General features: G+C 40.3%; 11 protein-coding genes and 1 long non-coding RNA gene across 30 annotated transcripts; 4 read left to right on the top strand and 8 right to left on the bottom strand.

The window, feature by feature from the left end:
- The first annotated feature begins 4,587 nt into the window (after positions 1 to 4,587).
- Positions 4,588 to 5,801, top strand: LOC146583291 (uncharacterized). Its single transcript, XR_014893115.1, has 2 exons — positions 4,588 to 4,964; positions 5,553 to 5,801. It is a non-coding gene; the product is annotated as an uncharacterized LOC146583291 (long non-coding RNA).
- An 11,094-nt stretch (positions 5,802 to 16,895) lies between these two features.
- crispld2 (cysteine-rich secretory protein LCCL domain containing 2) lies at positions 16,896 to 31,450 on the bottom strand. 3 transcript variants are annotated; one of them, XM_085269676.1, is made up of 15 exons: positions 31,219 to 31,450; positions 28,583 to 28,941; positions 27,056 to 27,174; positions 25,165 to 25,297; positions 24,098 to 24,213; positions 23,600 to 23,700; positions 23,335 to 23,517; positions 23,191 to 23,251; positions 23,010 to 23,076; positions 22,534 to 22,664; positions 22,367 to 22,410; positions 22,174 to 22,246; positions 21,393 to 21,468; positions 20,091 to 20,221; positions 16,896 to 18,335 (listed from the first exon to the last, which is right to left on the bottom strand). In XM_085269676.1, exons 2-15 carry the CDS (start codon positions 28,850 to 28,852, stop codon positions 18,287 to 18,289), a joined length of 1,554 nt encoding a protein of 517 aa, XP_085125802.1. In that variant the 5' UTR covers positions 28,853 to 28,941; positions 31,219 to 31,450; the 3' UTR covers positions 16,896 to 18,286. The 3 variants fall into 3 exon arrangements, with proteins under 3 accessions (XP_085125802.1, XP_085125796.1, XP_085125791.1); XM_085269670.1 differs by having other exon boundaries at positions 16,896 to 18,338; positions 28,583 to 28,982; positions 31,219 to 31,449; XM_085269665.1 differs by having other exon boundaries at positions 16,896 to 18,338; positions 31,219 to 31,449.
- A 7,457-nt stretch (positions 31,451 to 38,907) lies between these two features.
- Positions 38,908 to 60,099, bottom strand: usp10 (ubiquitin specific peptidase 10). 2 transcript variants are annotated; one of them, XM_085269622.1, is made up of 15 exons: positions 59,830 to 60,099; positions 54,090 to 54,158; positions 53,672 to 53,717; positions 53,196 to 53,255; positions 50,479 to 51,711; positions 48,407 to 48,498; positions 47,749 to 47,858; positions 47,608 to 47,666; positions 47,415 to 47,518; positions 46,887 to 46,986; positions 45,876 to 46,056; positions 44,841 to 45,006; positions 44,036 to 44,180; positions 43,394 to 43,459; positions 38,908 to 41,818 (listed from the first exon to the last, which is right to left on the bottom strand). In XM_085269622.1, exons 1-15 carry the CDS (start codon positions 59,848 to 59,850, stop codon positions 41,631 to 41,633), a joined length of 2,640 nt encoding a protein of 879 aa, XP_085125748.1. In that variant the 5' UTR covers positions 59,851 to 60,099; the 3' UTR covers positions 38,908 to 41,630. The 2 variants fall into 2 exon arrangements, with proteins under 2 accessions (XP_085125748.1, XP_085125752.1); XM_085269626.1 differs by lacking the exon at positions 53,196 to 53,255.
- marveld3 (MARVEL domain containing 3) lies at positions 59,300 to 64,464 on the top strand. Of its 4 annotated transcripts, none has more exons than XM_085269639.1 (4): positions 59,300 to 59,364; positions 62,128 to 62,319; positions 62,464 to 62,561; positions 62,874 to 64,464. In XM_085269639.1, exons 2-4 carry the CDS (start codon positions 62,132 to 62,134, stop codon positions 63,482 to 63,484), a joined length of 897 nt encoding a protein of 298 aa, XP_085125765.1. In that variant the 5' UTR covers positions 59,300 to 59,364; positions 62,128 to 62,131; the 3' UTR covers positions 63,485 to 64,464. The 4 variants fall into 4 exon arrangements, with proteins under 4 accessions (XP_085125765.1, XP_085125773.1, XP_085125780.1 ...); XM_085269647.1 differs by lacking the exon at positions 59,300 to 59,364 and adding an exon at positions 60,135 to 60,143; XM_085269654.1 differs by lacking the exon at positions 59,300 to 59,364 and adding an exon at positions 61,588 to 61,728 and having other exon boundaries at positions 62,132 to 62,319.
- On the bottom strand, positions 64,457 to 104,235 carry phlpp2 (PH domain and leucine rich repeat protein phosphatase 2). Of its 2 annotated transcripts, none has more exons than XM_085269604.1 (19): positions 103,899 to 104,235; positions 101,898 to 102,181; positions 98,101 to 98,234; positions 89,335 to 89,525; positions 88,154 to 88,279; positions 84,305 to 84,459; positions 81,878 to 82,024; positions 81,225 to 81,455; positions 77,859 to 78,061; positions 77,640 to 77,700; positions 76,889 to 76,984; positions 76,196 to 76,351; positions 73,613 to 73,813; positions 73,204 to 73,366; positions 72,992 to 73,122; positions 72,775 to 72,888; positions 71,876 to 72,070; positions 71,534 to 71,765; positions 64,457 to 71,384 (listed from the first exon to the last, which is right to left on the bottom strand). In XM_085269604.1, exons 1-19 carry the CDS (start codon positions 104,109 to 104,111, stop codon positions 70,095 to 70,097), a joined length of 4,323 nt encoding a protein of 1,440 aa, XP_085125730.1. In that variant the 5' UTR covers positions 104,112 to 104,235; the 3' UTR covers positions 64,457 to 70,094. The 2 variants fall into 2 exon arrangements, with proteins under 2 accessions (XP_085125730.1, XP_085125738.1); XM_085269612.1 differs by having other exon boundaries at positions 101,898 to 102,178.
- Positions 104,236 to 109,472: 5,237 nt separating this feature from the next.
- On the bottom strand, positions 109,473 to 128,502 carry ap1g1 (adaptor related protein complex 1 subunit gamma 1). 2 transcript variants are annotated; one of them, XM_085269550.1, is made up of 23 exons: positions 128,353 to 128,502; positions 121,196 to 121,399; positions 120,972 to 121,096; positions 120,592 to 120,733; positions 120,313 to 120,409; positions 119,268 to 119,344; positions 117,045 to 117,140; positions 116,206 to 116,286; positions 116,021 to 116,119; positions 115,886 to 115,941; positions 115,679 to 115,792; positions 115,437 to 115,577; positions 114,957 to 115,011; positions 114,726 to 114,848; positions 114,441 to 114,530; positions 114,218 to 114,342; positions 113,785 to 113,889; positions 113,489 to 113,630; positions 113,133 to 113,259; positions 112,622 to 112,726; positions 112,287 to 112,447; positions 111,273 to 111,371; positions 109,473 to 111,159 (listed from the first exon to the last, which is right to left on the bottom strand). In XM_085269550.1, exons 2-23 carry the CDS (start codon positions 121,394 to 121,396, stop codon positions 111,058 to 111,060), a joined length of 2,463 nt encoding a protein of 820 aa, XP_085125676.1. In that variant the 5' UTR covers positions 121,397 to 121,399; positions 128,353 to 128,502; the 3' UTR covers positions 109,473 to 111,057. The 2 variants fall into 2 exon arrangements, with proteins under 2 accessions (XP_085125676.1, XP_085125683.1); XM_085269557.1 differs by lacking the exon at positions 112,622 to 112,726.
- On the top strand, positions 128,482 to 148,077 carry znf821 (zinc finger protein 821). Of its 6 annotated transcripts, none has more exons than XM_085269587.1 (6): positions 128,482 to 128,619; positions 140,163 to 140,294; positions 140,436 to 140,554; positions 142,091 to 142,189; positions 142,577 to 142,743; positions 144,344 to 148,077. In XM_085269587.1, the coding sequence occupies exons 1-6, from the start codon at positions 128,616 to 128,618 to the stop codon at positions 145,308 to 145,310; spliced, it is 1,488 nt and encodes a 495-aa protein (XP_085125713.1). In that variant the 5' UTR covers positions 128,482 to 128,615; the 3' UTR covers positions 145,311 to 148,077. The 6 variants fall into 6 exon arrangements, with proteins under 6 accessions (XP_085125713.1, XP_085125709.1, XP_085125702.1 ...); XM_085269583.1 differs by having other exon boundaries at positions 128,483 to 128,660; XM_085269576.1 differs by lacking the exon at positions 128,482 to 128,619 and adding an exon at positions 130,791 to 131,188 and having other exon boundaries at positions 140,439 to 140,554.
- Positions 148,078 to 154,820: 6,743 nt separating this feature from the next.
- atxn1l (ataxin 1-like) lies at positions 154,821 to 160,397 on the bottom strand. Its single transcript, XM_085269539.1, has 3 exons — positions 160,285 to 160,397; positions 157,442 to 158,634; positions 154,821 to 156,860 (listed from the first exon to the last, which is right to left on the bottom strand). The coding sequence occupies exons 2-3, from the start codon at positions 158,510 to 158,512 to the stop codon at positions 155,406 to 155,408; spliced, it is 2,526 nt and encodes an 841-aa protein (XP_085125665.1). The 5' UTR covers positions 158,513 to 158,634; positions 160,285 to 160,397; the 3' UTR covers positions 154,821 to 155,405.
- Positions 160,398 to 163,394: 2,997 nt separating this feature from the next.
- Positions 163,395 to 180,264, bottom strand: mtmr10 (myotubularin related protein 10). Of its 2 annotated transcripts, none has more exons than XM_085269531.1 (16): positions 179,679 to 180,264; positions 178,194 to 178,254; positions 174,897 to 175,033; positions 174,329 to 174,401; positions 172,942 to 173,084; positions 170,899 to 170,992; positions 170,625 to 170,769; positions 169,240 to 169,327; positions 168,918 to 169,006; positions 168,569 to 168,699; positions 168,372 to 168,441; positions 168,023 to 168,093; positions 167,672 to 167,844; positions 167,386 to 167,556; positions 166,759 to 166,938; positions 163,395 to 166,189 (listed from the first exon to the last, which is right to left on the bottom strand). In XM_085269531.1, exons 1-16 carry the CDS (start codon positions 179,733 to 179,735, stop codon positions 165,578 to 165,580), a joined length of 2,295 nt encoding a protein of 764 aa, XP_085125657.1. In that variant the 5' UTR covers positions 179,736 to 180,264; the 3' UTR covers positions 163,395 to 165,577. The 2 variants fall into 2 exon arrangements, with proteins under 2 accessions (XP_085125657.1, XP_085125651.1); XM_085269525.1 differs by having other exon boundaries at positions 163,395 to 166,192; positions 179,679 to 180,263.
- A 2,205-nt stretch (positions 180,265 to 182,469) lies between these two features.
- On the bottom strand, positions 182,470 to 187,865 carry LOC146583282 (uncharacterized). The gene is made up of 3 exons (XM_085268797.1): positions 187,856 to 187,865; positions 186,338 to 187,058; positions 182,470 to 182,500 (listed from the first exon to the last, which is right to left on the bottom strand). Exons 1-3 carry the CDS (start codon positions 187,863 to 187,865, stop codon positions 182,470 to 182,472), a joined length of 762 nt encoding a protein of 253 aa, XP_085124923.1.
- Positions 187,866 to 189,673: 1,808 nt separating this feature from the next.
- Positions 189,674 to 239,201, top strand: myo1ea (myosin IEa). 2 transcript variants are annotated; one of them, XM_085269481.1, is made up of 29 exons: positions 189,674 to 189,990; positions 203,275 to 203,418; positions 204,319 to 204,408; positions 207,070 to 207,164; positions 211,101 to 211,188; positions 213,001 to 213,090; positions 213,785 to 213,916; positions 214,456 to 214,590; positions 214,869 to 215,001; positions 217,035 to 217,231; positions 217,329 to 217,409; positions 218,057 to 218,143; positions 218,252 to 218,335; positions 219,442 to 219,609; positions 220,565 to 220,650; positions 223,425 to 223,506; positions 223,707 to 223,813; positions 225,640 to 225,738; positions 225,889 to 226,033; positions 230,243 to 230,357; positions 230,441 to 230,610; positions 230,689 to 230,834; positions 233,602 to 233,748; positions 233,845 to 234,002; positions 234,311 to 234,400; positions 234,491 to 234,695; positions 235,578 to 235,613; positions 237,455 to 237,624; positions 237,711 to 239,201. In XM_085269481.1, the coding sequence occupies exons 1-29, from the start codon at positions 189,988 to 189,990 to the stop codon at positions 237,785 to 237,787; spliced, it is 3,360 nt and encodes a 1,119-aa protein (XP_085125607.1). In that variant the 5' UTR covers positions 189,674 to 189,987; the 3' UTR covers positions 237,788 to 239,201. The 2 variants fall into 2 exon arrangements, with proteins under 2 accessions (XP_085125607.1, XP_085125613.1); XM_085269487.1 differs by lacking the exon at positions 235,578 to 235,613.
- Positions 239,202 to 240,919: 1,718 nt separating this feature from the next.
- On the bottom strand, positions 240,920 to 274,123 carry rnf111 (ring finger protein 111). Of its 4 annotated transcripts, none has more exons than XM_085269449.1 (16): positions 273,988 to 274,123; positions 273,589 to 273,651; positions 268,880 to 269,839; positions 263,045 to 263,177; positions 255,270 to 255,424; positions 253,240 to 253,437; positions 252,656 to 253,032; positions 250,557 to 250,809; positions 248,895 to 249,201; positions 248,693 to 248,818; positions 248,260 to 248,368; positions 247,664 to 247,744; positions 245,371 to 245,466; positions 244,994 to 245,080; positions 244,495 to 244,598; positions 240,920 to 242,562 (listed from the first exon to the last, which is right to left on the bottom strand). In XM_085269449.1, the coding sequence occupies exons 3-16, from the start codon at positions 269,754 to 269,756 to the stop codon at positions 242,445 to 242,447; spliced, it is 3,021 nt and encodes a 1,006-aa protein (XP_085125575.1). In that variant the 5' UTR covers positions 269,757 to 269,839; positions 273,589 to 273,651; positions 273,988 to 274,123; the 3' UTR covers positions 240,920 to 242,444. The 4 variants fall into 4 exon arrangements, with proteins under 4 accessions (XP_085125575.1, XP_085125589.1, XP_085125596.1 ...); XM_085269463.1 differs by having other exon boundaries at positions 268,880 to 269,771; positions 273,988 to 274,117; XM_085269470.1 differs by lacking the exon at positions 244,994 to 245,080.
- Between the last annotated feature and the right edge of the window lie 8,365 nt (positions 274,124 to 282,488).

Below are 282,488 nucleotides of genomic sequence, written 5' to 3'. Positions count from 1 at the left end.
GAATTCAGAGACGTCTCTTGTCAGAAATAGATCTCACTTTTGACAAGGCTCTGTCAATTGCAGTAGCCATGGAGACTGCAAATAAAAATGCACAGGATCTGCAGACCTCAGGGGCGTCAGCAAAATGTTTCAGTCTCGCTAGAGGACAACAGGAGAGTCGTACCTTTAAAGCAGAAAATAAAGAGTGTTATCGTTGCAAAGGAACCAAGCACACAGCAGCAGACTGTAAGTACAAACAAGAAAAATGTCATGCTTGTGGTAAAATGGGACACATAGCTAGAGCTTGTAAAAGCAAGACTAAACTGAACCAGAAAAAGTATGGATCGACATATGTAAAGAAAGAAAAAAAGCAGAGTTCACACTACAGTACTCACAATGTGGGCGAGAAAGCAGATAACAACAAAACTGATAGCTCTGAAGATGACTCTTTTAGGTTGAACTGTGTCAAGTGCAGTCAAGGGCACAAAAGAAAACTGTTCAAGTTAGGGTGTGGCAGTGCGGTACACTTAAGAAGAGTAGACCCCTACACTGTGGATATGCAAATTGATGAAAAAAAGGTGAACTTTGAAATAGACACTGGATGTTGCCTAACAGTCATGAATGAAGCAACATTCAGAGAAACAGGGAAAGACAGCAAGCCCCCCAGCCTGCAGCCCATCAAAATCAAGCTCGAAACTTATACAGGGGATCCTGTTAAGGTGATTGGTGCAACACGAGTCAGCGTCAAATACAAGCAGCAGAAAAAACATCTGCCCCTGGTGGTGGTCGAAGGCGACGGCCCCAGCTTGCTAGGTCGAGCTTGGCTCGAGGAAATTAAATTGGACTGGGGTGAAGTGAAAAACAGTCCTAACAACAGAAAGCTGCACCAAGTCAAAACAACAGAGAAAACACTTCAGCAAGTGTTAAGTAAACATGAAAATGTGTTCAAAGAGGAGTTGGGCACCCTGAAAGGAATGAAAGCTGCTATTCATGTGAAAAGTGATGCCACCCCACGCTTCTTCCGTCCGCGTTCTGTCCCCTTTGCTATGCGAGCAAAAGTCGACGAGGAAATAGACCGACTGTTGAAAGAAGGCATCATCTCGCCAGTGAAATATGCTGAATGGGCGGCACCAGTAGTGCCACTCCTGAAGCCCACAGGGACAATAAGACTGTGTGGGGATTACAAGCTTACTGTAAATACCGTGGCTTCACTGGAGCAGTACCCCATACCCAGAATGGAGGACTTGTTTGCCACACTGTCCGGGGGTAAGCAGTTCTCAAAATTAGACATGAGCCACGCTTACCAGCAAATCCTCTTGGATGACGAATCGAAAAAGTACGTGACAGTAAACACATCGCGGGGGCTGTTCACGTATAACAGATTGCCTTTTGGAGTGGCCTCTGCTCCAGCAATATTCCAGAGGACCATGGAAAGTCTTTTGAAGGGGATACCTCATGTAGCAGTGTATTTAGATGACATCTTAGTGACTGGATGGGATGAAGTAAGCCATCTACAGAACCTGGATGAGGTGTTGACCCGGTTGGAGGAAGCTGGGTTGAGGTTAAAGAGGTGCAAGTGTGCCTTCATGCAAGAGAAAGTGGAGTACTTGGGGCACATAGTGGACGCCCAGGGGCTCCACCCAGTGGAAAAGAAAGTTAAAGCAATCATGGACGCACCTACCCCCACAAATGTCACTGAACTGAAAGCATACTTAGGTTTGCTAAATTACTACAACAAATTCCTTCCAAACCTGGCAACCCGGTTGGCACCCTTACATGAACTTTTGAGACACGAGGTACGGTGGACATGGCAAAAGAGACAAGAGGAAGCATTCCAGAAATCTAAGAACCTGTTGAACTCAGCAGAGGTGTTAGTTCATTATTCTGCTGACCGTGAGTTGGTTCTCTCATGTGATGCATCCCCATATGGCGTAGGCGCCGTATTGTCACATAAGATGGAGGATGGAAGCGAGAGACCTTTGGGGTTCATGTCACGCACACTCTCTCCTGCTGAGAAAAAGTATTCTCAGCTTGACAAAGAAGGTCTAGCTGTGATATTTGGCATCAAGAAATTTCACAAATACTTGTATGGCCGAGTTTTCACGATTTACACAGATCATAAACCCCTAATCTCACTGTTCAATGAAAAGAAGCCTATACCTCAGATGGGCTCACCAAGAGTACAAAGATGGGCCGTGACATTGAGTGCTTACGAGTACAACATCAGGTACAAGCCAGGAAAACATCATGAAAACGCGGATGCGCTCAGCCGGTTGCCGGTACCAGACTCAGCACCTGAGCGAGAGATGGCTGAGCAGGTTTTGATGATGGATGTACTGGATGACACATTAGTGGACACTGCACAGATCAAACGATGGACAGCTAAGGATGTCTTGTTGTCGCAAGTCCACGAGTACACCTTAAAAGCCTGGCCAACTGAGACCGACACCTGTTTAAAGCCGTATCGACAGAGAAAGCTGGAACTGAGTGTGAGGGATGGTTGCGTGCTCTGGGGAGCCCGAGTAATTATTCCCACCAAAGGCTGAGACAAAATATTGAAACTCCTGCACCAGACTCATACAGGCATGTCGAAGATGAAAGGCTTGGCAAGGTCGTATGTATGGTGGCCAGGGATGGATGAGAACATTGAAAGAGAAGTGCAGGCATGTGAGGAGTGTCAGAAACACTCCAAGTCACCACCTACTGCACCATTACACCCTTGGGAGTGGCCGGAGTCACCATGGTCCAGAATCCATGTGGACTATGCAGGGCCTTTCCTCGGGGAGATGTTTCTAATCATTGTGGATGCTCATTCCAAGTGGATGGACATTTACCCTGTGAAATCCTCTACATCACAGGTAACTATAGAGAAACTGCGCCAGAGTTACTGTCACGGTCCTGGGTCTCCTGACCCAGCGTTTTTGGTTTTTTGTGATTTTCGTGTTGTTGTACTTGTGTGTGATTTATTCCATGGCTTCTGGTTTTGGTCCCTTGCCCTTCATGTCTCCCTGTGTGCCCCTCTGTGTGTCTGTGGGCCCTCGTCTCTCCTTGTGTTTTGTTCCATGCTTCCCCTGCCCATCATGTCTAAGTTCTCCCCGTGCTCTCTCTTCCCCCTGTGTGCCCTCTATGTATTTATGAGCCCTCGTCCCCTTTCGTGTTTGTTCCGTGTCTCCCCTGCCTGTTGCGTTGGTGTTCTGCTCGTGCTCTCTCTCCTCCTGTCTGAACCTCTGTGCTCCTTGTTTCACCTCTCCCGTCAGTGTTCAGTTCACCCCGCCCTGTCTCGTTATGGTTATCAGTGTCACCTGTGTTCCCCGTGTGTTCCCACTCCCCTCGTTAACCCTCTGTGTATTTCTGTCTGCGTCTCCCTCTGTTCAGCGTGACGTCGTCCCTCATGCTGTGTGTGATTCCCCCGTGTTTCCTAGTGAGCCTTATGTTAGTTTTTCCCAGTCTAGTTTTGTATCGCCTATCATCTTCTGTTCCGCAATAAAGCTGCCTTTTGAGTTTATTCCCTCGTGCCTGTGAGTCCTGCATTTTGGGTCCTACTCCTGCCTGCCGCACAGCGTTCCATGACAGTTTCAGTGTGTTTGGACTACCTAAAATGTTAGTTTCAGACAACGGAACATGCTTCACAAGTGCTGAATTTGAGTCATTCATGAAGCAGAATGGAATTGACCATGTAAGATCAGCACCTTTCCACCCTTCTTCAAATGGGCTGGCTGAGAGGGCGGTCCAGACCTTTAAAGAGGGGATGAAGAAAGTCAAAGGTGATACCTTGCAAACCAGACTGTCCCGATTTCTGTTCAGTTATCGCATCACACCGCATGCCACTACTGGTTTATCACCTGCAGAGTTGATGATGTCACGGAGACTCAGATCAGTTTTGGACTTGCTCATGCCTGATGTGAAAACAAAAGTGCAGCACAAACAATCGAAACAGAAAGAAAATCATGACACCAAGAAAAGACTGAGAAGTTTCACACCAGGAGACAAGGTCTTCATCAGAAACTACTCCTATGGCCCGAAGTGGATTCCCGCAGTCATTGTGAGAGCATCGGGTCCAGTGTCTTACATTGTTACCATTGGATCAGGTCAAACTGTGAAGCGGCATGTGGATCAGGTGAGAGCAAGAGTGGCTGACACTGTTCCCAGTACACCAGACAGGGAGGTGGAGCCATTGCTTGACAAAGAATCAGTGCCTGAGTGCTGCTTGCCATCAGAGTTGGACACATCGCCACAACCTCCGGCAATGGAGTTGCCTTATGCTCCGGAGACTCCAGCTCCCGGAGACTCCTCAGGGACACCCGTGTTGCGACGTTCCCAGAGAGAGAGACGTCCACCAGAGACTTTAAAGGACTTTGTTAGGTAGTGTGAGATCTTCCAGAAATAGAGCAACAATGCGCTCTGATCTCACAGGAAGGACGTACCTTCCTAGTTAGAAAAAAAAAAGAGAAACATGGAAACCTATGTACAGTTGTATGGTTGTATGGTTACCTTAATTACATGTTGATTGTTTGTTAAGCATTCTTTAGATAAACAGTTATTTTGTAAGTCAAGGGAGTTGTTGACTTAAGGGGGGAGGAGATGTGGTATCGCAAGAAATAAGTGGTTATATAAATATGAGTATACATAATAGTTATTATTCATAGATACCTACATCCTAAGTTCCTGTTAATCTTCTGAAAGAAACAGAATGAATGTGTTGTTACAATGGTAATGCCAGGAGAGGCAGTATTAGTTCTGTGTTACATTAATGTGTAAGGAAGTGGAAGAAGAGTGTGTCCTGTAGGAGGCAGTAGAAAATGGATGCTCATGTTCTGTACATGCCCTGAAAGTAAGGTTCAGTAAACCAGTGCAACGATACCCCGGTGTAAGGCTCAGTTATTGTATTTTTATTTTTTTGAAGATGCAACAGGCTCCAATCGAAGCTGAAGTGAAGCCGTTTCAGAACAGTTTGCTCTACATATTTGAGTTGTTTGCCATGCTTGGTAAGTCATTTTTTTCAAAGATTGTTTCAATTATTATTAGCTTTTACTTCTGTGGCTCTTTGAAGTTGAGACAAAGCTGTGTGAAAGGCATTAGCCATGTTGCTCGCTGATAGCATAATATTCTGTTTTAGCTAGCTGAAAGGTATTGTTTGCGGGCAAATACCACAGCCTTGAAAAAAAGCTTGCATGTGAATTTTCAGTCAAACTTTTGGTCAAATACACCTAAAACAATGTGTAGAATGTGAAATGTTGGTGTAATGGTGCTACTTGAAGCCTGAAAACGATCGCCCATAAAAAAAACAACAACGAGCAAACAGCAGTAGCAGACGTCCTGACTGGATTCTACGTTAGCATTTAGATCCCTCCAGAGTTTTGTGCACACGGTTTAGGTAAAAATGAAAAAGGTTGAGGTTTTACATTTAGTTCAGTATTACCTGTTGCCTGTGTCCTTGTCTTTTGGGAAAATACTTTACACAAGTAATGGCTCAAAGAGGATTCCTTTTTTTTTTTTAACTGTGCTGCAATTGTTTACTGGATTATTTGTGCCATTAATTAGTGTCAACTAATTTTTATTCAATCTCCACACAGGATATGCTTGTGAAGATGGAATATGGGGGAGAGCAGAAGTGCGTTGAAGTTCCACAAAGGGATGAATGAAGGACATGCATATTGTATTGAAGAAATAAGTGATGAGAATGCTGTTATTTGCATTTACCATGTCAGACCTTTTGATAAACAAAATTCTAATGAAAGTGAGAACATGTATACTGTTACATCTTTCAGAAAATGTTTTGAAATTGGGGTGCACAGTTCAGAATAAATGTTTTTCAAAAACCATTGCATCTTTTTAGTAAATGTTTATTTCCAAAAGAAATTTCTAGAAGTTCAGAACAGTAAAATTCCCGCTTTTTAGAATGAATTAGAAGATAACTCTTACGTAGTTAAACTAAAATACTCTTTGAGAGTTAATATATAAACTCTTAACACCAAGTGTTAAATTATCAACTCCAGACAGATTTGGTGTTTAACACTAAATCAGAGTTAACGTACCAACTCTCCAAAAAGAGTTAAATTAACACTCTCTGGTGTGGACCCATATAGACACTTTAATAGTGTTGAAATCAAATCCGACAGTGTTAATTTGGACATGCTGGATTTGCTGTGTAGAGTGACATCCTAGATAAAAGTATTTGTTTCAATTCAATTCAGTATTACTTATACAACGCCATAAGTAGTACTGCATGGTTAAGAAAAACAATTTCACAACATTTAAACAATCACAAGGAGGTCGGCATAACAAAGTCTACCATCACAGGAAGCTTTCATTACTGTAAATACAGAGGGTTTATATGAAGGTGCAAAACACTCGAAAACAAGGCCAAATTAGACTTTGCCAGAAAACATCTAAGAGCCTGCACGGTTCTTTGGACAGATGGAAGCAATATTAACTTGTACCAGAATGATGGGAGGAGGAAAGTATGGAGAAGTACAGAACGAGCTCATGATCTGAAGTATGCCTCATGTCAAACATGCGCATGTTTGGTTGGCAGTGGAACATCATAACTAGTCTTTATGGAAGCAGCAGGATGAACTGGGAAGTGTACAGGGCTGTGCCTCTGAAAATAGGAGACTGTGTGTAAAAATGTCTGTAATTTCTAAACAGTTCATGCAGAATTTTTATAAAATCATTTGAATTAAAGCTGAAAGTCTTTAATTCAAGTGATTCAAAGTACAGAGGGAAAATTACAAAACATTCTATGTTGTCCAGTAAATTATAGTAGTGAATTGCAAGAGGCAGAGACTGGACTTCCTCCAGAGTCGGGGCATTGATGGTGGTAGAACAAAAATGAGGAGATGGCTTATAGAAGCTTGAAAACATGTAACTTAAAGAGGAGAGGCTCAAAGAACAGGAGCGGATAAATTATGGGACAATATCAGCCATACTAAAAACAGAAAGAAATGTATCTGACAGTGTTTGAAAATTAGATGAAGAACAGCAAGCATGGCCTATATTTCCACATTGTTTATAAACTCTTATCACTGTGACTACAGTCTCGTGAGGCTTCTGGTCATCATCTTTAAGGACATACCCACTTTCTTCTGGGCAGTGGTGTCCAAGTGCAACAAACATACTCTGCAGCTGGGGATTAATTATTTCAGATTTCTCAACTTTTTCTATTTTTTAATTATTGTTTTCGTGTGTTTGTATTTTTTAATTTACGCCATCACTGCCCTAAAGTTCTCGTCTACCCCCAGAATCAGGAGAACTACTTTTCCTACATGACTCACTGAATCTAGAAAGCAAAAACTGCACATAGAGGAATCATCATAACCTCAACCCTGAAATATTTTCCATATAAGAAATAGAACCAGTGGTTGTTATGCATTCAGCTTAATGTTTTTGTTTGTTTGTTAGTTATAATTAATTCACATAGACATAGACTTAGGTGAATTTTGTGTGTTGAGAAACAAAATATGCAGCATAAACCTCCCCAAAGATGCAAGTCATGAGTTCCAGCAAAGCACCTCAGCTCACACTTATCAAATCAATGAAGCTGATGTGCATTGTCAGGATTGTGTTGCATTTTCATCAACAGATTTTTCTCCTTTTAATGCTTTTCACTCACTCCAAACAGTACTGTTCCACTTTGACCAACAGTCCCAAATTACAACTCCTGGCTTTGGAATTTTTTAGTAAGTTCATTCCCAAAACCCCACTATCTCCCTACGTATGGTTGTCTCAACACCCATACGTAGTTCACTTGCAAACAGAGCAATGAACCTACTATAATAATTTGTGACCATAAAATACAGAACGGAAAAAAAAACATTTCTGGTTTGTGTTTTATACCATGATAACATAATGGAGGACTCACGTGCATGTTAAGTAAAGTCCAGATACAACTAGAGAAAACATTCCTATAGAGTGAAAACTGTTCAAACAAAATTGTGCATAATTACACAAAGCAAAGCAAATCCAACATACATTAATCAAGCTGTCTGAAGCTAATGTGTAATACTAAACTATAAGCTAAAAATAGAAAACATACCAAAAACATTTCCTGGTGACTCCCAAACAAGAACAGGAGAATTTTACAGTCTATAACAAAATGAGATAACTCTTAAATACACTACCAACAAAAAAATAATAATTTCTTGGCAGCGCCCTACAATCATGGAAAAGGCCACCAATGAGCAACACGGCCTTTTCTGTCTGGGAACCCAACCTTTCCCAGAGCCCCATACAGTTCCACTGGGCACGAGGCAGCTTAGAAGGGATTTTCAGAGTCTAATATAATAAACTCACTACCACAAGCTGGGACCTGGACAGTGAGGCCTCAGCTGACATTTGTCTTGGCATGAATAGACACTGCCAACATTAGCGCAAACTGCCTGCTGACATCAGTTACATGGGAAACGTGGCCTCAGGGCTTTCTCTGAGATTCCGCTCTGTCCAAAGCACTATTAATGAAGCAGGACTGGCATTAGAGTTATTTACAATGTTGCACCACTGGAGGATTTACATGCATCATAAGTGACTGACTCTCGTAGTGTTAGGCCTAGTTAGAGGTAAAACTCGTGCTGTATATAGCATAGAAAACAAAGGATAGTGTAGTGTTTTGCACATTAGCCTGATTAAACAAAAGATCCAGGGTTTGAGGCCAGGATAAGACACAAATCCTTAAAAATAAATAAATAACTGCCAAATCAAATATGTGTGTAAATAGTGTCTCTGTATGTTGCTATCAACTTGTGCGGTGGAGGTCTGAGCAGTTTGTTCTCAATGTGCCATATCTGGAGTGGAAACTTGATCTGATTTTATCAAGTACATAAAGAACAAGGGTATCCATGTGCCAACACCAAGAATGTATATTAATGCAATGCACAGCACATCTGTTATTTAATCTGCTTGGAGTCCTGCTGTCAAGTGTGATGGATCCATTACATCTGCATTGTGTACTTTACTGAGCGCCCTATAAGTATGGCCTCTGCACTAGGCTGAGGTTAGTTAGAGGTAGGAGATTCATTTTTCTCTGAATCGTAAAAGGTCAAATGATTGTGGGGATACTTTTCCTTTTCCGGTGGAGTAAGAGCTACTCTAGCTCATCAAAGTCCTTTTGTCTTCCACTCGTAAAAAGAGCCTGACAAATGCAAGAGGTGCTAGAGTGGAGATTTATCACCACCTGTACGTTCCTTCACATAGCTGGGCAGCAGTGGAGTTGCATAAAATAAAATAATATTGAACTGAAAGTAACCCTAAGATCACATATTCAGCTTAAGGTAGTGATATTTAAGCGTGCGCTGCTCCTAATATGTTGCAATTACAATTTTGTGACTTAAATTCATCTGGCGGTGGAAGTTTTTCTCATACTTGCTGCACTACAGGAAGCTCATTAGATCCCTTACCAGTGATGTGCAACTGCAGTTGTGTAAATAACATATCCAGCGTATTTAGAATTTTGTTTCCATTTAATTTTCACAAAATAAATAATTGCTTTCAGCTCACCCTACACCCAGTTTCGCTTCTGTATTTACAGCGGGGGAAGTGTTTATGTGTTCTTTTATCATTGCTGCCAATGACTGGACAGACTAGGAGAACACAGAAGGCGAAGGTCAGTTTCATCCAAACTCTCGGAGCCTCTCAAAGAACACTTGAGCAAACCAGAGGTTGACCGATTCCTTCCTGCTCTTCTGTGAAACACTGGTTGTGTTCTTTTGCACACTTACTGAGGATAGAGCTGTTTAAACAGATAATAACACTGGCCTCAAGTCTTGTTTACTTCTGAGTAACTTTCCACTTGTCTCGCTGCTCCTCTCAGAAGAAAGTGCCAACGCACTCATTGAATTCATATGTTCACCAAACTGGCTGGATAACAGCAAGGGGAAGAGTTACAAAAGGAGCAGGGGTCCATTAGTAGCATGTGATTATGTGTCCACTGTGTGATGCTGGTAAACAAAACCTGACTCTGAGGCTCAAAATATCCTTTTGTGATGAAATCTATAAAACACTGTCTTTACACTGTTTTACTAACAGCAGGATTGTGTAATACTTTCACAGCATTTTATTGGACCAATGTTGGAATAATGGGAATTGTTTTGAGTGGTGATGTGCAGAGAAGGTCTTTTATTAAACTTCAACATTTAGAACTACTTGGGTCCTTGTTTTCAGTATTATGTTTATGAATTTTATGATGTAAAGGATGATTTTGGGCCAAATTCTCAGTTTTCAGAAGGCTAGAATGTATTATTGCCTTTATCTTTAAGTTTTGTTATGTATACTTAAAATCTTAAAATCAGCTATGATAACTGCATACATGGGGTAAAAATTAACACACCAAAATAAACAACGTATTAATAATTTATAAATGATCTGGTTTAGGGGTTGCATTTGAACTCTACAGTTACACTGTTTTTTTTTTTATCAGAGCTTTGAACTCTTCCTGGGAGACAGAATCACTGAGCGGCATTGTGTTTTGAAGGTTGTTATTCTGTGTGCCCAAACGTTGGTTGACCAGTCTGCTGGAGAGGAGTTTGAGCAAGACAACTTCAAGATCATCTTTTTCTTAGTCATTGCACATTTGCATATACAGGGAGTGCAGAATTATTAGGCAAGTTGTATTTTTGAGGAATAATTTTATTATTGAACAACAACCATGTTCTCAATGAACCCAAAAAAACTCATTAATATCAAAGCTGAATGTTTTTGGAAGTAGTTTTTAGTTTGTTTTTAGTTTTAGCTATTTTAGGGGGATATCTGTGTGTGCAGGTGACTATTACTGTGCATAATTATTAGGCAACTTAACAAAAAACAAATGTATACCCATTTCAATTATTTATTTTTACCAGTGAAACCAATATAACATCTCCACATTCACAAATATACATTTCTGACATTCAAAAACAAAACAAAAACAAATCAGCGACCAATATAGCCACCTTTCTTTGCAAGGACACTCAAAAGCCTGCCATCCATGGATTCTGTCAGTGTTTTGATCTGTTCACCATCAACATTGCGTGCAGCAGCAACCACAGCCTCCCAGACACTGTTCAGAGAGGTGTACTGTTTTCCCTCCTTGTAAATCTCACATTTGATGATGGACCACAGGTTCTCAATGGGGTTCAGATCAGGTGAACAAGGAGGCCATGTCATTAGTTTTTCTTCTTTTATACCCTTTCTTGCCAGCCACGCTGTGGAGTACTTGGACGCGTGTGATGGAGCATTGTCCTGCATGGAAATCATGTTTTTCTTGAAGGATGCAGACTTCTTCCTGTACCACTGCTTGAAGAAGGTGTCTTCCAGGAACTGGCAGTAGGACTGGGAGTTGAGCTTGACTCCATCCTCAACCCGAAAAGGCCCCACAAGCTCATCTTTGATGATACCGGCCCAAACCAGTACTCCACCTCCACCTTGCTGGCGTCTGAGTCGGACTGGAGCTCTCTGCCCTTTACCAATCCAGCCACGGGCCCATCAAGACTCACTCTCATTTCATCAGTCCATAAAACCTTAGAAAAACCAGTCTTGAGATATTTCTTGGCCCAGTCTTGACGTTTCAGCTTGTGTGTCTTGTTCAGTGGTGGTCGTCTTTCAGCCTTTCTTACCTTGGCCATGTCTCTGAGTATTGCACACCTTGTGCTTTTGAGCACTCCACTGATGTTGCAGCTCTGAAATATGGCCAAACTGGTGGCAAGTGGCATCTTGGCAGCTGCACGCTTGACTTTTCTCAGTTCATGGGCAGTTATTTTGCGCCTTGGTTTTTCCACACGCTTCTTGCGACCCTGTTGACTATTTTGAATGAAACGCTTGATTGTTCGATGATCACGCTTCAGAAGCTTTGCAATTTTGAGACTGCTGCATCCCGCTGCAAGATATCTCACTATTTTTGACTTTTCTGAGCCTGTCAAGTCCTTCTTTTGACCCATTTTGCCAAAGGAAAGGACGTTGCCTAATAATTATGCACACCTGATATAGGGTGTTGATGTCATTAGACCACACCCCTTCTCATTACAGAGATGCACATCACCTAATATGCTTAATTGGTAGTAGGCTTTCGAGCCTATACAGCTTGGAGTAAGACAACATGCATGAAGAGGATGATGTGGACAAAATACTCATTTGCCTAATAATTCTGCACTCCCTGTATCAATACTTTGAGATGGACTAAAGTGTTCTTTCAAAACAGCACTGATTATGGTCTACACCACAAAACCCATACTGCTGAATGAGGCATAAGCATGTGCGCACAACATTGTTTGATCAGTGGGCTCTAAATCTTCGGCGCACTCTTCCAAGAGTAAAAGTGCGTCACGAGTGAGAAAGAAAAACTGTCTATGTGTCTGTCAACACAGACATCACTGAGGTCCTGTCATTTCAGCCCAATACATGGGGCTTATAGAGCTACCCATGGCGTGAAGCTTTAACTGTTCCAGTCCACATTGGTTGACTACACACCATCACCACAGACTTATCATCATCTCGCTGACAAACAGCCTTTGTTCTCGGGCCTGGGTTTGCCTCCTTCTGGACTAGAATTCAAACTGGTTCCCTGGGGAACCCAGCCAGGGATTCACTACGCTGGCTCTCATGCCGAGAAAAAACAAAGAGAGCCCAACCAAAAAAAACAGCAAGGGGGATACATTACTTAGCAGCGCGTCATCACATGAATTTCCGTGTGTGGTTTGGCTGCATCTGTGCTGGATGTCACTTAAACATCAGACTATTCGTCCTATCTGACAGAGTAAATGGAGCAACGCCTTCAGACTGCTTCAGACAGACAACTCGATCCGCATGCATCATGCCCATATATCACACATCGCTCATCTCACGTAATACCAAACACTCCCTTTTTTCAGCCATCAGTTTCAGCTCCAAACTTCTCATGACTCCATCAGATATGTCAGTGTTGCTTCAACACCTCCATAACCACAGGTTAACGAGCAACTGTTTACTTATCACTCTGCAGTTTTTGTATCTATGTCTGCAGAGAGCAATAAGCTCAAAGCCCAAGCACCAAGCTTTAACTTTATTCTTCAGCTGTAGTGAATCCCTGCTTGTCTAACTCAAATGGTTTTCTTACCATAACCGTAACAGAGAGTCCACGTCTGAGCAGATTCTCTGCTATCACTTTGTGCGTGCCTAATATTTTTGTTAAATGTAATTCTGATGGACTACAACTATGATGTTTTCCTTTATGGTATTAGAATGCTAACACATATTAGCTAAAGCTGATGTCAAATAGAAAAGGATTTGGTCAAAAACCAAACCTAACCAAAATTCAAGCTGTGGCTTTTGAGATTGGTACCGAGTGAGTTTCCAGAGGAATTTCAGTTCATCATGTGAAGAAGATTAATGTCTGCATAAATATCTCAGCAATCCAAGCAGAAATTGTCAAGATAATTAACTGACGACCGCAACTGTCCACCTGTTTTTAGAGGAAAGGACAGATGATAGCTAAAACTATTACTATTCATCATCTGGTAACCGTGACTGTTACCAGATGAGGAATATTAATGAATGAATAGGCTTTATGAAAATTTGGACCAATCATTGATGAGGTAAAAGGATGAAAGTCTCTCCAACATAAAAAAAAAACCAAACCTTGGTGTCAAACTAGTGGAGCAGCTAGCGTTGCCATTCATCAGGATCTCCAGACAGCCAGAACAAAGTGGACCTTCATGGGTCCTTATAGATGTCGTTTTGTTGGCTGTGGGAGGCGCAGGTGCCGGTGTGAGGCTGGATGCAGAGGATAGCTGCTGTAGCACAGTGTGTATGGATGATGCTTACAAATTATTACGAAAGGGAAGTAAGACAGCAGGTACGATGGTTGGTAGACAGCAAAATGAGTTGGAGGCCGCCAAATAAACGACACAAAAAGGGGAAAAATTATGTATCTGCTATTGCAGAATAGTGATAATCAGTAGTTAGGAATCTAATCCTTTGTTGTACTGGAACCTTAAAATGTAGATAAGTAATAAATTAATCATGTAAGCAAACATTCGATTCTGCCGGGGCCGAAACAAAGTCCACATACTCCCTTTAAATAGATTTGGTAAAGCCCTCTTCCTCCATTTGTTTCTACAAATCTCAGAGCAATCTTGTGATTAATAAGCATAAACTCAGCTTTGTCTCTTTTGGCACTTGTTTTGACCAGAAACCTAACATCACAATCACATAATTTGAGTTGTACAACAAATTTTTCTCCAACGATCAAAATACTGCTGGGAGGTCCTTTGCGGTATATACAGACTATACTTGGAATAAGCTCTCGTCTTTCCTTCCAAAACCCCAATAATAAAATTGTCAATATTCGGTTAGCATGGCCACACACAAAGTTGTTACACTGTAATCATCTAAAATTGCAAATGAAAGCACAAAGCAGTTCTCTCTGTGTTTCAGACTTCAGCAGCACCTACTGTATGAGTGCTACATGTCAGACAGCATTTCATGCAAAGCTGAGTCAAAGCTTTGTCAAAAACACAAAAGTCAGCTTACTGTATGATTTAAAAATCATCAGAATTAATAAACAATCATGAATGTCTGTCGTTGTGACAGCGCATCCATGACATTTAAACAGTAACAATCCCAAAAGCACAAATGCTGCTGCTTCAGAAAAAGGGAAAAAGGATTATCTGTGTCAGCAGAATTCATTTTATAGGCATCGATAAACGTAGCAGTCTCAATCAAAAATGGTAAATGGCCTGTATTTATATAGCGCTTTACTAGTCCCTAAGGACCCCAAAGCGCTTTACATATCCAGTCATCCACCCATTCACACACAGGTGATGGCAAGCTACATTGTAGCCACAGCCACCCTGGGGCGCACTGACAGAGGCGAGGCTGCCGGACACTGGCGCCACCGGGCCCTCTGATCACCACCAGTAGGCAACAGGTGAAGTGTCTTGCCCAAGGACACAACGACCGAGACTGTCCAAGCCGGGGCTCGAACCAGCAACCTTCCGATTACAAGGCGAACTCCCAACTCTTGAGCCACGAAAATGTTTACAGTGTCAGTAAATTGATAAATCAGTGTAAAGTTCTGCATAGGTTACATGTCTCTAATGTAAAACTTGAAACACTGTTTTACACGAGTGAGGCAGATGCTCACTGTCGCCGGCTATTTTGGCCCTCTTTTTTCAAAACACTCTTAAAAGCTTTTTAAAAACTCTTGGATTTATAGTCCTTGACCTCTTTTTTTAAGTGTCTGAAGAATTTAGATGTTTCACCAGTTGGGAAAATAATATTATTGCTGCTGTGTCACATGTAGCCCAAAGACGTAGCTTATTTCTAAGGAGATAGTCGAAACTCTGTTTTTTTTTTTGTTTGTTTTCTTTCTTTCAGTGGTCCACTCTATTTACTCTCTACACTTTCTGTGTAGAGTTTGCATGTTCTCCCCATGTCTGCGTGACTTCTCTCTGGGAACTCTGGCTTCCTTCCACAGTCCAAAGACATGCAGTTAGTGGGTTAGGTTAACTGGTGACTTTAAATTGCCCCTAGCTGTGAAAGGTGGTCTGTCTCTTTGTCTTGACCCTGTGACAGATTGGCGACCTATCCAGGGTGTACCCCACTTCTTGTCTTATGGAAGACTCAAGATTTAAACTGGAGCTTAAAATGATGATACTGATGCTGATAAAGTTTACTAGAGTCGGTTAGTTACAAAATCGCAACACAAGAGAAGATGCCAGTAGAGGCAGAAAGTAATGTGCACTGTTTGTACATCTGTACGAGGAAAATAGAGTGTATTTGTGAGTTTTAACCCTTCAGGGGTCTAAATGTCTGCGGCAACAAACAAATGAGATTCTTCTGCTTTTACCCTAGGAATCCTTTGTGATGCAACAAAACAGCCTGTTTGCAAAGTACTTCTTGAGCACAAGAAAACATAAAGTTGGTCTGAAACCAGGAATCTTTTTTCCTTAGCAGACAGGGGATTTACTGGGTGAGTACAAATCTTTATCTCCATTGACAATGGGAGTAAAACAGTCATCACACAAGCCAGTTGCAGCTGTTTATCAGTAGGATAGTCAGGGTCCTGTCCAACGAGGGCTTAACTGAAACTGAACATCTGCCTCTCATATAACCCCTGGGCTTATGAGGAGTTATTATTGCTTACAAGATTGTTTTTTCCCTCTTTCTCCATTCAGCCACCTTTACCCCAATCATAAATAACACATGACCTTTGGCCTTGATTTTTTAATTGGAATTACAGGATGATGATATTATAGTCATGCAGACAGACTTCTTTCTTTCTTTCTTCTTTCCTGTATTATTAAGACCCTATTGGCAGATTATGTGTAAGTCCGTGAGAAGTGATCCCTATTTGTGTTGCTCAGCTCCGCCCATTATGCTTGTGCCCACAAGAAGCAGAGCCAGGTTGTGAACATGGTCAGTTATATTTTTCCAAAGATAATGGACAAATCCTGGGTGGCCTGGATCTAAATTTCATTCATAATTCATGTCACACAGATTTTAGTCCAACATTGAGGCCAAAGTACATTTAATACAGTTACAAGATCTTATTAAAATACATTTTTTTGCAATCTGCACAGGCATTGGTTTCAACCACGTTACTGTGGACACCAGTTAAAGCCAGACTTGTAACATTTCATGGTCATGAAGTCAGGACCTTATGTAGCTAAGAGTAAGCTAAGGGTTGCTTCACTTTTCTGGATATGGATATTATCCTTTACTTAGTAAAGCGGCTCATTCTTCAAATATTATTGCTCACAAACACACAAAAAAAAATCACAAAATAACACCCATGATGCGTAATGATTTCTAAAATATCATATTTGACAAGACTTTTTAATTTAAAAGAAAAAAAGAATTGTGTACACTGGGATTTGTAAGACACTCGATTTTCAAACTGTGCAAAAAGTATAGAAGGCACCCTAAACCTGTATAAACGCAATACATCCAAGACAATTGAAACAAATTCACACAATTACTTAATTTTAATCTTACTGTATAAAGATGATTCAAAAACAAAAATCTTAGTATTTACAGATCCCACAACTTTACAAAACCTTTAGCGTTTTCCACAAAATTCCCACATAGAAAAGATCTAAATACTAAGCACAGCGATAGGACTGAGGTAGGATAAAGAGACAGGAAGTTGGAAAAGAAGAAAACCAGCAGGTAGGTTAAACGGGCTAAATGGGACTATGATGTTGGGTGTGTTTTGCAGGAGGGCAGCACTTCTACACAAAATGGACTTTACATTTATTTCATTCGTTTCTACTGAGTATCATTCCCTCATGTCTGTGCATGTAAAATTATATCACAGAGCTAAATGAAGAGCAAAACTATTAATCAGACCTGACCAAACACAACCGTGCTTTAATCCACTATGGTGAGAGATATTACACTTGTCTCCTGTGTGTTCTGCACAGTGTTAATTTCAAACCTTCACAACGTGGTCCAGTCTCTGAACAAAAAGCACTCTTTGTACCTGAAACATGCAACACATTCAACGGTCTCACGTGGGAAGGGGGGGAGCATTTTGCATTTTCATGAAATGTATTTATTAGAAACAAAGAAAAGAAGAAAGCACTGAGCAGTTAATAAATATAAATTGGGATGTTACTACTTATTATTATAAGTGCACAAACTGTCTCACCTACACCGGCTCTCCATCCACATGGCAGGCACTGAAGCAACACTAGTCTTCTTAAGGAAAATATTACTTCTCTCCAGCAGTGCCTGCTGCCTTTATACACATTCATTTCGCAGAATATTTGTGCTTCAAAATTTCTGGTCAAAAAAACCCAGCAAAACATCTTTGCTCACACTAAACTTGGACTTCGCTGCTAAGAATTAGAAAAGCAATGATGAAGAAGAGGGCTATATATTTTTTAAATGGCTAGAACTTAAACATGTTATTATTTCTTTAAAAAAAACAAAATATAATATATTCTGTACACAATGATTAAATACAGTGTGATCTGGATACATTCCTGTGTATGAAAAACAAATAACACTTGTAATAAGAACACCAATGTAAACATATTGCTTTTTGTAACACAAGTCTAACTCAAAACTTCCAGCACCAGCTGTTCAATGCATTTTATATAATATAATTAAAAAAAAAATTCTGTATTCACAGATTATGTAAGTCTAAGAAAAGATGAAGGAACATGAAGGACTATCAATGTGTTGGATGAGTGGATGAATTTTACTGTATGACTACTGTTTGTTAACTGAGTGGGGAAAGTTTCTGTCAGTCAGATGGGACAGACAAACAGCCATGGCATCAAAGCTATGGGCACTTTCTTCTCTTCGAGAGCAGCTGAGGTGACTCTGTTGGTCTTCAGGTTACTGAACTTAAGTCTCACTGCCTCACAGTAAAGACTCGGAAGGATCCTCCCTCCATGTTGCTTCTGCTGCAAATGGACATGACAAAAAAGTGTTAATTTTATCACTACACCATGAAAAAGTATGTTCTTTCAAAATTCTGAGAAGCAAATTTCAGAAGCCTGATCAAAGGTGAAGGAGCAAATGTGGAATAATCTTGCTTTCCCGTGAGTTTGTGTGCTCCTTTAAGTCAAATGAGACCCCTCCAGTTCCTCAACCAATCAGAGCCATCAAAAGCACACAGTCATGGTGCACATGATACATTTAGGAGGAAAGGACACATTTGCAGAATCACTCATTGTATTTATATTTCTGTGACTGAATCTTCCAATTACCTCATGTGTTGAACTGGACGGCTGTAATTTGTTCATTAGCGGAAATATCTCAAAGTCTTGCCATGCTACATAATCATGATAGGCCAGTGCAACTGGTATCTAATCACAAATAATTGTCCATATAGGAAAGCACTCTAAGTGGCTGACAGCATTTCCAGCCTCGAGTAATTGGATAGGATGTGATTACTTCCCCAGTAATCCAAGCTGCCCACCCTGCCATGATGTTGGCACATGGCACAGACTTTCTCTCAGCCATCTACTGACCTCCTATCCGAATGCCCCGAGTGAAACCTTCACAGCTCTGCATTAGATTTCAGAGAATAAGACTTGGCATGCTTTTGACCATTCAGCACTTTGCACACTCAATTGAAATGCCTGAGTAAAGTAAGCAAAGGTCCCATGTGTGGGCCGTCCACACACCAAACCACACCATTACTCTTACAACCCCATATGCCACTAGAACTGGCCACAAGGGCTTCTTTGCCTGAGCTTAGTCCACTGGAGCCGGCCACAGATGTGAGACTGATTTGAGAAGCATAGTGTGCATGAAGGGAACCCACTACTTGCAGTATTACAGTGCACATAAATCAAGATAGGGTATAGTGAATAAAAGCACTTTTCTCTGGCATATTTTATAGTCTCTTTTACAGCTCCAAGGTGTAATGGTTAACACATTCACCTTAAACACGACAGATCCCCAGTTTGAGACTGGGAGGAGACACAAACCCAGTCTCAAGGGGTCACGAGCTAATGTAATCTCAGGTCTGGTCCTAAACCTGGAGAAATGAAAGAGTTGTATCAGGAAAAGCATCCAGTGTCCATCCATTCGAAATAAGGGAGCAGCTAAAAGTGCCTTGTTCTATTTCAGACTCTCTTGGACAGTTTACTTGTCTAAATTTCAGCAAGCTTCTGGTTTTTATTTCAGTTGCATTTGACTTTTTGGTGACTACACTTTATACAAAATTTGATATAAAACTCCACCTTCGATTAACTTTAATTTGATTTTTATTAAATTAACTCCTCCTAAAAGAGAAATAAAATGTCCCTTTTTGATAAAGCATATAGTTTGAGATGGAACAGGTGTCTCTGAATCCTCCCTTGAGTTACTGATGCTGCTGGGGCTTCCCTTGATCCACTGACCTTTTCTTCTTTACTCATGTGTTTTCCCTCTCTATGTGTTTATACACCATTGCTATATTTCGTTTAATAACTAAACTCTGCCTCTCTCTCCCACGGTGTGCCTTTTTGCTATCCTAACTTCCCCCCTGACCTCCAACTAGTAGTGGCAGATGGCTGCCCCTAACAGAGCCTGGATCTGCCGAAGCGTTCTTCCTGTTAAAAGGAGTTTTTACTCCTCACTGTTGGCAATTGCTTGTTTAAAGGGCTACATTTTAAACATAGTTGTCAGGAATAATAGTAATCTCCAAAATCCCTGTGGAGCAGTACCTTTCAGATTGGATGCCATTTTTCAGAACTCCTGTGTAGCTCTTTCTCTTGTCCAGAGGCAAAACATCAACAAAACCGCCATTGGGTTTGATTACGCCTGCATGGATGGCCGCTTTGCAAATGCTGGAGTTCTGTGAAGAGAAGATATGGTGAACTTGAGAGAGGATTTAAAAAGATGGAAAACCACTTTTTCACTGTGCAAACATTACTTCAGTTTAATAATTGTTTAATACAGCATGAAATATATTTTACAGAAAGACGTCAGCAACCACACACACACACACACACACACACACACACACACACACACACACACACACACACACACACACTTTGCAATTGTTTTACTCAAGGAGTCGAGTTTGAGCCAGAAGCATGGCCCCAGCAAAACAGACCATGAGCTCTTATCAACAGTTTGGAGTACAATCAATCATTTCTACTCCAAACATAGATCAGACTGTCCATACACCCTACCAGAGATTGTAACCAGACAGTTTATGCCTCATGTTTAACCAACATTCAGCTTATACACCACTGTGGAAACAGATGTGGGTGCCTCAGATTGCAAAGCATTCCTGGGTGCTGGGCATTTGTTATGAGTCAAGTGTGCTTGTTTCAGGACCTCAGAGGACCTGTGATCTGGTTAAGAGTCAGTTTCATCAGTGGTTAAGCTCTTTAAACCCAGCATTGACCTCATGTGAATTCACAGATTAGCAGCTCTAAAATAAACTTCGAAAGTAACATAAAAGCTTTTACATTTTACATCTGATATGTTTAGTCTGAAGGGCACTTTACAGTGTCCTCTCCACTGTAAACATCTTTTTAAGTCACTTCAGAGAGATATTCTAAACCAGTCTTCCTAGGAGTATTTCTTTCTGTGTCTTCTTCAGTGAAAAAGAGGCACTTAGTTTGAGATAATGCTTGAGTGGTAAAGCCCTATAGAGTCAAAGACATTCTCCGGTTTGTCATTTCATTACTCCAATTCTCCATGATCCTATGATTCAGCTGTTGTTCATGGCCATGCAACATAATCACGCAGACATAATCATTCAGACATCTCCCCGTTTTTGCTGAGGAGGCCAACAAGTTATAATAAACAATCAGCTAATTTTTTTTATTTATTTTTTATTCCTACCATCCTAGCATTATTGGAATAAAACATACACTTTAAAAGCACATAAAAGTACACACCAGCAGGTAGGTTGTGTATTAGTTGCACAAACTGAAACACATACGTTTACTTGATTGTGGTTTATTGCCCCTTAATTCAGAAGATACAGATTGGAAGCTAGTGTTACTTACATCTGTGTAAATCTTGTTTCCAATAACAGGCGACCAGTATGAGGGCTGAGCCTTGCAGTTCTCTGGACAGAAGACTCTGAGAAACAAATTGCACTTGAGTATAAATCTGACAGACAAGAGTCATAGAAAGATGTTTTGCTATGGGAGGGTTTCTTCAATAAGTGGTAATATTTTAGCACTTTCATTTAGCATTCCTATATTCTCAGTTAACGGATGTAGTTGGCAAAAAGACAAACATTTACATTTTATTTTCAACTGCATTATATTAAATTCGAAACTATTTATTTGCTATGCATACAGTGCTGTGCAAAAGTCTTGGGCCACCCCTCCCACCCTTCTTCATATTTCGCTTCCAAGGAGCCAGACTTGTTTGTTCTTGTTCTTGATTTTCAGTTATGTCCTTTTACCCGACAATCTTCAGGGGGATATATTTATTGTTTGTTAAACTATTAATGTATGCTGAAGAATGAAGGTGCTCGTACCAAATTTTGATTTTGCAGCTCATCAGAATTGTACAAACTCTATTTTAGCCCTTTACACCATGTTTCTATGTATGTTTGCACAAGTTTCAAGAAACTATTTCCCATTTTCCTAGCAAAATATAAAGAAATGTGGGGTGTCTCAGAACCTTTGTACAATAATGTAAATAACTAATACAAACACCAAGTGTCCATTTACTTTAATTTACTTTTTATCTGAGAGGACGAGCATTAAATATGTCATCTACTGTTGTAGTAAAAAGCTGTTTTTGAGTAATCAAATGTTGGATGTGTGGTGACACCTTGGACAGTGTGAGTTTGGTTCTTTGTAAGGGCAGATTTCAGCCACTGTGGTGTAACAATCAGCTGTCATTTCTGTCACAGAGAGAGAGAAAAGAAAATCACTTAAAACTCTAATATATATCTGAAAATAATGCAAATCAGCACACAATCGTGACTCAAAGCTCCTCCGAACAAAAGAAATGCTTCACTTACCTTTCACTCTGGCCACTGTGAAGGCATTTCCAGCTTTATATTTACTGTAAAACACATCAAATTTAGAAACCTGTAAAGTCTTCCGAAACCAAATTATTTCATTGTGTTAGTCACAGAAGCAGGCACATTTGTTTCCTATATGTTCCCTTCAGAGTACATATATCTACCTGAGAGACTCAATGCCATTCTTTGTAGATCTGACAAAGAATGGTAACTTATCCATTCTGGAGATATCGATTAGTCCTCCGTTGTTGTCAATCACACCATGATGGATAGCAGCTCGGCAAATACTTGATTGCTGAAACAATGAAAAACAAACGCTGGGTGAAAATCCTGTAAAAATAGCAAAGCTCTTATTTACAAATCAAATACCAAATCAAAACAGTTCCATAATGCGAGAAAAGAATTTAAAAAATGTGAAAACAACACTCATTAGATTAGGATAAATGATAAAACCGGAATTTTAGGAAAAACCTAATACTTGGATGTCCTGAAGCCTATTTTACATACAGGATACATATGAGATATTATTTAGTGCCTTATATGTTGTCGTCCAGTGTGAAACCAGACTAAACCACGTTTACGGTCCCATTATAAACTGCTGCATGATGCAGTAAGTTTGCTTCATACAGGACAGACTCACCACATCGTAAGTGACAGTTCCCCAAACTTTTCCTTTCTTTTGCACACAGTTAGCAGGACAGTTGTATCTGCAGAGTCAGAAAGCAAGTTGGCCACCACAGTGCATGGATACTGCAAACTGTGTTATCTTATTTGCAAATCTTAAACTAATTTTACATTAAAACACACTGAAATAACCTCACCTGCTGCAGGTTGAGCCACGGCATTTATCTCGCAGTCTTGTCTCACACTTAATATTGTGAGCTGCAAGGGAAAAAAACATATTAAAAAGTGTAAAATATTAAAATTCATGATGATTTTGATAGGTATACAGTTGCTATAGCTACCAAGAAAAGTGCTGCTGGGAGCTTTTGAAGGCGTTGTCCTGGGATTAGTGTTCTTGGGACTGGAGGGTCTGGACACAGGTTTCTTTGGAGCAATAGTTTTAGGTCTGGCAGTGGTACGAGGTGGCAGTGGGACCTGAGGCTTCTCCACCTCATTCATGTCTTCAATCTCTGGCTGCTGAGAGTCTGTAAAAGGACAGATAGGGTTCAGCTTGGTAACCAGTTTAATGTTAAAATGACTGAGGGAAAATCGCGTGGGTTCGCTCACCTTTGTAGCAAAGGTTATTTCTGCATCCTCCTCCATAGCTTGGAGGGCACTGGGAACAAGGTCGGCCATGCTGGTATGGAGCCTCTCCGATCCAGTTGCCCCTGCAGAAATTTTGAACAATGGGCGTCTTGAGTAAGGTGGAAATTAACCATGAGTCAACGTCACTGGGTTCGTGACCTTGTAGCAAAAACACTCCTCTTTGTCTCTAAGGCAATTACATCTCATAGGCTGTCTGGAAAACAAACTCCTACTCTGCTCTTATTTTCTTTCCCCGTACCTCATAATTACTATTTTTACTCTGACTTCTGGAGGAATTTTAATGGCAACAATATGTCATATGAATGCTTTGGACAGCTAGTGTTTCTTATCTACAGTACAACTATATTAACAACTCAAAATGCAGCTTTTGTGAGCCCTGTAAGGAGAAGGTATGTAAACAAGAGCCTGGAGACCAGAGGTGTTAACGATCAGTACAGCATGGAGGAATACTGATCTTACTTTGGGGAATAGTTGCACACAAGGTAAACAGAATTCTCCCATATTTCTCCCCACACGTTCATCCTTGGGCACACGTGCACAGCGCAGCCCACTCGGTTAGTAGTTGCCCACACCAGCTGTAAAAGGGGAGGGGAAAGTAAATGGCAAACATTAGCACGTACAATTTCCGAAAGGACACACAGAAAAGTAAACAGTCGATCTCGTAACCTAGATTTGTTGCCTCTCTTTCCTCACAACCGATAGGTCCACCATCATTCCAGAGGAAGCACCTATTTAGGCAGTTATAACTAATGAGGCCTTTGGGATTTCCAAGACTGCCTGTTCTGTTATTCTTCTTCAGTCACGTGGTCATCACGTGAACCCAGTTTGCCCTCTGTGACACAACCGGGAGTATTTTCATCATCCAGTTAGAAGGAGGAAATGTCAGTTTTTAATATCTTAACTTGGAAAGAAATTCTCCAAGCCCCAGAACTGTCCACAGTAAAATAACGCAGCTCACGAAACGGAAAGCTCCTGCAGTGGTGTTGCAGATGAATGATGTGCCATTTGACAGGGAATACAAGACATCATATTCGAAAGCGTCTCCAAGCTTTCCTCCCAAACGTGCACTCTCCCCCTTCAGGAATGTTCAGTGGAAGCAGTGAGTCAGCTGGCTCATTCATTCCTGTTTCTTTTGAGCGTCTTTCTTTCTTTTTTTTTTCTTTTTTTTTAAAAAAAACAAACTTTTTTCTGTCCCTTCTCTTGAATTATTTGCATCAAGTTATCAAACTTTGCAGGTTCTTGTAGTAATTGATCAAGTTAAGAGCAGGTTTATAAGTTACTGCTCAGGGATTTCTTAAAAGAGCAGTCCACCAGCTTAAATTTAAACTGTCAGACTCCCAATGCAGCAGATGGTGCAGTGGAAATTTCATGTATTCTTTTTACTTGTCCAAATATGGTGCCAACATTACCCACATTCTGATTTGACCACCAACACTTAAGTCAGAGATTCAGTTGTGTTATGCTATGCAGAGTTAATTGTGGGCTTCAAACAAAGATGACAAACCTTTTTCTTGTATTTGTCTCACCTGGGTGTAATGAGTGCACATTGGCCCAGAGCAACGTTCTGGACACCAGGGATTGCACTCATGAGGGTAGGGGTAGGTGTAGTCCTTCACTTCATCGTACCAGGATTGGACGTGGGAGGAAGGTGAACGGTATCTGTAGGATACACACACACACACACACACACACACACACACACACACACACACACACACACACACAAACAGACAGTAGGCTCAGTCACAGGGTACCAGGGGCAAAAGGGAAACATCTGGGGTATCTGCCAGGTGCTTTGGCTAGACTTGAGAAACTACATGAACCTGCCTTGCTCTACCCTTGCTCTAACCCTTTTGTCCTCAAATGATGAGTCTGAATATAACCTGGCACACGGAACAGCAGTCTGTTCCCTCCATAACAGAGGGAATCAAATCAAGCTAAAAGACAACAACAAAAAGAATTAGAGCAAAGCTAAACACAGCTTCCCAGTTTAACAAATCAATTCTAGCTCCTATTATAAACATCTCTTTTTACGGTGTTGAAACGTGCAGAGCTTATAAATGGAGAGCAGAGGGGGAGTGAAAAAATGACTCCGCATCAGGGTTTTTTGGCACAGGAAGAAAAGAAGGGAGTAGGAAGGGGGAATGGGTTTGTGAGAATGAGGGCAGATTCCTGGAAGGGCACCTGCTGCGATAGCCATACACTATTAAACACAGAGGCCTACTGTCTGATGTCCACTTGGACACACACACACAACCTCATTCATATCAGACTCCATATGAACAAGGACTAGCAATACCTATGGTTCATGCACTGACACTTTTGTTATAGTTTAAGTAGCTCAAGTACAACATTCATCACTTTTGCTTAGAGTTGATGATAATCTCTTATAAGGACGTTTAGGAGTCACTTGGTACAAAAAAGCTACAAGAAAACTGCCACTCAGTTAAAGTTCAGATTTATAGCCTTCAGAAAAATGATTGCAAATCTGCTTAAAGGAGCAGTGGAAATAAAGTTGCTCTTAATCCATATAGTAGCTGCTCAGATTTTTTATTCTGGGCTAAAAATGGTGGACTGACTGACTAACAATTCCACCGTGCTAGTCCTAGAGCATGTTTAAAACTCCTGTTGATCAAGCAGCCACCTTAAAGGGCTGAGACCCAACTTTAGCTATGAAATTTAACTTAAAACGAAAACTGCACAGTTGAGAGGAGGAGTGGGATTATAACTCACTTGTTTGGGACTTAATATTAGGGGGCATGGCCATGTTGATTAACAGCCTTACGTCCACTGATTAAAGTCTTTTATCTGTATTTTGCTTAATACAAATTACCCAGCAAACATGGCTGAAAACCAGGTGTTATCCCCTTCATCAAAACTGGTCACAATAAGGTGAATGAACGCATGTAGAACACAAGCCTCCTCACGCTCTTACAAAGTGAGAAATAAAGTTTTGACTATTGCAAAGAAGGAATTCATTGCTTTGTTTTGTTTTTTGAACAGCAATGCAATGTGGTCAGTACATGGTTGTCAACAGATGTCTAGCATCACTAAAAAAAAAATTTTTTAGCCATTTACAGTTTTTACATCTAAATTCCAGTTTATTTGTTGTGTAGTGAACTTACCTTATTTTGTTTAATATATACATTATATACACATTTAGATGAACTTTCTCTTGCCAGAAATTCTAACAAGGACGTCCACACATCTCAAATGGACATAAAAAAAACATCCATGACATCAGTTAGATGGTTATTCAACATCAAAGGTGGTCGCATTCCTACAAATGTCTAACAAATAATCTACAAAGTACAGAAGAGGATAAGGTCCAATGATTTTTTTTCTCAGATTTTGAAAAAAAGTCATTTTCCAAAATAAAGCAATAAAATATTCATATTTAATAAGAATGTGTCTCACCTGCCCCAGTGAACTGCCAGGTTTTGTCCAATAGACATGAGCAGGTCCTGAGGTCCATGGTCCCACTGACACTCCTCTGCCCACTGAGTGGCAGATCGCTCCAACTCATCATCCCAAATCTGCATGCATATAAGAAAACAATCATTCATCACCTGCTGTATCAAGTGCAATCCACACTATGCTTTCCTTCCCTCAACCTGCTCTTCTGCTCTTGCACTTCCTTCTCTCCCATTAAGCTGAAACTAAGCCGCACACAAGTACAACAATATCCTTAGATGGTGACATTTGAGCGGAGCTCCTAGCGCCTGGCCTTGGTCCACTACAAATCTCCAGCAATCACAGCTGAATTATCCAAATTTCCTCAGTGGGATTTATTATAGCAGTGGACAAGAGGGTGGAAAACAGAGAAGATACCTGACTCCCACTTTGGAGGGGGCACTGTGAAGTGACTGAACACTCCATACACCATGGCCCCTCAAAGTACATCCCTTCAGTAAATTTCCAGCCTTTTGGTGGTCGCTAACACATGCACACACAGACAGCACTGTAACTCCAAACACCCTTACACTAACACAAACACATCCACTGCCTGTTCGCTGGAATTTGAGAGAGCAAAGACAGTCTGCAGACATTTTCCTTCACAGTGTAACCACACTCCAGAGACACACAGGCCACCACTGCTTCTCTCAACTTTATGGAGCACGTGGTTTTCAATAAGCTTATTTTTGTCTCCACAATAATCCCTCTCCTACTTTATGTATTAATGTGCCATGCGGTCCCTTAAGTTTCCCTTTTCCAGCCTTATTCTCCTTCCTCTTTTAACCAAGCCGCATGTGCTGAGCTGTTTGCAGGTAGGACAGAGTCAGCATTATTATCCTCCCCATAAAAGCGTGGCACAGCAGGCTGGCAGTAGTTCAACATCTTGACTACATGTTTCCAGCAGAGAGAAACGATTGTTTTTATTACGGCAACACCACTTTTTGTACGTCAACTAAAACCCTGATTACCAACCTCATTGGTGCTGCTGACAGATGAAAATTACCTGAGAAGCTGCTATGTTTATATATCATTATATATATTATATATAATCCTGTGTTCATATCATTTGAGTATATATATCATATATATGATGATACATGGTAAAAGATCTGCTTCTCTTACTATGGCTCTTTGTGATGTCACTTAGAGGAGATATTCCTTATATCGTGATCTCAGGCACAACCTGACTGTGAGCACAGAAGCCCCGCCCACCTACTGTTCAACTCCTGTGTTTGCAAGGTAAAGCCAAAAACATGAAGGTTGGCATAAAGAGAAGCTTGTTTCACACAGTGATTAAACTGATGAGCTGAAGAAGGTTCAATATAAGGTAAATAAATGTAAGACTGAACTGTGAATTCTGCAAAACCACTCAAGTAAAGCAAATAAAAAAATCAAGTGCAAGAAATAAGTATAACAGTTTTTTTCCAGGGTAAAGTAAAAGGTTAGCTTTATCTGCATGATAATACTGAAATAGGTCAATAATCTTACCATGTATTCCATGTTTGAAGCGGTGGGGTAAACCCCACCCCTCAGCTTGTTGTGCAGCTGCAGGATCTCCTCACGGTCTGACCAGAGGATGGCTCGGCGGGTCCTGTTACCAGCTGTGTTGCTGGTGCCTTTCTGCTCTGCTTCCTCCTCATAGCGGCTCAGTAGCTTCCTGAGCTCACTGGAGTCTGGCAGGAAGAGGGAAGCCGAGTCTCTGATGCACAACAGCACGAGGACGAGGACAAGGGGCCAGGTCACTGTAGCGCAGGTCATCCTGACACTTGAGCTGCGTAGTTTATACTTTAGGACTAGACAGCAGCTTGTGGATATAGAGAGGCTCCTTTCACAGTTCCAGATAAAATCTGCAGGGTGGAAATGACGATTCAATGATGGTTTCCTTCCTCTGTGATTCAAGAAAATGACCAGATTACAAAATATGGGCACACACACTTCCCACACTTAACTAATATAGGAGGCACTTCTTCTAATAAAGTTGCAAAATAAATGCACACACCTAGAAACGACTGCACAGCAAGACTCTTCTTTAATATCTGTCTCTCCTTCAGGTTGTTTTTAGTTGATAACTCTTCAATATTCCCTTTGCATTGCTATGTGTTATAACTCCTACTGATGAAGAGTGTTTGGTGATGGGGAGGAGCAGTAAAATAAAATTTCCTAACTCAAAGGTGGACTTTTTTTTCTCTGCAGTTCTGCTTTGTGTAAGTTCGGCTTTTGGCCATCTTATGACTGTTTTACTATTTGGGCCAATAGACTCTGATGCAATCCAAAATAACTGCCCTGCAATAACAACATTTCTTTGAGAAGCTTCTGAATGCTTGGTTTTATTTAGGCCAAAGCATAAAAGAAATACTTCAATGTTCATTTTTTTGAGGTTATGAAGGTGTTTTTGTTTATTTGCAGTGCCATAAAATATACTGAAAGGTGTATGAAACAGATATTGGCCACAGAGTTCAATCAACCACTCTCATATAGCATGAACAAAATTATAATCATAAACTTCCATTAGATTTATCTGATAAATTGCTGATTATTTGAGGCATTTTGTTTCCTTTTCAGACACTGTGAAGTGTACATGATCAGCTTGTAACATATTGTGACATTAAATGCTTAAATGATCATTTTTAGTGGCCTCAGTCTTAATGTACAAGGATCTGTCTTATTCATAACAACCTCAATTATTTGACCATAAACATTAATATGACGTAAAGTGTCCCTAATAAATTAGTTTTATATTCATGACTAAAAATGTATGAAAAAGTCTGTGTACATAACCCACCTGGACCTAGTGCACCTTAATTATATACAACATCCATCCTGTATCACTCCAGTTATTTTAGCCAAGCCAAGCAGCACAGTGAGATCTGCTGAGGGGGACCTGAGTTCAAGCTGACAACTTCTCACTCAGCTCTCATTAGGCAAAACACTGCATTCCTCACACATATTAGGAAGGTTCATAATATTGTGTAACTGACTCTTTACCTGACCTCGCTCCGAAAGGCAACAAGGTGGAGGCAAGACGTCCAAAACTAAAGCTAAACCAAATATCCCTAAGTCATAAACTTCTAGAAAGAGAGAAGAGCAGTCAGTCAGGGTGATCAGAGAAGAAATGAAAAATAAACCAGCTTGCACTGGTTGCTCTTATCCTTGAATCCCTTCACCTCTTTCCCTTTGGCTGGAGATGCAGCCTGAGGTCTGGCATCGGCTCTGTGTCAACATGCTGTGCCAGCTCAGGGAACTGTGAGCCAACAGGCAGCCCAGCCGCCACACCCTTCTTCTTTCCCTGTGCCCCGTCTTCACACTGAACCTCTACCAGCTTCTCTGTCTGGGCCCTTCTCAAGGCTCTCATGAATTCGATACCAGAGTGACAGACAGAGGAGAAAACCTGAACGCACGTACGTATCGACATCTCGTCTATGTAAACTTGACTCCTTTTTCAACTTCTGGAGCTCCTATCTGATCCAAAGACGGACTGACCTCATCTCCAGCTCACCACGAGGCTGAATGTAAACAAAAACACATGCCATAATGTAGATTCTATCATTTATATAACTTTTTGCAGTTACTTGAAATTTTTGTAATTTGCAATTACTTTTTTAAATTTCATTTTATTGTTTTGGGGGGTTGGGCTTTTTTTTTTCTTCTTCTTCTTCTTCAGAAACCTTAAAGGTCATCATTAAGTAAGTTATTTCTTCTGTTATATCCTGGTCCCAGAACTCTAAAATATAGGCTTCCATAAATGAAATATAATCTTTTGATCATATCGATAACCTCCAAATACACTTAAAATGCTTTGCTCATAAGGTTACTTCCTGCACATAGGGTTTCCATCATGCTACGGCACTTTCCGGGCTGCAGACACTGAAGACCGGTGTCTTGCTAACATCAGAGTTACAATGTGTCAGAAGTTTATATCGCGATGTGAGTGCATGAATAAATCTGCAGCAAATCTCACCAGGTGGGCAGTTCTGCCTTTCCTGCTGTTGCAGAGAATGTGCATTATAAAGTACGGGTTGTTTCGGAGAAAGAAAGAAAGAAAGAAAGAAAGAAAGAAAGAAAGAAAGAAAGAAAGAAAGAAAGAAAGAAAGAAAGAAAGAAAGAAAGAAAGAAAGCGTGCTCACCTCTCTGTTTCTTTGTTAGTATCCAGTAGATTGAGTATTTTCGGTGCAGCTTCCTCTGAGCGCCGGAAAGCTGTTAATTCTCTTATGAGAGGAGCAGGCTGCTGCTATTGGTGGTGTTCCCGGGGAACATAGAGACTGTGTAACTCCTGAGAACTCTGAGAGCCTTATATAGAGAAGGAGACCCCTTAGGACCAGAGGAAAAAATTAGTGTCTCTCCCCACTCGCCAGCTTCCCTTAAGCAGACTATGTTCTTGGCACACAGAGCGCACAGTGCGCAGACTAATGTCAGGAGGACATTTACAAATATTGTAAATCAGCGGTCTGTCAAAACAGCCAGCGGCAGGCGGTGGGATTATAATGAGTCATTTACGTTTGGCTTAGATAAGAAAAAACGCTTCAGAAGAAACAAGCGCATAAGTGGACCATCAGCAGTTATAACAAACATGACGAAATTAAAGGACAAACTTTTTATGCCGACGCCAATTCCAGGGTCATTATTATAACTCGAGACCACACACGAGGATCGATAAGTTGTAATTATTGGATTTGTGATGGTTAATAAATAATTTGCCGATGCTTTCTGGATTAGTTCATCCACCACTGTCCATTGGCTGGAAGTATTTTCTGTTCGGTCATAATTTTCATATAAATGCCGGTAATTCACTGTTATTAAAAGACAAAACAAATAGTGCTGCTACCATTTAAAAGAGCCATCAGGTCATTGTGAGGATAATTTATCTCATGACTTACAGCTCTGCGCAAAAATCTTGAGCCACTCTCGATTTTGTTATATTTTGAAAGGAAAATTGGAAATCGGTGAAGCGATTTGCTGAAAAACGTGTAAACAACCATGGAAATAAAGTATATAAGACGCATGTGCGTTTCGTAAGTGCTTGAATGTCAATCTTTGGTGTGGCCACCTTTCGGCACAGCCTGGACGCTCTCAGGCTAGCTTTCTTGTAATTTCTTTAAGTAGTCTTCAGGAATAGTTCTCCAGGCTTCTTGAAGGACACTCAAAGTTCTTCTTGGATTCTTTTTCTTGGCTGCCTTTTGTTCTTTGTCAAGATGATCCTACACTACTTCAGTAATGCTGAGGTCCGGGCTCTGGGGAGGCCAATCCATGGCTCCTAGTGATCCATGTGTGTTTTTCTATCCATCTATGTTTTTACTGCAGTGGCAGTGTTCTTGGGATCATTGCCATACTCAAAAATTAAACCACTGTCAATCAGATACAATCCAGATGGTTTTACATGTTGAACAAAATCTTATGTTACTTTTCTGTGTTTATAATTACATCAGTTTTGACAAGATCCCGAGCAATATTGGCAAAAACAGAGCACCAAATCATGACGAGCCAGATAAATCTTTAGACCCTTCTTGTGTCCTCTACTTGACAGTTTCCTCATTTTTTTCATGGCACAGAACGCCAAGGATATGCCAGATTTTCAGCTAACATGTATCTGGAAATCACCTTGTTGGTGAAAAAACACTATTTTAGGTCAAACTGTTTATAACTAACAATGGCTATCAAGTGCAAGTATGAATGCCGTCCTACATCCTGACTTGCACTTACATGTGGGGACTCATAATTTAAAAATAAATTATTTACAACCCATTTAGGATCTGTAATTTCTTGTGATTGTAAAATCTGAATGGCATCGTCTTGGATTGTCAGTTTAACATGAACATGTAAAACCATCTCAGCCAGATCAGATGGAGGCCTGAAGGCCAATTGTAGGAAACATATCAGCTTCATCTGAATTGCAGCCACATCAAAGGGTAGAGCTTTTAAGAAGGTTTTATCTGTAAAAAAGCACTTCCTATAATTTGCGTCATTTGGATGAGAATGAAGAGGAAGGAAGGAGGCTTTGTGAGCTTGCATGAGAAAACACGAATCGTCTGCCCTGAAAAGCGGCTTCATGGTATGATGCTGCCATATCGCCTTACTGACCCTGCAGTGTTCTAGCTGTGTTATGACCCAAATAGTTTAGATTTTATTCCATCGTATACTTGATTTTTATTCTGAAATATACCAGATACGTACAAGAGCGTGGCACTCAGAGGGCATGCCAGCAAACTAAATCCCCAGACAAATTCTCTTCCCACACGGTCTCTGCCAGCACAGGCTCTGAACTTCTTCTTATTATTGCTTTCTTTTGTTTTCTTAAATACATGTTTAACAGGAAGTCTGGCCATCATACCCTGCAGAGATGCTTTTAGTGATGCTCATGCTTGATGAGCTTCATTACTAATAAAGTATTCTCTGACAAAATGTAAGAGACGTTTCATATTTACACAGGACGTCAGACCAGTTTTCAATGAGGAAAATCTTGCTTCGAGAGAATTGTGATCCAGATTTTGAAAATAAATACATTTATTCATTTTTAAGGAACTATAAAATAGAATTATATAAATACAAGCTGCATCGAGCAGATAAGGTCAGTAAAATGACACAATAGCTCTGACCTCATTCAGTTCTTGACCTTGCTGACTAATCGTTACGGACTGATTAGTCAAACATAAATCCATCCATGTGCCGGGAATAAGCGTGAATATTCGATCATGTTGCATAAGATTTCATGATATTATCATCGTTGGTATTCCGGATTTGAATCTTATTGTGGTTTTGATCACAATCGGTGTAAATATGAGGTAACATTTAATAGTATCCAGATTTCTTATTATCTAAGAACAGGCAAGTGTTTCCCCTTTAATGTGTCAAATATACTTATCTCAGCAGATGAGGATGAGCAGTTTCTGGTTGTGTGATCTCTGATACATTCGAGTGTTTTATTTAACAAATATTTTGCTGCTTACTACTCCAGACTTTAAACTAATAACACAGCTGTATGCCCGTGTGATAGGAGTAAGGATAATGCCATCTGGCTTTGTAACACTTGTTTTGTGTGCCGTTGCAGAGCAGAGGCATTGAATACATTAATGGCTAAAATATTTAGGACAAGAGCTTTGTGATTTGTATATTTCAGATTGTTTTAAAACTGCTCCCCTTCTTTTGTCTTTATGGTGCCACCGTCACTCTCCTTGAACTCTTTATGCACAGATACTTCAGATAAACCTAATGGCTTAACAGATTTGTACTTTTCTGTTTTACATTTAGTCAGCGGGACTCCTTTGGGATTTATCTATGTTGTGTGCTGTAGCCACTTGTTGACAGAGTAATGATATAGATAACCCATCCTTGATGACTTGTTACAGATGTTGAGGTACAATAACTTACTTCTCAGAAATGTTATTCATTACACGGGTCCATTAACCTTGATATATATTATTCATTCCGGGCCAAATGGAAACTGGAAACTCTCAACTCTGCATTAGTCTCAGTTGAAGACAACAGAAGGATTGCACAACTCAAACATCCCCTTCTTGTTTACTTGGGTAGTATATAAGCATTAGCGGGTGGAAAACAAGTTTCCTTTTTGTAAAGATCAAGGAGGAACCACCATCCGTGACATACAACTGTGACAGGACAGTTTGTTTGGACAGACATCCTTGAAATTCTGGTTGCCATGTTGTTTACCTTCCTGAGAAGGGAACTGAGAGCAAGTGAACCTCTAAACACGAAGCAGTAAAAGAGGAGGAAAAACTGGGGGAGAGTGAATGAAGAAACCATATGGTACACGGGGCCGATTATAAAAACTAGCCAGTGGGTGGATTGTAATGGAACAGGAAATGCATAAAATCACAAGTACTGAGGGAAAGATTAGTAAACTGTAAGCACTAACACAGGAATTAGGTGCGGAGAAGCCTTTTTACTGAAGCTTTAGAGGTTTGTAACATCTTTATTGAAGGATGCCATGTACCTCGTTCAAGGTTACTAAATTTCAAATTAACATTAGAGTAAGAGCAGAAGCACAGTGTTGTTTTTACCTGTGTCCCAAATGTGTACTATACACTCACTTGGCAGGTCATTAGTTACACTTTCCGACTACCAGGTTGTAGTCTTTTCTGCCTCCAGAACTGCATTTCTTCTTTGTGGAATAAAATCATATGACATGATGTCAATCTCCCATTCCACCACATCACAAAGGTGCTCTACTGGACTAAGAGCTGGTAACAGTGGAGGTCATTTGAATAGGATATTCAGGAAGTGTGAGATGCCTATAGCGCTTTGGGGTCCTTAGGGACTAGTAAAGCAATATACAAATACAGGCCGTTTACCATTTACCATGATTCAAGCTTTGTTATATGGCACAGTATCCTGCTGGAAGTAGGCATCAAAAGATGGATGCACTATAGGGCCAGCATACTCAGATTGGGTATGGTATCAGAATGATGCTCATTTGATACTGAAGGAGCCAAACTGTGCCACGCTATGACACCACCACAACTAGCCTGAAATGTTAATACAAGACAGGAAACCAACCACCAACTGGATGGAGGCACACATAAGGTTATAGCATAGGTTATAGTACAGGGTTTTAGAAGGGTGCAGTTACAATCTATGGCATTGATTTAATGCAGACATAAATCCACTGAACTTCAGTAGGTCATCTTGACCTTGTCTAGATGTCTAAATGCAGTGAGCTGCTGTCATGTTATTGACTGATTCTACACGTGCAGCTAACTAACAAACTGACCTGTGAGAGTCTATCAGGAAATACAAACTGGCCAATTTGAAGCTTTTAAAGAGATTTTTGATTCTTGACAACAGATTTAATCATATCAGAAAAGTAGATAAGCGACAGTCTGGAGGTAAATATTAAAGGGAAAAAGTCAGAGTCTCCTTGAAGAGCCCAGTGTGACCCTCGGCGGGGCTTTTAATAATGGAGTCACAGAGCATTGTGCTCTTACATTTTGAAGTCATGGATATCCTTAAGTGCACATTCTGAACAGTAAGAAACTAATCTTGCATTGCAAATTGCAGCTTGCACCCAAGGCATTTGAGAAATGGCAGCTGGACCTTTAAGTGTATTATTATGATCCTTGTTAACTTTTATATAAACCCAGCCACAGGGGGCCACAAGCCAGTATACTCTTAGTGCTGCTCCGGGTGAATGGGAAGGGTTGCATCAGGGAGGGCATCTAGCATAAAATCCTTGCCAAATCAAACACGGGAATCATCAAAAATGTGATCGGTCTGGGCCTGGGTTAATAACCCAGTGCTGTTGGCCAACAGGGTGCCACTCAAAACTGTGCTATTGTTTGCCAAAGTCAATAGAAGAGGAGAGGCAGAAGGTGTATTCAGAGGCAGCTAGAAAGAAGGAAAAGCAGGAGTGTGGAGGTGAGAGTGGGAACTTTAAGAGGAACTATGACTGGAAGATAGATATACTGTGTGAGCAGGAGACCAGGTGGAAGGGAAGCAATGCCAGGAGGTTTAGAGGTGGATTTGAATCGTTTTACCACAATGTATATAAGAATCAAAATAGATTAAAGCCTTTTTTTTATGTAGTTAAAGATTTATGCTATATAATCGATCCAAAGTGGAAAAAGAGTCATTAAAAAATTAATTAATTAAAAGCCCAAAATTACCATGACATTCATGGCCATGATCACTGTACCTGCAGATACACAGAGATGTCCAGGAGAGAGGGCAGAGTACTGTTTTTTACCATAATATTTAATACAATCTTGGAACGTGACCTGACACCCGAGGCAAGACCTTTAGTGGAATCGATTTTCAAGAACAAGAGTGATGTGCAGGGCTTTAGTAACTACAGATGGATAGCGTTTGAGTTATAACATGAAGACAGGAAAGTTGTTGAAGATGGGTTAAGAAGAGGTGACGATCAGCAAGCAGCACTATGGCTTTATGCTGAGAAAGAGCACTACAGATGTAACGTTTGCTTTGAGAGCATTATGGTAAATGGTCTGTATTTGTATAGCGCTTTACACTATACACAATCATCCACCCATTCACACACTGGTGATGGCAAGCTACAGTGTAGCCACAGCCACCCTGGGGCGCACTGACAGAGGCGAGGCCACCGGGCCCTCTGACCACCACCAGTAGGCAACGGGTGAAGTGTCTTGCCCAAGGACACAACGACCGAGACTGTCGGAGCCGGGGCTCGAACCGGCAACCTTCCGATTACAAGAGCCCAACTCTTGAGCCACGATCGCCCGCATTAATGCAGAAGCATAGAGGTGGGTCAGGAGTTGCACCATCTCTCTGGATCTAAAGAAAGCATGTGATAAGGTGCCAAGAGACGAACTGTGGTGCTGCATGAGGGAGTCAGGAGTGACAGAGTATGCGATGGTGGTGCATGTACAAGAAACAGACAATGGTAAGGTGTGCAGTAGCAGTGACAGAAGGGTTCAATGTAGAGGTAGGAATGTAGGGAGTGATAGCGCATGAGTTTACATACCCGGGGTCAACTATCCGAACCAAAGGGCAGAGAGGTGAGGAAAGCAGTACAGCTATTGTGCAGCAGGTGGAGAAAAGTGTCAAGGGTGACTTGTGACAGAAAGATGGCAAGAGAGAATGGGGAGACTTACAAAGGACCTGCTATGACATACAGTTCAGAGGGGAAGGTGGCTGAAATGAAGACAGACCAGATTACAAATGAGTACATCAGAGGGACAGCTCAAGATGAGATATTTAGGGACAAAAAAGCAAGGTTAAGTTGGTCTGGGTGTGTGCAGAGTGGGGATATATTGAACTAAGCATATTGAAGATGGAGCTGCCAGGCAGCAGTTAAAGAGGAAGACTTAAGAGAAGGTTCATGGTTGTAGTGCAGGATGGAGGCAGATGATCTGCTGTGATAACCCTTAAAAGGGAGTAGCTGAAAGTAGCAGTAGTACCACGTGTCCTGTAGTGTTTGCAGCTTGAAGTGTTTAAATGGTTCTTCTGTCTACCAAAACATGTGCCTCGCTGTAGTTAACAGTTTAGTTGTTTGTGTGGTAAAACTCAACTGCTCCACTACATGTGGTTTGACTTTGTTGCCTAAAGAGACTCAGAATAATCACTAATTCCTGTTGCTTCCGTCACCTTGGCCCAACAATATTCTCACATTACAGAAAATAACATGTGGTGCTGAACCAGTTCCATGCATTCTTGCACTTAAGATCTGGTAGTGAATGGTGCAATACTTGCTGTTGAAAAATAGGCCCTAGTTTTGAAATCAAAAAACAAAAACAAACCATAGGTAGGAGCAGGCCACGACATCATTCCTGAAACAGTTGAGAGAGCCTCTTTGTTAGTAAAGGTGGTCTGTCTGTAGATGTTCCAACGTGACATTTTCTTTTCAGGCTATAATAGGGAAGATCTTAAAGTAGCCTTCTAACGTTAACAAGAAAAATACTACACTCCACTGTAAATTTCACAGTAAAGCCACATTGCAGTAGAGGAGTGAGCTATAGTAAGAAAGGAATAAATAGTAAAGAACACTAAAGGGCAGAAAACCCTTACACTGCAAATTTTTCAATGATAGGTCTGCTTCCCATTAAACCAAACGGAGGCGAGAGCAGCCATGGCCTTAAAGAGCACTGAGGCTGCCAGTGAGACCACAGGAGGGGGAGATATAACATACTACAAATACTACACATAGTACATGTTGACATACAGAAACAAGAGACCAATTAAAGCATGTGTGGTAGACCAAGACTCTGTGGATCATTTTGGGTTTGTTTGTTGTTTCAGTTTATTGTGCACATGTTTCTGTAAGCCAGGCCGCGGAGTAGAGGCTGCAAAGGTTTTCAGCGGATAATGAAGCCAGGTAGTCTTTAGACTACACTTGATTAGCAAACTGCTTTTTGCACAATCCTTTATTTGAACAATAAACAAAATAGATGCTGGAGGCTTGAAATTAAAAGACAGTATAGATTTTTTTTTATGTCAATAATATCCCAACAGTTCCCAGCAGACATTAGAGTTAGGAGCACATACTGAAAGAAAGACATCATTGAAGCATTTCACCAGCACATTTCCTGACCAGCCATCTGAGACCGAGATAAAAACTATACAACTGAAAGCATAAGCCATCTGTTCTAAAGTCCCATCATCCAAACATTCTTTAAAAAGGGAAAAGAAAGAATGCAAATCAACAATGTCACAATGTGTGCAGAAATGACTACGAAGCCAGCGGCAAGACTGAACCAGATTTTAGGATGTACTGACTATCTAAGCAGCATGCCATTCCCTGTGTGTGACGATCAGCGGACTGTGATGACAAATGGCAACGAGACTGAATGAAAAATGGTAGGATATAAAGTGAATGGTAGGCTGTAGGGCCTATATATAATGTTGACCTTTGGTTTCACGTGGGGAAGGCTTCTGATTTGAAAACCTACAAGGAACTTTAATCAATATTTTCACCACGTAACGATGCTAAAATACTTTAAATCTAGTGTGTAATTTTGAAAAATGTTACTATGTTACTAAACTTTAATTTAAAGATAGGAACCAACTTTCTCATTGATTCCCATTTCAAGAGACTTATTAAATTCACACAAAGCTCTTAAAATAAAAGAAAATAAATGTCATTACACTGCAGCTTTTCTTTGATCAGAGGCAGGGAAATGGTTAACCACTATCTCGCCTATGTCCCCAGTTCTTATTGTATAAAATCATGTGAAAATACTTGTGCTGCTGTGTTAATACTGAGATACTGACAATGGTGGTTGGAATAAAATGGGCCTTGAGCAAAACAAACAAACAAAAAAAAAACCCCATGACATAAATTGAAATAAAATTCAAGCAAAGAACTAGTTCAATTTTATTTGTTGTGCTTTAGCCGCTGTAATTTCTTTTCAAACCAACTTAAATGCAAGCATATTGTTCTGAAGGGAGCAAGAGCATTAGGACATCCGATAAATGATCAATGACGAAGAAAAACAGAAAAGAAATAAACCTAACATTTTTTTTAGTGACATAAACAAAAATCATCACAATAAGTGAAATCATCAACAGAAAATAAAATCATCTTCAACAAAAGCAAACACTAGCTCCTTTTATGTGCATGCCTGGGGTCTTTATGCAGAGCTTAGCACAGATGTTGTCCAACTTCCCCGCAACACTCAGTTTTCCTCCCTCCACTGTGAGGAGCCACGGAGCCACAAAAGAGTAAATACACAGGTGTCAGGTACATTCCCTTTACTCTTCACCTACATTAGACTTGCAGTCGCTGCCTGATTAGGGTTAGACTCGTACACTGAGTGGAAAAACGTCACACAATGAACCTAAGGCAGCCCCCCTGCTTTCTGCTGAGTTGGGGGTTAAGGAAGATGGTGTGGCTCAAAACTACACTGATAAGCCACCAGTACACAGATGGAACCTTTACATAAGAAAAGACAAACAATTAAAAATCATGATAGGAGAAGAAAATGTACAAGGGTGGGGTTTGCAGTGGGATCTGTCTTAACTGGCTGCCACTTCTCCAGTGTAAGAACTGAGTCTTAAAAGAACAAAACAAAACAAAACAAAAAAAAAAACAGGCACATTCCTTCAGAACCCAAACAGGCATTCAGTCAGCTAGACCTTAGACTTTTTTCCTTTACATTTGAATCTAAATATTGGTAAATTATGCATTTTACTGTACTTGTAATCAATCAGTTTATATTTTGTGCACAGAAGCTTATTAAGTTCTAAAGCTCATTAATATTTTGTAGATATTTTTTCTTTTACCCCCTAAATCTAAACCCGAATAACATAAGAAGGACCTCAAAAACAACAAAAACGTTCAGTTCCCATTCCCAACTCACTTCCCGCCCCCCGATGTTTTTGATGGCTCCAGTAGACTTAAAAAGCATCATAAAAGTGACAAAACGGAGGAGAAGGAGTTGGTGGTGGTTGTGGTGGTGGCAAAGAAGAAACCTGGCCTTGGGAGGAGAGACTTGTGATAATGCTGGTGCTGGGCCTTTTCAATGCACGAGGGCAATTAACAGGCTTTTAAACTGCTGCAAATTCACTAGGCCGACAGTTCCCCCTTAACTAAAAAGGCAAACACTGATAGTCCATTTGCAGCCCGTGGTGGATAGTTTTTCTTGCATGAGTGAGTCCACTGTTTGAGCCGAGCTGTGGGCTCAGTCAGAGGTGAGTCTCAGGTCCTAACCTGCAACCCCAATCTGCCTATTCAACAGTCCTTCCTTGCTGCTTTAAAAATAAATCAAAAAAAGAGGAACTCAAAACACAGCAGTGGTGCACAGAGAAGAGAGCAGTCACAGGGAAATCTTTGTGAATGCAGCTTGCCTCTCTTCTTAAGAAAAGGAGAAGAAAAAAAGGAGACGAGGAAAAAGGTGTTGGAAAAGCTGGTTCTCAGGAAAGCGGGGACAGGAGGGAAGAAGAGGAAAATCTTGCAAGAGAACAAGTTAGGCAGTGTTCCTGTTCATTAGTTTTGTGTGTCTGTGTCGTGTGTAGATGTACTGTCAACGAGTGCATTGAGGATGCATGTTCTGTGTGTGTTTGTGAATATATTCAGGGTATCTTGCATGTACGTTGGGATGTGCGTGTGTGTCTACAGCAGGTCGACGCGACGGTAGTACAGCAGGTAGGCGGTGCGCTCTGCAGTCTGCTTCACCACCTGGTACTGGTTGATGACCTTCACTGTCTGGTCGTCAATGCGCAGCCAGCCGTTAAGACCGATGTGGAAGACATCCGTGGTGTAATGACCGCCTGTCGCACTGTTTCCATGGTGATACACAACTGGTGAAGTTGGAGAAAAGTGGAAAATTTTATTTAAGGTATTACTCATCCATGACCTCAATGTTGGGCACTGTAGTGCCAGCAATTCTTAAGTAAAAGCAAGCCAGTAAAGATCAGGTGATCAGCACATTGGTGTAGCGTAAAGAATACACTATACCTACAGTACATATTACAATGTCTCCTCATATATTTAAGAATAAATAAACCAAAAATGCATAAGCAGCTTTATGTGTCAGCTTCATTCTCTCACATGGTTGGGAATTGTGTTTGCTTTGGTTCATTTAGGTTTGCGGGCATTCATTTATGCACAGCTCTCAAGGTCACATCACACAACATTTCAATGGGGTTGAGGCCTGTTCTTTGACTGGAATACTAGAACACCGATTCTCTTATTTTTCAGTCATTATTGTAGATTTGCTGCTGTGGTTGGGAACATTATCCTGTTGCATCGCCTAATCTAGGAGTCCTCTGGTTGTCAGATGGCCTAACATTTGATTCTAGAATACTTTGGAAGACACAGGAATCAGTTCTTGGTCCACTCAGTGACGTGGTGCCGTGCATTGTGGTCAAACATCTCTAATTTGGTCTCATCTGTCCCAAAGGACATTGTTCCAGAGGTGTTGTGGTTTGTTCAGATGCAACTTTGCAAACCTAAGCTGTTCTGCCACGCTCTTTATAGAGAGAAGAGGCGTTCTGTTGGCAAACCTTCCAAACCAGTCATACTTGTTCAGTTTTAACATGCTAACTACAAATGATTTAACTCTTGGGTAACCTGCAGTTTCTGAGAAATACCCAGCCAGGCCTTGGGGTGAATTCGTTGGAACACCCACTCCCAAGATTGTGGTATTTTACAAACACGCGCCTGAATGCTGCAGACCAGCAAACTGCCAAAATGTCTGCTTTTACTGAGGTGTTGCCAATGATCAGTTGCACCTGGCTGCTATTTACCCTCTTAATTCCTTTGAAAGCAGTAAAGATGTATTTAAGCTTCACTCCTGCATTTTTGGCTTGACTTTAATTAACTAAAAAAATGACACTGTGTGAAATTATGTTGTTGAGGCTGTATTTACCCAATTTTAAAACCCGCTAAGGAAGATGACTTTGTTCCCTGATATGACCTTTGAATTTTTTTAACATGACTATGTTCCTGATATCCTAATCACTAAATCTATTTCTCTGACATATTAGGGATAAAGCAGAACTCAAACCATTCCAAGCTCGAGCTTGTTATTGACAGTTGTTTGTGCATTTTTCATATTTTGTATATTGCTCAACACTTGAAAATAAAACAGGATGTTTAATGTGGCTTTTGCTTGAGCTGAGTGATGTTTGTGTTTTTTGTATTACTATCCAAAATAATTTCCTGGCGTGAAATGAAAGAACCAGCTGAGGTTCAACAAGACAGAACAGCAATCTTTTTTCACCCTTGGCAGCATTGTTATTTTGTGGTCAGTGGAATCGCATCACAATGAATTACTAACTCCCAGAGTGACAACAGAGTATAAAATAAAGCTTAATTACAACATTATGCAGCAGATATAAAAACAATATGGCCCAAATTAACAAAACACAAACCTGCAAAGAGCCTGTAAGTTCTTTGGCCTTTCACAACTTTGCTTCGCACTCCAGAGGACAAAAGATCTGAAAGAAAATCCACTAATTAGACCATGATGTTTTTAATGACTGCTTAAACCAGGACTAAAAAAAACAGAACGTTCTGCACCATGTTTTACTGTTGCAATGTGAAATTTGACAGCCTTTAATGAAAATCATGCTGATGTTGCTGTAATTAACAAGCAGTGAGGTCTGAAGAGTCACTTGGAAACACATCTGAGTTTGCACAATTTCTGTCAAATCAAGAAGTTGAAATGTCATAATTTGATGGTATAAACTGCAGCTGTAAGCTCAATTTTATCACATTCACTTGTGGCATATTTGACTACAGCACAGTATTAAACTCAATATCACTTTAAAAACCACATTTTTTTAAACATTAATTCGAAAAGCTTGAAACAAAAAACAAAAACAATATACACTTCTCAACTTTTGCCAGTCTGCTTTGTTATGGTGCACACCAATTATCTGGATCAACTCTTAAAGGCACTGTGGGCTGTTCATGAACCAAGTATAACACTGACACGTATATAGACTAGGTAAATCGAATTAAAGGCCTTGCAATGACACTGACACCTCAGTGGAGTGTTGATCGAGCCATACCTTTGCTGATTTCCAAGTCAACGGGGTAATCAATATTCTTTGTCAGTTTCTGGCAGCCTCCAGACTTTTCAAAAACAAATCTCTTGAGATGGAGCACCAGCACAGGGGGCAGCTCTTCTAGAGTAACCCTTCGGCTTATCTCAATCTGAAAGCAACAGCGAGAACAGTGAGCAGTCGCAGAATTTACCATGCACATTAAATAATACAGTTTCACAGTTACAAAACTAACTGTAGAAATAAAATTTGTCAAAAAAAGTGAACACAAAGCAAGGCTTTAACATTTTGCTGGAAATAAAATCAGCTAAGACGTTCAAAGCAGCAACTAGTGTTTTTATATTCTCTGGCTTTTAGAAGTACCAAGGTAACATTTCAGGACAAAAAGACCAACGTAAGATCCCCCCCCCCCAAAAAAATGCTTATTATACAGCTGTGGAGCAGATGTTCCTGCACCAGTTCTTCTAGCCTGATGTTCTAACACAGCACTGTTGCACCGATCCCTGAAGTTTTCCTCCTCCTTTAGTTGTTGTTGGGTCTATACCATGGTTCAAGGCAATGATTACAATATGTGTGATGAAATCAGTGATGTTGTGTTCTACAGTGTGTACCCAACATCACTCTTCATCTAAACATCAATTCCAAAAATAAATTACTACACAAAATCACGTTATTTTGTGTGATCTGTTAAAGTCAGAAAAAACATTAAGAAAAAAAAGAAAGGGGAAAAAAATGGAATTCGAGATCACAAAACTGCAACGCAACACCGATCTGAACTGAAACATGTCATCAAAGTTTACTTTTCTAATACCTCTTGCTTGGTTTTAGAAGTGTAGCCCTGGACTGACTCTCGAGCCACCAAGGTTTCGAGAGCTTCCTGGACAGTGCGGATCTTGTCTGACTGGATGTCCAGCTGCAGGGTAAAGAATGGCTGCAGAGTGGCCGACTCTTTAGAGTTTTGCTGATACACCACCGATCTAAGAAAGAAGCAAAACAGCCAGTTGTTAGAACTGTAAACCAATACCAGCAAGATTTTTAATAATATTACCTCTCAGTAGTCAAAACATACAACATAACACAATCAGCTCAAATACATTATGATGCACTTTCTAACCACTTTCTGAAATTCCTGTTAAAACTACTCAGAGGGATTCAGTTTGTTTTGCAGTTTACAGCTTTCACTATAATCATGCAAGTCATTTAATTAAACCTTTAAATTCAAGAAAGATGATAATCTACTAATGATTACTGCTGTAATTCCCCAAGTCAAACCAATTTCTCTGAACAGCGGTTTAAAAGGAGTAGATGGGTTATAGCCAAGCTCTGTGGGCATACCCACCACTCTGTAAACACATGCCTATATTCAGTTTCTCTCACAACCATTTCGGAGAAAAAAATCCTTAAGGACATTTAAAACACTGTGCAACCAGCGTACACCATCACCGTGCCAGACCAGAACCTCGCAGAACATATTATTTAGTCAGGCAACAGCCGCAGATTCTTAACTTTGCAATTTGTCTGAAAGTTAAGACCTTTGTTTGTGGATGGTTGCCCCACGTCATGCTGTCGAGACTTTTGACCGCACTGACCCACATGGGCTGCCATTCTGAAGTGCTGTGGTGCGTGCTGGAGAAGAGCTGGAAAAAACTGGGGGTGGATGACTAATTTGTGATGTCACCATGAAACGAGGTCAAAATCTTTAACCCAGTAACCAGCTGAGGACTCGCAGATGGAGCCGATACAAATTTTTGATTGGTGTATAACAGGAAGCAAGACAATGCAACATTATTAAGTTTAATCAGAACTTCTTCCTATACAGAGGGTTTCACAGCAATCTGGCATGTACCTGATGTGTCCACCAAAGATATCAGTTATGGGTGTGCGGACAAAGTCAGCTTGGCGAGTGATTGAAGTCTTGTTTCGGGGACCCACTTGCTCCCACTCATCCTCACTACCTTCCTCCTCCTTATCAGCACCATCCTCCTCCACACCTGGCTCGGACTCTGGCCCATTAGGTGTGAGAGCTTCTGTTAAAAAAAACATAAATAAATGTAAACCACTCTGAAGAACAGCTATTTGATCTTTAAAGTGCATGAAAGCAAAATCTCTTCTAAAACTGAGCCGTCTTAACTGAGATAAGTACAAATATCTTCCATTCTGAACTACAGGGCTATAAGTTTTGGATTGATTGGCTCTCATTTGAGTAGATTCTCATTTGCTGGACAATTGCCAGTGCTCCTTTCAAAATAAAAATAAATAAAAGTGCTATATCAACAGTCATTAATTCATTCTGTGATGGGAAGAGCTCCACAATACCTGTGAAAAACACCCCCGCATATGGGTGGCTGCCAGCAAACTAACAACACATTAAATAAGCCTTTGCTTTGGCTGCGTTTTGTAAAAACGGCCAAAAGGGTTTACTGTAAACTCTGGAACAATTTCCATGTCAAAGCTTAGCTAGCAGTCCTTTGGCCTTTGGTTGTAAAGTTATCAGAATTGTTATAATGTTTGGTCTAATGATGAAGGCATGAGAATATGTCCACAGCTTCACTCAGGCACTTCAGGCTCTCAGTAGCAGCAGCTCTGCCCAGACCAAGCTGGATGTGAAGTTTCCCTCTGAGCCATTTTTCCATTTTGGCAAGAGTCAATTAAAATGATTTCAGCTTATAATAAAAAAAAAATAGAAAAAGGAAAAGAGGGAAATGATTTAATATGCTGCAATACTAGCTTTTTGTTTCTATTTAGAATTAATTTAGGCCAACACTAGGGAAGTTACTCTAAAGATAACATAAGCAAAAAAGGGCAAAGCATGCTTAGACTTAACCTGGCATATGCTATTCATAGACAAGTTACTTACTCTCTTCCTGAGGCGAGATTAGTTTCTTCAATGCTAGCATCTCCTCATGCAATCCATTGAGCGTGAACCCAAGATACTCCTCCGCGTCCTCTTGTCGACCCTGAGATTAAAGCATAAGGACATCAGCCACATTAACTCTTCAAAGAATGCCTAAAGTCAAATAAAAATCTTGCAGACATTAAAAAAAAAAAAAAAAAAAGCAAACTCATTCACTGAGGTAAACAGAAAGAAAGCATGCACACAGTAAGAGGCAGGATGAAAGGAAGCCTCATTAAATATCGAAGATAACCATCTCCTACAGTGCATCAGAGTTCTTTTCTTAATTAAAACCGATTCAGACTTGAATCAGCAGGTTGAATGTTAAATAGGAAATAAGTTATGTCCTGCTAAAATGTTTCTTAAATACAACAAAACCTCCCGTGGGCACTGTCTGTCCCACAAGAAGTACATTTAAACTGTTATTTAAAAACAAAAACACCCTTACATGCTGATTTGCAGTGTTTATATAAAGCTGACACCGTGGTTTACCTTCTCAGAAAGACTTGATTTGATGAGAGTGAGGAGTTTGTAAATGTAAGTTGGTTCAAAAGGTGCACCAGGTCGGATGTCTTTTGTGACCTTATCTCCAACAGCTGTAAACACAGTTAGGAATCTTAAATCATCAGTGACGCCAACAGGAAATGACGCAAATATCTTTGGGCATGCTGTGTTAATATCTTACCCTGCTGTTTGGCTTTAGATGGCACGGGCATATTGTTGAACTCGTTCACCAGTCTTACACTGAGAGACACAAACAACTGCGATGTCTGTATGGCTGATGCTTTTTAATAAAAAGATATAAACTTGTAGAAATGCTACTTACAAGTTGTCTATCATGGGTGTGGAGGTGCATGGTCTCTGCGTTTCATTGTGCAGAGGAATGGACTTCATCAGGTGATACATGGGAGGGCAGGCAATCAGGGCCTGTAGAGTCTGTGTGTTCAGAGTCAAGATGAAAAATGATGTGTAGGAAAGGTATTATGACAAGCTACTTAAAGATATCTGCATTTGATGCAAATGTGTGATTAAGTTTTAAACTGAGGAAATCCCCGGTGGTCTTTAAAAGTCTTAAAATTGAGACGTCTTTTGCATTCAATTAGTTAAAATACACGTGGGAAAAGTCTCAAATTTTCCACCAGTTTGAGAGAAAAAAAATCCCAACACTAAACAAAGAAACAGACACCAAAATCACAGCATTGTTGTCAGCAATATCTTATCACATTTACACGCGACTGATGTTAAGATATCAAATGAACCAGATATACCTCAAAATAACTAAGTTGTTAGCAATCTAAATGCCATCAAACGAGCAGGCCCTATAAAGGTTTTGAAACAACGTTACAACCAAGTAATATTTTTACAGTGGCACACGTGCCCTGAGACTTGGGCCATTTGGCTTAATAACAATGTAACATCAAGAAACTAACAACCAAGTAGTTAAAATCAAAAGAACAATAAAATATGAAGCATGAAAAGGATACAGCGTTGATATAGCACCAGTTTCCCTTGTTGATCAGTCCTCTCGGCTGCAAAGACACTGGTTTATGTATCAACTTCACATTCTCAATAAGTTCTGGGGATTCAAAGAAAACACAATATTCTTAAACAGGTAGCTTCGCACAGCTGTGACAATGAAAAAAGTATGTGTCATAGCGATACATCAAAACAATTGTTTCTTCGTCTATTCCTGCCTCAAATGGCAACAGCATAAGAGACTGAATGAATAAGACCAAGGTCTTGCTGTACCACGCCTAGGAAGGAAGACTGTCATTCAAAAAGACAGCTTCCATGGTAACGTGGGAATAGTTTCATAGTTTCACACAAATAAGAACAAAAAACATCAATTTGGCTGAGACTAAAGGAACAGAGGCAAATGCACATTTAGACAGAACAAATAAATCATAAGTACAATCATTGTTACTTCTTTACAAATTGGTATTGTCTCCATTTTCATAACAAGTCAAACCACTGAGCTCACTTTTAAGTTACAATTAAAACTAAATGTCAGTTAATCGCATCTCATTTATCATGTCAGTCACAGACAGCAACCCTTTAACAGCTTTTTCCTATGGGTATTATATTTTTCCAATATATACATATTTACAGTGTAGAAATGGACACTGTTTCATGTCTGATTATGGTCTACTTTTCTGATTTTACCAACCTCTAACTACTTTTGAACAGTGATATGCACACAAGTGTGAAGTATCCAAGAAACTTGCATATAAAGAAAAGGCAGAAAAAAAAGATAGTTTGCTGCAGTGCTAAAGAATATATATACATTGATAGATTATTTTTTCTTTTTGGTCCATTTCAATCAATCACTTTTATATATACAAACAGCTAGTCTGTGGCTCCAAACTGGTGTATTTCAAGCTAGTCTGGTTGTTTAAGTTCAAGACTAAACACCATCAAATAAACACATTTAAATTAACGTGCTTAGAAACCAACATGCCCGCTACTCAACAGCGAGTATACATTTCCATCTTACAGTAAATGCATTAATAATTATAGCCTACCTTCTTTGCTATGATGTGCCATACTTGCATTGTGTGTACTTCTGCACACTTCTAGAATAACTACTCCCTAAAAAAAATGGCAAAGATTGATCGCTGTCACGCTACGCGAAATGAGAAAGTTTTATCTGAAGGGAGACATAATATCTGAAGGGTACCTTAGAAGAGAGACAGTGTGTTGAATATGTGAACTTTCACAGGATTGTGTTTAAATTCTACCTCAAACCAGTGTCAGAGAGGACAAACTAATTAAGCCTGGTAAGTTCCCGTAACCTTCTGTGACAACAACCACAAAATGTAGTGTAATTAGGTTCATCTCCCCAGAAAACAATCAGCACACCACTGTTAAGAGCAAAACACTGAATACGATTTGAGGACAAGAAACAACACAATATTTTGCATTTTTCATTCTGTCTACCAGCTTGTAAAATCAGACTGTTCCGATCAATAACACATTTCAAGATGCTGTTTCACTGTGTGAAATCTGAGGCTGTGACTCATCTTGAATCATTATCTCATTTCCTTAAGTAAAAAAACAAAGTATTCATGAGGTGTCACATCTCAGCTCCTTGCAGTTGATCATTTATACCCATACTGCAGCTCTGATAGGAATAACTGGAATGATTTAAACAATAAATAAAATCGGATAGCCATCCTGCATGTAGCACCACCATCTAGTGGTCATTTCTTGAAAATGAATGCAACAGTCCCTTAACTTCTCTTTAAAGTAAGCTGTCAGTGAGAAATCTGTGCATCTCAAACTTACCATACCATCAGTATAATGAGCTGCAAAAATGTATCTCTTTTTTAAAATATACCCTACTCTTTCCAGTGATCCCAATTTTAAAAGCTTATTCTGTTAGATATGCAAGTATGAACAGTACAATCACCTCAACACTGCCACCAAGTGGGATGGATTGAATTTCGCAGAATATACTTTTTGCAAAAAAAAAAAAGTTATAAACTTACACCAAATTAAAAAGTAGTAATGGTGGAATGTTTTTAGAAGGTAAATTATCAGCTTCTTTATAAAATACCTGCAAGTTTAGGGGCCATAGGATCCTCAGATACATGGACAGGGCCTTCTTTTACTTCCCCAACTTTCTCAGGCTGCTCTGGCACAGCGACAGAGGGAGATACTGCTTCCACAACATTCTTTACCTCCACAAATGCCTGAGGGCCACCAGGTAGAGGCTTGGAATTGTGAAAGAGGCTAGCCCAGGATTTCGGAAGATTAGCAGTAGGTGCAGCTGGAGTGGCAGGTGAATGTGCCTGCTCTGTCACTACTGACTGGGCAGCTGACTCTGGGATGACCTGCTGAACCTGGTCCCCACTCTCAATGTCCTCTTTGTGTCCATCTACACTGACAGGAGTGGTAGACTCTGCTAGCCCATTTGCCACCCCATTGTCTGCCATCTCTCCTCCCTCTAGTTCAGTAGTCGTAATGGAAGTGATGACAGAGATGACAGCAGCTGAAGTAGGAAGAGGTGATTTGGAGAGGGGGCTATGTGGAGTATCTGAAAGTTCAGGGCTCTGTGGAGCCAAATGATCTGGCTGCTGATCTGCAGTCCTTGGTCCCTCTGTCATCCCTCTGCTTTGAGAGGAGGATGAACAGGGGGAAGTGGCATTGTTGCCATCTGATAAAGAGGCAGCTCCACTTGCTAAGTCCAAAGAAGAGTCATCAGGGCTATCACTAGTCCTCTGATTGGCAGTGGATGTGGGGGCACACTTGGCTGCTGCCACAGCAGCTGTTGGTGTTGCTGTGGAGGCGGGTCCCGGGGTGGAAAGTTCAGCCCCTGACAATGCCTTACTGTCCACATCCTCAGTACTGTGGTGTGGGCCACTGAGTGCATGTCCGTTCACCAGTGCTGTCACAGGTGTCCCATCCGCTGTACTGGTGCTGCTGCTGTTGCTGCCAGTTGACGGTTCCAGGTAATTGTAGTACCCAGGCGGTCGTTTTTTCTTTTTCTTTCGCTCTCTCTGTCCCAGGCTGCCAGGGAGTCCGTCCATGTCCGGGCACGGCTGGTGATTGTCCAGGGCTGAGGCCTCCGAGTCAGGTCCGTCCAGTGAGTTGAAGTGTGCCCCGTCAGGGACATCAGCTGCTGGAGAAGCCGTCTGTTGAGCTTTCTGGGCCGGCTGGCAGCCCAGGATGAACTCAGGAGCCTGTGGGTTTAGGGTACTCGACACCTTGTATAAAGGATCGTTGCCCCCAACAGCCTTGGAATCCATCACCTCGTCAACACCAAACTCAATGTGCTGATAGTCTTCTCCTGCAGATAATATTTCAGTCAATTAGAAATACAGAGCACTGTTTAGATTAATTCCTACATATTAAAACCAGGCTGTGGTATCTGACTTTGCTGCAGAACGTCACATAAAATCCTTTTTCCTGAACAAGCAAACTGTTACTCAAGGGGTCGTGGGAGCTCTGACAGGATCAAAGATACCAACAAAAAGAAATTCTTCTAGACCTATTTTTGACAACTACTGCTGTCCAATCCAAACCAAATTCCTTCTGGTCTCACATAAATTCCAGAAGTGGGGTGATTCAACACTTAAAATTGGGTCTGGGAAGGACAATATAGTCTTATGGATAAAACTTCTTTCACTTACTTATGATTCTGATTTGAAGGGGAAAAAAAACCCCAATAAACTAAAAATAAATAAATAAAAAACATTTTTGGCACAATCCTGTGTGGTCAGTGGCCAGATGTTATCAATATTCTGTTGAAACTATTCAAGTTAAACTGCTACAAAAAAAACATTCAATGTCAAGTTGACAATCAATAGTTTTAACTAATGGTTTATTATAAGCCAAGTTTATTTTGCTGACAATTTGAGATACCATTTTTCTCAATCATTCTTGAAGATTTAATTAAAATGTTTTTGTTTGTTTGTTTTTTATTTAGGCAATGACATGCGATTTAACAAGTGTCTAAAATCACATTAAAAAAAGATTACAAAGGGATACAATACGGTTGATAACCAAAGGTAGTCAATAGAAAGGAAGTCTGGCTTAACTGACTGCAGACACGCATCAATAATCCTTACTTCCTGAATATTTTTAACAGCATTTTTAAGTGTTGGAAACTTCAGCAATACAGAACAATGTAAAACAAATACATCAGTTTTTATAAGTTAATTTTTGGACAAAATGTGTCACACAGCAGTTTGAACTGTAAGTTATTATGCAGCGAGAGGTGCAAAGTGCAAAGGTGAAACATTAGCAAGTGCAAATATGAAAGAAAAAAATCATCCAAGTCATCATGACACAGCTGATTGGCCAACCAAATGTAATCTCTGATCCCCTGCAGAAGGTAAGAGGGCACTGAAACACAAGGTACTCCCTCTACTGAGATGAGAGGAATCTGTTAGTGTTAGTGTTACTGAAATTGCACTTCATTACTGTAAAATGCATTCAGCAGTGAAACCTCAACTTAAGAATAAACATGTACACACATGTTAGCAACCGCATAAAATCATCTCTATGCCCTTAGTAAATAAGCCGTGATTGGTAAGTCATTAAAATGCAATTCAATTTTATTGTAACGGAGACCTACAGTAGTGAAAATGTATTATATGCAAGAAAAGATAAGATACTTCGCAGTACCTTAAGCATGCAAAGCTATATAGGTTTTACCAACAGGCAAGAGAAAGAATACAGGCAAAAAGTTTAGAAAGCCACCAGTTTTTGAAACCTGGATTTTCAGTTTTACAGCAAACGTACAAGAGGGTATCAGACTCCTCAACTCACCGCAAACCTGCAGTCCCATAGACTCCATAATAAAAGGTACAGCAGGAGTGCAGTAAGATCCTAAATAATCAATACAAATCAAGGTAAGGCAATTGTCATGTGCATATAGGTACTATTTGAAAGAAAGGTGGCTGCTCTAACATTTTTGATTTTGGTGGGCAAAAAAAAGAAAAAGAAAAAAAAAGGTGGTGGGGAGGGTCAAGATTTAGTGGAATTTATAAACCGTTTCAAACAATATTGCACAAATGTATAAAAAAAATACAAATAAATGACAGGAAAAGCATCTTCCTGCAAGGCCAGCCAGATCAGCTATACCTGGGCTTCAGCCATACATTTAGTCCTGCTCTGAAAAACAACTTGATGCCAACTAAGAGCAGGAGAACAGTCAGCCCATGTCTACTTTAGAGTATTTTGATGTATTTTGAATAATTAAAAAAATAAAATATAGGAAATTAGCTTATGTAAGAAGTACATACCAGAAGACTGAGTGACACACTGGACTTTGTCATTGAACGGAGGAAGCTGCAAAGAGAGAGAAAATATAAGTTGTGATAAAGACCCAGCAGGTAACCACAAAAGTAATACTTAAAATAGACATGACTGATATCTTAAGACCATTGTCAAGTGTAGAATTACCATTTACCAGATATATGCATTTTGGCTCAATGGTCAATTTCAGTAATCCTGAAGCCCTGATTTTGGACTATTAGGGCTGATAAGCAAATTTATTTGAATTATATTTCTCCAGGAACCTTGCTGTTTCCATTGAGAGGATATCCTGACGAGGCCAACACGACTACTCAAAAAATAAATTTAATTCTTTCTCTTTAATTTAATAATGACTTATTAATGGAATAATGACCGCTACTGCTTTTTCTGGACCAATCTGCTTACCTCAACATAACATCGTGGAGTCACAAAAAACTGATTGATCTCATCAGGGCTGAATTCCCCAAAGATGTACTGTGGGAACAAAATTAATACAACCATTAACTGAAAAGGAAAGACAATGGAATAAAATACACTATAAAATAAAATAAAAAGTTAAAAACAATCAAGAACTTTCAGATTATTCATTAGTATAAAATATAAAATCATGGGGAACATTTTTAAGCAGTGTTCACTGTAGACAGGTCATTCAACCTCATAACTGGAATGCAATCATAAGGTGCCGTCATTTCAGAATCTAGGTATTGGGACACATACAGCAGTCCTTCATCACTCATTCAATTTACAATGCTAACCTGTGCAAACTGATGAGTCATGCAGTGTTATACATAAACCATGAGCACAAACAGCTCTGAATCTAGACCTGTTTTATCTAGGTGAAGTAGGTTTGTCAGTTTGTTAAAGGTTAACACAAAGCATTCAAAAGAATGCTTTGTGTTAACCGTTAGGCATTATAAAAAGCATTGTTGTACTTAAACCAAGCCAAAGCAGGCCTCTGATGTAACTTCACGGACTGCTTTTAACACATGTGTAGCTTTGAGGTGACACAAGATTACTGGGATTTGAATTAAACATATTTTACCAACTTTTCCACCTATACCACCCACTCCCCTTATATAATGGTATCTTCACTTTACTTATTAGTGTAGCTGAGTTAGTTGCTTCTGCTTTGACACACACAGACATGGTGAAACAGAGAGCAGAGGAAAGAATCCATCACTGACGGCATATGAACTGATGAGAATTTAGCCATTCCGATTCCGTTATCAATATCACTTATCAATCGATTCATTTATCAATTGTCATTCCATTTTCACCGGCTCCATTTTGAAAGTCACTACCATCGCTATTTTGCATCTATAACACACAAACTGAAATCAGCCGATTGTAGTGCGAGTGCAAGAATGGATAAGCACTATTGATAGGCAAGCAGACTAACAATTTCAAGGAAATTGACTGCTGGGAACCAGTTTTCTACAAAAACTGGTTCTTGATTCCCATCCCTACCTCTCAGACTGACCGACAGACCTTGTTATAATCAACAACTTGTGTCACCCGTGTTTACCAAATTAACACTTGTAGTGAGGTAGGTTCCATCAGTTCAAGACGCTACATGCCATTAAACATTCATCAGTCAAGCGCACACACACAGGACACGAGGAGGTGGCACTAACATAAAATCTATGATCATCTTCGAATTGTTTTTGAAGTTGATATTTCAGGTATCAAAAAATGTATATATGCATTGCAAAATTAAAACTGTTAGAAGTTTATTATTTTGAAATTTTAATAAAGCAACCAGCTAGACTTAAATGAGTAGTCAGCTGCTCAGCCAGCAGACCAGCACTTATGGAAAGCTGCATATATGAACTTGAAATTAAGACTTCAAAGTTAACTCGTTTTATTAGATTAGCCAAAAACAATCAAACTACAATATTACTCATTGCACACACTACAACCAGCTTCAAATGAAGCCAGGTCTATGGTAGTAGGGGTTCATATTATGTGTAGTGGATGCAGGCAAAATGAATTAGAACGCTTAAAAATCTTCACGCAGCGCTTCGTCATGCACCCTCTGATGACGTTTAGGCAGACTGTATAAAAACCGACATTATTTGTCATGTTTTTACTACACTGCTATTTTCTGATGTTGCTTACAGTGTTATTAATTAATTTTCCACAGAATCACCACGACATCAACTATAATTGTGCGTTATACCTTGAGAGGAAAAAAAAAAAAAAACCCAAAAAAACACTGAGCCACTGAAGGGCCCACATGCACAACTTAAAAAAGGTAAAATGGACTCACTAGCCATGCTGTTAATCTTTTCGGTGCAATAAACAGTGGAACGTGAAAGGGTAGTCACAGAGAAAAGAAACTGCAGCTCAAGCATATATAACTTTTTGCAAACGAGGCCCCACGCGAGGGCCCACATTGCTGAAATGGCACTACAAGCGACAAACAGCCAGCAATGATCCAGCGGCCTCAGGATGGCTAATACAATCACAACAGAAAGAATGTCCCTTTGCTCCTTTCTGCAGGCATGCCACACGTACCACACTAAGCTTCCCTTGCTGATCGTTTGGACTGCGGATTACAACAAATTAGCCATCTGTATGATTTTAGCACAATTTAATGACGACATCACACAAACAAGAAAGAGCCAAGAATAAGAAGTAAGAAGAATAAGTAGTCATAAGTAAGAATAAGACTAGAAAGATAAGGTGATTTATAGACTTTAGTGAGTTTCACTATTGGTGACTGACTATTAGCGATAGTGTGGTTCACAAATTTAAAATTATGTCAGTGCTGTGAAATATACAGATATGTACTACGACAATTCTAAAACTGATGTCGCGCAAACAATCTTGTTTTATTCTAAGCACAGGCTTGTTTACCTAAACTGATCTGCGGAGTTATTAATGGGCAACTTGGCTGAACATAAAAATGCTGCAGTGCCAGTACAAATAAGGTCAGACTAGTTTTTCAATGAGTTTGCCAAGCATGCCTGTGCCTGCCTGGTAGTGTGATGTAGTAAAAGGGTGGCAACAATTACAAACCATTAAAATTATTAAAAATTGGGACAAATAACGGCGTTACAATCATTTCCATTTCGTCTGCTCTCAGCCAAAAGCAACTGCTCATAAATGTGCGAACACTTTCAATTTTGCTGTATCAGAAAATTGATTCAGCAGACTAAGCCATAACACAGGCACATATTCCCTTTTAATTAATATGAGGACTTATTTGAACATTCTGATTCCCATTGGAAGATGAAACAATGATACTAGAAGAACAATTTAATCCTGTGGGCCCCCGATATTAATCATCCCAAGGACAAGTTCCAGATTAATGGCAGCTAAACTCACTGAGTGATAAATGTTTTTAAGGTGCAGATTTATTTTTACATTCATTTTTAGGATGCTTAAAGTTTGATGCTGCTACATTTTTAATGTGTCACATTGAGAAGAGTTTCTAATCTTTAGTCTCAATTGAACTAATAACAGTGGACTAAATAATTTGCTGATAAATGGCCCTCTGCTATCACTATGTCACATAATCATGTAGATCGGCCAATAGTTGTTGATAAAAGTAAAGTTACTCTGATAACTAATCTTCACAGCTTGCATTTTCTTTTTGTTTTTCTTTAAATTGGATTAATTTACAATTTCCTGTTTCCCAATCATGGATTTCTTTGTGTTTCTTTGTGTTTTCAGTTTTCACATCTATAATGGGACACATGCCAATTTCAAAACAGGGATCAAACTACTAGAATCCCTCAGTAACAAAGCTGATGTGGTTTATACTTAAACTTCTTTACAGCTTTTTTTAATCTCTAACAGTCAATGAGTAAGATCTAAAGGGAAGGCCATTGGTTACACAGCCTTGCTGATACAAGGAGAGGAGATAAATACAGCTCCCGTGTTCAGAAATGAAAAATAGCCATCACTGTGTAAAGATCTTTATGGTGTTATAACATGTCGTACTTACACAAGCAATAAATGCTACCGTGCCTATACCCCTGAACTACAGCTTAAGGTTAATGATGGTATTTCAGCAGAGATGTAAGGCTTTTTGTGGTCAAGACAACTTTAGAAAACCTTGACTCAGATGTCTACATTGACAGTGGTAAAATACACTTTTTTGACAGACTATCATAACAGGACTATCGGAATAAAAGGTTTAAATATTCATGTAATTTAAATGTCTCTTTTTTAAATCTTAGAGGTTATTAAACTAAACCAAAAACCAATACAATCCCAAATAAAATTACCACCCCAAAAAATAAAATATAATCACTGAAATACTTTAACTAGTTTTCAAACTAGGGTTCAACTTTGCCAATAAGCTACAATAAAGGAGCAATAATGGTATGTTAATTTGAAGTGTCACATTTGGTAGATTATGCATTAACAAGATGACTTACCACAAGCAGAACACTATCTGCCTTTATCTCCCAGTGCAGAAGAATTGATAAGCATTTCCAGAATTACCTGTTTGCTAAACTTCTACTCAGAAGACCGATGTCCCTTCTGGTGCTCATATGTCTTTTACTGCCTCAGCTGTTTATCGACCAATTTTAGCCCCAGTGTTAGTATTTTTACTCAGCAATAAATCAACAGCAAACCTTTCAGTCGCCTGCCTTCTGTGACTACTTTACAGAGGGATGGCTATTAAAATGAGGGGTTTTGTAACAGAGTAAAAGTGGTGACAAACAGAGGAAAGCAGACCCAATGAAATAGTTGATGATGCTCCAGATCTGCTGGGTTACCGTTGCTGTGGAGCACAGTCTGGAAAACACTAATTTAGAGTGTTTGTGAAAGCTTCCATGCATTACTATTCACTCTATGCTATTCATACTAACAAAAACCAAAAAAATACTATGCAACTCTGTATCAGTCAGTTCAGTTATGAGAATTTATTTCACCAAATATTGACATGTAAATTAAAAAAAAAAAGGGGGGGGGGGGATGTTCAGCCGGCTTTCCCCTGAAACTTTCACTTTAATAAAGAGTGAACCAATAGAAACGCTCAATTTGGAAGCCAGGAAGAAAGTTGAAAGCATGCAGAATTACTTTAGTACAGCAGATTTCCCTTACTACAGTGGTTAGCCAGGTTCCGTTTCCTGAAAAAAAGTTAGAACTGAACACTTCACTTGACTCCATTTCTGATTAATTTTTACTATATGAGCTTTTTCTTCTCTAAACTTTAATTGAGTCTCTTACTAGTAGACTAGAGACCTGGCATGTTTCTTCATGTAAAACTAGACCTCAAAATGGGCCTTCCAACATGACAGCTAGCTTTTCCAGAAATAACACCAAACTTGTTAGGTTACCTCCAATCCAAGCTCAGTCACGTGGACGGTGGCTCTGTAAGCAGCGTGCACGCTCAACCCTGATCCTCATTGTTTCCATATCAAGTAACTCTTCGCTATCAACGAAGGCCCACACTGTCGAATGTGTATTTAGCTAACTAGCTAGCGGACAGACCGCAAAGTCTAAGCACACCACCTGTGCAAAACAGTTAGCATACTAGAAGCTAAACGAGCAGCACGAAAACGTTACACCGCTCCAGAAACACTTATAAACGCCAAGTGATCGCATGCAAAATATTCCACTAGACCGTTATTATGCTTTCTGACTACCCCGAGAAAACCAATAACTTACTGGTAGTTATAAAAATAAGATATGGCAGCAGGCCTGTGGCAGCACTGAGCAGGTGGGCCATGCATACACGCAGCAGTTTTCGGTCACTTTTCTCTAAGAAATATTACATGACATTTGTGGAATATAACTTCGAAGTATCACGAACATTTGTTTGAGCAAGTTTTCGTGTCGTTTAATTAAAAGCGGTTGTCATCGCCCCAAGAACTGCGACGGAAAGTACTGCTGGTTCATTTGAATGGAAGGACCTGGGGCCTGTTAGCTCACGTTACCATGCTGGTGGTATTCCAATGAGGCTTAGGGGGGGCATTAGCAAGCACTTTTTAGTACTTCAGCAGTTCAATGACACGACAGGCCAAATGTTTAAAATAACAACACACAACTGACCAAAATTTAATTATTGTGTGGCGTTAGCTTTGGTCAAAATGGTGCAGAATCAAAGAGCGATCTGAAGTCCAAAAATAAGAGACTGCACGAGTTGTTTTGGAGGCTAATGATAGCCAGCTAGCCAGCTAGCTACCTGGTTGCTGTAAGAAGCCATGCTCCCGGTGAGGTTTTCTGTCCTCCGCTGACCAGATGAAGAATCCCCCGGAAAGGTGTTGTAGGTTTCTACTGACAGCTACAAAAGGTGGTCTATTTCGACGTCATTGTCATTTGCCCAACGGTGTCCTGCCAGTCGAACGTTTTGATCTATGTAATGCATCAGCACTTCATGCTGTTCGCCTTGCCGTCACCGCCATTTCTGTCTAGCATCTTCCTTGCTTGCTAGCCAGAGCAGCGCGCGGTCGGTTGTAACGGCAGCGTGAGCTCAGGGAGTAACGCCAAATACTTCCGGTGAGTGCTGATTCTAAGATTTCATAATAAAAAGGCTTCATTAATACTTTTAGTACTAATACTACTACTTACAATGATAACAATATTAATATTAACAATACTCGAAAATTTAATAGAAATAAATTACGGGGTGCAGATGATTGCCTTTATATTTACAAAGTTTCAGCATTTAGACAGTAAATGAACCGAAAGAACAAAACCCAGTGTGGATAGTAACCAAAATTAAACTCAACTGAAAAATAAATAAACACTAAATAAAATATAATAGAATATAAAATTGCACTCCAAGATCCTGCAAAGGTTTCAAGGTATTGTGAAAAAAATCACATTCAGTGTAGCTTCAGTTTGTAAGTGATATTATGATTGCTGATGGTTTACGCTCACTGATAGGTTATCTTGCTTGTGTTCATCACAGCTATATCATATCATATCATATCATATCATATCAGATCTTAATGACCGCATAGTACCATATTATCCCAACATCACACCACCCTCTAAGACTACAGGATTATTTGTGGTTTCTAGAGGTTCTAGAGAGTCTCTGCAGTTTTAATATTAGACTCAAAACATTTGTTTCAACAAAGCTTATAGATGATAAGGAAAAGGCCTGGATAAGATGACTCTGATCCATCACTTATTCATGCTGCAATATGCTCAGACTGCTGTAAAACTTCAAGTAATACACTGTGGTGTACTGAGGACTTCTTCTCCAATCACGTCTTCCCTCCTCTAGTCTGTGTTTTTTCTTGTCTCTCTATGCTCTCTTTTCTTTTATCTTTCTTCCTTTATCTTTTCAATCCCCCACTACTGGTCATGGTGGATGGTTGAACCTCACTGAGCCTGGTTCTGCTGGAGGTTTCTTTCAGTTAAAAAGGAGTTTTTCTTTCCTACCATCGCAAAGTGCTTGTTCATATTAGGTTGTTCAATTGTTGGGGTTTATTTCTAGAATACTGTAAGGTCTTTACGTTACAGTACAAACTGCTTTGAAACAACTATCATATTGAATTGGTGCTAAATAAATAAACCTAAATTCCATTTAACAGCACTAAATATTCAGCTTTTAATTACATGAAAATTCTCCAATTGTCTCGTGGTCATGTCTTAAAGAAATGCACGGAAGAATATGTTACCTATAATTACAGATTGCAGAGCAAGTTAAGAACTCGAGGCATTTATTCTGAAATCTGTGAATGCCTCGGCGGAAATGCTAAAAATAATGTTATGAACTTACAAGTATGAGCGCATGCGCGGTGTGTGTTCTCACTTCAGGTTGGACGTGAATCGCAATTTTTTTTTCTTTTTCTTTTTGAAAGTTAAATAAAAATAAACGTTTTATTTTAAGCACATTTTTGTTGTTTTTTATGAACCTTGGTGATTTAAGCTGCATAAATACAGTCAAAACAGTGAAATAAACAGCAGCAACTACATGCAATCAACCCCATGTGCCTTTTAAATGAGTAATGCCTTCGACAGTGCAGGACAATACCCAAACTAGTGGGCGTGGCACAATACAGGTGAGGGAAGAAGGTAATCTCAAACAGGAAGCCGTGACAGGTGAATTATCTTCTGGCAGTATCTGAAGGTATGAAACACAGGCATTATATATTTGTATCATTCACAAACGCGCAACTAATTAAGCTAACGTGAATTTGCAACAGGGACGAACTTTACAACAGGGAGGACGTTGCGAATGAGCAACTTGGAAGAACGCTCTGTTTTCTCATGTTGAGATAAGATATCATGAAACGGATAAAAATCATAATTCACAGACGTTTACAGTGCCTCAAGTTATCACCAGCTTTTGATAAGCTGCTTCATTAATGAAGAAACTTCTACCTCATCGAGACATTTTTTTAAGTTATCCCCCATGCTGCTTTATTGCTTGCAGTGCGTCGTGGATAAAAGCCAACTACCCACTTTGTTTATGACAGGCTGTAAAATAAACAAGATACAGGTCTATAATTGTATTATGTTGGCACAGGAAGATGCCAGAGAGGGGAAGACGCGATCAGAGTGGTGACGGCAAAAGCGGGGATAAGCGCTACACGCACAATCGAGACTACTCTGGGTATGACGCCGAGGAGAGGGGCACTGCAGGTGACAGGAGGGCCGGAGAAAACAGACAGAGGGATATGACAACTGCCTCTCACAGACATGAAGGAACCTCAAGACGGTAAATGTAGTTCTAAACATGGTCTGCATTCACTAAACCTTCATAAAGCCCGAAGATCATATTTAACTCTGCAATGTTTTGACCTAAAATTACATAAACCTGTAGCAAAATAAATTATTTGAAAACATTTTACTTTCCTTACAGGCCCAGAGAGACTTCAGGGGATCTCTCTGAGATGGAGTATTACGAACCACAACCGAAGCCAGCGCTTTACAATTTCAGATACATATTAACCAGCAGAGGCAAGTATATTTGGTTTTAATTTCTTCTGTGAAACATTACATGCAAGCTACAATTTTTTTGAAATATCCCTAAAATGCATTCAGGGATGTAAATTATATGATAACGAGAGGATAGTGCAAAAATTTGAAAATATAGCACAATAGTAAATTATTTTTAAATGCTGCATTGGAACAGTTAGTATTTATTTATTTATTCTGTTGTTTAATGTAATGTGAAAATAAGTTTCTTTAAACAATTATTTTAAGGCAAAAGTCAAAATCCCCAATTTGAAAATATCTTTTTCTTAAAAAGCCATAAATCTTTGTCTCCAGGTATCTGCCAGCTTGCAGAGGTGTTTGTGAACCTGCTTATCATAATCTGTGCCGGGGTGCCTTACAGCAACAATGGGGGTTACCGTGACCTGGCCAGCCTCGGTGGATTATTCACTTATTACTACGGTGGTGCCAGTGCCTTCACTGGAGCCGATGCAAAGAGAGTGCAGGAGCTAGACCGGCTCTTCCATGAGCTTAAGCGGCCTCCGTACATCTTCACCATGGCGGCTGGTGGAATTTTAATGATCTACGCTTTTGCCATGCTGGGCCTGGGGATTTTCAGAGTCCCTTTCCGGTGTCCTCCTGTGCTGCTGGTTGAGGCTGTGCTGAGTTTCCTGATCGGTCTGGGGTACATCCCAGGAATTGCCATCTATTTTATCAAGCTGAAGGAAACCTATGACAACCCCATCTGTAAGGAGAGGGAGCAGATGTACAAGAGCAAAGGGCACCAAGGGTTTGATTGCAAGTATAATGGTGCAGACATTGCAGAGGGACTGTTTGGGGTCTTGGGGGTGGTTGTTTTCATCTTTGGTGCAGTGTTAGCTATCAGAGCTTTCAGGTCAGTGCGGGAGCTGAAAAAGCAAAGAACAAACCAGGATGATAATTTTTAAGCTGCCTTTCCTTTTTTTATTCACAAGTGAACAAAAGTAGGAGTGAGAAAAAAAAATCACTTTGACAGGACTTTTTTTTCTTGTCACTCTCATTAGGTGTTACTTGTATATAAGCTGTTTTATACATTTTTATGCCTTGATAGTGTTTTATACACACCTAATCTTTTTTATTCTTTATGCCTGTTTACCACATCTTTCATATTTTCTATGATGTTGTAGTTATAATAAACTACCAAAATAGTATAATATTACATGGTCATCTGTCATTGCATTTATCTGTGAAAGAGATGGCTGAAACAGGCTGAACTGACTTCCTGAAAACAAATGTCTTTGACATTTTAAAAGGAAATGGAGTTGAGTGTCACATGGTTTCTTGTTATAGTTTTAAAGCTTTTCTGATGGCTTTGGGGTTTTTTTTTTCCCTTTTCTTTTAACTTAATGTGTTGATTTAAAACACACACACACACACACATAAGTCTGAGAAAGACACACACTCTGTTCTTCTTATAGCACTCACAAGAGATATACTTATTTTTAATTAAAATTTATTCTCAGAATTTGTCAACCACTTTACCTGAGCTTAGGATAACTCATAACTCTGAGCTTCACCAACAGATGGGATCTACTGTGATTAGGAATTTACAAAGTTAAAACATTACATATAATTCCACAGCAGCGGTCACTGTTTCTTCTCATTTATTTTCTTGATCTGAGTATTGAACAGGACAACACATCAGCGATAACCGCATAACCTGCCCTTTTGGGCATGGATTAAGGGGTGAGATTACATATAAAAAATGCAAGGATGCTAATAATTCTAAGAATGTAAGAAATTTTAAAGTGATTTTGTTTTTTATTGGGTTGAAATAAACACCCTGAACTGGATACGTGGAAGACGATGGATGGATGGGTTGATATAACCGTTAATAATGATAAGTAAAGTTGACACTGGACAAAAACAAAAAAATTCACAGTAAAAAGTTTTATTGCTACTTGGCTTAAAGTTAAAAACAAAACAAAAACCAGCCTGTCTGCTGAAAACTAATGATAGCAGCATTTAAAATAAAATAACCACCTTCCACTCTCAGTGTTCAAGAATATACAATTCTTTCTGACAAACCACAAAAGTGCCCATTGTTAGTTCTTTTCCTAAATAATTAATCTTCTTAATGATTCTTAAAAAAAACTAAATTTGTAGCAGTAATCTGCATGCTCGAATAAAAACCTAAAAATATCGGATATGCTCCCTTTTGTACAAATAAATCACATTTTGTATGTATTCTATGTTTTTTTCCCTGTAGCCTTATATTTAGAGCATGCTTTCAACAATAAATACAGTTATAGTACCATCAATAGTACCATAATGGGTGACAGATTTCTTTATAAGCCCAATGACTTTAAATTCTGTAGCAAAAAAGGGAAATATTAATTTGCATGAAAAAAAAAGTACAAAAATAAACATCACTTTCTTGGCATTCAGGAAAAGAAATATTCAAGCATTTCTTGAAAACAATATGCATAAAGGAATAGTGAGATTAAACAATGGCTACTTTGGTCACATTTTAAACAAATGGAGCATCTCTGATCGGTTTCATTCACCATATTCACACAGAATTACAGTCGATCCATTGTTTCACACAGACATGCATACACTTACAGCACGTGTGCGCTAAAGCTTTTATCTACACACAAACACAGACATTTTGCAACACAGATGCACAGGGAGCTTGTTATGATGTGCAAAGAGAAATTATACCGAATAGTTAACAAAAGAAGAAGGTTAAAATAAAAACACTGAAATTGCAGCCTAACAAATGCACTTACCCTCTACTTTGTGTACAAATGCATTTAACTGCATGAGTATTGAGCTCGCGAGCCCCTTCCACTAAAGAATTAAAGGGAATATTTTTAAGCCAATGCAATGTACCCCTCCATCTTCCCTCTGTGCATACAATCTGCTTATGTACATGCACACTGATTACCGATGGATCATTATCCAAATGTACTTCTATTTTGTGAGTATATTATACCGGACAGAGGGTGAATACATGGTATCAACCAAAAGACAGACTGAACGCATGAATGTACAACAACGGTACAAATGTTATAAAGCAAAAGGAGCCAGTTAGTTTAAAGAGCACTAAATATAGCAATGCAGTACAGTCCCAGCCTGACATGGCAGCTGGGGGCAAACTCATAAAACCACACTGCCAAAGTGCCAAAGGGACATAAAAAAAAGCAACACAATGCAAATTACAAACACAACCTCCACAAACATTATACACACACACCAGCCAATATTCATTATCAGACATATTGAAACATGAGTCGTATAGTTAAAGGTGATGGGAAATTGACGCTCTGATATACAGGTATATATGTACACTTTGCATATTTTACAAGGGATTTTACCACTGTGGGATATGAAACCTTATAGAAAGTTCAGTTTCTCCTCTCCAGACTTCATTAACATTTCAGATATGTATCAGTAACATTCACAATCATAGGCTAGCTTAGCTCTCCACGTGGCATTTACACCTGCAGTGCCCGTCAGTGTTCCACTGCCAGTAATCCAGATGTGTGGCACTATGTGTGGGCTCCAATTGTGGAGGTCTAGGCACAGACAGAACCACAGAGTCCAATGTGTTTGGCATGTCAGACCCAGCAAGGACTGATCAATAAAGTGACAGGAATAAAATGATTATCTTTATCACAAAACTGGATTTGCTATTTGTAATTTTAGATATTTTTAAAAAAAAAGCATTTGGGAGTTAAAATTAGTTCTTGAATTCTGAAAAAGCAGAATACGGACAGTACCGATGCATCTAAATATGATCTCAGACTCCTACATGTGGATAATAACTGTATGTCCTGATTTTCATTAACTTATATTTACACAGAGTAAAAGCAATGCAGGAAGATAGTGTTAGTTTATGTAGTTTTGTGGTGTTAATTTAAAATATTTAAATATAAGTTAAGATAGTAACAAAACTCTAAGTGGTGACAAACAAAAATACTTTGAATGAAAAAAATATCTTTGTGATGTTAATAAGACTTAAAAATATTGTAAATTAACTTTATTGTCAGTGTCGTCATAGACAAAAGATGATGCACTTGGCTGAGGGAAGCCACAATAACCTCAGAACACTATGCTAAAAAAAAATTATATAATAAAATTAAATATACATAACTCTGGATATTACTATTATATTCTATGTACAAGGTGCTTTTGACAGTGTATATTCTTTTCAGGAGATAAAACAAGGAGGAATTCATACCCACACAGCATTTAAGGCATCATCACTGACTTCTCACTCGTTCACATGGAGCCAAAGACCTCATTCACAGACAGAACATCAACGGAAAGAAACAAAAAGCTCCTCGCTTCAAAATACTGAGTAGTGTTACATTAAGGCTAAAAGAGAACACTGAAAGGTCTGAATGTACAACGGCTGTGTAGTTCCTTCCAACATGTAGTGGCAACCAGAAAAAATAAAAATCTATTGTAGTAATCACTGACAAGAGCAATTACCCAACTTTGGCCTTCTCTTAGCCACAGCAGCTCTGCAGAGTTGCTTCCTCTTTTGGCACAATGCGGGGAGGTTCAGGACTGGACAATGTGAGGTTTCCAAGGCTGCAGAACATATAACTGACAGTTTAAACAATAATGTATTTTTTCTGTCATATATATGACAATAGAGTTGACTATATATTTAAAAAACATGAATGATGTGCACTGCTGAAGCATTGAGTTAGACCCCCTTTTGCATTCAGAACTGCCTTAATTCTTCATAGCATAGACTCAACAAGGTGCTTGAAACATTCCTCAGAGATCTTGCTCCACGTTAGCATGATAGCATCATACAGTAGCTGCAGATTTGTCAAGCGCACATGATGTGAACCTCCTGTTCACCACATCCCAAAGCTGCTCCATTAGATTGAGATCTGGTGACTGTGGAGGCCATTTGAGTAAAGTAACTCATTGACATGTTCAAGAAACCAGTTTGAAGGAATTGACGTTATCTTTCTGAAAGCAGCCATCAGAAGATTGGTACAATGTACTCATAAAGGGTTGGACATGGTCAGCAACAAGACTCAGGTAGACTGTGGTGTTTAAACAAATCTCCATGGGTATTAACTATGAAGAAATAATACCTCCCACACCCTTACACCACCAGCAGTAGACTTAACTGTTTATGCGAGGTAGGATGAACCCATCCTTTCATGCCATTTACATCAAATTCTGACACTCCCACTTGAATGTTGCCACAGAAATCAAGACTCATCAAACAAGGCAACGTTTTCCCTTCTTTTGTTGTGCATGTTTGGGGAGCTAACACAACTTGTTCTTAGCTCACAGTAATGTCACCCAAGGTGGATCTTCTTAAAGGTTCAATGTGTCATGCAGTCAGAGGTGCTCTTCTTCATATGTTGGTTGTAATCTGTGGTTATTTGGGGTACTGCTGTTTACCTATAAGCTCAAAGAAGTCTGCCCATTCTCACCTAACCTCTGACATCAACAAGGAATTTTTCCACAGAGAACTGCCACTCACTGGATATTTTCTCTTTTTCAGACCATTCTCTATAAACTTTAAAGGTGGCTGTCTGGGAAAATCTCAAATCAGCAGTTTCTGGAATATTCGTACCATCCCGTCTGGCACCAACAGCAGCACTGCATTTAAAGTCACTGAAATGACCTTTCTTCCCCGATTCTGATGCTCGCTTTAAACTTAAGCAGGTCGTCTTGATGAGGTCTACACATCTAAATGCTTTGAGTTGCTGCCATGTGATTGGCTAGTTAGATATTTTTGTTAATGAACAGCTGAATAGGTGTACCTAACAAAGTGTCCAGTGGTTGTACTTATTCTTAATGGAAGGGACTGAAATAGTGCGTTCTTATTTGGGCACCTTTTACTGCTGCGACACTCATAATATTTGTACATTAACTGTGTGTAGCCGCAACTAAAGTAGCCATATGATTACAAAGGCGTGTGGACATAAATGTGCCCAAGTAAAAAGCTACATCAAGCTCTTCCTTTTGTGATATGTCATCAATACACAGGCAGCAAATCTCAATGTTTTTATGTTTTTAGTAAAACATACAGGTGCTGTAACTTGTTCCTTCACCAAGTCAATTTATTCTACCGAGAAAGCTAATTAAATGATATGCCAATGCTTTTAATGTAGTTTTTCAGATAACACAGTGATAAGGCAGTCCTTCCTGCATTTTGTTTTTGTCAGTTGCACACATATCTATGGTGTATAATAGATGACTGAAAAAAATGCAAGAGAATAGGGTTTCAGTTCTCTTAAGGGTCTAAACACCACACGCCAAACCTCACCTGGATGTATGTGTAGTGCATTATAGAGGTAAGATTTAAAACATTTTGCAAAGTAAAAACATCAATAATGAAATCTGCCTCAAGGGACAGGATGGACTGATGGTGTCAAATTTTAAAAAGCAGAAGCAGAAGCAGCCTCCAAAATTCAGATATACTAAAATGTAAGTACCAGAGGGGATATTTTCACACATGCAGTACAAATCCTGATTTTATATCTCTTGGCCTTACAATATGTAATACTTCAGTTTTGTGTCTTAGCTCATTTGTCCAGTCCACTATCCAGTGACCATAAAACTGACTAAATTCAAATGAATCTTTTATCTTCCTATGAATGTTTTAAGGAGCTCATTCTATAATGCATTGTCACAGAATATACTGCAGTAACAGTTGTTAACCTCTACTAATTGCCTCTTGCTTTAGAACTAAATGACTTTGATATTGCATTGCTCTACATAGAAAAAATATTCAGTCTTAATGTCAGCAGTGTAAGCACATCACATCGGCCACCCGCTAGATGTGAGTTTGTACTTTACTATGTAGGAGTGATAGACAATTCTTTATATATGGTGTGGAAATGCTAACGATAAAAAACAGACACAATGAAAATGCAGTTGTGTTGTTTTCAGATCTGTGTGTATTATAAGCATTTAGACTCTCTGATTTCCTTCGTAAGCCACAGGTGGAGGAGGAGGAGGAGAGCCGAAGCTGTGCCAGTCCCGGTCTCTTAGAGACACTATCCATCCTGCAAATTCAACTATCAAACTCACGTCTCTGAAACACAGCCAGGATGTAGGGAGCTCTAGGCTGTGTCTTCTGTAGTAGGCACTTTTTCATGTTTCCGTCATAGTACTTCCCTCCAGGATCTGAGAGACAACGGAGCTCCTGGAGAAAAGATCTGACATGATCTCTTGCACACCCTCCAGATTGCTTTGCTTTCCAAGTAAAGGGAAATGCTGCTGACGAGTTCAAACACTCGAGGTATCCAATTTCAGGTCAGGCTTGTTCTTTGTCTAATACAGCCAGCTTTCTGTTTCACAATGTTCTGTTACAAACTGAAATCTTTTTTTTTTTGCCTTTGTTCTCTCAGATACTCAGACCGTACACTTTTTTTGACCTCACGTTAAAAGGCATTATTTAGTGACCATTAAGATGCCACAGGTTTGTCTCGTTCTCACAAAGTATCTGAATGGCAACTTTCACTGGACTTTCCCTCGTGTATGAGAAAACTCTTCTGTCCCAGAATGGCACAATCACAGAAATCCTCCCCCTTAGAGGGCGGTATCATAAACCTCCTGTTGTAGGATAGGAGTCGGGCCTGGACCTGGAACCAGGCTGGGTGGAAATGCTGGGGGGTGTGGATGATCCCACACCGGATCTTTTAAGGAGGAGGGTGTGGTTGGTGCAGAGGGGCCTGAGACTAGAGGGCTCTGGCCTCGTAGCTGCTCCCTGACTTCCTGCTCCAGACTAGGAGGCACAATCAGCTGGTCCTCTGGGTCCTGCTGTGCTGGAGCTGTGAAATAGCCAGACTTTTTCTTGGGAGCCTCTAGGGCAACCTCAATTAGGTTGTGACTGTCTTCAGGGGCTACCACAGAACCATTGGACAACTTCTTCCCAAACAGGCTGGATGTGGAGGGAGATTTCTTAAGGTCAGCAATCTCTCTCCCACATACAGCAAGCAAGCAGCCGTTTGTAGCAGAAACCACCACGCTGTTCTGTCTGCGCATTTTACCACCGGGATGGTCAAAGCCTCGTTTTTCAAAGTCCAAGTCTTTGGAGCTCTCATGGGGCCCCGACCGCAGCTGAAAAGCACAACAGTGAATGTCTACTTCCACTTCTAATTTGCTGCCATTGGAGATGACACCCTCGAGTGGAGCTTCATCATCACTGTCCAAGCCATTGTCCGACTGGTTACTTGAGAATGTGGTGCTGGACGGCTGCTGCTGGAATAGACCTGGGTGGGGTCCGGTCCCACCTGAGCCTGGCACCATGATGCCGCACAGTGTGGTAGCGGGGTGTAGGCTACAGCGTCTCTCTGGGCGGGTCACAGTGCCAGAGGACGGGTGTTCATCTGAAGCGGTGGACCCCGCTTCGCTGCCGATCTCTGAAGCTGATGTCTCACTGCTGAACTCAGTGACAATGCCACTGCTGGAGGAGAGGTTGGTGGCTGGGTCGCTAGGGCCCGGGATCACAGGCGCAGGAACAGGAGCAGGAGCAGGGCCCCGTGGCTCGGTGGTGGTGACCGGCGGCTCACATGTGCAGCTGTCCTCACCAATGTGCAGGGACACCACGACAGCGCCGATGTTGTCCTTGCAACCGTAACTTTGGGCAAGTGAACACAACTTCTTAGCAGCAGCACGGGGATCCCGGACAGCCTGCACGGTGCAAACAGCCTCCTGGTAGGAAACTCGCTCAAACAGGGCTCGATTCCCCAGGATCAAGAACTCATCCTGGGAACAAAGCGGCTCAGTGTGCACCCAGGGCTTTGGAAGCACCCAGGGAGACAGATAAGAGCAGCCCAACAGGCGAGAGCAGCATGTCACTCCACTCACTTTGTTATCCTACAAAACAGAAGCGCCATTAGAACTGCAGCAGAGCGTATAGCCTCATAATGTTTACACAGTGGAATATGACAGAGCATATTAACACTAGATTAGAGGCTATGTGCAATTGCTCCCATTTAACAGCTGAAAACCAACATAGGCATTACCTCTGTAATAATGGCTTTACTGACTTTAACCCGCTCCATTTCCTCAGTGCAGTTCTCCAAACTGTAAACCTTAGAGAGAGGTACAGGTTGTCCATTTCGGCACAGCACGGCTTGGCAGGTACCCACATTGGCCACAGTAAGGCTAAAGGATGCTCCTGGATCTGAAGTCTCATGGTGGATGTAACACAGCAGGCCAGATGCACCCAGCTTCTGACCGGCCATACCAAGTTTCCTGCGCCCCCACCAATCGGCAAACGACAAAAACAAACTCTTACAGTCAGTGAATGCAAGTAAAAGCCAGGTATTGATAATGAAAAACAGTTACACAGAACAACATGTTACCTGTGTGAGGTGAGGAAAGTGTTGCACATATACACACTGTCAACACTAGAGTGCTGCAGCTCCTCGCACAGCACGTCTCCCATAGTGCACTGCAACAGGCGAGGCACTTCCTCGTTGCGGTCTCCGTCAAAGATACCATAGCATGCTTCCACGCTGTCTCTGAAGTGGTCTACAGCCAGCACAGACACACACAACCTGTCCCCAACAAAAGACGCACAATAATAGATTTAGCACATCCATCCACAAAACTTCGCCACGCTGTGTAAAATGTACAGCGCTCAGCATATTTATCACAACACCACTGATAAATCTATGGCAATGAATGAACAGTGTTTGTAATTACCAACATTATTTATTGTTTCTGTAAAAGTTCATCTGTCACTATGTGTTTCTTAAATATGACAGGCGGTCTAAGAAATGATCAAGTACTGAGAATAAAAACAAAGTGTAAAATATTTAAACTGTGCATTTAAATGAGAAGACATTATGTTCAATGTAGAGACTGAGAAATTAACCAGCGGCCTTCAGTTGCCACTGCATTAGAAAATTGCACTGCGTGGGCTTATGGCAGTGCAGTGAAAACAAGGAATCGATGAAAACTGCATCCACACAAAAACAATGTGAAACTCAACAGTGGAAAGAAACAGATGTGCATATTTTAAGATCAAGAAACTGTGCTGTTGCTTGGCTGGGCCCAAACTCTTAAGATGGGCTGAGGCAACAGTGTTATAGTTTCACTGTATGAAAGGTAAATAAATTATAAGCCAACACTATATGAATTATTGTTAAAAATAAATGATTCCAGCAACAGGTAATGATAAAATTGATATTAAAAAAAAAGACAACCCTATAACACAGTTATAGAAGAAAAACACAAAACAGAGAAGATCTGTACACACTTGTTCCTTTGCCCGCTCATTTCAGAGTAGCCATGCTTCCAAGGACTGGAGGCGCTCAGAGAGTCTCCTGCTGTTGTGGTAGATTTCTGGTCTAATTTCAGGGTGGTGATGTGGCTAAAAATAAAAGAGAAAAAAAGAAATACACTAGAGTGCACTGTACACCTTTATTGTGTGCCCCTATGTGACAAGAAGTTCAGTATTGGGTGCTGCGCCTCACCTGAAGAGATTGAGGGTTTTGTGTTCCAGCATCAGGCTGCTGTTGCCTGTCAGGTCCAGCTCTTGTAAAGTGGCAGGCAGGGAATCGGGCAGCTGGATCTCAGTGAGCTCATTGCAGCTTAGATCGACAAGCTAAAGAGATGCAAAACCAGGTGAGCCGAAACACGCTTAAAGTTGATCATGTGACACAAAGAAAACTGCAACGGGCCTGACCTTGATCTCAGGGAGGTTGAGGATCTCTGGAAAGACGCTGATGTGGTTCGAGTGTGCTATGAGGGTGTGCAGTCTCTTACAGCTGGACACAGTGGAGGGTATTGTTTTTAGATTGTTGCCGCTTAAATTTAGCTCCTCCAGCAGTTCCAGCTTACTTAGCTTACTAAAGACACAAACATGAAACAATAACAGCTGGGCTGAAACGGGAAAAACTTACATTGAATTTATAATGCAAGTAATGCTTCAGTAATTATTCTTAATAATAACTTCTTTAACTGCACAGTAACCCTAAAGAAGCACCACACATTTTGTTGATCCTCATAAAGTATTTTGTGGGTGCTTAAAAGGGTTCAATTTGCACCTTGGTTTAAACTAATAGTTAAGACACACAGAAGGCAGGAGAACTCACCTGGCAGGGAATGAGAGTAACTGGTTGTAGGCAATGTGGAGGATCCGCAGGTTCTGGTGTCCGATCAGCAGAGCGCCACAATTCTCGCTCAGGTTGTTCTCCGTCAGGTAGAGCTCCTGGAGTGTGCTGAGGCTCTCCTCTGATTGGCTGCTCGGCGGAATGCTTTCCAAGGCATTGGCTGACACGTTTAAGTATTTCAGGCTGTAAGAGAAGACAAACAGAAAAACAATTAACACAACAGCTCAAGTAATCAGCAGTGCATCTGAGGAACGCACCCACCCATTCAAATCCCGTTTACCGCAGCTGATGTTCAAGCTAAAAGGTTTTGAAGACTGTTGATGGCTGATAAACGGTATCAGTAACATCGCATGATTCTCATATTGAATATACTTGACAGGGTATATTTCAGTGAAAGTGAAGCGAGCTCAGTATGCTGGTGTTTGGGAGGCCGGGTGCAAATTGAATTTGATTACGACACATTTTCACCCTGTTTGCGATGAAACATGTTTAACTGCAAATTAAATAATATTCCAGGTGGCCTCAGCTTCTGCAGCGAAATGAAGACGACTGAGGCGTCTGAAATCTGCATTTAAAGAATTATAGAGATTTTAGGAGCTTCCATATTTTCTAACATAAAAAGCCGCCTTCTAATTTATTCTTGCGGGTGGAGCATTGATTTGCATTTCATTGACCCTGCGCATTAAAGTGGGCCAGTAATATGAGCTCCAGTGGTTGTTATGTAATTGGTGTCAAGTCATTTTCTGTGTTTATCATGTACTGTAAAGTAATAAAACTTGTCCCTCTGACCCAGTGAGGAGTGAATCTCATCACGCTGTTGTTATAAACCAGCCTCAGACATTACTGGCGTGCACTGACAGCTCTCCAGCTCATACACACCACGATAAAGTTTACAGCTTATTTGGAGGTCTGGCTTTTTTTATGTTTAACATAGTTAAATAAAAAATTAAATGGAGTTGTGTTCAGTTAGTTACTGAGAAACCTAATTAAACTATATACACTGTTTAAAATGCTTTTAATTACAAATGAGTAACATCCGTGAGGTTAAGGTTGTCTCCATAGGAGAAAATCGTCTTGGATCTGGAGACTACTGCATCAAAACCCTTTACCTTCTTAATGAGCACGTGCTCAGAGTACAACAAATGGGATGGATAAGCTAAAATGTGACTCTTTTTGACCTGGTTGCGTATTTCTGGATATTCTGGGTCACTAAGTAGTTGGAGAAAAAACCCATAAAAGGTACGATGGCTTACAAGGAGTTGTTCTATACATTTGGGCCACCTCTGTTACTTTGTTATCGTTTTTGCTTAGCTCTCTGATTTGAATTTGCACTACCTCTCTTCGATTTTCAGTGCTGCTTTCATTCTGAACTTTTACAAAAATAAAATACTGGAGGCTGCCAGTGCTACCTGTCAGCCTCCTAGTAGATTATTATGCTATAAATTAGAAAATCCTTGGTAATTTCAGAAAGTTTACCTGAACTTGTGTGACATTTTAAGCAGACACACCTATGGCATGAATTTCAAAATTCTAAGTCGCCTCGTTCTCGAGTTATGGCATGGACAAACTTGGATGTCCGCACCGCCTGCCCGGGAGGGTGGTGACAATACCCCATCGGTCATTTATGGCTAAGGGATAAAAACATAACTTTATACGCTAAAGTTTGTTTACCAGCAATCAAATTTCTATCATTCTACCAAACCTGAAGAAACACCTACAGCCTACAGAGTAATTTCTTTATTGCCCAGTTCATAACATTTAATAAAGCAATAAAGAAAGATTAGGCCATCTTCTCCTTTATTTCCCAAGGGACGGCCACAGCAGATCGTCAGTTTGATCTGTTACAGATTTTACACTGGATGCCCTTCAAAACACACCCCTCCCATTAATCCAGGCTTGGGACCAGTACCAGGAGTCCAGTAGTTTGTGATCCCCTGAGGCTCTGGTCCCATAACAGGGATCTTTTTTGTGTAAGTCAAATATGTTAGCCACTACACCATGGTATCAAAAATTAAGTAAGTAATAAGTAAGTAGCTAAGTAATAAAAAAAGATCATTAAATTTAATAAGTTACATTACAGTACATGTTTTGAATAAACGGTTACATTACATTGCATTTTTCAGATGGGTAGCTAGTATTCTGTAACCTATTTTATTTGGAATAAAAATAACCCTCCTAACATCGCTCTCAGGAAACACATAATGCACAAAGTAGTCACTCCCATTACATCTCGGCAATAGAGACAGTAAAGTGCATTAGACCATTTGAACTGCTAATGGGTGTTAAAAGATTGACCACACAGGAAACAGGAGAGAAAATGAATCTCCAGTTATGGTGTGGAATACTCCACTGATCTTGACCACAATCTCTTCCTATAATCTCCACTTCATTCCCAAAACAATGAGCTGTAGTACAATGACTGTCCACTGCAACACAACAGGGAAGTCACTGCCAATAAAAGTTTCGAAGCAGGCGAGCCAGCTGATAAAGGACACAAATGATAACACGAAAAAGTCAAAAAGGCCACTGAAAAAAGAAGGAGAGAGTACAGCGATTCAGACTTACTTTAAGGCCTTCAGAAACAGACTCTCTGGAAGCTCAGCTAGCATGTTGTGCTGGAGGTCCAGGGCTTCCAGAGGGACATGGTCAAGGAGTTCAGGCACTCTTTGCAAGCGATTGTATCCCGTCAGCAGCTTCCTCAAACTCAAGCTGTTAAGCAGTCTGCTGGAGGCCAGAAGACACATCACAGAGCAAGATCAGGACAAGAAAAAGCACTTATGAAACTTTGCGGGTGGTGGGTAGCCCTCACCAATCTATCAGTGACCTACTGACCTACAGTTTACCTGCCCATACAAACTAGCACAATAGCTTTTCCCCCAGATACCAGCAACAAAGTTATGAGTGCGTACAAAAGACAGGGGAGCAGCATCCAGTTTTCAAAAGTCTTTTCTGATTCATTCACTGTTGTCTGATACAAATACTAGAGCCTGGCAGTGAATGAGGGTACTCTGAGCCAGGCACTATAAGATGGCCACGTTTTAATGTTGCAGCCAAAACACACAGACACAAGAAAACCTCACACCACATTTTCACTACTGTAAAAAATGGTCTTTATCTGCACCAGCTGGCATTCATGCGAGTAGTTAGAAAGAATGTTTAAAATCATATCTCATTATTAAGGATTTTAGGCAGCTGTTTATTAAACGACAGGCGGAATAAATTCAATTTGTGCAAAAATGTTTAAAAAAGGTTCATAACCTGGAAGGAAGCTCCGACAGGAGGTTACGTGTAATGTCCAGCATCTCAATTTTTCTGCAGTCACACACCCAGTCTGGAAGATACTCCAAGAGGTTCCTGTCTCAACACACACACACACAGAAACACACACACGAACTGAGCAGTTGGTCAGGCCAAACCGATATTCTCCAGGGCTATTTAGCCCTGCAAATGATCTGTACTTTAACAAAAACAATTAGCGCGTGCAGTTGGGGATAGATGTTTGGTAGAAAGAAATTGTGCAGATGTTTCTCACACTGGCAAAAACACAAGACAGCTTATTTAACCACTGGCCTATTTCAAAGTTTGAAAGGTTCGTGACCTTAAAAGAGATTTCTCAGATTTGCGCATCTTTTACTCATTTATCTGTCCAGCTATTATTTAATCCCTACAGGCAAAGTGACTCTAACAGCTGAAAGGATGAGAATATGCTGCAAAGGGGCTTCAGCTGCCTTTGCCGACATGATAAAAAATAAACCAAAGCGATGATTACAATTCCTCCAAGTCCCATAAATTTTCCATAAATATTGTAACTCCAAATCCTTTAACAGTTATATAAGTACACAGAATATGTTTGGAGGTTGTTGGGTGATAATGATCTATTTCAGTATTCATGTTGATTTACAACCACATAAACACTGAGCAGAACTAGATTAATGAGCACAAAGACAAAGATACTATTTTTAGACATCAGCGTCTCTGTAGCCACTTCTTATTCCCAGCCAGAACTCACTGTGATAGGTCCATGTGCGTCAGCTGGTTAGGGACTGGATAGATGTTGACTGTTGTAAGGCCTGTAGGCAGATAAAGGCAGCAATCATCAACCAAACATCTGGACCATTCCTACGTGCACTTACATGATGCATGTAACAGTGGAGGGAAGGGCAGGAACATACAGACAAATAGCCAGTGATGCATTAATAGCAGCTACTTGACGCTCTATTTGACTCACGGTTGCTGCTGGCATGAAGCATGCGCAGTGTGAAACCGCTGAGTGTGAGTGTCCCCAGCTGGTTGCGTTGGCAGTGCAGAGTCTCCAGGTTGCACACAGAGCCGAGGTCTAGCGATTCTAAGCAGTTGTCCCGCAAGTCCAGCTGGGTCACCTGGCTCACTACCTCTAGATTCTCACTTTTCACCCACCGCAATCCATTCAGCCTATATTTAACAGAGAGAACAGAGCATAGAAAAAAGGATTTTGTATGCAAGCGGCATGATTTTTAGGGCTGTCCCAAATCAGTTTATCTTTTAAAATATCATATCACAACCTTTGATGCCGGTAATACGTTTAAAAACACCTTCCTCACATAGTGAAACGAAAAGGAAATACATTCTGATTTCAGGAGTGCACGGTACATCACTGTACTCAGATACATGCTCTTTAGTAGCTCATCCATCTTTCATGAGAGCTGCCAGCATAAATTCACCACAGCTGCACCTTGGTCCTTATAAATATAGCCTGCACACCACAACTTAACTCACAAGGTTGAGAAATTATCTTGCTGTGGTTGGAGGAATGGTTGCCAGCTTAATCTTCGCACCACAAGAAAAATTAGCATGTTTTTTTATCCCAGTTTACCAGCCATGGAGGTCCCCTTGAGCAAGACACCCCACTTGTACGGTGCAGAGTTCTTTCTCACTGTGCTGCCTTGTATAATCATCCCTCTGTTTTCATATAGTTGTGTTTTTCTCTTTGCCCTTTGTCAGTCTCTTGTGCCTTATATCTTTCCATATTCTTTTTATTTATTTTTTTATTCCTCTGGACTTTGTGTTTTCATGTTTTTGATTTTGGTCAATAAAGGCTCATTTTGTTTTCTGCCTCGTCAGGCTCTGCATCTTGCAGTCAGGTCCTCTCTTTGCCGTCCCTCCATATGACATATTGTTTATTTGTGAACTGCTTAGAGGCTGGCATATACAGAGTGGAACAATGTCAGGATAATCAATTCAGGACACTGTCAGAAGTTTCCCTTACTCAGTCAAAAGAGCTTGCAAAGACTACGATGACCTGGATGACTGAGAACCTTCACAGACATATTTTCCCTTACTCACATACTACAGTATATCACACAGCAGGAGATAGTTTACTTCAAATGCATCCTGCTGGAAATGAACTGCGCTTCCAGGATAGAGCACGCAGGAGGTAGGACACATGACACCCACTCACTCGCTTAAATTTATTGGACAATTTCCTGTGCTAGCCTCGCGCAGGCTCAGTCAGCCATGTGATAGGGAGCTGGCAGGTTAAAGGCCACTTAATGTCAGATCCAACTATGTTGATGATTTGCGTTCTCACATTCACAGTACAGGTACAGTGTCATGAAAAGTAGCCCCCCCCCCTTCCTTATTGCTTAGTTTTTTAATATTTGCCACACCTACATGTTTCAGATCATCAAACAAATTGTAATATCAGATAAACATAACGCAAGTAAATACAAAGTGCAGTTTTTGAATTAAGATTTCAGATATTAAGGGGAAAAAACTATCCAAACCTACCTCACCCTCTGTGAAAACTAACAAGCACTGAATCATGAATTAAGTGTGATTAACATGATTTTTTCAAAAGATTTTTCTTCAATAGAGTGATTTCTTGATTTCAGACTTCCTGTCTGAGAAGTAGTAGCCTAAAACACCTTAAAAAGCAACATATCATACCATGATGTAAAAATACAGCTTAGATACAAGTCAGTGACATTTATCAGTCTGGAATGTGCTTTAAAGCCATTTTTAAGGGTTTGGGATTCCAGTGAACCACAGTAAGAGCGATTATCCACAAATAGAGAAAACTTGAAAGAGAGATAAACCTTTTCAGGAGTGGCCGGCCTACCAAAATTTGCATATCGACGACCCATCCAGGTGGTCACGAAAGAGCCATCTACAGAACTGCAGGTGGCACTTGCTTCGGTTAAGGTCAGAGTCCACGCTTAAACAATAAGAAAGGGACTGGGCAAAACTGCCACCTAAAAACTACACAAAGATTCAGTCTTTGGTCTCACATTTGTCAAAAAACATCTTGATGATCCCCAAGACGTTGGGAAAATATTCTGTGGACTAATGAGAGAAAAGTGGAACTTTTTGGAAGGTTTGAGTCCCGTTACATTTGGCATAAAACTTCTCACAGTGTAACCAGATGGGTTACTCTCCCTGCTCCAACACTCTCTGTCTCTCTCCCTCTCTCTCCCTGCCGATCCAGGTTGCTCCTTTGCCTTTTCTCTGAGCGTGATATCAGGCACCAGGGAATTTTTTTGCGATAACCCAGGCAGCTTTGATCATGTTCTGCAACAGTTACAGGTACTCTAATCTGTGTGTTTGTCCTCCTCTATCCTATCTACCCTACTAGATTAACCACCATGCCACAACAGCATTTTATAAAAAAGAACATCATACCAACAGTGAAACATGGTGGTGGTTGCAACTCTAACTCTGAATGACTCAAAAAAAGAAAGAAAATCAAGGATTGGTGGAGTGGTCTAGTCAAAGTCTGTTTGAGATCATTTAAATGTGATTGAGATGCTTTTACAGGACCGTAAAAAGGCCGGCTGTGATCAAAAAGCCTTCAGTGTGGCTGAATTAAAACAATTCTGCAAAGAAGAGCGGACCAAAATTCCTGTACAGCAATATGAAAGATTAATTGCCACCTACTGCAAATGCTTGGCTGCAGTTCTTGCTGCCAAGAGTGGCACAACCAGTTATTAGGTTAAGGGGGCAATTAATGTTTGACATAAGGTCGAGTAGGTTTGTTTGGCTTGTTTCCCCTAATAACGAAAATCTTAATTTAAAAATGACATTTTGCATTTACTCAGGTTAATTTGTGTATTAATGAAATATGACACGTATGCAAAACAACTAAGAAATCAGGGAGGGAGCAAATATTTTCTTCAGGGCACTGCACGTCTAAAAACGTTTAGTGCTGCAGTGCAGTGAAAAGTACAATTCTGGACAGCTCCCTGGTGTTAAATTGGACACTGCATTTATTCAGAGGAAATGTGCCATCTATGAACATTTGTTAAAGAAATAGGTAAGGCTTAGGTGAATGCAGCCCTGGCTGAAGTTCAGGACATTTAATGGAGAAAGAGACAAAAGAGGAACTTGTAGCTAATTGGCAGCACAGAATTATTCTCCACCTGCCACCTCTCTTTGTAGGCACTGAAAGAATGACAGTCATTAGTAGGATCCTTTTAAATATTATATCCTGATCCAGCATTATTCTATTCAATAACATATGGCTGAGCAGAAGACCAAGCAGAGAAGGATATGACAGAGTGGAATGAGTCAAAGGGAAGCGCAGATGCTGAGAGCTGTTTGTTCCTCACTGGCCTCTTACCGGAGGTCAATGTTTTTCAGGTGGCTCATTCTGACCAGAGTGCACAAATCCAGACTCTCCACTCTGTTCCCAGCCATAGCCAGCTTGTCAACTACACTCAATCTCTCCAGCACAGCAGGGACGTGAGAGAAGCTGTTAAAGGAAAGCCCCAGGCTGTTGAGCTGAAACAGGCCACCCATCTCATCAGGCAGGGAGCTGAGGTGGTTTCCATCCAAAGACAGCGTCTGCAGGCTAAGAGAAAGAAAGGGACAAAACAGTCCTTTGCTTTCTTTTACTTTAGAGAGCGGACAAAATATCTGCTCACAACAATTTGTATTTGTAGCCATTATCTATTGCACAGCGACCTAGGAAATGCTGCATGATTTAGCTTTATTTTATCAGAGTGCATAACAAAATGTTCTGTCCTTTTCAACTCCCTTATTCCCTCATTATGTGTATAGTGGATTAAAAGTACAAACCACAATGGCGACTGGCAAAAAATAATTATTGCATCCTTTTCGAAAAATATAATTTAATGCGCCTTTTATTTATTTTGCAACTCTGGCATCTAACTGACATTTCTAACATCTTTTGTCTGTGCTGCTATCAACTGATATCTCAACAAAGTGTACCTATGCAATGTATGCACTGTGTGCAATTGACGTGTGCCAAACCTTTGAAGGTTGCCTATCTGTAGAGGGATGGCGTGGAGACTGTTACAGGAGAGGTTGAGTTCAGTTAGGGTGAGGATCTCGCACACACACTCGGGGAACACACCCAGACGGTTATGAGATAAGTTCAGGCTCTTCAGCTGAGAAAACCTGACAAAAGAAAAAACTGAATGTGAAGTCTACGGGCTCACTTTGTTTACGATTTACATTATCTGCATTTGCAAAAAAAAAAAAAAAAGTATATCAGGAATGAACACCATCAAGGCCATCAAACTGTGTTTGAATTCACCACTGTCATGTATCACAGACATACTGCTCTCAAAAAAGTTTAAACTGGTCGATATAAAAAAGAACACAGATGGGCTTTATGTCTGGAACAAAACAGCGATCAAATCATGCAAGTTAAAGTACGAGAGGTAAATGTTTATTTGTGGTTCTGCTTTTGTCATCGTTGTTGCCTTCAGTGGATGACTGGTTCAGCACACTGTGGTGAAAGAGCAGTAAAAATAGTTTAAATCCATGTTGTCCACCCTCCAGCAGAGGCTGAACAGCACTTCTCAATAGTCTGGTGAACATTGTTGGACGTGTGCTGCACGGTAGGAGTTCTGTAATATTTTGTAATGCTGCTTCAGGCTTCACCATGTTATGCCTGTTTCAGGCAACAAAGAACAGTATTCATAACTGATAGGAGTGATTTAAATACACACACACACACATATATGTATTTAAATCGCTCCTATCACTTCCCTGATATTAACAGCTGATATCTCAGTTTAGAGTGGCCAGGCCTGCTTTGCATACAACACATAAATGTGATTTTCATTTCTCTCTTCATGTGCATTTGTTGATTAAAACATATAATCACACCCTGTGGTCACAACTAGAAATTCTATCTTGATTACTAATTTTCACCTCCCATTTTGCACCCCAGATGCTGGGAGTGTTGTCATGAGTCACAACATTATTCACATGTAATATTCTTCTCCTTCTTCTTTCGGCTGCCGCCTTTAAGGCTTGCTACAGCAGATCGTCTAGCGCTATCTCACCTTATCCCTAGCGTCCTCTCCTATCGCACCAACCCTCTGAATGTCCTTCTTCACTACATTCATGAACTTCCTCTGTGCTCTTCTGCTTTTCCTCCTGCCTGGCAGCTCCATCTTCAGTTTCCTTTGTCCAGTGTATCCACTATCCATCCTCTGCACATGTCCAAACAATCTCAGGATTGACTCTTTAACTCCATCTTGAAACTTTTCAACCTAAGCTTTCCCTCTGATTAATTCGTTTCCAATCTCTGCCATCTTCAACTCCACCTCCATCTGTGCAACAGCTTCTAAACTGTATATCACAGCAGGTGTCACTACGGCGTTGTACATCATCCTTTTCACTCTTGCTACTATCCTTCTGTCACTAATCACATCTGACGCTCGTCTCCACCCACTCCACCCTGCCTGCAGTTACTTCTTTTCCTCTCTTCTGTACTGTCCATAGCTTTGGATCTTTGACCCCATCTCTCTCACACATGTATTCTGTCTTGTGTCTATTGACTTTCATTCCTCTTCTCTTCAGAGCTTAACTCCACCTCTCCGGGCTCTCTTCCACCTGCTCTCTGCAGTTACGTCTGCGAACATCATAGTCCGCAGAGACTCCTGCCTGACCTCATCTGTCAGCCTGTCCACCACAATTGCTCACCAACTTTATTCTAAAGACAACATCAAGAAGAGCAGTGAAAGAGAAACCAGTCTTCTTAGTAAGCTGCAGAAAAGAATCTTTTTATAACAGCATGCATTCAGTACACTAACACCCATTCAACCAGGCATTCAACAGAAACTAAAGCGGGTTGAGTCACAATTTATAGCAATGTGCTAATGACCTCAGCTTGTTTAAACAGGCTCAGCTCCAAGGAGCAAGGACATACACCTAAATTCATGCCCTATGTAATGAAAGCCACACATACGGAGCCACAGATATGACATAAATGAGTGGGGATCATTAAATGTGTGATAACAAAGAGATGTGCAACATATGCTCACAGTAACACTGAAACAGCAGACTAACTGGAAAATAACTAGAGTGAAAAACATAGTAATCAATGAATTATTATTAAAATTTTAAAGAGACTATCTAATAAAGCACATAATTAGTGAACAAACAACAAAATATTTTGTGATATTATTAAATAACTAATTTCCATCCTAAAAAGTAACGAAGGGACGGCGACTGTCAAGTTTAAAAGGTTTTACTGATAAAAGCTTTCCAAAGCCCCGGCCATCAAAATAACAAGCACTGGGGATTCAATGCAGTGGCCAAGGCATAGTTCAGCGAGACAGATACTTAGCACCATACGGATATGATAGCGTGCTCTCCAGCCACAGGACGATGTAATACCATCTCTTTCTTGCAAAGATGTTTCATTTGATTTCATGTGGTTACCTGGGGAGGTTGAGCAGGCCTCCAGGTCCCTGCAGGCTCATGAAGTTGTGTCGCAAGTTGAGATGGGTAATGTCCTGACTGTAAAACAGATATTCAGGCACTGCTTCCAGACTGTAGCAGGACAAGTCCACTAGGCTTACCGTCTGAGACACCACCTAAACACGCATGCAGACACAAGCAGACTGAGTTAACACCGAGTTACAATTCATGTACCTAAAGCATCACTCTTACATGCAAACTTGGCTATGTCGAATATTTTTACATTAAAATAAGCATGACATGGTGCAACCACAGCTACAACTGTCAGGCAACATTTCTAAAAATGAGAGCTACGAGCTCACATCTGATGATTCATTTTAGAACAACATATTAGCTACGTGTTTGTCGTCTATTTAAAAGTCAAGGGTCAAGTAGTGAGTTGTGCTCAGCTTTATGATATATGACAAAAACTGAGTTCCACTGACTTCCGTATCGGCACTACCGAGCTGCCTCATCAAGAATTAACTCAGATAGTTTCCCACATTCCAGTACAAGAAGTTTCTAGGAAAGCAACAGTTAAAACAGTAACAGAATAACCAGTTAAAGTTTGATCTTATTAACCAAAAGCATGATGATTTGCAGTATGTTAGGTACAGCTTATGCATTGGATGTCAAAATGTCTTTATATCACGGGGCAAACACAGCCCACAGACCAGTGAAACTCCCCGTTCTGTCACTGTACAGATGTTTAACTGCAAATTTAATCCTAGGGTTATCTTAGTATTAAAAAAGTCACGTAATTACAACAGCATGTCGTTTTTCTACACAATAGGAAGACACTGCGCTAGTAAATGAAGAAAGTAATCTGTCAGCATGACTGTTTGGGCTTTAACTATAAGAAATAATTGTGAATAATTACAGAAAAGTTCTGGGAGCTCGATGCCGAGACTGTCCTGTAGGTTCTATAAAACTTAGCAAAAAATGTCAGTTTCTGTTTTTTTCTTTCTAACTTTGGACACACTGTAATAAAAACAAACAAATTTAAAAAAGAGAAAAAAACAACAACTTTTCTGTCATTTAAATCTTTTCCATTACTTATCTCTTACTTAGTTGGTGTAATATAAATGTCCATGGGGGAGGTCTGGGAGACATTTTCCAAAGCAATTCAGATACTGGTGCCAAGGCCTTACAATTGACACCTCTGGCTTATGCTGTCTATATAACAGCCCTGTCTTTAAGCTTACCATCATCATGGTTGTCTTTCTTTTCTTTTCTTTTTTTCAGGAAACTGATCGTCATGCGTGTGTGTGTGAGGTTTGAGTTTGTTCTTGATTCTTTACCCGTTCCTTTAAATTTATGAATTGTTTATATTCAAGTTTTGTAATAGTTAGCCCTGAAATTTGCATTCTCTAGTGCATCCGAGTTTGTTATTTCTATTTCTTCATTATGTGAGTGCCCCTTTCATGCCCTGTCTGTCCCAGTCATGTCTCTGTGTTTTGTTATCCTTTCTGTCTCCCCGGTCACATTCCCGTGTCTGTCTGATCTCACTGCGTTTTGTCTGCATTCCCTGTCTTGTCTAATTAATACTTGTCCTGTCCCCGTGTTTATCCCTTACTGTTAATGTCTGATTATGTGTCCTAGTCTGAGTCTTAGTGTGTGTTTCTTCCTGTTTTATTTTGATAGTCACCAGTCCTGCGTGAGAGACGGTTCAGGTTTGCCTTCCCTGTCTCGTTAGTTATGATTCAGTTCAGCTATGTTCCCATGTGCGTCCACTTCTCTGAATCACCCTCCTCTGTACACATTGTTTGCTTCTCCCTCATTGTAGGTGAAATCTTCTGCCTGTCAGTTCTCATTATGTCCTGTTATTGTTTAGTTTTGTATTTGCCTTTTTTGCAACGAAGCTCTGATTTTGAGTTTAGTTCCATTTGCTGACTCCTACATTCTACCTGCTCACATGACAGTGATTTTATAGAGTTGCTGACGCCTTGTGATCCTGTCCAGTTTGCAGTGCTGTTGTGAAACTTTTTCCACATAAATTTTAAGCACCAGGGAGGGTGTGATTGCATCTAGAGTTGGGATTTTACTGCTGTTTGTCACTGGATTTTTTTTTCCCCTCACAGACCTGGGAGACTATAGTTTACATGCTGGCCATCAGTCCAGGCTATGTAGCAGTGCTAAGTCAGTCTACTCTGACAATCATCTCCCCCATTAGCTCCAGAGCTGCACACTGTGCAGCTACGCAGAAAATGGGATGGCTGCTCAGTCAAGCATGGCATCACGTCACTGGCTGATAAAGACGAAACTGCTCTTCTCCCACAAAACAACTCACAGGACAGATGCCCTCTGTTCCTTCAAAAAAAAAAAAAAAAATCAGTGATGCGACACTCTGAGATCGAATTGGAAGGTCGGGACAGATTTTGCTGTTTTGAATTATTTGCTTTGTAATTCAACACTGAAACGATGAAACACAGCAAAGATATGTCAGTTTAGATATGATGGGTAGTTCAGTCCTTAATCAACGTGACACAAAGTTTCCTGCAAAGCTGAGAAACTGGAGCACTTGGGCCACTAGCACAGCCGATCACAGCTTGAGTTACAACATCACAGTTTAATATTTCATTGAGATTCTGTAAAATGTGTTAATGGCATCTATAAAAGTAAAAGCCATTTCTTGAGAAATATCTAGTCCAGTCAGGCTGGACTTGATTAAAATCTCCACAGACTTGGACATTACTTTTGAGTGACTAAAACTGCATTTTAGCTGCTATGTTATCAGTTTTGATATTTTATTTGATATATATACATACATACATAAAGCCTGGAGGGCTATTGCTTAAGACGATTTGTAAAAAATTAGAAGAAAGTCTGTCTCTTTGGAACCAAAATATAAAGAAATGTTCTTCAAATAGCTAAACGCTCAACAATCGAAGTGCCTAAGATGATGTGAGTTTCTTTTGCAGCAATTAACATCTGACAAACACTGAATTTTCATTGTTAATGTGATTGTTGTAAAATGCAAATGCTTTTTTTTTACAGTCTGACTTCCAAGATATCCAGAAGTGCTAATTAAGAAAGCAAAAATGCACTCCCTGACCGTTAGCCTCGTACACAGGCTTCTGATTTAAGCGATGTAGCATAAACGTCGGCCCAAATCCACCAAAAACCTTCATCGGCCATCAACTGCAGTCTCCATAGAAACCTCTAGTCTAATACTCAGCTAAAATACAGTTCGCTAACAGGCTCGTCTAACCCAGTAATCCATACCACCGTGAAAGAAAGAGATCTTAGCATGAATCTGCAGCTAATTGGATTTTCTTTATTTCTGTTGGCTTTCTCCTTCCATGGCTAATTGTATGTTGGCTCAGCCTCTGTGGAGGCTCTCACAGAGGCTGTTCAGCTCCAAGAAGGAGCCGCAGCACAACAGACATTAATTAGGATATTAGAGACAAAGCAATCTGCGCAGTGCAGAGACAATGATTTTCTTTTTGAAGAGCTCTTAGAAGTCTCTGAAAGGCCCATAGATTTATTGTATATCACACAAATATAAAAATACATTCATTTCACATCATCTGACTCACAGACATTCTGATTTAAGTTTAAAAAAAAACACAGGAGATAATTAATCTGTATTTCAAGAGTGGGACCACCTCCACACACGCCCCTTCTGGTTCTATATATCTACATATGACCCCCCCCTTTCCCCATTTGTTCTCATTTTCCCACCCTCCCTCTCCTCTGCAAGGCCCGCCAGTCCCATCTGAGGTCTTCCCCAAACCTACTAGAAATGCCGTCAAACCTAAAGTGAGGATGTGGTCCCAGCTAGTGAATGTTTAATGTACAGATAGTGAGACGCGCTCGCCTTTGACTTACCTTTGACGCCTGCCGGTGCCATCGCTGATAGTCTGCAAGTGTGTCAAAGTTGACAAAGTATGTCTGGGCCTGAGACCCGGCTGAGCTGAACATCAGACAGTGCTGCCTCCGCTTCACCTCCTCCACCTCGACACAAAGACAACACAGAGATGAAATCAGGAACACTGAACAGACATATTTAATTTGTGGTGATTTTGTGTTTGTTTCTTTTAGTGTGTTTTTGTCTGCTACATTCAGTGATTCTGATTTTGACATTTCCAAAAAAAACCTTAGATAACATGTTTAAATCTGGTCAACTTGGATAAAACATTAGCTGGAGGCCACAAAGACTGCAGCGATAGCGCAAAAGCATTTAACTCTGTATTTCTGTGACACTAGTGGACTCATTCAGCACAACTGGAAAAAGAAAATAAAAAGAAAACCTGGGATACACATTAGCCACAATGCAACTCCAAGAGCAACACTGATTCTGCTATGCTAGTAGAGAATTCATTCAAGATCTAAAACTTGCCAATGTGGAAGTCCTTTAAATCCTGCATTCCTTCTAATGGCCAACAGGGGGAGATACTAAGATTTCCAAATTATGCCTGGTTGTGTAGAGGCTTATAGGAAAATGACCCTTTTTTGCTCACTTGATGCCAACCTCAGGAAAAACTTTTTTTTTCTGGTGAGTTTAGGGTCTTAGCGTCCGTAACAAAGACATTATTAAAAGTTCAGAAGGAATACACAGTAGCAGGTGTGTGACTGAAAAGTGTGCAGTGCCCTTCGGTTTTTCGAGCCGAGCCACCACTCGCTCTACATTTGCAGTTTCAAACCACCAAGCTGCCAACCGATGATTTCCATCTTTTATATACAGTCTATGGTTTCACGTGGAGATACAGAGTGTGCCACTGAAGTTTTATCAGCTCAAACACAAACACACCGATTTTTTATGTATTTTGCGCTTTAGTGTGCAGCTTTGCTAATCTTTGAGTAAGAGGATCTTGCATTCTCTGTTGGCTGAGAACTTTTCATGACACGGTTCTGCAGGCATGTCATCTTTTTAACTTTATCCAGACGACCAACCCAGCTGTGTTGTTGAAGAGTGTTATGGCACAGCTTGGAGCATGTCCTCCGCCCTGGAGAAAGTGAAAGCTTACCACCCTTTCAGGCTGTCAAAGCTCTAAACCCTGAACTCTCACCTTTCCCCCCACCAGGGGCAGGATGTGCATCTTCCCGGTGAGGCTGTCTTTCACAGAGGCCACGATCAAACAGGTGCCACAGAGAATGACCTGCCGCTCGGCCCACTTGTGCAGCTGAGTCTTGCCCTTCCTGACGCTGAACACGCCTTTCAGCAAGGTCCGCTCCTGCTGGTCCGCATTCACTGGACGCTCTGGGAGAGAAAGCCCACGCACAGATGTTAGTGCAAATCTGCAGCAATCGATCTAATGCAAATAAACCCAAAGCCACTGCTGAGATAAGCAAATTGAGCTAATTAATTGCAAATGTTTTGCAGTTACGCATTAGACAAAGGTTCCAGAAAATGAAGTCACATAAGTACTCGAAGGTCATTATGATATCACCTGTCCGTTAGTCAGCTCCACAGTATAGCTATTCCAAGAAATGGTCTTACATCAGTGCTTAGGACACTGCCCTGTTATCTCATATGCTATTTGTACATCTGGGTAGCTCTTACTGAAAAATAATTCATTTGTTCTTCCACTAATCAGAAGAGAGTTTAAACTTTAAACTCCATTATTAAGCATCTATTAAATTAAAGCCATATTAGAGCTCTTCTGTTCAGCTCAGTTGGAAAGGTTTCTCTCTACTCCCTGCTGCCAACCCAACATATAAGAGGCATCAGTCATATTGATGAATGAGTCAGGGTTTTGTCACATTTAACTCCACTCTGCTCAGTTTAATTATGCCAAGTTGCACTACAGGTAGTCTTAGCTGGCCATTGCTGAAGGATACATCAGACAGCAGTGCTGCCGTCTCTGCCAAGTACACTCAGGTTAATAGCAGGTCAAACAAGCACAGAGGAGACACTGCCTCAGCCTCCTGTCCTCTGTTGTTAAATTTTCCTCGAACCAACTTATGCTGCCTCCCACTCGGAGGCTCTCGTTGGCAATCTGCTTTCGCTCTCTCTCGCTCTCGCTTCACGTCTAACTTGTTTTCATTCTCCACCTCCCCTTCCGCTTCACAAGGGCATCTAAACGAAATGAGAGCCCCCTCATGTTTTTCTTCGCCAAGGAAAACTGATAATGAACAAGCCAAGTGCTTCTGACAACAAATTGGCTCGCTGGCAGATCAATAGCAGCTCCTGATCCTTGGGTGTCCCTCACTCAGAGAGAAAATTAGAGACACAAAAACCTCACGGGGTCGATGACGGGTACAATGGAGGTATCTAAAAGGGGGAAAAACAGCTGGACTGTAGATAAGTGCTTTTTCTTGCCGCCTGTGGCAGGAAACTGTCGAGTCACGCTCTGCTTTAGTTACTCTGTGTTCCCAGAGCTTCAGATTAAAACTCGCAATTAAGAAAAACATCATCCCTCTGCAGTGCACAAATCAGCTCGATACAAACTGACACAGACCGACAGGATGCCCTCACAGCCTTCGCAGCACATCACCAGAAACAACCACGCTCTATATCCGGCTTTGTTAAGGCCCATTTGTGGTAATTTCATGGCAAACCTTTATAAGAGCACCGCATGCAGGATGGTAACACATACGCCCGTCTCTAGTAAAAGACAGAATTCCAAAACAGCCCTAAAACCAGGAAAATGTGGTTTCATCCCTGATAATATTGTCACCCCCTCACCATTTTCTTGTGTATCATCACATTTTTTTCCCAAATCAAATTTTTCTCAGTAACACTATTCATCTGAGAAAGAATTCTAATTATCTGTGGATCTGTGTGAGAATCATCGTGCTTGCTCGCTGCAAGAGCACATTGGGCTTACAAAGGAAAATCAAAGTGCCTTGATTAAATTAGTTAACTGTGGGAGTTATCAATGAGAAAAGCGCCCAAATTATGAATACAAATGTGTGCATTCATGGTGCGAACGTGCAGGTGTCCAGGCATACAAAGTCACGGCACTGTCCAAACGCAATATAAAACATCTCCTAGCCATAAAGAGCCAACTTCTAAAATAAAAGAAACACACATGCTATCCCCAAAGGTCTGCGGGGCGATCAGTTGCTAAGGAAACAGGTTGTTCAAAATCAAAGTGTGAGTATGTAAGCCCTTATGATGTCTCCCTCCAAATCAATCCCATCCCTCTCACGACAAAAATGCTGACCGTTTCCCCGTGGCTCCAGAGGGGGTGGATGACACGGTCGTAACATGTTGCGCAACACTGTTTTCTCAAGGAGCAGGGCTGCAGACAGCTGCCTTCAAACTAATCATCAACCGGTGTCAAACGTCCTCCGGGTGGGAGGCTGCCAAACCTCAGGGACAAGTGACAGACCAGAGAGTGGAATGTGTGATTTCTCAGAAGTGTGGCTGAGACCTTCGCACAGCAAATTTAGTGATATCTCACTTCAGATCCAATATAGAAAAGTTGCCAATACGCACAACATTAACACTAACTCTAAATTCTTTAAGGAATACGTTTATATCACAGTATGCCAAGCCCGATGAGTAAAGAGTCAAATTAATTTTCCACTGAAAAATAAAAATGGATAGATAAACAAAGGAATGAGGTGACAAACAGAAAGGAACAAAAGGGGAAGTGAGAGACACGAATGTATAATATAGAAGGTGATTTGATTATTAAAAGAATATATATGGAAACAAGGGAGGAAGTCTAGAAAGATCCAGAGAGCTATTTGGGGAAAACTGAAGCCAGTATGCACTTACAAGCCACTTAATTAGGTACACCTTTTCAACTGCTCATTAAAAATCTCTAAACAGCAATGCAGTGGATTTACACCTGCAGACATGATCAACACGACCTGTGAAGTCCAAACTTAGCATCAGAATGGGGAAGAAAGGTAATTTAAGTAACTTTGAACATGGCATGGTTGTTGGTGCCAGACGCGCTGCTCTGAGTATTTCAGAAACTGCTGATCTACTTGGATTTTCCCACACAACCATCTCTTTTACAGAGAATGGTCTGAACAACAGAAAATATCCAGGAAGCAGCAGTTCTCAGTTCACACAGGCTCAACAAAACTGGACAGCAGACGATTGGAAACACACAGAGTGCAGATCCTTAAAAGAGAATAAAACTGGAATATCTACATACTTATGAGCTGGTATTATTATTGGTTCTAGGAAACTGATGAACATTTATACTGTTCTCTAATGTTTTGTAGGCCTAATGATTAAAGAACAAAGTAGCCTGTAGATGATTCATCACTGAAGAAAGGACAAGGGTCCAAACCAGGCAAAAGTGTTCTTTCCAAGGAGAAAAACTCTACCAGGAGTTTTAGTGTGTAGGTTCCTCATCTTGGTTCTTTCTATTGTTTTAAAATCAGTTTTTGTCCACATGTTGGATCATTTCAAGGCAACCGCCGAATACAATACTCCCTGTATCCCAGAGCTTTTTTGTCTTGCTCAAGATCGCATAGATTGCATTAGCATGCAGTAGGGGGTCAGTGGAGGCGGAAACACGGTCTGATTTGACTCAGAACAGCAAGCTCTTTTTGGCAGAAAATTCTAATTCAGCCCACCACACAGATACCTCCTCTAGGTGGTCTGTGTTTATCTCAATTTAAAATAACTGTTCGTTAAACTTTGAGCAAGAGTTTAACTCCTGACATCAAATAGAGCAACTGTGCAGAAAACCAGTGGAAGACACGCAGCTGAATGCCGCCTTTGAATACAGATGACTTTAAAACAGAAGATTAAACTGGTGTTTCTCCCTCAGTAAGCCGTCTCTCTTAAAAACTCGCCATGAGTCTAGGATGACGGACGTCTGCAGGTTTAAAATGGGAAAGAGAAAATCTTGGGAGGACCAGAACTTAATCTCAGAAACAGCATGTTTATGAGGAGCTGGCAAGAGCTTTGTCGCTCGGGGCAAGTCTGTGCAAACTTGGATCTGAACAGAATTCAATTTTTTCTTAAGCCTCAGTCCGACTGTTTCTCTTATTTTTGTCAGGGCAAACAATTTATTCCCTTCTTTCACACCGCAAAATGTCTCAAACCTTCACACACCAGTTCAGGATGTCCACAAACTTAATTTGGGTTTAAATTCCATCAGAAAGTCAGCATTAGTCAAACCAACAACTTATAAGGTGAGCTGACTCTGATTAATTTCCCTGTGAAGCAGATTTATTTCCCTCAGGTCTGATCCTGACAGCGGGCCTTACGTGAACTGTGGACAGCAGCTACAAGCCGCCTTTCTCAAAGACGTAAAAGATCACGCAGACAGAGGTGGAACACAGCCCGGGGCATGAACGCCAGAGCTTACAGCCAGCTTCATCTGCGCTGCAGCTGCACAGGCTGACACAAAGATCCGCTGGCCCTCAGGTCTCTGCGGTTGTTTTCACTAGAAGTGTTTTTTATTAAGTCAGTATTTAGAAAAGTTTACTCCCCTGTCCATGTTTGTTTTAATTTCATCCATGCAACACAGCTGAAGGGTGTGCGTGTATGTGTGTGTGTGTGTGTGTGTACAGTGGGTGTGGAGAAAGAAGGTCCCAGATGAGTTTCCTGAACATATAAGAGGAGAGTAAAGTTTAATAAATTACCTGCTGCATTGCACTTTGAACCTCTTTGGTGGCTTGAGAAAAAAGAAAATCAGGCTGTAAAGCCCTGTGGTTAGAAATGAAACTCACGTGGCAGTGCGTAGGTAGAAACGCACATGTATTCGCACCACTGTCTTATTATAGAAAGTCGGCATTCTCGTAACCATGATCCACCGTTTGTATGCCTGTGAGACAGTCTGAGATGAATACTTCTCACACTGTCCCACAGATTCTTTTGAATGATCTGAACAAGCCTGAAGACATAACTAATATCAAAAAAAGAGCAAGCTCATAGAAACAATTTTACAAGGGCAGTTCAGCGAAACTTAACAGAGCATCTTTTCTTTTATCAGTTTTCAGGAATCATTAAGAAGGTCATATGTGGATTATTCGAGGCTTCTGTGGAAAGATGTGCTGCTGAGGTCTTTACTGTGCCATTTTAATACCGTGAACATTATAAACAAAAGCCCACCTCCCCTGGTTTGTGATGATGATCCTGGGCTCATAAAACCAAAGCGATCTGCATGGTGAGACAATTTTTAATAAACGTGGTTTTGGGGGAGTTTCCATTACAAACGCTCTCAGATTCAGAGCCAGTAAGGTCCAGTAATGCAGACTGTGCAGAGCGTACAGCTGGCACGCTCAGTGTACCACATTAGGTGGTCTTGTAGCAGCTGTAGTCTTTACTGATGGATCACAGTTTCACTCATCTGCTTAGTCAGATCGTTACCACAACAACGGTTGTTAGGCAAACAGACACCTGGAGGAAGACACACAAGGCCATCGACGCTGTAACTTTTTTTTTTGTTGTTGTTTGGTTTGTTTGAGGTTTTTTTTACTTTTTGTCTTAACTTGAGTTTTGTGCATACTGCCTTAAAAATGTGAGTAAGTTGCTCTCGGCTTGATTTGATAAGTTAAAGTCCTCATGAGTTGAGACATTGCAAAGCTAGTTACAGTAAGGATGCAAGGAGAAATGAGAAATATAAATGCGGTCAACCATTCAAAGCAACAGACAGTGCACGTTGGGGGAGTCATGGCAGGGTGGTGTGGGTGGAGATAAGCATCAGGGGTGATTTTTGACAGAAGGATAGCAGCAAGGTTGAAAGAGATGTTTTACAAGGCCGTAGTGTGTGTTAAGATTTTTAATTTGGAGTGAGCAAAATGGACAAGATTAGAAATGAGTAGGTCAGAGGAACAGATCAGGTCGAGCAGCTTGGAGACAAAATCAGAGAGGCAAAGTCTGAGATTGATTGGACATGTGCAAATAAGGGATAGTGGATATACTGGATGAAGGATGCTGAAAATGGAGCTGCCATGCAGAAGGAAAAAGAAGAAGAGCACATAGATTCATGGGTGTGGTTAGGAAGGACATGCAGACGGCTGGTGTCACAGAGGAGGATGCTTGGCATTGGGTGAGATGGAGGCAGGTGATCTGCTGTAGTGAGCCCTTAACGGAGCAGCCAAAAGAAGAAGAAAAAGAAAAAAAGAAGAAATTATTAAGTTAAGTTACATTAAGCCATTGAATTGAACCTGCACACTGTTCCAGACTTGATTTACTTTTCTCAGTTTAAACCTGCAGAGTCAGTACAGAGACGACCAGTGACGCTGCTCCCAGTGACAGTTACATAAACTGCTGTATAAGCCAAGTCTATGGGGATGGGGGCTGAATTCAATGCATTTCAATCCTAAACCCCGTAACAGACAGAACCGCTTTCACAATGGACAAAAATAATTTTTACTCTCGTCGCACTAGAGGATAAACAAGATAGCACCCTCTGTACAAGTAGCTAAAAATCATAGCTGCATTAATCTTTTAAGCATTTGCTGGATGACAAGTAGTTGCAAACACCAGGTATTCAAAAGGGGTTGCCCAATGCTTGAGGGCGTAGCACACTCAACCTTTGCACAACCCCTTTCGATTGCAAGACAGCTGAGAGAGGCAACCAATCTCCAGACAGACATGGTCTGACTCAGACTGACTGCCTTGACTGGCAAAGGCTGGCAAATAATTGCTGTGTACTTCATAAATGCAGACCTACTCGCAACACATTGCAACAGTCTGAGCCAATCAATGAGTACAACTCAGACACGTCATCATTCCTGTCTGATTGCCTTGTCGCTTGTCTTTATTGCCATCTTGACACAGCAAAGTCACAGCAACTGTGACTGGTCTCGCCTTCGAAGTAACCGTTTGCTCCAACCAATGTTTTCCCTAGTGTGACTGTAACATAATGTGAACATATTAAAAGGTATACGGCAACTTTCCATCATGTCTTTCTTACAAAAAAAGGCAGAATCCCTGAAGAGTTTGAACTTTCTAGCAATGCATCATGGGAAGTATGCAAGTTTTGCCTTTTAGAACAAAACTCTAATGAATTGAGTGAAATTTCATGTGTTCACTCACTTAACTGCAGTGGAGTTTCCTGAAGTTAAAAGAATTTAAAGTAAAAAAGAAAAACATTTTATTTACACTTTTCTAGATCACAAAGCGCTTCACAATAAAAATGCTACAGCACTAAAACAAAAAGTTACTTAAAAGTTTAACATTTTAAAAAGCTGACTTTTTAGCTAGTTGAAAAATTGGTGAAAAAAGTGGTTAATTTTAAATTACGTAAATTAGAAAAGATAAGTTGGTCTGATTAAATCTCTGCACCTGTGCTGTGAGTTAAAATAAAAAGACAGGGTTCTCTGTTACCAGCCAAAGAATTAAATGCAACGGTAAAGCTTGCTACTTAAGTTATTTTAATTCTTCATAAGAAACCTGTACGTGAACACAAGAGGTGACTTGCCCATTTTATAGATATCTGTCATTTGCTGACATCATTTGTGTCCCCACAACAAACTCAAAGCTTTATTACCAGCTGTCACTTTAGCAGTTTAGCAGGTATTTCACGGCCAAATCAAGTTGTCCTCTTGGCCTGTACTGGGCATTAAACAAGCCTGAAAACCAGTCATGTCTTGTCCCTGGTTCTCTTTTCCCATGAGTCGACAAAAGGAGGCAGGAAGTCTCCAAGGGGCCTGGCTAGACTCTACCCAGTGTGGCCTGATTGCTGATAGTAGCCAAGATCTGACCAGTTCTCATGTTGACAAGAAGAAAACAACAGTGGGCCTCTGGACACATGAGGACTACCAATAAGACTCAGGCCAGAGTGATCTTAAGATCCGTCAGCTAAAAAAAACCCCAACATCATTTAAAAAGAAGCTAGCAAAAGAAAAAAAATGTACAGCTTAAATATCCTGATCTGAGGGCTGATTATCAAACTGAAACTATATACAATAAAAGGTCTAGACTCAAAATATCGATTTTTTTCCACGGGGCATCGAAACCGTTAAAAGCATCACAATAATTATTAATGGTGTTCTAAACATTTTTAGGATAAAAGAAAACTGGGCGTCACCGTTCTGTTTCACATGCATCACAAACTAATTATATCTGTTGCTAAGACTTCATGGTGAGTTTGATTTGTTTAACTTTCCTCATCTGTCACTCATCAACCGCAGAACTTCCATACAGAGCAGATTACGTTTGTCTGTAGAGTGTATTTCAGTCACTACAGCAGTCCTGCACTTCACTCTGAGGAGAGCTATGTGCCTGATGTGGGAGGAAGTGCATGTGAACCCTTTAGACACTGTGGTTTACCCAGTCTTGCTCTTTCTCTGCGCAGTTCAAAGCCCAAGCTTAAGTTCCACTGACTCAGCGGGAACATCCGCTGGTTGAAACTCATTATAGCACACCAATCACCATTTATGCTAAAAGGAAAATCCCTAACTGCAACTACTGTATGAGTATTAATAGAGCAGCCTTCAAACGGGAAGACTGAGAGAGGTTTTAGGTGAGCAGCGCTTAGATGCGTTCACAAATTCGTCACTGGTTTCTCCAGAGTCGCATCCATTCTGGTGCCGCATTAATCACAAAGACACAGGGACACTTAGTCACTCCAGACCTCAGGTCAATGAAGCATACAACACCACAGGATGAATGATGGTCAGTAATCCATCATGAGGCCATGACTGACGTGTTTATCTTAGACTGTACTGAAGACTGGAGGCAGCTTCAGAAGCAACAAACTCAGAGAGCCCTAAAACAACCTCTCTCACTTAATCCAATCGTACACACTCGCCAGAGGATGTGGCGAAACCATTTTGGAGCGTTCTAAGAATGTTTCTGTGCCCTCAGGTCTGTGTGCAGAGGAAAACTCGAAGCACATGCCAGATTCCAGTCAGCAGCAGCAGAAAGTGAAACCAAGGGCTGATTGCCGCCGCTGATGAGTACTCACCACTGTAGAAACGGATCAAACAGCTGAGGTCTGAGTTGGCGGCTTCTTGCTGCACTCGTACAGGGTCTGCATAGCCCATTGACGCCAAGTAGTCATACACCATCTGGAGCGGACGCTCAGAGGGATCCAGCCTCCTGCGGGACCGAAGGCAAGAAGATGAAGAGGTGTGACAGCGACAGCAACAATTATAAAATACACCTCACAGAATCTCAGATGAAACAGATTATAAAAGTAAAAGCTTCCCGCCAACAAATGCCACGATCCGGGTTAAACGGGGCACCAGACCAAGCTAAAAAAGCACTCCTGCCAGAGTCAGCACCACAGTTAGGATTTTGTTTCTTGTTTTAACACAAACTAAAAAAGAAGATGCATTCTTGCAAAATCACGCAGTGTCATGGGTACACCATCTGCTGCAGCAATGCTTTAGGTCTGCACAAATATTTAAAAATGAATTTCCGAGAAGAGGCACCTTTAGTATCTTTTTTATCATTAAAACATAGCCATTAGGGGTTTTTATTTCGACATTACGGTAAGTTTGTTGAAATGAATGAAAATGATATTAGATATTTCACTCTTAAACCATGAGTTTGAATTCATCTGTAAATCTCTCAGCTCTCTGTTAGTCACTGAAGCCTAACAGGATGAATACTAATAGCAACCTTTCACATAAATGCCCACTGTCGAGCTGAGTGAAGGAAGCCCCGAAAGCACAATAGCAGCTGCAAATCCAGCTTTCACTTTCAATCTAAAACAAAAGCTTAGAGTTAATTTATGATCACTTAGTCTCTCACTTCTGAAAACTGTTTTATTTTTTTAAGACGGGTCAATCTGCCAGCTCATAAAGAGCTAAACACAGATCTTTTTCAGTATCTGTCAACAGGAAGACTTACAGGGGGGAAGAAATGTGATTAAATACTAACATTTAGAATAAACGAGACAGAAAAGTGCTTGAATTTCAAAAGATTCTTAACAACAGCTAGAGCACAGTACCCATGCCTGAGGACATGACTTTACCTCACTCCGCCTGGAAGATTTGCAGAATCATCTTGGTTGATTTTAGACAGCTGTGACATCTACATCTAAAAGCAGGATTTAGGCAGCTTCCAGCAGGCAGAGTGATGATGAGTGGCAGTCCCTATTGACCATTCACACTTCACACTGATATGCCTCATTTATTCACAAATCTTCCCACTTTGGCCAGTGCAGCAAGAAGCTGAATCTCTGTCAAATGGTGCCCAGCGGGTTCATCTGTCCTCGTGGAAAGTTATGCAGCCAACTATCATGGTGGGTTCTTGATTTAGTGCAGACATACCCAGTATTTCATAGATATATGAGAAGTTAACTGGGCCTCCTAAAAACACAATGGTACGGATACACGTGCGTTTTTAAAAACTAAAAAAAGCCTTGTATTGCTTCATCTTTCGATATTTTACATTATAAGTTGGTATCTTTTTTCATGTACGTTTATGTGGCTGCCTAAAAATAAAACTAAAATAACTGATCAAGCCTTCAGTTTTAACTATAAACACCAGCAACAAAAAATTAGTCGTTAGCACAAAAAGGAATAAACCGAAATGTGCAAACATATTAATTAGTTGCTATTCTTGAACTGTGTTTTGTTTGAAATGAAAATCAGTCAAATGTGTCAACTTGAATGTTAGATAGAAAGAACTTAGGTAGAAGAAAGTGCTTGTATGAATGGGTGAGACATATTGAGTGCTCGAGTAGAAGAGTGCAAGATAAGAACCAGTCCATTTACACAATAGACCGGTTGCAAGACCACCACAGACCTTACAGAGAGTGACAGAAAACCTTCTGGCTGTGTGGCAACAGTGCTAACCACTCCACCAAAGGGCTGTTTAGCTATTGCAGGGCAGTATTACCAAAAATTTCCTTCTGCCTTCTTCTGCTGCTAGATTAGGACAGTTTTTACCATTTCCCTTGATCAGGAAGCCTTTCGATTAATCAAGATTTTAACTTCAAGATAATGGCCCTGTATCACTTATCCTCAGGACTGAGTTGAGCTACTAGATCCAGCTTATTTTACATTTCTGAGTGAGCTCACTGATAAAGGAGGTCTTTGGTATGCAGCTACTAACTTACTGGAAATAAGCCAGTTAAGATGTGTGGGATCATCTCTTTGGAAATGTTCTGGAAACTCCGGTTATACCCAGAACATGTTGAAGGGATTGCATATCCCATCTGTCCTGGAAACTCTCATGGATGGAAAAGCCTCTTGCTGGGAAAAAGAACACTAGACTGCTTCGCTCACCCTGTTTGCACTGTGACACTGACAGACATAAGTGGTCCAAAAGGGGATGAACAACAGGATGAAAGTCCTCCATCAACTCTACTGCCTCAGTAAATTTATCTGTAAAGGGAGTTTGTTGAACTGAAAATGCAAGCAGGAAAGAGCCCCGAACGTGCCTTCCTGTAAGCAGCACGTAACTACATGCTCTAAAAAGAAAATCAACAGGAAAAGCCGCATAGCTCACAGCTGCGTCGTATGCTTCACATAACCATTTATAGAACGAATGCATCTATTATCAAAGTAATGAAGCCTTTTTATGCACAGAAGGTTCATCCAAAAGGTCATAAAATAGGGATGAGAAAATATATTACTAAAGGACCGTTTGAGGACAAACATTACTGGAGTTCATATGCACATAATACATTTAACTTGTCTTTACCGTATGTGCTGCCAGTTTGTACAATTTATGTTTTTTTTAAATTATTTATGCAGTTCTCCTAACTCGCCATTATCCTGTTTTTCTTTTCTTTTCTTTTTGGAAGTTGAAGACTTTAATATTACATTTAAATCCACTCAGTCATACTCACTGGCAGACCAGACTGCTTTACTGCTGGAGTATAAACTGAACCAACAGGGCCCATCCACAGGCTTACCAAAAGCCTTTCATTTATTACCACTCTGCATCCGTCTCCAGTGCCTGCAGCTCTCAGTCACCAAAGATATAAAGACATTGTTTCATATGCTACTATTGGCTAACAGCATGTGAGGTGATTTCCGACCTCCAGTCATGTTTCCAGCATAATCTCTGCAGCACATCTGTGGCACCATCTCCCACCAGTTATTGCTTACTAACACAATCATTCACAACTCTTTGCTCTAAATGCATCTGTTGGCACTTTGCTGGTTCCCCACATTTTTTATAAGATTTTGCTCTTTCTTATTCATTTAAAAAAAATTGAACAGACAGAAGCGCTCAGACAGAATGAGCCATAACTCATTCAGGCTTAAGCTGTACAGCTGAGCTCTCGTTTTAGGCTCCTTTATGTCTTCACGTAGGTTTTCCAAGGGAAGCAAACAAGGAACTGAATTCTTCCTGGTCACGGACTAGTGAACCAGCTTTTCATCCTTTCACAGATCATCAATTACTATTTCGGTCTACGCATGTCTTGTACAGTGGTGAGAGGCGTAGAGACATGTTCCCTGAGCGTATCCTTGGTGGGGAGCTGTGGGAGTGCGGGATGATAGGGCAACTGCAGCAAGTGCGCAGTGGTGTGTTTACCTTCTTTGCATTAACTGAGGATGAGATTGTATTATACATTTTTAGCAAGCTCCCATTTCACGTGCTTATATTTGCATAATTCTTCTTGTGCTTTGATTTGTCTCTTATTTTCTTAACATGATTAATTGGTATTTATTTAATGAAGCTGTTGGATGCCTGATGCATGTGTTGGCCCCATCTTGAGTAGCTGATGTGGACTGAACTCTCTTTACTCTGCAGTTGCTGAATGCAACTTTGTCACCATGATTCGACATGATGTAAATTTACCTCACTAGGTCTCCGTGCAGTTGAACGTAAAGTGCGTGTCCTTTCTTCTGAGCACACAGCTCCTCCACTGTGGTACTGGTGGAGCAGAGCACCAACTGCAGGTCTGTCTGAGGGGTGGAGGAGGCCTGTGTGCCAGAGGCAGGTGGCTGAGGGTCTACTGTTCCCCCATACAGACACACACAGCCCCGCTGGGTGTCCCCTTTCAGCCAGTCCCGCTCTCGTGATCCAAACCTGGTTTTTCTCGTCATGCAGCTTCGACTCCCGTTCCGCTTCATGTTGCGCTGCTAACACAGAAAAACACAGAATATTAGTCTTTCTCACACACAGATTGTAATCAAAAACATAGCATGAAAGCCAAAGGGCATCTGAGGAAACAGAGAGTGGTTCAAGATGAACTACACACTCTCCCAGACGTGCTGGGGGTTTAATCCAGCCACAAATCAATTTGCACTGGTAGTTACCAATTGGATAATCTTCATAGAAATGTTCGCTCTTCCCTAAACTAAAGTCAACCATTAAAGTTTATTCGTTCGCATTGAGGGTGGACGGTGTGACTGCTGAAGAGAAACCACAGCACCATTATTTTCACTAATCGCCCGTGATGACATTAGCCGGATGTGGAGTAGCCTAATGTTACTCTTAAACAGACATCAATGAAGAATAATCCTCTCCTGAACGATAAAATATCAGTAACAGCAGTTCTTGGTGAGGCTGGAGTTTATCACGTGGGATGCATTTAGATCTAATCAGTACAAAGAAACATATCAAAGGTCTGGAGAGCATCCGTTCTGGTGACAAACAGGTATCATTGCTGTTGTTTTTAAATGATGTCATCTTCAGCCTGCACTGGCTTCCATGTTCGATAAGCCTGAGAGTAAAAAGTGTGATAACTGATCGTTTTTGGTTGGGTTTTTGAACAGCATTGGCCACAGTTTCTCAGTATTTGGTACTGTTACTCAATAACTGATTTAATGACTGATTTCCTGTTAAAATAACGGTAATTTTATCTTGATTAATCTGATGAATTACTTGGCAAATCCTCTCATTTAATGCCCAACAGACGGCTTAATTTGTTTCTTTTCTTAGACTCTTTCTTTACGGTAACAAAGTCGCATCCTATATAAGCCTCTATTCTCAAGGTCAAGAATAAACATCCACACAATGGATCATACCTGGAGCAGCATTGCTCCAGAGGTTAGAGAGCTAAGGCTGTGATCAGGCGAACGGTTGATTTAAACGAAGAGGTCACAGAGAAAGTAAAGTGCAGATGTCTTCTTTGTCCGCAGCTGTGAAGGTGTGTCTGATGAAGCTGTGGAATCACCCCACTGGACTACAGATGTCCTGGGCACCTCCCCAGTATGGATGTGTGTCACTGTGGGAATGTGACTGAACAAGCTGTCCGGACTCAGAAGGAAGTACCTCTACTTTAATCTATATCTGAGACCTATAACTGTGAAAAGAATTCACTTACTCACCTTTCTGTATTGATGCTGACAGGCAGGTAGAAACTAATGCTCTGGGTGCAAACATCAAGGTGTTTAATACTTATTACCTATTTCATTGCAAATCCTCAAATACCTCTTTTAAATATAATAAACGTTTAATACTCACAGTCTAAATGAAATACCAGAGCTGAGGTTCTCTGTATGTACGCGCGTGTCTCTTGCTTTGGGGACTTGCGTGTCATTACTCATCATGTCTTCCCCTAAAAATTTCTAAGAAAACTGTTCAGCAGCGGGCCTGGGTATATGCGAGCTATGAGTGCCTGTAGTGTGTGGTCTGCCGCTGTTACCGGCTCCGGTGCATTCCTGACTGCCTCGGATCAATTATCAATTAGACGCGATATCACAGCATTTACATAACACTGCTGGGAAGGATGCGCGCGTATCCGTGGATGCACTTTGCCCTGTTCCGAGCACCTACTGCGATGTAACCACCTTGACATGACAGTTGTCGATCACTTTAAATCCCCCCCGGCTGCTCCCTCTGGTTATGACCTGCCTTTAGCACTCGGATCCCCGTCGCAGCGTGAGCTCCGGGACCACTGCGGCTGCCGCGACCCGCAGTCTGGTTCAGCCCCGCCTGGTGGACCACCGTGTCCGGCTGCCTGTCTATGCAAGCCCCGTTATCTCCGACATCACCTCCTCTCTTGATGCCCGTTCGGACGTTGGTCGCAGCGACCTCCGCGTTATTGTCCTCGTCCTCCATCGCCATGTGTGATCCCTTTTAACGGCGACAAAAAGCAAGCGATGTCCCGGCGCGCGACTTGTAAATTCCCACGGAGAGGTGAAAATTCATCCTGTGTCGGTGCAGCGACGCCATATCCCGACTCATCTGACTGCTGTCAGATAGGCCCCGGAGAGCTGATCAATAAACATGAAATGGGCGGGCTCAGGGTATTTATTATTCAGCAGCCAATAGGCCTTTCTGAAGGGGATGCTTCATAATAATGATGAGGCAAGTTTTCCCACTTGATGCAGTCATAAAAACACGAGAGGTGTTTGCAGGGCGTGTCATTAAGCGTTAACCCTCTGCTGCACCTATTCAATGAGAGGGGAGAAAGAAAGGCTCTTATTAGTCTGTGGATAAAACTTTTTTTTTCATTATCGTTAAGTAAATAGGGAGAAAATGTTTAAAAATGCATTTATCTGTTGGGTGTGTCAGACATGGGTTCATGTTTTTGTAGTGTCTCGTGATGGGTTTACAGTCTGTGTTTAAAAGCAGTTGTTCTGAGCTGTGTCACAAACATTACGGTTTTTGCGCGTGACTTTGGGTGTGACCGGCCTGTCGCTCTGTGACTGCTGGGATATCCTGCATCTCCCCCGCGACCCTGAATTGGGTAAGTGGAAAAGGTTGATTTGATGGATGGGTGGGTTTAGATTGAACCTTATCACACATAGCTATTGAGGTTTCCTGAATATCCACAGCACATCGTTAACGTTTGCTGGCATTCATTTTTGCACAGCGTTAAGCTCCAGTCACAGCATTTTAATCTTATTGAGGTCTGAACTTTACTGGATCATTGCAACACCTTGATTCTTTTCTTTTTCAGCCCTTCTGCTGTACATTCACTGCTGTGCTGCCATGTTGCATGACCCAGTTTTAGCAAAGCTTTGGCCGCCAGACGGATAGCCTTGTAGTTGACTCTAGAATACTGTGGCATTGAGAGGAATTGACTAAATCTCTGTCAGCAGGTTACCCGGGTCCTGCAACTACAGAACATGCCCGGATCATCATCCCTCCACCGCCGTGCTTGATATTTGATGAGAGGTGTTTGTGCTGATATGTTGCATCTGTTTTTCACCAAACACTGCACTGTGCATTATAACCACACACTTTTGTTCAGATGCAACTTTGCAAATCTAAAGTGTGGCGTCATGCCCTCCTTAAAGAGAAGAGGCTTTCTCTTCTGTGATGAACTACTGTCCTGGACTTCATCATTTATCATGCTGACTGAGGCAGGTAGAGTCTGAGATGCTGGTCTTGGGTTTTTTTTGTTTGTTTTTGTTTTACAATTTCCCTGAGCATCACAGAGTCTGACTTTCGAGTGAATTTGAAGTGATACACATTCCTGGCAAGACTGTAGCATCGTCACACACCTGAATGTTCCAGATCACACTGATCAAATGCTAGCAGCACCTGCCTGCTACTTACACTCTTAATTCCTATGGAGGGAGTAACTGTGCATTTAGATTTTCATTAGGCAGCCTGGAGTCCTGTGAAAACCCTTTCACGTGACTAAATCGTGAGTGAAAAGTACCCAGTCAACAAGGAGAAAATTTCTGAAAACCGGAAACAAAACAAGGCTTCTCTTCAGACACATTTTTATTATTTTTTTTACAGTTAAAGTCATTTCTAAAGCAAATAACCTGATCTTCTTGTCTTACTATATGAACCTAAGAAATGATGATAGATAAATGACTCCCATACCTTTTTAGATTGCTCTTTGACACCTTTATGATCATTTCACTTGATTGCAATCATTTAGAAACTGTGCAGTAGACGCTTCATTTTGGCCAGAGGGTTTGAGTAAGCAATTTACTCAAGGGGCCACAAATCCAAGTGTTATATGCTGACTAATCTAGAACTTCAATTCTGAATGCCTTACAATTTACTTTTCATTTTGTAGAACTCCCTCACAATAAGGCACAAATGCCAGGATCCTGAAACATTAGAAACATACCTTTTGGCGCTTTCTTAAATCTCCCCTCTATATCATAAAGGTCAGTTTAATTTTATCCCAGGTCCAGTCATGGTTATTAAATGCCGATTAAAAACAGATACATAGCACTCACAGATCCACTCATACTTTGAGTCGATATTAACAGCACAAAACATTTTTAAAATCTAGGTGATTATAATAGCAATAAACTCATTTCTATTTATATCTCATTCTTATCCCAGATTTCAACATTTGATAAACAGGACATAAAACAATTAGAAATGATCCATCCTTGGTATAAATATTAAATGAATAATTTAAGCCCAGCATTTCTTTTCAGTAGACTCTTACACACAAGACCCCAAAGCACAAAAGAAAACTACCGTAGCTCGTGTAGATTTTTGACTTTTTATTCGCTTGATCATTTTCTCCAACCCAAAGACAATACACAGCATAAATTGAAAATATCCCATTTAATAGTTTACAACTCTTCATCTTTAGTCATCCTTTTATATTTTCAGTCTGACATTCACACTCACCTTGAAGCCACAGAACTGTGATAACAGTTCATACGAGTCAAAAGTGAACCTCATGCCTTCACCCTCCCCCAACTAATCAGATACAGTTTTGTTTTCAGTCAGGGCAGGTCAGGAGTTCGGGTGTGTGCGTGTACAGATTTGGTTTTCAAAATACAGCAGATGCATTTTTTTTTTTTTTTTTTTTTTTTTTTTAATTCAACAGGGGAAGTTCATGAACGTGGTGGCAATTCAGACGCTTTCCCAAGCCCTTTGCACACTGAATTCACCCCAACAACAACAACAAAAAAAAAAAAATCCAAAAAACAAAACGAACAAAAAAAGCAATAATCAATAAACCAAATGACAGATGCTTTAAAAACATCGAGAGCAATGTGAGCACTATTTCAACAACTCCTTATTGTACATGTTAGTACTGACCCATGAAGGTGGTGTGACAGATTTGTATAATTGGAACTTTTCTAGCACTTCAAAAAGAGTCTTAGATCGAGAGTAGAAATGGTGTTATTTACACTGGTTTTCACATGCAGCTCAGAAGCTGAAAGCAATTGCAGCCACAAATCATGTCCTATGTAGACAGAAGACATGTCGCACACCATCACATCCTCTCGGGCATGACTCTTTCTTTCTCTCTCTCTCACACACACACACACACACACACACACACACACACACACACACACACACACACACACACACACACACACACACACACACACACACACACACACACACACACACACCTCTGATGAGTACTTGATTCCATTTCTTCTCTTCCTTTTACAGTTACAGTGTCCAAAGCACTTATGTTGGGTTCATTTCCATTTGTAGGTTTTAAACAGCATGAATGACTGAATCATCAAAATAAACCATCTAATGTGACGGACAAGGGTACATACTGGTTGAGTAAGACAATACAAACAACACAAAAACATTCAGGAACAGTAGGAGTATCAAACTTCCTTTCCCATCCCTTCAGCCTTCCATTTTGCACAGCTCCCCCTTGTGGTTATTAGCCAGCTACACAGGCTTTTTCCCCTCTGCCCCAGTTTTGTTTTAGTTCTTCAACAGCAGAAATGGATTAAAAACAAAATTATAAAGACTCAGACAAAAAGAATCCACCCACTGCTGTTCATCATGTCCTGCCTTGATTTACAGCCACTTAAAGTCTGGTTTAGAATAGCAAGGACCCAGATCGTTTTCTCTTTAACTGGTATATTGGAGATCACAAAGCGTTTACTGAAAGTTGTGCCATGCTATAATGGACTAAAAAAAGGACCCAAAAGAAAGCACTGTGTTGTTCTGAATACAGCGAGCGCACAAAATATCCATCGTGGTGAGCTGAAAAACCCCTTTGTGTGGCACTGATAAGGGCCTTGACTGTTTGGGAAGATGCAAAAACAAAAAGACAACCAGGCAGCTAAGAGAGATCACACACCAGAATAATGAAGAAAGAGGGGGGGGCTTCATTTCACAAAACAATTTGCAGATTGAAAAGCGTTTAATAGAGGTGAATTGTCAAAGAGTGCACATAAGGCCAGAAGGAAGAGCAGCTTCTTGGTAAATAAGCCGCTGCTCTTCCACAGGAAGCCACGGGTACATGAGGTGTTTGAGGGGCAGAGAAGCAGATGGAGCAGGGTGCCATTTCTGCTGCTGCCTCTGTGCAGCACTGTGCTTAGGTTTCTCAGTAGTACATCACCCATACAACATCTGTTAGGACAGATTTAACCCTTTTTTCCCCCAACATCCAAAAAAAAAAAAAAAAAAAAAAAAAAAAAAAAAAGGAACCCCATCATGTGGCCCAATGACTCAAAGTATCATCGTAAAAGAAAAGACGACATCATGAATGAAGCATGACAAATAGTAAATCATCAGCATGTCAATTGCATCCTTCTTAAGATTCTTTTTGTACATATATGCATACAATTATACTTTCTAGCTAATCTTTTTAAGTCTTCATGTGGGTTTTATTTAATCTGATCAGCGTTCGTTTTACAACTATATACAATGTACAGGCAGCAGATCAAATACCTTTTACAATGAATGAGTGATGATACAGGGAAGTCTTAATAGACTAATGTTGACTAGATCTATTTAGACAATATACATTGTGAATAATTGGAATTTTCTTTTAGAAAATGGCATCTAAAAAAAAGGATGAAAGATAGTACAAGAGACAAAAATTGTAAAAGCCCTCAATATGTACAGAAAAAAAGCCAATATAGCATTTGTCAACAACAGAAAAGAAGAAAAAAAGTTAAACTGAAATTATTTTCTCCATATACACATATCATAGCTCAAAAATATTTCCAAAGCTAATAGTCTCTCTGATTTGGTCACAGAAGTTAGAAGACAGTGAAGCATAGTGAAAATAATTACACAGCCTGATGAAGATATCAGCACAGCATCGTCACAGGGCTGCTAAGGTTAAGTAATGAGATGCACAAACTACTGTTAGTTTCTCTCATGCAGATGCTCCCCCTGGATTCTAACTCGTGACTAAGCAAGATGTCAATCTACTGCCACTGAAGGTTAACAGAAAGAAAGAGCATTGTGAGGTATTAAGGTTACCGTCCCCAACAGCATGGTCAGAATTCTGATTTGGAGAGGACGAGAGCAAAGAAATCATACTCCAATCATCAAACAAACAGTCACCAAAGAAGAACCTGTCCCAGTATGTGATTCAAAGTCACATTTTAATTTTTGTTGACTTAAAAGGGGGCGTTGTAGTGATATTTGTACATTAATAGTTTGCAAAAAACACCTGAAACCTCGATGCCAGCTTAAGAAAAGTTTACATCTATTAGCTGCCATTATCTTTGTTTTTGTTTGTTTAGTCATCATCATCCATCAGGTATTTTAATGGGGGGGGGGGGGGGGGGGGGGGGGAATCTGCCACACTGTAAAGAAACAACCAAGAAGATTAAAATACATATGTGTCAAAACTAGAAAAACATTACTGCTGACATCCTCGTGAGCTCATGAGACTGATTTGGGGGTGACTGATTTTTAACTCGTCATTAGACTAAGCAGTGAAAAGGCTAAATCAAATCAAGTGACATACCCATTCTAATCCACCGGGACCATTTACCCCCTCAGATTGAAAACAGGACCATCACACAAGCAGACTTACAAACAAAGCTCATACAGAACTCAATAAATTCAGGGGCTTTTATCTAGCTAAGTCAGAAAGGCACATCACTTTGATATCAGGCATAAATTAAGTCAAATTACTGCAGAGATAAACAGACTTTCACACAAATAGTGCCAGTAAGATGAGCATCCCCATCAAAGAAGACATGAAAAAAAAGAATTAAGGGGAAATAAAAGCATTCAGTGCATGTAACTACATTCATAACAAGCTTAATTTACATGTATGTGCATGGTGACCACGTTCAACCAGGGTAAATAAATCTGAAATGTAACTCATCTAGACTCGGGACACAGATGCAGGAAGAGTTTAAAAACACAAACTTATTATCAGATCAATTTTTAGGCCTGGATTATATCCACTCTAACGAATGAACACCCTCAGACGAAGCAAAGCAATGAACAGTTGAATGTTTTACGTTGATCTAAAAGCTGCTGCTTTACTACAGATGAGATAAGAGCTGAGTAGGTTCTATGAAATTAGCCACAGGTGATCAAAGTGAGCATCTTGGATCTGTTTGTTCTTAATGTGACAAACTAACGCAGACGATTCCCTATAGAAACATAGGATAAAGAGGCCTACAGTCAGAGTCGGAAAAGACGAAGTCCAGGTGTGATTGTGATCCTAACGATGCTCAAACATGCTTTAAGCAAATTAATGTAATTCAAAATGAATACAACTCTGACAAGTTATATCACTCATGATGTGGCGGATCAAAAACGAGGTTACCCAACAAGTGTGTGACTGCACTGAATAGACCTTTCAAAGCTTTTTTTTTCCTGCTGCCTTTGTAGGATTGAAGGTTCATAGGTAAAACACCCAAATGCAAAGCCAATCATAAGTATCAAGGGAGCAGGGTTTCCACCTGCAAGTCCAAATAAAACTATGGTTACTGCAGTGCTTATTAGTGGGCAACACTTTTCTTCTACAGTGACTAGAGAAGTAAAGTGTACCACAGTGAATGGTGTGCGTGTGTGCTTTTGTGGGTGATGTCGGTGCCGGGCAAAGGGTGTGTGTGAGAGAAACATACTAATCAAAGAGATCAGGAAACCAATTAAGAAAAACGAATAAGAAAAGTTCATTGATTGATATGTTTACCCAATTATTCGTGTGATGTCAATAGTCAATAGGGTCTTCGTAACATCTGCATTTTTCTCCTGTATTCAATGCTTTGCTGCTCCCCATGCAACTTGAGGGCAGCTGTCTGCACTGATGTCACGGGGGGCCGTTGGAAGAAAGGTGGGAGGTGAAAGGAAAATCGTTTTCATAGTTCCCTTGCTTGGGGCTTTTGAGAGCAACAGGAGCAGCTCATCACTGCCAGGACTGAGGGGGGAAGTTATTAACCTCAGCCAGGTCTTGCACAGCCGAGCCTTTGTGGGTGTACGTCAGCTTGATCCTCATTCGTAGTTGTTGCTGAAATTTGGGAGGGGTGGATGGATTTATAAAAAAGGAAACTCCTCATGAGGACAAAAAGAAAAAACAAAAACAAATATGTATTCATTACAATCTGAGAAAAAGAAACTCACCTTCTGTGGGTTGAGTACTCTGATGACCTGTGTGACAGTTCCCTGGTTAAGTGTTGGGACGACATTACTGCTAGGGGAAAGGAGCTGCAGCTGGAATGTCTGACAAACAGAGAGGGGACGGCGAGTTAGATGAAAATTTAATGATACCACAGAAGAATTGGGGTCATAAGAGCAGCTTAAAATACGGACACTAGACAGCAACTGATCGATGGTCACTCGAAGCCACTCATCACCACTTTATCAAATTTATTCATTAGATAAGATGACTGTAAAATATTCCATGGCACATATGCAAGGTGGGTGGTCAACTTACACCCACTAGGCCCCCCCTTTGCAGTATGCGGGCAGAAACCCTGGTTTTATTTAAATCAACATAACCGGATATTACTTTAAGACTACAAAAACAAGAGCGCATAGTGAGACTTCACTTAAATTACACTCATAGGAACGTCAACATTAGAATATAAAAACTGTACATTTCCCCATGAAACTAACAGTATTGTTTTAAAAGCCCATTACTATGGAAAAATACTATTTGAAGAGTTGAGAAGTTTGAAGATAAATCAGGTAAACAAGAGACCACAGGGCAGTTACTAAAGATCCAGTAACAGCAACAGTTACCACAACATAAATATTAATTAAAGTACTAACAGCAATGTGTCATGTGATCTGAAAAAAATAAGCATTCCTGCATTAAATAATAATTAAACACAACTAGTTGAGAGTACTGCGGATAACAGAGAAAAACAGCATACCAAAGACACTGCAAGTCTATTAATAATTAATTCCCACTAGCACTGACTGCTCAGTGTTTCCAGCTTACAGATCCAATATTTACAACATTCATGCAGGTTCAGCCTACAGAACAAGCACATTATTGGCACTGTGAGTTACTGAATAAGCCTAATGTCAGTGGAAACCCATTTACATAATGGAGCTAAATGAAAACGAACACTGTCGTGATTAGGAATTAACTACACTTTCGTCACATAATACCCGTGTTGGGCTGCTCACCTTTGGTACTGCAGCCTGAAAAACAAAATCAGTCATGTCTGCTTCTGTCGAGTTGGATGCGTGGATAGTGATAACCGCGATGTTGGGGTTGGGGTTAGCTCTCTCAAATGTAAAGTCTATTTTCAGGCCATTCTTGTTGTACGCCGTCATAGGAGGGATACCTATACAGAGAGGAGCAGATGATTAAAAAATGTAGATGTTACAGTACTAACGCTTCACAGGTTGGGTAAGTCCAGAAAAAAAAAAAATGACCAAGTGCTGTATTATGTAAGGATTGTGTCATAAAATTGTGTATATGTGGCAGTGGATGGTCAAGGTGAGAAACATACTCTCACCTGCAGCTGCAATGTCATTAAAGAGGGGCGGTGAGGTGAGGCCATCCAAGAGGAAAGCGGGTTGGGAAGAGGGCACTGAGGTTGCAGGAGCAGGGGCTGGACCGCCTGGGAAGGAGGAAGCAACATACGAGGGTTTAAGAGGACATGGACACAGAATGATGATATGCAGAGATTACTGATGTGTCATTTTCAAGGGGTTTAAGGGGGCATTGCAGCATTACTGAGCATGTGTTGTGTTCAGAATTAACATGATTATTATTATTATCCAGTCACACAATCACAGAAAAATCATAACTTTAGAAACATAGCTGGAATAAAAGTGGCAAGTGAGAATGCTGATATACATGGTCCAACATTTTGGGTATCTGCTTTACTTTTCAAGTACTGCTGTAATCACTGCAAGTGCAATTTCTAGTTCATTAAGCAAAAAGTCAAACTCAAGTTTTATAGCAGGCTCTTAAAAAAATAAATAAATAAAAGGTGTAATAAATGTGTAAACAGAGTACTCTACCACTAAGTGAGAGGTCACCCAGTAGATCAAGCAGCTCTCCTCCTGCTGAAGCTGGCTTAGTGGGCACCGTGGTCTGAATTACCGGCACCACATCGTTACCACCCAGCAAGTCTAATAAATCATTAGCCTGTGGAATGGGGACAAGACATTAACATGATAAGTACATGTATACCATTTTTAATGATACTACAAAAATAAAATACTCATCAACAGACTTAAATGAAGCTGGTTCTAAATTCAATAAAAATATGGTTTCTTAAAGAAACTTAAGACAAATAGATCTATCCTGTTAATTGTTCATTTGACTACAGACGTGTGTTTTTCGTGATAATATAAAGGCTGAAAACAGTTCTTACCTGGTTGGTTGGCTGGGTGACGGGTGGTGGATGTTTTGCTTCCACAACAGACGGCTCAGCCTCCCCATTAGTCTGTACAATCTCTGTGGGGCCATTAGAAGCAGTTTTCTCCATAATGGGCATTCGCTCTAAGAGAGCTGGCCTATTGTCAGGGAACAAACAAGGACAAAAGACAGACCAAACTCAACCACTTGAGCTTTTTTTTTTTTCCCTTTTCTTTCCCCGCCCTTAAATCTACTCAGTGCTACAATGTGCCCGTCACAGATATGAGTAATTTCCTAGTAAAGTAGTTTCACCTCATATGGTCGTATTTCTTGAAAAGCGCATTGTACTCCACAGCTCTCTGCTGAAGCTCCACATCGATGCTACTGCCATATATCGAGACCACCTTCTTGATTCGACTGAAACAAAAAGTGAAGGTAGAGCTGGTTATTACACAAACTTTATTTCTTACTTCATTTTATTATTATTTTCAAAACATGGATTGTTTTTCAAACACACTCGAGCTTAAAAAGTGAGACACAAGTGCTTTATGTATTATGACGCTATGTCTTGTTATTTCTTATTACCAATAATAAACACTCATATATTTAGGGCCCACTGAAAACCCCTTCAAACTGTCTCAAAGGAAATGCTGCACTGAATAACACATGTAACCATCTTAAGATCATGTGACAGTAAGTCAAAAGAAAGACTTAGCCACTGTAAGTTTAAAAAGCCATTACTCACTTTACACTAGTGAAGCGAGTAGACAGCTTCATGATAGCTGTAAGGGCGTAACCCCGGGTCACAGGTGTGGACAGGTTGGACACCAGGAGGCCTTCCAGCACGTCCAGAACCTCATCCTCAGTCACCTTTGTTCAAAAAGAAAAGAGGAAAACAGAAAATCTCATGAGCAGGTTATATCATCTTAAATCTTGTTTTTGTATATGCTCTTGAGATGTTTGTGTACCTGGATTGGCTCCTCCTCTTCACACTGCCCAGACACAAGCAGGTCCCCATACTCTCCTATGCACCAGGATGCTACCTGCACTAGAGGTTGCTACACAACACAGAAATAGAAATCACCCTCTCACACTAGTTTGAAATACCAAAGTTTTGTTATGTAATACATTCTATTAATGTATGCTACAAAAAAATTAATAAATAAAAAATATGGAGACATCACAAATCTAAGCATGACCCAAACAAGAAATGCTGCGAGAACTTGCAGGTTGCTACAAACACGGAGACGAACCTGTGAGATGTCATCCAGCAGAGCTTTGTAAAGTCTCTGTACTGTGTAGGCGTGCATCTCCACGCTGTTTGTGATGAGCTGGATGAGGTTAGGAACGGAGTCGTCTCGCACGTAGCTCCCTGCCTGGAAGGATGAGCAGAAACATCAATGAGAAACGCGAACAAACTACTAGTGAACTAAACAACAATCAAAGGACTTTTTAGGGATTAGAGTTTTGTGTATTTTACTTACGGTTGTCAGGACTCTCATAATGGTGTCTATGTGCCATCTTTTTGAAGGAGCATATCTGTAAGATAAACAATACACCCATTAGGCCCAGCAATGGACTAAAAATGTAAATGTATTAAATTCAGAAGAGCGTCGACTGCTAGGAGATAAATGCTGTCAGAGAATAAAGGTGTCAACAAAGTCTGTCAGACGATGGATCACTCATTGTATCATCATACAGCATTTCTGTGCTGGCCATAAAAAGAAAGATATATACTAGATTTTCTAATTCATATAGATACATTTAACTTGTACCAAGTAGTACCAAACCAGAACCTTTCATGCTTAAAGTACAGAAAACACACACAAAAAAAGAGAAAGTGAAACCCAGAAAACTTTAACAACCTTGAACATGACAAGGTCAGCCAGCATGTGTTTTACACTTCAACAAAGTAGCAGTGGCTAAACTTGTAAAGTGTGGTGAAGTCTGTATCAGTGTCATACTTCTCAGCAGCTAGAAACACTCCTGATGCACAGTCTGCTTTGAATTCAGGGTCACAGGAGTCCAGGAAGTAGAGCAGCTCTTTCATCATGCCTCTAATGTTGTTGCCGTTCACAAGCGCAAAGCTCAGTTCCATTGCACGTCTACACAGTAATGAAAAACAGACGAGGGTCAGAAAAAAAAAAAGGCAAAAAACCCCCAAAACAGCATGACATGTTAAGTTATGTGTAGCACCGTGAATCACCTCTTGATGGACACGTCCAGGTCTTTTAAACAATCCACAATGGTGCTCCGATGTCTCTGCACTGCATTGTGGTCCGTTTGTACGGTCTTTAGTAGAGATGTCAATGCCACATATCTGAAGTTGATTAAAGAAATGTCGACAGGTTTTAATCAAACTTTAGATAAAATCGATGGCTTCAAGGTGAAATACTCCAGGCAATTTATTTACCTTATATTTTTGTCATTGTTAAGAAGGAAGCGACCTAATATGTTAATGGCCAAGACCTGTAAGAAAGAAACAAGCATTCAGATGAGTTAAAATTTTCAAAAAGATTCTCATAACCTTTTCCTAAAATGAACTCACCCTCAGTCCACTTTCAGACTTGATGTCCATTATAGTCAGTACAGTCTCGTACAGGATTGCATTGCCTACATTTTTACTCGTCTCTGTGTTTGTAGCAACCTGCAAGTATACAGACCGTGGATTTGTCAGAACAACACTTAATATGTGAGGACTTAAATCTAAGCAATATTTTTTCCAATTCCAACCTGCGCAAGAATGTCATTCATTGCTTCACTGGAGTCGTCATCACCCTTGCCTAAAATTCGCAGTAGTCTCAATATCCGCACCTAAGAAAAAGAAGAAGCAGCAGTCCTGTCAAATGTGATTTACTTTATTGTTACTCACAAGCCGCTCCTTGCTTGCTGCCATTTTCTCTCAACAGCCAATCATTGGCAGCAACTCAATGCATCTGTGGTCAAGACAACCTGCTGAAATTCATACCAAGTGTGAGAATGAGGAAGAAATAACTATAAACCTGCTTGCTGGTGCCAGCCAGGCAGAGTATTTTAGCAACTGCTCTACTCAGATTTCCCCACACAAACTTCCCAAGGATTTACAGAGAAAGATTTTTTTAAAACTGAAAATCCAGTGAGCTACAATTCTCTAGGTAAAAACGTCTTGCTGATACCAGAGTTCAGAGGAGAATGGCCAGACATGTCAGGCAACAGTAATTCAAATAACCACTTGTTTCAGATACCAAGTACACCAATGACCTCTGAATATGTCAAACCTTGAAGCAGATGGGCTACAGAAGCAAGACAAAGACAAACAAAAAAACAAAAACAAAAACAAACACAAAAAAAAAAAACACCAGGGGAGGGAATCCTAACAGGATTCCCTCATTTTTGCTGGCCACGCCCGTCCCTTTATGACCACACTCACGTTGTTGAATATGTCCAATGAAGAATTAAGACAGTTCTGAAGTCAAAAGAGCTCCAACCTGATACTAGCCAGGTGTACCTAATAAAGAGTGCAGTGAGTCTAAATTCTAATGATGGTTAACTGTTGTACCGGGTAATTGTATAATGAAAAAAGTGAGATTTACCTGCAGGAAAGGGTCACTTATGCCTGACACATCATGCTCAGGAGAGTATCCAGACATTATTAGGTTCTTCAGGATTCTCACCAACTGTGGAACAAGCTACAAAAAACAAAAACGAGAAGAGGTGTCACAATATTTTGTTAAACTCTCTGAAATATGATTCTTTCAATCATTAATGTGTGTAACACTACTATTAATGTTTGAAGTTAACGATTTCTCAGTTAAAGCAGCAAGTTCTTATGCAATGCAAAAGGGGTTGGGATTCTTGTTTATTGATGCAGAGCAATATGGTTAAAACGTGTGTGACTAATTGAGATTGTGAAATCAAAAACTTGACTGTACAAATGTATTGGGTTAGAACATCTGGCTTCGAGAGAAAAAGAAACTCTGCATACACACTGCTATGATTTTGAGCATGGCTAAGCAAAGAGTAGTAGCACTAGTTTAAATTAATTCTAACATAAAGTGCATTAAAGCAGGAAACTTCCCATCACATTAATATCATCTATCCTACATAGTTTCAGTTTTTCAGGGCTTTAAAAACAAACAAAAAACAACTGGCCATCAAAGCATGACAGTTTGGGAAATAGTTTGGCATCTTACACAGCACTAAATCAGAAAACTGGGTACCATTTTCAACCATGCCTATTAGTGTAATAGGGATGGGATACATTTACTTTTGTGTTTCACTGGAGGGAAGCCAGAACTTAAATTGATGTGCAGGAAGAACTAAAATTTGTGCAAGAGGCAAAAAACTGCTTCACAGGGAAACTCGAAATTAGCACTACACGGGCAGCTTACAACACCAACTGTACAGTGATAGCCAAAACCAACAGAGGCGGTTAAGCCAACTTCAAGTCGGCAGACAGCAAAGTTAACTAGCAGTAGCTGGCTCTCCTGACTTGGTGTTCTTAGTAAGGTGAAGAGCATAAGAACTGAGGGCTGACTGTGATGACAGTTTGGTATCACTGATCTGCCGTGAATAAAGGTATCTTCAGCCAGGACATGTGGCGGTGTGATATCCCATACTTTGTGTGTTTTACCTCATTCGTATCCTTTAAGGAACAGAAGTTATATAGACAAAAAATTGTTTAGCAGTACAGTGCATGCAAGCCCAGTTGTTGTATATTCTTAAAAATTAAGGTGAGAAGCTTGCAGCATGTAAATAACAGTTAACAGTTCTGAGATGACAGAAGAACTTTTTGCTTTCCAATTTTATTTTCATGCTGCTTTCCAGGCCATTTCACTTGACAAGATCTTTTTTTGCAGAAGGTACGACAAGAAAAAAGCAAATCCAAATCAGAGTAGGATATTAAAAGGAAATTTTAAATAGAAGACTGAGTTTGTCCTTAACATGACATCCCAGTGCAACTTTTGCCAAACTCTTTCTCAAAAGTCAAAAATAGCTAAGAAAGTTACTGATGTCACAAAATAAGCTTCCAAGCCTTTTCACAGTGATATTTAGTGAAAACATTGTTCACTGGTGACAACACCCGTGGCAATTACGTGGAAACACACCAACCTGACTGCCTCTAAATAGACACTGATCAAATGAGTGGCTTATTTGGAAAAAAAATTCAAAAACATTCAAAACAATAGTGAGAAATGTATCTGACAAATGGACCAAGAACTCTTTATAAGATTCAAAAACACCGACAGTAATGATCACCGTACAAGTTAAAGAAATTAAAAGATTTCTAAATTAAAACACAACATGACATTACTGAACACAAATCTGATTACATTTGAGGTGACTGTGAGGAGTGATTACTATTTACAGCATGCACCAGCTATGAGATCAGAATGTACTCTTACCTTCTCATTCTAACACAATGCAGGAATTGTAACAAAGACAAATGACAGAAAAAATATGAGGTAGATGTTAGGGAGGGGAAAACTGGAAATCATTCACTTTCAGAGAGCTTAAAAATAATGTTCAGATCATGAGCATGAGGAGTGAGGTCTCTGGCATAGTTTTGTTACACCTAGAGAGGGAAAGGTACAGTTGGTAGCAGTTGAAATACAAGAGGAAAAGACAGTGGTAGGAGATAAAAAGACTAAGACATACTCTGAATGTCGAGGAAACCTCTCAAACAGTTAAAATGCTTATCTAGCTTAGCTACAACAAAAGAAAAAGTGTAGGCAAAGGAAGAATGAAATGTGACGTAGGCCTTAAGACAAGTGCATAAGTAACTTCTTTAAGGTCCTTTAAAAAATAATCTGTACCTTTCTGAAGTGGGCCAGCATGTCAGGACTTCTTTCACACATCTCAGTGAGGAGGACAACTGATGTATGGAGAACACCTGGGGGACCAAACGATGACAGGATGACACCACTTTCAAGGAAAATGCTAGCGTGAGTTGTTTTGCTCTATGAATCACCCATTTGTTACTACAAAAAACAAAACAAATCAGTATTTAAACACTTTGATGGACAGTGAGCAGTCACACAGAGACTCAAGTCAGAAAAATATGCCATATATGGTAACTGTAACAGGTGACAGCACCATGCCTCTGACTTGAATATATCCAACAGGCTAATCATTCCCTTGTGACCTTATATTATTGCTACAAGGCTGAAAACTAATCTTAAGGACATCAGTGGAAAGCAGTGGCAGCTGTGTTTTCAAGCCACACAGTTGTAAATATGTCACATTATAAAAATAAATGTTGAAAGTTAGAAACTTGGTCACATTATCGATTTGACTGGGTGCTGGCAACATTCAGACACATGGTCTGTTAACGATATGCATGATTGTGGTTGCATAGGAAAGTCCACAGTACCAATACCTGACATTGCTTTGTGTATGTAGAAATCTATCTTGCAATACAGAGCAGTAACTTATAAAATAAAAATACAACTGCATAATGAGAAGCAAACATTACTGCACTGCCACAAAATGTTAAGAACAACTTATTTTATCTGTCCTCGGGATTCCCATACACTTGTTTGCCATACACCTACGGGTCATTTTTGACCCGAGGACAACACAAGGGTTAGAAAAACAACAACAACAACAAAAAAAGCCAAAACAACTTTTCCTTTGATATATCCTCTGTATGCTATAACACACAAGCCCCTGGAGTATCTGACAGACTCATTAATTCCACCACCCTCTGCAAAGGACGACAGAGAAAGGGCATCAGCTGCCCAGCTGTTATGAACAGACCAATATGAGTGGCAGGAAAGAGGACACACTCCGTTTTTGTGCAGGACAACCGCATTTCCCCATGAGCCAGCAACTGCATCCCGACAAACCATTTACACTTACCGTGGTTCTTCTCGCTCAGCAGGTTTTTTGTTGCTGGAAGGAACATTTCCATGAGTTCTGGGACCTTCCTGATGACATGTACGGCGCACAATGCCGCCTGTAGACAAATATACAAATATTTAAATAAGATATGCTGAAGCCGTTCACACAATCTCTCCTTTTTTTTTTAAGTGTTGGGTGTGGTGTTAAGTGCTCAGCACACATACCTACCTTTCACCCCCAACACATTATTAAAGTAGTAGTAGTAGATAATTAAAACATGACAAGAGTAAAGCTCACCTTTTTCCTTAAGTAGGAGTTGGACGTTTTAAGCAGCTTCTCGACCTCTCCTGCCAGGTCACGACACATTTCTGAAGAACCCATGCAGCCTAAAGTACACAACGCCAGGCCCTGGACATACTGTGTGCTGTGATTCAAATCACTGGTGTGGGAGAAGAGAGTCAAATAAGTCACGGAAACAAAGAGTCACTTTATATGCTATACCAGAGAGGAGCATATGAATACTTCACAATCTTATGAAGACTATGAAGAAGTCGATGAAGAAGGTTTTCAACTGTGTTCAGGGGACCATAAACTCATATTTTAAGTACTGGACTAAAAATTTTTTTTTTTTTTTAATTTAAGTGCGCGTGTCTTAACCCAGTGTAGCCTCCACTTACTTCTTAATGCAATTTGTCATTAGGAGATGGACATCCTGCCTCTCGTCCAAAAGCAGCATAGCTCCCAAATAACCTATTCGTTTGTCAGTGAACTTCTGGGATGCAATCAGCTTCAGACACTCCAACTAAAAGGAAAAAAACCGCATCATCAAACTATTCAGAGGTGCAAACTTAAAACTCCTTTGTATACATACTGCCCCCCCCCCCAACATAACCAAACATACCTGTCCAAAGTGCGCTGGGTAGCCCAACATGTGCATATAAAGCAACTTTGCGACATTTCTGCAACGGTACGTATTGTCTTCCTCTCTAAAGGACGAGCGGATAGCAGCACACTCTTTCTGGATCATCTCACGCTCCTCTGCCTGGGTCCGTGCTGTCCGGATAGTCCGGATCAGCTCCCGCAGTCTGATCGGAGCTGGCATTCTCTGGAAAACACAAAGAAAGGAAACCAGTTGGCATCAGGACAGACTTCACTAATGGAGAAAAGCTACAATTCTGAAATTTAAGACAAATATAGAACTCTCCAGTCTGCAGCATGGTATGTCACTTTTTTTACCTAAAATATGACAACGTATACTAGAAACCAAGAAAGGGTTTTAGCTGCTGTGCATGTAGGCAGAAATGTAGGTTTTACAGGTACCAATCAACAGTCTAGACTTCACTTCCTAAAATGTTCGCTGAAACTACAATCATAAATTTTACTTGGGTAGCAAGAATAACAAAAGGATTTTATGTTTTTAGGAATAAAAAGTATTTGTCAGTTTTCCAGTAAAACAGACTAATTAAAAAAAATCCATGTTGTGTAAGATTTGACTTTAGGTGGAAACTGTCTCTTTTGTTTAGATCTTTTAAAAAAAATAAAAGTGCAAAGGCAAAGAAGAAATGGTGAAATTCAATCCTTGCACACAGAAGCTTCTAAGCAAACACAAGCTACAGAAAGATGTTTAAATATTTATGAAGGCACATGCTTGCTTGAAAATCAACTTTTATGTGTTTGCATCTACCAATTACCCGAAACTACACTTTACCAAAACAGATCCAAGAGCTACAAAGATGAAAACATGAATTGCAAACTGCATGTTAAATGAACTCTTCGATGAGGCAAATCTAGCACTAATATGAATATTACAAGAAAGCTGTGAGCCAATGCAACAAACCTCGGGGAAGCTTTTGCCATCCTCTAGAGGAAACTCACCCGGATATTATCCATACTTTATCAAGTCTACTTTCATTTTATACAAGCACAGAACACCGTTTCGTTGGCAGGGTCTGAGATTTTTTTAACATGTTAGGAGAGAGCTATTCCGGTCTGTACCAGTGAGTAAATTATCTTAAATGACCGGGGTTTAATGATTATTACAGCACAGAGACTGAGAGCAAAGTCAGTTAAATTTATTTAATATGCAGCCCAGCAAATGTCAGGTTGTTGGAGCAGACGGGAGGCTTGCAAAATATGCTCAGCCAAATTGAATTTAACACAATAACATTTTAGAGAATATTTAAGTTAAAAACCAAGTTTTTAACTAGGTTTATTCAGGTAATTTAACTAATGACCACACATTTCTAACATCCACCTTAATTTTAACTGTCAAATAAACTGGAAAGTTATTAATTGTGGTGTTTTACTGAGCAATAGGTACATTTTGTCTCCCATCTAATGGAAAGCTTTTATGTAGTAGGATGCAGGACATAATTAAGCTGCTACTGCAACAGAAATTATGGTAATTACTTGATGAGCAAAGCCATAACTCTATCCAACTCCAGCTATGCAGTGCTGAAGTGGGAACATAATGCACTCTGACATATGAACCAGAGCAAAGAGCTGATGGCCTAGCAGATCCACAACATTTTTCAGGAACAATCTCACGTATTGGTTGTGTTGCACACAAACAGTGACTTCGCCACAGTTCCATACAATTTATACCAGCACTGAGGGCATGAGTAATGCAATATTCCACATACAATACGTGTTGCCAGAGGCATGCACTGAGGCACCACTCCTGTTTTTCAGACATAACCTTCACATCAGCACTGGTTCAGGAGAAGTTGTCAAAATCTGGAAAAAAGAAATCTGAGTTTTTCCTTCTTTTGCTCCAAAGTTTTTTTCAAGACAAACTCATTTTCCTCACGGTCTCTTTGAAAGCCTCATTCAAACTGATACAACATTTCCCTCAGTATAATCTGTAAACAAACTTCTGTACAGATACAATATTATACTAAAAAAAACAAACAAACAAACAAACAAAAAACCCACATGATCGTAAATTCGTGTTTTCAACCCTGAAGCTACAGAAACAGAGGTGCATGACCGGCCAAAACACAAAAGGACGGTTCGCGCCAGCAGATGACGTCACTTTTGGTGTGCACCGCTGTTGCAGAAGGTGAGAACAGCAAGTTTAATGAGCCTGTCAGTCCTCTAAATGTGCGACTGCATCGATTAGTGCTTTATAAAATAATGTCTACGACCTTAACCGAGTAGCATACAGTAAAAAGATGGTTAGAAGTCACAGGCTTTCCTTGGTTTTATTGTCTAGAATAGATCAGCGATTCCCAAAGTGTGGACCAGGGACTGCTGCTAGGCTGTGAAGGCACTGCAGGTGGACTGCAGTATAAGTAAGTGAATTAATTTAAGTTGCACTTAAGTTTGTGTCCAAGTGGTAGGTTTGTCACACATTGGCCTGCATATGACTGGTTAGCATTACCAATTTACAGCCAACACCCTTTCGCTTGTTTTTGAAGATTTGAGATCGGCTGGTTTTTAAGTGGGCCACAGCACTCTTGACTTTGGAAATAGCCGATCTTGATAAGCACAAGGATTTTAATAACATTCACAAAACAAAAATGATTATATTTTTGTTTCATAAACAATCTCATACTAGCAGGAAAAAAAGAAGTTTTATAAAACAGTGACACACAGTAATTTAACATATTTTTTTATTCATTTTGTAGTCAAGAGAGAATTTATCCCTCAGAGGCAATTACTGCTGTCACGATAAATATTTGCTTTTGAGTTTTTGACTTTTGTCCTCCTCAAACATCTTAATGAACCATAAGTGACACTGTATGAAACAAGAAAAACAGATCAACCGTGTGGCTCTATTAAATCATTACACGAACACATAATGAAATCAAGCCTCTGATTTATCCACAACAGCTCTGTTATGTCTTATGGAAATCATATGTTGTCAGTGTAACAAGAAATGTACAATCTCTGACTGTTTAGAACAGGCTTTTATGTAACCAAATACAAACTTTACATCTGTCTACAATATACCTGATTACATTGGCCAGTATTCAGCAGAAGCTAGATTTTTTTCATCTGAATGAATAAAGAGGGGCGGAAAAAACTCCTTAACATTTCGTTATTAACGCTAACACTTGTGGGATCAAAGGAAATCCTCTGAAATTATGCCAGTCTGAAGGAAATAAGGACGGACACACACACACACACACACACACACACACACACACACACACACGAGGAATGAGAACATCCTTTGCTGAGTAAGGTGGTGGCTTGTGGACAATCTAAGAATTCACTTTGATCAAAGAAGAATAGGAAGGGTGGTCAGGCAAGGCCACACTTTAATAAAGCCAGAGACTTACTGTTCATCTTAACACCGTTTAAATTACCTGCACTGAATGGACCCAGTGTTGGGCTCCATTAATCATGGCTCCCCGACTCTTGCTGTGCTCATAATCAAATGTGTACACATTAAAGAACGTAAATCCAGCCACTGCTGAGAGCTGATTAAATTACAGTTTCACATTCTTGCAGTTGCAAAACAGCAGCACATTCTTCTACAAACAAAATATCAATTTTAATTGCAAATTACTGACATTGCCTTCAGATGAACAGTGTAGTTTGCCTTCTCATACACAGATGAATGTGAAACTGCGGTGGGGAAGCAAGCTTGTTCAACACTTGTCGAGCGACAGCTTTTAGTTCACTTTATTGTTCCTCACTACAAAGACCAAATTTTGTAAAATTGTTTCTGTTCTTATCAAAGGTTTTTGGCCTTAAATGAGTTTCGGGAGGCTTAATTCACTAAACAACACTTTGTTTTTTCCTTTACCAAATAACCAGAAATAACAAGAAAATGGAGCAACTTCTATTTTGTAAGGCAACAACCCCTCAAAGGCCCATTTCGAGCTAGGATAAACCCTGATAATATTTATATACAAGAAGAACAGCTGTTATACTGCATCCAGATTGCTTTGGACATTTTTACACTCCTCAGACCATATAAAAGCCTAACACTATGAGTTATCGCATGCATCTGCTGACATGTTTTGCATACACTGAAACATTCATAGAAGAGCTAACCCAAATCTGTTTTCAAAGAGCCTGACAACCAGCAACAGGTTAAAAAGCACGTAACACTTCCCATTTACCACAGGAAGCAGTCACCCTGTCGAGACACAAAGAACCACTTTTTTTTTTTTTGTGGTTTTTAGATTATATTCCTAAATGCCAAAAGCACTGTATGGGTAGAAATAGAAAGCATGATGTAACATCCATTTATGCTGTCTTTTTTCCCTTTTTTAAAGAACTGCACATTTAAAGTAGACAAAAAGGTCAGACAGCTCCAAAAAGAACCATATACAGAGCTGTGACTGGCAAACTTTGGCAGACTGCATAGGGTTTTTGTTTTTTTTCTTCCTCTCACCACACCATTCAGCTAGACATCAAGACGTTCTAAATTAAATAATACCAACACAGACTATTCTACTGCTTCTTTTATAACCAACTATAGATGCTCGGCTTTACAGAGCTACAAATAACTAAACACTGAAGTTCAAACGTGAGTATCAGCTTTGACATGGATTACATTTACACCTTGGTTCCTATGTGCACATTCAAATGTTGAGTACCGTACTTGTGTATGGGGAAGAAGCACTCGTAATAGTCAAAATATTCTGTCGGGTGTTTTACATGTACTCACTCCAGACCTTTATGGTTTTCCAGATTTTGTTTTCCTCTCTTAGCAAACATGCAGAGATCAGACAGATCAAAAAGCCTGCCGATTTCTACATCTATGTGCAACTGCAAATAGTCATTTTACTGTTGCAGCTACCACGCCTTTCTTCTACCACTTAAAAAATCTTAACCTGCTGAAGACAACACTGAAAATAGAGAAATTGCTTTTTTTTGACTGAGGATCAAAAGAGCCATCAAAGAGCCAATAATGAGATCAACTTTAAGTTCAGAGACTCTGAAGGTACACAGGAGATCTACAAAGGTCTGTGTGTGCCTTCACCATCAGTTGGAGTCAGTTAAGCTAAGCACTTCTTAATTTAGCTTTGTCAGCCTGCAAATTGACAAAGCCTGCTGGAAACTAGCCCTGCTTAGAACGGGTCTTTGGTAAGCTTTTCCTGCTCAAAACTAATCAGAGGCAAAATGTGCAACAACCCCAATGCTAAAATGAGGAGGAAAAAAGACAAAATAACAAATGGCATTTACAGTACCTTATTTATCACTAAGTTTGTGCGGCTATTTACTTAGGGTAAAACCATAAAGACTAATCAGTTTCTGTCCAAACAAGATACAGAGACAGTGCTAACTCACTCAGTACTTAGGTTGGCCAAATGACATTGATGTGGAGTCAAAATGAATCCTAAACTGGAAACCAAACCAAAAGATCTTAAATAGCCCTGAGGCAAAGCCTGGAGCTATCTGATTTCACATTGTGTGGGGCACTGATATGCAGACACAGTGATCATGTTAAGTTGTTTCAGTGCTGTGTGATTAATGCACGCTAACCCTGCTTATAATGCACCTGCTCGAGTACATTTTATGCATGGCATCACTGCCATTAGAGGTAAAGGTTAAATGTTTTTAATTAAGGTCATAACTGCATGTTTCAAGCACAACATTATGCGCCGTTCTATAATAATGCATCCTGGCTATTCCTTTGCTACAACTAAATATGACTTTTTATCATTAACTCTCACCTAACTACAGCTAATAACAATAATAATAATCTACCCCATATAACAGACAATACATGTGAACAGAAAAGGTAATGCAGGACAACATACTGCATATTTAGTTTTATAAAGTGAAGCCAGTAGGAACTGAATATGGCTGGAATCTACAGTACTGCGTGTGACTTGACTGTGAGGAAAGTAAAATTATACATTTAACAGGTTGATTTTCATTAGGCCTTCAAACGTATCAGTACAGTTGGTCCGGAATCCCTCGAAAGCCCACGTCAAGCATACAGATAAAGTAAACTGCGCGTCAAAGGCGTTGCAATACACTTGGCTTGTAGTTTATCAAGACTGGTTTTGTGTGTCGGTGCCACAAACAGTGGACCTGAAGAGCTTACTTCGACCTAAGCTTGTGGAGGCGTAATTTACAGCTCCTGTCAAAACCCGTAGAGAAATCACCCATACTGTACGTCACCTCATTTGCTCACTTCCTACTTGCACCTGACTTCCTTAACACTTACATGTAAAGTGATCCTGGAAAATGAATTAAACTCGGACGTTGATAACGCAGTTATAAAAACAAAAAAGCGCGTGTCTAGGTATTTCCTTCTCATTTAACAGCTTGTCAACACTAATTAACCATCTCACGAAACTGGACAAAAACCCAAGTCCACGTCCTCAGAACACCAAGCTAGCTATCGTTAGCTTCCTTGGTATTTCAATTAAACGCTAACTTATGGATTAAACGCTTACAGTTGGTTACATATTAGGAAAGTCTAACTGTATTAATAACCACGCCGTGAAGTGTCACATGTTTAATATGACTTAGAAAACGCAAATCACACCTCTGAAGAGCCAGCTAACAACTAGCTAATTTAGTAGCATCTTAAAAGGGCAAGATATCATGATGACACTACAGGAGTAGCTTCATCTTAGCTGGCGCTGTATTACATTAAAGTTTACATCATCAGCTGTATACAATCAGAGGCAGGCCATTACACCTGGCTCTGATCGCCGATTGATCAGGACATAATGCAGTTTAGGCCTTCTTGAGGCATTTGGATTATCAAGCTAACGTAGCCACCTGACCATTAGCTTGCTTCTTCATTACCTTAACCGAATACTCTCTGAATTAAATGCAACTTGTGCCCGCTAGTTAGAAAGACAGGAAATAATACATTGTCACTGCGCGTTGCCTTGATGACTTTGATTTAGTGGACACAGCATACTGCTGAGCTACACATCCCTAGTGCAGCAAGACTATAACTATGCTAAACATGCTAGCTAACTTAGCACAGCCCCGGTGCACTAAGGGCTGCGACTTCCTATGCAGCGCCACAGTGACAGTTGTCAACGTAAATACAGTCAAACCGCGGACAACTACTCACAGGCAAAGCCATTTCCCCAAATTTATGCCGACATATTGTTGCTAGGATGTACTTACTAGCCGTAATGATGCCAGAAAATGACTGGAATCGTCTCTATTAGCAATGGAGGGAGGAACACACTAGACATGCAAAATGGTGGCTACTCCAGCCTCAGCACATCTACCGCAGGCGGAGGGTTACACTGACAGATCGCAAGGGGTTCGCGAAAGAAGAGCTCATGTTTATCATCAGCGTACAGTAACGTTAGCTGTACGGGAGGACTTAATCACAGTCTGTGCCCCTTACTCGAGACTCCTGCCTCATATGTTCACTGGACAACATGGGTAATAGTTGAATTATGTCTTCATTATGATGGGAGATGTAGGTAGGTGACTGTACTCAACCCTTTCTTATCATTTACTAATTGCTGTGTGGCTTGTTCGCTTCCATCGTTCTCACAGTAACTATAATGGGCTAACGTTAGGCTTGTTATCATTAGCCAGCTAGCTGATGTTATCCCGTTGTACTCATTGACTGGATATCTAAATAACAGTGCATAACGTGACGTGCCGTTTGCGTCTGAATGTGTGTCATCTGCCACTTGCCTCACAAAGGCGATTTCATGACCTGACGAGATTATTTTGTTGAGATGGCATATTTTTGCTCGAGCGTGCGGAAGAGTACATTTTCACCCGGTCAATGTGGTGCTGCGGTCAGTTTACTCGTGGCAGTCAGTGATGACGACTACATGCAATGTTATGACATTGACAGTCCAACGGTTTGTAGCGACATCTAGTGTTGACTGTAGGATATGCAGTTAGAAAGAGAGTTGAAAATGAAATTACAAGTGTCATGATCAATTGTAGCACTACTTTTTCTTCCTATTATGGCTAAAGGGAGCACAAAGGTATCACAAACTGTGCGAGAGGCTCAGAAATAGTAAGGCTTTTGTAACAGAAAAATACTCTCAGCTTTGTCAGTGTCCAATCAGTGGAGGCATCTCTGTGCATTTTAGAATAAAAAATATATGCATAATAAAAAGTAAATGTTCATGTATTTTTTTTAATTATTTGAAATAGCACTGTCGCCTCACAGCAAGAAGCTTCTTGGTTTAAATTCAGTCTGAGGCCTTTCTGGATGTTCTTTCCACATCTGTATGGTGGGTTCACTCTCCGAAAACTCTTAACTTCCTCCCACAGGTCAAAGACATGCATGGGGTTAGATTAACTGGTGATCCTAAATTAGCTTCAAGTGTGAATATGAGTTTGAATAGTTGTCTCTATGGGTTAGCCCTGCAATAGATTGGCAGCTTGTCCATGGTATACCCTGACTCTGACTGGGATAGGCTACAACTGCCCCCCCCCCCCCCCCCCCACACACACACACACACACACACACACTTCACTCAAGGAAAGTGAAGGACTGGATGATCATTTTATTTAGCCTATAAAAGTACCTCTATCCTATAGGTTTATCTATACACTTTAGTGGTAATCTTAAAAATATATCCCTGTTAATCGAAAAATGCCAAATTGAATGTATTTTTTTATGTGTGTATTTATTGTAAAAATTCTCCTATGAGGCCCTAGCACACTCCCTGGACTGCCGCTCTCACATAATTTCATTGTGTAAAACAAAAGACTTATATTGTATAATGTAAGTTACAGAAATACTGAGTGTATATCTGTACTAAACAGAACTGAGTCGTTGCAGTTTTCAGTTTAGTTTTTTGTTTGTTGTAAATCTAAAGATGTGCTATTTATTTGTTGCATACTGTACTTTTCTTTTTTAAATTTGGTTGTCCAGAATCACTCTAGAAGGCTTCTGTATGTTGTCAGTTTCTTCATTTGGCCATACAGCAGGAAAAAAAGTTTACTTTGTCACTGTGACAGGATGCAGCATCCCGTTGTATGTTGTGTTTGTACTCTTTGTCTAATGGCAACATGAACTCAAAAGTGTAACTGACTTATCAAATGTGTAAGTGCAAAATAATTGCTTGAACATTAATTTCCCCTTTCTATTTAATAACAATATTCATAATACAAGAATATGATTAGAACAATAATTTAACCTAAGAATATGATTTGACACATTAATCCTTCAAGGTCCTTTCAGATTATGGGTTTGTTTTTATGTTTTATTTATCTATCTATTTATTCATTTATTTTCGGTAGATTTCAGATGCGTGGGTGAGTTCTTATGATAGTGTTTATTGGGGATGTGATGTGCTGAGTAGTCCTTGGATGGATATTTATTAGTTATTAGTTGAGGTGTCATTGTCAGGTTATAGTTACAGAGCTTATGAAGTTAAATAGGAATCATTGCTTCGTCAAAACCGCCCACAGAAATTTACTTACTTTAAATTGATATTTGAACATGGTCGGGTTTTTTTCTCCCACACGACCTGAATGCAGCATAGTATCTTTCACTTGAACTCCCCTGCGTCCCTACACATCCCACAATGCTGTTCGACGTTAGCTTCATTCCTTTTACGTTTAGATATCAGCTGAGCTCGTGCTGCGCTGCAGTTGTGCGCGGGTGCCAGCGGATCGGGATCGGAGCAGCTCGGAGCTGCTCGGAGTCTCTCTGTCCGGGCTTGGACATCGTCTTAACCCGATAATCGGCTGAAGAAGGGGCTTTTAAAAAAGACAACAACAAAAAAGACCGCAAGAATGTGACTCTTAAATGTGCCCGTTTTTTTTATTTTTTAATCTCCGAAAACGACCCAGTTTCTGATCTAAACGATTTGATTTTTTTATATTATTATTTTCTTCATCATCTGCTCCCTCTGAACATACTTGGACCGTCCGGGGTTAGGATATTCTTTTTTTCTTTTCTTTTTTTCAATTTTTCCAACCGGTTTGGGCAGTAATATGTCCAGGCGAAAACAGACCAACCCCTTCAAAGTTAACTGTAGGTATTTCAGGTATTGTCTCTCTTACTATTTCACGAGTTTTATTGATGACACTTGCGCTATCCGTGTATACTTGGGTCGGTTGACATGATCACGCTGCGAGGCAAGCATTGTGAGTTTTCTCTCTCTCCGTGTGTGTGTTTGTTTGTTTGTTTTATCTATATTTGTAGGATATAAACATCGTAACTAATGATATTTGTGTTGCCAGACAGCTTTTAAAGAACCAGGAATTAGGCAAAAGGCAGTTTGGGGTTCAAAAGTTGTTTTTTGTTTTTATTTATTTATTTTTTGAGGTAGAGGTAGGTTAGGGTTAGCACTTTAATTGTGATGGTTAATGTGAGGGTAAGGGGTTAGGGAGTATTTTAACTCTATGAAGATTGTCCAAAAAGATATGCATGTGTATCATAGTTTAAAAATGCAGTCCCAGGACACCTACTGTTGCAGGAACTACCACAGAATTAGTTTTGAGTATTTTGGCAGGTGCTTTTGTGCATGCATTGAGTTTTGGGTTTGTTTGTTTTTTCATGGGTGGAAGTTGGATTTTGTGAGGTGGCTGTAAGTGTGATTGGTCCACATAGAGCCAATGCAAAGAGTGGTAACTTCCTTATCAGAATTCTTTGATTATTTGATAAACAAACATGTATTTTAAGTTTGAGTAAATCAACCCCCATTTACCAAGACTACTGGGTTTTTTTGGGGTTTTTTAAATATTACAGTCCTGGTGACTTTTCTTTGTATTGAAGGTAAAAACCTTTTTGGAATGTGCCAAAATGTGTATATTTGGGAACAGGTTTTGCCAAAATAACAGATAAAGCCATGAAATGTGGCAGGTTTGTAGTTGATGCCAAGCTGGTAAACTTGTATGATCCAGCCCATGAGCCCTATAACTAGAGACCATCTTGCAGTGGGATCACACAAGTTGTGACACATGCCAGAATACTGACATTTAGACTCATTAGTACTAAGTATTCAGCACTCATGAGTTGGACCACACCCATCTTCTGACTTAACCGTTATTTCGCTGAAGAATACAGATATGTAATGTTTTGTGTCAGCGCCTTACAGCTTTTGTGACATTACTGCACTGGAAAAATTTGCCCACAGACACATATACAAACAACTGTCAGCATTTTCGAAATTCAGTTTGAGGTATCTCTATGGTACATTTTACCATGATGACACACACAGAATCACAAGTAGAAACCAATAATAGCTACTCTATCATGCTTGGTAATAATGCAGTAATAACCATGCATACTTAATGCCAGCGTGTTGACGGGTGATGCAGCCACTTTGATCCAATCTTAGTGCGGTCCCACTTGACCACAGTTATTATTTACAGGTATATGAAAACAAAAGAAACGGGCATGAAATGGGCAATAAATGCAGTGAGAGCAAGCTCAGGTCAGATGCACTCAACAGACTAGAAAATCAATAGTGACCATCTTGCAAGGTTTTTCCAGCATAATTTTAGTGTTTACCACACCACAGAAAAACCACTCGCACAGTGATAAAACTATCAGTCAGTTTTTATGTAGGGTTAAATTTAGTCTTTAACCCGACTCGCTTTTTCATTTATCAGTTGTTTAAAAATAACTAAGATATGTAAGATACCCAATACTCTCACCTTACCTGTATGTGGCGTCATCCCCAAAAGGCCAATTTTGAGCCAGGAAAAACCTTGTCTGGTGATCAGAAGGCATTACTACACTTTAATGCAAATACTTGCTGCACCACACACAATCTCAAACTCGGCCTCATTTAGATCTCATCTGTAAAGTTTTGTGTGTGTGTGATTAGTACTGTTGTTGGCACTGTCTTTCACTTCAGTTCAATTTTATTTATACAGTGCCAAATCACAACAACAAGCTACCCACAGACAGACAAACACCTGCCAAAGTACTCACACACATACAGGTACACAAGCTTATAACAATGCAAGCTACACTATTGCAGCATGTAATGACAAATAACTGAATGTGTTACATAATATGTGAAAGAGCACACTCCTGGTACATTTTTAAAACTAATTTAAGTAGCCACTATCACTTGTATTTTAATAGTGGAGCTTATTACTTGTTGGTGCTGATTACAGGCTTAAAATATTTTTTATAAATATCTCTCCTTTAAGGCCGACAAGCTTATATTGACTAGAAATGTTGTGTGAAAGAATCTTTCAGTTAATTTAGGTATCAAGGCTTGTGGCTAACCATGTTTCTGGTTTCAGTTTTGAGATGTTATTTTTGTCAGTTATCTGCTCTTTTAAAAAAAAAAAAAAGTATGAGGCATTTAAAAAAACAAAACAAAAAACCCCCCACCTATGACTAAACCATGAACAGAAGGGACAGAGGTTTCAGCTTGTACAAACAGTAGCTATGCGTGCACTTGATTCAGTTTTCTCTGACAGCTCAGATTTAGGACAAGGTTGCAGGAGAGCATTACTGAGCACACAAGCAGAAAGACTTCCCTTGTGTTGTATGCAAGAGTGTTTCTGTTATTTCCCCTTTCTTCCCTTATTGAATGATACGTCTAATATTTTTCTACTACACAAACACTTTTCATGCTTACTTTCTAATTCTGTTCAACATCTTAGTTTTCCATCCCAGATTTTAATTAAGATTTTATTTTAATGGTAAGCAGTCATCTGAATAAACAAACATCTGGTTTCTGTTGTTTATATGTGATGGTTTGCTGCTCATCTGTTAAATAATTTTTTAGCTAAATAGTAATTTCTTCCATTTAAAGAAGGGACCTTGGGCTTACTGGTCGCTTACAGTGTAATGCATACTGACTGGATTACTGACATTTGTTGACCAAATTCTATTTTAAAATAGTGTCATATTTTTATAAAGCACAGATAAAATTTATTGAAGCAGATCTCAGGAGCTCTTGGGAGACCCTCTAATGTAGATATTTTGTTGGTGACTCATCTTCTACCAGGATGCTCTTGTCAGTGCTTACCCTGCTGACCTCTTATCTTAAGCTAGTTTTTGTCCACTGAAGGGGATTGCCCAGTGTAATCTACTGAAGTATGCTGCGACCCTCCTTTCTAAAGAGTTTGTTTAAACTTCTGGAGAAATGCATCTCACACTTGCTGCAGACCGCAGTCATCCCTGTGAGCTAATGAGCTCATTTGTTGCTCTGAAACACCTTTGAGAGTGAGCGAAAGGCCTCAGGAGGCCCCAAGACTGTTGTATAATATGTTGTTTGTTTTTTAAATTCTTGTGAGTGCAGAAGGACACCTTTTGCACACCAACTTTCATTCTTCCTCACCATGATTTGTTTTACCTGTCTTTTCTTGTGAGGTATGAATTGCATTCAAAGAGCTGTCCCCTTTGAGTGGGTCAGACCAGACAGACTGACAGACCAGACAGGCAGGGAGACAGTCTGACAGGCAGGCGGGCTGACACACATGCACATGCTCACACACACACACAAATGCACACACTCAGTAGTACGCACACACACACACACAAACACACACACAGGGAATTCCAGACAATGATACAACAGCGGTGTCTGTCTAGCTGTTAAGTTTGATGTACAACAATACTCAAGATTTTTATGCATTACATAAAAGTATTTTGTTTGGAGGTGGTGGTGCATACCCTCGTGGTGTCAAGTGGATGCCTGTCAGGGAAGTACAGTATATTTGTGTAACAGTATATGTGAGGCTTTGGTTTCATAATTTTTCTGTACCTAAATGTAGAAGTTCTGAAAACCTTTATTAGTATTAATTATAACAAATAAGGTGTTATTTCAGAATATTTCACATTATATATGTATTGTTGATCCAACTATGAAATTGAGTTCTCAGGTGGGGGGGCTGTTATGAATCCAACTTTGAGTCTCGTGTGGCTACAAGGTGTTTGTCAGTCTTGTAGTTGAAGCAAAATCCTAATCTAAACATGTAGGTTATTCGTGGTGAGAACTGATCCGATGTCTGGCCCACCGTCCTTGTTCTCCAGAAAGTCTGTGGACGTAAGAGGGGGGGGCCCCAGTACTTCTGCAGATTCAGACAGTGTTGTGTGTCTGCATGTGTGCGTTTTTGGAGGGGATGGCTGCTGAAAAGGAGAAGGAGGGGCCTTTGAATTCAACAGGACCCCCATTGCTCTGTGTTTGAGTAGAGTTTTGGCATTCTGTCTTTTGTCTGTTTTGTTTTGCGCGCTACCCCTCCGTCACCCTACCACCCCCGGCCTGCCCCCCCCCCCAACCAGCCCTCTCCCTCTTGTGTGTGTCTCTTGGCTGATGAGTTTGTCTCTTTGTCTGGATTCAGTCAGACACTGCGTCACCTCCTGCCTACAGACACACAGACTCAGAGATAACATCGCAGTGCTAGAGACTGAGGGAGCGAGGAGGGTGGGTAGTGGTGATGGTGGCGGCGGGGGGGAGCAAGGAGAGACAGATGTACAGACAGAACCGTAGCGGTGGGGGGATGGGTATCTCTCACACATCAATCATTGGCTATGTGCCGAGAAGCCAGCCTGTTGTAGTAGTTCACAGTTCAATACTCGGACCCACTCTAACGAATGCTTGGATTTCTGTGGGAAAAGTGCCCAAACTGTGTTCACATACCAACTTCTCACAAGTAGCCAAATGACTAGCTTTAAGATTATACTTCTGTCTTGCTCACACACACAATAAAAGAGAAAGTGTGTGTCTGTGCACCGTGCACAGTACCTCAGGATTGTGATGAATGCTGTAATTACTTCTGCCAGTCTCAGGTAACTGAAGTCAGGATCTCTCTCTCCCATCTTCTGATCTGTGTAAATGGAGAGGGAGCACACAAGGGAAGAAAATTGGATTTTAAGCTATCATTAATTTTCGCTATCTCAAGTGGTGATGTTCCTATGTGTGAATGCCAGAGGAGTTTTCACCAAGACTGCATCCAAAGGAGCAGTGCTGGCAGTTGAATGAGCGTTTGCGGAGTCCAGTGTAATAAGAAGAAAAGTGAAGGGATTGCATCGCATCCTGCAGCCAAAAAGAGCCGCTGTGTACAATAAAGTGTGGCATCGCGGCAAGTGAAATGAGCTACATATGGGCTGTCATGGTGCAAAGCTTTATCCTCCCCCTCGGAGCTGATGGTAAAGATATAGAAGTAGACAGAGCTCCATATATAAGCTGGGAGGACAGAGGGCGAGCCAGGCTGTTCAGTGTGTGGGTGGTACTGAAGGAGAGAGAGAGAAACGGAGCAGCTAGGCAGTTAGCTGGAGGATAACAGTGCAGGCTGCTACCCCCGTGGGACTGCAGCATGGCTGTCGGAACAGCTAGCATGTATCTGTGATTGTATATGTGTGTAAAAATAGTGGGGGTTGGGATGCAAATGAAGTAAATGTGCATGCATATATGCAACTGGGCTTGTCTCGCTGCTTTTGTATGAATCCTGCTGCTTGTTGTATAGGTCATATAAAACCAGATGAATCTGCTAAGAAGTTCTTCTCAAGCTGATCGCGCCCCCAGAGTGCTAAGAAAAAGGTAGAATGGTTTCAATAATTTACTCTCTGGGACAGCTTTCTATCAGTTTTGCTCTGATTATAGGTTTTGTTTTCATTAGCGTGTTATATTTCTGCAATAATCTCAAGATTTTTTAATTGTAATTGGATGGCGTGATCCACATTAAGTGTGATCAAACCATGGAACTTCAGCGATAGGTGAAACCACTTCTATTAAAAGATTTAAAGATTTATACCTTCTTGTGATACACTACAGTAGCGGATGCTGTAATGAAGTTGCTATGGAGATAAAGCTTTCATATGCCGGGTACAATGTATGGGTAGAGACAGTTGCTCAGAATCGTTTTCTTTTTGTGCCCAAGGCAGGACAAAATTTCAAGGTATACCTATAAAAGAAGCCTCATTTGGAATATCATCAGTTCTTCTGATTGTGCAGTCAGATGAAGATATTTTTGAGCAAAAAGCCTTCAGTTCTTTTTGTGCTTCACTATAGGCTGCACTAAACTCATCAGATTCTGTCATACACAATCCAACAGGCAGTCTTGTTGTCCCTGGTTCTGATCCAGCATCTGCTGAAGTGGAGATTTCTCTCTGAAGTTATGTCAGGATTCCAGGTGCCTCTTTAGCTTCCTTGGCAACATGTTGGCATTTTTAACTCCTTCCAACAACAGCTGCAGTCAGGCTGAAGGCCAGTGACTGTCAGTCATGGCTTTTTAATATTTAACTGCACAAAAAGTATACCTGCAGTACTATTAAGGCACACTATTATGGCCCAAGATTTTGACGCATAGAACCAGATGGTAGTAGTTGTCCTCTGTATAAGATTATTGTTCTATCAATGTCCAGGATATGTTAGGGACACATCCTCATTTGTATTTCTCAGCATCTTTAGGTGTTGTGACTTTTTGCTTACAATACAGGGAGTGCAGAATTATTAGGCAAGTTGTATTTTTGAGGAATAATTTTATTATTGAACAACAACCATGTTCTCAATGAACCCAAAAAACTCATTAATATCAAAGCTGAATGTTTTTGGTAGTTTTTAGTTTGTTTTTAGTTTTAGCTATTTTAGGGGGATATCTGTGTGTGCAGGTGACTATTACTGTGCATAATTATTAGGCAACTTAACAAAAAACAAATATATACCCATTTCAATTATTTATTTTTACCAGTGAAACCAATATAACATCTCCACATTCACAAATATACATTTCTGACATTCAAAAACAAAACAAAAACAAATCAGCGACCAATATAGCCACCTTTCTTTGCAAGGACACTCAAAAGCCTGCCATCCATGGATTCTGTCAGTGTTTTGATTTGTTCACCATCAACATTGCGTGCAGCAGCAACCACAGCCTCCCAGACACTGTTCAGAGAGGTGTACTGTTTTCCCTCCTTGTAAATCTCACATTTGATGATGGACCACAGGTTCTCAATGGGGTTCAGATCAGGTGAACAAGGAGGCCATGTCATTAGTTTTTCTTCATTTATGCCCTTTCTTGCCAGCCACGCTGTGGAGTACTTGGACGCGTGTGATGGAGCATTGTCCTGCATGAAAATCATGTTTTTCTTGAAGGATGCAGACTTCTTCCTGTACCACTGCTTGAAGAAGGTGTCTTCCAGGAACTGGCAGTAGGACTGGGAGTTGAGCTTGACTCCATCCTCAACCCGAAAAGGCCCCACAAGCTCATCTTTGATGATACCAGCCCAAATCAGTACTCCACCTCCACCTTGCTGGCATCTGAGTCGGACTGGAGCTCTCTGCCCTTTACCAATCCAGCCACGGGCCCATCCATCTGGCCCATCAAGACTCACTCTCATTTCATCAGTCCATAAAACCTTAGAAAAACCAGTCTTGAGATATTTCTTGGCCCAGTCTTGACGTTTCAGCTTGTGTGTCTTGTTCAGTGGTGGTCGTCTTTCAGCCTTTCTTACCTTGGCCATGTCTCTGAGTATTGCACACCTTGTGCTTTTGGGCACTCCAGTGATGTTGCAGCTCTGAAATTTGGCCAAACTGGTGGCAAGTGGCATCTTGGCAGCTGCACGCTTGACTTTTCTCAGTTCATGGGCAGTTATTTTGCGCCTTGGTTTTTCCACACGCTTCTTGCGACCCTGTTGACTATTTTGAATGAAACGCTTGATTGTTCGATGATCACGCTTCAGAAGCTTTGCAATTTTGAGACTGCTGCATCCCTCTGCAAGATATCTCACCATTTTTGACTTTTCTGAGCCTGTCAAGTCCTTCTTTTGACCCATTTTGCCAAAGGAAAGGACGTTGCCTAATAATTATGCACACCTGATATAGGGTGTTGATGTCATTAGACCACACCCCTTCTCATTACAGAGATGCACATCACCTAATATGCTTAATTGGCAGTAGGCTTTCGAGCCTATACAGCTTGGAGTAAGACAACATGCATGAAGAGGATGATGTGGACAAAATACTCATTTGCCTAATAATTCTGCACTCCCTGTACACCCTGTACCGGGGCAGGTCCACCACAGGCGAATCAGATCTGGGTGTTTGTCCCTAACATCTTGGCGCACAGCTGGGGTCTTTCCTCCTCATCCACAGCCATTGACTGCAGCGCTAAGCAATCCCTGGAATCACCTTGAAGGTGGTGGCATAGGGTTTGGCTGTGCATCTCCAAGTGTTTAATAAGTTTAACTGTGGAATGCTAAACTGTTGCTATCCAGCCTCAATGCTCTGCATCTGATTTCAGCTGAGTGTGTCACAGCTTTTTCCCATGGTACTTTTAGTTCTATAAAGTAGACAATACAGAGAGTGGTGGACCAAAGTACCAGATCTGGTCTTTGGGCAGAAGCAACTATTTCTGATGGGATTATAAGCTGTTGACCTGTATCAAAGAACATTTTCTAGTAACAACCTCCTTCAAAAGTCTTCCTGGTCAGTGATGGAGGGTATTTTTGTCATTGTTCTTAAAGTGGCAGTGGTGCTGCTCTTTTGGCATTGATAGACAGAGACTTCAGCACCTGGTTGTGTCTCTAAGTATACCTGCCTTGACAAAGGCTCACTTTAATTAAAGTCATGATGTGCCTGAGTGCGTTTCCAGTTGATTGTCCCTTTATTCAATATTTCCCACTTCATCCACTTTTGCTGTTGGGCTTCTAAGATTAGCAAATCTTGCAGCCGCCTCCTGCCACTGGAGTTCTAAAACTACCAGCTTTCGCCATTTTCCTTTGTTCCACAAGGGTCTATCTGGAAACAGGCCCACTCCTACTCTCCTTTGCTGAATGTAGCTCCCAATCTTAGAAGGATGGAGTGCTGATTTAGCCTGTAGTACAGTTTCTGTTGGTGTCCATTTCCAACATGTTGTTAATACTGGCATGACGGGTCTTATGGTTGTGTCTCAAGACTATGAGAAGGTCAACTCCAGTCTTGTCTTGAAGCCTAGTTTGAAAGAGCTTGTTGGCTTTTTCTACATGTACCACAAGTGAGAAAGTCAACTTTTCAAGAATCTTACCGACGGTCCTTCTACTGTCTTTCTATCTTCAGGGCCATTCCACACTTCAACCATCACAGGATTCCAGCACACTATTAACATGGATGGCAGAGACGAATTCACAGAGGACAGTGAATGCTGCAGCAACAACTCCCAGGAAGTCCAAGGGCAGGATAGCTTCTCAGGTACAGGATGGAGGGAAGGGTCAGGGAAGGACTGTTGGACTCTGTAGGAATGTCCTTGGAATGAGGGGTGTTAGTGAGAATAAGCCCTGCCCTGTGTTTTGTTGTCTGTCCGTATTGATAGGGCTGTGTTTGCCTCCATAGAAGACAGCGATAGTGACCCAGAAAACCACGGCGAAGACTCGTCCTCCAACACCTCTGCTGACGACCACATGACCACCAAGAGAACGCAGTGTCTCCTACAAGGAGCAGGAGTCAAAGAGGTGAGAGGGCTGCTAATTTAGACACCTTCACTCCAGTGTTTGTTATGATGGTGCTTTGAATGGCAATAATGTTTATTTCATTCTAACAAATACAAAAAAGGAACACGCACAAAGGTTGTGGTAAGGTTCTCATAACTGGAAAAATAATTTTATCTATTTCTCACTGTGTACGTCTTTGAAAACAACTTCTTGGCACATCATCAATTGGTTTGAACACAACTTATGCATTACACTAGAAGAGACCATACTGGTAACGTTGTGGTGTGGAATAAACACACAAACAAAACACGACAGAGATTAAAAAAAAAAATGAAGACAAGTATCTGCCCTGCATCTGTTTGATTATGAAATATGTGGTTTATAAACGAGTTGGTAGGCGTGAGAAGAATTTATCAACTCTCATCCATCAGTCGTGCATGAAAAACAAGTCAATGTGAACCGTAATTTGCATCTAGATGCCCACCCTGTCATCTGCTCCAGTTTTATGATGTTTAATTAGGTTCATGCATCTGTGAATTTAAAGCTAATGTGCTGTGCTAGAGAATATTGCAGATATTTCTCCTGAGATAACCGGAAAGGAAGTAGTGATATTTCACCAAAATCTTTCTATTTGTATGCAAAATAACAATTAACATAATAAACTTTTGACATTTTTGTTTTATTACTTTGAAAAGATAAAAGTGAAAATGATAAATAATCAGTTAAAAGACATCACTAATATAGTAAAAGTGTGGGGGGAGTAGTGGGCTACCTACTTAGTACATCTACAGGAGCCATGGAAACCCATGCCATGAAACCACATGCAGTTACTGAATCAGCAGAGCGTTGGTGAATTTTATGCACTGCTCTGTAACTTTACATGATCTGTCACATTCACAGATGAGTTGCTGTGGTTCCTAAAAGCTTCCACTTTGCAATAATACAGCTTACAGCTGATCGTGACTGTTTGTGAGGGAAGAAATTTCATGAACGGACTTGTCCTCGCAACGCTGGCGTCATTTTACAGCAACACACATGAATTCAGAGAGCAAACTATTTTTTCACAAATGTTTGTAAAGGCAGACCATATGGCTGTTTGATTTTTTTAGACCTGTGCAATGGTTCGAGAACACCTGGATTCAAAGATGAAGAGGTCTGGCCCAATATTTTTATTCAAAAGTGCCCTTTGAGTTATTAAACACCCCCAGGTCCAACCAATATGTTTTCTGCCTGCACCTTCTGTTTGAAAATGTTCTGTGAGTCACATCTGTCTCAGCACACAGTGTGATGTCACTGTCAGTGAGTCACCGGGACTTGTGGGAATTTTGCTCAGTCATACACTCAACACATCTTCATCCACTTGTGAAAATGCTTCAGACCAAAACAAGGCCTCTTTTACGTTTTAACTGCCATCATACAAATTGGAAATCTTAATTTAATAAATAACTCAGAATTCAGATTTGTGATTTACAACTGTAAGATGTAGGTGTAAAATCATTTGAATGTAGTGTTAATGTGCTTCTGAAACGAGTTTAAATGGTTCTTGACTTTCCTCAGGAGAGCGAGGAAGGGGGAGAGCACAGCAACAACTTTGTTTGTCCTCTCTGCCCGCTGGATTTCAGCAGCCCAGATAAGCTCATCTCCCATGTCTACCAGGTGAGAATAACATCGTCTCACCTGCCCCGATCTAGTACAGAACCAAAAAAAGAAATGCAATTTTCAAAGCCGTGTGGCAGCAGCCTATCTGCTCTGCAATCTGTCTACTTTGTCATATAGCTGCATAGTTTTGTTTTTTAAACTCTGTATGCTGTTTGCATTTATACTACCATGCATAACAACCACAGCATCAATTATAACTGTTGCAGACATGAATTTAAATATTATAATTTTACTTTTCAAGTTCATAATATTTTAAATGTATATTTCCTTTGTTATTTTTTTCTTTTGCAAACATATTGCAAACTGATAATCGCCTGCAATACAAAGTTATTATATCTTTTAAGTTTGCTGCTTTTCTCATCTCTGTTTGCTGTCTTGTAACAGCACACGACTATGATGAGCAACACCAAGAGCTATGTGTGCCCAGTGTGTGGGCGAGCCCTGAGTTCGCCCGGCTCACTTGGACGCCATCTTCTCATCCACTCCGAGGACCGCCTCTCCAACTGCGCTGTCTGTGGTGCACGCTTCACAGACACCAACAACTTTAACAGGTTGAGCTCATCTCTGCTGTAGCTCTCATCTCAGGTCTTAAATGCAGATTGAATATAGATGTTGTGATAAAATTATACTAACCGGGTCCTGAAGTTTCTGTGTTTATTTAGTGCTTATTATTTAATTATGTCATTTATCTTAAAAAATTTTAAAACAATATCTCATATGTGGTCCCTTTATGACAAGGTGAAAAGACACCACTGATTCAGAAGGATGAGCTATTTAAAATGAGGCCTTTTAATTTTTCTAGTATCTAAAAATTGATTCTGGCAGGAGTGTAATGTAGAAACATAAAAAACTGCATGCTACTTTTTTTCTTTCTTTTTTTTAAAGACAAACCTTTTCTTTTGTCGAACCTTTGAAAATATAAATTGAGTAAAAAGAAGTCACATTTTCTCTTTAATACATTATAATAGAATGAGAAAGAGCAATGGTTTTCCAAGTGTGGGATTAGACAGAATGCAGAGCATGAGGGATGAATAAAATTAGTACTGCAATGACAGATTTAATGGAAATAAACTTGCGTGTTGCTTAGCAACTACCATTACATTTCTAATTTAAACAGCACTGACAAGGTCAGGACGCATTGTAGAAGGAGAAGCAGTGTGAAGTGATGAAAAGGAGAGAAGAGAAAAGTCATGAAGCATTACAGTTGGCAGAAGCATTTGCTGCTAAGTTTGGAAAAATAAAACATAAATACTTGTTATTCTAAAGAGAGACAAAAAAAGGTGTATCTTAGATGTACGTGGAAAAGCTGTTTCATGTTGTTCCAGCCAGCTACAATAAAGTAACATAACCAGCATCTGGCAACCAGTGTTTTCTGAACAGTCACCTCCTCTGAGGCTGTTAACAGCCTGTTAAACTTCTCTCCAGAGAGCTAGCCAGAGTTCATTTGACGCATGGCCCTTATTCCTCTCTGAAGCAAAAAAGTTTGGGAAACGACTAACATGGAATCAGTCATCTCTTCCCATTGCAGCAAAGTGGTTTCAAGTCATGTAACTCATCGCAGCTTGACAGAAGCTAAATTTTACTGTTGCCTAAAATATGTGACCATACGAGCCAGGCTAACAAAAATTCAAGGCAAAAACAATGCCTGTCAGTCTGATGTATGAAGCCTTTGTTGCAGGCTGGTGGAAAAAAATCCCTGCGGGGTGAAATCTCGGATTTCAGACTGCTCTGAACACTTAGTTTCAGATAGTTTAGTGTTTTTTTTTCCTCCTGCTCTTGTCTCTGTGTAACGTAAGCGAGAGAGTATATCACAGATATCGTGATCTCAGGCACGCTGTGGCTGTGTGCACAGAAACCCCACCAGCTGTTCAAAACTCAGATGAAAGTTAGTTTATAGTGACGGTGAGAGAGCTAAAAGCATTTTACTTAGACGCAGTATAAAATGAATACGTTTATTTTTAACAGGAAACAAATCTCGTCTAGGAGACCTCAAGTGAAAGGCTCTATGATCCCCACATTAAAGATTTAGACAGGAGCAAGCTTTCTATCAGGGATCTAATGCTTCCCTGGAAGAGTCCAGACCACTTAAAAAAAAAAAAAAAAAAAAAAAAAAAAAAAGGATGTTTACCTGATTCATGTTTCCTGTCGTAGGGAGAAGCTTAAAGAAGTCCTCGACACAACTAGGATGGATTTTACTGGGGGAAGGGACACCAGTTCCATGTCCCAGTCCCTCTCGAGCAGCCCCATGAGCAGCCCGGGCCCCTGCACTGACTCTTGCCATGGACTGGGCCCTAGTCCCAGTTCGTGTCAGGGTCCTTGCCCATGTCAAGCAACTAACCCCAATCCCAACCTATGTCAAGCCCAACGTTCCTGCCAAGGGCAGGGTCATATCTCAAGCCAGTGTCAAGGCCCCAGACCATGTCATGGCCCTGGGCCAGGATCAGGACCGTGCACAGACCAGGGACCCGCATTTCCCTCACTGCCCGATAGTCTCCTCTCTGAAGGGCCATCCCTCGCCTCAATCCCTGATGCACTCAACTCCTCCTCTTCAGGCCTTCCTCCTATCCCTGATATCCTGAGCCCTATGCCAGTGTATCCTGCCGGAGTGCTGCTGGTGTGCAACAGCTGCGTGGCTTATCAGCAGCTAGTGGCGGCCCAGTCACCGATGCGAAAATGGGCTCTGCGTCGGAAGAACGAGCCCTTGGAGGCCCGACTGCAGCGTCTGGAGCGTGAGCGCACGGCAAAGAAGAACAAGCGGGCGTGTGAGACAGAAGAAGAGAGGGAGCTGAGGCGGCTGCGGGACCGCGAGGCCAAGCGCATGCAGAGGATGCAGGAAACGGAGGAGCAGCGGGCACGCAGGCTGCAGAGGGACAGGGAGGCCATGCGATTAAAGAGGGCCAACGAGACACCAGAGAAGAGGCAGGCCAGGCTGATCCGCGAGAGGGAGGCAAAGAGGATCAAGCGACGGCTGGACAAGATTGACCCTGCTCTGAGGACACAGATAGAGCACGATCCTGCAGCCATGGCTGCCCTCACAGCAGACATGAGTCTCTTCCAGTTTCCCTGCCCTATGCCTGTCCCCTCCATTGATAATGGTCTATTCATGAAGCTGCCCTAGTGGGTCCAGGCCAATCGGGTGAGGGCAGAATCCAGTTGGCTTCTCGCAGCATCATTAACCTCTGCACTGCGCCATCAGGCTGCCTGTTCACAGAGAACCATTCCTAGCTGGTTTCCTCTCAGCTCGATCTGCGTCGAACAGCTTCGCACACAAGCTGCTTTGTTAAATACAACAAAAACTTCTTCAACGTCTTTTTTTAAACAGCCTAGAAAACCTTGGGAACAGGGATGAGAATGTTTCTTATTGTATGGATGATGACATAAGAGCATGTTGTAAAGAGATTTTATCTGTTGCGTCAGTGGACTAGCAGATTTAACACAGTTCATACTCATAGGAGCAGTTACACTTCCTTTGAGGGGACAAAAAAAAAATCATTTGCACATGGACCTTCAGTGACAGGAGAGGGGACTTTGTAGCCACAGTCCCCTCTCCTTTCTGGTCCACTCCGCCAGCCCAGTGACTCTGATTTCCAGGTAGCTACACCTCTCTTCAAGCTGCTACCATGGGTCCCTGGGAAGTTCGTGTTCAGTCAAACTACTACCTCAGCTGGCGCCGTGGACGCGCCCTCTGTCCTGTGGCTTACTGCGTTCCAACTCCAAGCTTCCAAAGCTCTATATGTACTGTACACTACTACCGAGGATGCAGGTCATTTTTGTTTGTTTTCTTTACATTGTTATGTTTGTATTGATCATTCAGGCACTTTAATAGGACACACACATTCACAAGTGATTTTAAAAACAAGAGGCGTTATAGATTCTGACATAAAGTTTGAATGAATGTCCTATTGAACGTGTTCAGTGTTGAGCTACATTCCTCTTATTTCTGAGTTTTACATCTCAATGCAGTCCACCTTTGTATATTCTCTTTGCCAAGATACGACTCTCGCGTCTTTACGCTCCGAACATTTTTGCCAATGTCATTTATATTTTGACTTTCTTTTACAGAGGTTTTCTCTGGCTCTTAAAAAACAACAAAAAAGTAAAGTCATAAAGTCTGTGCTGCTGTTATTGTACTGTAAAATACATTAGTTACCTCTTATATGTTTGGGCTCATTGCATTGAGGAATATTCTATTCCTGTAAGTGGTTGCAAAGAAACAGTACACAACATGTTACCCGTTGACCTCAGAATTTGTCGCATTACTTGAATTCTGCCCTAAAAGATGCATTTGTTTTCCTCATGAGCGGGTTCCGACATGGTGGGTTTTTACCGTCATACGGGAAATCGTACATAGATAATGCAACCTCTGCTTTGTGCAATTTGTGTAGCATCCACATGTATTGTAAGGCTGCAGTACCTTCAAGATGTGTAAACAGTACCACTTAAATTATGTTTTATATCTGCAAGTCACTTTTATGGAGTCACATGACAAGTGGAAATTGTTCTAAACACTTTTTTTGTTTGTTTCCTTCATCTGTTACTGAGCACTGGGGCTAACTTCACGGCACATACAGCCCATACCAGGAGATTCATTAACCTCATTCCAGCACATATTTATGCAATATGATGTGAATATATATATATATATATCTGTTTTTTTTTTTTCTTGTAAAAGTGTTTTGAGGTGTTTTGTTGATTTACAAAATGTTAAAATTAGAGGCCATGGTTGGATAACCCTTGTTTAATTTCCTGCCTGTTACCTCCACTTCTTGTCTTTGCTTATCCAGATGGAAACATTTAACAGTGTCAAATGAGCAGTTTCAGAAGTACTCTTTAAAGAAGAACGAGCAGCGGTTCTGTTTGAGTCACTCCTAGACAAGCCGCAACCCACCTGGCTGTTAGTTCCAGCAGGTTTAATGAAGAAAAAACAAAAGACAAAAAAATTAAAGGGAGTTTTGGTTTTATCCTCAGAGGCTTTTTTCTAGGAGTGCATCAAACCTCTATGCAACAGATGTTATTTATTAAAGGAAATTAATTCACTTTTCACTGAAACTATGCAGAATGCGACCTCAATTTTAAACAGACTTCAAAGCAAACAGTTCAGCTACTCAGGCAGTTTAACTCAGAGGGCTCAGGGCCTGGATACGGCACCCCAGCCCATAAGAATCATTTGTAGACCTGTCATGCAAACAGAACAGTTTTAGGCAGTTTTGGGACTTTTAGTAGAGACATTTTTGTCTTTTTTTGAGAGATGTTTCCTCTTCCTAGTTCAGCACAAAAAGCAACAGGGTTTCACTGCCATCCTTCTCATTATACACTCTACCAAGGGCAGATCAGTGTTCTCAACAAAGGCTTCAGGTGTCGTCTCTCTCTCTCAGAATATGAATACTGGGTATTCTCAGAGGTTGCTCTTTGAAATTGCTGTGACCCTGTTTGTCCTACAACTTCACTTACTAGTTGAAAGGAAGTTCTGTGGACTCTGACGTGGCGCTGTTCTTTGGCAGCAGCGCTCTCTCAGTGTGGATTAGGTAAAAACACTGCATGTCCTGAAACTGCACTCGTCCTAGAATGGTTCAACATGAGCTTGTGTTCTGTTTGTTTATGCCTGCCTGTTTTTTACAGTTTAATCGAAAAATGTTTCAAGATGTTGGCCTTTCTATATTCTATCAGGATTTTCTCTCAATGTCCATGTTTACAAAAGAAGTCTTTCTGATCAAGGCCAAATGAATGAGCTAAACTGCTAATGACAACATGCTAGTTGTGATATCAATGCATTCTGACTGGATGGCACTTTGGGGGACGCCATCCTCTGTTACTGGAATAACAGATGTACAGACCGTGACGAAACCTGGATAAGAATGTGGAAATAAACATTGAATTTATTATAATGTTGGTTTGCAGCATTGTTTACATTTTTTGCATTGTTTTTTTTTTTTCCTACAAAGCACTGCATAAGATCAGTTCTGTTGTTTCCAAACCTTGAGCCCCTGCAGCCCATTGTCTTCATTAATCATTAACAAGGGGAAGCATTTAGGTTTCAAGAATCAAACTAAAGTAAAAGCACAATCTCACCTGCAAATTGTGTTTATACATGAATCATTAGTTCAACTTAAACTCGCTGCATTACCACCCTGGTCATTCATTGTTTTAGCTGAAGTGGCTTTGTCCTCCCAGGAGAACCTGACCCCTATTTTTAGATACACTGGGTTAATTGGCAATTCTAAATTGTCTGTAAGTGCTAATAGTTGTAAAGGTTAATAGCTTAAACTTTAAGCACAGAGTGAGATCATCACTGAGTGCCAAACTTAAAAAATGTAGGTCTACGCACGTATCCTCATAACAACTCAGGACTTTAGTGGGCACCATGCACGCTTAGACTGAAATTCATAAACATTATGGTGGACAGGGTAGTAGTTGACACCGACATCAAAATAGCCAGCTATGATATACTCCCCAAGACCATCAGGAAATGATGAAACACAAACAAGAAATGTCCTGCAAAATAACAGACATAATAAAAGGAGAAACAAATTTCAGGACCTATTGTGATATACTATGTGAGGTAACCAGTGCAAGTACCAAATGCGCTCAAATCCCAAATAACTAGATTACATAATAGGGTTACCTGTGTGCATTTTACTTTGGACAGCTGTGTACAGACGTGTATCTTCTGAATGTTTCCATTTACTGAAAGTAAATTGATACATTTTATACAATTTGGCTTATAACACATATAAAACTAAGCTAATGTAACATATGTGTTAAATACTTGTGAATTTCACCCAAAACACTTTCTTTTTTTGGATTAAATATGTCATTTTTGCATCTCACTCTCCTACCTGTGTGATCCGAGTCTGTGTGCGTTCATGTGCATGTGTGCGCTGCGTGGTGACGTAGGCGCGTGCATGTGTGCCCCGGTCACAGCTCCTTTCAGCATGGCCGGAGGAGAGGTGTACTGGCAGTCGCATGACACACACAGATCGAACGCATATTTCTGTGTTGCAGGTATGGAGATGTTCTTATGTTTTGGAGATGCAGTCTTTCATTTATTGTTCTTATAAGTTGTTTTGATGTTTTTTCAGTGACATATTATTTATTTTGTGCTTTTTGTTTTTGAGAGCTTAAGTTAATGTTTTAAAACAATTTGTTGTATTTGATTCATTACATTAATGTACATTAATGAAGCTGCAGGCTCAGCTCCTTTCAGCATGGCCGGAGGAGAGGTGTACTGGCAGTCGCATGACACACACAGATCGAACGCATATTTCTGTGTTGCAGATGTGCAGTAAAGAGCCAAAGACTCAGTACTGTCTCCTGCCTCTTACTTTCACGCCAGAACACAACGCAGAACAACAGGCGTAACGCATGAACGGGTTACACTAACACTGTGTAACAATGTGACATGAGCACTTTTGTTCAGCAGCTCTTATTGTATACTACTATATTTACCAGCTATACATTACAGGTCAAGATGTGACAATCAACTTGTAAAATGGGTTATTCACAAGCAGCAAAATATAAAGTAGATAAAATAACCTCCCTCTAAAGTGGGTGTAGCTTGTGTAGAACCAGTGTGCACCCACTTCTTAAAGCTGGTCATGAAAGCTGTATGCTCTGAAAAAAGAACAGTTTAAAAAAAAAAAAGCCACGAGTTACCATAACATTCATGGCCATGATGGGATGAGTGCGTGTAAACCTCTGACCACAACTATAATTAAAAGCATTTTTTCACCAAAAGGACTATATATATATATATTATATACCGTATAATCCTGAGAAGATCTTTTATATACTATTGTAGGTGTATAGAACCTACAATAAAGAAACTGAAGCCACCAGTTTCTCTAAAATAATAAATGCACAACAGGACTAAGAATCACAGCACACAAGTTGGATAATTGTTTATATTTATATTTGTATATATATTTATATATATATATATATATTATATTGTGTTTACTTAACAAACATGATAAATGCAATGTCTCCAAGTTAGCTGTAACAATAAAAATACAATATCTTTGTGTCCTTAAAGTACATAGAATTAAAACAGCAAAACAAATCAAAACAAACAAACAAAAAAACCGCTCTAAGTAGTTCACAGAGAGGTACAAATATACAGTACAAATCTATTTTATTCAAAAAGGATACAAATAAAAACGCAACAAAATAGAGATAGTAATGCTTTGTTAAAGTCAGGTAGGTGTAGGATATTCTAAGGGAGCACTTTGGGTCGACAACTCTAAGGCTTCTGATTAAGATCAATACATATTGGTACGGCCATACGATATTAAAACTCACTATACAAAGTTCATACAACCTGGATTATACTTGAGGATTGAATGTTACATTTACATAATTGCATATATTTTTGCAGATTTAGGCATTTAAAAAGATGCTGTTTTTTGTTTTGTTTTTAGTTATGCGTCACATAAAAAGCAGTGTCACCGTGTGCAGAAGGAAAAAAAAATAGTACAAAGTCATATCTGAAAATACACAGACTTTTTAAAACTTTTAACCGTTCTCATTTCTCCTGATTTAATTCGACATCAGCGGCACCAAAACCGTCCTAAATTCACCTTTGCAATACTGGATCAACAGGAAGTAGTTCACATAGAAATCCCATCGAGCAACGCCACAAAACATTGAAGAGAAAAAAAAATAGTCACATTACCACCGATAGAAAAGTTTTGGCTTTATGCAGCCTTTCTCACTTATCCAAACCCGCCTCTGCTGTTCAGACTGTCAGAGCACAAAACACCAAACACCACCCATTAATTTCTAAGGAGGAAAGAAAAAAAAAAAAACCCTACAAATTCTGTGCAACAACAATAAAAACAACTGTGCATCTGTCTATGCATGTGAGGAATTAATAGATTGCCCTCCTTTTGCTGTCTTGTGTACAAAAAAAGTGCAGAGAAAAGCCTCCTTTCCATTCCCACATACTGGAAAAAAAAAAATAAAGGATCTGAATGTTAAATATGAGCCTAAAGAATCTATTAAAAACGGAATAAGAAATGTGTTTAAAAAGAAAAATGAAACCAAACCAAAACGTTGCAGAGTTCATGTCCCAAAGAAAGCCCACAGTCAACCTTTGAGACATCTAAATATGAATGTTTGTCATTTCTGATTCACTCTTATTCAACCTGAAACTGGGACGCTGAGCCTACCTGGAGCATCGTTTCAATTTCACATATTGTACAAAGCAGAATTTAAGGCATTAACGACAAGCATCATCGAAGCTATCTATACAAAAAATACAGCTATCTACAGAAACGCACAACCTGTGATTTCTCCGTGATTTTTTTGTGTGCTTTACATTTTGAAACTCTTCAAACTACCAACAGATTTCAAACACTGTAAAGGAGGACATTTAGTGCAATTACTTACAGCAACAGACGATCAGTGATGTGGATCATTAGACATCTTTATTTGAGTGGATACTTCCCAAAAGCAGAGGGGGAAAAGAAAAAAGTCACAGGTGGCACTGCTCGCACCATTTAAATGTCGTCAATTGAATCCTGACCTTACACATAATGCAGAAGCAGCAATCGCGCCATGGTAATGCAGGACGAATGCATTGCTATTTGGCAAAGTGTGTGGCGTCGCAGGACAATAAACATCGATGAGAATCACTGAGCATAAAATACAAAGTGGTAAAGCAAAACACTGCTTAGATTCCTATTAGAAGAGTAATTTAAAGCAAAAATCAGCGTGGAACGACTGCATCCGCCGACCTGCCCCGCTGCTTCAGAGTTAAGACAATGAAGGGTACAATACTGAGGTTACTGCATAGAGAAGACTACGTGAAATGTTTTCAGGTATTGTGTATATTGCTTACAGGATGAAAAACTCCAATCAGATGATCAGATATAAAAATAAAAAAAAGTCTGGGTTCACATGTTTGCTAGTTTGACTAACCTGTCCATATCAAGTTTGACAGTTATTAGTTGAAATCTTTCCTCCTGTCCACACCGGCTGTAAAAAGGTTCATTTCAGGCCTACACTGACATTTAAGTGGGATGTGAGGGCAGCAGGCGAAACAGAGACATCCAGACTTGGCTCTCCATGGCCAGCTCTTCTGGAAGGACAGTAAGGGTTTTCCGAGTAGGACACACCTGGACCTTACCAAGAATGCAGGAGACATCTTGACCACATGTCCGAACAACCTGAACTTCGTCCTTTCAGCGTCGATGAGTAGCAGCTCTACTCTGTGCCCTTTCTAAAAAACCAAACTCCTCACCCTGTCTCTAAAGGCTGAGCCCCAGCACTCTTTAGAAGACACTCATCTCTACCGCGTGCACCCACAGTCTCACTCTTTCATCATTCTCCACAACTTGGCGTCTTCAGGAGTCTGACTTTCACAAATCACAATGTGTATCTCCAACAAGCATGATATGCGGGTGTTAGGATAACCATGATTTTTTTTTTTTAAAGAAAGAAAAGAAATACTGACATATTATTAATACACACTTGAAAATATCAAATAACTGTCTAGCAGTTATAGTTACAGATTTTGTTTTCCACATCCCTACAATTGTTAATACTTTTTGGAAAGAAACTGCACACGCAATAAACTAAAGTATTATTTTTATAGATATGGCACGACTGTTACATTTTAAACGTCTAAAAGTTATTTTAATGTGCGACTTTGCCATATGACTCCTGAAGCCCAATATTATTATTCCACAACACTGCATTGAAAGACCGCTGTAGCTTTGAGAGGGAATCTTTATACAAGCAAGAATGGATAGGAGGAATAAGTAATATGTGTGCGTGAGAGAAAGAAAAATGTGAACCCATCCTTTAAAACTGCTCAGGCTCAATCTCATGACCCCTTCTATCTGCTGATAGAAGTTCAGTGAATCACGAGGATATAAGGGAAACACACAACAGTGTCTGGACCTCACAAACAAACTAGTCCATAACAGCACACATGACAATAACAACCACACAACTGATGCTGCTGTCAGAGCACGTCGAATTTAAAAGATACATGAAATATTCCTAACTTGCCAAAGGTAAGTCCAGATATCTATGGCAAAAGAAGTACTTTTTGATGGGAATGTCTGAATGAGGAATGTCGTCTGACTACGATTTTATGTATGGTCTAATTGCACTTATTTTTAATTACACCCTTTTTTGATTCTTTTTTTTTTCTCCTGTAAGAAAGACAAAAGGAAGAAACTGCAGCATTTATGTCGGCTAATTTGTAAACAGATTTAGAAACGCAAGTCAGTTTTTTTTCCTCTCGCCACAAAACCCCAACAACAATACTTTAAACCTATTCCCTTCATTAAAAAAATAAACTACTGTACTGTGATTCCTATTTAAAGGTCAGTATGAAATAAATGTGACATCTGCTATGTGCAACACAAGACAATCTTAGGAACCACTGGAATAAAGACAGCCTAGTATCAATGCAAAACGTACACTTTAAAAGGTAAAAAAAAGAAGTTGATGATGATTGTGATTTCATTAGAGCCGGGCATCTCTTGGATGTGCACTTCAGTAAATCCATTAAAAAAAAATTAAAAAATATCAGTGAAGTGAAAAATCCATGTTTGGACAATGACTTCTTGAGAAAGTTTCCAAAGGCTTTGTTTGTGCAGGATTGCTAAATTAATGAAAATGAGCATTAAAAAGAGTGCATCGCCTTTAAGAGTCAAGGGATGAGAGGGTGAGATCTCACACTGCACATTTATCGAGATTTACCACACCCCACAAGAAGTTCCTGGGAGAGGGCAATACGGATCAGTAAAGCCACATAGCATAAAAATAACTATTGCTTTAATCTGGTTACTGAGCAAGTCAAGTTTAGAACATCACGGCCCCACTCATATACACAAAAAACTACTACACCCTCCAACTCCGGACTCCTGGGCTGTAGGTGGCAGTGCAGCCAGCGAAGCAAAAAGGGAAACAACTTGCTGGCTCATTCCCACAGGTGGCTTTAGTGATGACCAGGCGGTGCCTCCTCCTTAATTACAAAGTTCACAAGAGAAAACTAAATTCCCCAGTCTGGTTGTGAAAGCTCTGAGGTAAAGTGAGGAGAGGAGGCCATGACTTTGGAAGGGAAATTAAATCATTTAACTAATGTAAAAGGTCATGCAACAAATTCCTATGAGCAAGGACTTGGTGACAGTAGCGAGAAGAAGCCTGACAATACCCAGCTGAGGGGCGTGGCCATCTGTCTCGACCAGTTTGGGTGATGAGGAAGTGAGGAGAGAAGTAAAATGATTCCCTACATGGGGGAAAGTTAATAGTGGAATGCGTGACATCGCTTATTATTTCTGTAAATCTACGTTGGGGCCATCAACCTAAATCTGAGAGTATGATGGTGAATGGCTTTTGGAGAAGGAGAAATTGATTGCTGAACAAACAAGCTGATTGATTTATCGCTATTTCAGTGTAAGACAAGTGGGACATGCCACACTTGGCCTGAGACGAGATCTTTGCAGAAACGAGAGAGGGGAGAGAGTATCTCTGCTGACAGCAGAGGTTTCAGACTCCTGCAGGAGAAGCATAATGTAACATACACTGATGAAAGCATCAACAGTGCCAACATCACCAAAGGAGCTGCTGATGTCTGCAATTCTACTCTATTTTTTTTTTTTTTTTTTGGGGGGGGGGGGGGGGGGGGGTGCTTTTCATAGAAATAGGATCTTAGCAGTGAAGCAGATTAAAGATCCCTGGCGGTGATCTTTTTAATAGATCACGACTTGCAGGGTTGGTAGTTTCACTGCGATACACGTATATTATTTTTCTGTAGTCTGTGTTCTTCTGAAGAGACGGTCTGGTCAAAAAGGAAGCTAGAGTGATTTGAATGCAATGGAAACCTCCAAGTATGGTTAAGAGGAAGTGGAGACGGAGGAGGGAGGGAGGAAGAGAAATGCAGCGTATAAGGACTCTATGGTAGGCATTTCTTCAGCTACATACTTTCTGCTCCACTTTTCATGCCCCGCCCCGCCCCGTCGCCATGAACTCAGCTGGCTAGAGACCGAAAGGTCTGCATCTTTTGGCTGAGTGGCATTCGAACAAAATCAAACTTCTCACCAGACAGACAAGGATCTGGTCATTTTTTTGTATATTTTAGGTGTGCAAAATCTCAAACATTCTGAGGATACATTCACACTCTTTTTTTCCCTCTTTCTCTCCTTGTCAGACTCATTCTTACTTGTGGCAGTCTCATCTATAGTTGCTACCAAATGTGATGCTACTTCCCTGCATTAGAGCGCCCCTCAATGGACAGTTTGACCTCCTGTGGGATGAAAGAAGGCCTTGTGTGGCTGGAGCTGATTATCTGAGGGCGTGGCCCTTCGTCTCCCTTCATACTGTATCTTCGGAGGCCAGGCGAGGACCAGCGTCTCTGTGAGGCACCTACTGCAGCCTGCATTGCTCCCATCCCTGCCTCTGCAAAAGCAGAGCCTTCTGTGTGCAAGTGGTAACTGCTCTGGCTCCTTGGATGCTCTCCTGAGGTCCTACTTGGTCTGATGGGCGACTCAGTGCGGCCTACAGCCCCGAGCTGTGTGGCTTCCTCTTTATCGGCCAAATCTTTCTCTCCATCCTTCTGTCTTTCTCTGTGAATGCGGTCCAACCTGAAATGAGATGGTGGCCGTGACTGCTGAGGGGCTGGAGGCCCCATTAGCTGGTGACCAGGTCCTGATATAGCATTGGCTTTGCTTATAGTCCTGGACAGGTTCTGTTGTTGTTGCGTTTGTGAATGATGGTGCTGTGGTTGCTTCTGTTGTTGTGGAGGAAGCGGTGGCTGCTGCTGCTGCTGCAGGGTGATGGACACACACATGTCACCAACTTGTAGATGATGGCAGGCCAAGCCGTAGAGCTGGGCCGTGCGTTCGGGGCTGCAAGATGACCATCCCTGGCCAAAGACAAAGAAGGGGTGCTCCGGGGGCACGTCGATGGTCACTTTGCTCTGCTGCTCCCCCACAGTAAAATGAAGTGAAACCAGGCCGGGTCTCTGCTGGCTGGCGCGGATGTCCATCACCAAGCTTGAGTCGATTTTAAGCCCTCCGCTCACTTCGGCGCTACGCACAAAATCCTGAGTCTGCAGGTCCTCCACACGCTTCAGCTCCCCAGTAGCCAGCTGAATAATTGCCCCCTTCATGAAGTGCGATGGGTTGCAAGAAGCCGGTGCGGGAGCAAGGCTTGAAGTTAAGGCCTGAGTCGCATCTGCTGTAGGCTGGACTGGAGGCTGCGGGAGAGGCTGCTGCTGAGCTGTGATTGGCTCCACCCTTTCAGAGAGGCACACTCTGGCTGAAGAATCAGAGGCTTTAAAGCTTGGGCTAGGGGAGGCCAGTGTGGTAGAGGCATGGCTGGCTGAGGCATCATTAGCCTGTCCCGGGTAGTGTTGCTGTGGTTGCTGATGCGGATGACACTCCAAGGGAATAAGTACCGGTTGCCCATTGGCAAGCATGACAGCGTGGCCTGGCTGTCCTGCTTGCTGCTGGAGGGCGGTGACTCTGTGATCACTGTAACTCGCGTTCTGCGCCGCATACGCCGTTCGGCTGGAAATTACACCTGGACTCTCTCCGTGGACATCTCTGGCTCTGTGGCCACCCTGAGAGAGGTTCAAGGGAGCAAAGGAGACCTCTTTCCGTGCTCCGATACCACTTTGGTTAGAGGAAACCAAACGCCCAACCACCTGCTGCACCTGAGAGTTGAATAAATAAATGAGTAGTTATTTGAACAACTTAATTTCACAGAACAACTTAAAAATGGCTTTTGGTACGCTTCCTCACAGCAGCCTGAAGAAACCAAATGTGTAAAATATGAGTGGCTTTTAATTATTGAGTTCCTAAATCTTCAACCTCTCCAACAAGAGATTTCAGGCCAGACAACAACCACAAAATTATTATTTTTTAACTGATGTCAGAAAAGACAGACACCATAGAGCTCCCTCTGACTTCTTTTACAGAAAGGCTGTAAAATGGTTTGATCTGCATGGACATCATTTCTAGACCCTTCAAGTGTTCTCTATTGGTCATGCTCTGCTTGCCATGTTCAAATGTGAGATTTTCTTTGCATCAGGTGACGCTTCCCTTCAGTGTACATGTAAAACACAAAACTTAAGCTGTAACATGGAACAATGTCACACACCGTCTTATATCACTCCTGGCTCTTCTTATTTAACTGTTAACTTTGGTTTATTCTTTGTGCATTAACTTGTAAAGAGGCATTAAATCACCATTTCACTGTTAGAGGGTACGTTAGAAAGCCATCAGTGTGTCTCACCTCCAGGTCACTGTCCGGAGTGCTGCGCTGACCAGGAGAACTTCTCTCTTCCAGTCTTCGGTTCTGCAGGACTTTGTCTTGGCTGTGCTCCTGTGATGCTGAGCTGGATGCAACCTGTGGTAGACGTGCATTTCTGGCAGTGTAGACCGAGTCTGGTACAACCTCTCTGGCTCCCTGCTCTTTGTCCCCTCCATTCACCTCCAATTCATTCTCCTGCTGGGAACTGTGGTAGTCTCTGACAGCAGTGGCACCCCTTGCTCCCTGAGGGTGGCAGAAGATGGGCATCCCTCGGGAGCTAAGCTCTGTTGCAGGCAGGACTCCAACAGTACCAAGGTGCTGCTGGGCAGCTTGCTCTGAGGGCAGCATCAGTGGGACACCACTGGAAGCTGCAACTTTGGCAAAGGTATGAGCAGCCACCTGGGCCTGAGGAGGTGGAGAAACAACACCTTCTTGTATGACAGATGGGTAGGGAACAAGGTGGGACACAGCATGGGGCTGCGGGATGGTCCCTGAGGGAGAGATTAATGATCCTGGGACAAAACCAGGGGGGAGCGCGTAAGGTACTGCTGCATAAGGGGAACTGACAAACTGGAGAGAAGAATGAGGGATCTGTGCATAACCAAGAGGGGAATAGGGAATGCCAGGATGATGCTGCAGGAGGGGAGAGTGTACAGTATAGGCTGGAGAAATGTGGCTTAACACTGGGTGTAAACTGGTAGGTGAGTAGGTAGCAGATGGAAGGGCCACTTTGTAGAGCATACTGTACTGGTCAACGGGCACTGCCGGTATGCTGTCAGAATTATCCACTCCATAATGAAGCCCTGGCTGAGCTCGCAGCCACTCTCCAGAGGGGGTCCCTCCCTGAGTTTCACTGCTGGCTCCACAATTCTGGATGGAAACCACTTCCTCTTCTGCAATACCACCAGCAGCACTGCCAGCTCCGCTGTTAGCCCCTCCGACTGGAACCCCACCTCCCACTGTCCCTCCAGCTCCACTGCTGCTGTTACTTATTGGGAGATCCCTTTTCTTAGGAGGCAGGCACTCCTGATTACGCTCCTGAGCTGGTTTCATTGCTATCCTCAGACAAAGCCAGTAGCTTTATTGTACTGCACAGGAACTGAAACTTGCAAGCCAGTCAGCCCGCACAGGAACCAGTTCTGAAATCACCTGGTTCACCTCATCTACCAAACTACCTGAAAAGAAAAATACAATAAAATAAGACACATAATACTGTCTCATTGCATCAGTGCTTAAAACTTTGATTTTTAGGCTTTATGGTCGGCCACAAGTTGTGTTAGTTTACCCTCAACCACAGAAAGAAAGCACTAAAGCAAACCTCTTATGGTTTCCTTTTTTTGGTCATTCATATATACTAGTAAAGTCACAATGTGCATATTAAACACAACCAGGTTAGGGTATTTGCTGTGGCAATGGCAATTTTATTTATATAGCACATTTATTATATGCAAACTCAATGTGCTCAACACAGAAGACAAAAAATAAATAAATAAAATCCCAGTACAGGTTTGCAATGCATTCAGGAAGTAAAAACGGCAAAATATGATAAAACAATGTCTGAATAAAAAGTTTTTGAGCCTGTTTTTGAATGTATGCGTAATTGTACTTGATCTCAGGTGAAAGAAAAGGATCAGTTTGAGTACAACCAAAAAAAATCTCAGGCTTCAGACTACCCAAAACTCTTGATTTCAAACAGATTTTTCTGCTCTTATCTCTGTTTGACAAGTTCAGTTAGCATAACTTTGAATTATTCAAAGTTACTGTAGTAGAATCGTAAAAGAAAATATGGAGCTAGAAATGGGCAAAAATTAGTCCACTTTGAAAGGTACAGCTATGCTGATCTAAGAGCAGAATTTTGTTAATCATCTTTGATCATGTCTATCTGTAGAAGCAAAAATAAACCATTTGACTGGGAAAACAAACCCTTAAGCTGCTTGACATATATATACATACATAGTACTAATACATGAATACTCATTACTGTTTATTACACACAGACAAAATGTAATTTAATGCCCCATTTTCAAAAATTTAGCATTTTTTTATATTAACTACTTTTTACAGTCACATTTTAATACAATAAAACCACTGCAATTAAGTGCAATACATCCAATTCACACACTCCCTGCCCCCCTCCAGTAAACATTCAAGCTGTTCCATGTCTACTTGAGTAGTAATAAAGTTGGAAATATAACTGTTGCAATGCATATCAGCTTGTTTACTATACAAACACAACCCCATTCTAAAGAGATTAAAACATGCTGACAGATTTTTTTGGACAGCTCCTAAAAGGCACATTTGCTAATTTAGCACACACTTAATTTGAAAAAGCTTATATTTAAAAATAAATAAATAAATCAAAGTCCAGAATCCAGACTTCTTTCAGCATGACTATACGGGAAACAATGTGAATTTTCATCTAGAAACATCTCTTCAACTAATGCTGTAACAAGTCAAGAGTTTTCTTCCTGTTATCGCTACACTCCAGGGAAATTTGTTTACCGTTAGCTGACTTAGCTAAAGTTAGCTAGCTACTAGAATTCCTACTTTTAAGGAGAAAGAAGTGACAGTGTGACACTTCGCAGTGCAACACCAAGCGTAGCCGACGAGTTTAAATGGTAGCTAATGTTATACGAGGCCACGACGCCTATCGCTATAATTTATCACTGTGCATCAGCCCAGAGGTTCAGGCTAGTTAGCCCCACGGCTAAAGCTAAATGAACTGACTCCAGCCCTGCTCGACTCACATCAGCTCATAACTACGATGGCAGCGCGCGGGGAGCCTCTAATAAACGCCCGTGCTTCGTCTCGACCTGCACACATACCTCCAAATGTCATCGCGAACAGGAGTTTCTTTATTAAAAAGTTGATATTCGGAGGGGACAATTGAAGTAATCAAGGCTCAGGAGTCGAGCCCATTTCGAAGGCCAGCAGAGGCGCTCAACAATGACGTCACTACGTTTACTCCCTTAGATTAGGCGTGCACTACTACCAGCAGAACGAAGTTTTTATCCTACTTGCACATGAAAAATATAATATTACTTTTAATGCTGCGCGAACAGATACTCACAATTGCTTTTCTGGCAGATTTTTTCCAGTTTTTTCAAAATAACAGCAATAACACAACACATCAAAGCCAAAAAACATGGCGTTCATTCACTTTATTGCACATATAGATATTAGTATCAGTTATTTTCATTTCATTTTGTTTGCTATTGCTTTGTTTTGATCAGTGTCTGCCTTAGCTTTAGTTTTTACAGAGATATGACTGAAGTTATATTGTTATATTATAAGGGGTACAATCTGACAGGGTCAAAACAGGTATAGTATACAATATACTATTTTATCTACAGTCATATAGACATCCCAATCTCAGTAAACATGTGAATCAATTCCAGCCATTTTTCACAGATGTGATCAAATTGAGAAAAACTAAATACATTTCCTGCATGCTGGTGTGTCTTATTTCAGTCATTTATATAAATACATGTTTTTGTAACGTCTAGTTTTTGGGATTTTCAGTTTTTTTCATACCCACTTACTATTTAATTTGGGTGTTGTGAACTCTAATAACCTCGGTATAAATTAATTAAATGTACAATACGAGGTGTCACACAGCAGGGGGAGCTGAAGACATGCACCAAATAGAATTTACAATTGGGTAGTAACTTCATATTTTCTGTAGCATCAGAAACCCTCCATTAATTTTAGTCATTTTTATAGCCTATGTATATTAATAGTTAAATGCTTATGCTTCATACGTTTGTTTTGGTACCTTTAATCATTTGATGCAGTAAAATAGCCGTTTCATTTCAAAAACAGTAGCAGTACATAATCCTGTTGTCCTGAAATGACGATCTGCAGTTTTTTTTTTTGTGTCATCTCCTCTGCAGATGCTGATTTGACTGAAAAAAAAATATGAACAAAGGCTTTGCTTTTACATGAAAAGAGCAAATTCTCTGAACTGACAAACAGCGAACATGGAGGTTCTGAAAACCAGAAAGTGTTGCCTTGTTGATAATCCACCTTTGAGTTAAACAAAAGGCATGTGACTGTAGAGTAAAAATATGCAGGTGTGTCCACATTGGCTGGAAACATCTGAAAGGTGCCAGCCCCAGCACAAGGCCTTTACAGACTCTAAGAAGAAATATGTTTTTCAGACATTTCTTCAAAGGTAAAGCTCACACGCAAGCGGTGATATTTCCAGTTCCCTTACATTGCACACAGCTGACTTACCGTGGCATCTGTCAGTGAGATGATACAGTGGAGCAGAACTCTTGTTGATGCTGGTAGTTATACCAGTGTTTTTACTTCTATGAACTGAAAGAATGTATGCTCTATAAAAGCAAGCAAATTTGTATTTTCAAAAAAAGAAACTTTGTAACACACTAGCCTAAGCTCATCTTAGAAGTTTGTGTAATGTTTCAACAATCAGCCGACAGCCTGTAACAATGAAATCAGTAACAACAGTGCTACTTCAGGGCCCCTTTGATCCTGCACATCATGCAAAACTGACAACAATGTTGACTTTTTTTTGCTTCTTATCCTGCAAATTTTGTTTTTTTAGTAGTCAATGAGGGTATCTCATAAGATCCATTGGTTATCCATTGTTTTGGTTTTGTAGTGTGGTTGACTGATGTCCATCTAAAAGCAATTCTCATTACTCTGCAATCATCTAAAAGGTTCCAAGGCATGCATTTGGGATTTGTTTTCCAAGCTTTTTCCAAATTAACTTCAGTGGTCTCCTTTAGATAAAAAAAATAAGGCTCAGAATCATCAGTCAAACCAGCTATTCGCCAGGTTATACTTCTATCAACAAGTTTGGTTTTGCAGATATTCTCTAAGAAATTCCATGATGATTATAAGTTCTCTGACTATCTCCTACCACAACTCCGGGTCCAGACAACATTACTGAACAAAAAAACCCATCTGAGAAAAGTTCTGGAGCTGCGTAACAGCAGCATTAGTGACACTAAACTAACCACTACTGCACCTCACCTGTTGTAATCAGCAATTTTATTCTGAGCCACTGTCAAAGGGCACTCTGGGTAATCAGAGTTATGCTCTTGCAGGAAAACCTCAGCCAAGATTAAAGAGAGACACTTAAGCTGAAGTGCAGCCTCCTTAAAAGGTCAATCTCAGATATAGTTTCTCCTTTTGTATTCCAGCTGTGCCATTTCACACACTAGTTTCATTGTTATGGAAGTACACAAAAATGTAATGCCTCCATGTCAACATGCTATTAAGTGTAGTGTAATTAGTGCTACATAAAATAATGTTATTTGACAACCTAATGTGTTTGACCTCTGCTATCTGTTGATCAACAGTTGATCAACAATGTATTATGAATGAATGATGAATTTTTATGAATTATGTCTATTTTTATGCTTAAGGACAACAGATGGAAATTAGCCCTTGGCTATAATCTGGTATGTTTACATTCATGTAATTTTTTTTTTTTACATTTATGTTCATTAACATGCACTGTCCTAAATAAATAAATAAAATAAACAAATAATGTTAAAAGGGTTTATAACAAATCTATGAATGTATCCTACTAAGATAAAGTCTTTAAAATCCATGTATAACTAATGACACCATACCGAGGATGGTAAATGCGCTGGCTCTTAGGCAGCTCTTCTTTATTCTACTTGAGGACTCAAAGTTTTTGTGTCCATTGGTAACCAGCAGGTGTTTGTTGGGGGGGGGGGGGGGGGGGGATGGTTTGTTTTCCTCATTTTGCATTAATGGATTTTTTCCCCATGAATATCAACTTGGTAATTTTCATGCCACAACAAATACTTTCAAATTAGCTGTGATAAAGACATATTATTGTCATGAACATGTCATAGAAAAGCCAGAACACAGTTTCATTTGCAAACTTATGTAATGATTGGTTACTAGTACATATTTGAGCTGTATTTTCTGTTATGAAAAAAAAAAAAAAAGCTTCAGTGCAGTACCTCCAAATTTAACTAAATTTACACAATTGGTACAAATCAACAGGTTTTAGAAAACTAAGATAAGCCGACAGATTTAGAACAAAGTTACAAAAATGGTCAATCTTCCCAAAAAACAAACAAACAAACAAAAAAAAAGGCACAGAGGACGTCCAGCAGCTGCTCCATCCCTCTTAGAGAACATTTGCATATCTGAATAAATACATCTGCTGTTAATCGATATCAAACGGTGCCACAGAAGAAGCACGGTCATCATACACTTACAGCAGAGTGCAACATTGTGAATTAGTGGAAAAATAACACAGCATATAAATATCTCTTCATAAAATATAGAGACTAAATCAAGGATAAAAGTTATTTAGTACCATTAATCAAAAATATTAATTGGAAATTTTCAAGCATATACAATATTTATAATATTTGCCAAAAATTATATTTAACAAATCTATCCTATATACTGAGTAAACTGTGCAATTAATAGCAGTTGGGAGAGCAGTTTTGCACTCACATTATACACTACAGAAACACCTGAACTAGTTATTGCAGAATAAAACCCTCATATCACTGGAAACTGATCAATCCAGCATCGCAGGACCACTGCGAATGACAAAGGGTTTGACAATAAACGGCATTTTAACATTTTAAAGAGGAATTACACAGTGATCTTTTACTGATGCCATTGATGATGACATTTTCCCCAAACTTGCCAAGACAGCACACAGTTGCACAAAGAACAGCGGGGCATGTTTAGCACTACATCTTCAGTTCTTGTTTTCGAATGCTGCCATTAGTCTCTGCAGAGTAAATGTATCAAGAGAAATGAGGAAGGATACAGTATGCTGAACAGTGTGTGCAGTTCATGCTTTTAAACTTTTCATTCTCTACAACTGAACCCTGCAAAGTCAAAATTACAGGCACATGCATTTATGAGGCTTTGCAGTAACCAGATGACTTCTTGCTAATGTGCTGCCCTGAAACTGTGTCATGCTCTCTGAATGCTTGGACTCCGTGCCTGATATCTGATTCATCATTTACCAAACTAGGGACTGGATTGAGTCATAGCATCTGTCCATCCCTTTACTTTGAAGAAAGAAAAAAAAAATTACCATTCAGCTACTATTATTCTGAAGAATTTCTCCTTGGTGCCTTACCAGAAGGCCTCTAAGTTTAATAAAGCTGCTTCGTAAGAAAAGAGGAAATATCTACCACAGATTGAAGTCCTCACAGCTCCATTTCCCCGCAGACTAAAAATACAGGTCCTTATTGCTGCTTCCAAAAAAAAAAAAAAGAGTTAATCTACAGTTAGACCCTGAAATCACACCATTTGCTACCAATCGCAAAAACCCGAAAACAAAAACAACCCTTAAAATATGGGCACTTGTAGCAAACAGCAGTAAGTTTGTGCAAGAGGAAAAACAAAACAAAAAAACCATTACATTCAACCAAGGCAGATCTTTTTTTGACGCATAATACATGTTAGCAGTATTATTTTCTGTTCCTCTTTCTGAAATATAAATTAAAAAAAATAATCTTCAATTAAATCTCCATGAAGGCACAAGCAACTTGACTACTTGGAAGTCAGTGTTCAGTGAAAAGCATCATTGCTGCTGCAACACTAAATGGGCAATTTTTCTTTAAAGTTCATATAACATTACTCCATTTCAGTGAGACGTCTTATTGACCAATAAGAATTCAAAGAAATAACAATTTAACTCATAGCACTATCACAAATATACCTCATTCCATTATTGCTTTAAAACATACAGTAAATCAGCGGTAAATGTCAGAAAAGGTGTATTAAAAAGCACTCTTTAAGTAGATGGATGACAAAAAATAAAAATACATCCATCTTAAAAGTTATGATCTTTCACAGTCATACAAGAGCTCATGGTAAGGCCAATAATGATGTGCTTACAAGACTGAATTCCTCAACTGTATTTTTCAGTGCTACAGACATTACTCTAGAAATTACCTCAGATTTGGATGCAGCATCAATGGCGCAAGTTCTAGCTTATAAATAATTCAGTATAAGTCCAAAATGGCATATATTTCTAATTCTAAGTTTAGTTCTTGGTATTTAAGAAAGAGGTAAGAGAAAATAAGATGATTAGTTGTTAGAAAAACCTGTACTAGGCTCAAAAAAGTGAGTCCTACGTCCTCAGACGGTGTCATTAGCAAGAGTCTCTGTTGAGAGCCAGATCCTTGCACCATTCAGAAATTTGCTAATGGGAGTCCCTTGGACAGTGCGGCGGGAAAGGTTGCCCGTTGGGGTGAAAGGAAAGGAAGATGTAAGGCATTCTGGAGGTGTAGAGGGGTCATCAGGAGAACTGGCTTGAAAATACATCCTCCGTTGGTCTGTAGGGTTTCCACCTGAGCTGGTGAGTGGTGTGTTGCCTGGACTGGTTCCCTTATATTGCCTGAGTTGGCTCTGCAGTATCTCAATTTCATCAACCAGCTGGGAGAGCTTGTGGTAGGTGGTGACTGGGCCTCCTTTGGAGATGCAGGCTTCAGGAACCCAACGGAGAAAGAAGAGCTTCCAAAAAGCCATATGAGAGGGCATGAGCAAGGGAATCAGCAGGCCCTGCAGGTCAGCGGGTCGAGAGAACCAGTCCTTGAAGAAGCGCTCAGATGGACTTAAGTCTTTCACTGGTGTCAGCTCAGACTTCAACTCGTTAGCTAGAGAGCTTCGTCGGGTCAGGGACTCCTCCCCACCCTTTACCCCATTACGCAGATTTGTGGGCGTCCCTCGTAATGTGGAACTGTAGGCTTTCTGCTACAAAAAGAGGAAACACTGAGAATTAGACTATTTTGACTCTCTCTGTGACAGGCTGTACTGCAAAGACTCTAAAAATGACAATTTAAAATGTATATTTTCTGTTTAATAATCCACCTTCTGTACATTTACTACAGATATTTCAGAGGACAAAGGTGACTCGATACAAATTTACCTACATGTCCTTTGACTTCTATAAATAAGAGATAAGTGGAAGAGAGACTACTGTATTTGCATTCTTTGAGTTCTGTGAAACTTTCCCTTCAAATGACAGGAATTCTGTAATTACAATCTGACTGTCAGAAAATTGCCACTTTAAAAATCTTAAGATGTCAACCTCTTAACGACAGAGAGAGAGAGCATGCATAACGACAGTTTAAAAAAAAAAAAAAAAAAAAAAGAAGGGGAGAGAGAGAGAGAGAGAGAGAGAGAGAGAGAGAGAGCGAGAGAGAGAGCGAGAGAGAGAGCGAGAGAGAGAGCGAGAGAGAGAGCGAGAGAGAGACCATGCACATGTAAATGTGCTAATTCGAATCCTGAAAACTGGTGAACCTCAGTGCTTTGCGTACCTTGCGTTTGAAGGTTTTCACTTCACCGTTCTGAACACAGGCAGCTCCTTTGCCTACATACATGGGGTTGTTAAAGAGGGTTTGATCTTTAGTTGAGAACTGCTGTGACCACTCCCAAACTGGAGGGAAATACACAACCTGGTCTTCTCCTTGAGGGATGGCTTTGTGCTTGGCAAAGTCCTGCAGAGTAAAGACAATGTTACCCTGTGACTCTGTACGTAATAAGAACTACTATACTCTATAAAAAGCAGCTTCCAAAGCGGAACAGTTTCAATACATGAAAGTAAGAAGGAGAAAAAAGAAAAGAAAGGTCCACAACTTGCTTTTGTCTTGACCACAAGTTAAATGTTATCCTCTCTTTTTGTTGTACTCTTTCCTGTCAATTATCTGGCACGAACAGAAGGAAATTACAGTCTGAAGCATTCAGTGACACATCCTCAAGTTATGCTTTCCTTCTTTTCTATTCATTTCCAATTCATTATTCCTCTTCATTTATTTATTTTTTCCACAGACAGACCTCTCTCACAAACATACACACAGTTGCATTTACTGCTCATTATGGCATTTCCACTGATGATTACATTTATCCAGATCAAGTGCATACATAAACATTAATCTATCCCTCACCATCAAGTGCTGGGCACGCTGCTTGGATGAACTGAACAGGAAAGTACTGAACAGTGGGATCCACATGCTGTCACTCAGTACTGTCAGATAGGTCTCTGTGAACTCAAATGCTGCTGGGTACTGGTTCATAATCTGCCACACGCAGTCCAGGAACAACAGGAACAGTGGGGACTTTACCCATAAAACAAACAAACAAAAAAAAAAAAAAAAACAGATGCAGGAAGCAGGGGTGTCAAGTCACATCTCTTGAATAGTTGGATTAATTTAAATTACATTAATCAAGTACCTCCTCTTTGTCATTTTTCTTCAAGTGGTTGCATCTGTCCAAGAAGCGATGGCCAGCCATCACCCACTCCTTCTGCACCAAACTCTGAAAGCCAATGAGGCTGCGATAGCGAGGGTCCAACATGAGCTGCATCAATGCGGATACTACACAGTTTAGGTCTCGGTCTTCCTCTTCTGTGCAGGTGCAGAACAAAGGAGTAATAAGTCACAGACTCTTATGTGGCACTGATACATTAAATGCATATTATTGTACATTTTAAGAAAAACTTAGCTGTAATATAATAAATGATCGAAAAACATAACTCCACATGCAGGAGTGAAGGCTACAAAATAAGGCTCAAAAAGAGTTTACCTTGAAGAATGACAGAGGAATTCCCTCCCTCTAAGTGATAGACCATCTCAGCAGAGTGTTTTAAAAAGGCCCTTTGGTCACAAAAGAAACAAACATGTTAACTGCATTGATATTTATTGTCAACCGTTATCATACCTTTAGTCTTTTCTGCATCTAAATAATCCTGTGCAAACATGAAAGTGTAAAGAAATCATTTTAAAAAGCACCTTTTAATCCTATATTCTAGATTTAACTGTGACTCTACAAACATGCAGCCTTATGGTGCACTTTAAATTTGTCCCTTTAAAATTTTATATGACCCTCTTGAGTTTACAATGCACAGTCATGCACTGTCAGCTTGTTTACATACCTGACATATTCAAGCCATCGAGAGTTTTCAATGGTTGAAAGCCACCTCTCCTCAGACTCCTCAAACGGATCTGCACAATAAAAAACATTAGTACGTTTATATGTATAAAACTGTACACGCCAATGCCATTAAGTCTCCTGCATTTTTTCAGCAGAGCATTGAATTACACTGCTTTTATAAGCTGCAGTGGAGCTCACCTAGGATACATATCTGCCTCAGTTTAACAAATGCGCTCTGGATGTCCAGGATAGAAGGCAGACTCTTGTCCAGATCCGATCTAAACGGTTCATTGCGCTGTGGGTGGCTTTTTGTGATAGCGGCAAAGATTCTACAACACAACACCACAGACAGTGATGACAAGATGCACACTTGACTAATGTAAACAATTTAAATATCAAAAACCTGAGCAGAAACTGAATGTTCAGACTTGTATTTCCTTCTCCTAAAGTAGCACTTTCTTAATGGACTGAGAGCTGAAAATCTGCTAGAGTTATTTAAAAAAAAAAAATCATTTTCAATTTAGGTTCTGAATCTGAATAGTCTTACTTCTGCTCAGTCTTCTTTAGCTGTAATGGATCAGTTAAGCTGGCCATCCGGACAAGAGCACTTCCATTGGAGTGACTCCAGCACCACATCTGCAAAAAACAGACATTAATTAAACAGTCACTGATCAGCAACAAAGTAATAGTGAGGCTCTGATCAGTTAAATTAAACAATAAGTGGGATAACTCCATTGGTGGGCCTGCGCTTTGTCTGAAAAAAAACACTGCAGGTTAAATAATGACCTAAATGGAAATTATATTTGGAAGCATAACGTTTATTGGAGACTTCCGATAAACGTGCGCTCTGTTAGAGTGTAGATGCTCACAGGGATGCGACGATCAGTGAATGATGATGCATACTGCATCAGATCTTGATCTGTCAGAGATGACGGGACTACAATGTGCTCTGGAAGACTAGAAAAGAAAAAAGAAAAAAAAAAAAAAAGAGAGAGAGAGACTGGTGTTAACACATGAAACAAACACAAGACTTCATTTAAAGCGGATTAAGTAAATAACAACTAAGACACTAACCCAAAACAGAGTGAAAAAAATAATAATAATAAAAGGTATAAGTGGTTAACAAATTTATTAGACCACCATCTAATAAAGGTATATGGCACAGATGCCCTAAATTAATAGTATTGGAAAAAAACAACATCTCAAAATATTTGTTTATGTTTCTAATCAACCGATATGTGCAAGCCCTTTTATTAAAATCATATTTTTAATGTTAAACTACAATTATTGTTATATACTTGAATTATGTCATTTACAGTTTTATAAAGAAGCAGAAAAAGGTGAAGCACTTTTTAGATGACAAATTACAATTATTTACCCATATTTCTGAAAAGAAAAATTAGTTTTAGTGGTTGAATATTACACTTGATGACTCTGCAGAGAAGTCCAGCGTGCTGGCTTAAATCTGGGTATAAAAATGGGACTTCAGTCTGTCAATTGCCAAATAAACAACAATGTCATTCTTACTTTTAAATAAATTATTTTTCTTGGTTTTATGACAGGTGGTCTATTAAATTTCTCAAGTAGTATAGTATAAATGTGAAAGCTTGTAAGGACTGGAACTGTTTTGCTATCGCTTTGGATTATTTCAGGCCCATGTTGTGTGTTTGTCTTGGTGAATAATTGATCCTCTGTAATGAACACCAGGGGGCGACTCCTTTGGTTAAAAGACTAGATTTTATAATAGTTGACTGAAAACAGAATTTGGCTCCCTTCCTCTGTGATCTTGAAAACTTTCTTGACAACTCAATGGCTAGTCTCCAGTTATACTGAATAAAACATGAAGTTCATTTTGAAAAATCACAGAGTCAAAAGGGAGGATTTTCCAGTCTCAGGACATGTAAACTAAGTTTTTAGCCAGTGCAAGTCAGAGCCACTCCTTTGTCGTCATGTCCTATTACAAAACTACCAAGATGACAACAGTGAAGACGCTCTTCTCCAGGCTTACTAAAGGGCAATATCACTCTGGCTACGACCATATACTGTCTATGCTTTGAAACCATCTCTGGCGATAATGCTGCTGAACTGAGATGAATAGACTGTTTTGTCAAAACCAGACTGACATGTTAGTTTTTGTTTTTCTTGTCAGGTACCTCAATATAGTGTGGAAAAGGCACATTATGTCACATGTCATCAAAAAAATGATTTTAAAAGAAGTTTGTAACAAGTAGGACTGAATGCATGAAATAAAAACCTTGATGAGACGGTATAACTCTGGTTGATGGAGCACACTCTCCACTCTGAAGCATTCGTTCTCTTGATTTCCCGATCCCAATCAGAGGAACGGTCAAAAATGGGGGTCTGTAATCCTCTCGGGGTGGAACCATTGACTCGTTCCTCTGAGAGAAAAACAAAACAAAAAACATATACACTTATTTATACATGGAATTAAAACATTTATCACTTTCAAATAATATGGCAGGTCTTTTACAAACAGTGAAAGAACTATAGCAATCCACAGGCGTTACCTTTAGATTCATGGTATCGCCGTCCTTGATACTCAAAGCCAAACAGCAGTTGAAGATCAGCTGGATGAGAGTAGTGGGCAATAGCCAGGCAAACCTATAATTAAAAAAGAGAACTACTAAGTACTATGGGATATGCAGTACAAAAGAAGTAGAAGTGAGAGGTATAATAAATATTGTCAAGGCAGATTAGGTTTCATCATAACTTCCCAGTCCAGGTTTATCCAAGTGCTAACATTAACTCAGAGGCATGTTTTTTTTAAATAATAGCAACACAAGCAGTCAACCCTGGGGTAGAAAATGTCTAACACACATTCTAGTGCTCTGAGTTCAGAGCTGAATCTCTGTGAGGCTCAACTTTAGTCATACAAAGCAAGTCATTCAGAGCTAAAGCTGTGAATGATACTAGAGGGCACAGAACAAGTGCGTGCGTCTGTCCTCGTGTGTGTGTGTGCGGATACAAAGGCTGCTCCACACTCTGTAATTTCCTATGGCAAAATGGGCCATTATAGGCTGGCATAATTCCATATGTCAGAAAAAGAACCGAGTCCTGTTTTACGCTGTAATTACATACATGGTGTCCATAAATAAGCTCACAAGGAGTGCAGGAGGGGAGACATTTTTAATTTTAGTGCTCTATACATAATCAACCTTAAACAGAACATGTATATTTCCACAACTGTGCTTCTGGGCCTACTTGGTGCCTACCAAACTGTAGCTCTACTAAATGAGCTGGGCATCAATAATGAACCATCTGTTCTCTGTGCAGGAGATGAGTCAGAGTTACACTGCCAGTCGTTCCTACAATCAGGATCAAATTCTGCTTCCTCTGCTTTGACTGAGTATTGTTCTCAGGGTCCTTTCGTATTGTACCTTCAGCAAATATGCTAATTGAGAAGTTCCTATTCTAACGGAGGCTGACAAAGAAACACAGAAAACCTGGTCTAATATAAATATTGCTGTCACAGAGGATGTGGTCATAACTTGAAACTCAATGTGGGTATGTAGTCAGTATGGGAAAGAAAACGTTTGGTCAACAATAACCAACGTTTAAATCGAAGACTAGAAAACCAAAAGGTTATTTCTAAATAGTTATTCAGATACAAGGCATACATTTATAGGCTTGATTAAAGAATGATTAAAGAACTATGATTAAAGATTAAAGGCTATGATTAAAGAACAACTGTTTAAATCTGACACCTACATTAATGTGACAAGTCAAAGTTTTACTTGCAGTAAACTTTGGTGAAAATGGTGAATGTGGGAAATGAGGTAGCCATTGCTCATTTTCTTAATGCTGCTACCGTCACTACCAACATATCACTGATATGATGCACAGTTGTTCAGTATTATCATAGTTTAATAGTAGTTTCAATATCCTGTTTGGTTACTGTATACAACTTATTAGCACTTCAAATATCCACCCACAATTTCCTGTTTGCTCTGAGAAAATAAATACTAAGAGTGTCTCATTAGGTACCCTGTTCAAATGCTTATTAACTCTTTAAATGTTTAACCATGTTACAATTGCCAAAATTCCCAAGATCCCCATGTCCATCACTCTTCATGAAAATAATACTTGGGGGGGGGGGGGGGGGGTGTCTAAAATCCTTTCAAACAAAACCTGGTACCTGGTCCAATGAGTCTCTGTGACAGATAGTACAATCAGAATTTTTTTTTTTTTTTTTTTTAATATGTGTGATTCAACCCTGCATTGTATGAACAATCCCAGTTGAGGGTAGGGGTGTAATGATGAGGGAGACATTTCTCTTGACACCATTCAGGCCCCACAGCATCAACCAAGCTTCATTTAGATGCCACATCCTAGCCAAGTCCTAATGTTGACCACGATGTACCCACAATAAAACATGCCCTTTCTGCAGACAAAAGGCCCACGTAGTCCCCAGACCTCAATCCACTATATCAAACTTTTGGGTCACATGTCAGTGTGGGGTCTAAACTAGCATTATGTACCCAGTAAAGTCTCCTAAACAGCTTAAATGGGCATTCTGACTCAAAGCATGCAGATGTTTCGGTTTCACTGACCTTTCTGGCACTTTCAGGTCCAGCTTCTTCAAAACAGAACCGTATCATGCGCAAGTCTTTGCAGTACAGTATGAGCTCAGTGGGGTTGAACTTCAGCTTCTGGTTGGAGCCCAATACTTTCTTCTTTCCCTTTGTATCATTCACTGAAAGGAATAAACACAAAACTTAAAAAGAAAACAAATTTTTGATGACTGAATTTCCAAAAATTTACTATTCTGTGGAGTGTACTGCTAATGAAGGACACCACTTGATACTTGGTAAACTTTGGCCCCATTCTCTCCTGTCTCTGTTGCTGCCTCTTTGATTTAATTAATTGTTATGGAGTTCTACTGTGCTTATTTCACTAGATTCTTATGAAGAACCTAACAAACATGGTTAAAACAATTTAGCCTGATTAGCTGGGCATGCTAACTTTAGTTGGATTCTAATAGTACTCATTCTCCTATAATACAACAGCACCATGTAAGCCGTTTGAACTACTTTCCTCAGCAACCTAACTTATTAAAGTCACTACTTTATATTGCCGCATGATGACACTGATGGCATAATGACAAGAGGAACAGGGTCGAGCAAATCACAATGATTTGACACAATATTCAGATTAAATAATGACAAAAGACCAGATTTCATTAAATATATGCATCTCTTTCTTTTTAACTGCTCAGATTTGTATTTTATTCAGATATTTTTATTTGGCTGCCCTGTGGGTAGTGCTGGGACGCTGTGTTGTTGTACCATCGGTGCTGCTGACAGCATTTTGTCACATCTATCACAGTGCATGTCTGCAGTTAATTTTATACCAGTATTTGATTTTATAAGTGAACCAGCATTAAGGTCTTATTTTATTCCCGATGCCCTTATATTTGCTCTTGTCCCACAGTGATAGTGTCCTTAGATGCCGAGGTCATACAGCTCAAAAACAAGCTGGGTAAAACAAACCCTCATAACACAATAAACCTTGTTCTGGACAGACACCCTCACAGTGTCAGCAATGGACTGCAGTGAGATATATAAACAAAGCTAATCCTAAGCTGGGTAGCATTGTTGCTAAACACTGCATTAGCCATGAGATCATTTGCTATCAGATCACTGACCAGGAAAAAGGGAATGACACTAGGTGCTCCTATACAATGAGTGGGCAAAGCTTCTGTGTTTGTGACCACACAGTTGCCAAATGCACAAAATGATGGCCTAACATCATTAATAAATTTCACATTCTGTGCTCTAATGGGATTTCAAGACATTTCATTTGGGCTCAAGGAATTCCAAGAATATTTTCCTCACAAACATTAAGAAAAGAAATGAAAAAAAAAAGAAAAGAAAAAAAAGAATATCAAAGCTTTTCCTTAAAATTCTTTCCCTAAAATTTGGAATTGTAATGAGATACCTGTTACTACTTGCTCCAGACAGGTCAGGGGGATGTCATGCTCTCCGAGCAGCAGGTGGGACAACGTGGACTTCTGTAGTGAAAGGAGAAAAACAAAAAAGTAGGTTTGATGTGTTGCAGAAAATGTATTAGCCCCCAAAACTAACTGAAAACTGTCTTAAAAGGCTGTTTGATATATTGAGTTAACTTTCCCAGACTAAGCAATGATCCAGTTCCATTTTCTTATCAAGTCGCCAATCTGCCACATAGGTGGAAATGACGTCTGTTCTCTCACTTCTTGTGCGATATCACTGACAATGTAGAGCAGGAAAGTACACGAGTTTTCCTTCCTCTTTGAAAGAAGGCTGTAAAGTAACAGTATTCAATCTATTCTGCAGCATGGTGCTGGCGATACTAACATATATCACATCTAAATATATAATTGAAATTTGCCCCCCCCCCCCTTAAAAAAAAACAAACAAACAAAAGACAAACGAACATTAGGTACTCTTAAGAACCTCAAAAATGAATTTTCACACTATTTTTCCTCTAAATAGCTTAACTGCTACTAAGAAATCCACTCAAATACCTGCTTTGGTGAAGTGTCCTGAGGAATGAAGGACACCTTAAAGTTGGTACATATCAGCTTCCCCCAAAGGCCTTCTTGGTTGTTTTCAGTGCTGATACATTTCCTCACAAAGTTCACCTCATTAACTACTATCTCACCTAGTGACAAATAAATGAGCAAAAAGACCAGTGTAAATCCAAAGGTTATTGCTGCAATTCAAAGAAACAAGTAGAAAACAAAAATTGGAAACTCAAAGGAAGTCCAAAAAACAGCTTGTGTATTTCCACTATACTGACATCAATTTAGAAAGGTATCATGTTGCAATACAGCATCAAACTGTTTTATTTATGCTTTATATTTACATACATTCATAAACAGTAAATTCTGACAGAATACTTTTCTGGACAAAATGCATACTCCATAATTGCATATACCATCTCTTGAACTTATAATTATACATGCAGACCTTGCTTAAAATTTTAATTACACAATCATTTTCTATGCTTCTTATACTGGGAAAGATTAACACTGCAAAAAAATTTCCACACAACCTTTAAGTTAAATTATGAATGGCCATCAGAGGAGGACAAAGGAAAGCAAAGAAGCCTGAATACTTAAGCTGACCTAGATAAATTAGAGAAGAGGGAAAATGAAACAATCATATCACAAGTCAAACAATGCTGACTTTGAAGTATACGCAGACACAGGTGAGTCATAAAAACATGGACTTTAATCAAGACGAGTACCTGAAAACTCTATTCACAGCCGTACTCATGTGATATATTGTAAATTATAAACAATATCCAGAGAGTGCATTTTCTTTTGCCTGTGCGTGCATGATAGCTCTTGTATAAATAAAAATCATTACAATTTCTTGCAGCTACTTTCCCCATCTACTGCTACTTGATATGTTAAGATGGATGGTGAAGCAGTAGCTCAGATCTGGGTTTTGCTGACAGTGCAGAAGGAAAATAGTCACAGCTTGCAAAGTACACCAATGCATGCTGATACACATCAATTAAAAATAATCCCACAAACTTTACCGCAAACTAATAAGTAGACAGCAGTAATGCTATAATAATGCTATTAACTTCTTACTAAGTAAAGACTTTAATAAAGTATCTGCGTTTTTACAAGTCTTTGCATGCTTTAACAACGATGTCACATCAGATTTAAAAAGCAAGTCCACCCAGTCTAACAAGGTTAATTGTACTTCATAATACTGGAAGGAAGAGTACAAGAAAGAAATACTTAACATTATTATGCTTTATGAGAAACTAACGTTTTAGATCAGGGTTAGACCCAATGACTGATGGAACTCGAGTTAACTCAGGCCCTCCACCGCTGGATTTTGGAGGGGCAAATGTCTTCATACTCAAAAGGATGTCTCCATCGTTTCAATTTTCTTTACGTTTTTACAAACGATGATTAAAAAAAACAAAAAACAAAAAACACAGCAAGCATTGGGGTACTTTCCTTAGAAAGTACATTAGTTGAGCCAACAAGATACTGAGATCACTCTTGCATATCTGATCACGTTTCTCATGTATGACTGCAAAAGGATGTGCTTCTAAAGCAAACACTAAACAATTTAAAAAGCTGGCGCTAAAAGCCAATTCTCTCCACACACCTCTTAAATGTCTGCAAAAAACAAGTGAGACGGTAACCCTCAGTTCTCCCATATCTAAATGGGTCAGCATTTTTCATACACCATTTACATGAGCAATGCAGACTTTGTACCTTCACGTGAATCCGGCTATAAAAGGTTGGTCTGCAAATTTTAAAAAGATGAGAACTGTTACAGAGGGTGGAGTTCTTTAGAGGCGAATTCAAAGCCCTGCCTCAGAGGAGTCAACTGAGAATGCACAGTTAAAAATAGGGAAGCTAATCATGTAACCTGTTAGTCTGTCTTGCTCACAATTCAAAAAGGGAAATAACCAACAGCCTTCAGGCAATACCACACTTACCTCCTAACTAGTACATCAGGTTAGTTAAATCTGTCATCTTACTTGTGACCTAAATTAGCCTACACTTTATTAAACTACAATTTTACATGTCACATGACTGAAAATGAAAAACAGTAGCTCTGAAGAACTTCATTAAAAAAAAACAAAACAGTAAAACTTGCAACCAAAATTAGGCTCAGTTTACAGTATATTATACAAAGAGCACGACAAGCCATTTCCACAAGGCTCACAAGCTCCCAGATAATACTGAAACTACTAAACTAAAGGCTTTCCTGCTGTTTCAGTTAATGATACAACTACAGTCTGCCATTGTAATGATAATATTTGCATCAGTAGGCACATCTTGAACGGTTGAGATTCCTAAGCTGAATCCACTTTAGCTTCTAAGTTTAAAGGCTGTTGTTTCCTGTTAACAAAAAAATGTTGACAGGACAAAACACCATTCGGGTGACGTTTATAAATAGTTATGAAGAGGAATTTCTGCCAGAGCACCTGCTGCAGTGCAGTTGACTAGATGTTATGATACAATCGTATCGCCTATCAACCACGTGCCAAAAGGCTAAAATGACCCACTTGTGATAAAAACAAGAACAAGCACAGTAAGACTTCATTAAAACTTTCATTGCACATGTAGTATGTCATCTTGTTTCCTAGCAACCAGGTTGCAAGTTTAGGACATTTCTACAACGCCTTCCCTTTTCAGACCCAGAAGAGGGGCAGTCTTTTATATACAGTCTATGTGCAAAAAAAAAACTGCCTGGAGCCATTACCAGTAAGTCAGTCTGCGGTGGGCATTGTACAAACTTTAATAGTCAAGTATTGAGACTTTGACACTAGATAGCCGTCTAAGGAAATGCACCACCGACCCTGTGTTGCAAATAGTTTACTAGAATAAAACAAAAAATAAAAAGCAGAAACATTCATTCTAGTTCTCCATTTCATGAACCTTATGCTCAGTTCTCACAGACACCCAAGGTATCAATTTGTACTGTGAACTGAAATAGAATAGCTGCTTTTGATAAAATGTCTCTTTCATCTGCATCTATTGAAACAAAACCATTCATTTTTCATTCATTTTGGACCAACTATTTCACATTTCTGAAGTCACTAAGAAAAATAATCAGGCATAACTATTAGATAATTCTGCCTGCTCTCTGCTTAAAGCAGTAAACCTCTGTAACCAAGCACAAAACGTTTTAGTTAATGAAAAACTGCTCATTCACAGATTATACACAGCACACAACTCATGAATGCAAAATATGAGACACCGTGTAAACATGAAAACTAACTTCTCTGTGATCAAACAAATTTTAGTGACAACTATTCTAATGCAGAAAAAAAAAAAACTTACCTGAAAGCAACTTTGCCTCCAACTTTTTAAGAGGTTTTTCAACTGTATTCTTCACATCAGTCTGGAGACAGACACACACATACACCACATCTTAGTTAGTCATTTACCAGCTCTACAGTTAATTAGTTAATAAACAATTAAAATTATGCATCTTTACACTGTAAGAGAGTAAAACCTGCCGGTCAAATGTGTTATTACAATGTCCGAACCCCGCAAATCATAGTTTAAATTAATCTGTGCTCTCCTAGCATTCAAGCTGAACATCCTGTTGCTGTTTTGGCAAATTACTGTTGCATAAACACCATCAGCATGCCCCAGGTAACAATACCATTGCCTAATTTTTGCTGCTTACAAAATTAGGTACCAAGCATGTACAGCTGTCAGCAAATGCTTATTAAAAACTTTCCTGTGATGCTGTGACAGTCTGTTAGTATCGGGACGGCTGTGTGCTTAAAGTAAAACTCTACTCTTTGAGATTGAGTAAATGGATGTGAGGTTAAAACACTAAGTTTCAGCTGCAGGAATTACTTTTACACGTTGGGCTAAAATTTCTACATGTTACTGCTTATACTCATATTATACACAGTTATGGTTTTATTTTAAAACTAACATTTGGTGATCCCTGCGCTTAAATGCTTGACAAAGCAAAATTTAAAAAGTTTTTTTTTTTTTTAAAAATGATCAAAACCTTACTTTAAAAAAAAAAAAAAAAAAAAACACACACACACCCCACAACAACAACAACTCAGTACAACTTGATGAAGAACTGCCATCCTGCTGAAGTTTTATTGTTAAGTGCATCACTTCTAGCCTCACCCAAAATGTGAAATGCCCAGTTTTAAATAATCAAGATACACAAAAACACTATCATCACCAGCTCGGTAATCAAAAGAGCACAGCCATCCTTATTATGTACTTGAAAACAGCGACTTTTTTTTAAGTCACACAGATACAAAACACTTTAAAACCCTTGTACAATGTTTGTGTTGGCCTTTCTCAGACAAGCACTGGTTTTATTTGGGTTGCTCCGCCAGCGACTGTAAGCAAACACTTACCCTGTCTAGAGCTGCATACACCTGTAGGCAAAACATGAGACGCCCAACCGCTGGGTAATTATTTCTCTTTTTCAAAATGGTGGCACATTAGCTGTATGTTTGTTAAAGGTTTCATTTCTCGAATTTATACGAGAAATGGGTGGGGGGCTTTTTTTCCTTTGCTTGTGCCACCTTGTGACTTTTCACTTGACATATATAACCGTAAAGCAAAAGCAATGTGGTGAAGTGCTTCCCTATTTTATGGTACGATGGTGCTGCAGAAAGAAGATACCTCCGCTGGCATGGATGCTTAATGTGCAATTCATGTGTTACTTATCTGACAATGCGCAAACACGTAGAACAGCAAGTTAACAAAGTGTTAATCAACCCAGGCAATTACTGCGCTAACCAAAATATGCTGTACCATTATCGATCATGAGCCCGTACATACCTGAGCAGGAGGGAGATAACACTTGAAGGTCGGTTTCGTGACTTTGGCAGGAAACATTGTTTATGTAATTTACGTTCCCAAACGGACGCCTGGCAAACGATATCCTGCTGCCAGTAATATTAAAAATAATATAATAAAAACTATCCAAGGGAAAATCTTGGAGAAAGTTTCTAGGTCAGCCCTTAGCTGAGCAAATCCAAGATATCCGTGTGTAAAACATTCATTGAGACACTGTGGGCAAGCGACGGCAGTCCTTCATTTTGTGAAGTAGTCAAGTAGCAGATGAGGCTGGCTGGCAGAACAAAGTTGACAGAAGTTGACGCTGAGACGTCGGCGTTAGCTCGGTGTTAGCTAGCTAGCTTAAAGTACTATATCAAGTTTATAAATATCGCTCCCATGCACAGAAAAAAAAACTAAGGGAAAAAAAAGATAAGACGCACTGGCTGCGTGTCTACATTTTCTTTACACCTGTTACAGTTTTAGTTAACCTTACCGACTTCCTCAAAGTCTAACTAATTCAGCCAAACGCAGTACCTGACGCTGTAAAGGATTTAACGGCCATGTTTATACAGAGCAGAGGTCCCGCCCTGCTTCCGGGCTCCACTCCACTCCGAGATCGTCTTTCATTAAAGTTTCCGAAAAGCTGGAAGGCGACAGGAAGGTACTCTGGCTTTATCCTCTGCTAAATGGATATTTGCTACTGTGTGCGATAGTAAACACGTATAAACCTGTCATGTTAAAGTTTTAAACAACAATTATTTTTGCGTTCATCAAGTGCACCACTTATGGACTACAACTCCCATGAGACACAGAGAGAACTTAGGCGACCGACCGTGCCCTAGTTTTTCCTCTTTGTTTTTTTCAACGCAACTGCTTAACTTTATTTAGCATGATACTCAAAGCTTATAACAGAAATGCATTCATAGCACTTTTATTATGTCATTTAGATTATTAATTGTAGTGGCAATTCCTTTACTTTTGAATGATCAAACGTCCCACAACTTAAAGTCCACAAGCCACTGCTGCACTGAGGTAATATTTCGTACGCAGGCAAAAGAAGTCCATTGTCCAAACCTTTTAGTTGAGAGTTTTGGTTTATTTATCCATTTGGCAAGCAATAACAAGATCCTTCCTACTGCTTCTCCTGCTCTGGTAAAAAAAAAAAAACAAAAAAAAAAACACCATAGGCCCACCCCAAATGCATGCTGGTCCTATACCAGTCTCTTTATTTATAGAAACAAAATGGCCCTACAGCTCTTACTGACTAATTTAACAAAATAACAACAAACAAAACAAATCATTTAAAACAAAATATTAACCAACAAATAAACCCCAAAATATAAATAAACTAACAAACTTTAACTAATTTCAAAATAATAAAAAATAAAGAACAAATAGCTCCAACACTCCGGCCCCTAATTGTGCATACTATCACAATTACTTTAAAGTCCCAAAAGGAGGAGCTATTCCCTTAAACAAATCCTTAATTTTCATTGATGATTTTCTTCACGATGAGGCTTCCAGTAGCGAAATAAGTTTTGTCACTGGCCTTTCCAAAACACTGGTCCTTGTTTGTAGTCTCACAGAACGCGCCAAGCCTTTTGCATCCTGGTTTACATTTAAGACTTTCGCCATCATCCATGATCCTCTTGGAGCTGTAGCGTCTGCAATTAAAACAACATCTCCAGGTATAAGACATCTTTTAGTCCTCATCCATTTTTGTCTTTCTTGCATCAAAGGTAGGTACTCAGAAAGCCATCTCTTCCAGAACAACTCTGCCATGTACTGTACCTGTTTCCACCTTTTCCTGACATGCAAATCACTTGGATGAAACAGTCCTGGTGGAAAAACTGGTTTATTTTTCAGCAACAACAAGTGATTGGGTGTCAGTGCTTCAAGATCATTTGAGTCATCTGAAACTTTAGTAATGGGTCTGTCGTTCATTATAGCTTCAACCTCACAGAAGACTGTGTGGAGTCCTTCATCATCCAGAACTTGCTCCTTAAGAACTGAGGCTAAAATATTCTTTATTGAACGAATGAGACGCTCCCACACACCACCTTGGTGAGAGGCTGCTGGAATGTTGAAGTTCCATTTCATGCCATCCTGAACAAAAGCCTTTTGAATTTTGGCATGGTCCAGCTCAGTCAAACTTTCTTTCAACTCTCGATTCGCCCCAACAAAATTTGTAGCATTATCAGATCTGATGGTCGTAACTGGGCCTCGTCTACAGATGAACCTCCTCACAGCATTTATACAAGAGTCTGTATCAAGTGTACATGCAATCTCCAGATGTACTGCACAACTGGTGAAACAGGTAAAAAGAACTCCATACCTTTTAAGGAGACTTCGTCCTCTTTTAACACTTATAGGTCCAAAATAGTCCACTCCAACATTTGTGAATGGAGCTATGTCTGGCAGGACTCCCTCTTCAGGCAGATCCGCCATCTTTTGTTCAACAAACTTTCCTCTGTTGCGTCTACACGTGATACAACGAGAGATAATTTTCCTGGCAGCAGAATTTGCATTTAATATCCAGTAATTTTGTCTTAGTTTTGACAACATGTGTGCTCTTCCTGCATGTCCCAACCTTTGATGGATATGGCGTAAAATCAGTGTTGACACATGCATATCTTTTGTCAAAATTACAGGATGCTTTAATTCCATAGGCATGGCTGCTTTATTCAATCGGCCACCGACTCTGAGGATTCCTGCATCCAACACTGGATCAAGTTTGTAGAGCCAATTTCCCTTAGAGACTCCTTTGAGGCCATTGCGGATTAAAGCCATTTCAGTCGTAAATTTCTGTTGTTGTGCATATTGAAGAATAGCTTGTTCTGCCTTTGCCAAGTCTTCTGGAGTGAGATTTCCTTTCTTCAAAGTGGTCTTAAATCTTTCCATTCTTATCTCCACTTCTTTCTGACCTTCCGGATCATTCTTATTCAAACCTGCAGCAAGCAACTCTTTCCTCTTCTGTGCCAACAACACCAAGACCTCTTTCATCTTTAAAAGCCAGGCTACAGAGATTTTAAGTTTTGCCCAAGACGAGAAGTAGAGGATAAAATAGCTGGTAGGATTTTGTAATTCTCTCACAATGGCATTCATTGTCAGGTCCCTTTTGACCTCTGGGTCATCTGCAGAAATTACACTGTACTCCACATCCAGTTTAGGCCATTCCTTTTCTGACTCATAGAGAAATTCTGGCCCTTTTATCCATGTCCTACATTTGAGGAGATCCCCAGCTCTCATACCTCTGGATGCGTCATCTGCAGGATTCTCCTTAGAAGAAACGTATCTCCACTGATTCACATCTGTTGCTTCCCGAATAACAGCAATTCTGTTTGCAACAAAAGTATTGAATCTTCTGGTTTCATTGGAGATGTATTTCAGTACTGTTGTGCTATCAGTCCAAAAAACTGATTTTTCCAACCTGACTTGCAGCTCCTTTTGCAGAAGCCTGTCCACCCGAACTGCAAGAACTGCAGCCGTCAATTCCAACCTGGGAATTGTAGTTTGCTTGAGAGGAGCAACTCTAGCCTTTCCCAGGATAAAAGCAACATGCGTGACGTTATTCTTTTCCAACTTTAAATATGACACCGTTCCATACCCATCTTGACTTGCATCAGAAAAATGATGAAGTTGTGCCTGGTCTTCCAAAGCAATTTGGTTTAATGCAACGTTCCACTTTAAACTTTGAAATCAGCTGGAGATCCTCCAGCCAATCACGCCACCGCTGGGAAAGAGAGTGGGGAATAACTTCATCCCACTTCAAATTTTGTCGGCAAAGCTCTTGTAGCAACAGTTTAGCTGGCATACTGAAGGGAGACAAGATTCCCAAAGGATCATACAGTGAGCTGACCACAGACAAAATGCCCCTTCTGGTTGTTGGACGGTCCTGCAGGGAGGTTCTGAACTGGAACTTGTCTGTTGCTATGCACCACTGTAAACCCAGTGCTCTCTCAACTGGAAGTTGATCTGTGTCCAAATCCAGATCCTTAATTTCCTTTGCTCTTCTTTCCTCTGGGATTGACATGAGCACTGTGCGACTGTTGCTGATCCATTTTGAAAGCTTAAATCCTCCTTTAGCGCAGATATCTGTCAGCCTCTTCACCATGTGCACTGCCTCCTCTTCTGAAGCAACAGATTTCAAACAATCATCCACATAAAAGTTTCTTTTGACTGTATCAACCACTTCAGCTGGAAACTGTTGTGCATTATCATCTGCAGTTCTCTGTAGAGCATAATTTGCACAACTTGGCGAAGATACAGCTCCAAACAAATGCACTTTCATCCTGCATTCCTGTGCAGACCTTGAAGTGTTGCCATGTTGCCACCACAGGAAACGGAGAAAGTTGACATGTTTTTCTGAGACGTGCACTTGGTGAAACATGGAATCAATGTCCGCCATTAATGCAGCAGGCTCTTGTCTAAATCTGATCAGAACCCCAACCAGCGAGTTTGTGAGATCAGGTCCCTGTAGAAGCTGACTGTTCAATGATGCTCCTTTATAAGTTGTTCCACAGTCAAATACAACTCTTAATTTGCCCTTTGTGGGATGATACACTCCATGATGAGGGATGTACCACACCTTTCCATCATCTTTGTGCAACTCATCTACAGGCACAAACTCGGCATATCCTCGTTCAAGCATGTTGTTTACACATTTAGTGTATTCATCCTTATAATGAGTATCCTTTTCAAATCTCCGTCTGAGACTCTGGAGACGCTGCTCCGCGACACAGAGGTTATTTGGCAAACTGGAACCTTCTCTCCTGAAAGGCAAATCAATGTGATAATGATTTCCAATAAGCTTTATTGAACTACTAACAATATCCATGAAACACAGATCTTCTCTAGACATTTCAGTCTGCTCCGCTGATGATCTTTCATTAAAATCATGATTGTACTGTTTAATCAACATGTCTTCAAGACGCTCAACGGAAATCCTATTGGCTGTTACAGCAGTGCAGTTGGTTTTATTTCCACTGTTACTTCCAGTGCGCAGGGGACCATTTATGACCCAGCCAACTTTTGTTTTTACAGCATAAGGTCCACCTCCCACACTGTTTATCACCTTCCATGGCTCCAAAACATTGGAAGCATCAGTGCCTATCAGTAGCTCCACATCTGCATTAACGTTGTACAGTTTAACAGGTTTAAGATGAGGCCACTGATCGATGTCGCTTTGCTGGGGAATATTAACTGTAGAAACTGGCATAGTCTTTTGAGTCAAAACATCTGGCAATGGCATGAAATCATTTGCTTCCAAACCAGACACTTCCAAACCAGACAGAACTTGTGTACTAACAATCCTATCTTGACTCATTGTTCTCAAAAAGATATTGGTCTTTTTACCTTTTACATTCAGCCTTTTTGCCAAAGTTTCTGTACAGAATGTACCTGAACTTCCAGGATCCAAAAACGCATAAGTTTGCACAATTTTATTACTCTTTTGGCTCTTAACTTGAACTGGAACTATAGAAAAAATTGCATCAACTTCATGACCAGCCCCAATATACCCACATGTCTGAGTGGTTGCAGTTGAAAAGTTGACATTAGAGTTTGTCCTCTGTTGAGTTTGTTCCGAAGACGCACCTGGATCCTTTCGCTCTATATGAAGAACCCCTGGGTGCCTTTGGTGACACACGTCGCAATCCAAACGACTCCTACAGTCTTTGCTTGTGTGACCAACTTTTAAACAACCAAAACAAATTCCCCTTTCCTTGATAAAAGTCAACTTATCCTGATGCGTTTTAGCTTTAAACTGCTTACAATTCTCTAGTAAATGGTTGCTGTGTGAACAAAACAAACAACTACGCAGAACAACGGAAGTTGTTCTGCTTCCAGTTGATTGAGCTTTGATTCCTGGCACTGTACTGACATTAGTGGCAAAACTACTTCCTTTTCTCCTTTGCTTGGTAGAACTTGAAGCTTTAAAGCTGCTTCCAGATTGTGAGTCTTGGATGTTGCCAAACACTGGATCTGATGCTACTTTTACCTGTTTTATTATAAAGGCAACCAGATCAGTGAACACTGCTCTGTAACCATTTTGTTCCTGCAGTTCATAGGCAACAACTCTCCATTTTTCCCTCAATTTGTATGGAAGTTTCATAACAACCATTCTCATATTTGAGGGCAAATCCAACTCCTTCATATAAACAACTTGCTGCATTAGATTCGAACATCCTTGAAGAAAAAGAGAGAATGACTGTAGACCTTTCACATCCTCACTTTTAATAGATACCCAACTCACAATCCTCTCCATATATGCAGAGGCAATTTTATTTTCGTTCCCAAAATGTTCTTCAAGAAGATCTTTAGCTGTGGAATAGCCCTGCTCAGGAGGTAAATGCTGACAACTATGCACCAAATCTCTAGGCTGCCCCCTAGTGAACTGCTCTAAAAAATGCAGACAGTCGCTCCAGTTATCAGTTTTAACTTCCACTCCATTTTCAAAGGCATTCATAAATGATCTGTACTGTAAAGGGTCTCCATCAAACACAGGGATGTTTCTGGCGGGGAGGACAGAAGATAAGTTTTGTTTTACAAGCAAAGTAGTGATGTCATTTTGTTTTTGCATAATATTTACAATCTCCTTCGTGCAGTTCCCAGTCAAAGTAGGAGACTGAGGCTGTGTTTGCTGCGTCACTTGAGCTGAATCATCAACCTGATGTTGGGTTTGACTTTGTCTAGGTACGATTACTTGTGATTCAGATGCAGAATTTATACCAGAGTAATCTCTTGATGTTGGAACAAATGTATCGGCACAAGGATTTAAACTAGGCGCTTCTTGTACGTGCCCTCTTTCAAAATAAGAGTTCATTCCATCAGAATGCTCAGAGCTACAAACTGAATTTATTTTTAAGACACGAAGCTTTGCATTAGTGACTGCCAGCTCTGTTTCCAAGGATAATGTCTCCTTTTCTTTTCTCAGTTTTTCCTCTTGCGCTTCGATAGAATGTTTTTTCTTTAATGCAGCCAGTCGCTCCATGAGCGCTGCCTTGTCAGCCGCAGCTTTAATGCATGCGGAAGATGTTGATGAAATTCGACTTTGCTGTGACAAGGTTTTTGAAGGTGGTTTTACACTTGAGATATTAGAGACACTGTCTTCAGGTTTTATTTCATCCAAACTTTCAACAGCTTTATCATTGCGAACAGTATTGTTTTGTTCAGTATACGGCTCGCCCGCCTCCTGCAACCAAACCTTTACTTTGTCCATAAAAACAGAGAATGCTGTCACCTTCGACTGAAAATGTGCAACTTGCCTTTTCACTTCATCTTCTGGCAGTGGCAAACTTAAAAAGGATTCTTGCAAAGCGTTTGCATCTTGATAGCATTTAATAAACTTCCCAAATTCAGAAGACACTTCCTTAACGTTTTCTTACTGACTAATTTAACAAAATAACAACAAACAAAACAAATCATTTAAAACAAAATATTAACCAACAAATAAACCCCAAAATATAAATAAACTAACAAACTTTAACTAATTTCAAAATAATAAAAAATAAAGAACAAATAGCTCCAACATTAATAAAGAAGTTATTGTTTTGTACTGTATTGTATACTACCACTTCCCAAACTAAATGTCTTTAAACTCAAAAAGCAAAACAAAAAAAGAGCTGTACATTGAATAAGATCCAGAAATGTCTTCTCATTGAAATAAGTTCGTAATTAAAAACCCACAACTACAGGTGATGAAGCCATGAAACTGTTCACAATGAATTGGGTTTTCACACACACACACACACACACACACACACACACACACACACACACACACACACACACACACACACACACACACCAACAACTACTACTACTACTACTTTTACTACTACTACAAACAGTAGTTAATTGTAAGCTCCTGAGAATAAAAAGGTTTTGAGTTTGTTCTGTTTCTGTAATAATTGCTGCCATCTCCCTAAGTGACCACACGGTGGTGATAAAACACCAAGACTGACTCAAATCATGATGTGATTCATCTTTTAATGCATCGCAAGAATCAGAGATGGTAGAAAACTTTTTTCTTTTTCGTTTTGTAATAATTTATCTCTTATTTATTTATTTATTTTGTTCCATTCAAATAAGCACACACACACAAACACACACACAGTATATGTCTATGCATACAGAGGCACCCTGCTACACTGGTTACACCCAGAGGCTTGCCTGACCGCCCAACATTATTCCAAGGAAAGCCTCAGTCTGACTGGAGACTGGTTGTGAGAACTGGATACCAGTGCCACCCAAAAATCTTAACAGGGATTTTCTAAAAGGCCTTTGAGCTGCATTTTTATTTGTCTGCTGATAAAACAGAACTAAATTTGGGAGCAACCAAATTAAAAAAAAAAAGGGTAAACAGGCAGAAGTGGAAATGAGTTTCTAAAAATAAGTTAATGTTACTGTTTATGTCATTTAGACTGATTACTAAGTATTTTTTTATGTTTTGTATTTACTAGATTGAACGCAGACTGAAACTTGTATTTCCCAGGACACACTGCCCCATTAAAATGTCAAAATGGAATCCTTTATTTAGTGAAAACCAGCAAGCTTAAAACTCTTGTCATTTTGGACTTTTGATCCATCTCTTCCCCTCCATGCTTTTTGAAAAGGATTTATATGCTGTCATAAATGCAAATCAATAGATTAGAGGTCCTTTCTGCATCATGCTGTTAGACTGTGACACCATGTCTTTGTAACTATGTTTTAAATTACTGGCCTACACACTGACTCTATACCTAATTTGGTAGTGGATCTTAAAAGTTGCTGAATAAAGCTGACAGTATTTTTCTTCATCAGCATGTTAGACAATTACTCATGATTAGGTTTAAGAATTAATATTACTGTCCCGTTAAAATAACTGAGATAGATGTTCTTATCACCTGGTTTATACATTTGTATTTGGTAATTTGAGTCAAACACTGATAAGATTTTTAATAAATGAAAACTTCATATGTTGAAATCCGTAAGTTGTGCTCTTTACATAATGTTAAAGTGTTTGTATCTCTTAGTTTACAGTCTCATGCGTCCAAACATTATGAAGATGGTGTGACCGACATCCCCAAATTTGTGTGTGAAGTTCAAACTATTATTTCACATGCAATACACAGAGAAAGAGTGTTTTAATGTTGCTCTTTAACTTATACCAGCTTCTGCATGTTTCATGGTGTTACATTACAAACCTCTGTACATAACATGATGTTTAGACACTTGTCAGGTTATTCAGTGTAGTTAAGTATTTCAGTTTTGAGGTCATTTATAGATTTGCTCTGCAGCAATACTTTGGTCATGTAGGTAATCTATTGTAATGGGTTAAAACACACACACACACACACACACACACACACAAAACCCCGTTCAGCTATCTTAGTGAGGACCTTCATTGACATAATGGTTTCCCCAGCCCCTTACCCTAACCCTAACCACAACCTAATTATAACCCTGACCCTAAAACCACATTTTGAGCCTCAAAGAGGCCTTCAAACTTGTGAGGACACAGACAAAGGTCCTGTTGGTTCTCATAAGTATAGTAGAATGCAGATTTCGGTCCTCACAAAGATAGCTAGACAGGAACACACACACACAAGACCCTGTTGCATCTATGCAGGATATAAAATGTTTAGAATAAGGTCTCTACTAGCTGCAGACTTGTAGAAATGATCGTGAAATAGTGTATTATAACATTCAGTGAGTACTGTAATCTGAAAACACGACCTTTAGCCTGTATGAGTTTTCCTTTGCCACTTTTCCTAAAAGCTAAGACCCCACTGACATTATAAGCTACGCCCCTGCGCTGGATCATAGTACCATCTGCCTTGCTGTTGGCTCTCTCTTTGAAGACAGCTCATGTTTATTAGTCGTCCTCTTATGTTTGAGTCTGTTGTTAGGGAACGACAAACTTGCGCATGCCCAGTTGCCCTCCCTCCAGGACCTAATGAATATTTAACAACACTCGCGCTTTGATTGGACCGAGTTTCCCGTGTTGTGTTTAGAGTCGGCCTGTTTGGGCACTGCTCCTCCGTAAATTGACCATCCGGCTCGTTGTCTGAGGACTGCTGTGCTTCTGTCAGTGGAGGACTCACATCTGACTGAACAACAATGGACGGAGGGCACCGCTAAGGAGCCGCATCCATGCTGTCTGGAGTTTACCGGGAATAACTTGTGTATATTTTGGATTTGGTCGCTTGGTTTTAGGTTAAACAAGTCAGACCTTGTTTTAAACAGCGTGAACTTCCCCGAGGTTCGCTCAGACACTGGATCGCAGGGAATACGACATCGAAGACTGCGACTGTTGTGAGGACAGAGGATGGTAAGCGGTGTTTACACTGGCTGAGATAGTAGGGCACTATTTGTTTAATATAGTCATCATAATCCAAATATTTGCCACGGAGCGGCGGTTCCTTTCTCTAGTCTGCTTATAAAAGTTGTCTCGGGTGTTAAACGTGTTTATTTTAAATATTAATTGAAAGTTTTCTTAAGTAATATTAACGAAATTCGAACTGATAACTCACATGTCCATAAATATAGCTCACAGATTGCTTCACTGGAGGCTTTTAACAGAAAAATCTTTTAAACCACAATCGCTGCTTTATTAATCTTTGATCCCTGACGAGTGTAACATATCCTATGATAAGAAGCGGCAACCTTGGCTGTTTCAGGCAGACTTATAGTTTTTACTGCCTGTGGTGAAAGTAGTCAGAAAGCACTGATAAATTAGGTTCAGTCTCTTTTGTTAGAAAACCGGTTAGCCTTGGAGGACAATGTGTCAGGTGGAGTGGAGTGTGTACTGTGTGCACCTTACTTTGTATCGCTGCATCACAGAGAGGCAGGTTTTTCCTGGTTTCTAAATGCCAGGTCGGCAGAAAACACACCTAAAGAGAAGTTATGGGAGATATTGTATGTTTTGCATATTGGAAACATTTCCTCAACCCTGTCCTCTAAATAAAACAGCTGATACAGACTTTCAGCACATTTCCACTTAATGATATGGCTGCATCATTGATGTTGGAGACATAATGTTTATATGAAGGGGGGTTGCAATATTTTTTTTTGTGGCTTGTATATAGAAATATCCTGAAAGGCAACTGAAAAACGTACCCACCATTCAACTTAGGAACCTCTTCCACGTGTCTGTACAGTACCTCAGACTGTAAACATGCTTTGTCCATTTAAAACAGGTAGACCTGAAAGCTGTTTGCATTCTTCGATTCCTAGGTGATGCATTAAAACCTGTCGGTTTGGTTGAGATAATATCCAGTCAGCACAACATATGTAATCCTGCAGCATTTAACTCAGCTTTTGTAGACATTGTTGACACTCACACACTCTTGCTAAAGCTTTTTACAAGAGGTTAAGAAGAGTATCAGTTCGTGCAGAGAAAATAGTCTGTCACTGTATCTGTCTAGAATAGCAGACACCAGCATCGCTCAGTGGTTCCTTCTCTGCCAGATGCTGAATAGCAAGTCGGCATGAGAGCAGCTGGTTTGCATTAGTCTCTCCAGCAGGGAGGTGCATACTTCATCTCAGAGCTGGTGCTCCATTTTCAAACCCATCACTGCTTTAGAGACTTGCTCTGGAATTCAAGCCCTGTCCCTGAAAACAGGATGAACACCCGTTCTGTGGACCTGGGGAACTCGTTAGTCTTGTCGCTGCAGTGCAGTGTGCACACACACTCCTCAATCGGTTCCATACGTCTTTGTTACGGAGCCAAGTTTTCCCCACTTTGCTGTTTGGCCTGATGGACCCCATGAGTGCTGACTCATTCTACTGTTGCACTTGCTGTAAATCAGTGAGGACACGAGAAGCTTATAAATCGCTTATAAATGTGTCAAACACATTGTAAACACAAGTTGTCAACTACCAAAAAGTTTTTGAGCTTTCTTCTATTTTGCCCAAGTGTCAAATCTGGTTTTACTTCACTCTGCAACTGCAGAGTCTCTTTTTTTGATAAGAAATTAAGCATTTCCATTACTGCTACTGTTTATTATTATAAATGATTGCAATCAGATGGACTATTTTTTATCCCTTTCTTTGGATTTGTTGGTCGTGAACACATTCTGTGATGATATGATATTTTATTACATCTTCTCATTTGGACAAAATATCTTTACTAAAGCTAAAGTTGGAGTCAAATGAAGATGATTTCCCAAACATGAAATTGCTGGACTTCCTGCACAGAATGTGGCTGGATCACTGGGACCTTGGCTGTTATAATAATCTTTATTTCTTTATTGCAGTATGGATGCTATAAAAAATGTTTAGGACACACAACAAAGGCAGGATGAGACTTTTGGTTTTGATTTAGGGGGAAAAAGGAGGGACTTCAGACGTCCACACAACACGAGTGGAGGCTGAGAATTATTTCCACAGAAAAGGTTTGATGAGTGACCTTTCACAAAAGAAGCATATTTTAATAGTCGTGACTTCATAGTAAGTGATATAGTGATGGGACATTGGGTATTTTTGTAACTATGAAGCATGATTCAGTGGAAGTGGTTAGGTGGGGAACAGTTAAGCAGTGTTTTTTTTTGTCTCTGTGTTTATTTATTGTGTTCCCTTCATCCGAAATTCCCCAGTAACTGCACAATTTGGCTCTGGCCTGGTTTTTAAAACACTTAAATCTCTGCCTGCTCTGCTGTAGTTCGGCTTCAGTCCTCAGCCACAGTGCTTTCAGTGATGCAGAGAGGATTCAGCTGCTTCAGCTGATCGCCAAAGGTCATGCCCCAGAGCGAGCGTTCAGTGGCACAGTTTCTCTGAGATTGATAGTAACTCTTTTCAGTGTGACTTGTAATTAAACAGCTGAAATATTTTTATTGAGTCATCACATATTATCATTGCATTTTTATTAGCTCATGTCAGTGGAGCTTGTCGGTCAGTGTCATTGGGCTGGCCAATCACTTTATACCAGACTGAAATATCAGGAATAATTTGATGACTTTTTAAAAATCTCTCAATTACTTTTAGGTCAAATGTGTCTGATGGATCATACATTTCATAAACAATGATATTCAGCTCTAACTAAAGACTTTTTTTATTTAGCAGATGTTAGCATATTAACAAACTTAACTAACAAACTGCACCTGCATCGATCAGCATTTTGACAATGTTAGGCCTAAGGATTTAGCTCGCTGCAGCGCTGTGTGCAATAAGCCTCACAGGGCATTTGTCATGAATTCTGAACTTTTAAGCTTAGCTGTTTATTTCAGTTTGAGTTTCAAATGGAAGCAATGGCTTTCTCATGTATCAGTTGTCTTTGGTGTCCAATGGAAAAGCTGTAGTTTATCTGGCTTAGATCCTTCTTTCCAGCTCAGTAACACAACCAGCCTCTCTTCCATTTTGCAGGTAATCTGTTCATAGAGTAAAGGATAAATTAACTTCCTTATAAATGCTCTTACTGTGTCAGCATTATCCTGTAGGCATGCTTCGTGCTAGATGTTTGTTTATTCTCCTTGTTCTTTTACCCTGAACGAAGCAGTGTCCTATTATACCTGCCTATTTGCATGTATGGCTTACCTCATCGCAAACCAGGAACAAGGTCAGACTCATGCAAGTGCTCTTAAGCTCCCATCATCCCATGCCAGCCAGCACTCAGCCACCAAATCGCCTTTAACTCCACCCTTCATTTGTCTTGATGCTGCTGTAGGAAATTTGGCTTGTTAGTTACTGTTTAGCCCGATTTGCTCACAATGAAACTGTGCTGGCACAGAAAATGAAAATGTATGTGTTTTTGTGTTTTTCAAGAAGCTTGATACTCCCTCTGACACATTAGTTATTGTTAGTGAGTTTGCTTTTGTTGCTGCTGGCTAATAGTTAAGCTAATAACAACAAGGAATACGGACGTGAGTCGAAACCAGACACAACCTGAAATTTCTGCATTTATTAATCGATTGATTTGAAAAAAAAAGTTAAAGAAACCCACACAGTTAATTAAAAGGGGACCTTGTAACCTTCCTTTGGTTTCCTATCAGTCCAAAGAAATGCTTGATCGGTAGGTGTGGGTATGTCTTAGCCCTGCAATCGACTGGCGACCCCACCTCTCGTCCGCTGTCATAATCTTTCATTCATCTTTGAACAGCTGATAGGAAAAGTGCACTGGGTAAGATGGAGCAGGTTCTCTATTTGTGGATTAAGATATATGGGAAAAAAATCACACAGCTGTAGACAGTGATCAAGGAGGAACAAGAACTTAGTACAAGCTTTTAATACAAGGCTTGTCAGCTTTTCTATAATAGACATAAACAAACTGACTGGAAACAAAGTCAGAATTAGCTGGTTTGAATTAGCTGTCTTTTCTGGCACATATCCTGTGGCAGGCCTGAGTCACTGTGGAATCACCCACTGACTTAAGTGTCCAAACACTATAGTATTGAACTTGATGATCATTTATAAACACTAGTTCAGTCAGGGCTGTTATAATCGAAAGAAGCATGGAAGTTGGATACAGCAGGAAACGGTGGGACTGGATTGAAGGTGGGCTGCAAAGTAGCTTGCAAAGCTTTGCCTCAAATTGAAATGGCACAAGAGGAAAAGTTATTTACTCGGTCCCTCTGGCCCTGCTGCACATCCTTTTCTGTTGTCGTACCATAAACCAATCAGCTGTCATTTCTCATGAGTCGTGCATCAATCTAACCCCCCAAACACAACCCAGTCATGGCAGTTTTTAGTGTTTTATTTTGAAAAGGCAATTTACTAGGGTCCAGACTTCCTTATACCTTGTTTCAGTCAGCAGCAAAATTTAGTCAAACGCAGCAGGTATTACGAACCACTGCAGTCCAGCGTTCTGTTAATCATAAACTGGGAAGCAGCGCAGTAACTTTCTGAACTAAACAAGCCTGAGTTAAACCTACGAGTCATTCCGAAACTGTAGGAGACAAATCGTGTTTATTTCAGCATGAAAGCACAGGGATGATTAATTAATTAATTTTAAATCTTATTCTTTCCTAATGCAGAGTTGCTTCAAATAGTCCAGCTACTCATTTTATTGCAACACTGTATCAAGTACAGTTTTGGGCTGCAGTAAATTAATTAAGGTAATGCTGTGTTTGGTTGGTTTAGTTTTTTTTTTTTTTTTTTTGTTTTTTTTTTGTTTGTTTTTGTTTGTTTTTTACAACTTAAGTTTTCCAGCAGCTGAAGTCTATTTCAAGTTCAGATTTTTAATAGACACAAAAAAGCAGAAGCAGTACCTCTAAAGTCCAACTGCTCTGATTCATCTGGAACTGATCTCAGTGACCTTGGCTTTACTAATTTCCTTCTTTCCTGGCAGTCGTTTGATAATGTCAGTTGCAACTGTAGCTTCTTAAAGGATTTTTCTGTTCACAGTGCACTATGAAACGCTGGATTCGTTGTTGTTATTATTATTATTATGATTATTATTATTATTATTATTATGTAATCAAAAACAAAGCCATTTTTGGCAAATTACCGTAACAAACAACTTTAAGGTTTCTTCCCTCAATGCCAGACTGACTCTTACCTTCTAAGAAGAGGAGACAGCTTTGAATAATTAGTTGGAGCAGAAGGTAACGCGGAAAGCTGGGATGGGTTTTAACATGTATTTTTGTGTGCTCAGTTTAGCTTGACTGTAGTTTGGATTTCACTGATTTGAGGCCCTATTGTGGCACTGGCATGGCTATGAATTGGTTTCCACTGCAGATAGTTTGTTTATGTTTAACTGAAACTGCTTTAAAAAGGAAAACGCAGCACTTAGTGACATGCCTCTTCAGCAGACTTCCACCCTGAACCACATTGTCTTTGATGTTGTGTTTTTATTAGCAACCTTATTGCTATTGTCATCCGTTTAGGAGACTAATGTTTAAAGTATCCATTCACTCATGATCATTATACCGTCTTTATATGGGAGGGGCAGCATTCAGCCCAGCCCTGCAGGCATAGCATATTAACGTCATCGCAGCCAGTCGGTGCTCATGTTTCCAAATCCTCACCGAAGAATAGATTCCTTTTATTATTCCTTTGTAGAAGCTCAGATCCATAACAACAGTGTGAGAAGTCTAAGCATGGAAACTCCGGGCAGGCTTGTTGTTTGCATTATTTATGATGGTGTCCCAGTTACATCCAAGTGACCGCTGTCATCCTTGAAGTTGTGAAGTGGAAAGATGTCAAGAGAACCCACAGTCTCTGCTCAACAATCTTCTACAGACAAAAATATGGAGCTGCTAATATGTGGAGCAGCTGGTTTCAGCAGGTGTAGAGTGGAAACTGGTGTTTTCCTTTCCTCCTTTCCAGGTGAGGAACAGTCAAATCCAGTCTGTGATCCATGACTGTCAGATGGAAAAGCATGTCATTCCCAGTACAATACACCTATATTCACAAGAAGCTGTTCCTACACACTCTGCACGACTCTATTTTTAGTATCCTAATATTTATATTTAGTATTTGTTGTGCTATTTTTAGTACATTTCTGATTTACATTTTACTGGAAATACCTGGCTGGAAAAAGACGTTAAAGTTAAAGATCGCTGTCTGCTGCTGGTGTTAAATATGTGAGTTTGGAGGCTATATATTTCTCAGTATGATCAGAAGTCATATTTCCTCTCGGTCTGTATGCAGGTGTTGTGACAGATTGCCTCCTTTCGTCATCCTTTTTTGTGTCGAGCCAAATGTGACTGCATGTTGTTGCAGTGCTACAATATGTGGTTTTGCAGTGATGCAAGATTGAATTTTACCTTCATAGTTATAAAAATATATTTTTAGGAGGTTAAACTGGTCAGCAAGCATTTCGCTACTGGGATCTAGCACGTCCCCTTTTGTTTGTTTGTTGTTTTTAAGTAATAATGGTCATGAAAAATGTGAAGGAAGGTGTTTTTGTTGATCCTGAAATCTGTGAAGTGATGCTCGACAGTGAGCTTGAAAGTAAACTGAAGCCTGTCTGAATCAGCAGCACGGGAAGCATTCGTGCAGGTTGTCCTTGGCAGTCACGGAGCAAAGAATATTGCTGAGCTTGTGGATAACATGCTGAAAGCATATCAGCTAATGCGTGCCAGAATGTCACTGAAGATGCATTTTTTACATTCCCGTCTTGACTTTCTTCCATCTTGTCTGGGCGGTGTTTGCGATGATCATGGAGAAAGATTTCATCGAGATATACAAGTGATGGAAAACTGTTATCAGGGAAAATTTCCATACATGATGGGCGACTACTGCTGGTCCAAGCAAAGAGACACGGATGTGCGGTACAAGCCAGCAAGAGCTCAAACATTTTTGACCACTGTCTTCTGGTTAGTTTTCAGAATAAATGTATGAAAATATTTTGGTGGGAAAAAGCTTCTTTTTTTTTTTTTCTTTTTTTTTAAAGTGTGTAAACATCAAAACATCTCAAAAACCTGACGTGCAACTTAAATCTGATCTATTATCTGAAAACTGTGTTTAAAAAAAGGCTTGTCTGTGTTTCCCAGTGCAAAACAAAAAAACTAATTTTTAGACCAGTTTTAACTTTAACTGCTTTAGTTTAGAGGAAGACCTCCTCTGTGTGTTAAACTGTGAATGAGCTCTTTAATCAGACTCCAGCTTTTAACTGTAGTTTTCAGCATTGCTTCTGTGTGTTTGCATGTGTGTGTACAGAGCTTACTTAGACCTGAATGAGCATCCCCTCGCTGAGAAGCTCAGACTGGGTCACTGCTCCTCTGACTCCACTCTCTTTGCTTCTTCTGCTGAGCTCCTCCTCCATCTCTCATCATTGTTTATCTTTTTCCTCCACCATGGAAAGGCCAGCTATCTTAGTCAGCGGTTTCGTCTGCATCTGGCCCAATTACATGCAGTGACTAATCTCACACAAAGTACAAGCGTAAGCAGCAGAGACCAGGTGGGAATTCAGCTTAGAGAGTGGTAACCCCTTAAGCACTGTTTGAAATGTTTTGGATCACAACAAGCGTTCAAGAGGGGGAAAAAAGAAAATCGGTCAAAATCAACCCACTAACATAAATGTGTGTTGGAGCGATTCCCTGACTTGCTTTGGCGTTACTGAGGAGACGGTGATTGTAGCAGCTTAGCTGAAGTAGTACTAGAGGAAAAGAGTGACTAAATATCCTGTGTTTACTTTTTGGTCAGGGCAAGCAATATTCTTTACAGCTCACCTGCAGAGAGATCAGACTTCCTTGAGATCGTTAACGGCAAACAGTGACATGCCTTTTGCTGCAATGGCTACCATATGGCTCTGTTTGGAAGAGCGAAACCAGGGTGATAAAGATGAGAACGAGGACCTGTTTTCCAGACAGCTTTAGTAACTTTATGTAATTTCAGTAAGCAATGAAAAAAAAAAAAAAACTAACTTATTTAGGGAAGCTGAAGGCTGGAGGTTAAAGCTCATGTACTGGCAGGGGCCAACCTTTTAAATCTGTTTGGATTTGTCCAGCATTATTGTCAATTTGTGTGTTTACGTTGTGTAATTATTTAGGTCTTTGTTCTTGGTTTTATGTCATTTGTCTGATTTACACAACTGACCAGTCCTGAAGTAACCATCAGATAGAGTTTATCTTATCACACCCCCAAATCTAAACTGGGGAGTAATGACTAAACATCTCCCAGGCACTAACAGGTGGAGGCTGTGGTTGTGGAGGGGGCTGAAACTGCAGGTAGCGAATCATCGACACGTCAGAGGGAAAGATGGGAAATTTTGCTGCTTAAATAGAAAAATAAACAAATTAGGAGGTTGTGTTTGCTGTGCGACGTGAGGAGAGCGGGTCGTGTTACGTGTGTGTGATGCAGTGCGGCTCGAGTTGCCCGGCTGATCTAACTCACAGGCTCCATTTAGTTTTTATGTCATCGACCCAAATATGTGATGTTGTAAGTTAATTGCTGCGTGTGTGTAATTTCTTAAAATAGACTTCATGAAATCAGCGCTAGGAACAATATATTTAAACAAAGCTCCGACTTGGAATGGCAGCACAACTAATCTGATATCTGAGGGCTTATCAGATGTAGGGTCTCGCTTCAGACGGTCTGATCCAGGCCAAAAGTCTTAAGTCATATCAACTGAAATGCTTTCTTGCAGTCTCCTTTAGTACGTGACCAGTATTAGCTTGTCTTGTACTGCTGTTCTTAGGATAAATTTAATTACAGCAGCTTTAGCTAAAATATCCTTCAGTTTTTCATGATGCGAAACAGGATGTTGTCCTGTATCGAGACCTTTTCTCTGTACTCGTACTGCTAGCGATCAGCTTCACAGAGGATTCCTCAGCCATGTGCTTCTATGAAAGTTGTGTGATTTCTCCAGACTTTTGCCGCTCAGTGTTCAATGGCTTTAGCTGCTTCTTATTTTAGAAGCGAGGAATTCATTCTCATGGCTTTTATCCAGATCTGTCTCAGAGGGCAGAGGAGAAACCTAGCCCTAACACACGGTGGACTCACTGTTTCAGACTCTGATGTGGAAGAAGGGGGAAAATGGCATAGAAGGGAGAAATAAGAGGGAAAGTGCCGCTTATGATAGTGAATCAAACCCAGCCATTTCCTGTATCCCGAGTCAGAGCTGCTCACACACTTTCCATATATGGTGATGGTATTTGCATGGAGGGAAAGCCTGGGCTTATGGATCAGGAGCGGTGTTGAAATTCCTTTGTAGTAACTTCTGGGAAAAGGTCTGGTTCTGTTTTCAGATTTGACGAGAGAAAAGGAATCCACTGTCTTTTCTGCCCATTAATATTTTTTAGGGGAAGTTGTTGTCACAATATTATATATTATATATATTTGCATTTATATAGATCTTGCCATGTGTGAGCTCCTTCTGTGTATAGCTGTGCTCAGAGGGAAGTCTCCGGTTGCATGGTGATGATGTCGTTATGGCCACTATAGACTCCACATTATGCCAGATGTCCCCTGTGTGTGTGTGTGTGTATGTCTTACTCCATCACCACAGACTACGGTAACAGTAGTAAGATTTCCTGTAAACTGAGCCAAAGCGATTTCATACCATAAAACCTGTAAAACCTGAGAAAGTATGCTCAATATTATTTACCATAAAAGGTAATTGATTAGACATTAATGGTGCTGTGGCCTCATATTAAATTAAATTAGTTGAGTAATTAGTGCTTTGAGATGGACAGCTTTGTTGTGGAACAAATAAAAGGTCATGTATCCACAATTCATGTAATTAGGTCCTGAGTCACAGTTATTTACTGTTACACTGTTCTCTTATTTATTGTGCTCTTCACCTTATTAACAGGATGGCAGCAGAGTGGCTCAGTGGTTAACACCTTTGCCTATTAGCAAGACAGTCCTGGATTCAAACCCAGTCAACTGTGTGGAGTTCGCATGTTCTCCAAGAGCTCCCAGGTTTTCTCTGGGAGCTCCAGTCTGAAATACAGTAAATGCTAAACAGCCTCCTCATTTAAGGTGCTGCACTTAGCAACCTGCAAAAGGTTTTTTTTTGTTTTTGTTTGTTTGTTTACAGTCTGGTTCATGTGCAGGGACTCAATTTAATAAAACTAGCGGCTGCGTGCAACACTACACTAACTGTAGAGAAACATCTGCTTCATAACTTTTAAGTGTCTGGATTTAAATTAGTGGAAAAGTGTCTTTAATTAAAAGTATAAAATAAGCGTTTTTGGTTCAAAGTCACGCTCCAGCCAATCATCGCTGTTACAGTCGGCACAGTCAGCTGCTCCGGAGCTGCTCAGCAGCAGAAGAGTGTGATTCTTTCAGGCGTCTCCCTGATGTCTGTACGTGTGCAGCTACTCCCTCAGTCGCTGCTGCGAGTATGAATATTTACTTAGTATGCTTCCCTCATTAGACAAGACCCAAGAATATGTGACTCTTGCCTCCTACGTTTCCAGCTTATTACCTCTCCCTTCTTGAGTCGGCAGACTTTCATTCCACACATAGCAGAGAGAAATAAAAGATATCATGTTCACTTATTTTCTCTTTGCAGTTGAGCCAGCGCTGTCTCTTAACATTGGCATTCCTGATGGACAAAAGGTGCTAACCTAAATAAGAATGTCAGAGTGTGCGATGGTAATTTCCTGAAATAAGAAGATCATCCGAGTTCATCCATCAACAATAACGAATAACACTTTGTGTCTTTACTGAGGTCTATTAAGGACAAAGGAACCTCGAGATGAACACAATGCATTTAGAAGGATCAGCCTCACTGTTATATGCTGTCATTTTACTGTACACAGTAATACTGCTGTTCTCCTATTTATATTGCAATTCTACACCCTTCCTCTGACATTTTTTGTGTGTGTAAACAACACCTTTTAAAAGGCTGCTCATCCAGAAAATGGAAGATTTTTCCCTTTAGGTGGTTTTTCCAGATATACATTTTAAATATTTCTTTTTGTACAGTTTTGTAATTTACAGATAGAGAAGCAAATTCACTTCACCAAAAGAGGTGTTTTTGCCGCTGAGAGTGGCATCATCCTGACACTGCTGACAATGAAAGAAGTCGGCATCTCTCTCAGCCACACCTAAAAGTTGTGAGGCCTGTTAATCCGTATGATGTCGAGAAGTAATCAAACAGCAATTTGCTGCTTCCCACCTAATGGAAAATACCCGCTGAATTAAGCTGAAAAGCCGTAAACATTCCTCACCATCTCCCATGCTATGACTGAGTCTGTAAAGTGGTTTTAATCTCGCTGCTGTAAAGAGACTGTGGAGGATATTAAATGCTTCTGGCTCTCCTCTTCCTTGGACATGGTAATTTAGAGTTAATAAGTGAAAGCACAATGACTTTCCACGGTTAATTTTGTACTGTAGTGTTACGTTGTGGCTTTTTCCCTTTGCTGTTTTTGTTTCTTTCCCTTTTCCTGCTGTAAAAGCAACTTTAGTGCTTGACTTTTATTCACATCTAGCGTGTACTAGAGTCTCTATGTGCAGGAAAGATTATAGCATTCGGTGGAAATCCAGGCTTACAGTTTTAACGTGTTGTGTAACACTGGAATAAGCAGGACTCCGCGACCTCTAAACCCAAGAAACCAGAATGAAGTTGAGGTTTAAAGTTCAGCCCTGATGCTGGTACAGAGTTGAGAAAATAATTGACGGCCTTGCTAAACTTCATCTTTGTCCTTGGAAACCACAGTTGAGCAACAGTTATTGTATTCATAGTTTTGTTGTTGTTGCTTCACTTATTTTTAACAATATGCCACAATAAGACTGCCTTTAATCGAACCTCACTTATCCACGGAAAATATAGAGGCATATTATGTACTCAAGACAACAAATCAACCATACACTTCTGACACAGAAAGTATCATCACCGAAAGAATAAAAGAGCTGGGATTAATATGTGTGTCCTTTAGTAAGTGTCTGTTAGCGTGCACTATCTGAAGACTCTGAAACCACAGGCTGAAACCACTCGTTTTGAATTCTGTATTTTGAGGACTAAGCGTTAGCATTTTGGCTGCTAATGGCTAGAATGGAGTTCACCGTTATCGACAAACGTGATAAGGATTACTTAGACTGTGCAAATATCTGCAAAATAGTACAAAGATAAAAGACTAACTGCTGAATTTGACTCACCAGAACTGAAGTGAGGGGACAAAGACAAAACGAAGTCATGCAGTCTGGTTTTGTTTGCACCATTCTCCACCAGTTTTGTAGTTGATTACTTTCTAATCTTCTCTCATCTCCAGCATCTTTATTTTCCATGACTTTTTGTGTGCTAGTAGTCTAACAGGAAGATGAAATCGACTGGCGACAAGTAGCCTAAATAATATCTCGCTCCAATGAGTCGAAATTGTGTTCGATTTCTTCCATCGCATGTAGACTCAGTAAAGCCTGGACTTCACTGCTGCTTCCTTTCTTTAAGACTAACTTTAAGAGCTGATGTTCACACAGCTGCTTTTTATTTTAGTGATGAGCACCAAAGCTGCATTTGACCAATCAGTGTGTCATGCTATGCATCTACACCACACCACACACAGCTCTAGGAGAAAGTTTCTATTCTACAAGCTAAAAAAGATGATCGGCGTGGTTCTGCCGCCACATTCTAAAATTACCAAAAAAGCTCCCGTGGTCCAAAAGCCCCTAATGATTTCTTTCTCTTGGCAGTATTGTTTGAAGCCTTGCTCTTCTGCTTCCTCTCCCCACATTTCCTCCCTAAAGAGAGAGGAAGTCAAGAGTTAACTTGTGTGTTGACTAATGTTCTGGATGCTGTCCGTGTCTTTGAGTGGTTCTCCATCCAGGAGAAAGAGACTCACCCCTCACAGCACATTGTGACCCTCGTCCACAGTAGCCAGACAATACTGACTCATAGCACATGATGAATGACCTCAGTTCTCCGGAGACTCACTCGACTAAAAAGAAAAACAGGGATGTAGAGAGAAGCCAGAGTTTTAGGATGCTGGATAAATGTTTAGAGCATCTTTGGCAACAAGCGCTCTTGGGAATCTGACCTCGCACTGTTTTCATGTAAACATGTTTCTCAGGTCAGGAAATGTGTGTAATATTTATTTTTCTGTGTTTTTTATTTGAGTGATAATGACCGTGTTCCACTTTCGTTTGATTGCCTGAGTGGTGTGGTTATGACGAGTGTGTTGAAAAGTAGCAGTGTGTCTGCGCATCCGTGACGTCAGACTCTATGCATGATCTCATTCTGTCTTTTTCAGTGACCTAACAGTTGGACATTGTGTGTGTTTTGTTTCAGGGGAGCCGGGGGCACTACCGGTACCACTGGCAGAGCCACAATGTCAAACACAGCGGCGTGGATGACATGGTGCTGCTCAGCAAGATCAATGAGGACGCCATCGTGGACAACCTCAAGAAGAGATACATGGATGACTACATCTTTGTATCCTTTGCTCACGCTCACAGTTCACACCCCAGTGAGGAATAGCGGAGCCCTTCTCTTTCCTGCTATACCCAGAATAGCTGACTGGTCATTCGCTGTGACATATTAGCAATGAGTAATAGGTCAGTGTTGGAAGGTGAGCGGGGAGGAAAGGGCGTCTTTGTATCTCTAACTCCTGCTCTTTCACCAGGCCTTTCACTGTGAGGGGGTGGTGGTGGTGAGAGCATAGCTGCTATCTTTTAAACAGCTGAATTTGATTGTGTTACGGATTTAAAATGATCTTCTTGAGAGCTATCATTTTCATACACTGCATCACACAAATGCTGGGTTTAAGTTTAAAGTGCAGCTGTGGCCACACACACACGCGCGTATTCACGACGTGAAACGAGATGAATGAATGAGTGCCTTGAAAGGCCGCTCCTAATGGCTCATTACATAAACATAAACCCTCACTGTCGCTCGGCCAGCGCTCGGCATTACCAAGTTTACCAAATGCAGGCAGTTTCAGGTTCGACAGCTCTGAGTCTCTCCTTTGATTTTGCTCAGTAAATATCTGTAACTGTGAGGTCTCCCTGCCAAGGCTGTGGGTCACTATGGGCCACCCACAATAGCTGCTTTATTTGCCTTGAGCTGCATTTTGGCTTCAAGGCATAAAACCTCACAGTGTTACATGGTCGGTCTATTCTCTGTCATTTGTAAGCACTGCATACTTATTTAGGCTCAGGCCTGATCGCCAAATACGCCACACTGCTGCACTGTTGCCATCTCTGTTGACGTCATGGCAATTGGAGATTAAGTGCTTTCTTTTCGACACAGTTTTCTCTTTGTGAGAGGTAATTGTAATTTGGTACCACTGTTTTGCTCCCACTCTTTAATCTCTTTAACTCACGATCTCACCAGACGTACATCGGTCCCGTGCTCATATCTGTCAACCCCTTCAAGCAGATGCCATATTTTGGGGATAAAGAAATTGAGATGTATCAAGGCGCAGTAAGTAGATCCAGCATCATCTTAAGGAAATAAGCTTTTTTTCTGGGTCTCTGATGTTATTGAAGTGTCAGGCTGGTTTAGGCTGGTAACGGTCTGAAAGACAAAGGTTTTAAATGTACTGGGTTAGATGCTGTGAAAACTTTCCAGCGAGCAGATGCTGCTGTCACAAACTTGACTCAACCGCTGGAGCAGCTTGGCAGCACCATCACAGAACATCCTGTTCGAGTCTGCCTCCTCTCTCTTGGCCAGCCCGTTGACAGCGAACTCGAATTCTCGAGCCAGGAGCACACTGAAAAGCTTTAAAAATTCTAACAGACTGTGAAAGCATCACACATGCCAAATTCAGATCACATTTGCACACAAGTGCACGGGGTTTATATTTGCACGGTTAGCCAGCTCAAATTATCGGGGAAAAGTTCATATTTGTTCACAAGTTGTTTGAAATAATCACAAAAAGGGACCAAGTGCAACTGTCTTGGCAAAAGGTCGCTATTTTGTTCTAGCATCACAGACAAAAATGACAGCAGTGTGTAATTGTATTATAGTAATTTTTTTTTTATGGTTTTTGTGGATTTTATAGGTCAGCCTGTCTCTGATTACATAATAACTTTATTATGCATAAAAGTTCGTTTAAAATTTCACTAGGTTTCCTTAACCGTCAGGGCACTGTAGTTCTCAGCAGATGTTACTATACTACGAGTTAATGGTGAATTAACTGTTTAATACTTTTTATATTAATAAAATGAATATGAAATATAACAAAATAATAAAATATAAAATGAGTAAGCCTACCCCTGAGCAGTGGTGTCCAAACTTTTTTATCTGACATCCCTTCAGCTCAGTATTAAAGTATTTATGTCCTAATTTTTGCTACTACTCTTTTTTTTTTTTTTTTTGATTAGATCCATTCATTTCATGATATTTTGACCCGATTATTTTGCTAACAGGTTCAGCTGTTTATTGCACTAAAAACAATTATGGAGCCATGTTAGTAACTTCCACTTTAACTGCTAACTACACTATTCGTGTAATTTATTATTAACGTTCCAGGTAGATTTTGCATCTTTTTTTTTTTTTCTGATATTTTTGCCAAAAATTTCATCATTTATTATTATTCTCAGCTAGCAGCTCTTCTTTACTGTTCATATCTTTAGCATACAGTTGGAAGAGTTTTGACTGTTTGACTGCGAGCTAAAATTTTACTTAAACAAGTCATGACTGCATAATTTTATACAGGCTATTTCAGCTGTCTCCATATTTTATTTATTTGTATATTTTTTTTATATATTTTTTTTATTTATTTATTGCTTATGTGTCTGTTGAAATCATTTGTCTTTAAATTTTCTGCACGTTTCTTTAGAATAGTTGAGCTAATTTGGAGTATTTGTAGCTGTGGTGGAGAACCGCTGATCTACTGAACATGTACAGCAACACGATACTGTGTGCATTTTGTCAGAATTTACACTTCCCATTTTTAAAATTGAAAGAATATATCACCCAGTAATACTGAATCCAACATAATGTTTATTTCATAAATAACTGCCTCTGTCAGGGTCAAGTTTGTCACATCCAGTTTCAAAGCACCAAGATGGCAACAGCTTCATAATTGGCTTTCCTAATAGGTGATGTCACAGAGGTTGTATTCATCTTTTATATACAGTCTATGGATGTTAAAAGTGTTACTTAGTGATTCATAAAGTGAGCTAAGGAGCTTGAGTGACCTTATTAAAACTTATTGAGGTCAATTGATGCAAGATGTGAGTGGGCGTTAAGACACCTGGGAAGGGATCTCAAAACTGGATTAAAGATGGCAGACAGTTGGTGCCATCAGTTTTTGAAGTGACTGTTTGGTTTTTCCAACGTGGAGGTCTTAGCACTCCTTGGTGAACAGCACAGCATGCACTACATTGTCTAGTTTGCGTTTGGGAGTTGTGTCCGTGTTTTTGTCTGAGTGTGTGACTGGCTCTGAAGTGCACTGGGATGGAAACTGGGAGTTTCTCTGATGAACCTGATCCATAAGGGATGATGATGTTGTTCTGTTTGTCCGTCTGTTTCTCGCTAGTTGGCGTCTGACCTTCTTTACTGTGCTGATTTGATGAAAGCCCAACTGGGATAATCACATGTATTAAAAGTTTTTTGTTTTTTGTTTTTTTACGTGTGTGTTCCTTTTCTTTCCCTTATTACTTAGAGGGAATGTTTTCTGCCCAGTGTTGCAGGGTCCTGATCACTCCACGTTTGTGGCGGGAGTCAAGGAGTAGGTACTGGTCTGTGTGTGGGGGCTTCTGGTAAACTTCAATGCTGAGTTTTCCATTTTCCCCAATGTGCACAGCACAGTCCGAAATGGCAAACTGTTGTCCTTTGGGTCTTCCCTGGTAAACTTTATGTTTCTGTCCTCTGAGTTGATGTGAGCAGTGAAAGCTTCTACTTCTCAGCTTTTGATTTTGAACCAGATGTCATCTACGTATCTGTACCAGTGGCTAGGTGCTGTCCCTTTGAAAGAGGCAAGAGCTTTACTTTCCACTTCCTCCACGTAAAGGTTGGCTACAATGGGTGACACTGGGGAGCCCATGGCATCCATGTTTTTGTCTACAGAAACCCTCGTTGTATTTAAATGTATATTCACTTGTCTAACCACTAATTTAATCTTTTATCCTCTCTCAGGCTCAGTATGAGAATCCTCCTCACATCTACGCTCTGGCAGATAACATGTACAGAAACATGATGATAGACCGTGAGAACCAGTGTGTCATCATTAGGTAAGACTTTGAAATTCCGGCCATTCTTTCTCTGCCTTCTATAGTGATCATTAGTTAACGGCATGTGACAAGGAAATTATTTTCAGAACCAGAAAAGCTGCATTTTTATTTAAATTATCCATTCAAAATAGAGCCTGATAAACTGTACTGTACATTGGGGACTGATCTCGGTGCTTTAAAAAAAACAGTAGATTTGCTTTAATCTAAAATAATTAAAAAGATCATAAATCAACCAAAATATGACCTTATCCATATCTTATTAAGATACTATAGTTGCCCAGTTTATTGGTTTCAACTGATATTTTTGTAACCTTCAGCACTTTATATTAGCGTGTCAAATGTCCAGGATGTGACAAAATGAGACAAAAGCTGGAGACGATAATCTGTGCAATGTGATCTGTGAGATCACAACACTGAACTGCTCTGCAGGTCATGATAATAGACGGGCGAGAGGACAGACCTAACAGGTCTGACCACATCATTCAGTAGAGCTGAGTCAGTGTTTGTGTGGTGTTTTTCCATCATACTGTTTTCAGCTTCAGTGAATTACAAATTAAAGAGAAAATAATAAAATGTGTCAGTCCTCAAATAGGAAAACAATGATTTTACAGCTTGATCTGGCTGCTAAATCCTCAGGATGTGAGATGGAAACAAAGCAGCCGCTATAGCAGCTATTTTTGAAAAGCTTCCTGTTTTTAAAAAAAGAAAAGAGGACACTTGCACGGTCCCTAGATTTAGAGGATTTTAGATGCTTTCGCAGCCTGTTTGAGTTTCCCGATGAATGTTTCTGACCTACAAAGCTGAGAAAAATGTGGTGTCATTAGGGGGTTTTTATGCTATGGCCCACTCATCTGAGCAGCGTGGTTGCTATAGTGCTTACCTCATGATGAATGAGCCCTGCTTCAGCACTTTCGGCTGTTGTTTGGACAGCCAGCAGTTGCTCGTTCAGTTTTCCACATAAAGGCACCGAGGTGGATTTTGTGATTGACTAAATCAGCAAACAAAAGCATGGAAGTGGTTTTATGATGAACCAGGTCTCAGCAAACAAAGGCTGCTGTGAACTGCTAACCGTGCAGCGTGGTCAGCACCCACCTGTGTTAGCAGTTTTTAAAAAAATATTATATTAAGAATCAGAAATGAGGTTAATGCAGAAAAAGAGCGGCTGAGCATTTCTTTTATTTCTCTGATATTGTAACAGCATTTGAATATGTGACGATTTGGATTTAACAAAGTGTTTATTTCTCTTTTATGATACTTTTTGTTTTTTATCGAGGACCAGTTCCTTTACATGTGCTCTAAATACAGATATACAGATATTTCAGAAATACACGATTTCACAATTTCTAGGCAGTTTTGCTTGATTTTGTTCTTTGAAGCCATCTTAAATTTCAGTCACATGACGAGTGAACAACAGCTTCTTAAACCCAGTCTGAGAGAAAGCAGGCGTATTCATTGCTCGGCTGGCTTTTTACCAGGAATCTGCTCTTTCTTTTTTTAATGATTGTGCGTGGGATCCTTTCCACGCATGATTGTGTCTTTTCATCGGTGTCAACAGAGCAGGTTGCTGTTATAATTAGATCAGTTTGAGAAGGACAATGTGTGGTGAGAGATTGTCGGGATCATTTTAATGCTTAAAATATGCACGTAGTCATTGGGTGTGGCCTGCACTGTGAAAATGCATTTATGTTAGGCTTTTAGATATTTCTGCAGCTGTATGTGGAGACGCATGAAAATGAATGTCCTCGTGTGATCGCTCAAAGTCTCAGGTAGTCAAATTCTAGCGGTATATTTCCTGCACTTTCTTACAAAGAACATGGTGTCATAGGAAAAACTTTAGGGTAGCCTATACAACAAAGATAAAGACACGCTAATTAAAATGTAAAATTGTAAAAATTTGCTTAATTTCACCAAATATCTTAAAGTAGAGGTCAGCGACTGAAACAGGGGTCCTGTGAGCTATGACTTGAAGAGAACGTGGGTCTTAAAGTAGCAACGGTCCCTCTGCCCTCCTACTCCTTAGTATCAGTAACTAAAACAGATGTTTAGTATGCAGGCAAAAGTCATAGGAGGTGATGTATACAAACAATGTAAAAACATACAAAAAAACAATGTACTGACATTATCACAGGAAAATCTTGTCAAACAGACTGTACATGTGTCTCAGCGAGTTCTGTGGGAATGCAGCGAACACCTTGTTGGATTCAAAACTGCCAAAACTAGACTGTTGACTGAACATCCTTCACATAGCTCAAGTCAGTAATAATTTATGAAAGATAATGCTTAACGCTCCCTCCCTCTGCACTGCATTGTGTAACTCATGTCCTTGTTTGGGTAATAAATCGCTGCAGAAGTCAGAAATGTCTTCAGCATTCAAACGCCACAACAATGAGACCTGCCCCTTTGGGGGTTTAAATGGGCCTCAAAGTCTCACTGCAGCTTGTGCTGGAAATACCTCTTTAGAGGGTCGATTGCAGGAGGAGAAACTATGCTCTCAGATGCATATAACTAAACGATCAGTTTCCTACTTGATTCCAAACTGCACAGCGAGGAAGTCCAGGCAAAACTTTAGCATCTGGTACAGGCTGGGAGGTGTATATAGTAGGATGTGTGCAGCTATACTGAGACTGTGTAATAGAGCATCTCCCATGACTTCCTTTGGCAGTCTCAAACAGTCTGCAGCTGTGTTTCTCACAGCGGCTGTACCATCCTGACTCTACTTTAAGGCACAGAAAGAAAAAACAGACCCAGCCATCATCCACTGCCAAACCACATAGGTCAAAATAAGTATGACCCCGGCACAGTGAAAGGCAAGGAGAGGAAAAAGACAAGAGTAGGCTGAGGGAAAAGATACGAAGGAAAGCTATGTAAACAAAACGGGATAAATGTCGTTATTACTGCAGCGTTCATCCGCCTGCACGTGCAAGGCGGTAAATGTAGCTGTCTAGCTGTGACTGCTTATTTAAGAGATTCAGTTTTACTTTCTGAGGTGGAAATTTGCACGAAACGTGTCTCACACACACACAAACATATTCTCAACCAGTTTTGATCTGGATTTTTGTCTGAATGAAGAGTTTGTGCAATTCAAATGACACGTGTTTAAACAGTTACACTTTTTTTTTCAGACTCTTTATTCACTTTAACATAGAGTAAGATACGTTGCAAGTCTCTTTAATTTAAGTAGGTTTACATTTGGGACAAAAGTACTGTGTCCAATTGCTTTTTACCCCTCAGCTTTGGGTACTATGTGTTTAAATCTGGGTACATTTGCTACATAGTGATTTTTTTTTTCTATATTGATTTAAATGTACTCCAAATGAAAGCTGAGGACTGAACTTGCAATCTGGAATCTTGTATTCCAGGTTGATGCCGCTAAAATAGAAACTCTAAAGGATAAAAATGTTGTAACTGTCCAAATACCGGCTGTCTGGACAAAGTTTACCATGTTTAGTAGTCCAAATTATCCTGTTTATTGTAGTGTGTCCAACCAAAACAAACACATGTAAACAAACCATGTACCAGATTCTGTTTTCAAATATGGATGTAAAATATGTGTTTATTCTTAGAGAAGAGACAAAAGTCTGCACTGGGACGTATGCAGGAAACTATTTAATGCACAGGCCGAGCTGTTCCTAAGCAGGCTTATTGTTAAATATCAGATCACATGCAGGTGGGGTATGACATAAGCTTTAGACTGATAAGCCACCAGAACAAACGGGAACAAGGAAAATTCATTTAAAACCCATAATAGGTGAACAAAAATCAAAACCAAAAAACAGTTTTGGGGCGGGTGTTTTTTAGTCACTGAGTGAATAAAAACTGTGCTTGTGTGAGACAGAAAACAATGTCTCAGTGAGCGTGTGCCGCAGGCTATCAGGTGTATCTGAATTTGGCTTGTGTTTGAGAAAGCATGTGATGAAGTCTTTATCTGCTTTTCAGCGGCGAAAGCGGAGCAGGGAAGACTGTGGCAGCCAAATATATCATGGGCTACATCTCCAGAGTGTCAGGCGGTGGACCTAGAGTGCAGGTGAGAGGAGATGCCTTTTGTCCTTCTCGGCAGTTTGTAAATGAGGAATGCATATTTGAAATGCTTAAGTGCACATGTGAACGATAACTAAGTTAAACCAGAATGATTTGTGATACTAACTGCACACGTGTGCAGTCAAACCACCTGTTGCTGTCTCATTCCTGCATTGTCTTTCACGCTTTGCTCCAGTCTTTGTCTTGTCATCCTCATCCTTTGTGTCCTATTGTGAGCCCGTCAGCAGACTCTTATACACCAGCCCCCTCGTGCCATCTGGCACCCCCCAACCCCCCTCAAATAAAAAAAGAAAAACAAAAAAAACAGCAGATGTCCAGTTTCTAAGCGCGATAAAGATCTGAAGTTTGATGAGGAAATTCCTGCACCGTGATGGCAGTGGGAGTTTTATAATTAATCCACTCAGAGCTGCTTCCACCAAGAAAACAATCAGAAATAATTTTCGGGCTTAACCACTTAGGCCCAGAGAGCAGCCATTTGGCTTTTCTACCTTTAAATTCAACGATAGACTGCTTACACTAAATCAACCAAGACAGCTTTATTATATAACTATGATAATGTTAACTGTACTTCATGCCTTAAGATAATATCACTGTGTCAGTTCAGCTGTTTTAGCAACATACATTTCTCAAAGCTTCTACATATCTAATTAGGGCTGTTCGATATAACGATATATATCGGATGACGATATAAAAACGTCTATCGTTTCATTTTAGCTATCCTTTGTTTCGTGGTGTCGCAAAATAAACTGTTTACAGCAATATTTTTTCATCGTTTAGATGGTCACTGTAGTGGCTATATTAATTTCTTAAAGGTCTCTCTTTCTCTTATATTTAATATAACCACACTACAGACGGACAAGCTCCTGTTTTATGCGTTGTCGTTAGCAACAACGACGGTAACACCATCGCGTGAACGCTTGTTTATGTTCCACATAAACCTTTCACAATAAAGCTCAAGATCCTGTTGAGACTTTTCAAAATAAACTGAATCACGTGAAAGAGCAGATTATTTATGGATGAGAATTAAAAAAGAGCCGCCAGGTGCTAAAAAATAAACCTTAGACTCAAACGTTAGAACAGGTTTTTACCCGCAGCACGCCGTGTAATAAATACTCACAAAGAAAACGTCAGCTGTTACAACTTATGTCTAAAAATGTATAGTTTCATGCATCGGTTAAAACACTGGACTCCAGCTATATGACGCGCAGCTGGAAACACTTCCCGCAGAGCTGCCCGAGATTCACAGAATTTACAGAAAATGTTACATTTTTGTGATTTATATCGTTATCGGGACGATAGAATTCTTATATCGGGATATGAGATTTTGGTCATATCGCACAGCCCTATATCTAATAGTACTTGTACTTATTCAGATTTTTGGACATCTCGAGATCATGCTGGAATAAAACATCAGTGCAAGAAGAACTTCAGCGTAGTTAAAAGGCTAAACTCATATAAGAATGTGTGTCAGCGAAGGATGTTTTTCTTTAGTACAGGACTGATAAAAGAAAATTTCCAAGAAATACCACTCAGCCTCTGTGAACAATACTGGAAGTGGGGAATATCTCTGTCTGCTGTACTGATTTAAAACTCATGTGTTTCTGACACACACATGGCTCATAGCGAGGATAATGCCCTCCAGATTTTGTGTGTCTGTCTGTAGATGTGCATGTGTGCGCCATGCTGCTATCTTAGTGGAAACTTTCAGAGAGTCGGGGTGTGAAGTGTGTGGTTTCTCTACCTGCTGCCTCATCTGTTTGTGATGTAGCATCAGCTCACTGAATCTGTCTCCTCGCAGCACGTCAAAGACATCATCCTGCAGTCCAACCCGCTGCTAGAGGCCTTCGGCAACGCCAAAACTTTGAGGAACAACAACTCCAGCAGATTTGTAAGGCTGCTTCTCTCCCCCCCTTTAACATACAGTGTAATCAAATTTAAAGTGAAATTCCCACTCGTAGTCACAGACAGGGACGCAGCTGCCGTGGAACAAGCTGAGTCCTCAACTTTTTTTTCGTGGCATACCTTCGAGACCTTTGAGATTTACAGTAACAGCTTGCCTTCTGTTTTCTGTTTTATTTCATGAGGCATCAAACCTCGTGTGTGTCCCGGTTAACCAGAAGTGCTGCGACGACGCACTGCACAGAAAGACACACACGCAGAAGCGCTGAGGCTCACTAAGAAACTTAACCAATGAAAAATAAGCTTCACATAGAAAGTGCAACTCCCCCGAAATTTTTCAACCGAGTCTGTTAGTTAAATTCATAAAGAGCAGATGCCATAAAAGATATTCTTAGCTTCAAATTTAAAAGAGCAAAAATAGTTTGGCACTAATTGTGTAAGGTCACTACATTTGAAGTGCTTTCTTTGAATAATGAGACATTGCATACAGGCTAGTCTGGAGTTGAGAGTAAGACAAAAAGCTGGATCATATTTCTATTTAAGCTGACACACACACGGACGCACACACACACTGCTAGTAGCCTTAGAACAGCTAGGTGCCAGTATTTTCAGACCATATACGCTGCCTTTTAAGCTTTATTACAGTTGGCTGCAATACAAAAAAAAATGCTTTGATCCATCAGGGGAAATACTTTGAGATCCAGTTCAGCTCCGGCGGTGAACCAGACGGCGGGAAAATCTCCAACTTCCTTCTGGAAAAGTCACGTGTTGTCATGAGGAATCCTGGAGAAAGGAGTTTCCATATATTCTACCAGGTGAGGCCTTTTTTCTTTTTTGTAATATGGAAAGGAACACATGTGACCTGAGAAAAGGGCCTGCGAGGTGATTTCAGGACAGTTTGGGTTAGAAAAGCAGTCTGTTTTTGTCGTGCATGGCCAGAGGTTCTCATTTTTCGATAGTACAGCTTTCTTTTTTTTCTTTTTTCTTTTTTTGAACTTTTATTGCCAAAAATAGCAAGGCAATTCACAGCAACAACATGATCTGAGACCAAATCTGCAGTATATAATGGTGAGGGTAATTCGAAAACTTAATTTAAAAGGAAAAACACACATATACATATACATACATACCTATACTTACATACCTAAACACAGATGTAACAGTGTTAAGGCTTTAGTGTCCTGTCAAGATATTTTATAATTTTTCTCAAAGGTTGGCCCTTTTTGTTGTAGTTGGGCTGTTATCCGTTCCAATGTATAGACATGTCTAGTTTTCAGAAGCCAGTACAGCTTTCTTTAAACTGTGCGTTATATATTTTGTACACACAGTTAGAGACTTAATTTCTGCTCAACAGTTGATAGAAGGAGCCACCTCGGAGCAGAAGAATAGCCTGGGAATCACAAGCCTGGATTACTACAGTTACCTCAATCAGTCTGGCTCCTACAAAGTGGACGACATCAACGACAAGAGCGACTTCCAGGAGACAATGGTACGGTCAGACTCTTTCTGTCTGCTTGGGAGTCAGTGGTGTTGTGTTTGTCTGTGAATCTCATACCAGTGTTCATGTGGCTCACAGTCTCTCAATAGCACTCCTCTCTTGTTTTCTTTTTTCCTTTTTTTTTTTTCAATGATCTCCTTCTGTTTTTGTTTACCAGCGAGACCACAACAGGAGTAATTAGAGAACATGAGCTAGGTACCGCAGGAGTGAGTAAACCCCCACTGTGGTCCTGATTTAGCATGCTATTTTTTCCCCTTTTACTTCCCCAGAAAGCCATGGATGTGATTGGCATTGCACCAGAGGACCGCTCCATGGTGCTTCAGATTGTAGCCGGAGTCCTGCACCTGGGAAATATCAGCTTCAAGGAATCGGGGAACTACGCTGCTGTGGAGAGCGAAGAGTGTAAGTGGTCTTGCACAATGAGCTGATCACCAGTCACTAAAGATTTCTGTCACCAAAAGGAAACAGAGCGCTAAGGCCTGAGTCTGAGTAGTGGTAAATCTTTGTTTTTTCGCTGGGTTCTTGTCCTGACCTGCCCTTCTCTGGTTTTGGAGGGTGTTTCTTTTTCACCACTTTTACTCCCTAAAGTTTTATTGTGTTAATGCAGGGCTGCAGCCAGCTGTCTGGAGTACTTCAGGCCATGCAAGATCACCAGAATATAAAATGCTATTATTGAAGGTCTGGACGTATTTCGTCAGAGACTAAAATTACTTGGAAAAATGCTTTTTTTTGTCTGTCCCCCTTCTCCCTTCCTCTTTTCTTTTTCTCCTCATGCTGCGTCTGTATGATGCAGGGGAGAGTGCAGTTGCCAGTCTACAAAGCGCTGGTTTGTTCAGGGCAGACGTAACAGCAGCATTTTATAATCTAAGCCTTTCCTGCTCCTTTCCTGTGTGCTTTAACTGCAGTGTGCTGTTGTATTACTGCTCCTAATATAAAACTGCACACGCCACTTCAATATTAACTACTAAAACTAAAAGTATAAAGATGAAAGTAGGCAGACTGTAAATAGATGACGGACACTGCCACTGCCAAATCACCCAGCATTTGGTCCTTTTTTTTTTCTGAGCTGTGCTAGTTTTAAAGACATGAGGGTATCATCTCTTTTCACCATTAATATGTTGACATTAATTCAGTTCAAAAATTAGTAATGCCTTTTTGGACTGAAGAACTCCATCCATCACTTCAATTCATTGTCACAGAAGTCTGTCCCAGCTGCCATGGGGCGAGAGGCAGGGTACACCCTGAACAGGTGGCCAGTCTCCCACAATGACTAAAAAACTCCCACTGCTCAAATTTAACATGCAAATATCCAAGAGTTGATATTGAGGAAATGAAGTGAGCTGTCACAGGACTGTTCATGTCTTACTGGAGTGAAGCTGCAAGCTTTGAAAACGTCTGCACTGACATCTACATTATGCACTGCTGCTTTGACTAACAAATCTGCAGGAAAACACAGAGTTACATTAGAGTTACATTGTTTCCAAAGTTCACAGAATGTGTCCACACCGCCAGCCGTCATATGCAGCCATTACCTTTATTACCAAACACAAAGGACGACTTTTCCTCACGGTTTAATCGGGCGTATGGTCAGTCACACCCTAACGTCTCAAAAGGGGGGGCTTCTAGAGTGGTCTGATGCATTCTCAGACGCAGCGAGTCTGCAGGCCTGAGAGCTATTTCCTTTTAGGGGAAGTGAGTCACTGTAATAAGGCAGGGAGGGGCTCTCAGGGGACAATATCAGCGCCAGGTCGGGGCTTGATCTGTGGTGTGTGCCACACTTTTTATTGAAGAGTTCAGTAGCAGCTATTTTTATATTTTACGCTACACTCAGCTGCAGTACGAAGCTCATGAAAAAGGCAGATTTATTTGAACCCTGGATTTCAGTGTTTTCTGTGCTAATGCAAAGGTTGCACCTTTCGAAGAGTCCAGTGCTGTGTATTGATTTGCATGCTGGTTTTCACAGAAGTGTCTCGTAGTTACTTCAGAGAAGGATCCAATCCTTACATGCTGCTTTTCTCAGCTCATCATAGCAGTGCAGTAGCAGAATATTATAACAAAAGACTGTCAAGCAAATACAGTGGTTATGATCATTTTCATTTAATCAGCTGCTTGTTTTCTTGATTAAGGATTAAAACTATAAAATGTCAGAAAACCTATCGTTAAAAAGACATGCTAATTGCTCTTTCCCTTTGATCTACATCCCAGTCTTTCCCCCAAACTATTCTCCATAACTCAAGAGATATTTAATTAAAGATTACAAACGACAAAAGCAAAATATAATCTCATCTTATTTTAGGAGCTGGAAAATAGTTTCAGCTCTGCAATGATAAATTCTTAAATAGCCAAATCATCATAGTCCTTATGAAATATATATTTGTATAGAATAACACCCATAAAGTCACAACTGCTTTCTTTTCCCTCCTTTCCTATAATAGTTTTAGCCTTTCCTGCATTTCTACTGGGGATTGACCACATCCGTCTGAAGGAGAAACTGACGAGTCGAAAGATGGACAGCAAGTGGGGAAGCGCGGTGGAGTCCATCGACGTGACGCTGAACGTGGAGCAGGCGTGTTACACGCGTGACGCCCTCTCCAAAGCCCTGCATTCACGTGTGTTTGACTTTCTGGTCGAGGTATGATTACATCCGTACAGTGCTTTGCGAGAGTAAATGCAAAGTGCTGAAGCCGGTTATATTTTGGTAATAACAACTTTTAATCTTTTAATTTCAGTCCATCAACAAAGCCATGGTGAAGGATCATCAGGAGTTAAATGTTGGCGTGTTGGACATTTATGGATTTGAAATTTTCCAAGTAAGTGTTTTTTGGACATGTCTCAGGCTGACACATGGCTGCAGGAATGCAGCAATGTGAAAATGAGATTAACTGCTATTAGCAATGAGCATTTAAACAGATTTAACACAAAGGATGAGGATGAGGATGAGGTTAATGTAAAAAGTATGTGGATTAGGTCCCATCTCCTAATTGAGGCAGCAGTCTTCAGCATGCTTTTTTAATCTGATTACGTCATTGTTTACTTTGTTTAATTAGACTGGACATTTGTGGTTTACAAACAGCTCTTTAGCCCTTTTATCGACGTTGCTATGGTGACCGTGACTCTATCTCTGATAGCTAAACGACATCTAATCTGATCCAGGTTTGGCTGTTTTTTCAGGTTAAAGAGTTTTTTGTATGCACAATATAAGAAAAGGTCAGCTGCATTCTGGTGACTGCAGGTTTTTAGAAAGGAAGCTGCAGACCTCTGTAGCCTAAAGTTCAGGCTGAAGGTCCATTGTATGTGCTGCGAAATGCACAATGCTCCCCTTCCTTTAACATCAGGCAGTCAGTACATCACTCCCCGTCCAAACAAAGCCCATTGAGCTTAGAGGATATCCGCACCCCACTGGACATGCAGCTCATTTAGGCTATACAGATTTTATTCACCCTGTTGTCTTCTTCAGAAAAATGGGTTCGAGCAGTTCTGCATCAACTTTGTGAATGAGAAGCTCCAGCAGATATTCATCGAGCTGACTCTAAAGGCGGAGCAGGTAATGTTCCTCCACACTCTTCTCTTCTTCCCCCCCCTCACTCTATTTTTGTTTTTTTCCACAGATGCTTTATTCTCTAATGCTGAACTTTTTTTCCATGTCTTGCAGGAGGAGTATGTGCAGGAGGGCATCAAGTGGACTCCTATAGAATACTTCAACAACAAGATTGTGTGCGATCTCATCGAGAGCAAAGTGAATAAACTCTGAATAGGACGTTTGTTGCTCATACACAATATACACATTTCTTTCTCTTTAATATAGAAAAAAAAGCCTTTCATTTTCATTCACCACAAACATGACAGAAAATCTTCGTAGGACCTCAGTTATTTAAAAAAAATGCTGCCTATGTGATGGTGAATTTATTTTTGGGGGGGAGGTTGATTTAAATATCCACCCTCTAGGCTTTTATCATCAAGAAAGTAACAGATTACTTTGTAAAGTAAAATGGTATGGAGATTAGATCAAACCTTGGACCTGTATAGTAGAGGAGAAGAAAAATTAAATCGATCACTCTAAAAACATAATTGACATCAATGGACTCCTCCACAAACATATCTTTTTAGAGGCTAAAAAAATATAAACCACAATAAACCAGGGTGTGATCATTTGTTAATCTTGTTTACTAGTATTGTAAACTGAGTTGCCCAACTTACTGCCAAGTTTCTGCTCTGTTGCCATGACTCGCAGCTTAATGCCCTCAAACGCACCGACATGCCTCTTAATTTGATTTATATGTCCTACTGAGAGGTCTAATCCATGAAATCCACAACAAGGGTTTTAACACAAGGCTCCATCTGAGAGGAGCCGGGGATCTGCATCAGTGGCTGACAGTTTAGTTCTTTGGCTAATGTGCTGACAAATTTACGCGTGTCCTTTTAAAACTGCTCTCCGAGTCTGAGAGGCTGTTGCCGCGATCCGGTCTGAAGGCCGATGATCAGCCTCGGGCATAATGAAAAAAAAATGGGAACAACCACTGTGAGAGTAGTCTTTAGGACATGCTGTTTTAAATGAGCTCTGCTGTTTTCATTTTAAAATGTGTAAAATGTCTTTTGTGTGTTTGATAAATACCAAGCTGTAGTAATTTGTTTCAGCCTTGAAATCGAAGCTTTGTGTGGTTTCCTATGTTCCACCGCTCAAATTTTTCGTGCCACTTGATTGAAATTGGTGCAGAGTCCTTTCAGATCTACATATAAGACCACAGTTGTGTATACATGTGCTGCAGATCAGACAGAAAAAGGTCAAAAAAAGATCTTCAAGCTATAACAGATCAAGAACCTAAAGTTTACCGTGATCCCCAGAATCCTCCTGGCATCATGAGCATCCTGGATGATGTTTGCGCCACCATGCATGCCGTGGGCGAGGGGGCCGACCAGACGATGCTGCAGAAGCTCCGAGTCCAGATCAACACCCATGAACACTTCAACAGCTGGAATCAGGGCTTCATCATCCACCACTATGCTGGCAAGGTCAGTTTCACTTTGATCTGTTTGTTTGCTTTCCCTGACAACTGGCTTCAAACGGCAGTCATCTGCATTTTGAGTGGGAAGCCATTCAGCTTTTTGCAGACATAAAACGGTAATGTACACCGCGACATAGTGTGTATATATACAGTCAAGCATCTCTGTGCACTTGTCTTCGTCCCTGACGTCAACTTTGAAAGAATATTTTCTGCATGTAGTCTCCGGCTGTAGGAGACCAACAAGTCCAACACCATAAAAAGTGGCATTTTTTTAATGGAGTTGGAGCTGTTCCTCCGTGCTTGTATGATCTGTCATAAATACTAGTTATACGCAGCTGGTTCCTCCATCTGTGTCGTCATTTTGTCCTCAGAAGGTTTCCACTTCTAAAGTAGCTTTGTGCACCATCTCTGCCATTCTCCATTGTCTGTCTGTGGAGGAATTTACCTCCCCGTATTAAACCTGCTCATCGAGCCGAGCATTACAGCTCACTAGAAGTCTTCTTGTGGATTATTTTAGGTTTTCGGTGGTCTGAGTAGAGGTCGCCTCGTGTCATTCTCCAGATGTGTGGTGGCCTCAGCCTGGCACACATGCCGTAAGCTTAATGAGCCGTGCCATTAAGGCTCGAGAGGCTCCCATGCCTGTGCTCAGAACATTCCTCCCGTCTCAGCCTACATTACAGGAGAAATAATGGAGTTTAATTTACACACTTAAACCACTGCTGGGTTTATAAGGATGCTAATCCTGGAACGTGTAAAGCTCGGACCCTGAAACCCTTCATGTTTTGTTTTTGTTTCTCTCCCATAAACTTCAGGGCATTTATTTAGGCCACAATATGAGTTACACTTTTTTATTTTCACACAGGGGTCATCTTCCATTTTGCTCAAGGTTTCATAGAGTTCAGTTTTCTCCTCTTTTGATAAAGATGACTCCTGAGAAATCCTTCTGTGTGTCTCTCCTCCAGGTGTCCTACGACGCGGAAGGTTTCTGTGAGAGGAACCGAGACGTCCTCTTTACCGACCTCATCGAGTTGATGCAGAGCAGTGAAATGTAAGTAAATCCTTTTTGCACATTGCACCGACATGTGGCGAGCATTTCTACGGCGCTCGCTTAAAGGGAGTCGTCTTTGTGATCATATGTTTATAATTGAAACCAGCTGAATAAGAGCTTCAGACGTAGCAGTGCATCTGGAAACTGGTGGGATGTAGCAAAAGTGTGCAGGGTGGGGTTATGCCGTGCCCTCTACCCTCAATCGCATCTGCTTGCTGTCCCATAATGCGGTTTTCGGGGTCTACTCAATCTGCCCTTGCAAGTGCAGGTTGTTTGTGGGGTTGTGTCTGTTCCCCCTGTGTTATGCTTTCTTGGGCTTTTTTTGTGTGTGTCGAAGTGGCCATCTGTGTAAACAGCCTGTGTTGTCTGCGCAACCCCTGCAGGTCTCCTTGTAAGGCGCGAAAGGAGGTTATACCAAAATCCCTTTAGGACACATGCTAGAAGATGCGTTGATGCATTTGACACGACATGCAAAGATAAAGAGTCGTACACAGTCACACAATGAGGCGGAAGGAAGCACACCCATTCCTCCAAGCAGCAGGTCCAAACGGAGAAGAAAGGACTGACCAGTATTGTCAGCTGGACAGTATTAGAAGTCTTTGAATCTATTTGTACTGTTGATCCTTTCTTCTGTGTCCAAGCACGGAGTCAGAAGTTTAAAATCAAACAAATCCCAATGTGGGGGAAAACCAGAAAGGGTGTGGGATTTACACCAACATGAAACAGCATTTTGAAATCATACACTAATCAAATGTTAGCCAGAAGTGTGCGTCAATTTAAGATCGAGTTTTACCTGCATCATAGTATCTAAACAAGCCTTTGAAAAAGCTCATTAAATAAATTGGAACTTGACAACATAATAAAAAAACAAGACATCAGCAGTAAGTTAAATAAACTACATTATTAACTAGGCAGGGCTTTAAAAAGGAGTGAGGAGGAAATATAAATTATTATCTTATGATTTTCATAAGGGACCATAAATGACAATGACTTCCCGAAGCTAAAACACGCACACTGTTCCTTTATTGTTACTCCACCGTGTGTGTGTGTGTGTGTGTGTGTGTGTGTGTGTGTGCATAGTTTAAATGGTGCTCAACAAAGTAAAAAGGTACTTTGGAAATGTTTGAATCTTGACGGTCGCATGTCTCAAGATGAGAAGAACCTGAAGATGTGGAAAGTTCACAAATATCTGCCACATTCTGACCAGCAGCAAGAAATCCTGGTGGCTTCACAGCGCAGACATTTACGTAACCACCTAACGAGTGAAGGAACTCTGGTTTGATCCCAGGAGGAGAGACAAGTTCCTCTGGGATTGTGTCAGGAAGAGTATCCAGTTTTTAAAAAAAATAAAATAAAAAAATAAAATACAAATAAATACATTTAAATTAAATAACATTTTTAATTAAATAGATATATGGATACGAACATGTGGAGCTACATGCTTCAACTACCCCTTGTACACATCCTGGTGTTGTGATGCATTTAAAGTTAATGCTGAACCTCGATCAGGACCATATACTGTATATTAAAGATGGATGTAGTCACTGTGATGTCACTCATCAGCTTGTCAAGCCGTGTTTTGAAGTTTCGACCTATTGTAGGATTTCAGGTGTTGCTATGGTTGTTTTTAGAGCCAGAAGTAATTATATTTTACACTACAAGGTGAAGTGCTGAATGTTATGAAGCCCTGTTAGCAGCTGTGACCACAGTCTGCACACACACAGATTAGTGCTAAGTAACAAATTCTAAAAATAAAATGCTACGATTTCATTTCACCAACAATTAGAGGCACAAACTGTACTTCTTGGAGAGTCTTTTAGTACAAACATCACATCAAGTCATAACATTTATTTTAAAAAATTGTTTAGATTGAGTAAAGCAGCTATAAATACCAAAAATGTTTGCATCATTTTAACATGGAAGTTTATGGAGACTCAGTTTTTACACTTCCATGCTGGCTTCATTTCTCATGCTCTGGGGTTTCCACCTGAAATCCAAATTATTTGTTATACTGGTGAAGCAGCACAAGTTTACAGTGTCTAAATCCTGTGTTTATGTATATATATTTGGGAGAATGTAAGCAATGTATGAATTCACTTTCAAATATATGAATTTAAAAACAAAGGTAGTTTCTTTAACAATGTCACTCTGTATCTACTACCTAAATCTCTACCGTGAAGTGAAAAACTAGCTTTAGCAGCCCTTTCCCTCATGAGTCATTTCACACTGTCAACAAGCAGCACTTCACTGAAAAATCCCCCTTTAGTTACAGAAAGACGGGAGAAAAAAATACTGGAAGAAGTGGGATTGATACTCTGTCTTATTTTAATGTTCTTCTCTGTTTCTCCTTTTCCAGACCCAGTATCAGTCAAAAGAAATTATTTATTTTATTCTTTGAAGGAATTCCTCAAGTAAAACTATTCACTCGGCCTCTACAGAAGAGGCCTTGTGGGGATTTGCTGCAGAGAAAGCTGTTTGTACAAATACAGCACAGTGTGGACACACACTCACGTTTTTGTTTTTTTTTGCTTTCCCAGCCACCCCCAGCTCAAACTTACTAAATGGTTCAGGAATTTAAATCAGTGACCTTCATCAAGGGTCCTCGGTTCTTTAATCATTAACTACGTTTTTTGTTTGTTTTGTTTTTTTCACTGTCTGGAAGCCTTGGTGTGATTTTTAGCCCTAAAGCTGTTTGTTTTTGTTGATATGAGAATAATAAGAGCTTTTTTCTTTTCTTTTTTTGACCTAATCTCTCACTTTCTGTCCTCCAACAGTAGCTTCATCAGAGCACTATTTCCGGAAAACCTCAATGCTGACAAGAAGGGTCGACCCACAACTGCAGGCAGCAAAATAAAGGTGTGTGAGTGCAGCTGTGCCTTCTGTTTATCAGGGTCACTGTGGAAAAGACCTTTGCTGAGATAATGTGCGTGTTTGCTGTTCAGTGGGATGTCCTTCAGCGTTCCCAGTCAGCAAAGAGCCAGTAATTTAGTCACAGACGCGCCAGCCTCATCATTATCTTTCCTTTTTTTGATGTTTGCTCTAATTCCATCCTTCAGAAACAAGCCAACGATCTGGTGAGCACACTGATGAAATGCACGCCGCACTACATCCGCTGCATCAAACCAAATGAGACCAAGAAGCCCAGAGACTGGGAGGAAAGTCGGTGAGTGACTGAATCACTAGCACCCACTCCTTGTTGTCCTGAAAAGTTAAAGATTAAGACACATTCATTAGACAGCTTACAGAGCCAAAACATGAGGGCAGCACTCGAGTGTACACGACCGATCCTGAGGGCGATCTGAGCAGGAGCAGCCAATCAGTGGCAAGTTTTATGATAACCATGAAAAAGTGATGTTTACAAGAACATGTATGAACCCAAATAAAAATAGCTTGTTGGAAAAAACTAAGTATACCCTTAGTATACCCTAAGATAATCGAATCCACTCGATTAACTGATCATCAGCAAGTGTGAGCGCTTCTATAAAAGCAGTTTTGCCATTTTGTTGGTGAAAATGAAAGTACAATTAGAAAAAGACTGAACAAGTATGAAAAACCTCATCTCGCTAAACAGACCCATGACAGCATGTCCTGTGGACACCAAAATATGCTATTAATATTTCTATGAAACACTTGAAGTTGATCTAAAATGCTCATTTCCTCTAAAATTTCCTCTAAAAAAACTTTTTTTTAGTCCTGCAGAGTTAAGAGTGGAAAAAACTGTCTAAAACTGAGCCTTTAAAGCAGTCTGACCTCATATTTGAGTTGTGCTCATATCAGATACAACCATAGTGCTGTATTATTATCCATCCATCCATCCATTCGCTTCCGCTTATCCTTTTCAGGGTCGCGGGGGGCGCTGGAGCCTATCCCAGCTGTCATAGGGCGAAAGGCGGGGTACACCCTGGACAGGTCGCCAGTCTGTCGCAGGGCTAACACACAGGGACAGACAACCATTCACACTCACATTCACACCTAGTGACAATTTGGATTAATCAATTAACCTATCCCCACATGTATTATTATATCAGGGGAAAAAAGTAAAAGCATAATAGGTCCACCTCAAGCTGTCTTGTAGAAAACACAATAGAAAATTAACAAATAGATTTAAAAATAAGATGAAATAACAGAAAACTGACTAAAATACGAAGCGAAGACCATTAAAAATGGAGCACGAACACATTATCAAGGACCAAAAAAACAGATTAATGACATTTATAACCACAATGAAAGAAATAAAGCACAGAAAGTGATACATTAAAAACAAAAGTCTGGGTTTTGTGTTTGTTAAAACTGATCCACAGTCCTATCAAATGTTTAAATCTAATAGAAAACTACCCTGTTTGCAATATGCACCATCACCAAAATGCTGTGTTACGTTATTTATGGCTAATTTTATTACATTTTTCTCTTATTTAAGTATGTATTATAGCACATGAGATCGTTATCCAATTTCTTTTTCTATCTTCACTAAATTTCTTTGCGCTTTTGTCTTTTTGGGGTCTTTTTGTCCCTCTGAAGACATGTGAGACATGTTTCAGGCATTCCCCGTTCTTTATCCCTTTGTTTCAGTTTCCTACACTTTTGTCCCTGTGCTCAGGTTTTGGGTACTACATGTTCACATACAGTCTGATGGTGTATTGTTCGGAGCCTACCGCCTTCCTGTTGTGAGGGTGGATCGTTAATTAGCACCGGAACCGCTGTTTTCACAGGAAGTTTGACTACTTTGTTTGAGGAAAAAGTTAGGAAAGCAACTCATTTGCATACAATAACCTCCGATTATCCCTTCCTCTAGTATGAGTGGAAGCTTCACGTGATATGAAAAGACTTATAGTTGATTCCTTAGAGGTTAGAGAAAAAGGAATCGGCTGTTATTGATTAGTGTTTGTACACATCACTAAATGATGTGTACAAACACAAAAGTATGAAAAATGAACAAGTTTCATCAATTTGTGGTTTATCTGATACTGAATGAGGTTTTTCTGTCTTTAGGGTGAAGCACCAGGTGGAGTATCTGGGTCTGAAGGAAAACATCAGAGTGAGGCGTGCTGGCTACGCCTACCGCAGGGTCTTCAGGAAGTTCCTCAACAGGTATCAAGCTTTTTCTTTTTCGCCGTGGTTCAAGGTGCACTGTCTGACTAGGCTATGAAAGATACGTTTCATTCTCTCTACTGCTTGTGTCCTGTGCTTCAAACCGAAGTCACACAACTTCTGCTGCTTATCGCCACTCAACTTCGACAGGTACGCCATCCTGACCAAAGAATCCTGGCCAACATGGCGGGGAGACGAGAAACAAGGCGTCCTTCATCTCTTACGGTCTGTCAACATGGACCAGGATCAGTTCCAGCTCGGCCGCACCAAGATCTTCATCAAAGCCCCCGAGTCGGTACGTTTCACCGCTGCGTCTCTTTCGGACTGTCGCATCTTCTCTTTGTGCGTTTGTCCATTTATAATGCAGGGTCTCTTTCAGGAAGCTTTCCAGGAGTGTAAAGCACAAAGTAAAAACTACAGATAGTTTGTAGCAGCTCACATCTCTTGTCAGAGCGTCATCAGCAGGCTGCAAAAAGCCTCAAGTCATCAGTTTTTGCACTGAACACCATAAAAGGACATCAGAGCCCCAAATCACGCTCTAACCCTCGTCACAGGGGAGGAGACTGAACCCGACCCTTGCACCACGTCAGCACTGAGTCACCGCCGCTCTGAAATGAAAACACAAGCGCAGGCTGTGGTTGCAGAGTTTGGGGTGACATCGTAAAGGCTCCTATTTTTTCCACCCAAACTTCTTTTTTTTCCCCTCACGATTCTTATGAAAGCAGCACTTGTGTGCAGCCCTGCGCTTTCACTCATTAACATTTGTACACGTCACACAAGGGTAAGCATGCACGCCCACAGATGTATGTTTAGTAGCTTTAAACACAGACATCTTAGTCTCGATTCAGGCCTTACAGCGGATCCTGAATGCCTTTACTTATTTACTGCAGCCGCTCACTGCCAGGAGCCCCCATCCCCCCATGCCACCACACTGAGAGCCACTGAGGTGTGTTTATGAAGCGCAAATATCACATGGGGCGGACCGCTGAAATGAGCTGCCAGGCTTCTCAAAACAAGTCTCTGTGCATGATAAGACACTGACACCAGCTAATGAGCTGCGTGACTGAAGCGTTTTTCTGTCGGCTGTAATAAGTAAAGTTTGTTTGACGCCAGGCCAGATGTTGGAGGAGTTTCAGCCCCTCTGTGATGACGGATTTGCTCGTGGCTTACTGTCCATCAGAGGTCCTTTGTAAGCAGAGCTGAGTGACTATGACAGACAGCTCACCTAAAGAGTTATTAAAAAAACTTTTTTATACAGCACTCACAGCTGTTCTTCTGTTTCCTGCTTCAAATAGTGTTTAATCATCAAAGCCACTGAAAGTGTCCTAAACCCCTTACATACAAATGTTGGGCCACAAACTTGGGCTAATTTTCAAACCACACATTAGAAAAGTTGTGTAGTCTTCCAAATAAGATCCATCTCAGATTCCTGCTGCTTTTTTGGCAGATGGCATCACATCACCCCACTCCTAGCTTCACCCTTTTAAATTGACTTTTAAGGTTTTTCTGATTGCGTTTAAAGCACATTGTGGTTTACCACAAGTAACATAGCAGGTATGTTGAGCTCATATGAGCCATTTTGCAGCCTGAGATCATCGTGTGTTGTCCTCCTGGCTGTTTCAAAATCGAGGCGTAGAGCTGAAGGGTAAAAAGCTTTTTGCCATTAGGCCCCCTTCAGCTTTGGAATAACCCGTGACTTCTTTCTTTTTGTAATGTCCTCTCTCTGTCTTCTCTTTCTTCTATCATCTGTCATCATGGTGGATTTGATGATACTTTCTGCATTAATAATTCTATAATTTGACAAGATCTCCAACACCACTGGCTGAAATGCAGCCCCGAACCATGAAAGAGCCTCCATCGCGTTTTAGAGACACTCACTGTTGTACCTCTTCTGCATATATTGATGATGATTTGCACCTTTATATAAGAATGATTTGGGTTTTTGTTTTTATGTTTTTCACTAATTCTTTCAATCTCAGCTTGTCCAGTTTCCTCAGATTTTATAACACTGACTGCTGAGATATGCCAGGTTTTTAGCTAACAGCTCTTTAGGAACCAAAGATACTTTTTTTTTTTGTGTCAAACTGTTTTAATCGCTGGGTTTACTGTAGATTCAACTAAAGAAATGGGAGCAGATTGTGTTTTTGTGACAGGCTGATAGAAACAAAGTGCCTAAAGATACAACTTAAAATTGTTTTTTTTTCCTAAGTTCTCTGTTATTTGTAGACACAGCACTGGTTCATCCGCAAACCTCTGTGCTTTTTTAGCCTTGACTGACTCAAAGGTCAGTGTTTAGTGTTAAAAATATTTCTTTGAAAATGGTCAGGGTAAAGACTGGAATGAAAATGAGTGAAAAAGCAGGTAATGTACAAAGAAAAACTCTAAAAGACCTTTAGAAAGCCTGGGGAAGGGTCACTTAAGCCCACTTAGTAACAAAATATCAACAAATGAGAGGTAGCTCAAGATTTTTGCTCGGTACTGTTTATCTGGTACTTTCTACTGTTATAATCCATTCCCTAGTATTTGTATAGGGCCTTTACAAATTCAAATTCATCCATCCATCCATCCATTCGCTTATCCTTTTCGGGGTCGCGGGGGGCGCTGGAGCCTATCCCAGCTGTCATAGGGCGAGAGGCGGGGTACACCCTGGACAGGTCGCCAGTCTGTCGCAGGGCCAACACACAGGGACAGACAACCATTCACACTCACATTCACTCGCACATTCACACCTAGTGGCAATTTGGATTATCCAATTAACCTATCCCCACAAGTTGCATGTCTTTGGACAGTGGGAGGAAGCCAGAGTACCCGGAGAGAACCCACACAAACACGGGGAGAATATGCAAACTCCACACAGAAAGACCCCGGCCTGATGGTGGAATTGAACTCAGGACCTTCTTGCTGTGCGGCAACAGTGCTAACCACCGTGCTGCCTAAAATTCAAATTCAAATTCAAATTTTATTTGTCACGTACACAGTCATACACAGTACGATATGTAGTGAAATGCTTGGACAACTGCTCGTGACCTAAAGAAAACAAAAAAGGAAAAGGCTATGAATAAGATAGGAAATAAATATGAAAAATTAAAAAAATTATGAAAAATGAAAGTAAGTGAGTACACGTGTAATTAATTAACCATACTCTAAATATATTTATTTATTTATTTATAGTAAATACAGTTGTTTGTTTCAGCACTGCTTCGATTTGAAGAGTCAGCCAGATGTTTGTGTAATAAAGACATTAGGAAGTTTGCCACCATTTCCTTCTCGCTTCCACTAATATTAACCAAAACACCACCTGCTGTTTGCTCCTGGTGTTGTCAGCCGGGAAGTGCAATCACTCTCACAGCCTCTGTGATTTTGTGATGTCACTGTTTCTGTGACTCAGTGTATTTTTCTGCTTGCAGCCTTTCTGGGTGAAGTTTGATCTGCTGTGTTGTGTTTCGGTCTTGCTTGCGGTTTGTTCCTGTGGCCGGCTCTGTCGATGCCAAGCCTATTGCAGCACCGGGCAGGATGTTTAGTCTGGCAGGGAGAGGGCAGAGAGTGTGATTGCGTGTCCCGACGCCCATCGGGAAATGACATATCCCGGTGACAAGATGAGTCTGCTCATAAGTGCTAGCGAGGACCACAAACACTTGTAATTTTAAGGATTATTGTAATTAAATTCTAAGTTTTTCTACTTTAAAGGGTAAGTGTTAATGTCTTTGAGTCCATCTCGAAGCAAAGATCAGAATCCTGTTCACACTGGATTCAACTGCCAAACAATTTCATTACAACAATCCAAACAAGCTGTGGCTGTTTGTCGTCTGCCAAAAAATGACTGCTGCTATTTAAACAGGTGCAAATGACTTGTTGGCCTATAATCCATCAAATATATCTCTCATGAATGATATCCAGCCATTTAGAGCCAGAAAACATCCTGTCATAAGGTTAAAGCTGAAATCTGTTTGTTCTGGCAAAGTGACTTTTATATATCCTTTATTTAGCTGGGTAAAATGTGTCGTTGGCATTAAAAATGTATTTTTCTGGAGAGATTTGACCAAGAGGGCAGCAAAAATTGCAAGAAACATAACATAATAGTTCTATACAGATATTTTAAACAACAAACAAACAGGACTGGATCGTCATAAAGATGCTGGCAAAACAGGTGATTTCTTTATTTTATTTATATATATATATATATATATATATATATATATGACTTTCATAAATCCTGTTGACTATTTACCAATATAAGCAAATATATCACACATGAAAAACACACAGGAACATTGGAAATCACTTTTTGGCACGACACGGGTCTTGTTGTCAGACACCAGCACTTCACTTCTGCACTGTAATAAAAATGACGAGCCGACAGCTCGGTTTGTCTATTTAACTGTACTCAGGTATGTTCTGTATGCATTCCTCCCACTGAGTTCATGTAGGTGTGTCTGTGTTTGGGTTTGTGCAGTGAGCTGAACTCGGCATGTGTCATCCTGAGTCTCGCTCTTTGTCTTTACAGCTGTTTCTGCTGGAAGAGACGAGGGAGCGCAAGTTTGACGGCTACGCCCGGACCATCCAGAAAGCCTGGAGGAAATATGTGGCCCGCAAGAAGTATGTTCAGATGAGGGAAGAAGGTGAGTGAGGGAGCGACTTACTGCCGGAAGTATCTACCTGCCTGGCGCTCCCGCTCTTATCCTCTTTGTCTGGGTTCATTCAGCTTCCGATCTGCTGCTGAACCGAAAAGAGAGGCGGCGACACAGCCTCAACAGAAACTTCGTAGGTGACTACCTCGGTATGGATGACCGGCCTGAGCTCCGGCAGTTTCTTGGAAAGAGAGAAAAGATCGATTTTGCGGACAAAGTCACAAAATACGACCGTCGCTTCAAGGTTGGTTCAATTAAATTTTCAGTCTGGTTTTCCAACAACTGGCAAAATAGTAACATTGTGTTTTCCTTCTTCAAATAGGCAATTAAGAGAGATTTGATCCTGACACCAAAATCTGTGTACCTGATTGGAAGAGAGAAGGTGAAACAGGGGCCAGAGAAAGGGCAGGTGACAGAGGTGCTGAAGAGGCGGATCGATGTGGACAAGATCTTAGCGGTGTCTCTGAGGTGCAAAATGCTTCCTTCACATCTGAGTAACATCATTCAAAAGAAATTATAGTATTGCCTTTTCCAGGTCCAGAGAGCTTACAACTTCTAACTCCTCCACAAAACTCAGAGAGAAAGGTTTTCTCCTGAGAGAATGATGCTAGAGCAGATATTTCCAAACTTCAGGCCAACACGGCACAAAGATGAAACCTTTAGTCCAGTCTTTCATTATCAGTCAGGCAGAAAGTTCAATATTATTTTTATGTTTTCGTAAATTCAATCAGCAGGCTTTCTTCTGCCACCCGACGGGCACGGCTCCGCTAATGACGAGACCAAAGACAAGTTCATGATCTGCAACCCTGAACTGGTGAAGGGGTTAAGAAAATGGATGTGTTATCATTTTATTCGGCTTCTTACCTAACACATTTCCACATGGTTAAGTGGCAAATTTAAGCCTTTACAATTGTATATTCCAGTCTATCTTTCAATTTAAAATAGCAGCAAACTTAATTTCTTTAGTATTTTTATTTTTACTCACATTAAGGAGAATATTGGTGCCATCCTGGATTCATTTCCACTGTCTGGGTCGACTTTGCATGTTCTTCCCATGTCTGTGTGGGTACTTTGCCTTTTCCTACAGTCCAAAGACATGCAGTTAGTGGCATTAAGCTAACTGGTGATTCTAAATTGCCCATAGGTGCGACTAGTTATCTGCCTCTCTGTGTGTTAGCTGTGTGACAGACTGGTGACTTGTCCGGGGTCTACTTCGCCCTATAGCAGCTAGGAGTGGATAAGTGGAAGAAAGTGGATGAAGGGGTACTTTATTTTCCATCACATAACTTTAATGCAGGTTTATTGTAGCTCAAAGCAGGAACAGAAGTCATTATACTGTCTAATAATTAATAGAATTAATAACATGTGCCACACAAATGGCATCCATAAAAACAAATTTGGAGCTTATTCTGTTTACATAAGTCAACTCTAACTGCTACGTCCTGCTGCTACACCACATCCTGCTCTCTAGAAAATCTACCTACAGCAGCATTTTTATTTTGGTGTATTTCAGAATTTACACTGCACAGCCACAAGAAAAGCCACACACTTCATTCGACCCCGTTTAGCTTTGATCACAGCGCGCGATCGCCGTGGCATCGTTTCAGTGTCGCAACAATTATTTCCATCTATAGTTGCATTCTTTTTTTTCGAAGATCTTGCACTGATGATGCTGATGAGAGTCCGACTGCTGCGTAAAGTCGTCTCCATCGTATCCCAAAGGTTCTCAAAGAGGTCGAGAACTCCGGACTCTGGTTATTGAGTGTATTCAGATAGTCAGCTGAACTCATGTCTTTTTGAGCACATGATGTTGCCTAACCTAGACCTGACCAGCTGAAGTAATTCCACATCATAACCCTGCACCCACATGCTTGCACTTCATCCGCCTTTCTTCTCGTGCCGATCACTCCTGGATCACAGTCGGTCTCATCAGAGCACATTTCCATTGCTTCAGACTCTAATCTTTATGCTCCCTGGCAAATTGAAACTGATAAGTGTGTTTTTATTAAGGCTACACAGCTGTTCTCTTCTTGCTATATTTGTGGAAATGCTCCAACCTTCACTTTTAAACATAGCTGTGAGTTCTACTGTAGATTTTATATATTTTTAATTATGTGATTTCTCTCCGATCTCGATTATTCAGGATTTTTTTCCCCCCCGACCACATTTATCAGAGATGATGGTTCCCTACTACCCGTCCAGGACTCAGTTTTCGTAGTTTCGCCAATCACCTTAGTAGTTTTCTTTCCTCGTTACAGGCCAGCAATTTGACTCCAATGAAACAGCTTTTTTCACGCTTATGAGACTTTAGGATTAAGTAACCTTTTCCCAGCCGAAACATATCAATCGCTGCATCAATCCCTCCAGGTGGTGAAGCTTTTTTTTCCAGTGTATTTTTCTGCTACTTTAATCAGAAGTAAAGTGCACGCTAATATTGTTGATTTTCAAACTTCAGCCCCTGCTCTGCACTCCTCTCCGTTATCTCAAAGCTGATGTTCTGAATCACACGTTTCTATGAGCAGAGGTACATACCAGCAGATATTTGACTGTTTCCAAAACAAGACAACATCTGATTCTGTGGACACTGCACTGCAGAAAGCCATGAATCCACTTCAAAGTCACAGTCTGGATTTGTAATCAAAGAAGTTCCCATGTTGCTGTAAATGTCACACAAGGGACGCGGAAAACATGTGGAGTATATTTAAGCTGCTTGTATATGTTAGTGTTTTCAGGTCTGACTGAAACCAGTTTAGTCCACATCTCCAAAACGTTGCTAAATTACTCAAAAATGCTATAGTGGGGAAAGAACGTTGATCAGTTTATTGTGAAAGTGCGGGGAAAAAAGGAGCTGAGAGACTTATCGTAGCTTTGTTGTTCATGGGAACGCAGCATAGCTCGTTTCAGAGGTGGAGCTGCTGGAGTAACATGTGGCTTTTGAGTCAGCGGGGTAATACAGACCAGGTGGTGCAATGAGCGAAAGCAGGAGTTGTAAAAAGCTCATCAGAGAAAAACCCGACTTCTCTGGGAGGAACAAAGTATCCTTGTGCGGGTTACGGGCTCAAGCTGTCGTCCCTCCTCAGATGTGAGCCGCTTTGTGAGGCTCTTGATGCAAATGTGAAAGCTGATTCTGACTCGTGATCTTGGCTTCTGTCAAAGTTTCACAGAAAACGGAAAAACGGGGAGATTTGATCTGTTATAACACTTAAAGTTTCCCTTGCTTTGTTCGTCCTTTCAGCACAATGCAGGACGACGTCTTGATACTGCACGAGCAGGAGTACGACAGCCTGCTGGAGTGCATTTTTAAGACCGAGTTCATCAGCTTGCTTGCTCAAAGGTTTGAGGAGAAAACCCAGAGGAAGCTACCGCTTAAGTTCAGTAACACGTAAGTAAACACTTCAATAGTAAACATAGAAGCCAAAAGGACAAACAAGACAAAAACAAAGTCCGATGATATAAAAATGTCTGTCGTGTTTCTCAGACTGGAGATGAAGTTGAAGAAGGAGAACTGGGGCTTCTTGAGTGGCGGCGGCTCCAGGCAGGTCACATTTGTCCAAGGTCAGGGAGACATGCCTGTCCTGAAGCCTTCGAGCAAATCTCTGCAGGTCAGCATCGGACCCGGGCTTCCCAAGAATACACGTGAGTATGAACGAACCTGTGGAAAGGTTACCTGCTCTCACAGTGAGCCGTAATCCACCAAATGCTGCGTTTCCTTCTTTGAGAGGTTGTTTGTTTGTGGAGCCATTTCATGCCTTTTTGTGTTACTGAGAAAGAAGTTGTCCCTCCAATTATTGTTAGATCCAAATCCACTGTGGTTGTGAGCAGAGGCAAAACTGCAAAAATGATCTTTTTATCCAACAAATTATGGATCCAACTGTGTTTTAGTTTTGTTTATCTAAATTACAAAGCTGCTGGTTAGTTAATATCTGAATATCTCTCCCCTTTAGGCCCAACCAGGAAGAGCTTCACTCAGAGTCGCTCAAACATGTCCAGAAGCCACCAGCACACCCCATCACGAGCTGCACCGGGACCTCCAGGTACAGCGTCCGAGCAGCTCGCTGGTCACCTGTCCCGAGTGAATCATCTCTCTCACAGCTCACATGACAACAAAGCTTTTCTTTCTGCAGTTTCACACCAGAACGGTGGCATAAAAAACACCAACCATGTCACCAATCAGAGAAATTCACAGCATCACAGCAAGAGGCATCCATCGTCCCACAACTCAGCGCACCCGGTCCTGCCCAGCAACATCAACCAGGTGAAGGAGCGAGGCGGCAGTCGCCAGCAGCCGAACTTAGACTGTCTGAGAGTCCCCGATCAAGGAGCAGCAGGGTGAGAAACCGGCACACACTGTAGCCAAACAGTCCAGGCAGGAACAGACAGACTAACTCACCCACACAAAACAAGGACTTTCCCATCACCGCTTCAAGCTTTTAATTAGTTTAAATTGTGCCTGAACTCCTCATACTGCTGTAAGTTACACCTGTTCTTTAGCGTCTACACTTTGCTTGGTTAATGTTGTCGTCTCCCAGCTTTGAAATAAAAATGTCACAGCTGATTTGTACGTTGAAAGAGTCACCAGCAAGTCAGCAGTCAAGCAAAGCTAGCTTTTATCTCTGACACCTGTTGGCTGAATCTTAATTGTATGACTAACGTGATGTTTCACAGAGCTCAGCTGAAAGAAATCAGCAGTTTATCAACTCATCTTTTTGATTTTCAGCTAAAAACAAATGTCGCTCGTTGTCCTTAAACTTAATGTGACACAGCACTGTTTTAGCTCAGCTTTGAAATCCCATTTGATGAGAATTTACACTTGCACCTTAAACTATGTGGATCTTTTAGTCCCAGGAACTTTTCTCAAAGAATTTAAAGGTTCCTTCTGACTCTTTCTTGCTCTTTGTTGGTTTAAAACCCTAAGTTCCTCAAAAGGTTCCTGTTTCCCGGATAAACTCATGTGGTGGAAAAGTCCTTTTTTTTTCTATTGATTCTGTGTTAATAAACGTATGAAGTCATGTAATTATTTGGCGTTGTGTAACGTACAGTTTTCCTGTGTTTAGATGTCCAATGTCCAAACCAGTTTCATAAAATAAGACAGTAGTCAGGCTCGTGTCACGAACACAGTTATAAACGTCGTATTAAAATGACTATAGACACTCTCACACATAGCTGTGTTTCTGTATTTTGACATAATTTGGATAATTTATTCTTTTGTAGTCCTGGAGGCAGACCGCCCACTTCAAACGGAGGAATGTGAGTTGGAGTGTTTGCAGTGTTTTGACTGGTGTTTCATGAGTGCAAAAGTTTGCAGCAGCAGGAAATGCTCATGCATATTCTCTTGTATGATTAAAATTCGACTTCCTGTCGTAGTATGCAACTAAGATTTTATTTTATTTTTATTTCCTGCTCCTGCTGCTGCTCTGTTTCAATCAAGTGGGAATTCTTTCTCAAATTTTTTTTTTCATTTGTAAACAAGATTTCTGGGAGGTTGAAAGAATCCTTCTGTGCTTTTATTGATTTATTGATTTATTTTAATATTGGTTCAATTTTAATATCACAGGAGTAAATAATTTTATTGGGTCAATGCATAAGTTACATATGTATAAAACAGGCTGCTTCACTGCCTGTTTAAAGTTCAGTGTATAAAAGACGGATGTGTCATACGGCACTAAAAAGTGAAGCCACTGGAGATGTGCCTCAAACCTGCGTTCTTTTTCGTGGCCAGCAGGGGGCGACCTTTCTGGTTTTAAACAGAAGCCCGGTTGCAGTGAACACTACGGCTCATTGATCTATGGCCTTACTTATTATTTGGGTTTTTTTTGTTGAAGTTGATACATAAGACATCTACAATATAACTCATGTTATAGATTATCCCTACAGGATAAAAAAAAAAAAACTATGATAAAGCAGGGTACGAGCTCTCTTTGGTCAGAACGTCAGAACACCTGAATGATGATGATGATGGTGAATTTGCTCCGCCTGACCAGCAGGTGGCGCCATAGAGACTGCATCCCTCTTTTATTTACAGTGTACACCGATCAGCTGCAAAATTATACCTAATATTGAGTTGGTACCAAAACAGCTCTGACCTGCCAGGGCATGAACTCCACTAGCCCACTGATGGCCACAACCATCAGGGAATAGTTTCAATGAAAAAGTGTACATGGTCTGCACCAACACTTATGTAGGTGTTACATGTCAAAGTAACATCCACATGGATGGTAGGACCCACAGTCTCCCAGCAGAACACTGTCCAAAGCATCATGCTGCCTCCACCAGCTTGCCTTCTTCCCATAGTGCATCCTGATGCCTGGTCTTTACCAGGTAAAAATGGACACACCTGCCCATCCACGTGTTGTAAAAGAAAACATGATTCATCAAACCAGGCCACCTTCCTATATTGCTCCATGGTTCGGTTCATTGTTGGGCATTTTGTTGGTGGACAGGAGTCAGCACGGGCACCTGGCTGTTCTGGTTATTCTGACTCCTTTCTATCAGAACCAGCTTGAACTTTCTGGCCAATTTGAGCTACAGTAGCTCGTCTGTTAGATCGGACCACAGGAGCCGGCCATTGTTCCACATAAGAGCTGCAGTTTTGAAGGCGCTCTGACCAAGTCACAATTTGGTCCTTCTCAAACTTGCTCAAATCCTTCTAACATCAACCTTGAGGTTTTCACTTGCTCCCAAATACATCCCGTACACTAACTCGCGCCGTGGTGACGAGAGAATCAGGTACAGCAATATGCAAGTAATGGAATGCAGCCAGTATGCAGAAAAAAGGTGCTGCTGACTTGGGATCAGCACTCTGTGCTCCTGAGGGCTTCACAAACAGGTTCAGTTGCAGGCATAGAGATGGCATGCACCATATCGCCATCTTGTGTCTGGTTTATGAACTGCTGCTATCTCTTTAAAACACTTTCCGTTTGATTACAGTGTTGATTGGAAAATGAAAAATCTTAATCCTCAAATCGGTGTTTCCTGGTTGGTATATGGTATAATGAGATGGTGGTTATGCATGCCCTCGTATTCTGAGATCGACCATAGACAAAGTCACAAACGCGTTTCTCTCTTTGTTTCTCTCGATGTTACCTCAGGGCCCACAGACCGTCAGCCAGCAGGCCTCCGCCGGGAGGAGGACGACCCAAGCCTGCACCCAAACCCAAGCCCCAGGTGCCCCAGTGCAGAGCTTTGTACGCCTACGATGCTCAGGACACAGACGAGCTCAGCTTCAACACTGACGACGTCATCGACATCATCAAAGAGGGTAAGCGCAGGGCGAAAAAGGCATTCAGGGGCTTATTTGTCATCTATTTTTCATGAGACGCTAATTTAGTCGTGTTTGTCGGCCAGATGTGTCCGGGTGGTGGACAGGACGCCTTCGTGGGAAGCAGGGACTTTTCCCCAACAACTACGTCACCAAGATCTAGGAGCTGCAGGTTTCACAGCACACGGAGGAGAGAACGCTTCATCCCAGCTGACCTTCTCAGAGGAAGGGGCGGAGCTTAGAAGCTTACAGTTGGAGAGAGAAGCACAATGAGACACTTCCTCCACTTTACTGCCTTAGAGTACACGAATGTAACTCCCGGTTACACCAGCAGACTAAAAGATCATCGAGCTTGAAATGAGGCTCTAAAGACAAAGAAGACTGTTTGACCCCAGGGTCTGATTTCTTTTCCCTTCACAGTCCCTCTGAGTACTGAACAAAACTATTTATTGTATTTATAGCTTCTGTGTTCTCCTTACTGTCATTTATATCTTGCTGAGGACTTTTAGCTCAAAACATTTTTGAAGCGCTGGAATGAAATCTGCTAAATCTGTGGGACCAGGCTGTGATTTTTACTCTCAACACGTTGTTTTGTTTAGCTTGTTTTAGATGAAGGTTTGATTGCCGAAGCAAACGTGGATGTGTCCGTGTCAAAAATGAAGTGACTGCTGTTTTACCAGGAAATATTTATTTTTGGTGCAAAACTGTAACTACTTTCCAGGAACACATATTCATTAAATCGCCACACTGTGATTTCTAATGATTAGAAATACCAAAGCAATACCCAAACCAGTCAAAGGGCAGTGTAGTAAAGTGGTTAATCACTATGTCTTTGCTTTTCTAGCACACCAGTATATTAGACTAACAGTAGAGGCCATGTATACTGTAACCTGAGCATGCTGTCTGCGGTCTATTAGCACTTTATTAGCACCGGTACTACCTTGGACACAGACATCGTTCATGCCACAGCCAGTAAGTCAAGTTGATGAAGGACAAGTTGCCAAGATAGCAATAAGTCGCTTTGGTAATTAATTTGTTTACATTAAATGTTAAAAACAGGCATTTTAGATCTGATTCTGTATATGTGTTCATATGTAGGAGGATGCCTGGTGCTGGTTAGAATTTAAATTAAATATTTTTTTGTTTTGTATTTTCTCTGAAGGATTTTAACATGCTGGTTTTCATCTGCCTTTGTTGCTCACAGATCTGCTTTATTTCCTGTTCCGCTCGGTGTGGTTACTATCACAGATCACGGTGAACGGATTTTTGTTTCGTCAAGTGCACCGATTTGCTTTTAGGTGAATTTGTTGCCATTTTTCCCTGTGGCGCTGCAAACTATTTAACTTGTGCTCGACTGTTTCTGCACATCTTTTTGCACTGCTTTCATTACTTACACATTCCTTTTTTTCCCAAATAAAATAACCACATTATACTCTGGTCAGTGACAACTGCTGGGACTTCTGTCATAAAACCTCTGCATCATGAAATATAGTTTGAACAGATGGTGGAAAGTATCCTTGTGCAATACACAACAGTAGATCAGTCCTTTAATAAAGCATGTAATACTGCATATTTAACTGCTTTGGTTTGTTTTATTGTCAAAGAGGCTTTCATGTTGTTTACATCAAATTCTGACCCTGCCATCAGAATCTCACAGCAGATGTTTTTCCAATCTTCAGTTCTGTAAATATTTGGTGAACCTGTGCGATTTGAAGGCTGAGTTTCCTGTTCTTAGCTGACAGGAGTGACACCCACTCCTTAAGGTCAGACGTTTCTACATTCATAGATACTTTTCTTCATACTTTGGATTAGTTTGATTAGTTTTCACTTAATGATGCCTTTCTATCAGCACAAAGCAGTCTGGTCATCGAGACATTCTCTGGTGTCAACAAGGTATTTTCTGTAAATTTTAGAAATTGGTACTCAGACCTGGACCGTCTGTCACCAACATGCACGCCACATTCAAAGTCACTTAAATAACTTTTATTTTTCATTCTGATGCTCAGTTTGAAAGTCAGCAGGTCTCATCTTGGCCTTGTCCACATGCCTAAATGCACTGGGTGCTGCTGTGTGTTTGGTGATTAGATATTTGCATTAATGAGCAGTTGAATGGTGTACCTAATGAAGACCTGGAGGGTAAATGTAGTGATGTGTATGCCTTTTTTAAAAGTAAATGTCTAAGCTGCAGATTTAACTGTTCAGTAATTTTTTACCAAAATCTATGTTTAAATTGTGACTGTTTTCTAAAGATTGTCTCTCAGCCCAGCTTTACAGGTACAAGAGACTTTTACCTTGAAATAGTTTTACTCAGCTGAAACAGAAAAAAATGTATCTGTGCTGGCAGGAACATTTCCTACTTATGTCTTCTACATTGTTTTTATTGAGGAGGATCTGTCACACCCTCCACTGTGCAGCTGCACTCAGGGCCACAGCTTTGCTGGAAGACTGCGTTTCATTTCCACCTTGTGGCTACAATCGGTACTGCAACATTTTGAATAGTTGACCTTTAACATTTATGTTATCTGAGAAACGTCTTCTTTTATCGGTTGTGATAAATGCGTTTATCTTCTTTAGACACTAGTAGTTTTTAATCACATTCATTTTAACTATGGACCATTTCGAAAAACTGACTAGACTTGCTCAGTTTCTTCTGTCTTTTTGCTTTAACAAAATAACAATTTCCTAAATGGAATCACCTCACTCACCTGGTCCATAACAGACTTTCTAATTATTTATATCAACTTATTAAAACCAGAACAGCACTGATTAGAGAAAAATGATTGATTAAAATGATCTTACATTAATTTATTATTTGAAAATAGAAGTCCTTTTTAATAATACAATAAATAATGACAATAACGAGAAAGAATAAACTTGATATCATCTACATGTTCTCGATCTAAGGCTTTCTGAGATTACATATCACAAAAACGTCTGGAGGTCAAGCACTAGGAAAGTTTGGAAACTGCACATCTATTCTATCTATATCTATCGCATCAGATTAATATATAATGAGATTAGTAAAGAGTAAATGTGCCTGTAGTAATAGTGATCATTTTCTATATCTGACTGATTTTTGTACATTTGTGTATTTATTTAACCCAAAGATGAAGTTTGGGAAGTCAGGTCTGTAAATTTGTGCTTTTATGTTGGTTTTTCTCCAATATAAAAGATTTAAGCTTTTACATGATCTTTAAGCCAATGCAAATTTAATGACAGATAAGCATGTACTATGAAAGCCAGTGAGAAACTCGCATGTCTGATGAATCAGAAAAACGCCAAAGAAACGACACAATTAAGTTATCCAAGTTTATTAATATCATTTTTTAAAACTAATAGAAATCCCACAGAATATGATCCTGGTGCCTTTAAGTCAATGAATGCATGGCTACCTGCTTTAAGTACTGCATTTCAACACTCCATTCAAAATTGTAATTTTTCAGTTTTTACTATTCGTCAGAGTGGAAATACATGGCCTCAGCACACTGTCATATTCACTACGGTCCTCCTACCCTTTTCTCTCTTGTGCAAGTCTATGCGAGTGAGTTAGTCGACAGCATTAGTGTTTTTTTCTTTTCTTTTCTCAGCGGCCAAAGCAGACGCCGCTGCTCAACTACAGAGAGACAAAAAAGGGAGGGTGGGTGAAATGGTTCGACGTGTGAGAATAAACAGTAAATATTCATCTCCGATTGAGCTGTGTATTTCCCTCTGAGCACACACGCACGCGCGCACACATATACACACAGGAAATCAACGCCACTGCCAGTTTCAAATTGACAAAATGATCCCAGGTTGCGGGGTCGTGCGTCGACCTGAGATCACCTCACATAAACCTAGCGTCCGCAGGCCCATCTGCAGGAAGGAACCCCAAACAGAATGAAGAAAAGATTCACAGCAGATCCCGACAATCGTTCGGTTTAGAAAGAACAGTCAAAGAGAGGGAGGTGACATTCTTTTTTCTTTGTCCTCTAAAATACATCGGATGGTGGCGGTAACGGTGTTGTAGTCAAAATGAAGGTGCTGGAAAACGGGGGAAGGGGCGGGTGGTGTAATCGTAGCAAAGCGTGTGCATATTCTGGGAGTGAGGTGAACATCTGAGTTTATTTCCACTCTAGAAATACTGGGTGTGCACTAATACAGCAGCTGATCTGTTAACATAGTTCCCTAGTTAGGAATGTCTTGATTTACTTAAAAAAAAAAAGAAAAGAAAGGAAAGGAAAAAAAAAACATCTCTCACTAACAATCCACATCTTCTAAACATAAACTAATCAATGATACAATGATTGGTAAAATGAATCCTGCAATGTTGGTTTTGTTTTTTGTTGTTTTTCTTTTTTTTTCCTTAACTGGAGGTTGACATTCTATTCTAGTAAAGCGAGGCATTGGGTTTACAGAAATGCATCTTTACTAGAGCAGCTATCCTCACCTGCAACTTGTTAGGCCGTTTCGAGCCCACGTTATATGTGCAAAGAAATGCATTGCGAGGAAACATGCAGAGAAACAGAACGCAAATGACACTTGAGGAAACGATCAAAAAAGCTACATAAAAGCTTTATAAATACAATAAAATCTTAAACCCTTAATGGAGAATTCTAGCTGTTGTAGTAACATGTGATAGCTGGCACTCTAGGCTCAATGCTTTTATTTTTTTCTCTGTCAGATGTCTTTTTTTTTTAATATCCTTGCAGTAGAGCTGCTGCAGGGGTAATTCATGCCATCTTTGGTTGACTGCAGTACTGAAGAGAAATTAATATGATCTCAAAATAAATTTTTAACAAAAGGGTTGTTAGAAAAGAAAAAGGGGGAAAAAAAAAACAGCATCAACTCTCAGCAGACAACTGCGCCTCAATGTCCACTCTGCAGATGGGGCACTTCTTATTGGTGAGGAGCCACTGATCCACACACAGCTGATGGAAGAGGTGCATACACGGTAGGCGTCTGGAGGGGAAACAGAGGAGAGAGACGTGAGACAAAGAAATAGATTAAGCAGGCTTTCCCTTTCCCTATCTTGTCTTCCTTCTCCCCAACCCGTCGCCCCTCCCTGAGCCTGGTTCTGCCGGAGGTTTCTTTCTGTTAAAAGGAAGTTTTTCCTTCCCACTGTTGCCAAAGTGCTTGTTCACAGGGGGCCATATGATTGTTGGGTTTTTCTCTGTATGTATTATTGTAAGGTCTACCTTAAAATATAAAGTGCCTTGTTGTGATTCGGCACTGTATAAATAAAATTGAATGGAATATTAACATGCATGATACAGCAGCACTGCCTGATCATGAGCTTAATTAAAATATAGTTTTGGGGTTTTTTTTAAAATCCGATGAAAACAGCGAAACCTATTTCAAAAACAGAAACGATTGCACTACTTTGTCTACTAAAATCTTTGTTTATGGTCACGTGCAAAAGCCAGGAAATCTGTCTGTTTAAATCTATAAACTATATTAATATTATTCTGAATTCATGCATTTATACTCAAATAACTGAAAGTCAGAAATAAACATTCAACCACTAAAATATTTTTTCTGTTCAGGATGCAAGTAAATAACACATTTTAAAAACATTTTTTCTCATTTTGTAAAAATTTAACTTGATGGATAACAACAATAATTATAATTTAGCCTATTAAAAATATCTTTTTGATTAAAGAGCATGTGAATATCAGTGAATTAACCATTACAGAAACAGAAATAATGATTTTGGTAATTACAGTTCTGTTTATTTGGCATAAATGTTATACTGAGTGGTGATATTAATAAACTTGCTAAGCACTATGTTACTGTTCAGCTATTTTAAATGATCACCAGTGCACCGAATCCACAGCTAACAACAGGCCCCAAAAACAAAGCTTTCAAAACCCAACATCTTTAGTTAATCAAAGACTGAAATTGTTGTTTTCTGTCACATTAAGTCTTAAACCACTGTTGTGAGTAAAATACAAGCTGTATCAAAACCACCGACTCCCAGCCGGGGCTACCCTAACCCAACAAAATCCAGTGGATAAGCTATACAAACATACAGCTGAGTTATTGGTACATTAAAATGTCATTAAGGTTAAATTAACATTAAAATGGCTCAAAAAGTGAATAAGTTGTATTCTGTAGAAGCTGCATAAAAACAGCTCAAATGAATGAAACTGCTGCATGCTGGTACCCTCAATGCAGAGATGGGTTTAAATACAACAACAGCTGAAAGAAGTCAGGAAATGGCTGAAATAGTGAGCTAACAGCTGTAACAGTTGTCCAGGGCGCACCCTGCCTCTCGACCTACGACAGCTGGGGATAGGCTCCAAAAAACAGAGTTAAGTATATTTTACAATGTCAGACACTGTCAATGAGGAAGTTTTTGATTTGACCGGATAAAAGTGCCTTTAAACACTTGAGTCCATCGTATAATTCATATATTTAAGTTTTCATCTGTATTCCTTACAAACAGAGCTGCCATCTGCTTTCTCCAATTAGGGAAACACTGATTTTAAAACACAGTTTAAATGTAAGAATAAAGACTAAATGTTGTTAGTGAGTAACAATAATTAAGGGATTCGCAATTTGTAGTGCACGTAAAGAAAACAGAAAAACATTTAATTTTTCAGTTTCTCTTAAACCAACAGGGGGCAGAAAATCCTCTTTAAAAGAAATACTTGAGTGAGTGCCAAAACGCAGCACCATGAGGCTTGTAATTTTAAGGCTCTTTGGGATTTTCTGCTGATTACTTTAATGCCTCTGGGTCTTTTTTTTTTTTTGACATCCTATGAGACAATGTGAAACGGCTAAACTACACCTGCTATCCCACCTGTCTCCGTCACACCCTTGAAAGCGTAATTGAACACACAAAACCGAGCGCGGCGAGCGGGACGAACACCCAGGAGGCGAGACATTTACCTGACATCCTCCCCCTCCTCCAGTATTGACAGGCAGATGGTGCATTTCTCCTCTGTGTCTTCATCTGCCCCCTCGTCTTCGTCTTGCTTACCGTGCAGCTTTCTCTGTTTGTGAGAAACGTTTGTTTTTGATGAGCAGTGTCGATCAACAACTGCTATTACAGATGGTTAAACAAAATCCTATGAATTCAAACACAAGCTACTCAATTAAAACACTGTAGTAAGATTAGAAGTATGTATTAAGTTTGTATTTAAAAAAAAAAAAAAACAAGTGATATTTTTCCGATAAAGAGGTAACTATGTTTACAACAATACATTAGATTTGGGGACAGAGAGAATGGTCATTTTGTCCTGAAACAGAAAAATGTTTTTTAATCAAATCAAAATGATTCAAATCAAAGTAATTAGCCGAATTCCCTGGCCCCCAAGACTAACACTAACATCTACTGTACATGTGAGCAGAGACATGTTTCCAAATTGATTTGTTCATTATTTCTCACCGATTCTGGGTCTGCGTGCATATTTTTCCCAATAGATGCCCAAGCTTCAGGGGTTAACTGTTGGTCAATGTCTCTCTCCAACACCTTCTGTATTGGGTGGCAGGGTGTTAGATTGCTTATTTAGATACATTTGGAAACCTCTACGGAAACTTTGCCCCAACAGATATCGTCACAGCTGCAAATCTCTGGTAAAAGACACTACAGTGTTTTTCTAAATGCTGGCAAAACATCAGATGTTTGAAATGAGCACAAAAGACCACTGCGCACTCTGTCCCAGAGGCAACTGCAGCATACATTCACAACTATAGACAGCAGCTTCAAAATCTGTAAGCACATTATATATTTATTACAACACACACACTCTGACAGGTCCTCACCTTTTTGTACTTGTGTGGGTAAGTGCACCTCTCTATGGTTCCCTGAGAGGCTCCTCGGTTCACAGTCCCCAGTCTCTCCTCTAAATGCAGCAGGTCCTGATTGGAGGGGGAAAAAGCTGACATTTTCTGTACAAACTGACATTTTTCTTCATGGAGAGGCTTTACCAGCTGTTCGATTAATCAATTAAGCAGATAAAGCCTTTGACTAAATGGGTTTCCAAGTAGTCATCGAAAGTCAGATTAATATTTCTAAATCAAGCCAATGGTTTATGCAGTGTCAGCAGGACAGCTGTGGTTACCTACTGAGCCACTCACTGTGCTTGTTGGCTTGTTGAATTGCGTGACTTGGCAAATAAATTCAACTCACTGAGGCAGACGGCTCTGTGAGAAGAAGCTTTCACGTCACGGCTGACAGACACGTGTTCTGGGAGCAATTTTTTCAGGTTAAAGGTTGCTCATGAACATTTGGCCACACCGAGCTCAGAGGTCAATTCACCATTTTGAGACTGTGAGTTGGGGTTGCAGTGTGAGAAGCTCAAAACGGGAACTATTTTCTTTCTATTAAACCACATTCACCACCAAAGACGACGTGTACCGAGCTAACGTTACAGCTCGTTGTGAAGACGAGCGTTACAGCTACAGTTATGAAGACGCTATTGATCTTTACATCCTACCCCGATGTCACAAGTATGAACCTGCCAAAGTTAGACGCACTCCTTTTTCTTGCGGTGATGTGGTTGATGGGTACAGTTTTCTTCAGCAGAAAGAAAACAATTCCTATATGAAAAAATGCCAACGTTTGTGGAATTTTCTGAGCAATCATGTGATGATTGCGTGGACATGACGCCACTGGTGAATTTTTCAAATGTACTTATTTGGTGTTTCAGGCCAAATAAGGCAACTGGGATTGAGTTCCTTTTATATTCAATAGGAGGGAAACATTTTAGATAACACTGCAAAACTCAGACTAAAATAATCTGCAGTGAGGTCCATAATTTGTTGCACAACGAAGTGGTTTTTGTAATTTAGCTGCTAAGATTGGATTTTAAAAATCAAACAATCAATATGCCACTGATATGTAGACTTCAACCTTTAAGCTGAGGGGTTTTATGATCATTTTAGATGAACCGTTTAAGAATTACAGCAAATTTTATACCAGCTGGTTTGGTCACTTCTAAAGTTCCTTACACCAATGTGGTCCAGTCTTAAATAGAATGAATTCTCTGACCACCTCAACAACCCCAAAAGATCACAGATAGCATTACCGTCTATAATCAACAGATGCTTTCATGAATATAAATACATGTAGGGTTTGGAACAAAGTGCAAACCACTGGTTACAGGAAGAACAGATCAGAAAACACTGCTTATAGAGTTCTGGGGAGAGAAAAAAACTTGTGTACACGTGTATATATAAATATATATGGACAAGACGAAACAAACGAAAATTAACTTGTACTATGGGTAACGATCAAACTACATCATCTGTCAAACCTGAGGCAATGTTATGACACGGGCAAATATAGCTGCCAATGGAACCGGGTTACCAACGATGTGACTGCTGATAAAAGCAGCAGAATTGTGAAGTACAGGGCAACACATTCTGCTCAGATTAAGACAAATGCTACCAAGCTAATCAGATAAAAAAAACATATTTATCAACGTGTCAGAGCACTCCTTACATTGTGGTACATCTTATCTCCTGACAAACACTGAAGGTGGCAGCAATAAAGGGCTGGTAGACTGTCTCAAATTAACCAACAAGGCATTTGATGATGTCCACAAGTTCATCCAGGAATTGAAAACTAATGAATATAAATTTATGTTATTTCATCAAAAAACAAATTTTCAGATGCTGAAAATGTGGGACAATCACAAACTGTGATGCCGTTTGATTTAAAATCCACTGTGGTGGTGTAAAGAGGCAAAACTACAACACTTAAGGACCTAAATGTAGATGTGCAACAGGCCTCAGTGAATCTGATTTTGGTTAATCTGTCTCTGCACTGTTTATTAAACGCTAAAAACTTTCCTTGCACAAACTTCCACTAAAACACCGTCTCCCTTCTTTTTCCTGCGACAGCAGCATTCATCCGATTCCAGCGTGCATTTTCAATAAAAACAAACCAACACTGACGCCATGACAGGATCACAATAATGCTGAGTCATGCGGAGATGAGTCAAGCCATTTTAAAATTTATAGTAACAGACAACCGTGATGAACGAAACAGTAACTCGTACTCGTGTTTTGACCCAACTGTCCTCAGGCTTATACATTTACAAACAGTACTCACCTCATAATTTCTTCCGAAGCCAGTAATTCTAGATGAGATGTACCTAATGTGCGGGTAGGTCACTTCAGATATGCCAGTGTGCTGCAGGGGAGGAAGTTTCATTAAGTTTAGCCTTAAAATACAAGGAATGCAGTCAGTCACACTGTAATGTGGTCCATGAAGGGTGTTGTGTCAGCTTAGCTTTATTAAAAATAAACAAAACCAACATGTGCTGCTGCCATTTCTAAAACTGAAGCCAAGTTTCAACAAAATAATGTAATTAATTAAAAACTTCTGAAAATGCAGGCACTGCATATGTGTAATGATAAAGGTCACAGATGATAGATTCCTTAATATAATAATAACATCACAACTGTCGGCTATATTTGCGCAGGATGAGAGTCGAGGATTTTTTTGGATTTGTTGAGTGTGCACTCGAAATGGTTGATGAGCCACTATTAATTGCTAATGAATTATTCATGGGTTCACTAAACCATCCTTGAAATAACTGATGTTATAAATAAGGAGCAAACTCCATTAATCGCAGCCAAACTCCATATAAAAGTGATTCATTTTCATGTATGCTAATGGATGCCTGTGTGCTGAGGGTTTCTCACCATGAAGGGGATGGGGAAGTGGTGCAGTCTTGGGGGAGGGTGGTAGTGTGGCAGGTGGGAGTGCAGGTGCCCTGAAGGGAACGGGGCTACGGCTTCGATGCCGAGCTCCCTGTTGACACAAGGCGGTGAGTCATTATTACATCAAACCACATCAATCCAAATAATCATGTAAGTGCAGTCACATTAAATATCTATAATACTGTTTCTAAAGGGTACTTCACTTCATGGGCATTCAGTTTATTTAACATAGAAAAATAACTTCAGTTTGTGACATGATAGGAAAGACTAAAAAAAATAAATAAGTTGTGACACTGAGATGGGTCTCCATGTTTCTTCTTTGCTTTCTTTTTGGTAGTTATGAAATCTAGGAATCACTGGATTAGCTAGTATGAAACTTACACATTACACACATTACACTCCTGATGATACTGACCATGCTGTTCTCTGCTCAGGCTGGCGAGGATGGGAAGACATAGTTTGTGGCACATGAATGTGGTGCCCATGGCCGTAGTTGGGGTGCATTCTGTGGGGGTGTGGAGGAGGACGCTCGTGTGCTCGTCTGGAAAGACAGGAAAATACATGTTCAGCAAAGAAAAGCCATCAATTATGTAAGTTTAGCCTGCACTGGTACTCACGTGGGGTGCTGCATCATCCTGCGCCTCTGAACCTCCATCCTATACATGTGCGGCAGGGTCTGGTGGTCCGCAGGGAGATGTTGGGCCAGCTGGGCACTTGAATTAGTGAGGTGGTGGGTGGACAGAGACGGGGGAGGGGCGGGCGGCACGGCGTGGCCTGGCGGGTGGGATGACAGAGGTGCATGAAAGGTGTGGGGAATGAGAAATTCACCTTGTGCTGGGGTCTGAGGTGTAAGCTGGGGGTTCCCATGGGAATGAGGACAGGCGGAAGAGGACTGATGATGCAGTGAACGTGTTAGAGGGCCATCTGGGTTTGACAAGAGATAAAGGGGAAAAGTTAAGACTGTCAAATTATGCAAGGATCTTCGTGTTAAAAAAAAAAAAAGAACAAATAAATGCAGATATCTTCCGTTTCCAACCTACTCCAATCACAAGTCTAATAGTTGATGGAAAATTATCACTTTAAAATAAAATTATATATACCCAGTATGGCAGAAAGGTTCAGCTTCTCATCTGTCTAAAACAAGATATTTAGCTCCCTACAGTTTTCTTATCGGCTCGCCCTCAAAATCAGTTTGAATACGAGGTTGCTATGGAGCTACTGCGCTCGCAACCAGCAAAGGACATCCCGTGTCTATGACCTATCAAGCCAAGGGACTAAAACCTTTTTAAAGTCAACTATTTAAAACATTGTGAGGCCTGAGCCTTGGACTCATGGGATTTACTTGTTCACATGCTGACCTCACCATTCGAAACTTTTGCTATGTTTAATACAAGCACCAGTTATCCATCCACTTTCTGCCACTCAAGCAGGTCCAGATTGCAGGGTCAGCAGTCTAAGATGAGACACCCAGCCCTCCCTCAGCCCAGCCCTCCCCCAGTTCTTGTGGTGTGGGTGGAGACCAAGACATTCCCAAGTTAGCTGAGATATGAAATCTCTCTAGCATTTCCTTGGTCTGCCCCCGGGCCTCCGTCATTTGAAAGGTCAAATACCTGGACCAAGTGGCTCCTTTCTGTGTGGAGGAGTAGCTGCTCTAATCTGAGCTCCTCACCCTATCACTAAAAAGAAATCCATACAATTTGGAGTAGATCATTTCCACTGCTTACATCTTATATCTCATTCTTTCAGTCACTACCCAGAGCTACCTATAGGTGAGAATAAGAACGACCCCTGAACTGACGGTTCTGTCTCTTTACTATAAAAGACTGGTATAGCATTAGGATTGTTTTAACAGTACATTTTAGAATATTATATATGACAGAAAATAAGAAAAAACCCATTATAGGTCCTCTTGGGGCCTTGCCCGTTTCCTGTTTTGAATTTGAATTTGTTAATATTTGTCCACACTGCACTGAAACAGGGAGGGTGGACAAGTAAGGGAAAGGTAAGGAGAGGCACCAGTGACTCTAAATTTTCACGACATCCCCACCAAGAATCCTCATCGCATTGCTTCAGACTAACCAGATACTGGAAAATTTTGAGTAGCAAATTAAGTTTCTCAGCACTGAGCACATTAACCTGTTAGCCAGCACTAGTGTCTGTGAGCGAGCATTGGTTAGTATTATTGCATTGCAAATCTGTTTTCATAGGCAGCAGCAAACATTCAAAATGCATTTTCAAAAGTTTAAAAAGTCTGATGTAATGTACTGCGTTGTACTCACAAGTTGGGTGCATGTAATGTCTGCAGGGCTGGGGCTGTGTTTGCGGCTGGGGCTGAGCCACCATAGGGGAGTTGAATGAGTCCACCACACTTGGCTGACTGGGCCCAGGGGTGGGCTGGGAAACATAAGCAGGGGGCCGTGAGGTGGAACCTGGGCAGCAAGGGTCAAAGGCTGAAGTGCTGCCATGGAAACTCGCCCCGCTGTTTCCACTGCTCCGAACGCTGCTGTTGCTCAGGTCCACTGGCAAAGTTTGCTATGAAAGGAAGACAGACATTTCAGAAAGAATTGGGACCAAATCTGCAGAACACTGAGCTCGTCTTTCTGAGTGAAAAAAAACCCCATCAGGAACCTCTACTTAGCTTTTTCTCCCTCAGTCTCTAACTACAGTGCTGTGAGGAAGTGTTTGAATCCTTAATGACTTCTTTTTTCACATTTTTGTCACACATGTCAATGAAACTTCATTTAAGACAAAGACAAATCAAGTAAATACAAAAAGCAGTTTATAAGATGGTGATTTTGTAGCAAAAGAAATTGCCCCCTAAATCTAATAACTGGTTGTGCCACTCTTAACAGCAACAATTGCCATAAAGTGCTTGCAGCAACTGGCACAGAGTCTTTCAGATCGCCGTGAAGGAACTTTGGTCCGCTCTTCTTTGCAGAATTGTTTTAATTCGGCCACACTGGAGGGTTTTCGTGCATGAACAGTCTGTTTAAGGTCACGCCACAACATCTGAATCAGATTTACGTCCACTCTTTGAGTGGGCCATTCCAAAACCTTCATTTTGTTTTTGTTTCTTCAGCCATTCAGAGGTGGAGTTGCTGGTGTGTTTCTGATCATTATTATGTGTGTTGTTTTTGGTCAGCAGTGGTTTTGCCTTGGAATCCTCACATAAATGCCATTTTTTAACAACTCTCCTTCTTATTGCTGAATCATGAACTCTGACCTTAACTGAAACAAGTGAGGCCCGCAGTTCTAGTTGATTCCAGGGAAGGTTCACCACTGTTCCAAATTTTCTACACGTGTGGACTCAAGTGAACCCTCACTGTAGTTTACTTGAGTCGCAAAGCCTTAAAAATGTCTCTGTAACCCTTTCCAGGCTGAGAGATGTAAATGTAAATCATATGTTCTTGAGATGCTTTGGCGTGACCTTAAACAGGCCGTTCATGCTGGAAAACTCTCCATCGTGGCTGAATTAAAACAAACGGGCCAAAATTCACACCAATGTGAAACACTCACTTCCAGTTATCACAAATACTTGATTGCAATTCTTGCTGCCAATGGTGGCATAACCAGTTATTAGGGTTGAGGGGCAATACGTTTTTTACACGGGGTCACACCTGAAAAGCATTTTATGGACATAAAATGATGATAAACAAAAATTCTGCATTGACTTATTTTTGAGAAGTACTAAAATGTGTTTGAGGATCCGAAGCATAAAACAGACACAAGACAAATATGCAAAATGAAACAAAACGACTAACAAATCAGAAAGGGGGCAAGTAGTTTTTCGCAGCACTGTAAATAAAACATTAATGATCACATTCACTGATTGATTCCAAATGCATCATGAAGCTTTGACAAAAACAGGCTCAGAAGTTGTCGTGGAATAAAATAATAACAAAAAATCCTCTCACTTCATTCACCCTGCACTCTACTGAAGGTTATGGATACTGTAGGGATATAACGAGTCCTCATGACAGAGTGAGTACAGCTGTTCTGTGTTTCCAAACACCTGTCAGATAATCTCAATAAATGCCTGGAATGAGGCAAAGAATGAAGCAACAATGAAGGTAGCTAAAAGCCTCTAACCTGACTACTGTAACTCCCCATTACTCAGACTACATCATTGCTCTTCAACATAAGGGTGATTCAGTATTTGGGGCAGTTCTTTGCTGACAATATACATTTGGAAATTATTTTTTCCTTAGCTCTGATCTTCCCTTAGCTCCACTTAAAATATCTCTGGGGTGCCAGGATTTCTTCATGCAAGAAAATAAACCTTAGTGGTCACGAAAACCTGGTTTGTGTGGAATCAGCGTATGCTTATACTGCCTCGCTAACAGCTATGAATCAATAAATATTGTACAAACAGCCATACTTGGTCATGGTAGTGGGCTGCGTTGCTGCTACTACTGCTGTTGCTGCTGCTGCTGACTCCGGCGCAGGGGGCGGGCAGAGCACTGGGTCGCACCACGGGGCATATCGGCTCCGGAAAAAGCATGGTGCCTGGGGGCTGCGGTGCTGGGTGGTGGGCATGATGGAGAAAGTGTTGAGTGTTGCTGTGGCTGTGCTGAGAGCTGCTGGTCTGCTGAGGGGACGACGCCTGCAAGCAACTTGGATGGGAGTGGCTCAGGGGCAGGTGACCAGGGGAGGGGCCTCCGCATGGTGAGTGCTGCTGACAACAGGATGGGAGCCTAGGCATGGCCACGCCTGCATTTTCTCCTGTTGTACCTGACAAACCTGGTCTGTTGTCATCTGATGAGAGAAAGATATATGAGAATTATTTTTCTTTTTAAAAATGCTTTTACAGGGCAGACAATATCACAGAGGACCACACAATACAGACTAATTAGAAATTGGCCACTAAAAAGAATTGATTTTTTAAACACAAGATGTCTCCAGACAACAGTTGAAATGAAACCGCCTGCTGCAGCAATGTCAACATGCTGTGTCCTGTCTTACCCTCTGGACCTGTGCGAGCAGAGCCACTTGGCCTCTGTGTGTGCATACTTTCAGGTGTTGAACCTGGGCAGCTAGTGGAAGGGCCTGGGGCATCATTGAGCTCTGAGGTAGAGGCTTGATGGGATGATGATGATGATGAGGACGACCTGACTGTTTGAGGCTGAATCCCGCCAGAGGTTGTTGGCACAACTGAGAGATCTGTGGATTAAAAAAAAAAACAAAATCAAATGGTAATCAGAAAAGATTATGTCACCAGAATAAAAACCAGCTGACTTTTGTCAGTTGAGTTATTGATCAGAAGTAGGGTGGGAATCGGGAAGTTCAGTTCCTTGGAAGTGTTAGCCTGCTTGCCTATCAATCCCCTTTATCGACTTCACTTGTGCTACAATCAGCTGATTTCAGTTTGCAGGAGGACGAAGATAGTGGCACAGTCTACAGTGTGGTTATGACATTACTTTTATTTTTATTACACAAAAGCATGAGAGCGCAAAGTGCAAAATCCATCCATTACAGAAACAAATGAATTAGACTTGTAACAGAACTTTGGCTCTTTGCAAGCAACTCCACAGGCAGTATGCTAATGCTAAGTTAGCTAGAACACAGACTGATGATAAAGCTGAGTGAATGCCCAGCAGCCAGACCGTGTACTTTAACAGGTAACAAGCAGATGAGGAGTTGGGCTGCTGTGGCGATTTATTTTGTGCTGTCGGCTTTGTGTAAATAATAAGAGAAATATCATATGTGTGTCCTCATTAGGATAGGGATTCGTGTTGGTGTGTGGAACCTATAGGTTTATATTGTTAACTGGTAATTGTCAGACGGTCTGTTTCAGGTCATTTTATAGAAAAATGTGAAAGTAATGTTAACGAATAGTAGTAATAATTAATTACTCCAAGGATAAAGACATTAAGTAATGTACAGCATTACGTTTAAGACAAGTGTTCTGTGTAATAGGTAATAATTACTTTTTTGAGTAATGAGCCCAATAATGATCACAACAAAGAGGGGAAACACCTCCAGCGTGCAACATTTGACCACACAGCACGCTATTAATTTCTAGGAATGCAATGTCTTTGATATGCTGCTTAGAAATCTTGGCCACTCTCAAAGCAGAGCCAGAGAGAACTTGATGAGAATCGATAAGGAATCGAATCAATAACTGATATCGATTATGGAATCGGAATCGCTTATTTCTTATCGATTCCCAAGCACGATTATGTGTGGAGGAGACACTGTGGTATTTGTGCACACTGGTAATGTCTGCCATACCATAGTGTCTGCAGAGGCTTAGCAGCCAAGTAGAAGAGCAGACCTTATTAGCATTCCAGTGTGTAAATACCATCTGCTTTTCATATTCACAAATTAATTTCCCCTCTTTCTCCTAAGAAATGCAAATGCTCTAATACTGCGTGAGGCACCATTTTGCTACCCATCACAGGCGCAGGCTGATACAGAGAATGACATCCAGGCTAAGAGACAAATACCAATACAAAGCAATGTAACAGAAAATAAAGTGCGAGATACGAATACACTGAAAAGAAATGCAACCTTACTGGTTTAGGTTAATGTTGTCACAGAACCATACAAAGCTGAGTATGAACTAGAATGACACTAAAATTTAAGTCAATTTAATAAATAATTAGCCAATTCTGTTACTAATTGTACGTTTTTTGGTAAAATATCGCTTTTGGTTCCACTCAACATTAGATCTTTGTCTGCTTACTTTACATCTCATATCTAAATTTAAAACACTCCAGAGATGTGCATGTGGCTTAAATTAAAGTTCTGTAACAACTTGACAATTAAATCCAGTATTTTTGAGTATTTTTAAGTTTAATTTTAAATGTTTTTTCCTTGTATATATTTTAGTCTTAGTTTTATCTTTCACAGTTGTAGACTGTGACAAATAAGTTACTACAACTCTCGCACAGCTTGCATGAAAAGTACATTAGCTGAGTCAGTAAGACCCAAGTTAAAACATCGCTTAGTAATCTTTTAACCAGGCTTTGTTGAAACGAGTTCTGTGTTACCATCTTCATCAACCGTGAGGTCCACCACCTCCCCAGCATTCTGCCGCAGCGGTTGGATAACAGTGGAGAGCCTGTGACGTCCACGTGGCTCCTGGAGGCGATTCTGGGAGCAACTATTACCCCACATTCGGCCAAGACCCCCCACTGAGCGTGACCTGCAGAAAATAGACACATTGAAAAAAGGGGAGAAAGAAAAAGAGACTGTTACAACATGCTGGAGTTCAGGACCACCGGGACTATTCTCACAGCTCACTGAAGCATTTGCTTTACAAGAGCCAGACCAGTTCATTTCCAGGCCAGCAGATGCTGCTGCTGCAAAAGTGGATGAGGAAGTAAAAGTGAGCAGATCTGACAGAAGGACTTTGTGTAATGGCTTGTTTTGCTGCAGCATCTAAAACAGTGCATGGTAGGCTAGGGATGTGTGTGACTAGTCAGTGATACGTTTAAATGTTAGTACTCTGCTAATATAAATAATGGTCAATGCCTTTTAACTGCTAAGCAACCATCCACCACTAGTTAGCAACAGCCCCTATGACTCTGTGGCAGTAAGCTGTAAATGAGCATGCTGGAAAGTAAAACAGATGACAAGCCCTGCAACCAGCGCAGTTCTGTTATACTTTGATCTGCAGCCTGTGGTGGCGTAAAGTGGCATATCACCACCAGAGCAACACAGAACCACAGTCTGCACACGTGTGTGGACCTGCAGAGAAAGAATTACAGCTGGTGCTGCTAAGATAAGCCACACTTGACAAACTAGTCTCCTGTCTTTGTAAAATATTTAACATCATCCATTAGGTTGTGTAGTTTTGCATTCTTTTTTTGTTCTGCACTAATTGTTTTGTTTGAAACTTTAATAATTTACTTAGTAAATTAGTCGCTAAATAAAAAAACCCCAAAAAACAAAAACAATACAAAAATTGACTTTTAGAATCTGCAGACTTGTTCTGCAATCAGCCTTGCATCTAAATATTCCCATCGTCTCCAACCACCTTTCGTTTTCCTCGAATTAAGTCAAACGCTGTGCTGCTCTTGCCCCACCTTTAGCCCATTTTCTTATCTTTCTTTTAATTTTCTCTCTCCAAGGCTCCGGTCGCTCTACCCCATGGCCTCTGAGACTCAAGTGAGAGGCCAGGGAGTAGCCACATTTCCCTCCACAGCACTGTAAATCTAGGTGATCAGAGGGAGGAGGGCATGACCTCAAGGGACAAGAGTCAAGAGACTAAATGGGAGTGCCGTAAAGCTTGATGCCATGGAGCTCTGCAGCTAGGGAATTTCACTGTGGCTAAATGAGAGATTAAAAACAGGAATACAGAGCAGCAGAGGGAAGGAAGCAACAGCACAGTCTCAGTAACCCTGATGTGACCAGCTCAGAGATTCCTACTGATTGATACATATACATCAGACATCAATATGTTACTGATTAAGTCATTGTTAGATTGACCCTTTTCCTTTTTTTAACCCTTTTTAAGGAGCAAACTGGGGGCAAAAACTTGACTTCTGCCTGGCTTCACAAATGAGTCAATCCTCAGAGACTCAGATGTTAAAACGCTGAGCTTCAGCCATTAAATAAACTTGTTTACAGTCTGGTACAAAAATAGATTTGCTCTCTATTGATAAATTTGCCCTTTGTGGCAAATGGCATCTAGGGGTGAGGCCACTTGTTGTCTACTATGTTTCACTCTGGCCAATTCAAATCACTGAACTGAACCTCTGGGCCACATTTGTGGTGTTGGTGACTTTATGAAAAAGCATTTTTTAAATGGAATTATTTGACACATAGCATGGCTTACAGTGAGTTAGAACCATCTTAATGAGTCAGTGGCTCTGTTTTTGGTTAAATCTGGTATTTCCTTAATCTGCTTACCAGGCACTAACTAGCAGGTAAATGTGTCTGTGTGATACCAACACAGAGTTTATGCACACAGCTTGCTAACAATACTAGCTATGATTAGCTCGTAACTTAGCACCTCACTCTCTTAAGTCTTAATGTGTTCAAGTCTGGCTCCAAATAAAGCATGGTGAGAACCAAAAGCTTACACAGGCAGAGTCCAGAAATCAGTGTGTGAAGTCTTTTGTATACAGAGTATCCTCCTGAAAAAGTGGCGCAATCTCATCACGTTACTATGAAGGAACTTTTCTGCAGCCTGAATATTGAACTGCTAACTGTTGGAATGCATCCATATTAGTTGCCAAGGGAATTCGTCATTGCTGTTTGAATAAACACTGACTGGAATCTGCTATTGGCTGATGCAGAGTTCATCCAAATCGCTGTGGCAATGAATAATGGTCACCCTGGACATACTGCGGAACACTTTGTACAACATCTGTTTGAGCTCAGGATGTATGCAGAACACAATGCAAAGACCTGCATCCTCATATTTAGATTTTATGGTATTCAGCTCTTCATTTTTTGCATTTTCGTTTTAACCGAGTCCCATTTTGAACATCAGTTTTAACCCTAGAAGCTTTTTTAATCTGGTATGTTTTGGCTACTGGAACACACTAATTTTCTAACTTTTGGGGAAATTAAATTATTTCTCATGTTTTCCTTTTAACACAGAGAAAACAGAGAGAGATCACATGAATTGGAGGCCTTTGCTGTAAACGTCCCAAAATCTTTCTCTTTGTTTTAGCCAAATGACGTACTTGTGACTTCTAAGGGTATTTCCCTGATCTTGTCCGAGCAGATTACAAAACCAAATAGAAACTAGAACAACTGAGTAGAATAGGAAGAATGGACTTACTCACACCAAAGAAAGAAGTGAGCAAATACTGCAATCTTTTTTTCCTTTTACCTTGTTAAGTCATTGTCACGAATGAGGTTTTGTTTTGTATTTTAAAAATAATAATAGGATTTACCACTCTGGGATCACCGGAAGAAATATTAAGACAGACTTGAGTCCAATGAACACTCATGGTAAGCCCTGAAAGCTGGTGAAATAACCAAACTACCAAATACCTTAAACCTATGGAAGTGTTACTGATGAAAACTAATGTTATTTAAAAAGCAAAAGTGTTTACTGCACTGTATAAAGTTAACTAGTAAATAAAAAGCATTATTATTCCTCATTTCACTTTTAGTGCCTGCATGTTTTACTTTAATACTTTAAAGATGAATATGTAACGTTTTGAACTGGCTAACTAAGAAACAAACTAATTAAGAGATGGCTTTGATTTCATTGCTTAAATGTAACAGAGCAAACGCTTTGTGCTGAGGGGGATTCCCACTAGCTCATACTGTCCTCGTCCAAATCAGCTTCCTCTGGGACGTACTGCACAATGCAACAATAGAGGAGGAAGCTTATTAAACTTCATACTTCACACATTGCTAACAAACACTTGTTCCTCACCACTGAACACACAGCAGTGAGGGTGGCATCTGTGGGTGGAGGGAGTGGGAGTGGGGGTGAGGGGAGGGGTGTACATGGTGGTTGTACTGGGGTCTAATTGGCCAGCATCCTCAGCTCAGGGTTGATCCCAAGGAGCAGGGCTTGCCACTAGGGATGGGCTCCTAATTAAGCAGCCCTGGGATTATTTTGTAAATATCTGTTTACCACTATGACCCCTTGAGTGTGGCAGCAAAGAGCAAAACAGTACATTGTAAATATGAACACTGTGGGAATGGGTGGCTTGGCAATGTCGAGGCTGTGCCAAACCAAAGTGTTGAGAGACACAAACCCCAGGGAGCTGAGGTTCTGTGCACTGCGGCAATGTAAACTGCTGGGACTGATGCTATGGGCAGCTAAGGCTGGGAGGTTGGGAGTTTAAAGGTTGGGAGGGGATCATACAAGGCCAACAGCACTGTGTAAGAGAGAATAAACAATGTGAGGCATTAAGCTTTGCCCTGACAGCAGTATTGGCTGTGTATTCATAATTTAGGCCTTCCAACTCTAAACACAGAGTAGAAAACTTTCAGGAATCCTGCAGAAAAATGTAGCACGCACATAACGCTCACAGAGAGTCTCGTGATATTCACTGCCCTAATATGCATATACTGAGCTGATTAGCAGAATCAGGGCAGGGACTCATCAAGGGCTTTTTTTTTTTTTTTTAAATTGATCCATGTCAGCTACATAATCCTTGTTTATTGTAACTCACTGTGCTCTGGGTGAACCAGCTGCCAAACGCAGCACACAGTGCACTGCTAAAACACTGGAATTTTCTCCTGACGCACGGCTTTACAGGCGAGTCAACTGCATGAACGAATAAATAACTGCCAGCCGTTCAAATTCATGATGAGAACACTGACAGCAAGTCAAATGACCAATCTGAGAGGCAGTGGGTTAAAAATGGAAACACTTTACTTAATTTTTTTAGCGTTTTTTCCCCACTTATGTCAAAAGTGCTGCTGTTGGTTTAAACCTGAATTTGGAGTGCCACATTTTGCACAAGCTGGGAGTGAAGAGAGGCTGTCCAACCCTGTATGGTTTTACTTATCAGGCTATTTATTATGTTATCTTCAGCTTTTACACTGCATTCCAGTCTTTTTGACTGGTTTTGGCTGCTCTAAGACTGTTTCTCTCCGTTTTCAGAATAAAAAGTATATCTATGTGTAGTGAGACTTAGGAAACCCACTCTTCTGCCTACAGAAGTTGTTTTCATGCAAATGCATCACACACAATTAAATAAATCACATCAGAAGCAGCCAATCACCCAAAATACCAAGAAAAAGTCACGATACAATATGTATGTGGGTTTTCATACTTCTGAATATCGTGCCTGTACTAATATAAACTGCATGTGAACATATAAATTAGACCACTGGCAGTGTGAACAAAGATTTCACTGCTCATTCTCCTGGCCTTTGATTCTCCGCCCTTCTGCTCTGCTGCTGCCCATCCCCCTTACAGCAGAGCTCATCTCTACATTCTCTAATGAGACAGGACATCTTTGAAAGTGAGGAAAACAGGCAGACAGGCCATGACATTGCAGGCTGGGTATACTCACTTCCAGGAACTATTTTTCATATATTACTGATAGACTAATGTGAAAGGTAGGAACAGGAAAAATATGGTTAAAGACAGAAAGCCAAAGGAGACAGATGGAGGTTAACACAGAGGGAGAGGTTTGTGAACTGAGCTGCATAATCGCCTGCATGAGGAGACAAGAAGTTATATGAGAAGAGAGAGAAAAGATTCATTGGGTGAGGAAAATGGAGGTGGGTGTAGTGGAATACAACTTCTCTAAACACACTGCTCTCAAATGTCTGTCTCTAACTAGCATCCATATCAAAAAGACTTGAGCATTATATACAGTGATATGGCAGCCATGATACCAATCAGGCTATGCAATGTATACAGTGTTTCCCTAAATACGGACTTTACTTGTGTGAGATGCCCAGGTATATCAAAAGTAGGATAAGTATATTCTGCATGTCATTTTAGCAGTTTCTTTATTAGTGAGTAATTCTGTTAGCTGGCACTGCTGTGGCGGTCCTTGATATCATTTAGCTGTCTCTCCAGAAAGTCTATTACGCAGTTGTGCACAGTCCAACCAGCCTTGTGCATGCCGTCGTTCTGCTGTGGAGAACCACTCTAAACAACAACAAAAAGGTACAGAACTGGTTCATGTGCTGCAATGCTGAGCCCAAGAGGCTGCAGAGCAAAACTAGGACTACAACTTTCTCCGTACGCACCAGAGGTTGGTAAAGTTGGACTCCATCCTCGGGATAAGGGACTCAGTGTGGAAGCAGCTAGTTATTGTTGTTATTCTTTGCCACAATATAGCACTACATCTACTCCATGGTAGTTTTAAGCTTACATAATAAACCTCTAGTGATGTTAAAAAAACAAGTCTGGAATACGTTCTGATGTATACATGTATACATGAAACATGAATTTTAGAATTATTCTGTGATATGGGATCATTATTCACATTGGTTATATATAGTTTTACAATTTTAGTAGCATATAAAAAAGCGGCATGTCAAAGTGACTTTTTTTTGTCCCTGCCACTTAAATCATTCGTGGTGTAACAAGTTAACTATATTTAACTATAAACCTTTAGTCACGCATCTGGTTGACCTCACATTGTGCTTGACATATCTAGAAAGATTTAAATGGCAGAGGCACAGCGTAGGTGGCTTCAGGGTGATGTGGGTTTACAGCTATAAACATGTAGGCATGCAGCTCTACTAGGACTGGTTTCTCTGTTCAATGTAAGCAGAGCTATGGAATCCATGAGCAAAACAAATCAACTAAAGCACTACACACCCCCATCCTACAACTTCTCTTTAAGCAAGCAATGACCAACCTGCACTTACTCCTTTTTCTAGTTCTGTCAAAATGGCTACACCCACACTAACAAAACCAGCTGTCTAGCGCTTGGTTTAAGTCTTATAAGGCATTTTAAACTATCCTTACTGCACATTATCACAGATCAACCCTTAAAATAAAAGGTCTAAGCGAGCAAAGTGCTGAAGCTGGAGCTAACAGTGTCTTAGCTATTCCAGTAAATTTAAGAGGAAAGCCATGTCCTGATACAAAGCAATTCCCCTTTGCTCTGCAGCTGATGTCTGGTAAAGATTTCACAGTGGTTAGGCTACATCACACAGAACTAGATAAGTTGTTACCCTCCTGGTAACCCCACCCCAGATGCTAGAGAAAAATGTGCATTTCCTAACTGGATGGCAAGTGAGTTGCCGGCTGTCACTATGTGAAAACAGTTGCAAAGAGGACCCTACTGCACCAAAGATCTTATTTGGTTAATAGCAGACTGCAATGGTCACCCTTAGTTTGAATGGAAGATGCTCTTCTCTTGATGAGTTAAAATTGACCCACTGAGCTAAAACTGGATAAAAATGCAAAGCAAAATAGAAAAAAAAAAGATATATTGTGACAAACAACATGTTTCAAAATGCGCAGTTTCTACAAATGGTCTCTTTTCAGTTTGTGTTGCACTTCTCATAGTTTCACGAACACTTGGAAGGGGTTTGCAGGTGTTTGTAGACAAGATTGTTTCTTCCATGCAAACTACAGTCGAGTGCAGCAACCTGCTAATGACCAAAGCAACAGTAAGGTGGTTTTCAGTGCAGCACTGTGTACCTCTTTGTGATCAGTTTCTAGTTTCAGTTTTCACTAGTGACTTCTTGCCAATTGTCACAGAAGAAACAATTTTCTCTGGTGACCAGTGGTTACTGGGCGTCACTGGCAGATCTCTAGGACTGCATGAATGAAGCTTTAGCATCTGCCACTAACCAGCAGGCATTCACATGGTATGCATATTTTTTTCCAGCAACCTGTGGATTGCCAGATAGTTGCCAACCAGTCTCTTAGCATTGGTGCCTCCCATCTAATGCATTTACCATTCCCTCATATGTCAATCAACAGAATCATTCACTCCCATAGGTAGTCATGTCAATAGCTCGTGTCAAAGTTGAGGAGTTATTACCTAGTCTGCTAAAAGGTACGCTAAGGATGTAGCTTTGCCAGAAACTTTAGTATCTGCAGAAAGTCTCGCATTAATCTGCCACACTGACCCAAGTGGACACTTTGCATTGTTGTGAAAGCGTAATGCATAGCACTGGTATACAAAAACAGCATTAACAGCACATGCGTAAAAGTCTATTTTTGCAAGTTAAGAAAAGTCCTAACCCAACTTTCACAATACTGGGCTTGAGTTTTTGTTTGCTGATAAAAAAGCAAACTGTACTAACAGTTCAGACGCTTAGTCTGCATCCACCTAAAACCCTTAAGAATTCAAAATAGAATCAGGGTCAAATTAATTTCAGATCTTATTTTACTCTCACTAATTACTCAAAAAGCTGGGGTGCCTACCTGAACCCATCTCCAACTGTGACGATCTCTACCTCACTGTCCGTTGAGGTCACATTGATCTCCTCACTTGCAGGGACAGCAGGAGCGGGAGCTGGAGACGCCTCAATCACCACGACATCCTCGTCCAGAGCACCTGAATAAATCCATTACCAAAAGTTAGTGTAGTACTCCAGACTCCCTACAATACAATATTATCACAATATTTCACTCATGATGCATTATTATTTACATTTTTAACATATTGATTATTAGATCACAGTTATGTGCAAGCCTTCAACTTTCTCTGATGGTGATTGCAGTCAGTCCAGGTCAGAGTTCAACTGCTTGCAGAAAGGTTGCCTCCTATCATGCAATCTGTACCTTGCGATCAACACGCTCAAGCTCTGTGCAACCATTTAGACATCAAAAGCTGCAATCGGTCACAGAACGTTAAAAGATTCAATGCAATCACCAGGCAGATTTTCTTGTAGATGCAAGGATGTTGCTGTCCTACTTTTACTCATGTGACTGAGCCCTTAGCTAGCTTGATGAAGCTGACTCCTAGTTCACAGCAAAGTGTGTCCAATGTTGGATGTTTTTTCAGTTGAGTCAATAAAATGTATGTTTGCTCACCTAATGTTATCCCAGGATGTACGAGATGAGCCCTCTTTTTCATAGTATCCCCAGAGTAATTTAATGTATTTAAGAAAATATAGATATCATGTGTCCCTGCATTGATACAATACCACCATATGACAATACCATTGTATCAATTTCCCCCCCAGTTCTAATAAACTGACCAGATACTATCTGATAAATGCAAATATCATCTAACTACAATAAAACAAACAGCATAAACATGTCATAGTCCGAATTTTTATTAATCTCAGTTTTCTGCTTACCAGAATCAAGTTAAATATAAATAACTAGCTTAAAGCATACAAATAACCCAACCAATAAACCTTTGTGCTGAAATTGCTCAGTTCAGCAGCTCTGGGCACAAGAGAAATGTAATCAATGCAACAGATCCCACTCTATCTCTACTTGCACTTAACACCATGGGACCTTAACACTAAGGTGCGTCTGCAAAGCGTTAATGGTTGCACTGACACATCAAAAGAAGGAAACCAGAAGATATTATTACATTATTTGTAAAGTAATCCATTTTAAAAAATACAATAAGCATTATGCAAACCCACAAATGTGTATTTATTTAATTTTACGATTTATATCTAATGTATGTGGTCAATTAATAACACTCAAGGGGTCCTGTGTGGGTGCATGTATTAATGCCACCCACATTATACTCAAGGAGCCCAGTGCATCATAGGCACTGCTCAAACAGGTTAGTCATGGCAAACTAATTGGAGAGAACTGCATCATTCCTCTCAGCACTGCAAATGGAGGCAGTGCCGGTGCCATGGTAGGGTAATGACAGCAGTGTCCCCAAACATGAATTTATTTTAGGGTTAGCTCCAGACTTGAAACTATAAATTTGTCTCCACTAATGATGACGACAATACACAGTATAAGTCAGAGACATGATTATTTCTGCTTACAGTCCCATGCCTGTTTCTAATTATTATCACAATATCTCAGTGCAAGTCAGAGTTGCTGACTCATGCATTGGGTGTTTCAGTCAAACTTACAAGTTCTCTCCGACATGGTTGGCCTTCCACATAAATACCAAGGCAGGCTTACAGCGTATGGCACATTTAAACTGTAACACCTTATGATCTCTAAGGAATGAAATTCAGAAAGATTTGTAGAACAGAGCTTGTGGAAGCTGGTTAAGAGATTTTAAAATAACTTAAATTAATGCTTGCTTAATTTACTTAGTGCTAGAGTATATTTGTGCACTTTGTTTGCTTAGTTAAACCGTGTCTTTGTGCATATCACCAAGTGACTTGCCATGTTACTGAAGTCTAATTCCCCAGTGTGATTTCTATTCCTACTCTCTCATGAGAACTGCTGCTTAGCACCTTCTGCAAGTCTAGCTGCCTGGCACTCAGGTGAAGCCTTTATGTAGTCACAAAAACAACAAGTTGGTTGGGAACTGTAGCCAATATGTGCAATGTTTAATAAGATAAACAACACCTCGTATTACTATACCTTTTAAAAAAAAACACAACACTGTAAGGACACATAATATGCTTGAGGCAATTTAGTTTGGCCAAGAGTCTGATCTGTGTTTAAACCAGTAATTTACCAGAATTTTTATTTGATTTTGTTAAAGAAATTCAATTAAGGTGTAAACTGCATTGAAACTGAATTGAAATTAAATTTGGCTGTGATATTGTTTTCCCATTTTAATACATCGTGTATGATTTAACTCTTTCCTCTCTACATCACACACCTACGTCAAACCCTGAACAAGAAAGGTTTCATCACTTGCCTCCTTGCTTTTCCCTGCTGTAAACAAATGCCTTGTTTTTCCTCAGAGACTCACTGTTTCTATGCTAAGGCTGCTGCTCTACAGTGTTTGAGTTTTCTCCCACCTGTCTCCCACCACAAAGGCACAACAACTAACTTTCCATTCTCCCTTAGGGCCACAGCAGCAGAAATATCGCTCGGGCTAAACAGCTACATGAAAGAAACAATGAACGAAGGCGGAGGTGGAGCTTTTCAAAGGATTTCATTCTTACAGTCACTGAGAAACAAATCACAAAGTTATAGTTTGAATTTAGTGGCTTCATAAACCTGAACAGGTACAGAGGGCAGCAGTTGGCATTTCTCTGAGGTAGGGCTCTGATTATTCAGCCATCAAATTCTAATGTATGTTTCAACATTCATCACATTTATGAAATGCTGTAATGCAAGTCAAAAACTATAATAAAGTTCATTTAATTTTTTTAGTTTCCTTTCATATTAACGGGACATGCTAGTAAGCCAGAATAAAATCTCCTTCTGTAAAAGGAAAACCTGTAGACTCTGATCCAGCTTCAGAAAACAGAAATTAATAGGGTTTTCATTTTGCTCATGTTAGTCTCATTTAGCCATGCTGTGCCAAGCCATGATTTTCCAACAGGCTCACAGCAGGGGCTAGCCAAGCAGCTGTGGTCCGTCTTTATAGGAGGCCAGATGAAGGCCTCTTTCTCTTAAGGACCCTCATGGTACTGTGCGGGTCATGTATAGGTGTACACAGAGCTTTTCAGACCCACATCTATACGTTATGGTGGTCTACTGCCCGCTGGGGGCAGTTTAAAAATTATCTGGAATGCTGACTACTCTTGTTTAGTTTTCAGCTTAGCCTGAAAGAAGTCAAACTATTTAAAGAAGTTCTTTGTAATACAGTGAAACATAGTGTTAAAAACAACTAAGGACTTTCTCAACTTTGGCTCACCACTGCATGTCACCAAACCTAGGCTACAAAAATGGACGAAAATATGGGACCATAAATCTGGCTTTGGCTGTGTCCTGACACTGTGCTGGACGTTACTGCAAGGTCTCGGTAAAGTAGTTCTGTGTTTGGAGCTCAGCACTTCAGTAGCTTCTACTTGAACCTCTGTGGTTAGTTTCACTCTGGTTTTCCCATTTGTGCTTTCAGATTGCAGTACACACTGTTGTATTATTTCAGTGGTATAATTATTATAATATTCACAATTGAATCTACCTCGCTATGGCTTCATGTCAATCACTGCATGTAACCTTGCAAGATAGATGTGTTCGGACACATGCATGCTTCTGAACATGTAAATGTGTGTGTATAACAGCTACACTGACCCATCATTATTATTAAATGAAAGTAAAGAGGATCTTTATGACTTATGATTTAATGTTTAAATTACACCGTAATCTGATCTAATCTGACTGCATTTTGATAGACAGTCATCTGTCTTGTCGCCATAACCTTTTTTTTTCTCACCCCGAGTGTTTAAATTGGTGAAAAACACAGTGTGTAAATGTTACATTAAAGAGCAGACACAGGTCTATAGGTCGAAGGTTAAACTGTTAGGGAAAAAAAGCCAAAACATCACAAAAGCATTTTAGCTGTTCAGCTGATATCTGTCCATTTATGTTAGTTATGATTAATTAATTGTATTAAACATACAAAAATCTCTTCATCCTGGAAATGTGTGTTTCTCTCACCTGTGCACTACTGAGATTCTTTTCACACTGTGCGATATATGGGTAGGACTGCTCTAATGGTTGCACCTTAAAACTTCTACGTCACCCCGCCCTAATAGCGATGCTATTGTTCATCTGTGATTCCGCAGTAATTATGGAGTAGGAGACCCTACCCAACCAAACCTGGAGTCCAAAATTGTAACAGCACACCTAAAGAGCTAGCGGCTCCAACTACAGAAATAAATGAGATACTTTTCATCATTAAACTTCTACACCAGAGAATTAGATCCTGCTTGTGCTGTGAGGGAACAGGAAGTCTATAAAAATTCCGTACTCTGCTACTCTTGAGTCAGTCTTCTCAGGAAAAGGGAAATTGGTGCAATTGGTGTAATAGGTGAACTATACAGTTCTAACATCTTGAAAGTCAATGTTTGGTACAACCTCCTTCATTTTTAAACACAGTCTGAACTGTGTTAGCCAGGTTTTCTTGTAATTTTGTTAAGTAGTATTAAGGAATAGTTCTCTAGGCTTCTCGAAAGACATTCAAATTTTTTGTTCTGTTCTCTATCAAGATGATCCCACAGTGCTTTGATAATGACTCATATTGTTCCACTATATGTAATATGCTTTTATTGAATTGGCAGTGTGTTTAGGATCGTTGTCATGGTGAAAATTTAAATTGTTGTCAATCAGATGCTTTCCTATTAGAGACATGACTTTCAGATACTCTCCGTCTTCCTTTGATAGTATTTTAAGCCTGTCAGTTCTTCTTTTGCCTAGTTTCCTCCAATTTTTAACGACACTCTGCACACCATTGTAGCTACATTTTTGGCTAATAACTCTGTCAATCACCTTATTGGCCAAAAAACTTATGTTTATGCCTACCAGACTGTTATTTTTAGCTTTTTGTCATAGATTCGATTAAACAAATGGAACTAAATCATCTGCTTTTGTGACCGGCTGCTGCTAAAAATGCAATTTTAAATTGGTCCTTTGCTAAGATGTCTGTTATTTGTGGACAGTGCTCGTCCATCTCTTGACTAAAAAAGAAAGTATTCCTCTGAAAATGATCAAGTACAAGGACCTGATTGAAAGGGAATTAAAAAAAATAGCAGTTAATGTCCAAAGAGACCGTTTAAAAGTCTGGATAATTACTGATTGAATCCTGGCTCTTTGGAAGAAAAATATAAACAAATAAGGAGTGACTCAATACTTTTGCACATTACTGTATGAATATTACAGTAATTTGGATATATATATATTTTTTTGTTTTTAATCTACCACACTAACAACCTTTATTGTGAATAAAAGCAGTCAGTGAAAGCTGTACGACACATGTTGACCTCACGAGCCATTTCTGTTTTTTCTGTTCCGCTTTTCAGTGCATGTTAATTTAACATTGCATCAACGTACTTCAATTAAAATATGTTAATTCATGCTGGATGGTTGTGCAGCATTAGAGATCATGGTGACCGTGATGTTTAGAAGAAATAATTTCCATCATAATGTTACAAGTGTGGTGATTTTTTCTTCAAAGAGCTGAAAACAACCCATTACATAATGGAAAAATAAATGCCCAGGCTGTGGTGTATAATTTTGCCTGCTGGTACATATAAAACCCATCTTACCCCATGTCATGTCCAAACAATCTAATCTTTCTTTTACAGACTGGTTACTGAGAAAATAAATTATTCCCTTACTTGTCAATTCATTAAGCACTAAAAACTAATCCTACAAAGTAATGTAACACAGAGATAAATGTATAACAAAGTAAGGGTTAGTGATTACCTGAGGCCACAGCAGCACTGTTGGTCTGGCTGCTAGTGCTGCTGACATCTACATACATCTCATCCTCTGCTTCAGTAGAAGATTCAGAGGACAAGTCGCCGCTGAGCTCCTCACTGGAACTACTGGTGCTGTGGTGTAGAGCATACTTCTTGCGTGCAAACATTTCACGATTCTTTCTCTGTTGTAGTAGTCTCTCCTTTTGCTTCTGAGTCCGCTGACCTCCTCCAGGAGCCGTTTTCACAAAGCGTTTCCTATGTAGAGGCCGCCGGCTGCTCAGGCACGCCCGCTTCAGCAGCACGGGCTCAGCATCAGACCGCACCCAGTTATGAGTGCGGCTGCCCCGAGTTCGGCCCATAGCAGGGCGCAAGCCGACTCCAGTGGCTCCGCCTCCTGTCAGGGCAGGGGCCTTATGTTGGCCTCCTGTTGCTCCTGCTTCCCCCTCGTCCTCCGAGCTAAGAGTGTCTGAGTCCCCGAATCGCAGGCTGGATGAAGGGGACGAAGCACAGTCACTAAAAGAGGACTCGTGATTATGCTCATCCTCGCTGGGTTGCTGTAAAAGTTCTACTCTGGGACGCTGAGGTGCCAGTGAACTCTCACTGATGTGGCCATCCTTGAGCGAGCAGTCTGATGGGCCTGCCTGTTGGCCTTTTCGTTTTCTACGTCCGGGAAAGCTCCGTTCTGAGTCTCTATGTGTCCCTGTGTCTCTCAGGGGCCGATGCCTCGACTCACAAAGAGTTTCAAAATCGCTGCCAGCTTTTCCAATCACCTCCATGTTGGTAGGGAAGCTCTTGGATGCCTCCATGGGTTCGGGATTCACCAGTTGCTCCTTCATATGCTCCTGTCTGTTGGCGGCCTCAGACGGCACCTCACTCTTCATGGTGGCAGGTCTGACCTCAAGGAGCAAAAACCAAGTGAACTTGCATTAATTCCAAAGCTTCTCACCACTGCATGTCACCAAACCTAGAAAAGGGGGAAAATGTAAGAGTTAAATAACACAGGTCAGTCAACAAAGAAACAGAAAATAAAATAAGCAAAATGTGAATGAGTACTGTCAGCTCAATGTAGGTCTGATGGATGAGGTATTAATAGTCTATGTTACACAGTAAACACACTTAAAGTCCTCAGTAGTCAGGCAGCTTCAATTGACCAACTTAACTAAATAAGACAATTCAATCATGTGCTTTTCAGTGTTCTTCAAACATGACTACAATCTGCCTTACAGACATCATTTAAACTGAAGTAAATGTAAATGTTTGTTTACACATCCAGAAGAAAATACACGGAGAGGGAAAACCAAAAGCATCAACTACTGATGGACTCTGTTATGGCCTCTGCAGCCTATCCTACAACAAAAACAAAACGACAACAAACAAACAGACAAACAAAAAACACTAGATGCAAAAACAGGTAAGAAACATACATTTAATCTAAGATGCATAAAAGAGAAATAGTAGATGATTGTTCTGTACTGATGGTGTTTAAAAGGAGAAAAATAATCATTTCTTAATTCAAGTAAACACTCATTCATGTTGAAACTAAAAAACTAAACTAAACAAAGTCTGAGAATATTTTTATTTGAATACTTTAATAATAAGCTGGATAAAACCTGCAGACAGCTGTCAACAAGTTATTTAATCACTCCTAGCAATGATTTATCATGTCGTCTTTCAGGACTAAACTGTGTTTCCTTATTCCAACTCAAGAGCAGGTGAACACAGCTAGGCCGGAGCTAGACTTCCTGACTCCGAGAAGTGCATGAATGCACGAACAAGTCTTCATTCTTAATATCCTTAACCAAATGCAGCATTTTTTAAATAGACTGTAAGACAATTATACTTCTATTTTCATTCTGCACTGAATTGTTCAAGGTAAACATTTTTGACATTTCACTGGCCAATCAACAACATGAAGAAACAGTAATTCATCTAAAACAATACCTCACCGTCTAAATACAAGACAATCTATTCACTGAACAGGTCATTTTGTTTTCTCATACAAATTAACACAGAATGACCCCAAGCTGCTGATTAAAGACAGTAAATAAATACCCATAGGCTGACTCAAAGTAATGATGAGTCAACAGCCCTCATATGTTTGCATTGTTGTGGATACCAAGAAAAGCATGACAAAAAAAAATAAAAAATCTGAAAGGGAGACAAATTCTCGCGTTTATTTCATGACTCTGAGACTATATGAGTTATATTTGGGTGCACCAACGTGTATCTGTGAAGAGAAGGAGCCTTTTTCACTCTGGTGCCGCGGGAAATTTTTTCACAGTGGTTTTGAAGTCTCCCAGAACAACGACAAACCCAGTCATTTGTGAAATTTAAACCATTTTTGCACATACAACAAAAAAAAGCAATTTCCGTGACTCCACGTGTACATTCTAAAAGCACACAGCAGTCAACAGTGCTCTTTGCACCAACATGGAGTATAAAAACCGATAGGGCTCTGTTTCCAAACTGTCAAGAAAATCACGATGCCATTTAGTGATCAGTGAAACTGGAAACTGCTTTTAATTCAATCATAAATATCAAATCAAATCCAGAATTCAGTAGATGTAAAGCAGAATACTTTCTTGCAATATATTACATAATAAATATATTGCATAGCTTGGCATTATTGGCAATCCTGGATTTGTGTTTGGAAACATATGGACTGCAAAGGTACACATTAGAAATCTGTAATAGAAAAGGCTTTAAAATTGCTATTAAAAAGGGCAGAAAACATTCTGTTTACATACTGTAGAACATGGGATCCTAGCCTGACCTATATATCCATGTATAAGTGGATACTGGCTTATTTAATATACCTTATGAGCATTCATGTTTTGGCATCAGAATCTTTCGTTTTACTGATTATAATGCAGAGAAATATGTTTGGGGGTAATAGCAACATCACATAGTTGTTCCATCAGAACAGCTAAGGCTCAAAGATTACTGCAGCAAATGCAGTAGAGTAGCACCAGAATGGAGCCAAGCAGTGACTTTGCAATAGATTAGGTACTGAAGGGTTAATAATCGGCAATCCTATCATGTTCATTTTTCAGTAAAGCTATAATACACTATATGTACCTCAACAGTTGCAAATATATTGATAGAGAAATTTAAACTTCCCAAATATTGGCATTAACACAATCAGTCTAGTTCTGTATAAGGTATTTTCAAGCACGAACAAACTATTTGATCATCTCTTAAAAAGCAGATCAGTATTTTTCTGGCTAACTTTTTTCTGATTTAGGGCGCTTTATACCATCAGTAAACCCAAAGTCAAATAGTCTGCACTGTATGCATGTAGCAACAAGCTGGTCGTACTTGTTGACCCGATGCAATCAGAAAACAAATTCATGATGCTACTATTTCAGAATATAATTTGGGAACATATTGTACCAACTCTGTCAATGCAGCCATCTGGAAGTACAAGTGATGTAACACAACACAAAAATATGAAATCAGTGCTTTGCTAGTCCCTGTCCACATTGTGTGCTGGGAACACACAATTCACAACAATATGAATTGGATTTCAATTTCCTGCTTCAATCTGCTTTTAGAAAAAATGGAGCTAAAAGCTAAAATACCAAACATGAAGAACACTGCATGCATTTAGGACAGACACAAAGTCAGTTGATAGCAAAAATAAGCATTTCTTTTTAAGATACAAAATAGGGATTTAAAAAAAAAAAAAAAAAAAAACACTACACAGTTCAACATGCTCCTGGAACTGTCTGAGTAAAATGCACTGCACTGCTTTGGTATGTACATTTGTGCAACTCCTGTAGGTTATAGAGCATTTCCTGAGACAGAGAAAAGCCAAATGCACAAGTGACGTCCATTAGCAGCATATTGCACAACAGCACCCTGGCTGTCACTTGACCTGAAGATGCAACTTCTGTCAAAGGGGATGCTGGGTTTTATGCGAGCAGAGAGTGATTTGCTTAAGTATTTAGCATAACTGTGAAAAGCACATGCAACAATGGTCTTATATGCTTTTATATATATATATATATATATATATATATATATATATATATATATATATCTAACACATAAGTGAGAGTGCTTCAGATCTCACTGTAAAAGCTGCGCAATGACAAGCATGAATTCAGGGGCCTCAGAGGACAGCCCTGAAGGGGAAAAAAATCCCAAAGGCTCAAAGCTGCACCATAATACTGCTGATTTCTAATGCAGGCGATAAGATCACGAAGAAAAGGGGTAGTTCTACCACGTTAACTGGTGCCTATCTATACTAGAAAATACATGGGGGTGGGTGCAATCAGAAATGGCAACAGCAAACCAATTCAAGATGTACGACTGATTCAGTACTGCTGAGCTCTAACGATACCCACAGTGCTTTCTGACCACTAACAACTGATTAGGCAAGCAAAAACACAGATACGTAGATTTATTTAGGCTGGCAGTATCGAGCCTGAAGCTGGGGGCTAAGCATACTTTCTACAACGCTTAACAATTACAATAAGCCCAGCTGCTGTCTGCCTGCCTGCTTGCCTGTCTGTCTGTCTCTCTCTCTCTGTATGTCCCATAAACGGTGCCGAAGTGACTGAGGCTGGATAATGTCGCTTTATTAGGAAAGCACTCGCACCACAATATCAGCTACCAATATTACGATAACGAATCGAGAGAAACCAGAGTGGACAGCAAGCCGTTGCCTGATAAATATCCCAGACAGAAGACAACAAAGACAACACGTACCTGTGTCCAAATCCTTTTTTCAAAATGTGTCACCGTCCTTTTTGCAACATGCGGGGTTGAATCCTGCGGGAAATAGTGACAAGTAGTGAAAACAGGTAGTTTTCTACGTGTTACCCGAACTGCAACTAGGCAGGCCTAGCACGCAGAAATCGCGACCCGGAGGACTGTAGCGGCCGGGATTGTGAAACTGGCAACACAGTCCCGAGCCGTGCCGAGAAGCAAAATCGAAGGCAGTGGGCCCCGGATGGCTACGAGCTAAGCTAATGCTAGCTCCACTTCACTCAGTAAATACTCGATTATTATCAGCCATTTTGGCTCGAAATGGAAACCCAGACGACTCGGACGAGACAATACGACCTCCGTGTTATTTCTCTATGTGACAAGATAAAAAAATCTCACTGTTTGCCCTCGACGAAGTTCCCATTCCTGCCTTCCGAGGCATCCACTGTTGTTTACCCAGCAGGTCGTCTCTTGGCTGGCCGCTTCTACAATGCAGTCATTGCCCGTAATGCCGCATGGGGGCGCTGAACCCCCGCCATCTACTTTTACGACACTTTACGACAGGTTCTTTACTCTTGAAAAGTGTGCCTTAAAAAATAATAATAACAACAATATAAAATGGTCGTTACAACCCAGACGGGAGAGTCTCTCTTTCTGTTTTTTTCTGCCAACAAGAAAAGAGTAGAACACCGGTGTAGTTATAGGTGTTTAATCCTATTGCCGGAGTTAATTTAAGATTATGTAGCGTTATTCGAGCCTCTATTTCAAGTACTAGCACGCCCACTAGTGTCTACGAGTAGACATACATTTTTTATGAGCATAGATGCGAGATTTTTTTAAATATTAAGTACTATTCTTTTACAAAAAACAAAAACTAAACTAAACTAATATCGCCACATGCATCCAATGATGTAAAATAAAAAGAAAAACAGGAACAAGCTAGATCCTGACATAGTAATATGAAAATGAAGTCACTTTGATTCTACGGTATTTTTTTTTTTATCAGGACTTAATAAAATTAATCTGCCGCTTTGCAAGTCTAAAAATAGACAAATACAACCTCAGTTCCCTTAAAAACACGACGTATTACATTGTGCCTTTATTTATATAAGAAAAATTCAGCCAACATGTAGAAGCAGTGTGTGTGAAAAATACTAAGTCCATACTCACTGCTTTCATAGGAATTAAGACAGTACAAAGCAGCCAGTTTCTGCTAATCAAATGCACTCGTGTAACTGATCATCAGCAAGTGTGAGCGCCTCAATAAAAGTAGAAATTTTGGCATTTTGCTGATCTGTGTCTTATGTTAACACAATGCTTGGGAGTAAAATTCATCAGATCGTAGAGAAGCAGTTGTTAAAGGACTATTTCAAAACAATTTGAAATTCATCATTCTACAGTTAGAACGATTATGCACAGGTGGATAACATTAAAGACAGCTCTGAGGTTTCCCAGGAGAGGACCTGTGAGTAAACTCACCCCAAGATCAGACCATGCAATGCTCAGAAAAACTGCTAAAATAAACAAGTGTTACATGTCAGACTCTTTTAGGATGTTATGATTAAAGTTCATAACAGAACAATTTTTTTTTTAAAAGACTGCTTGCTTGGAAGTGTTGCCAGGAGAAAGCTTCTTCTCTCTAAAAAGACATGACAGCAAGGGTTAGGTTTGAAAAGTTGCATTTGGACAAACCTTGAGACGTCTGAAACAATGTCCTTTGGACAAATGAGATCAAAGTGGAGCTGTATGGCCATAATACAGGGCACCACATTTGGAGAAAGTCACACACCTCATATAAGCAGAAACACCTCATATCAGCTGTCAAGCACAGTAGGGTGAAGGTTTGTTTTGTTTTGCAGCCACAGGACCTGGACAACCTGCAGCCATCAATTCAAACATGAACTGCTCTGCATTTCGGAGTTTTCTAGAATCAAATGTGAGGCCATCTGTCCAGCAGCTAAAACTTGGCCTAAATCAGGTCATGCAACATGTCAGTGATCCCAAGCACAGCAGAAAATATACAGCAGCATGGGAGAAAAAGAAAATCAATGTGCCGCAATGACCAATCAAAGTCCAGACCTGAACCTGACTGATATGCTGTGCTGCAAATTTAAGACAGCTGACCTTAAGAACAAGTGTCAGCAAACCTCAGAAAAGTGAAGAAATGTCAAAAAGAAGAGTGGGCCCCAATCCCTCCACAATGATATAAGAGACTGATGAAGTCAAAAAGAAAATTGCTGATTGTGTTTCTACCAGTTATCAAATCATTGAGGGGTGTACTTGGTTTAACATGTCATATATTTTGATTAGTGTGCTTTCTTTTCACCATTGGCTGTCTATTTTTACAAATAGACAGTCATGGGAGGAAGCTGGAGTACCCGGAAGGAACCCACGCAAACAGGGAGAACATCATGCGAACTCCATACAGGCCTGATGGTGGAATTGAACTCAGGACCTTCTTGCTGTGCAGCAACAGTGCTAACCATCGCGCTGCCCTAAAAGTTAAAAATGAGGGAAAAAAATACAAGCACGCGTGTCCAAAAGAAGAGGAATCTAATGGTGGTTGAATGGTTTTTCTAAGTTGAACATGAACAGTATTGAACTTACGGAAGATTAAAAGTAGAAGAACAATGCTTAATCGCATCCACACTAGATATCAACAAATGAAATGTAAAACAAAGATTTAAGAGTAATCAAATTAAATTACAGAAAACACCAAGTGTGGTACAATTCCTTAATCTCAAAACCCCTCCAGGAAGCAGCGGTGGGAGTATTTACACGTATTACTTTGGACGACAGCATTCTCACCAATCTCCACATTACTGTTAGTTGCCACAGACGACTGTGAAATCTGTTCCATCTTACAACTCGTAGCGTTTCAAACATGTTTTACCCTTTGGCTTAACATGAACTTATAGACACTCTTTAACATCAAAGGACATAGCAGTGTGGCTGAGAGCTCCTCGACGCTGGATTGTTGCGTGAGACTTCCTGCAGTTCTCTAGCTAGTCGGTTTGTGAGTGGGAGCTTGCCACAGTGAAGTTATTTGTACTAACGGCTGCCTCTGTTATTTCCCGGTAGGAGTACGGAAATGAGAAGGCAGCAGGCACGGACAAACAGAGCACGGACACGGCACGGTGGGAACACCGGGCGCACACGGGGATTCATTGTGTAATATTTACATCACTGTAAATAAATGCACTGCACTGATCGCACAGAGTCCTGCGTTTTGGGTTCTATTTTCCCCACATTCCCACGGTCTGCCAGTGTAGCCGTGACAGATAACTTCAAGTCCTGCAGATGTAAAACTTTAAAAAGAAAAAAGATCACAGGCAGCTGAGGACATGTCGCTGTTGTATCGGGATTTTAATGTTTGTTTGTTTGTTCTTTGTTTGTTTATTTTTTTACCACGTTTATTGCTAAAACGTTTAGCATTAGTAAAACATGTAAATACATAGTAAAAAGGCTCGGAGGAGGAGGAAGTTTTGGGCGAGTGGTGCAATGCGTAAAATTGGACACATTTGAAACGGTAGCAGTCAAGCAGGGGCGATTCTAGGATCAGAGCTTTGGGGGTGCTGAGCACTCAGAGAGCTGCCCAGCCAGGCAAGATAAACTTTACTCATCATGATGAGTCTTCTTCCCTGTCTCTGTCAGTCCCTGCATCCCTAAATGTCTCCAGTTGTTCCAAGTTCCCTCTGACTGTCTCCTTGGTGTATTTAAACCCCTGTTCCTCCCTGTCCTCATCATCTGTTGTCTTCATCTCCGTTATCAGTCATCATAATTTTACCATCTCTGTGCAAGTCTGCAAACTTTCCATAATAATTCATAAGATTCTTAAATTCATCAAGAAAGAAGAAGAAGAAGAATGAAGAATAATGAATGATGCTCATAGTGAGTAAAAAGTAAACTAAGTGCATTTTTTGGACAGAGATTAACTTTTAATGTGTATTATAATACAATACAGATATATGAAAATACACTCCAAAAATAGAGTCCTTGAATGCACAAATGTACAAAATATTGATTAAAAAATTATAAAAATTGAGGCAACTTTGCCTATGGTACAATGTATGAAAAGATCTTTATTGACAATACTACTATGGCTCTGCAGATTTTTTTCTTTTATTTTAACCTATGTCGCCTCACCTTGAAGTTGGCAAATCACTTTTGCTGGTCAACTCTCTCAAGCGGTTAAACAGTTTCTGTTTTGCCTGTCACTATTCCCTGTCTGTTTCCTTACCTGGTTCTTCCTGAACTTGTACTTTCTCTTCACGTTCCCCTCTTTCCTCTCTCCCTCTTTGGACTGACAATCATACACAAATAGATTGTATTCAATTAGATGAAAAATTACATTAATATGAAAAAAAATATTATTAAGATCACTAATAAAAAAGTCCTCTCTCAGTGTGTTTTCACCACAAGGTAAATAACCAAACCACATGTAAATCTAATAAAAGATATAAATATTGAAACACTGATCCAACATTATCCTTTATTGACGGATCATTTGTTATTACACTTTTACCTGAATGTGGCTCCTGGGTTTAATATCGGCACAAATGACAAAATAACCAGATTCTCTCATTCCATTTCAAACAGGACAGTGGTAACAACAGTAGGCTACGACAATTTTAAGTTTTAGATTTTAAATAGGCTGTATACATTTCAATGGGAGCAACAGGACGGTCAAATGTCGCTGAATTTACTACAGAGTACGGATTGTAGGGTAGCAAACATCATTGGAAAACACGTTTTCAACACTGCAGGTTACCTGGGTGTAATGTTTTTCAGCCAAAAAGAAACATGGTGTGACTCCTACCTAACTATATAAAGAGTAACTTAGGGTTAAATGCAGCTAACATGTCCTGTTTTAAGCCAGGCACTTACACCTCCGCTCCGCTGCGTCTCAGCCACCATCGCTCTGGCAGCAACGGCGCTAGAGCCAGAGCAGGGGAGAGCTGGAACAAACCATTTTGAGAGAGGGGGGGGGGGGTATCTATACCGTTATTGTTAAAATGTTACGTCTCAACCTATGTATGCTTTTTATATTTTAGTAGTGTGTCACACAAACAGCAAATATTGTCAAAAACAGCAAGAAATCTTTGGGGGTGCTTTGATTCATTTTGCTGAAGCACCCCCAAAAATGGGCTAAAATCGCCCCTGCAGTCAAGGTTGCTAAAAGGGAATGCAAAAGGATGGCTTGGAAAGAGGCCGCGGTTGTAAAAAAAAAAAAAAAGATGAGTGCTCTGGACAAGGATCGGTGCAATTTGGTAAAGTACTATGAAATCTTCGAGTACAAATAGTGCGCCTTTATTTCAATGGAAATGCTAGACATTAGTTTGATATTTTTTTTAGTCACAGGTACCGCCATCCACTCGCTCTCTATGAGATTCGGGTCATTTTAAAGCAGATGTTTGTAGCTCTTACCGCTCTGAAGAGCATAGGTATAATGTATGCGGACATCAAACCTGATAACATCATGCTTGTAAATCAGTCTTGACAGCCGTTTAAAGTTAAACTTATTCATTTTGGTTTGCCACTAGTCCTACAAACATTCCATGTGGCGCCATAATCCAGGCCCTTGGTTACAGGGCCCCTGAGGTCATGTTGGGTATACCTGTGACTGAATCTGCAGACATGTGGGCTCCTGGTTCTGTCGCAGCTTTTCTGTAATTGGGCTACCACCGGTATGTGTGAATATGAAATGATTGGAAGTTTTGTTCACATGCGGCACATTAGTCGGCCTAATGTACGGAGCCCTGCAGGGGACATGGGAGAAAAAAAATTAAGAGGGACTTTTGCAAGATCTCGCAAAACTAACTCGGGATCTCGCAAAAGTTTTGTGAGATCTCGCAAAACAAACTCGGGATCTCGCAAAACTTTTGCACAGCAAGAACTATTTCTGGAAAAGAAAAGGGATAATGAAACACACATGGGTAATGAAGACATCAGTTCAGTATTCAGTATCTACAAGCACTGTGATCAAACAAAGTAAATCAATCACAGACAAGTTCACATGCATGGGAGATTTAGCCAAACACCACCCACAGCCAAACAAAGAATCCGAGAAGCCTGTTCAAATGGATGCTATGTGTGGATCCTGTAAAAAGAATGACACCTGTTGAGGGTCTGGGAGATCGTTTTATTACAATGAAACATCTTCCTGAGGACCCTGCAGTAGATTGCTACGCGGAGTCATCCCATCTCATGAAAGTGTGCCCACCCCTCAGTCTAGAAAATGAAAACGAAAACTTTGTTACCTCAAGTGAAATCATAAAAAACAGAGAACAGAGCAGTGGAGGATCTAGACTGTTTTCCACTTTTGACAACTGTGCCACTGCAGCTGAAATCCAGAGAAACCGACAGAAAAGAGCAGCTGCACGCAAAAAGGATCAGCCTGTATTTAGTAGGTTTGCATGGCATGCAAAAGATGAAATGTCTTGGAAGCTGGGTGTCAAACAAAAACAGCTGGTAGAATCTTCCTCTAAATCCAGGGATTCAGCTGTACAAGTGCAGACAGCAAAGAAGGAACAGTCAACGCAGCGCCTCCTATAGGTCGGATTTCATTAGGGAAAAGGATAAAAAACTTTTTCTTAAGGCTGTTTCGCTTTTCTTCAAATACTGAAGAAACTTAACATCAACCCGCAAACCGGCCATGGCAGATGACCGCCCCTTCCTGAGCCTGGTTCTGTCACAGGTTTTTTCCTGTTAAAAGGGAGTTTTTCCTGCCCACCGTTGCCAAAGTGCTTGCTCATACGGGATCATCAGATTGTTGGGGTTTCTTTCTTATATCGTAGGTTCTTTACTCTACAGTATAAAATGTCTTGAGGCAACTGTTTGTTTGTTTTTGTTAGAAATTGTGTTTGTTTTTTAAAAATGTAAAAAATAAAATGTGATCAACTTTAATCAACTCTAACTGTCAAGTTTTTTTTGTTTTGTCGCTGCTGTCATTGTCTCTCGGTCCTCCACTTTTTGATATGCGTTAAGCTGATCTGCTTCAAACTTGAATTGATCGGGACCCTGTGAGCTCCACAGTTGAATTTTAGGTGACTGGATAAGGGCTGGTCCCAGTACTGTGGTTATTTGTTGTGTTCTGTGTAAATAAATAGCCAGCTCTTGTTCCCACAGATGCAAAATACGATTTCATGCAGTGAAGTCATAACAACAACCAGTTTAAACTGGTTTGTTGTCTGGATTTTGATATTTAATTCTACCTCTTTATATTTATTTAGGTTGACAGTTTAATCATATTCTGATTCTTGACAATAATCTGCTTTTCTTGTCACATATGAAGGCATGCAATTCTGTATTCACAAAGTCAGACAGTTCAAATGTAAATAAAGATGCAATACACTGATTACAAATCATTTAGCTGTACCTCATTATATAATCTCCTCCTAGACAAGTGGGTATGGTATATATGTTTATATGCAGTTTATATGGTTTGGGTTTTATATATGTATTTTTAAAAACTAATCATTTCACTTACAGGCAGCCACGGCTTACGCTGCAATGTATTCTGGGTAGCTAGTTCAAATTGGTTGCACTCAGAATCCTGAATTGAAGAATTCAGAAGAAACTTCTACCATCAGTTTTGCTCAACTTCAAAGCCACAGCACTGATGACAGATCCACAATGCGTGAATTCATGTCCAGTGCTCTTACTGTGGTTTCTACAAGTCCTGCTGAAAAACCAGTGTCCTTTTCTAGCTCCAGCTTCCAATGGTAGTGTTCATTGATTCCACACTTTCACTCTGATGGCAGTCTCTGCCAAAATGAGAAGCTTTCCAAGCAGACGCAAGAGGGGATTTGCTGACAACTGCTGACATACTGCCAGAATGACGTTTGTACATAATGGCCTGCAACAGACGATATCTGGAATTTGGTCTTTCAGGAAATCCGTCTGTCAGACCCTACAGAGGCTGTACAGTTAGTCCAACTCCTCCAGTATTGCAGAGCAATAAGTGCTATTGCCAGAAGCTTTGCTGTGTCTCCCAGCAGAGTGTCAAGAGCATGGAGGATATTTCAGGAGACAGAAAGTTTCTCTAGGAGAGCTGAACAGGGCTGTAGAAGGTCCTTAACACATCAGCAGAACCGGTATCTTCTCCTTTGTGAATGTAGGAAGAGAATGAGTGCTGCCAGAACTACAAAATCCACTTGAAGGGCCCACTGGTATGAATGTGTCTGATCAAACAAACAGAAACAGACTTCATGAGAGTTGCTGGAGGCCCCGATGTCCTCTAGTGGGCCCTGTGCTCACTGCCTGGCACTGTAGAGTCAGATTGGCATTTACCATAGAATACGAGTATTGGCAGGTGTAACCGGTGTGGTTCTGCGTTGTGTCTGACGATAAAAGGTAAAAGAAAGAAAGACCTCCAAATAAATAGCTTGCCCATTCCAGCTCCTCTCCCACAGGGGATTGTAGAAAAGGGCTGGCATTTATTTTTTACATTAAACATAAAGTATGAATTTACACGTAACATATTTGACATAAGATTAAAAAAACAACAACACGAAATCGGACATACCTGACGATAAAAGGTAAAAGAAAGAAAGACCTCCAAATAGCTTGCCCGCTCCAGCTCCTATGACCAAATACAAACAGTGGGGAAGAGGGTTAGCTCAACCCACCACAACTTCCAAGCTAGCAAGAATTATCTATTCATGCTAGTGTTCACGTTCCCTAGAACACACATATGGCACACACATACTACACATTTATAGCATCTAACAAAAAACAGGCATAATGATGACAATAATTGAACTAAAATTGCAATCAGAAACATCAGGGTGGCTAAATATGAATTATATGTGTGTTTTACAGTGTTGGAAAGAAATGACACCCACCTCTCCCACAGGGGAATTGTAGAAGAGAGGCAAAAGGGGTACACTGTATTTATA

Source organism: Mchenga conophoros, linkage group LG1 (assembly GCF_057382185.1).
Source record: "Mchenga conophoros isolate Kocher_MC1m ecotype Shallow Benthic linkage group LG1, M_conophoros_male_GT1.1, whole genome shotgun sequence".
Classification (NCBI taxonomy): domain Eukaryota; kingdom Metazoa; phylum Chordata; class Actinopteri; order Cichliformes; family Cichlidae; genus Mchenga; species Mchenga conophoros.
The sequence above is the reverse complement of the archived record's forward strand: the minus strand, read 5'-3'. Positions and strand labels throughout refer to the sequence as shown.

What these genes read in the sequence shown, in the direction of transcription:
- phlpp2 (XM_085269604.1), bottom strand. Translation starts at nt 104,111, where the DNA reads ATGGCGATGGAGGACGAGGACAATAACGCGGAGGTCGCTGCGACCAAC. An exon ending in TTTGATCCGTTTCTACAGTG is followed by an intron (nt 89,526 to 98,100) that starts GTGAGTACTCAT and finishes TTTCTCTCCCAG; the next exon opens with AGCGTCCAGTGAATGCGGAC. An exon ending in AAAACCCTCAATCTCTTCAG is followed by an intron (nt 72,889 to 72,991) that starts GTGAGGCGCAGC and finishes TTTTATTTTTAG; the next exon opens with CCACATCACCACCCTGAAAT.
- rnf111 (XM_085269449.1), bottom strand. Translation starts at nt 269,756, where the DNA reads ATGAAGAGTGAGGTGCCGTCTGAGGCCGCCAACAGACAGGAGCATATG. An exon ending in TGCTCGCACAGGTCCAGAGG is followed by an intron (nt 253,033 to 253,239) that starts GTAAGACAGGAC and finishes TTCTCTCATCAG; the next exon opens with ATGACAACAGACCAGGTTTG. An exon ending in GCTTCGGAAGAAATTATGAG is followed by an intron (nt 245,467 to 247,663) that starts GTGAGTACTGTT and finishes CCCTCCAATCAG; the next exon opens with GACCTGCTGCATTTAGAGGA.
- znf821 (XM_085269568.1), top strand. Translation starts at nt 131,149, where the DNA reads ATGTCCAGGCGAAAACAGACCAACCCCTTCAAAGTTAACT. An exon ending in AAGGAGCAGGAGTCAAAGAG is followed by an intron (nt 140,555 to 142,090) that starts GTGAGAGGGCTG and finishes GACTTTCCTCAG; the next exon opens with GAGAGCGAGGAAGGGGGAGA. An exon ending in TCATCTCCCATGTCTACCAG is followed by an intron (nt 142,190 to 142,576) that starts GTGAGAATAACA and finishes GTCTTGTAACAG; the next exon opens with CACACGACTATGATGAGCAA.
- mtmr10 (XM_085269525.1), bottom strand. Translation starts at nt 179,735, where the DNA reads ATGTTTCCTGCCAAAGTCACGAAACCGACCTTCAAGTGTTATCTCCCT. An exon ending in GACCTGAAAGTGCCAGAAAG is followed by an intron (nt 170,993 to 172,941) that starts GTCAGTGAAACC and finishes TTTTAATTATAG; the next exon opens with GTTTGCCTGGCTATTGCCCA. An exon ending in TTCCTCTGTCATTCTTCAAG is followed by an intron (nt 167,845 to 168,022) that starts GTAAACTCTTTT and finishes GCACCTGCACAG; the next exon opens with AAGAGGAAGACCGAGACCTA.
- myo1ea (XM_085269481.1), top strand. An exon ending in TTGATGCAGAGCAGTGAAAT is followed by an intron (nt 220,651 to 223,424) that starts GTAAGTAAATCC and finishes GTCCTCCAACAG; the next exon opens with TAGCTTCATCAGAGCACTAT. An exon ending in CATCGACATCATCAAAGAGG is followed by an intron (nt 237,625 to 237,710) that starts GTAAGCGCAGGG and finishes TTTGTCGGCCAG; the next exon opens with ATGTGTCCGGGTGGTGGACA.
- atxn1l (XM_085269539.1), bottom strand. Translation starts at nt 158,512, where the DNA reads ATGAAACCAGCTCAGGAGCGTAATCAGGAGTGCCTGCCTCCTAAGAAA. An exon ending in CTCCGGACAGTGACCTGGAG is followed by an intron (nt 156,861 to 157,441) that starts GTGAGACACACT and finishes TTCAACTCTCAG; the next exon opens with GTGCAGCAGGTGGTTGGGCG.
- LOC146583282 (XM_085268797.1), bottom strand. An exon ending in ACCCAACATCAGGTTGATGA is followed by an intron (nt 182,501 to 186,337) that starts TTCAGCTCAAGT and finishes AAGCTATTCTTC; the next exon opens with AATATGCACAACAACAGAAA.
- crispld2 (XM_085269670.1), bottom strand. Translation starts at nt 28,852, where the DNA reads ATGACCTGCGCTACAGTGACCTGGCCCCTTGTCCTCGTCCTCGTGCTG. An exon ending in CTGGCAGTTCACTGGGGCAG is followed by an intron (nt 25,298 to 27,055) that starts GTGAGACACATT and finishes TGTATCCTACAG; the next exon opens with ATACCGTTCACCTTCCTCCC. An exon ending in AAATAACCTTTGCTACAAAG is followed by an intron (nt 23,518 to 23,599) that starts GTGAGCGAACCC and finishes GTCCTTTTACAG; the next exon opens with ACTCTCAGCAGCCAGAGATT.
- marveld3 (XM_085269639.1), top strand. Translation starts at nt 62,132, where the DNA reads ATGCCAGAGAGGGGAAGACGCGATCAGAGTGGTGACGGCAAAAGCGGG. An exon ending in CATGAAGGAACCTCAAGACG is followed by an intron (nt 62,320 to 62,463) that starts GTAAATGTAGTT and finishes CTTTCCTTACAG; the next exon opens with GCCCAGAGAGACTTCAGGGG. An exon ending in ATACATATTAACCAGCAGAG is followed by an intron (nt 62,562 to 62,873) that starts GCAAGTATATTT and finishes CTTTGTCTCCAG; the next exon opens with GTATCTGCCAGCTTGCAGAG.
- usp10 (XM_085269622.1), bottom strand. Translation starts at nt 59,850, where the DNA reads ATGGCTTCTTACAGCAACCAG. An exon ending in TATGGGACTGCAGGTTTGCG is followed by an intron (nt 51,712 to 53,195) that starts GTGAGTTGAGGA and finishes TATTATCTGCAG; the next exon opens with GAGAAGACTATCAGCACATT. An exon ending in ACTGGTGCTATATCAACGCT is followed by an intron (nt 47,859 to 48,406) that starts GTATCCTTTTCA and finishes CTGAACACACAG; the next exon opens with ACTCTACAGGCCCTGATTGC.
- ap1g1 (XM_085269550.1), bottom strand. Translation starts at nt 121,396, where the DNA reads ATGCCAGCTCCGATCAGACTGCGGGAGCTGATCCGGACTATCCGGACA. An exon ending in ATGACAAATTGCATTAAGAA is followed by an intron (nt 120,734 to 120,971) that starts GTAAGTGGAGGC and finishes CTCCCACACCAG; the next exon opens with TGATTTGAATCACAGCACAC. An exon ending in GTGTTTCTAGCTGCTGAGAA is followed by an intron (nt 115,012 to 115,436) that starts GTATGACACTGA and finishes TTTATCTTACAG; the next exon opens with ATATGCTCCTTCAAAAAGAT.